A 282,039-nucleotide genomic window follows, 5' to 3' on the forward strand; every position below is an offset into this window, starting at 1 on the left:
AGAAATTCAAAATTGCATTTCAATTACGATAAAATCCTTATTCTGGACACAAGCAATCTAACTATTTATCAGACCCAGTTCAGCTTACTCAGTAAATAAATTTTATCACAGGAGCTATGATTTCTGTAAAAGTGACAGTCGAAGAAAACGCAAATATTGTAAAGGCATCGTCTCTTTTTAAAAAAAAATATAAATAATACTTATTCTGATATTATATATACTACAATTTACTACAAGGTTGTGGATTTACATCTTCAGAAATATGCCTATAATTTATCAATCAAGTCTTGGATATCAAAAGGCGAAGTATATCGACACATTTATAAAAAATCATTAGATAAAGACTGATGAACTACAATTAATAAGCGTAACATACGAAAGTGCATTAAAATGATTATACATTTTTTAAATTGGAACTTTGTTAATCCAATGCTCAAAATAAATACGAATAATAGAATTTGGTTGTAGATTGTGGTTTTGTAATGCGTCAATTAGTTGAGGGATTATCAGTTGTCTTTTCCAGATCAGTTTGTTCGAAACTTTGTCAGTACAAAATTACGGAAGCAATCGTAATTTGACAATCATTGTGGTTACGCTCAGAGGAGGAGGGTAAGAGATGAATATAAATGCCTTCGTTTTATAGTAGTAGAATTTTTTAAAAATTTTTACTGTATCTATCTAAAGCATTTGATTATATAGAGCACGAAATTTTGAACGAAAATTTTGAACTAGGGAAAACATTACAGTGTCTGTTACATCCCAAGTGTCGTGGGATCTGCTGATTAAGTTATGTGCAGTGGCGTGATTCAAGTGTGTTCAGTGAAATTAAAAAAAAAATTGAAGACGTTAAGTTTTTGTTTATTTTGTGTGAATTTAAATTAAGTTAAAATTGTATTTTAAATTTTCAGTTTTGGTTCTCACATATATTTTAGAATTAATTAGTTGTAATAAATATTTTTTTTTAGACTCTACGTTGCCGTCGTACTTAATTTGTTAACGGTAAGGCTCTTGATCTTAGTGTTTCATATTTAAATCAAATAACCCAACAGGTGTCTTTTAATAAAATGTCTTCTGGATCTGTATTAAGAATGAGTGTCCCACAAGGATAAATTTTGCGTCCTTTTTTATTATTGATATATATTTAAATGAACGTTCTTTTTATGTTAAAGATATGTATGATATGTTATTGTTTCCTGATCATCTTTCTGTAAAGTTGACGAAGAAACCATTACCACTCATATAAAGTCGGTTTACAAAAACTAATTTAGTTTTAAATTCCATAAAGAGAAAATGCGTACTGTTTGTCTTACCTAACGTAAGAAAGTAAGAAAGATGCAGCTACGCAGTATACGCGGTTGGATAAGTTAGACAACTTACTGATGTTGATACTTCTCGATTCGTATAATTTTGTATTTTTTTTGGTTACAACTTAGTTTACGACTTCTCAAAGTCAATACATCGTTCCTGGGGCACGGTTTTTGTTTCTTTAATATGATTGTGGAATCCAGCTATTTTTTATTTGTTATACCTATTATTAAATTTAAATCTCATGTCCAAAAGTTATCGATAAACAAGTCATTTTAATCAATGTAAGATTATATTAACGATGAAAAAGCGTGGTCTTCGTATTTTCTGTATATTATATATATATATATATTATATATATATATATATATTATATATATTCTGTATATTCTGTATAAATATAAATTTAATTGTACTTTATTGACTCTGTAATAAAAATTATGAAAAAGAGTAAATTACAAACTAATTTTATTAGCTGCCTTTTGTTATCATTTTATAATATATTTTTATCCTTGTTATATTATACATTTATATTTTATTGCATGCATTGTTATTAATAGAAGGTTCTTAAAAATAGGCGGCTCATTGTACGTCATGATGACGTTATTTATGTTTGCTTGGTGTGTGTGGATGGAGTTACGGCTGCTTTTCGCGGAAATCATAGCGTCGGTCGGCGTACATCCACGTGAATTGTGAAGGGTGGGTGTTTAGTTTAATATAATATTGTGTTATCGTAAGAGTTATTTATATTGAGAATTGAACTAAATATAAATAGAGCTATTTTTAACTCATGCAGATATAAGTTAAAAATAGCTACTTTACAAATAAACCGCTAACCAATGCCAACCGAATATTTTACTGATAAGTATCAGTTTATCTCTGTTGCATCGAAATTCTAATTATATTTATGAAAAAGGACATGCTTTCCTGTGTTCAGTGGAGGTAATAAGGATGTTATAGCTTTTAGAGTTTATATCATACTCTAAGGTAAAGGCGGCAATATATACTTAATTTGAAATTAGAGTCGAATATTTTCGTCACGTGTTCATCCTCGGAATAGTCATGACTTATCCCAGAGGGCTCACTATGAAACTAAACAGGGAGCCATAGCGAAAAAACTTATCCAAACTTCTTGAACGTATCTTAAACGCTGACGAAGTTCGACATAACAATGAAAAAAATCAGGACTGCCAGTTATACCTACCTGTGGTATAAACATTTTCTTTTTAAATATTTTCTTCAAATAAATCCATAATCTTGCTATTCCTGAGCAACGGCCTTCTTTTTCTTCTAAGCAGAAGGCTTTGGAACTTATTACTCCTCTAAACACGCAACTCCACTGCGTGTTATATAAACAAATAGCAGATTTATATATCGCAGGATCATTTTCCTTAATATTTTTTTTGTAACTGTAGAATTACAATTGGATTATAAAAATAAATTAAGCAATTGAATTAAGAATCACGTAAACACAGCGAAATTGATTTAACCTTATATTTTTTCATCAATAGGCCTACAAAACATTAATTAATGTCTTCTGTTTCTAAAGGTTTCCAAATTACATCTGAAAATGAATGATATAGTTATTCAATCAAAGATCTTTCTTAATTATTGTTTTGCTCAGTCTCGACAAATTTAAAAATACGTGTTTATAATTATATTCCGCCATTGCGTTACAAAAATCCAAACAAATTAACAAAACACAATCTTATACTTTCTCATATAAGACTACTTTTTGTTTGCGAGGGGTATATTAAATTAAATTATTTTCGATAATTAATTATAAATAATATATCATTTTACATTATTAATCTTTTATTATAGTTCTATGCAGAATTTAAAAACCATCCTAGTATTAAACATATTCATTATATTAGTCTGTAAGTTTACTTGAAATAAAATAATTTGTTTAAAGTATCAAAGTTGTAATATAATTTGAGCCAGTTGAAATTAAAGTATTATATCTATAATGTAATTAGGTTATATCCAGCTTTGCCCGCATACATGTTTGCTTGTGACAAAAAGTTCTTGTTTCTTTTTTTGTCATGTAAGGATATTGTAAAATTATTTTTAATTAGACTACTTTGATGACATTTCAAATCTGATATAGATTTAGACCCTTTTTATTATGTCTAAAGATTATCCTGTTGCTCGTAACACTTGTCTGATGTGATAAATCTTCCCAAAATATGTATGACGTGTATAAAAATATATATATTAAACGCAATGCTAGTTATAAATTAATAATAAGAGAATTTAATCATGTAAAAGTTAAATAATAAAAAAAACTCATTATCTGTGCAATTCTTATATCTATCAATTTATTTCCTTTTTATAATACCTAATGAATTCGGGACGAATTCGTGACAGGTACATAGTATTTTTATAAATCACTCTCAGGTGAGTGTTTCAAATGTCTCGTGAGTTTTCTTGATTACTCTATTAATATTATAGTTGACGTACATGAATCGGTTTTTATTTATGCGTTAATTAATCCGATATTTTTTTTCTATTTTTATATAATCGTCTTGAGGATGCATATTTTCGGTTAAATTTTGAATAAAATTCCGGTATAGCTATAGTTTATTGAAAATTAAAATTACATTGGCTGGGATTGGGTGTAGATATCACTAACTTTATGGCGTTAGGACGTATTATGCATATCTTGTGAATAAAATATAGCATCTTTTAATGAAATAATCGATAATTTTCAAGCAGATACAGGAGCGCCGTAGGTTTGTAGTGCGGACAACGTTTATATCCAATGATATCCATATAATTTTTTCGCTTGTCGGCAAATAGTCAACTCATATTACATTAACGAATAAAACTTGTGAATTTAGTTATACTAAATTGCACTTTATATGCGACTGACAATGAATACACAGACGGGAGAGTTCATAACGGTGCAGTAATTTTGATCTCGTTCTATAAAGAATTAGACGTACCCGTTCTTAATCCCCACTATCACGAGCGTGCTGAATATGATTCGTCTGCATTCCTTCCACTTCTTGCACTCGAATTTCTACCGCACTCTACTGGCATATTCTCCGCAGCGTGAAATCAAGTAATTTCAACTAAATTGGTCCACGAAAAATGAAGTTACTCGTCGGAGTACGATGGATAATATGAAGTTCATTTGCTGGAGAAATTAAGGTAGAAAGTTATTTTAAAAATGATGTAACGGCAAAAAATGTTTTCGACCTATTTAATCAAAGTGGATTTTTTATCATTTATTATTATTAGTTGTAAGTTTATGTTCATTATTTTAAACATTAGAGATTATGAATATAATATAATACTAGTGACTTAGTTTGATTAAAAATAAATAGTAATTATTATACATACATATTATATACTCTTGTATTTTTTATTCATACATACCATTTATAAATTTAAACAAAAAAATAAGCGATTGCATTCTAATAACACAGAGTGGCAATCATAATATTATATTAACTGCACCTATATAATAATTAATTCTATGATATGTTTGTTTTAAAAATTATAATCAAAGTTATATATTTGTTGGTTAATCTTATTTGAAAAATAGGAATTAAGGCCTTATACCAGCGGTAGTCCGTTTACTATATGAATTAATGTAATTATAAAAAACAACTAAAAAATGATAATAAATTCAATGATTATATGTTTGATTTCGCAAGAATCAATTGTATAAATTGTGGATTTAATTTTAATTGATACACAAGTAAATAAAAAATAACTAAAAACATAAAACCTCTTTGCTACTCTCATACGCGGAGTTTCGGCAAGTGGTCTCTTTAATAGCAGCGTTGTCAGGGACGAATTTTATGGGAACGAGTTACGTTCCGTCTAGGGGAAAATTCAATGATGATGGCAAAAATGTTCTCGCCTGCCAAAGTCTAATGAAACCTTTGGTCATCGGGGCGCGCCGAACGCGCTCGTAGCTAATTGAATTTTTATGGAAAATTCATTTTATTCTTTTTTCCGATATTAAAAATGTCGCCTTTTCCCCACTTGATTAGTCCCCCTCTGTTTGCCCACCATCGGTTGATTTTCATTTCACGTACTATGGAAACTAAATTAAAAATTTAACTCGCACGTATAAAATTTCATTATTTTTCACCGTTCACTATTTCAAAACTGCACGGCTCGACACCGGCAAATTGAAGTGTCAATACAAACGAGTTGCTTTTTGATTATTTTGTCATTTATTTTAATGGTTCCTGCGTTGAAGTCTTGTGTAAATGTTTCCTGGAAGAGTTTCATTAAAACTAAAGATTATGTATAATTTTTAGTTGATTGTGTCATGAAATGTTTTATGAAATTTCTTACGATTAATATTATAAGCTACTAGTTGTCGCGCGCGGTTTCACTAGAATTTTAGGGGGTGGGCTCATACCAAATTTCATCAAATTCGGTTCAGTGGCTTGACTGCGAAAGAGCAACAGACAGAGAGACAGACAGAGTGACATACTAATATAATAATAACATTAGTTAGTAAGATTAGTGTAGATTAATTGATTTATTCGAAACATTTCCTAGAACCAAATATTTTCGTTTTATTTTTCTAAGCAGCTTCACAAACTCATTTTGTATATAATATATTGCTCTTTAAAATGGAACATTCCTAACTACTCTAAGCTAAAGCATTCCATTAGCAATCATGACGTCAGAGTACAAATTACAAATCCAACTGAAGTTGTTTTTATTTTTTATTTTATTTAAACAGTCATCGAATAATTTAAATAAATTTGCAATATATGTGTAATGTTATATATATATATATTGCAATTTTTGAATAATTTCTCATTTTTAGTCCCTAAATAAAAAAATACATTCATTAGTTAATTTATTATTAAATGGGATATTATTTATTTAATTCGTTTATAACAAAACTCTCGCCTACATATTCGTGACATGTTTGGTGATTATTCACTAGATATTTTCAACTATTACTCGTTTTGAAAAATGAATACGTATTTTGAAATTACATATATTCCTAGTAGTAGTAGTTTATATTAATTTTGTCAAGTAGCGTCTGCTATCAACTACATTATGAAAGTTGGTAAATGATAATATAATATATATACCTATATATTTAATTTTATTACATTCATATTTAAGGTAGTCTAAAAAATTCCATAACTGAATTGAGCTGTGGTGGCCCTGTGGTTAGATGACGTGAATATAAACCGATGATTTCGAACTCAAACCCAGGGAAGCTCTGAATATTAACGTGCTTAATATATAATTCATGTCGGGCTCGGTTATAAGGGAACACATTGTGAGTAAAATTGCACGTGGCGGATGAGAATCTGCCACGTGTATCCACCAACCCGCATTGGAGCAACGTAGTGGAATAGCTCCAAACACTCTTCACAAAAAGGAGGAGACCATACTCTGGCTGGGAGAAATTAACAGACTTTACTATATTTCAGTTTAATTCATTTGTCACACTGTATTAAAGTTTAGTCATGTACGTCATGTAACATTTTTAGCGTTTTCTGTAAATTAAACTCTAATGTATTGAAATTTCAACCATTAGATGGAATATTACTTGAGGATAGGGGTTAGTGCAAGCCCGTCTGGGTAGGTACCACCTGCTACTCAGATAGTCTACCACTAAACAGCAATAGTTAGTATTGTTGTGTTTCGGTATGAAGGGTCAGTAAATCAGTGTAACAAAAAGCGCAAGTAAGGTGGATGTAAGAAACGGTTAATATTTCAATGTGTATGGGCAGTGGTGACTACTTAACATCATTCATTTGCCTGTCCGCCTGGGTGGTACCTATCCAGTCAGGTTTGCACAAAACTCTACTCGTAAGTACTAGATGATGCTTGTATAACAATACTTATTTGTTTATATCTCATTATTTAAAAAAATTAAACCCCCGATTTTCCTGCCGGGATGGATTGTATGTTATGTAATAGAAAACATTTTACAAAGATTCCCAATGCTCTTTGAAAATAGTCAAGTATTATGCAGTGCCATGTAATCTTTCCAAACGAGAATTTTAACAAACGGCTATTCTAAATTCGTAATCTAGAAACCATCTAAAAGTAGACTGACTGCAACCAAAAGGCCAGTTCTATTTTTAGACTTGTAGTTGTAGCGCTGTAGGCTGAATGTACTGACGTAACGACGGCCGTTCATGCATTTATATACAATATGTAACGTTATTTTATATCGTTACAATATACAATTTTTAGCATAGAATCTTCTATATTTAACAATAACGTTATTTTATACAAAATAGAAATAGAATCTTTTATATTTAACAATAACGTTATTTTATATAAAATAATGTTATTATTAAATTTAGAAGCTTTTATACGGAAAAATTTAATTATTTTAATAAGATTTTTATAACTAATTTTACGAATATTCAATTCATATATTTAGTGCTGGATACGATTCGCTAGCACGGTCACGTCGTTCAAGTTCGAAAATAATACAGTTTCTTCCTTTATCTATTACACTATCAATCTAAACCTGCATTCAGAGCTTACTTTCCTGAAAAATGGGAGGGTATAGCCCCTGGGCTATATGCCAAGGAAGTAATCTATCAAAGAGAGTTATGGAAATGCTGCTCAATCCGTATAAGAACTTATGCGCAGTATTTCACTTTGAGACGGTAAATCAGAACTCTAACTTTAAGACATCATTCCTTTAATTAGTAACCTAAGTACGTTTTGTATTAAAGACCAGGGACTAAAACCTTGCCACTCTTTCCTAGACTATAATAAATGTATACCATATGAAATTACTTGCTAACTGTTTAGGAAAGATATCCTTCAGACTATGACTGACTGACCTCTTTGTTAGGTTTTTCACCCAGATAACCAGAAATGCAGTTTAACAGGGAAATGCTTTTAGCATCCGATTTTTAGGTCATTGACATACCTTAATATTATAAAAAAAAAAAAAATTAAAAAAAAACGAATGGATGAAATTATCATATAAGGATATAGTGTATTTACGATCCCATACATACGTCATAGTGACGCAGGCTCCGCTAACCAGAGTTGGCAAGAGCCGCATCGGTTTATCAAGTTTCCTGGCAAAAAGTATTTACATGCGAAAATACAAAGCCAAACTAATGTTTTAACCACCCTGCATGCCAGGAAATTACCCTCAGCGCGACTTGCATAATTTTGTAGTCGCGTATGCCTTTTTAATAACATTACCGTATTTCTTGCACAATGTTTGTTCGTAATTCGAAAACAAAATGTATTTGTTTGGTATTTGGATTTTTGGACCCTGCTAACAATTTTGAATACCACAGTTTTTATTATTATTTACAAGTTACCAAAACCCTTCACACGGGTAAAATAAGGATCTACATAAAATGTTTATAGCGAAGGACAAATATAGAAAGAAAAATAAAGCCATTTTTAATTTTGTTGAATAACTTGAAAAACTTGAATAAGAAGATATACGTTTCCTTTCTGTTTTTACGATTGACACAAATTCAATATAATAATTTAATTATTTTATTTTTTCCCTAAATAGAGAAACCTTTTGAAAAATTCAAACAAAATAAGAATCAATACTTTGACATTTTAAAATACACGTCAAAATATATTAACGAAACATAAACTTTAAACAGAACGTCCACTTAAAACCATTTTTTTTTCGTAATAGTATATTATATAAAATATTTAAAATTTATATTTAAATGACTTCATCTCAGTGTTGTAAATACTTATTAAGGTTTAAATTTTGTGGGCTTTGAGTATAGTCGAGAACTATTTTGAAGTCGGTTTAAAATAACATTAGAGCGAGATCTAATAGCACAGGCTAAGCGGCTTGGATAAGGTAGAAAAGAACGCTTGGCGCGATAATATATTGCCTGTATTATAATATTTCTTTATTTATCTATATACGAGCTAACGGAGAAGTCTTCATATTACTCATACTTTTTATTAATTTATACTTACAACGATCCCGTGCAGTAAAGTGATATGAACATACATAAATAACAACACAAAGTCCAATCAGATCATAATTAAATCTCTTAAATTATTCTGTTTGTTGAAAAATTTTAATAATTCCAAATAACAGCTAACAATAATCCAACAATTACATTCATGAATGCATTTTACAAAACAACGTCATTCTTGTCGCATCGGTCGTTGCTCGCGTCATTCAAAATTAAACCAAGCTGGTTTTCATTTTGACATTCACTCGGAAGTTTCGCTATGCGTATCGCGTATCTATCAACTAAGTAGTTAATAGATGGCTAATGAACTATAAACTTAAGCCGAAAAATCTAGGAAAGCCGCCTTAATATATTTTGGTCGTATAGCTGATAACATTTCAATAGTTTTTGGCCGCATACAAGTATAATGAAAGACCTAATTTTAATCAATTAACATTAATATTGAAAATAAAGTCATCGCTCCATTAATCTGTTTCAGTTTTAATGAAAGATTGTATTCAAGTATATTTTAAAAAACTGTATTAAAATACAGTTTTAATCATTCTGAATATATTTTGGTTTAGCTAAGGGATAGTGAACTGGAAAGTAAAGAAATGAAACGACACAAGCGCGTCATTAGCGCGGAGGGCGGGCCGTGAGTGGGCGGTAGACAAATCGACAACATTTACATAGCGGTCAGCCGTATCACGGCATGCGGCTAATGGAGCGGCTTCATATCAAATTGCCGGCCAGAAACCACTTGCAAACACGAAACTGTCAATGATATATAATCAAAATACAATCAAAATCTATTTCATGAATAATTTCTTTTTTATATTTTTTGAAACAATTCCATTCAAAGTGTACAATTTTTTTTATAAAGTACTACTATTAACTAATATAAATTATTAAAGTAACTAATATTTGTGACTGTATATATCAAAACACAAATATTAGTTGTATATAATTAATAGTTGTGTCCAACGCGATATATTTCCTGATCTGATGAAACATAGACAACCGACGCAGGTACTGAGCTTATTAAGAATATCTATGAAGCCTGGGAGGAGTCACAAGATACCTTAAGGATTTTCTGTAACTTATCCAAAACCTTTGATTGTATTCAACATGAAACTTTGGTCAGGTAACTTTATTACTACGGAATTAGAGAACGTGAGTTCAACCTTTTGACATCTTAAATTTCATATCATGGAATTCAGAAGGTTGACATTAAAGCAAAAGGTCTTCTGTGGTCTCAGTTGGCATGTGGGCCCCTGAAGGATACATTTTTGGACCTTTTCTATTCCTTATATACATATGTAACTTAAAATGTAACTTTAAATAAAAAAAATAAATTTTAGTACATCAAATGTGAAAATGTCAAAGCTGGTGTACTTAGCAACGGGTAATCTATAGATCCGGTTGAGTCAGGTGAATTTCTTGGGCTTACTGTTGATGTCAAGTTGCAACCAGTCCCCCATATACACAGATGGGCGAATATCGCAAAAGCCACAGAGCTGGGCTTAAATATTAATACTAATTATACAATGTCTACGGTATTGGGTAACTCAACCGCTATCCATACGACATTTGTGCTGTAGAAAAGCTCTATTCGCGCAATCTATAACTTAAGATCTAAGGAATCATTGAAGAATATATATTTAATAATTCAAGAGATTAAATGTCGTTTCTCGGTTTATATTATGTAACTTTATGTATGTATGGAAAAATATGAATGATTTTGTGGGAAAATGTGATACTCATAGCATTAGTACAAGGAATAAAGACAAGCTTGTTGCTCCTGTTACTCGACTCGCATTAGTGAGTTCATGGTTGATGGTACAACTTGGGAATTAAATGATCGCCTCCTGGCTATTTCTTTTAATATTGTATATATGTAATAAATGTAAATAATCACAAATTTACAAGAAAACCCAAAGTCGCGTTCCTTTCTCAGGTTCTTCTCAGGTCAGGGTATTTTCTTTTCCCAACTGGTAGTAGTATTTGGTTTTACAATCAATAAGTAAGTGTAATGCTTCTATATTTAATAAAGAACTAATTTATTTAAGATTTGAACTCTTACAGCTCCCTTTCTGGGCAAAAACCTCCACTGCTTTTAAGCTGAACGATTCGATGCTTAACTCACAGTAATGGTGGCCACGCACTCGATAGAATATTATGTATGATAGTTTCCTCGAGATGTTAACACAATTTGAGCGAAGGAAAGCCAGTGTGGCGGAATTTGACCTGTGTCGTGGTAACGCACCGGGATGTATTGTATTGTTATGTTGGGTGAATTAGTATAATTAGAGATAGGATCTGACAGTTGATAGCGTCTTGACTTTGTAATTAATGGTTCAATGTCTTCTACCAAATCAACGTCTATGGACTAAGACTGACATTATTATTATCATTAAAAAAAAATAACATTAAGGAAAAATGTTGTCTAATCATTTTCAATTTTAAGTCACTCATTGATTTCATTATTGTTCAGAAGAAGATACGTACATACACCCCGTTCAAAGACCCGGTGTAAAAAAAGCGTATCATTCGGAAAATACAAAAACTTCACAGCGCATCAAATATTCGAAATTCGAACATAAATATTTGTCATGAGATGAAGTTGATTCCATTAACATGAAGTGTGCGAATGAGTTGCATTAAACAGTGCGTTGATCAGTCATTAAATTTCAATAAGGATTGAAAATTACTGACAATAAATAATAATAAAAGAATCAAATTCGGCAATATTCAGTTATTTAAAAAAAATAAAGGAACAGTGTCTTAATATTTCACAGGTAGACATAGAATTCTTCTCTTATTTCAGAAGACTTTTGGCGCTTATTCTATCACGCTGGTCTTTTGCTGATTGCTGAGTACACATTTGACAGAATGTGAATCGATACTTTGAGGTTTCTTCACAATGTTTTCCTCTTCTGTCGATCACAAATTAAGCACAACACAGTATATAGACCGGGTTTGTTGATTAAAATTCATATGTATTTAATTGATTGGCTCTTAATTTTTTACGTAGAAGCTCCATGTCAACGGAATTTGTAATTACCGTGATACAAATCGCAAATTTGATGGTGATATCATTCCCGTTGTAATAAAGCACAAATCGGTTTAAATTCATCGGTCTATTTCAATTTGGGGCGCTTTAAGCCGAAGGTACGCGTTGGATATAGGTTAAAAACCAGTGTATTACTTAAATTGGATTTTGCAAAACGAAATATTGGCCGGGTTACAAAAACTTTTCAAGTTGAATCCAACGGAGCGTTTATTTTTAATTGCACTGCTCAAAGTTTTGTCACAACTTAATGTTCCTCGACAACAAACCTGAAGTTTATAAATTTGTAGTAGTTTACACGAATTGATTAAAATTAATACGTTTGTGCATTGATTTTATTATTTGGTGTAATTTTTTATGCTACCGAAGATAAAGGACATTCGTCGTAGTCGTCATATCGAAATTTCTATTCAGAAAATTCCTATTCAAGGAAGGAACAGCGATAGGACATTAATAGACTGACTTTACTTATATATGTAGGATATTTGGTCAAAAAATGGATATGCACGGTACTTGGGTATCGTGCAGAATAGTATTAATTAAATTATTAATACGACTTAAGTTTGAATTACAGTTTTTGAAATGGCTTCAATTCAAATACCTAATTTTATAATATTGTTTCATAAAATAAAACGTTAAAAATTAAGATATTGTGCGCCATTTAATGACTTGTGGTTTGTGTGATCGATAACACAAACACAAAGTGCTTGCTTTTAATAAAAACAGCGTTTGTTGAATCATGTTCGTTTTTCGATATCATTGCTGAAATTCCTTTACTTGAAAAATTTTTTATTGATATTTATATTAATTACTGATTTAACTATTTCCCTGAAAGCTTATTTTTTTAAATAATATTTCTAATAAATCGATATTGTATATACATTTTAAAATATTATCGCACACAGTAATGTTCTCGTAAGTGTTTATCCTCTGTTGGATATCTCTAAGAAATGAATAAATAAGGATTCGCGTTTCTTCCTTAAGCATACAAGTTATTGTAAATTAAATATTAAAACTATATATTAGTAATATTTATTAAATGAACCGTAACAACGACATAATTATTATTATACATCACTGTCTCGCTGGCGGTTAGCTTATACGGCTGCAGATGGCACTGTTACTCTTGTGCCTTGGAAAGCACCCAAAGCCGTTGATCCTATTTCTGGCGTTTTTCCGGTCGGGACCGATTGCGTCCCATAAGATAGTAATTATTAACTATAGACACCATATTTACACTTCCCTTAAGCACTTAAAACTTTGATGCTTGGCTGTCTTTGAAGTCTAAGTGTCACACTGACCCATATCGGCTCTGATAAAAATATGAAAATGTATTCAACTGTCATTAAGACTAAATGATTAGTTAATTATTAATTTTATTATTTACCATTCTTGCCACCATTCCACGCGGTCAAGATTTATACAGTTTTTTTTACATTACATTAACAGCCTACAAATTTCCCACTGCTGGGCTAAGGCCTCCTCCCCCTTTGAGGAGAAGATTTGGAGCATATTCCACCACGCTGCTCCAATGCGGGTTGGTGGAATACACATGTGTCAGAATTTCGTTGAAATTAGACACATGCAGGTTTTCTCACGATGTTTTCCTTCACCGCCGAGCTCGAGATGAATTATAAACACAAATTAAGCACATGAAAATTCAGTGATGCTTGCCTCGGTTTGAACCCGAAATCATCGGTTAAGATGCACGAGTTATAACCACTGGGCCATCTCGGCTCGGCATTTATACAGTAACTATTTTTAATTCATATATTTAAGATGATCTTGAATAAGAATATTTATATTAATAGGAATTTCTTTTTTTAGAGCTGGATATAGATTATACTTGTATTCTTTTACTCAACATGGAAAGTATATATATAAGAATATATAGTCTTTATGTAAATTATAAGTTAAATCTTTTTTATAATTAAGTCAATCTACGTCAGTGTAAAATATAATTAAAAGTACATCAGACGGACTCGTGTGATATTTCCCTATAGAGAGTAGAAATTATTGTAGAAAAACGCTTTGTGTCACTGAGGCCCAATCAAAGCGTTTGTCACTAGCACTTTTATTATTACGATTTAAATTTTCATTCGTATGGAATCTACTCGCAAAATTATTTCCCTTAACATTCAAAGCGTTAGTGTAATAATTTTAATTTTAAAATTTCCTTTATAAATATTTGTTGAACTACTACGTTTACATGATACATTCTTTGTTCTTTAATGTACATATTTGTAGTTTTCGAATGTGTTGTTGAAACAACAAACGCTTCTTTGGCGTTAAAATAATTAAATATAATTTATTCAATTTAAATTATTTCAGAACGTTGAATAAAATTTTTGTAAAAGTCCAAATCAAGTACAGCTTTCTATTGATTTTTAACAAATTAGTTCTTGTGCGATTTTATTTGGGGATTTGCGGCATCGAAAATGTTTTTGACGGAATGTTGACGCGTTTATAATAGTTAAGTAGGTATATTGAAATATTTGTTTTAGTTATATTACATGATATTCAAAACATTACTTGTTATGTAAAAAAAAAAATAGGCAGAAAACGCAAATTTCAGAACCGAATCGCGACTGACTATGTAATTTCTTAATATTATAAGCACATGCTTATCATTCTGATTGTGCTCGGTGATGAAGTAAAATATCGTGAAAAAACCTGCATGTGTCAGATGAATTTCGGCCACATATTCCTATAATTCTGCAATTGCCGTCTTTGGTCCGCTCTAAGACGTTCACAGATTAATACTTTTACTTTAAAAGCGATGACGACCTCGACTTTTAAAATAATTTGTAGTTTCAAATTAGTTACATAGATATATTAAGTTACGTAAAAGTAATACGAAAACATGGAAGCGCGGTAACTAATATAATCATTTTATATACATCGCAACTACTTTTTTTTTGTTTAAAAGCCTTATATTTAATATAACATATTTTTAAAGTAAAATATTAAACGTAAAATTATTGGAGTCAAAATATTTACAAAAGAATTTACAACGCACTTGACACGCGAACGTAAGCTTAAAACATCAACGCTTCAGGCAATCTTTCCTTTCGGGTGTAAATAAATTTTGACACGCGCGAAACGACTCGTAGATTTTCTAGTTAGAAAAGCATCTCTGACGTATTGTTCTAGCTTTAAACTGAAGATGCAGATTGAATTACGGTTTCTTTTAAATTCGTTTATGTAATTAAAATAAAAGAAAATCTTTACTTCCAGCGTAATTAAACTATAGTTAAAACCAGGTCAAAACTGACGTTAATTAACAAATATTAAAATACGTTTAACATCAAACACTTTATTTACATTTCATCGAAAAAATACTTGCATATTTTTATTTATTTTATACATCGTTACCGGTTATTGCGCCTATATAACGTACACAAATTTTATGTAGGATTACATAAAACTCAGTGGACTACAAACAAAGAGGAAGCGATAGTTACTTTATTTATTCGCACGTGAAAATATATGCCCTGTTTGTAGAGTCCCATGTGCTGTTATTTATATTACACTATTTTTATTTTACACTAGAGACGCCTACATCGACGACTTCACTCGAGGAAAGGTATAACATATTAATATCTATATTGGCTTTTATTAGAATTCGAGAGTGTATTAAAATTGCAATTTTCTGCGTAATACTTGGTAATGCTTGTAATTAAAACGTAGCCTACGAGCAATAATAACCATACGGTGTTACATATGATCGGTGTTAACGGGAAGATAGATTAATAATATGGACTTGGGAGTTGCCAAAACTGTCTGCGCAAACCTTTCGGAAATACAAGAGTCTATTATTAGAATATAAGCCACAAGGGGCTAGCTTTTGATATATATTTACGTCTCAATAGGTTATTGTTAAAAGAATATAACACAATCATTTTAACATTAAAATTATACCCATACCTATTTCTTTTCATAAGTAAAATATATTTTGTTCCAAAAAGAAGATTCCCAAAAAGAAGATTTTTATACACTTTAATAAAAATTGATTCAAGAGAGACGCTTATATGTATAATACATGCATATTATAGTAGAGCGTAGTCAAGAACTTCAACTTTCCTAGCCGGAAAAAAAAAAACAATAAAAATCTTTTTATATTTGCATTCTTCTTCTTCAATTTTAAAGTTGTATTACCCGTTGCTGTACTCGTATGAAACCGCGACGGTTAGCCAGTGTAAAATTAAATTCATTGCTTTTAAAAAACACCTGTACGTAATTTATTTAATTTTTAACGAGAGAAGAATGAGATTTTTAATTCATTCATTAATTAATATAAAATTATTGACTACTCTAAGAAGAATTTATTAACTTTAGGGAATTGGAAACTTTAGGAGTTATTTTATATATCTTTTTTACCCGTGTTTATACTATATTTGTAACTGTCTCTATCAGTATAATAGAATTTGTTGTAGATATATATTATATTATTGTAAATATGACGGGAAACTCTACCTCCAAGATAACCAATAGCCCGAAAAAGTTGCTTATGAAGAATAAATATATTTACTGTCTGTTACTCTAAAGTAACATAAAAATCAACAAAATAGTAGGTATCAAGGTCGGTTAGTTTTCTAACTTCCATTAACGCGGATGATGTTGAGCTGATTCTGTCAGTAAGGGATTACCAATAATAATTCACTTGGAACTTGGAACCAAAATCAAATTATACTTCATTCAAGTAGGTTTTTAAAAGCAATTTGAAATCGTTATTGTACAGGATTACATTAAATGTAAAACTGCCTAATAATTATTAAAATAATTCCAAAAAAATGCCGTGTCAATCAACATAACTACGGTATTTATTGTGTCTATTGGATATTTTATTTATATTAAATGAAATAAATACGACAAACTATGTAAAAAAAAACCATTACTAAAATGTATCCCAGTGGGATGCCTATTTTAACCCAAATCCAGAAGACTGAGTTCGGTACGAAGCAAAGACATCGAAAGCCTTCCCCTTTAACGCAATAATGTTTTAGCATATATAAAAGCATTTGTGTTCTTTACAATCCAATGTAAAATAAGATCAAAGCTATCAATGCTATGATTTGCATGTGTGTATGGAGTTGTACAACGCTATACTCGCGTCAGATGTCAGATGTGCGTTTTGAATATGAAAGATACAATTTCATTAAAGTTGAATCAATAAAGTAAAATTATTTTCTCAAATATTTTATTTAATGAGGGGGGAGTATCGAAATAGTTTCCGATTTTGAATTACTTAAGATTACTGCATTTAAATTGATTACATATGCATTCATAAGCATTCATTACATAAGCAACATTACAATAAATATTACATGTGTTCACACACACACATATGTCATTCGTATTTATTATTTAGACTTAAATACTACATATGCGTGCAGTCTTCTTATTAAAAACTCTTTTTATTGTCTATCGAATATTCTTATGTAGAATAAGTTATTGGAAGCAATTTATTTCGTTAGACCTGTGTGGATAAGTTATTGGTGCCGGCAGTGTCAGGTCCTGCTTCTTGATTAATTACGTCCTGTGCAAATCGTTTCTTACGGTCACTTATCGTAGGAGATTCATTAAATGGTATCAATGCTAAAGACACTAAGAATAGATTGGATGTCAGTTCGAGATTTAGATTTAAAATAAAAATACCTCAAATCCTGGCAAGTAGCTTTAGAAATAAAACTTTTATTTATTTACTTTTATTAATTTCGCTATTCTGCAATTTCAATATGTTATAAAATCAGCAGAAACCAGCAAGAGACGAATAATAATAGCTATTTCTCAATTCTGATGTCATACGAAGTAAAAAATTATATACTACATATGTATTTAATGTCGTCGTGACTTTGTAAAAATCAGAAAATAAAAAACCATTTGAATCGAAGAAACTCAAAGATTAAAAAAACTCAATCTTAAAAAATCCATTTTATATTTTTATCAATGCTTTAAATGATTTTTTTATTATATTTCTTTATAGAATTTGTTGCGCAATAATTGTCGTTGATGGTAGTGGTGGTGGATGGTTAACAGGTTTGTGCAGTTGTGTATCGCCCTCTTAATAATTATTCTATATCGTAAAACATGTATACTATGTATAGTTGTGTTCCCACTGCTAGAGTGAGCCAATTAAAAACATTAAAACTCAGCATCAGGTGGTGCATTTGCTCGTCTGCCTTCTTAAATAATTAATTAGTGTATAATAAAAAAAAAAAAAATTACCCCTTTGAATTCGCCGCTTGCAAAATAATCACATCTTATACACTTTTACTTAAGAAAACATTTAAATACAACAACACGAAGCATGGAACGGAATGATTTTTTTTTTGTAAGTGATATTTTAATCACTTTTTTAAAAGAATTATATATAAAATATTTACAAAGGTGTCTCTGGCGTTCTCTCGGGAAATTTTATGGGTTCGCCGCACAAACTTCGGTCCATTTACGGACTTAAGCTAAATTATTAAGAGTTTGTTCTTGCTATTTTCCGACAAAGAAATAAAGAGAATGGATTACGTTGACAGCGCAGTAGTACTATATGAAAGGCAGTGTATTTATCTATGTTTGTTGTGCGATCGTTCTAGAAAAAATAATAATATATAATATTTTTTAGCATTTCTTTTGTTTAGTTAATATAGACTATCTATATTAACTAAACAATATAATTATATTTTGTAAATTTAGTCACGGAATGATGGATATTATTTAACGAAAAGTGGAATAACGGGGGTCTTAACGACTGTCACTCCCGTCGGTCATAAATTATTTAAGCCATTTAGCTATTTGTGAAATACTGGACCTTGTTTATTAGTAGTCCAAGTACGTCCTGATCTATCAATGTGATCTTATCAATAGTCCAGACTTTGAATTATAAATTATTATGACATATAATTGTATAAGAAATATATATAATAATTGCTATAATATGTATCAGTAAAGTGCAGATACACACATGTATGTATATAAAAAAATAATAGATAGTAACGTAACTTATATCATAAATGAAAAATTTTGGATCGTCGGATGTTTCTACAAGTGTTTGAAACGGGATATTTACCATGTTTTTTTGTGTGTGTCACAATGTGTCTTACACACACTTCTAAAGCCGTCAACATCTACCCGCAAACTTCAGTCTCGTGAAAAAGACATTCGTAGATAATGTCTTTTAAAATTAGCACAGAGATTAATTATACTTTTGTTCCTATCACTTACCTCCTTTCTTAATTATATAATAATTTTCACCTGTCGACAAATTATTTATACACAAATTTTAAACTCACTGCAGAATATGGTCGAGCAATGCTAGAAAACTATACGATTATTGTAACAGCTTAAAGATACACACAGCACCATATCGTATTACGTTATTAAAAAAAAATAACGAATGAGATGCGAGTGTCCTTGTTGCTGTACAAAAATCTTAGTATCGTTAACTGTTTCCGACGCGAAAGATGACTCATTAGAAACCCTATACCCTATTCCAATGGGAATAGGAAAGAACCAAAACAAACCGTACTTTTCAATATCACGAGTGATTTGTTGATAAGTCCGCTTTATGATTTACTACAAACAGTTCTTGATTAATATATCACTTTTAATATAACAATATTTTACTAAACTACGTAAATCCACTTAAATTTGACTTTCAAAGTAACGAAAACAGTTTCGCCGACATTCAAAACGCCATTTTTCGATGAACGAACAATTAAAATGGAGGCCTCACTAAGGATGTCTGCTAAACGAACGGAGAATGAATAAATGTATACAGATAAAAAATATATTATTTGAGTTTTAACATACAGTTTAGATTTTTTTTTAAATATATATTTATTTAATTGGTTATAATATAATATAGAAATATAATATATAATATAGAAAGTTACATATTGTTCGATAAAAATGTTATTATTTTATATAGTAAGGTATAGACAAAAAATGTAAAAGAATTAATTCATTTTACAGAAATAAAAAATATTAAAATATAGATCAGTTTTATGCAAAGCAACACTTAATTTATAGTTTTGAAAATTGTAACCGATTTAGTATTTACGACCTTTGATTTGCCATCAATACGGCCTACGCTGATTGAACATTACTTTTTCGGTTTGAACATTAAGATAAGATGTTATTTTTAATTACATTTTGTTTTTTTTTTTCAAAAAATGTAATGCTAAGATTTGTATTTCAAGGTCAAAGTCGTTTTAAAATTACGTAAAACTAATAAAATATATCGTTCCTTAGTATTCTTTACCCATTAACTCAATAATTTTCTCCTCACTAGTGTAACTAAAATGTCATGTCAATTCAAGGTCAAAGTTGTTTATTTACCTTTTCTCCTATTCCCATTGGAATAGAGTATACAAAATTAACTTACAGAATTACTAAAGGTGTTTCTTATGGTCACGTTTTATTAATATAATTTAATAATAAACTCCTAGAAACATGAAACTTCAAAAAGTGACATAACTATATAAATTTACATTATATATTATCGTACTTATTACATTATGATAATTTAAAATGTATACGTATTTTATATAAAATCCCCATTTATTTTGTTATAATTTTCAGTTCGACGTTTACATGACATGACAATGCATTTGCATATTTTGTTTTTAACCAATAACGCCTAGTCACGCATGACAGTTACGAGTAGCTAGCAGCTGACCAGCATTTTGTCTGTCTGTGTGTTGTAATGTGAAGTATTTGAGCTTAAGCAGTATAATATAAACAAACCACCAAGACTCGACACACGTGGTGGATATATGTATTTGTTTTTGACATGTTAAGTCAATTTTAAGAATTAGACGTAACATATCGATATTTTTTCACGGATCTTTTTAAGCTCTCCAACTTTTCTATTGAAAGCGTTTGTAATTATATCTCATGCCGTTGAGGCAGCGTTCGTAAGAAACGCGTTCGCTCGACCGTTTTTTCGTCGGCTTACGTTGCAAAATTGGTCTCCATGACCGGTCGTTTTATTTTAACGGAATAATATATGACCAGCATCCATCCATACTAAGGGGTTCGTTTTAAATACAGATGAAGAATTTTTGAAATCAAATGAGTGTTTTATGAGATTACCTCCGAAAACAAATTGTATTCTTTATAATATAGAAGATATACATATATATTGATATTAACAACTTAAAATATTAATTTACGGTTAATCACGTATACTTTTAATTTTAACATACCCAAAATTTAAAATTTCGTGTATTTATAAGATGTGCTTCGAAAACATATACTCCTTGTACATACATGATAATGTAAAAAAAAAAACAAAAACAAATATTTCTACAAATTCGATGTTTGAATTATAAAACCTTAACACAGTTAAATAGAGAATATTCGGTTGATTGGCGAAATTAATGTCAGCGTGTCATATTTCTTTCCCTATTCCCTCGAGCATATTAGTAAAAGAAATGTTTCCATTTGACGAATGTTGATAAAGAATGTCGATTATAGTAATTATTATTACTTAGAACCTTTTGGATATTCTGAAACTTATTTAATATGATTACATATTGGTTATTATTAGCAGGATCCTTGATGACTTTGTGCAAACTTTCTGTGACGATAACCGTTTTTGTTTATAAACTGGTAAAACCATCGCTTGCTAAGGAAATTTAACCATAAGAAAATTGACTATCCTCCAAAAAGTTTACAGTACCGCAAAGTCCCGTGAGATGTAACGGATAGATTTAACTTGTATTAATATGGAAAGGTTTTACAGCGAGTTTCGTGTGATTTCCCGCGAGAATATAAACACATTTGTAATATTATACATTTTCAATTTAAGATAAATAAATATCAATTATCAGCTTAAGACGAAACCAATTTAATTTACTTGCTGAAATAGTTTTGTCACTTTGAGTCTATAGGCACTTACGCTAGTGATTTATATTCACGTGTTAATGTATATAAGTATATACATTAACATGCAAACATGCATGTAAATATTCCATTGTTGGGTAAAGGCCTCCTTTCTTTTTTCAGGTGAAGGTTTGGAGCTTAGTTGCCGGATACAAGTGACAGATTCTCATCCACCACATGCAATATTCCCCATGATGTTTTCCATAACCGCCAAGCAAGAGATGAATAGGTAATAAACACAATTTAAACACATGTAAATTCAGTTGTGTTTACCCGGGTTTGAACTCAGAATCATAGTTTAAGATTCAAGTCTTAAGCTAAATTGAAAATAAAAACAATTTAAAAATGTAATGAAGCTTTTAATTTTCCCTGTTAAATCCCGTTCCCGAATTTCGTGAAAGTTGTCAGATACTCTCAACAAACCGCGGTGCGATTACAACATTGCGTAGCAGCTCACCGACTGAACGAGAGGCTATCGTCGAACAATCTGAATAATACATGACACAGTTATCAAATGTCAAACTTCATCTAGCACCAGAACAAGAGCCCAAAATTGTTACGCCAATGATTAATTAATTTTGTAAACCAATTACATGAAAAATTCAAATCCGTCCGAACACTCAATTTAGTTGTGTTACATTAAGCGTAATTATTATGAAAACTTTGGTAGGTAAGCAGGCAAATTGTTTGTATGTATGAAATATTTACAAATTCTTATGTCGTCAATAAACCACCAACTAAGTGTTGATGCTAGATTATGTGATAAGTATCCTACCTATATGGGCTTGTACAAAGCCCTAACATCAAGAAAGTCCGTATAGTATATTCATAAAAATGCTACATAATCTATCAGAATTTTAGACAAGTCTAATAAAGAAAGGTTTCGTTAGTTTAGATGTGTCTGACGTATAAAATTATAGAAATTGCATTAACGTTTCGTTTGTCGTAACTCCAAAACGATTTAATATGGGAACCGTAAAAAGATGACAAAATTATTTTTAATTTATCACAAGAACATAAAATTCAGGCTTGTGTGCAAGTCTTATTTATAGCGGATGAAATTGTGAAGCTCATCTATTTATTTAATAATACTAATTTCCAATCGCATATTCGCTTGCGTGTAAGATGAGAGATGCTAATCAGCACCGTCCATAGACACTGGCGCTGTTAGAAATATTAATAATCCCTTACTTCGCCAATGCGCCAACAACCGTGGGAACCAAGATGTTATGACCCTTGTGCCTGTAGTTACACTGGCTCATTTTCCATTTAAACTAGAACACAAAAGTACCAAGTATTGCTGCTTGGCGAAAGAATATCTGATGAGTACTAGTGATACTAGTGTTAGGGATAAAATGTAGTCTATATCCTATTCCAAACTGTAGTCTATCTCTGTACCAAATAAAATTTAGATCCGTCCAGCCACTCTAGCGTGATTTAGTAACAAACGTTCATTTAAACTTTCTCATTTATAATATTAGTCATAGACATAATATTAATCAAAGATTATATCAATATTAAAACCTCTGAAACGCGCTGCGTCTTACAACAAGTTTTATTCATATAATATATTCAAGTAATTTCTTACAAGCCCTTTTGAATCGTTTCTATACGAATTTTAATACTCGTTTAAGTAACTTATTTTTATTAATTTAGTACTTTTCAGTTAGGAATCAAGAAGGCCTCTCCTCATATATCGATATAGCTAAAGTAGGTACGTATAGTGTGAAAATAGCGACGTTGTCCACCTGTGGTCTGTGTCGTCAGCCACTTAGATTTAATTTGTGAAACACAAACGCCATTTATATGAAAACCATTAAGAAGTTTAGCTAAACATTGAATTTCCTTCCCGTGCTAAACTTCACAATATGGTAACAGGAGCTATAATAATGTTAGGGTAGTTTAAATGTAGTTACGACGTTTTAGCGTATGTGCATTCCGATAACTTGTATTGCATTTTGTTGATGACGTAAAGGTTTTTAAATTGGAATAGAAACAAAAAAGCAATAAAATGTTATGAGCAATATTAACACTTTAAATTATTCCTGTAATCGCGAACGTAATTATCTGGCTTTGTTGTGGTCGGTGGCACTGTCACCAACATCGATGCGGCAATTAGTTAGCGTGTGTTGGGACTGTTTAGAAGTTTGGTTGAACTTTGAAATTTCTGTTCGGAGTTAAATTTATTTTGAAAAGGATTTTCCATTTTCTTTTCTAATATAACTTTTCGTAAAATACAACCCATCGTACCTACTAGAAAGGAAATCGTAAATTTGAATAAAGTATTATGTTTTCATAACGTTTTATCAAGAAATTTAAAAGTTAAATTTCAATTAATATTAAAAAAGGTGAACCAATGTTGAAATATTTTGAGAAGCTTCCAGAAAATGTTTACTAAATAAATATAATTATTTATATAAGCAGTTTTTTCAAGATTAAATCTTATATCTAAGCTGAGATATAATTTAATATTTCTTCCCGTGGTGACAGGAGGGCTGGTTCATTTTTCACTCAGAGAATCGGAATTGCGATTCAACGGAAATGTTGCAACTCGAGCACTCTTTACACACGGTCATTTGTACAGTAGCTGTTTTTATTTTTGATTTGTATACAGAATAATATTTTTTTTTGTATACAGACAGTATTAGTAATACATACTAATTATTAAGATTTTTTTTTCAGCAAATTTTTTAACTCATCTTATGAGCAATAATATTAAAATATATTATAGACTAGCTGTAACCCGCGGCTTTGCTCGCGTAGAATATGAATAATCGAATATATTTACAAATTAAATAAAAATATTACGTTAATTAAGTAAGACCTCTTTGTTGATATTGGTGTGTATTTCATAGCTTCTAACTTCAAAAATGACGGACTTCCAGACTAACCTGTATACGAAATGTTAACCCAATTTCCCTCCTTAGGCGTAAAATATCTAGAAACGCTTAAATGCGTATCAACTCATTTTTAATCAGTAGACCAAAATAAAGTTTCCTGCTTCTAATTTCAAATATGACGGTCTTCCAGACTAACCTATATACGGAATGTTGATCCAACTTCCTCCTTAGGCGTAAAATATCCAGAAACGCTTAAATACGTATCAACTAATTTTTAATCGGTATCCCAAAAATAAAATTTCTAGCTTCTATTTCTCCCCTTAGGCGTAAAATATCTAGAAACGCTTAAAAACGTATCAGCACATTTTTAATCAGTGGCATAAAAATAAAATTTCTTGCTTCTTACTTCAAAAATAACGGACTTCCAGACAAAACTATATAAAAATGTCAACCCCTATTAAACTCCTTAGAGTTTGAATATGCAGAAACGCTTAAATATGTATCTACTCACTTTTAATTAGTATCCCAAAAATAAAGTTTCATGTTTGTAGCTGAAAAAATGACGAACTTCCATAAAAAAAATCATCCCTTATTTTACCCCCTCAGAAGTAGAATATCAAGAAACGTTTAAATACGTATTTACTCATTTTTTATCAGTATCCCAAAAATAAAGTTTCATATTTCTATCTTAAAAAATGACGGACTTCTATACAAACTTTCAACCGTCATTTCACCCCCGTTGGGGTAGAATATGCAGAAACACTTAAATAAGTATCTACTCCTTTTTAATCAGTATCCCAAAAATAAAGTTTCATGTATCTAACTTAAAAAATTACGGACTTCCATACAAACGTTCAACCCCTATTTCAATCCTTTAGGGGTAGAATTTCCAAAATTCGCTCCTTAGTGGGTGTCATGAAATGTTAGTTTATAAGTTTACAGCTTAAAATATAAGGTTTATGCTTCTAGTTCTAAAAATGACAATACTTTCAACAACTTACAACCTTTCTTCCCCCTTTTCAACCCTTTACAGCATTTTTTTCCAAATAAAAAGTAGCCTATATCCTTTCTTAGGCTCTAGACTATATGTGTACCTATATGTGTAAATTTCATTTAAATCGGTCCATTAGTTTTGGCGTGAAAGCGAGACAGACAGACAGACAGAGTTACTTTCGCATTTATAATATTAAGTATATTAGTATGGAAGTATGGATTTTCCCTATCCCGTCGGAATTTTGAAAAATCCCTTCTTAGTGCTCCTCTAGGATACTCAAGGTATACTTGTGCCAAATTTCAAGTCTCTAGGTCCAGTGGCTTAGGCTGTGCGTTGTCTGTCAGTCACTCAGTCACTCAATCACTCAGTAACAGAAGAGTTTTATATATATTGGTTGTAGAAATCCCACATGTTAAAATAGGTGATTAAACAAGTGTTCAAATCGGTTAAAATAAAATTGATTTAAAGGATTATTACGCCACATAATAAATCCGAAAAGGTTAAACTTAAATACGTATTTAAGGATGCAAGTTAAATGAAGTGTATTGTTATATAAGTTGTTCAATGATCATGCACTAGCCGGGTTTAAGCCTCTCGTTACAACGGTAAGCTCCTCCTACTTATACACGTAATAGTATCGTTGCTAGGATTGTCTGACGGCTCCTTAAGCGTTTGATAACTGCCTTAACAATATGCATAAAATATAATGGAGTCTTACTTCTTATTATGCCTTTTAAAAGCTGATAACAAATACAACTTGTACCGTTATATTGTAGGATTAAGTTTTAATGACGTAAAACGTGTCTCTGTTTTTAAGCCTTTTTAAAAAAACATATCTATTAATTTCGGATTGAAGATAATCGGTTCAGTCCTTGAAATAACGTATTAAAAATGGATATACATTAGCAGCCTGTAAATTTCCCACTGCTGGTCTACGGCCTCCTGCATCTTGGAGCATATTCTCCAATGCGGATTGGTGGAATACACATGTGGCAGAATTTCGTTGAAATTAGACATGCAGGTTTCCTCACGATGTTTTGCTTCACCGCCGAGCACGAGATGAATTATAAACACAAATTAAGCATATGAAAATTCAGTGGTTCTTGCCTGGGTTTGAACCTGAAATCAGCATTGGAGCAGCGTGGTGGAATATGCTCCAAACCTTCTCCTCAAAAGGATAGGAGGTCTTAGCCCAGCAATGGGCAATTTACAGGTTGTTACTGTACTGTGTGTGTGTTTACTACTTAGCATCAGGTGACCCATTTGTCCGTTGGTCAACTTATGTAATAAAAATAATAAGTTTTTACTAATGTAATAAATGATTGTTTAATTCTCTTTTTCATTTTCTAGTAAATAGTTTTGTCTTGAATCATACTAAAAATATTGAACTTAATAATGTCTGATACTGAGCGAAAATATTTTGATCGTACCTCTAGTCTAGACTGTTCACTTCTTTTCTTAATGGACTTAAGAATTTTTATTGGTAATAAGACTTAATATTTAATTACTTTAAAAGGTACAGGCTGCAAGTTAAAACTGTGTTATAATATTTTATATAATTTATAATGCTAAACAAACATACGATTTAGAATAGAAAATATTTTTTACATACAAGTTCTTTCCGTGTAAACTATAAAAATCAGTTTAAATTTATTGTATTGAGCAATGTGTGTGACCAACCGGACTTATATCTTACATCACTGTTTATATTTATGTTAATAAAACAGTTCGTTTATTTTGTTGTTAAAAGATGGCTTTAATAGACAATAAAATTGCTCCGTTAACTAGCTATTATTGCATATATTTACATAAACTATAATTCTATATTAATATTGTATACGTACAGCATACAATGATACTCTAAAGCCGTCGCTTTCTCATGTACAATGATATGATCTCATATTCTATTTCAGTTACCTTGATACCTTATCATACTTTTCAAATATAACGAACTAAATGTTATTGTTGACGTTTAGGCAAGCGTTAATCTTTACTGTTCTTCAGCTTCATGTACAATAAATATCTATAATGTTGGAGTGTATTATTTGTGAGTGTATTATGTTTTGGAAAATATTTTAAATTTACTGTTAAGAGGACAGTCCTTGCGGAACGCCAAAATAGCGCTTACTATTTTTAAAATATCTTAAAACTGGAGCATTGATTATGGATAAAAAAATACATTCAGTATCTCAATAGATATATCTCAAGTTTCACCGCATGATATTTATAAAATTTGTATCAATAACCTGGTAAATTAATCGTCAACATCACTCCAAACACTGAAATCGACCTTTTCTATTAACATTTTTTAAGCTATTTAGCGGCTAGTTTATACATGTATTTTTGGTTAAATGGGGACACAGAAGTGTAAATAATAAGTTCACCGTGTTCAATTTCTATTATATCTCACAATATTATAGTAATTTTTATTTAAATATTGCTTACTTTTTGGCATTCTTCGTCCATACATTTTAGTATGGAGAAAATAATTTGACGGTTTTGACTTATTATTCGACATCGCTGTCAATAAATTTTCAGTCCCTCCCCAGAGCCCAAGGTGAGAGCACGTCAATTTTTATTTCGAGCCGACTCTTATAATTTCGCAAAACGTCTACGCACACATAGACAAGTTAGCATAAGGGTGGGGCGCGAGTGACGTGGGACACAATTGTTAATTTTTATGCTGCGGAGCTGAGTCTTCCTGTCAGGGATGATAAATGAGGACTCCACTGAAGTTTGGAATCCAATGCTATTCCCAAAAAAAAACCGTAGTATTGGCTACATCAAGACGGCCACCATTTAAAGATATATTATAATTTTGTTTTCTAAAATTTGGTAGGGTAAAAACTACACATTTCGTTTTTGAGTATTCAAAACTAAATTATTTACTGTAAACCAATCGTGTATCTGTGATAATGCACCGTTCACATCGTCATAGTCAGTTTTTTCCTGTCTACCTTAAAAATCAGTGAAGTATCGTCAGCAAACGACATTATATCACAAATACCTTTAACATAGAAAGGAAGATCATTTATATATACTAGAAATAGAAAGGGACCCAAAATTGATCCTTGTGGAACACTCACTTATAACGTAGATCCAGAAAACTTTATGCCATTAATGAAAACTTGCTGGACTCTTTGACTTAAATATGAAGCAATGAGATCAAGAGCTTTACCTTTAATACCGTAGTATTTGAGCTTATAAAGAAGCGTCTCGTGTTCTACACAATCAAATGCTTTAGACAAATCACAGAATACTCCAATAGCATTCTGTGATTTTTGTCAAGCATCGTAAATATGTTTAAGAAGTGCTATTCTCGCATCAGTTGTCGAGCGACCTCTTGTAAAACCGAATTGATCACTATGAAAAATAGTATTTATACCGAAATGGACGAGAAATTGATTTAAAATATTTTTTTCGAATATTTTACTTAAAAATAGAGTATTGAAATAAATTATATTTAACTTCGTTATTTATATTTATAAAATTTAAGAAGTGATTATTTAATGTGTCTTTACTTTAATTTAATTCGGTATATCTACCAACCTTAAAATATCAAGAAAATAATTATTATTATTTAGTTAGACGAAAGCAGTTGAAACAATAAAAATCATAATGAATATTTGGCATCTTATTGCACTCTGACCGCACCCTATGCTAACAAATAATTTATAATTGCGTTTGCGAGTGACAACCTTATAGCTAATACATTACTCGTAATTAAATGTATTTTTATAAATCCTACGTTATGAACGTGCAATGAAAATTTAATTTATTCGTTGCACCGAAAACAAGCAACTAATTATCTCCGGGGATGCGTACGATACACTGCACAATGCATCTGTATTATTGAAAAGTACCTATGTGTGTGTTCTAAAATTAATTCCCACGCTTACAAACTACGCTCTTAAGTGAAATATGAAACGACCTCTATATTCAATATATTTACTTAACCGTTATAACCAAAATACCTGTCTTTTATTATTCTTTGGGAATATCATACTGACGATATTCTTAAGTATAGTATAAAATATAAAGAGTCGAATGAGCAAGTATTAAAAGGCAGAGTTTACATTCCTAAATTGACAGATTATTAACAATTTGAGGATCGGATAATGCCTATGTGTTAAATCTCTTTGAATAAAAAAGTGTCGATTTATTGAATTTGAATGCCACATGTGTAGTTAAATAAAAGATTGTAAAATTGTGTCGCTAATAAAACTCTTTGCTCAAATATGAATGCATACAATTGAATTTTTTAAATAGGCTGATGAACAAAAAAAGATGATATAAAAATTCCATTCCAATGCGTTGCGTGATTGCGTTTTCAAATCCGTTATTAACCTCGTTGCTGACACTTCTAGAAAATCAGTTAAAGCATTCTGTGTCATATTTGCATATGACGTCAGATTTTTTTTGCAAATATTTATTGAATAATTAAGGGAATTCCAATTTAAAATAGGTTAGCTAAATCAACAGGATGATAAAATTACGCACTGTCCTTTTCTAATTCTACCAATATTAAAGAGATAGCTATAATTTTTAGTACCGTCTAAATACTCTCTTGGCCAAGTTGTACACTGTAGAAAACATAATCAGCATCACTATATTTACTAGTAATGTTTAATTGTTAAATAAAGTTTATTAAATAAATATGTCTTACTTAAATCGTTTGTTTAAAGTAAGCTAGTGATCGCTCATTGTCGTCATTCAAACAAAAAATAAGATAAAACAAAATATATTAACATTGTGGCTCAACTGGACGATGTATTGCCATTATTACAATGGAAAAAAAAAAAACACAAATGTCACAAAATATGTCCTCAATTTTAACTTTGACTTTAAATTAAACGTATTATTTATAATTGAATGCGGAGTTTTAAATTATATTTTATTATTATATTATTATTTATGCATTCTTTCTCTATATAAAACTTCAAATTTGCCAAAGTTCATACTCCTCTGTCATTTTTGTAGAGATGAGTACAAAATATTTGCTTCACGTATCATAGTAAGCTAGATAACATTATTTTTTTAAATTTAATAAATGGAGGCTTGTAATACCTTTCTTGATATAATATTAAGCTGGTGGCTGACCTCATTTAAAGATAATATAACATCTTACAATTTAAGATATTATAGAAGACAGGGCGAACTGAACTGCAGCTTCTTACATCTCGAACACAGCGTGCTCTATACGATTTTCAGCTGAATTTCTTAAATTAGATAACTTTATGTATAATATAATTTGGCATATATTAATAATGTATAAAGGAGGGAATGTTTGGGGACTGTTCGCACAGCGTTGCAATGTGTTACTATGTGTTACAATAATACTGTTGGTTAGTCGCCAGCTTTAGACTTGTCGCGCACTTAAGCTACCTCGTTGATCCTTTCGAAACGACTCAATTGTTTTGACAGATACGCTCTTCATTTTCAAAACAATTTAATATAACTTTTATGAAAATACATCGTTTATTCGGTTTATCGGTTCACAGTATCGTTATAATTACAATAAAGTTATCTTATAATTTCAAATAATTATTACAAAAAAATTAAAAAGTAAGATGGTAGGAATTTGGCCATATCTATCTAGGTAAACCTGCTGGTTAGCGCAAACATAATTATTCTACCACTAAACATCAATACTTCGTTAAAAATAAGTCCGACTTTGCACAAAACATGCTCAAAAGCTCATGTTCAAGGTTGGTGTATTGGCGTTTTATAGTGGTTTAAAATATAGTAGAAGTTGAATGCCATAACATTGTCTGAAATATATATCGCCTAAATATATATCCAAATTATAACACGAATAATCGAGACTAATAGTGATAAAACCTTTATTAAAAGGATAACACTTCGTCGTATTGCCTCTCCTGACAAGTGGTGGTTCATTTTATGTCCAGACGATTGGAATTGCGATTCAACGAGGAAATGCTGCTAGAATTCTTTGTCTGTTTTTCCCATAATTTTTAATATTTATTTGTACATAATGTTAATGCTAATAATAATAATTTAATTATGTCATTAGTAGTATTGTAGTCCAAAGAACACTTTTTATATTAAACAACAACTAACCAGTTGAGGTAGGGACCTCTTAGTTACTCTATAGAAAACGTAATACAGGGAAAAGTGTCTTTTCAATACATTTATCGTAAAAATATATTATTTAATGTCACAATCGAATATTTTGTTATTACTTATAAGGGAATTTTATTATTTGTTTAAATTAACTCTGTTCTATTTTCTTATGTTACTGACTAAAATTCAATAATAATGACACACGTTTGCTTTGTGTTAAGTTACATGAACCGTCACGAACGCACGAATGTCGTTTCGTTCATTTATGTGCAAAGGTTGCGTGTTCGTGCATTGTCGTGCGCAGACGTGGGTTCGCGTCTAATCGGCAGCAAGAGTTATTCAAGAAATAATTCGATTACTTATCCTGTGCGAGAAACTAAATATTACTCAAAAAATAAAAACTAATTCCTTATATAAATACTAATAGAGATTGTCACAAATTAAAAAAAAAAAATCTGTATATAAGACATTGAAATTGTTTGTAGCTGTATTAATTTATTATTTCAATTACAAACATTTAAATATATATAAACTGAGTTATGTTATATCTATAGTAAAATTTCGTGCAGGTCTACTATAGACCCGATCGAAACCTATCCACAATGCCATGTTTGACGCTTACGAGTGCGTTCAGTGTGTTCCAAATAATAATTTTGTACAGGGATACAGTAAACTCAATGGAAACTTATCCACAATAAATTATAAATAAATGATAAACCGTATTTGTTTAGTCTTAATTATTTTACCCGAGCGAAGCTGGATTTTCATACACGGAGAAGGAACGAAGTAGGTACTTATATAAAATACTCGCCACGCACACACAGGGGAGTTGAGACAAGCGCGGCATTGCGTTTGCCGTTATGGCATACAAGTTCGTCCCACCAAGGCGCGCTAATAGATATTCATATTAAAAATCCTTTGTGAAAAAAAAGGTTGCCTGAAAAAAGCTATAAATTAATTGCCAATTTCGGAAACAGTTTGAATCATTATTTTGATAAACCAATTTCTATAGAATAACGTAACTTTTCAAATAAATGTAAACATAAATGCTATGTAAACATCAACCTGGTAAAGTAACTTCAAACACAGGATTTAAAATATCAAAGCTTCGGGCAATTCTCGTTTTCATAGCGTAAATATATTTTGTCAACGTTCTTGCGAATAATTTATACAGCAACAGTAGTATTTATAATATTTATATATTTACTTATGGCCATTTATATAATTATTCTACGTCATCATTAAGAAAATGTAAATTAACATTAAATAAATACAAGATATTATTAATGTAAATATTAATCATTTTTGTTCGTCTCTTGGTCGAAATATTACAAAAATCATAAAATATCCCTTATAGATAAACATAATCACAATTTCCATGTTTCTAATATTTTATTTTCTTTTTTTTTATTTATAAAACTCCTTTACAGCAACAAAACGAAAAAGAAAATCGATTTACAAACTCAGGAGAATAAGGCACTAATATAATTTCTACTAATAATATAAACGCGAAAGGTATTGTTTGTCTGTCTGTTTATTGCTCTTTCAAGCCGCTGAACCGAATTTAATTTAATTTGGTATGAAGCAAGCTGGAATCCCAAAGAAAAACAAAGGCTATGTTTTTTTTCGACCGACCTCTTCAACGCGAATGAAACCGCGGGCGGCATCTAGTATGATCTCAATAGCCAAAGACAGTTCGTCTTGACCTATTTAAATATAGATACGAAGTTAATATTGTATTAAGTTTGTTGTGACTTATTTAACAGTTATTTGACAAAAGTACACATTTTCACATTCATTTTCTGCTCTATTCATTTTCCAGGATTAGGCTATGAATTAATTAAATCGTTAAAATAATCTTGAATCATCAAATCCTGCCTAATATTTACCAACGGTATACAGCCACTGTATAAATGAAGTTAATGAAGAACGGTAATTATTATTTAAACACCCTGAAATATCTTATTCAATTTGAGGTGTGATCTATTTGAAGAATAATTTTAAATTAGGAAATGTATATATATCAATAGACAAATTACGATGCCGACAAATAGGCCAAGTAAGAAGTGGATAACCGCGCCCGTGGATATTAGTAGAGTAAGAAATATTAACCTTCCTTCCTTATACTATTAATACGCCGCTTTGACTGCCTCGTTGGTATAGTGGTTGGTCTAACTGCAGATACCGGGGTCCTAAATTCAAACCCCAGGATGAATAGTTACTTTAGCAACAGCCCGGAATCTGGAAGTTGGAAGTGTGTATTCCCGTGCCTTGGAAAGTATGTGAAGAAGAGTTCAGGCACAGAACGTTGGTTGAACTCTTTCCGTTCTTGTTGGATTTATCATCGGATTATGAGAGTGAGGGAGATAGAGAGAGAGCGAGTTCACGAATTCGTCGTGATAATCGTCGTGTGAATGTTACGTCCATAAAGAGAAAAATATGCTGATTTGATCCTAGATTTTCAATTTATTTGTGTAAGAACAAAATATGTCTCAATAATTTGATTGCGTAATACAATTGTTCATGAAATGTTGCATTTAGAATGTCAAAAGATAAATACAATCTATTCGTATATGCTTTTAGAATGTATGGTTACATTTTTAATTTTCATTATACACGATGTTATAAAAACGTTACTATTCACAAAAACATCAATGAAATTCCGGTTACTTTATGTGTCTTCGTTCCTGCAGCATCTGCCTCGCCCCTCGGTACGGTATCGCGTTATTTATGTAACTCTATTTTTTTTATTTTGTACAAGGGGTTCGTCAGTACACGAGAATGTTGAGAGCGCGCTGAAATTTTAAATGCAATAATTGTTTAGTTTAGTGAAATTTTAATTTGCTACATCAATTGTCATGTTGTCAAAATTTTGTGAGGAAATTTTATAGCCACGTAGTTTTATGTGTTATTTTTGGTAATTGCTTTGATATTTATTTCGACCAATCAGTGACAAACGTGGCATTATTTTCAACAAATTGAAAGATGAGAATACAGTGCCTCATAAAATGAATGCAGGATGTATGCTGATAATTAATTTTAACGATTTTATGCTTCCGAATTGGTTATACTAAATTAACTTTATTTATAAGCCCTAAAAGTTTTAGTGTTTGTTAGAAACAACTTTAAGATGATGGTATCCTCCTGATCGATTTTAAATGGCGACTAGCCTAACTTTTTGTTTTATAGAGCACAAATGTAATTTCTATTCATTCACTTGTATGATCCGATGGGATAGGCGCAGGACCGATGGCTTTCCGTGCTTTCCAAGGTTCGGAAGTAAGAACATTGCCCAATTCCAACCGTAAAAAATTTCGAATCCCCATAATAATTTTAGTGCCGGATCCAGATATTGTACCCAAGATTTGCAGCCTTATAAGCTAGTCACGAGACAACGAGGAAGTCACCTAATCCCTAGTTATTATGTTCTAAAGGATCATTTCCTATTAATATCAAGGTAACTCTGTCTGCAATGTATCGTATTAGTCCTTTGTTATAATGTCTCCAATGCCTTGTAGTCAAGAATCTATGCTATTAGTGTTGTTATATTGTTATACCTGATGTGAAATTAGTGAGGCTGGCACATAAGACATGACATCGGTTAGCAACGTATTAGCAGTATCTGAAGCTTGTCGAATACGTTAGACGCTATTAATCTCTGTAAGTCAATGCGAACTGTAATGTATGAACTGTATGCCTTTAAGATTTTGATTATACAATTTAGCAATTATTAGTCATATATTAAGTTTATATATCTTGAAAGGAATGATTTATCTTGTATATTGAATGAGTTATCTTTTCGCACGGTTAAAATAATACTTTAATTATAAAAGGTTATCTTGAAAGTAAATTTAGTTAAACAAATTGTTCGTAGAAAGCTGAAATTTTCTCTTTAATTGCAATATCGAAGCTCCTTTCTTGTATGAAATTGTCTGTAATGAGAAATGGACCTTAATTTCACTTGAGGTTAGTTCTTTAATGAGTCTTACTTTTGAAATACTGGGCATTCAATTTGTATGTACATCAAGTCCCGCCTCTGTATTGTGTCAACTATTAATTTCATAAATATAAATTAAACAACATGAGATCGTGTAAATAGAAATATATTTAAAAGTTGAATATATATATTAGTATAGTCATATTTTTTTCTGCAAAAAAGTGTTACACTAAATTAATTATCAAAAATTCACGGTTCGAAGATAAATACGTTAGATTTGAAATGAATCAGCAAAATAAACTACGGCTATTAAGAAAAATTGCATGATATTTTTATTTGAAACTAGTTTTCGACTGCGGTGTTACCCGCCTGTTGGCGAGTCATAGGCATATATTTTAGGTATAAAAGTAGCGTAAGTAAGTAAGTAATGTCCTTAGTTGGGGTTCAATCTTGCTATTTTCTTTCAATCGATGTAATATTTTTGCACTTTTTGTGTCGATATGTTTCTATGGGTTTGATTATTTACCTGAAATAAAGGTTATTATTATTATTAAAAATAATGATTGAAATGAAATGAATGAAAACTTCGTCAATTTTATATGTAGCTACGAATAGTAGAGGATTTTAATTCGCCTGGATAATTTCGAAATATAATTTTGTTTTTCATGTGATATTGTATCTTCTGTTCCTACTAAAATAAATAAATTATAGTAAAAGCCAGCTTATTTAATGAGGCTATTGATTCTAAGGTCCGAATTTTGGGTTGGGCTACTAAAAGTTTTTTCCTTTCGTAAAGTAATCTTAAGTAGCAGTCATGGTTGAGTAATTTACATTCCCGTGACTCGAAATAGAGTAAAGCCGTCCTGCGCTTGATCCCTCACCGGTCATATCGGGTTGCCGTCCCAACGGATTACGACGGTGAGGGAATTGAGAGTGCACCTGTGTTTGCGGCCAAATGTTTTCACTAATATTTGTCTTTGAGAATGTGCCCTGTGGCAACATTTGGTCAGGATTATAATAATACGTAAAAATGGCAATATGAATACTAGGTAGCCGTGTTTCTAAATAATTAAAGTTGCCTATAAAATATCTTCTCTTAGAATTGATCCGATGCAACCCACATGTGACACATTGTCAATTGAGGTTTCATGATGATATTTCACCTCGAGCACGAAGTGATCTTATAAAGGAACCTTGTTTCACTTTGAGGTACGGAACCCTAAAAATGCTGCCACTTTTGTTTTATTAGAGTAACCGGGTGTGGATGAAATTGACTACGTGATAAATGAAAATCTGCCAAAGCCGAAGACGAGTAGGTATAGCATAAGTATTTTAATAATGGACGATTTGTTAATAAGTTTTTTTTTTGAGTAAATTAAACTGATCCAATCCTACTCTCCTCCTTGCATGCATATTATAACTTGTAGTGTATAGAAAAAAAATCGTTAGTTATTATTTTTTTACAATCTTGTTATACAATGTAAGATATACCAACATCTATAACATGTACTAAAAATTAAATCAAAAATGTACACAAGCAACAAAATATTGACCGCAACAAAATAGTCAATAGTATAATGACTTAAGGATCGCCTAGCGATGTAAAAACTCTCAGGTTCGATCCTGAACCCTTTGACTATTGTCGTCTGTACTTATTAAATAGGAATATTTGTATTCCTTAATCATTATTGGCACTGCTACTATTCTTTGAAAAAAAAGTTACTTTTTTTATTTTAAATTACACTACATTAATTCTAATCTAAATTAATCAAATAGTGTTAGTAAGCTTATTTTATAATTGCATATTATATTTTAAATGGGTAGTTTCTAAGAAATAAAAAATAACCAATAAAAAGGTACGGACTACAAGATGTAGTATGATTAGGTTTGGGTTTGGTGCTCGTGTTCAGACGGAAAGATCGCTCGCAATATTTGCTCTATTATATTGCAGATAATATTCACACATATTAAAAAAAAAAACTTTAATAATACTCGTGCAAAATCCCTGCGATAAACCGCCAATAAAGGTTATATATTCATTAAAAAAAAACAAATAAAAACTCTTGAAATAACTTTGATAGTGGGCTTATTTAATTTGAAATACATGCACACAAACATGATACAAATACAAAATATTTATAAAACATTGCTTTCAAAACGAGACACACAAAGCAAAAAGTCAATTTGAACATTAATGCTTCGATATTTGTTTTTAAAATAAATTCGAAAGCTAGACTGGCATGAGTAAACTTTCATTACGTATATTTTTAAACAAACTATCATAACGATTGAGGTTAGCTTTTTCATTTGAAAATGTTTATATAAATAAATGTCTATTATAAGTGAAACATTATATATATTATGCCTTACTGCTGGACGAAACCCATCTCTCCTTTCGAGGAGTTCATTGCACCATTCTGCACCAATGTCGGTTGATAGATGGCAGGATCTCCTTTCTCCTTATTTCCAACAGTCGACTTTTAAAGACTGATGAATGAATGCATGGATATGAATGAATGAAGATTTTTTATTTATTTATCAATTTATTATTATTTTTATGATATTAAATTGAATAAAATGAGTAATTAAAATAAATTAAATCAAATCGAATCAGGCCAATTAAAATGAAATAAAAATAAATTAAAAAAATAAATAATTGTTATTAATTTGATTTGATAGACTATTTCCATTTGAAATAAATAATAATTCTCATTCGTCTGATTATCTCTAGTTTTTAATGACATTATATATTTCATTTAATTGCAACAACCTAATTTTTGAAGCCGTTGTTATCATAATGTGAATATTACCTACAGTTTTGTATTAATGTGTAAGATGAGTAGATAGGTAAAACCTAAGGCGGTAACTCTTGTTCTTGTTAGACTGCCGCGGATGATTAATAGCCGGTAGGAGCTCTGGCCCTTGATTAATTACTTTACACCAGAGAAAACTATGCTGTGCAAGTTTCATTTGTATTATATTATCGAGTGGATATGAATTACTTTAGTTTTATAATGAAAGATTAGACAACATTGTGCATTTTGTATTATGTGAATAAGGAACTTAGTACTTCTTATTTAGGCATATTGAGAGGAATGTCTGATTTGGCATAAAATTATTTCCATTAAATAATTTAATTTCTATGATAATGGTGGCTACCTGTATCGATAAAAAAAGGTTGAGCAAATGGACCATGTGGTGGTAGATGGTCACCATCCCGCTTAGACAATGGCGCTCTAAAAATATTAACCATTCCCTACATCGCCATTGCGCCAGCAACGTTACATATGTCCCTTGTATCTGAAGTTGCACTGGCTCTCTCACCCTTCAAACGGGAACAAAACAATACTGGGTTCTGCTGTTTGGTGGTAGAATATCCGATGAATGATATGGTACCTACCCAGACCAAGTTATATACGAATATAAAACATTTATTATTTGCGTTCATACTGTCAAACATGTATTCTGGACGCTGCTTAGTTAACGCTTGGGCTAAGACCGCATACCGCGAGGTCTTGGGGTCATAGTTATTGGATTCTCAGTTGCAGCAGTTTGAAGGCGGAAGTATTTGCATTCCCTTGCCTTTTGCGTCCGTGTATTCATTTGTAACTTTGTATAGTTATTGTTTTACACGTCATTTCTGATGTTGCACCACTAACGTGCAATAAGTGACACGCGAGTCGCATCGGATAACAATAAAAAATAGTCAACGCAATGTATGCCGCGAATTGTTCTAGTATATTATGGTTATACATAAAAACACCAAATAATATAATAGTACTTATTTAATCAAATTTTTAACCGATTGTTAAGTAATCAAGCTTACATTTCCTGACCTTTAACTTAGTATAGAGATTCATAGTTGTTTATTCGCACTATGACTTTTGTTTCAGAAATGCTTCAATATTTTTCTGCAAATTTTTTAGAATTACAAATTAATAACTGTCAAAATGACGCAACTAAAACTATAAGTCGCGATCTTGTTAACCTTTTTTATTTGAAGTAAATTTTCTTAAGTCGATTCCTGGCAGACGGCCAACATGCCATTGCCAATGTGCCAAAGTCTTACTTTAATATGTCCATGTTGGCAAGTTTCTTAAAAACACATAATCCTTTAAGAATTTATATTTAATTGTATTCGTACATTATTTCTTTATACTTTTGATACGAAAATGTATGGATGTAGTCTTTAAAAATATAATTGAGTGTGTAATTTATCAAAATTACTAGATGTCTAGTTGAAAACAAGCTTGTTCAAATGTTTGGTCCAATATAAGCTTTATAGTCAAGTTTGTTACCCTACAACAGAAGCATGAGTAGGTAAATCCAAAGCATAGCTCCACCGTGCTCGTTAGACTTCGGTCGGGATGATTTATAGCCACGGGCGTTCACTACAACTCCTGCTTCTTGATTAATTACGTCACTCGTGAGAAAACTATCGTTTCGTCTTTGCCGTTTCATTTGTACACTAATCGAACCAATATTTATCCCTATGCAATATTACTTGCTACTCGTTCCGACTTCGCACTTGAACAAATACGTACTATATACGAGTTTGTTTTATGTAATCTAAGTATAACAATGGATGTCTTTATATATTTTTGAAATTGAAATCTACCATATAAGTATTACCTACCTATATGTTTTAAATAGCGCTAATGCACGTTTACGTACTTCTACGTCGTATATCTGATCGCCTGACAGTTGGTTACGCAGACGAGACAACATTTGCCGGGCTTTGCTAGTAATTAAAGTAAATATATATATATCTCATCATCATCATCATCCTCCTGCCCTTATCCCAATTTACTTGGGGTCAGCGCAGCATTCTTCCATACTTCCCTATCTGACGTCATCTCACAAGTAACATTCTTTTTCATGTATATATCATTCATTCTTTTTTACATTACACAATATTTCTTAAGTACGACGTTTCGGTAGGCTTTTCTGAAATGATTCTTTTATATGGTAAATAGTGTTCTTGTCACTATCAATTTAATCCTGCGCTTTTTGAACTATTACTTTAAATTAGTCAGGAAGATAGTAAATGGGGGCAATAGACCTGATGATCTAGCTTCCTCGAAACGAGTCGAGGTCCTATTATGAAACGCCACGTGCGTTAACACATTTGCCCCGTCTCACGTCAGCGAAATAGTATAAGGGGTGGGAGGCCCGGTGGAATGTATTGAATCGAAAAAAATCTCGCAAATGTTTGCTTCGAATTTTATGTTTGTTTCATGTCAATAGTTGAAAACCTTAAAGTAATATTAAGTTACAGTTTCTGAAAAGAGTTAAGGTCTTCTTTGTTTAGGGAGTGTGTTTGGTGCTTATAACATAGCTCTCGTATGCGGGATGGTGAAAATAGACAAGTGTCAGATTTGACACATGCAGATTGCAGATGGAGATTCATTACGATATTTTCCTTCAATGCCGTGCATGAGATAAATTAATTATAAATACAATTTAAGCACATAAAAATTCAGTAGTGCTTGCTTTTACAATCTTCGGTTAACATTAACAGGCTGTAAATTTCCCACTGCTGGGCTAAGGCCTTCTCTTCCTTTGAGGAGAAGGTTTGGAGCATATTCCACCACGCTGCTCCAATGCGGGTTGGTGGATACACATGTGGCAGAATTTCGTTGAAATACAGGCTTCCTCACGATGTTTTCCTTCACAGCCGATCACGAGATGAATTATAAACGCAAAATAAGCACATACAAATTTAGTAGTGCTTGCCTAGATTTGAACGCGCAATCATCGGTTAAGATGCACGCGTTTTAACCACTGGGCTATCTCGGCTCTTAATCTTCGGTTAACCAACCTTATTGCCTTTACTGAGAACAGTTTTTAAGTACGGAGAATCGGAACAGTTATTCAAAGTGGTAATCCCACCATTCCACGTGGTAATGATTTGTACGGTAGCTATTTTTAATCTTGATCCATATTTATTTACATATATGGTTAATTTGAAAATATAACTGTTTTATTACAATGCATTTCTCTACTGTCAGAATTATTAGAACCGCCTACATTTGATGTGATTGATTGCATACGCGGACCTATATATTTACTAACCAAAACTGTAAATGTTATTAATTTGTGCAAAATGAATGCATGCTATTCGTTCTATTTGATATATATATATATATATATATATATATATATATATCGATAATCACATTAACATATGTATCATTTACGCTTACGCTACATGTACGAAGCTGAAAAGTTTGATTTTTTGTTAGTGTGAGGTAATCGCAGGATCTTCTCATCAAAATTGAAAAAAAAAAAAATTGCGTTAGACTCGTAGATCGTGATATATTGTCAAGCGTATAACATGACGCAACGATCTACGCGCAGTAACGAGTAACGTAGGACAGCTAGTTAATTACAAAGCTGCAGTTTTATGTATTAACGCTCTAATCTCGTAACTAACAATCTTATTTGAAAAACTCTTATTACAATAAAAAACCAATTTACCTTTAAACTGCACGTTTCGTGCCTTCGTGCAGTAACCTTAGACGTAGACCGATCGGTTTATTTAATCCGAATTTTACACGAGTATATCTGCAGGGCACAATTAGATAACTATAAATATTCTATGAGTACACTGTTAAAAAAACTAATCTATTTGGTATATCTCTCGGGAATACCTCGATACTCAATTTTTGTAGGCAGTTAACCTTACTGCCGATCCGTATGGCAGACAGCCAAGAATGGTAGCATGTTCAAAATTTTGCTATAACCATGAAGTTTGAATATAATAGGAGAGCAGTGACTATGCAGAGATTTTTTCTTAATTTTCTTTCACCAGTTTTTAATTATATATATCTATAATTAATTGAATAAAACATCCACTATATATACAATATAGCTCAAAACATCTCACCATTAAATATCTTGTACTTGTCTTGAATGTTTTTCTGTATATATATATACTTAGAGAAAAATATTCCGGTTTTACATAAAAATCGATTCACGTTTTAATTTATAAACAATTTGTTTTAGATTTAAAAACAAGTATACCCTCTATATTTAGTCATTAAAATAAAAATAAAAACATATTCGGTATCTTTGTTAAAGATTCCCTTCACTGTGTAACTTATTATAAAAAACATCTTGGAACATCGCGTTATTATATTTCATTCGCACCAATATTTTCTAACAGTATATATTTCAAATGCTGAGGAAATTTCTTATTTAATACCATCGATATAATTTTGCGTGCAGTGAAGTATCGTCTCGTTTGTTTTGTATTCTGTTGTATTTATTTTCTATTGTAGAAGCTCTCCAGTAAATTGGTAAGCTTCGTTGTAACGACGGGGTGAAGTCTTGACGAATCGCATGGTACAAAGCCCGAACATTAATGTCACTGGGATTGCAATATTTTAAAGTAGAATTACAATAAATACATCACAAAAATATACCATATTCTTTAGTTAGAATCTCTATATATACGAGTATATAAAACTTCTGTAAGTGTGTATAAAACTGAACTCCTAATAAATGGTTGTACCAATAGCGATTAAAAATATTGTGTATATTTTAGTAGGTTCCCGGATTGTTTAGATCGGATCCGGTAGCTGGCGCTTCGATCGGTTTGTAGGGTTATATGTTAACAAACAAAAAATAATTAAATCGCTCGTAGGAATTCGTTATTAATATTTAATTGTGTGCGTAATGTTAAACTGTTATAAAGCCCTGATTAAAAATAAATTGTGGAGGAAACAATTTTCACATACTTAATTAAGAGCAATGTAGGCTAGCATATAATTAAATTTATAAATGTAATAATAAATAATATATGCACTCAGTTTATATTTTTAAACAAATATCAAATTTAGGCCAGTAATAATTAATTTTTAGTCTACGTGACATTGGTAATATAATCTATGTACTCTTGGCACAGCTGAAAGCCACTAAGCAAAGAACTGAATTGAATTGAATGCTATTTTCAAAAATCAGCAGTAGCTCGCGTCTGTATACTCAAACTTTTTAGAAAATTTGCCGCATAGCATTTTATTGGAAGATTGGTTGTAATATCATTCATTTATGTCGAAATTATATTTGTGTCAGAATGATTTCTTTTTTGAAATCAGAACTATGTTTAGGTTTTTTTTTTATTTAGATTTCGCAATCGTATTCTGTAAGAACTCCCTTTTTTTGCTAGTGAAATGTTGTGAACTGATTTGTTGTAAAATGTTATTATTATTCAGTTTAGTTTTAATGTTATCATATTGAAACGAAAAAGGAAAATGATTTTCCGAAATTAAAAATAGCTACTTTTCAAATCATGATCGCGTGGAAGGGTGGCAAGAATACTAGCAGCATATCCATGTTGAATCGCAATTCCGATTCTCTGGGCGAAAAATGAGCCAACCCTTATATCACTAGTGGAGGCCTTCAATGGTTGGGTCATGCCGGTCTTGATGTACTCTTTGGGCATACTCAAGTGGACTCAAAAAGAACTAGACGCCTTCGATAAGAGAGTCCGTGTCCTGCTGACTGCATATCGGATGCATCATCCTCGGTCTTCGCTGATGAGATTGTATATCCCACGGAGATGTGGTGGCCGTGGCTTTTTAAATGCCAAGACCCTACATAACCGTGAGGTATACAAACTCAGGGAGTATTTTCTCCACACTGACTTGGATATGCACCGAGATGTAGTTACAATGGACAAGGGGCTAACTCCGCTCTCCTTAGGCAAAGAGAACTGGTGCAAACCTGTAGTACTAAGTACTGAGAACCGCAAGGGGGTATGGAAGAGCAAGGAGTTACACGGACGCTTCTATCGGGCCCTTCATGGACCCGATGTGGACTTTATGGCGTCCGTATCTTGGCTACGGTTCGGTAACCTATTCGGTGAAAACGAAGATTATGTCTGTGCAATTATGGACGAAGTTATCATGACGAACAATTACCGGAAGTATATTGTGAGGGATGGCACGGTGGACATATGTCGGGCGTGTCACACTCCGGGTGAATCCCTTAGACATATTATTTCCGGTTGTTCTCGTCTTGCTAACGAAGAGTATTTGCACAGACATAATCAAGTGGCCAAGATTATCCATCAACAACTTGCACTTCGATACGGTCTTGTGGTATCAGAGGTACCATACTACAGGTATGTGCCCGACCCAGTTCTCGAGAATGGTCATATCACACTGTACTGGGACCGATCTATAATCACTGACAGGACTGTTGTCGCCAACAAGCCTAATATAGTGGTGATAGATCGGTCAGAGCGCCGCACGATAATTGTTGACGTCACCATCCCTCATGACGAGAATCTCGTGAAGGCTGAGAAGGATAAGCAAATAAAATATCTTGACTTAGCTCACGAGGTTGTCGACATGTGGGATGTGGATACAACAGTTATTGTGCCGATAGTCGTTTCAGCGAATGGCCTAATGACCAAGAGCCTCGACCAACACCTTAAGAGGCTCTCGTTAGGCAGCTGGGTCAAGAGCCTGATTCAGAAGGCAGTACTCCTCGGCACGGCGCGTATTGTGAGGAAGTTCCTCTCTCTGGGGCCCTGACCACCGGTGGTATGGACCCTGTTCCCGCCACTGGTTGGCCTCTGTGTTTTATATTTTTAAATATATTTTATATATTTTGTATTTTATATTTAAAAATGTATTATACATGAGTCAGAATAAATAAAGATTAGTATAATAATTAATATAAAAAAATATATAATCAGTATGATAAAATCATGAGTTAAACATATCATTTAGAGGCATCCACGGAACGGATGCGCCGTTCACTATGAGAATATTATGTTTGGTAGGATGGTAAACCACCATTATAAAGTGGCAGAAATCGACCGGTGTTAGAGGTGCCTGTAAAAAGGTTCTATAAAAGTTCTAAGTTTCCTGATTAAATGCGCTTAGCAAACAGTTTTTTATATTTTATATTTTAAACTCATTACACAGATTAAAATAAATATTTATAAGAAAATTTTATGTATTTATAATGGAAGTACTTGTCCTTTAAACTTGTTGTTCTCTTAGTGATTTAGAGTTCGTAGCGCTTTGAGCTGTCTTACTGATCCCTTCGAAATTAAATTCTCCGCTGTCTTGACAGATATTATCTTCTCGAGATAATCTTATGTACTCTTATGTACTTGTGGAAGTGTATCTTTTAAAAAGTGATCGAGTTTAACTCAAACATGATACTATTTTTGTTTTGGAATTCAATAGAGCACTTTTTAGCCTGTCATGAGTTTTAAGTGCCGAATGACACTTGTATATTACAAGGTAAGTATAAATCTATCATTACATCCTGGATTCCCCGCCTCCATTGATATCTAAGATTTGATATCCCCTAACCGTGTTGACTCACTCACCTTTCTATTTGGCACACACTAATACATAAATACTGCTAAACACGTTGTTGGGGCGTAGAAACATAAATAACGGGGTGGTGCGTCAGTATGTGTATAAGACTTACCAAACGGTAAAAAATGGTTTTGAAATTAAAACTATTTCTTTAGAAAAATAAATTATATCGATACTTTAATATAGTAGCATAATAATTGGACACACAGTGCTTACTAGCAGAAAATATTAGTGGTAATGTTATTAAATGATTTAAAAATAAAAAATATATTGGCAGTTACAATTAATAAAATAATGAATTATTTATATATGTGAAATATGTATAATATAATTTTATAATAATATCATTGCCTCTTAATATCACATAATACCAGCCAACTAAATGAAACGATACTAAAGTGGCGCCGTAACAATTTTTAACCATTTCTTACAACTCCAGCGCGCCACCGACCTTGGGAACTAAGTTGTCATTTACCTGTACCTGTAGTTAGACCAGTCTAACTACAAGCACAGATTTGAAGGTTGAATGAGCTGGCTCATCATAGTATCAAAGTATTTTGCTGGGCGATAGAATTTATGATGCACAAAGCCCTACCACCAAGTAATAGACGACCTCCGTGGTCGAGTAGTGTGTACATCGGTTTTCATGGGTACGCCACTCCGAGTTCCCGGGTTCGATTCCCGGCCGAGTCGATGTAGAAAAAGTTTATTAATTTTCTATGTTGTCTTGGGTCTGGGTGTTTGTGGTACCGTCGTTACTTCTGATTTTTCATAACACAAGTGCTTTAGATACTTACACTGGGATCAGAGTAATGTATGTGATGTTGTCCAATATTTATTTATTTATTTTATGTAATATAACAAAAATCAACTAGTTTATGTCACTCTTGTATGTAATAAAGTAGGTAGTTGTCCTAAATACAAGAAACAGAGTTAACTGATACTAATATACTATGAAGATCTTTATTTTAGTTTATTCAAAATAAAAGTATTATTTTTTGGCCATTTGTTACTGGTTTCCTTAAAAGGGTTACGAAGGTTAGGTAATCAGTCTCTGTAAGAGCCAGTCACCTGGAAAACCCTTTGTAAATATAATAGGATGATCATGTAAAAATGTCGAATAAATATTAAAACGGATTGCATTCAGTTTTGGAGCACATTTAACCATATTTTTTTACAACAAAATTCTAAAGCGATTTCATCTAAATAGGGACGTTACGAGGATGAATAAAACTGTAATGATAATGACATTGTAACAAAGCGTTCAACTAAAGTTGTTGTTTTTTTATATTCATGTAATTTTGTTGACAAAGACTCAGGGGGTCTTTGTCAACAAAATTACCCACACTGGTTTAAACGATTAAAATATATGCCTTTGGTTAAGTTACAAATTGTATAATTATAACTTACAAAATAAACCATAAATGATAACATTTTAATAAAAATAATATTCCGACTACTATTTGAGCGAACAAATAATTAATTTGTATTTATTAAAAAAGATTCGTTCATTATTTAAATAAACACAAACAAGTAATTTTACCTTTTCTGGCTTTACTAAAAAATATGAAGCAAAATTTAATCGGTTCTAAAGGAATAGCATTGATGTAACACAAAATAGTGATATCGACACGAGCTGCCCACCGCAGAGCTGCCGACGGCCAACTGACAGCCCATTGAAGTGCAGTCAGAGCGAACCAGCAGGTATTTCACTTTAAATACGCTTCCTTTCTTTGAAAAGTTTATCTTGAAACCTGAACGACATGGAAACTCTAAAATAAAATTCAAACATTAATATTCTGCTCGGATTTCTAGTTTGTTTTTTTTTTGTGATATATTTGAATGATTGTTATTGACTTAATTAAAAAAGTAATTATTTAATATATTATATAATAATTGTAAATAATACATTAATTAATTGATTAAGTCAAACTAATTTGAAATCTCTTAAAATTATTCGTTATATCAGCAATTAAATTAGTCTCATGTATAAAATAAATATTACTATTATCACATACCTCAAAAGATTTCGTATAATCTCAGCAAAAGGGGCCATTAGGAGGTCGCGTATCAGCTCACCGTCCTAACGAGAGGCTTACCTCCGCCCGCGATCATCGAACGATCTGAATAATACATGAAACACTTACCCACGTCTGCAACAAAGGAGACAAAACATCTGTTAAAGGAAAACAGGCATACTGTTCTCTAACCAAACACCTTTAATATTTTATTTCAAATAATTTTGATATTATCAAAACAAAATAATTGTAAACCTCATATTAATAATATATAATTTGCACTCTTATTGCAAAGACGAATATTATTGAAGACAGAAGAAATGAGAACTATGACACGTACAATATTAAGACAGTAATTAAATTCGTCTTACATTTGTTGTATAATGTTACTAATATTATTAAGGCTAATGATTTGGATTAAATTGTAATACAGATAGCGTTTTCCTAGCTTATAATAAGTACTTAAAGATAACACTAAAGAAGACCATAGGACATTAGATACATTCTAATTATAATGAAATGATAAATAAGTTTTAAAATAAAAAAAAAACGTAAATAAAAAAGGAGATGTGTTGTGGAAACACGCGATAGGAAGCGAAAGCAATCGCTATGTATTTATATTATACAATAATATAAATTAACAATGTTCGATAATAATTAGATGTCAAGAAATAAAAATGTTATCAAAAAATATATGTTAATAAGAATAACAACAAGAAATACGTTTAAATATTTTTTTATTAAATCGTATGTAATAGAAAGAGACAGAGAAAAAGAGAAAAGGAGAGGGGAAGGGTTCTTATGTGACGTTTTCTGCCAGTTCACTCCACTGTAAGCTGTGTAAAATTCTGCTACATATGTATCTACCGACCCGTATAGGATCAGCGTGGTGGAATAAGCTTCAAACCTTGTCCTCAAAGAGAAAAGAGGTTTTAGCCTAGAAGTGAGAAATTTACAGTTCCTTTTATAAAAAGGCAATAATAAGGAAAAAAATATTAACATTAGAATATTAAAATGTTCTTAACTTAGTTTGTTAGCTTAAATTGTACAAGTAATAAACGTCCATTACCAAAACAAGCGGCATTATCCCTTAATAGAAATTCCTCGATGTACTCGTACGTAATATTCCGTTTATAATTAATTAATATTACTTAGAGATACTTACAAATGAAGTGGCAAAGATATGCCACATTTTCTGTTCTGTAAAGTAATTAATCAAGTGACATCGAGTTGTAGCTGGCTGGCTATAAATCATTCGAGCTGGACCATAACGAGCACTACGGAGCTATTCAGCCTTGGATTACTTGTTGTATGCGGATATTGAGAACATATTTCATTCATACCATCAATTATTAAAACTTAAAAGAAAACATTTAAACGCTATAATTTTATTCTTAATAGTTATAAAACAATGTATTTTTTCAATTAATAATTTTAATATAGCAGAAACTCATTTCAATATTTTGCAAATGCGAAAAGTAAATCTTAAGACACTACGGAAATATGACTAGCTGACATGACTTCGTTGTTGGTCTAGCGTTGGATATTAGGCCTATATCATAAAAAAAAATAGACCACAGATTTCGAGGTTCTGGGTTAAATCCCCACGTCGAGCCAATGCAGGGTTTTTGTTTTTTCTCTGTCGATTAATTCTCATTCAAAGCCAGGAATTAAATAAAATGGAAGTAAATAAAATTAATTAATAAAAAAAATAAAGTACCTACTTAGGCTTAGATAATTGTGTTGTATATCATAAAATTAACATTTTCAAATTAAAATCAAGCGAATGAAATGGTTTTGTCATTTTCAACGCTATCCGGGCCAATATCTACGCAGGCTCACAATTGGGTTCCGCACTTAGATGCAATCTAGCCTGTGACATACCAAGCTTGAAATTAATCACAGTCGTTATTGGCACCTTCGTAGCTCCGATCACTTCTTCTGTATTCTTTAAAGTGTTATAATTGTTTTCTTTTATGATGTAGATTTGACCGTTGAAAGGGCCACCTGATGGTCATCACCACCATTAGACATTGGCGCTGTACGTAATAATAACCTCTCATCACCATTAAGTTGTTAATTCTCTTGTGTAGTTACACTGACTCACCCCGTCCTTCAAACCGGAAAACAATTACACTAAATATTGCTGTTTGGCGATAAAATATCTGCCGAGTACCAACCAGGTACCTACTAACAAAGCCATACAGCCAAGTAAACAAGTTTGACTTAAAACAACATTGTAAATGTATTAACTATTTTCCAAAACCTATTCGTCAACAATTCTCGTTTGCTTAGAAGTCCTTCTGCTTTTTACTATGATAGCAGCATATTAATAGCAGTTGTTTTATGTTTGAACTAGCTGTTCTGTGGTTTCCTGCGTTTAACGTTACTGTTTCGTCCCCATGGGTAGTAGCTTGACGTTATATAGTCGATAACCTTATTTGTCTCCACATCATCTTTGTTTACATAGACATGTGTGGGTCTAATTGAAATAACTTCTTTAGGTATACATGTTTCTTTTTTAATTTTAAGAATTCACAGGAAAAAGTATCATGTGTACATTATATCATTCATCCTTACCTTTCACAGAGTGCTTCGTTCAAAAATCAACTATTACTCCGTTATAATAATCAATAAGAATATTAAATAATTTCTTCAACGATAACTGCTTCTTAAACATAAGCCCATCTATTTTTACAGTTCTTTAAATGTTGCGTAATTTTTAATATTGTTTTTGTTTTATTTTGTATGCAATTAATTGCATATTTATTAAAATATATTTTATTAAAATATATATTTTATATAAATATACTAAATTTTTATTTAAAATTAAACGGAAAATAAGTATTGTCTTTATATATGTATTTAATTTAGTTGAAAAATATATAAATTTTCTCAAGATTTTCTCCAAGTCGTGCGTTTAACCTGTTGAATCAAACAATATTGTACAATAAATCATAACAGAGACACTGTTGATTTATAAATATGTATTTAATTATTGTATCGTTATTCTCCGTCTGTATTGGCGTCCGTATATTGATATTGTTCAATATTTAATTAAATAAAAAACACACGACATACATACAAACAAAAAAAAAAAGACAACGAATTTCATTTGACATACATCGGCGGTATATTAATACCAATATAAAAAATAGGGGAACAGCGTCTCGAATATCATGTAATAAAATTGGTAAAATTGCTTTCCTATAAGACATTTGTAAAGTGACATAAACAAGAAGGTGACAAGAACACGTCGTCTTATGGATGTAGTCAACCGACGCGTAGTCCTTACCACATTTAAATATACATAGTTACTATGCATATATTTTTACGCAATTACTATAAATTTACATATATTTTAATCATTGCCTTATATAATTATATTTTGCACATTTTTATCAAGAAACTATATTGGAAAGCACAATTGTTTCTAATAATCATGAAATTTCTTGTTAAGCATATCAAAGCCTACGTCCAACACTTTTTAGGAATAAAAAAAAAACATATTTTGACAAAAATACTCAATAATTAATTATCGATTATTTCATAAATATGTGTAATATAATACGAATATAAACTTAGTAGTACCTAAAGGTGCGGAAAATATTTTAAAAATTGCAGTGGAAGTAATGAAATGTATCAGGAAGTAAGGCGGTTAATGGCACAGCAGGGAAACGCGCCCACCGCTGTCGACGCTTTGTGTCTCGGATAAGCTGTCAAGGAATTTTAAACTCTCCTGTAAGCGCCGCACACTCACCACGCTCCTGCACTTTGTTGTTACGTCGACAAAGTTCTTAAGTTACAATTTGTCAAATTCGTTCTAGCTATAACAAACTGTATTCCTAGTTTCATTAAAGATAAAATCGAAAAAAGTTTTCAGTGTTGTAAATACGTTTTTTTCTATTCATAGTTGTGACCGAGTTTATTTTATAACACAAAGGATAGGTATTTGATATCGAAGTACTAACGATGTTGCAATACAAATGACAATGTGTTTTAACTAAAAAAAAACTCAGATCTTTTATTGGAAACTTAGTAGGAGTCAGTAAATGTCGTTCTCTTGAAGAGTAAGCCCTTGGGTTGCTCAGTGTGAGGTGAAAATATTGCAGAATGGTATATGATACAAAGCATATTTTCAGCAGAGCATGAGATACTTTTTTTTTACATTAACAGCCTGTAAATTTCCCACTGCTGGGCTAAGGCTCTCCCTTTGAGCCACGCCTCTCCAATGCGGGTTGGTGGAATACACATGTGGCAGAATTTCGTTGAAAATTGTTTGACATGCAGGTTTTCTCACGATGTTTTCCTTCACCACAGAGCACGAGATGAATTATAAACACAAATTAAGCACATGAAAATTCAATGGTGCTTGCCTTGCCTTTGCCATAAAAAAAGTTAAATTATATTAATTCAAAGATAAATATACAAATTCTCAAGAAGATTTCCCATTGCGGCGATAAATCCGTAAGTTTTGTGCTGGCACATTTGGTAACGTTTTCCTGTATTATGCGAACTCTTTAAGTATTTTAAGATTCCGTAAAATATAAAAACCTAATTTTTTGCTAACAATATTAAAAAAAAAGTTAATATATTGTATATGTAAAAATAAATTAAAAACTTCACCATACAACTCCATCGATCAAGTAATGCTTGCATTCCTAACGTGTGTTAATTTTCTTAAGCAGTATTTACGTTACTCGCGTAAACTGTGAGCAAAATGCCGCACCGCGCGAGTGTAAACAGCTCAGGACAGGCGCTAAGGAGCGGCCCTTTGAGTGTCACAAATTAAATAAATATTTGAACGTTCTCAGCTGTTCCAATTTACCCGGATACTAAACTTTTATAGGATTTTGTAAGAACTCATTTCAATCAAGTGAGTTCCCTAAGAAGTACCTAGCTACACTCCATTAGATTCTACAATAACTTAGCCCCTTCGCGATCCCTTTTAAGACGCTTCAATCGGCCTTTGATAATATTGTCTAAATGTAACATTGTATCACTCACAAACAACATATAACATGAAGAAAATCGGACATCGGTCGGATCGAAAATGAAGAAAATGTTTACGACAACACCGAAATCGAAAATATTATATTTGCAACCGAAGTATTGTTTTAAATACTTTATATCCGATTCAATTATAAGATTTATAATTTTTATAAAGGAAAATATTACTTTATATAAACAAAATAAATAAAATTCGCATTTAACCGTTTAAAAATGTGTAAGTATTAAAATATTTTAAAATGTAGCATTAAAGTCAATTCAGATAAACGCTGGAAACGAAAGCATTCTTCAAAAGCTTACCATTTTTAATTTTATTCTTTTTATTTGAATGCTAAGAGATAAATGAAAAATTTGAAATTAAAATAACGTCATAATGTTGTTCTTATCCACTTTAAGCCATTCAAAAACTGCTTTCGTTAACTCGAGTAGCAGCCACTTAGTTGACGATCTTATACAAAACCCATTACTATCAGCATCTTTATTTTTTGTTTCATTATTCGTCTTAATTTTAAACGAATTAGGAAACCATTACAGTAACCAAAAACTCATCATCGATGTATGTTAAAATTGAGTTATCACTACTTTGTTGTCACATACTAAAAGTACTAAATAAGACAAATTCAGTATTAATGCTAAATATAGGAAGCCTAAAAAGTGCTCGTATGTATGTATACGATAAAAGTTTTATGCAGTCTTGTCGCGATGGACGTTATTATCAATAAAGAGGCGATAAACTGTATTTCGTCATCCCAATGGACTGTCTAAAACTTTGTAACTCTATATCCGACTGCGACGCAAGTGATTTTCCAGCTTTTGCAACTCGTATTATTTTATAATATCTCTGAATCAAACCAACTCTCGTTATGTTTTTATATCAATCAATTTTTATTACATTTTATATATATTTATCTATTTATTCCAAAAATCTGTTGATATAGGCTAACTTTGCGAGATATATTATAGTGTACAAGGGCACTGCTTATTTCTTTAGTCTTATTATCCGAAGGGACCGAACATCTAAAACGACCGAAATAACATAAATGTTATAAACTAACCAATAGATCGACTAGTATACTATTGTATTGAATGTAGTACATCTATTAAATATAGTCTTAAAATATGGATAAAAATAAACTCGAATATAATATAAGGAATGTCAATATCTATCCAAGTAGATTGACGAGTTTTGAATATTTTACTATGAGCTCATCGATAAAGTGTATGACTATATTATACATAAGTTATATTTATGTTTTAAATTAAATTCAATATCTGTGAAATGTAATGTATATATAAAGAAAAACTATTTATAATTATAAATAATATAGGAAAATCTTAGGAATAAAAATAATATTGATATTTTGTGCATCTATTTTGTACGTTAAAAGCTATTAGTTGAGGTTCATTTTTTATACTAAGGATTACAACAACAGCTAATTCTATCAATTAAAGTCTAAGTCACACAAGTAAAATCAAAATCGATAAAAAGCTTAAAACATAATTATTAAACTTATTTGTAGTAATATAGTAAAGTAGTTTTGTAAAGTAAATGCTACAATAGCTTTAGTTAAAAAAAGTCATAGTGATTAGTACGATTTTTTTACTTTAAAGTCTTATAAATAAAGTAAAGATAACCATTTATACTTTTAACGTAATTGATATCCTTATTTATATTCAAAATCTTGACTTAACAAATTCGAACAATATTTGTACGAGAAAGAACGGATAAGATAAAAGTTGCTTAGCCAGTGCGACATACCAAGTATTGAACTAGTTTTAAAACGTAGTTTGTCTATTTTTTTTCAATATGACTTACCTTTGGTGAGGTTAGCTTGTTCGAGAAATTGCCTGCAATATTATTAAACAAAAAAACTATATTAGCTCATTGCAACGCTAATTTAATTTAAATTTATGTACAAAGAATAATATTTTTTCTGTATTTATATAAATACTAGTAATCCGCCCCGGGTTCGCATGACTGCAAATTATTATTAAAGAAAATTATATTATATAATTATAATTTATATACTATAGCAATCAGGAATAATGTAGCTTCCAGTGAAAAAAAGTAGAATTGGATCATTAGTTTCCGACACTACTCCCTACATAATTTTTAACTATGTATAATATTTATAAGTAGTAAGTATAAGCATAGACACATTTTTTCATCAGTTCTTATAAGCACTTTAGAATCATTATGTTACAGGGCTAAATTGAATTTAAAACTATATTCCACCGAGAATCATCGATAAGAAACTCGTAGTTACTGTTTCTCGAACTCAAGTTACTGTTACTCAACTACTTATGAAAATCAATGAATGTAATATCACAACAATAAAACTTCTTTATTACAATTTATCTTTATATAATGGGCTCGGAAAATATTACTAATAGCTTATTTGTAAATGTAATTTAAAGAATATATTTCTGAAATCTCAGTGGAATATCCCTGATGTTGCTTTGTTAACCGAGGAGCCCTTACCCTACATTTTGAAGGGAAAATAAAGTGGCAAGCAACAAATCATTTCGCAGGTTTCTGTGAGGTTTCGATACAACATTTCATATCGCAGAACTAGTAGTCAATTCACGATATTTTTTCGCGACTTCTACATTGTTTGTTTTTCACTGAAATGGCACAACCAGTATTTATATTATAAATTAACTACAAAATATATTAAAACATACATAAACATAATCAGCCTGTAAATTTCCCACTGCTGGGCTAAGGCCTCCTCTCCCGTTGAGGAGAAGGTATGGAGCATATTCCACCACGCTGCTCCAATGCGGGTTGGTGGAATACACATGTGGCAGAATTTCGTTGAAATTAGACACATGCAGGTTTCCTCACGATGTTTTCCTTCACCGCCGAGCACGAGATGAGTTATAAACAAATTAAGCACATGTAAATTCAGTGGTGCCTGCCTGGGTTTGAACCCGAAATCATCGGTTAAGATGCACGCGTTCTAACCATTGGGCCATCTCGGCTCAATATATAAAAATTATTAAAAATATATTAGATAACTGTTAATGAGATTTTTTATTAATAAAAAGGTTCTAGTGGTTTGACTGCCTCGTTGTTCTAGTACCTAGATATAACACCGCAGACTCCGAGGTCTTGGGTTGAAACCCCAGGTCGGGGCGATAAAGAGTTGTTGCGTTTTTTTATCGAAAAATTATCAGTAACAGCTCGGAATCTAGAAGTTGGAAATGTCTAAACTTCCATGCCTTGAAAAGCACGTAAAGCCGTTGGTCCTGCGCCTGAATTGTACCCAGTCGTTTCGGATTTTCTCTGATTTGTCTCATCGGATTACGAGTGAGGGAATGGAGAGTGCACCTGTGTTTGCACACACACTTGTGGATTATAATATATCCTGAGTAGTTGGCTGAACTCAGTTCATCCCGACGACATCATCGTCATAATCATCGGTTTTAATGAAACTGGAAAATAAGTGGTTCTATAATTTGATCGTCTGACATTGATCCCAAGGTGAAAAGTTTTTGGTGTGAAACATTTATGGTGCACCTCGTATGCCGTGACGGCAAAGGATCTGACGCTCTTTTACGGCATCATGTCCCCTCTCCGCTGCCGCTATGTGACGTGTTAGACCATGGAGTAACCAATGTCTGACACGTAAACTATGTACTTCGTTGCAATATATTATTATAATAATAAGAAAAACATATTTATTTTAGTATCGGAACTCTATATTTTTATTTATTTTACTTTATATTTATTTATCTTAATGTCAAATATATATATAATAAAATATAAATATATTATAATATCTTTAATAAAAAAAATCTTACAAAAAAAATAATTTAATCGATTAAAGTTAGTTATAGAATATATTAAAAATTTATGTAAATAATTCAAGCATTTATTCCTGTATTATATACTTATTAGCAAAACAATATTTCATCTTTGTAATGTCGGAAAAACAATGTTTTATTATTTCTTAGTTTCAGGAACAATAATTTCAAACGCTCACCCGCGCGCTAAATTTTCCTTAGTGCTGTCTAATGACCAGAGCTTATGCCATTTACTACTGAACCATAAAAATGGTAATGTCGAGCCAAGTAATGGGGAGAAACGAAAATATTAATGCATTCACCGTAGCGTCAGATTGACTTGATTGGAAATTATTAAACTTTTGAAATGAATTACTTTTCATACTTATTAGTTGTAGTAATAAAAATATTATATAAAATAAGATTTATTCCCTTTTCGTTGTAAAGTCAAAAGCAAAAATCTATCCATACTTCCATACTAATATTATAAATGCGAAAGTAACTCTGTCTTTCTGTCTGTCTCGCTTTCACGCCAAAACTACTGGACCGATTTAAACGAATTTTGGTACACAAATAGTCTAGAGCCTGAGAAAGGACACAAGAAAAAAGTGCTGTAAAGGGGTGAAAAAGGGGTTGAACGTTTGTATGGACGTCCGTAATTTTTTAAGCTAGAAACATGAAACTTTATTTTTGGGATACCGATTAAAAAGGAGTAGATACGTATTTAAGTGTTTCTGCATATTCTACCCCTACGGGGGTGAAATGAGGGTTGAAAGTTTGTATCGAAGTCCGTCATTTTTAAGATAGAAACATGAAACTTTATTTTTGAGGTACTGATCTAAAATGAGTAGATACGTATTTAAGCGTTTCTAGATAATCTACAACTAAGGGGGTGAAATAAGGAATGAAAGTTTTTATAGAAGTTCGTCATTTTGAAGTTAGAAGCATGAATTTTTTTATTTAAATTAGTATAAGGGCTGAAATACACACTAATGTTGTATACAAAGAGGTATACCCACCAATGTGGTATACAACATTAACGTAATATTTTAAGTTAATTTGTAAATATATTCATATTCTGCGCGGGCAAAACCGCGGGTAACAGCTAGTATTTAATATAGAAGTTTTACACTTGCTTATTGATAGTCGAAAATCTATCACCGTTTCGTAAATTAATTCCTCGGATCTGAGAAGAACCGGCGAAAGAAACTTAGGAGATTTTTTTACAATTATCGTTTTCATACAATAACAATTAATACATTTTTGTTATTAGAAACAGCCTGGAGGTGATCATCTCATTCGCAAGGTACATCCTTTAGCACACAAATTAAGGTTTTTTTTTTATTTTACAATAAATATTTTTGAACGTTTTCTGGGATCATGTTGTAAAATCGTCAGAGTAACAAGTTTACGCTTGTTCTTAGTATTAACACACGACACATAGTTAGTGTCTTTAAGAATTGGAATTTTAAAACGTGTAAGCCTTTTCTGATATGAAAGTTAAAGCATAGGATTTAAGATGTCCCTTGTGCCTCTATTGTACAAGCTTACTTAACTGTCAAACTGGAACATAACAATAAAACGCATTGTTATATGACATCAGAATAACTGATAATTGATAGAGATAAGGTTACACAATACTACCAACCGCTACCATACCAACATACCTTTCAAGAAAAATTAATAAAATATATTAAAGTATTTATAATTAGTAAGTAAAAGTATTAAGTAAATATAGTTATTGTAATATAGTTATAGTAATTGTAATACGCCATGATAATGTGACAAGCCTAAATAATTTTGTAGTTTACGGCTGAACATATGAAAGTTACAGATTTGATTTAAGATTAACCTTTTATATTTTGTCCTCTAAGAACTACTTGTACGAAAACGTAACATATTAATATAACAATATTGAGCAGAATAACATACGTTCTTGGGTTGTTATGAAGTATTAGGTATATATATCTATATAAGATATAGAATTTTTAATTGTACTTCTTTTGATGGGTTATGAAAAAAAATAAGAGTGCATTTTTATGATGCGCGCACATAGAGACTTGAAAACTACATGAAGTTGCTTCCTTAGCCGCCAATGAAGTGTCAAGTCGCTCGAAATAGACAACTTCAGACCTTATCTTATTTTATAATGTTTAATTTATTACAAATTTCTGTGAATGTTAAAATTTGTTATTGAGTATTGTAGTATTGTTGAAAACGAAGAAATAACATTTATCACGACAATTACTATAATTTAATAATTAATAAGATAAAAATAATAATTATTTTATTAATAAGGGCAGGTAACAGCTAATATATATTATATATAAATAAAAATAAGTAAAGATAAAACAGTTCAGTAATTTTTTCTTTTCTATTTGACAGCAGGTTTTTTTTTTATTGTTAGTTGACAGCGGTAGTTGACAGAAAGAATAAAAATTCGAATTTAGAAACAATTTGATCATGTAAATTAATATATCAAATTTTCAATAATTATCATCAAACTTCGACTACTGAGTAAGCACTAGCAGAATTAATTTCTAACGTTATCTATTTGCGTTTCCGCGTCTTACGAGCACGCAATAATTCCCCGCTATTTCGAAATCATTATACGAGAACTGCTTCTAGGTGACAAACCACAATAATGTCTTTGTTATTATCGAGTGAAATTTGACTAAACAATATATTGAGATATAGAAACCGATGATGCCCAGCCCAAATGTAGGACATTCATACGCTGACACTTAATTTATATTAAGATTGATCCGATATATCACACTGCGTAATAATAAGCAGTGCTTGGGTTGTAATAATCTTTGTAATACATTTATTAAAAGTGATTAAAAAATCTTAAATTTGAATAAAACATACGGTAGATACGAGATACGAACAGTTCCTCTTATGGCTTAAAAAGTTGAAATATATCTGAATTCCATGACTGGAACGAAATGGAACTGATTTTCCATATTGTTGCAAAAAAACAAAATAGAAATATAATAGATTTAATTTTTTATATTAAGCTAAGGACCGATTCGGATTATTGGCGATTCGGTTAATCGGCGTTCTACTGTATTATATTATATTGTAAAACCAACAATGTTTAAACAATACAATGATTAATTATCAAATTAAATTATAATACAATTGTGTAAAATATGCCCAAGTAATTAATTACACGACTATACAATTTTAAGGTAAGCGGAATACAGAATACTGTCTTAACTAAACGTAATCATACTCAAAGAGATTAATAAAAGAAGTATGTAAATGAAAGCCTTTAAGCGCCCCAAAGTTGGGCATACTTCTCCACTCTTTTGAGAAGGTTTGGGGCTTATCCACATGTAGCTGCAATGCGGGTTGAGATATACATGTCGCAAAAGTTTATCCTACATAAGCAGGTTTCCTCACAATGTTTTCATTCACTAAAAAGTATGATATGAATTAAAAACAAAAATAAAGGACGAGAAAATTCAATCCGTCTTGTCCAGATTGAACCTATAATTATCGGTTAAGATTTACGTTCTAACCACTGGACTATTTCGAATTTTTATTATTAATGAGTAATATAAATTGTTGAATGTAGAATTTATACAAAATACAATATACATTATTTCATTTTTATTTATTTAATTTAAACAGGTATAATTTTCTCTGCAATACAAAATACAATTAATCTTATCAAACATAAACATGCAAGGAAAGAATGACTACGAGATCAATTTTATTTAAATAAATTCCTACATATTATACTCTAACAAGGGTCAACACAAATAACAAACTAAACGAGCGCTCTTTGAATTCTGTGCTTCTAAAACGACATCGATACAAACCTTTTGTGATTCAAGCTCTTTGTAAACTATCAAACAAATCAATTGGAGGTATATAGACTTTACGAGTAATTCATTGTATTTTTCCATAACGCTCTATAGCTATAGTTTACGGAATGATTCTTTAAGCGAATCACGTATCTCAGAGTGGACGACAACGTGTCGCTCGAATGTCTAAGAAGTCAAAGAAAAGACTCCATAGTACGTGAGCCACTCGTAAGAAACACAATCCAAAAGGACCTTAGTGATAAATGCAAACAATGGTGCTGACACAGAATACTATATAAAATTATAAAAGTTATTTCGACTATAATATTTATGTATTTTAAAATATCACTCACACACACACACACACACACACACACACACACACACACACACACACACACACACACACACACACACACACACACACACACACACACACACATACATACATACAATTTTAAGTTCTATGCCAACAATTGTCTTATATTTGTTTTTAATGTGTTTATAGATGTATTCATTATTAGAATATAAGTATATCTTCATATATAAATATAAATATTTGTGTATGTATAGGTTATACACGTATAATTTTATTGGAAGAAATAAAACTAGCTTTGCACATTATTTGTGTTCCATTTCAAACTAAATTTCGTTATTACTTGAAATGAAATTGTGTGATTTTTTTTGTGTTCAATAAAAAAAATCTTAAAATCATTATGTGTATATTTAAAAGTAATTTGTATCATTCGAATTATTATGAAAGGACACTTCGGTCACATTTAAAACACGAGTTTTTACGGTGGCTATAAATCAAGCTTATTTGAAATTTATAAAGGGCTTGTGACGGCGCCGGCTCTGCTTATCGTATAAATTATGAAAAACAACGAGAAAGCTATAAATTGCAATTCAGTTACCCGACACGGGTGTAGTAATGAGTCGCCTCGTCTGTCGCCGACCGAATTACACTCTTATACGAACCCGTAGTTTCAAAATAATTATTTAAATCTTCTAGATGATAATTACGTAAACTCATTAAAATTTAATATTTATCAATGTAATATATAACGAATTGAATGAAGATCCAGTATATTCATATACATATACATAAGTAAATAAATGACCCATTAAACCTGAATGTATGACCTAATAAATAATAATTTCGAATGAAATAAACTTATTTGCGCATCACTAAATAAATTATTCGTCGTAGAATATTCTAGAACTGTATAAAAAAACGGAGGAATCGTTGTTCATTTTTTAAATTTAAAACTTTGAACGACCAGTAGACCACCAGCATTCATTGATTTGGACGTTCCCCAATGTAGCATCGCTGGCTTTAATACGATATGAAACAAAAAACGCTCCCGTTAAAAGCAGAATTTACGAAAGAATATTTTATTTTTATGTAGTATTTACTTTGTTTGATAGAAATAAATATAAGTACTGTTATATTATTAAAGTACTTATATTTGAAAACGAAAGGAACGTTATTAAAAAATAAAACGAGCTTACGTTTTTGTTATTTGAATATTGAATTTTTATTTTGGTAAATTAATATTTTATTTTTGTTTTGCATTCCACGCAATCATTATAAAATAATTCCTTGGATTTGCTAAGTAACACAAGAACAATTCCTACACGTATGTTAATCGCGGCAGCAATAATACAAGCAAGCACACTTTATGTTTAAACAAACTAAATTGTATAATAAAACAGCAAAATGCCGATATAATTGTTTTTAATTAGGTCTTTAACAAATAGGCTACGGTCTAAATTATTGAATGAAATGCATTTGCAATCGGCGCGAATGATTTGTCTCTTGTTAACCGTCACTGATTAATAAACTGCCTAGACTATATGTATATTTATCAGTTAGGCTGTTTACACACTGGGCCGCAAAAGAATCGTCACTGCTACGGCGATTGTCAACTCCGTGTGTAAAATAATAAACGTTTGTATGAATTGCGACAACGCTTGCCGCTGATGACGTTTTATAATGATTCGTTATTGTGAGAGAGTATGTTCAAATCAAAAAACACAAAAACGTATACTATATTCACGGCGTCGTGTGTAAATAGCTTAAGCGTTATACAAGTGATATGGTATCATTAAGACGGATTCTGCTTGAAAATGTTTGTTGATCAGACGATTTAAGTATTTGGCCAGCAACATAGATTTATGACATTCAAAGAATTAATAGTTATGAAGCAAACAAACTACGAGTCCTTTTTGTTTGAAAATATTATTTATTTTCTTGAACCGAAAACAATTTTTATGGAATACAATTTGTCGCTCGATGCGGAAGTCAATTCTCCCAATACTTAAGTGAAGGCTTCGCGCAAAACAGATTTGTCTCGTTTACCTGTCGTACACCGACTCCATTTTTCATATAGGTATTGAAAAATGTTCCTTCAATTGTTTCACCTGTGCCCACTAAGATAGAAATCTAATAACGTCTGGAACTTTCTATTTCCCGCATTTAATGTTAGCGGAATATCTTTATAAGATTTCGTTTGGTTACTATTGGCATTGTTTTATAACTGATTCTCGCAAAACATTTCGTTCCACATCATATATTAAAATGAAAACAACCGAAATGAATGGATTCAAACGGTCAAAGCAACCGAGTAAACGAGCCATTAAACATATTAAATCATATAAAAATACTTCTTACAAAGGATAATATGAAATATTACGTATTTACAGAAATATTTGCAACCCTTTTTACTTTATCATTCACAAAACCTTATACAAAATAAACAAAAATGTATTAAAAAACTTGGATTCGTTTAAAAATCTCAACAATAAAATCACAGTATCAATAAAACGCGACCAACTTCAGAATGCTACTTGAAAATTACTCGAAATTTCCCGAGGCAGCTTGAATTTTTATAGCAACGTCGAGCCGGCACCTGTGTCCGTTAGGCCAAATGTCGTCGTGGTCTGCTCATCCATTCAAATTTATTCACGAGTTAGGGCACATTCACGATTCTCCACACCCGGCTCGTTGTGTCGCTTGACTTGAATCACTTCAACCCATATGAAATATCAAAACGGAGAATGAAGTCAAGCGGTCAAAGTCAGAACACTGAATCAAACAGGACGGTACAATTGTTAACCTGTCAAAAAAATATTTTGATAGAAAATTCGAATGGTATGTTTATCCAGTTATTATAAAGGTGAAGAGTTTGTTTGTTTGTAACATTATAAAGCGTTAATTACGCGATTAATCACGCGAATCCTCAGATCTACCAGGCAATTTAAAAAAAGATTTTAGTCTAAGATATATGCTTTTATTAAAGCAAGATAAACAAAACTTAATGCTACGATCCTAAGAAGTGAAGTATGCACTGACGTTAATAGAATCTTCTGGCAGCCTGTACCAGTAAATACTAGTACAAAACTAAATAGTTTTGTGCAAGAAAAGAGGTCTGAATATGGCTACAATAACTAGTGAGAAAATTTACGCGTGTTTAACCTAGGAGCAGTTTATACTAAGATTATGATATGCGTTATTGTTACTTTTAATATAAAAGTGTATTAAAATCAATGATGTAATAGTTAGTAGGTATGCAGAATCTGTATATCAATACTGAAATTTCGAATATATATAAGACAAAAACAGAAACAATTTCATTTTTAGGTATTTTTTATCAAAGAAGGAATTTCCACACGGTTTAAACTGTGAGATTTTCTTCCTAAGGCAGAGTAGCCGTTCGAAAAGCACTGTTCCACAGCTCTGCTGCAAATTAACAGTATTGAATTTCAACTATTGTATTATACGAGTATATACTAGATATATCATTATTTATTTAAACTACCAATATTTCATATTTTTGTAATGATTATAGTTTCTGTGACAAAGTTCTACAAATAATAATTTATTTTACGTAATGTACCCATATGCAAATAATTTTTATTACGTAAGACTAGCACATAACAGCAATCTAGCTTAATCAGGATTTTGTATGAGCATGAAATAAATTATTGTCTTTACATTCTCATCGCCTTAGTATCGCAAGACTGAACCCGCATCAAATTAAACCTTCAGACCCTTGAATCCAATTTAACTCTTCCATAGATAGCAGAAAACATTTGCAAAAGGCTGTATTATTAATTTATGCTGACATAAATTTACGGTGACATTTTCTTCCCTTTAAACATATATAAAGTAAGTAAATATATACGACGAGAGACCATGTAAATCTGAAATATTAATAGAATTGTAATTGTAGAATACATTTTGATTTTTATTTAAGTTGTATGTTACCGTAACTCCTTATATTATTTATGTATATAACATTACAATAGCCTCAGACAACAGACTCAAGTACTGTGTAGATGACACAGGAAACCGTGCAACGATCCGTTCTAGCGTTATTATCCCACACCTTGAAGTAATTTACCACTATTACAGATCCCCATTGAAAAAACATAATCGCACTGAGTGCAAGACACCATATGGCCGCGGTGGCCGTCAACCATGTCCAAAGACATAAATGGGCACGTTGTCGTCACAGATGGAATGCCATTGCGTTGGGGCAGCCTTGTCGGTGCGGAGGGGGGACCTCCCGCGCAACCTGCGCCTCCGTCACTCCTCGCAGATAGTGCCTCGCCTGCGCATGCCGTGCGATCATACGCGCGTAACACGACGGACTGCTTATAAAATACATATTCCGATTAATTTTACAGTGAAAATACGATGAAGTGAATTAATGGTTATTGTGATGTTCTATTAGAATAAGGTAACAAGTGCAAATATTTAATTTGAACATATTCGACGAGTATACACTCTACAAGGGCATTAACAAGTGTGCCTGCAGTATAAGTCATAACAGTTATTATAGTTGTGTGTGTAATATTTTTAACAAAGTAACGAAATTCAGATTGCGGCTTTAAAAACAGGTGCATCTAATGTTATGAATGGATAGGAGTAAGTACGGACAACCGGTCGCGCGCATTCCTTCGCTTGCATAACGAAACAAAAATAGAGCAGTATGTCAATAGAGCCTTTGTAGTGTTGAAAACCTTTTCGAGTAATAAGGGTGACAAAGATTGTGAAGTGTCGAGTTAATGACATCATACTGGTATATGTTCGCAACGCCCACACTACACGTGTCCTGAGGTTACGAGAATTGTGTTAAATTCATACTTTAATGTATTATCACATAGTAGTTTTAATAATAATATCAACATGGTTTATTTATAGTTGTTTAAGTCTTTTGAAGTTGTGTACGTATAACGTATTTGTCTATGAGGAAAACATTTTTTTATTTTATTTCTTGCGTATAAAGGATTTAATCAAGCAGAAAGGAATAAATAATTAATCAATTAAGTATCCGTCAAGTATGTGTATTTATTATAATTTTTTTTTTAAATATTTCATTATTAAATTTACATAAATAAAATTTTAAAAATACAACAGGAAATCCCCATACTAATAATCATTTTGTTTTTATATAAAATTAAATATAATTGCAGAAAAAACAACATCACAATACGTTTTATGTTGTTTACGAGAAAATTGAAATTCTCTTGCCCCTAATCATATTATTAGATCCTCGTGAGAGTTGAAGGGTACTTCTTTGCAATGATTTCTTTTAAAAAATAAAAAATACCAAATCGAAAATACATTAACTACCTTTACCGTTACCTATATACGAAGTTTATTTGATTATGTTTATTTAATCACGTGTTTTTGATAATCATTTTAAAGAATATTTATGTGGAAAGTCTGAGTTTTTTGTACATTATTTTTGTATTTATTTTCGATTGAGGGTAACGAAACATCATTCCATATCAACAGCTCAAAAAATTGTCGAAAATCTTGAACAAAAAAGATCAACTAAACGTCTTTAGTGTGATTAATTATAATTTTCATTGCAGTCAATTGCAAAAAGTAGACCTTCTAATGTGTTTGATAAAATTTTATATCTTCTTACCAAAACTCCTGCAGATAATAATATCATTAATAATACGCGTCTATCTTGCTCTATTTTTAAGGCTTTGAATAAAAACGTGCAATAAGAATTTGCAATTAACATATTTCGTTTATATATATATATACTGGATAGTCGAACAGGGAAATGGGCTACCTGGTGATCACTGCCCACACATTTTGGTGCCGTAAGAAATTTTAACCATTCCTCACAACGCTAATGCTCCACCAGCCATGGGAGCTAAGTTGTTATGTCCCTTGTGCCTGTACATTGGCTCACTTAACCTTCAAACCGGAACAAAACAATACTAAGTATTTCTGCTTCACGGTAGAATAGATTTTAAGTGGTGGATAACTACCCAGACTGCCTGCACAATACCCTAACACCGAATAACGTTCTCAAAAACGGTTCAAACGTTTGACGATTTCGGGTAAAATATACTTGAGCTAGTATTCGACTAATGTGCTACCACCTCAAATGGAGTATATGAAATATAAAATGGAGCTTGTTGATTCACAATCCGTTTCCATTTCGACATCACATCTCAGAATTTTATTTTCTCACTACAAGGCAATATTTTACCAGATTAAAGCGGCGGTCAAGGAAACTGATGAATCATAAATGTAAACTTAGCACTTATGTTTACAGAACAAAGTGCAAACTCAATCAAGTTTACCTAGATTAAAACAAGTTACATTCAATAGATCATCGGCGGAAGCGTATAAAATAGCATGTAAATGTATATATTCACTTAAACGTTTCGCAGGTGGATAAAATCTTCCACTACACTTAAAGGAATTGATAGAGCTTATTACACCCCGCCACTCATAGCAGAACTTCATCTGATACATGCAAAAGATGAATTAATTTGGAAAGTAAAAGTAACCTGTGAATGTCTCACTGGTGAACAAAGGTCTTCTCACCCTTTGAGGAGATGGTTTGGAACTAATTCCACCCCGACAGAATTTCATTGAAATTAAAAGCATGCAAATCTCCGTCGCCACCTAGCACATAATGAATTATATCTTTATAATTATATTATATAACTTAATGGTTCTTGCCAGGATTACAATATGTAATTTTCGGTGTACTGATAGAATCCGCAAATCATGACTAACAAATGTAAATATTGCCTTAAAGTTAGACGTAAAGACTATATTTATCTCCGACAAAGGAAACGAGTCAAATGGAATGCCAAAAAAATAATTTATTCATATTATCTTTAAAGTGAGGTAATACAACGTCACTTTGAATAAGATAAATTATTAATTTATTTGTATTTTATAATTTTCTGGTGGATGGGTCCGATGGATTCCGCCAAGACATCAACAACAAGACCAAATCGATACTCTTTTGTTATTTCCCGCTTAAGCTAATTATAGGCACAAGGGATATAATGTCTCGGATTTCATAGTTAGAAGTGCTTTGTCCGTATAGGAAGTGGTTTATTCTGGCATCATCAGTGTCTATGGCGAGGATGACCACTTAATATCATAATATCTGCCATAATAAATAAACAAAAAATTAATTAACTTGTGGCTAATTTGCATCACAATCACGCTAGGTTGAAGGTCATTTGGATAACATATTGGATTATATCTATGGACTGTATAATCAAATCTGATGCATTCGTTGCTGTGACATTTTCGCGAAACGTTTTTTAAAATAAGATAACTTTTTTCTATTTTCGTCCAAGTTAATGGCGTTCATTATTTAATGTCTTAAAATCATATTTAAAAATACTCAATAAGCAATTTACGATTTATATTTTGGGGTCGAAATGGTCTAGTGTATAGAACACGAATTAAAACATCGTGAGGAAAGAATGTTATTAACATTTTGTATATATATTGTATATATTGTATAACATTAACGTGTTGTATTAAAATCTGCCACATGCATCCATTATCTGGTGCAGTGATGGAATTATCTTCATAGTCTGTCATTGACTTCTTAATCGCACTACATTATTTTTTACAACACACACATAAACAAATGATTCTAGTAAAATATAATAATCGTCGGATAGATTAAAGCTAACGAAAATTTAATTTTAATGAAAAAAAACAGGACTATTACATCTTTTTGACGTATACCAGCGTCCATTGTCTGAAGTAACGTTTTATGACTATGTATAAATTAATACACATCAATGATAACGTCGGATCTAAAGTTAATTACTTGATGAATCATTAAGATATGGGATTAGCTTTGATATGTTTCAATGTACGCATAATATATCTCCATTGGAGACGTATTTATGCTAATATAAGTATACAATATAATTAATTATATTTTATAAACACTTTTATAATGCTGACACATCAAAAATAAACTAAATCATATAAATATACAACGGCGCAACCTAAACGAGTGAGGTTTTATAAGTTTAAAAAAAATTAAGTGTATGTTTTCATTATATATAAAACATCGTAACGTAAGCCATAATGTTTTCCTTTAATATATTTTAATAAAGTATCTATCCATTAAATATATTGTTGTATATAATGCAATAACTTTCAATACAGACAAAAAGTGGAAAAATGCCGCGCCCATTTCGTGCGGTAGTATTTTTTATAGTAATTATTTTTAAATTTTGTCTCGTATTTATTTTCATAATGATACATGCTTATTGCCCATTTTAATAAAAAAAAAACAAAGATTTTTTAACATATTTAATAATATAGTTTATCTAAACCTCTACATATGTCTAGCTAGATATGCGTACTAGTCAAAATGTATAAAACGTTCCGTCACGACCGCAACAAAATAACCATTTTATCTCGCACTATTTTTTAGCCAATGAGATGTTATTGAAAACATACTCTGACCGATCTATTCGCGATACATGCTTGTACTTTTATTTAAATATTTCGTCATATTTCTTACACTACCGATTCGAATTGCAAGGTGTAAAAGTAAATTTTAATCTACATAGAACGTTTAAAATTAATATCAGGTAATAAATAATATTTGGATAAAAAATATTACGTTGAGAAAGTTAAATTAATTTTTTTTTTTATTTTTCCCTAAGATGATTATTATTATTCGATAAGTAAAATCATATAAAAAACGATATATCGCTAAAGCCTTCGCCTTTTATTTATTTCAAATAGATGCAAATAACAGTGCTTGAATGAGCGACGTAATTTCGGTCGTAACAAGTCCGAACGCTTTAAGCGGAAATCAATATTACTACATCAATGTTCAATGATAGAACATTGATACACAATTATTATTGAGCTGCTGCAAAATATTTGCTCGAAGCGTATGAAAGCAGTCTATATCAGGTATTAATATAGAGATCTTTCTACGCCGACAGTTTCACACGTTATTGGAGGCAGCGAAGCACGAAGCACGTCGCGTCGTTGCGGATCCTCGTTAAAAATAAAATTATACAATAAATTAAGCAGCGATTTACCATAATTCATTTTCTTATTAATTCTAAACGTGTATAGTCATTATCTATAATGTGTTTTTAATTGGATTTGTCTTGTTCGAACTCTGAATTACAGGTAGAACTTTACGCGAGAACGCTTTTCAGAATTGATTCTGGATTTTGTAGTAGCACGCTTGTTTTGTTTCGTAAAATTCTGTATGGAATAAATGGCTGATAATTTTATCATAGCAACGATAAAAAATGTCAATGAAATGTTGAATTAAAGGAGTTATATATTCTCACAACACGTAATAAAACGGATGCCATCGCTCCATCACATATTTTAAACTCACAGTTTTGTACAGTGTAAATTGACACCAATGTTTCATATATTTAGGATAGAATATTTATATACTACCCTAAATATTCAGGGTTTAAAATTAAATTAGTTAATTAATTATTTTATTTTATTTTAAATGTAAATATCCGATCATACTTGAACCGATTTTGATAAAAACCTTCAATCTTAATTTCATTGCTATTGGTTGAACATGTAGGCAATATTTATCAGGCATTAGTAATGTTTACTGTATGAAAAGTCAATTTTAAAAATCGGATATTATTGTGGTTAAGCTGTTTTGAAATAAACAAAATCTTATTATTTCTTTTTAAATCTGTGACTAAGCAGACCGACCACAAAAAATTCATCCTAAGAAATATGTGAAAATTAAAATCACTTATATATCTTTAAGTGAAATTGTCAAGCGTTTAGTTTAAAGTATTTTTTGTTATTTGTTCGGCACCAGAGATTATGGAGGTTATAATAAAATAATAATAAAAAAGCGAATTCTTTAAGATAAATAGTACGTAAATAAATAAGTAAAAAAAAAACTTTTCACAACAAACGGTATATTAGCATACGCTTAAGAAAATGTAGTATTCTAAATGCATTTGAGTAGACGTGATTATTGTCATGCAATATACATGAAGGTAGATTACTTCGTTCCTGTATAACTTGAAGTTACTATAGAGTATCTACTGTTAAATATGACACAGTTGAGTTGCAGTTTATTGACTAGATGGTGTATTATCAAATGAAGCGTTAAATAAAATCAAGATATCACTCACTTAGTACAAATTACATTCCTATTAATAAATAGTGCATACTTCAACATTCCTAGAGTGACAATTTTAATGACACTCGAATATATGTTTAACATGTGTAGGTATACTTATATACTTATTTATGCAAATGGAAGTTGATATACGGTTACATATATATACATTTCAGACTAAGACAGCGTTGAGTTGACTACCATAACGATTGATATATCTGTATGTACGTTTGCCCGCGGTTCCGCTCAGGTTTAAGGGGTCGGTTGTCAGGTATTATTTACATTATATATTTTTGAAGTATAATCTTAATTTTATTAAGTATAAGCTATATTATTGTAAAGTTTCATTAAAATATTCGCCTTTAAATATTAGTAAGGATTTTAAATGGTAGAAATTCTTTTAATAAAATAAATTTTTAATATTTACGGCGAACGTTTATTTATATAAAAATAATTTACACAATGGCTTTAATTATATATGAAAAAATAATTAACATAGTCACTGTACGAATAATGACCGCGTGGAATGAAAGTTTTTATAATGTTCACATTATTTTAACTCGCCGCTAGATCGTGCTGCAGCACATCAATAAAGACATTTGCCGTTCAACCAATAGTCATTGTCAGCTAGTACAATATATAAATGAATGTTTCTTTAATCGTTCATAAACCATTCATTTGAATGAACTGAAACTTTGTACAGTTGTTTTTGATACTTGCGTGAAGGTTTCTAGCGTAGTACTATCAACGTACAATAAGAATTGTATCGGACATGTTTACACTGAAATTTAAAGAGGCATATTTATAAAACTACTTATTTTCATCCGCCATTTTATCAGCGGGGCAGATATTGAAGCCCCGTGTGCCCCTGATTATATGAATGCAAAATTTCATGATTATTAGATACGTATTTCACGTTAAGACGTGAAAGTTCAACAAACAAACAAATAAACACAAACTCATTCATTCGTTCATTCATTGTCTTATTTCTAATATAAGTTAGATCTAGATTTAGTTAAAGTTTTATAATCTGCACATATATATGTTTTATACTGGAACGTCATAAAATATAATATCAAGTTTGTCATTAAATATTATTAAATTGTCTGTATTTTGAATAATCGTTAAAGGTTCTATTTTATAAAATTCAAAAAATTATACTGTTATCCCAAAAATCCTACGTAAGTATGTGATATGTATAATTAATTACATACGTATTTTCGCGAGTGTTTCTTACGTCACACACACCTTGAGTATAAATTTAATAATCATTTTTCGTAATCCAAATTTCCAGAAATGTTTCCGTTGTATGTTTCTAAGAATAAGATTGTTTGTTGTTTAAAAGGAAATATTGTTGCGTAACTTTTACTTTCCGTATACCACGAATATGAATTTCATTTGACAAATTGAAAATTTTCAAGAGTTAGATTAGTTTTTAGAAGCATTATTTGTACCTATATACATATTTACCTAGGTATAACTGAGTTATTTTCGCCTTCCCTTTCCTGTTCAAGTGATGATATTGCTTTTTTTGATGATGATATTTTAAACTAATTTCACATACCATTTAAATACCCAATAAACATCCCATAATTTTTTATTCAAATTGGATTACGCGTTATGTATGTAACGTGTGTTTTATAAAACACAAAAAAGTTTTAACTAAAAGATCACAAGATGAATAAGGCGTCAAATGGAAAGCTGGTTGTGTAGGCAGACATTATCATTCTCAGGCCGAATTTTTTGTTAACATATTAATATATTGTATAAATATAAAAAAGTCACCTGACGCTTAAATAAACAATGAATATTTGAAGAGTATTATTTTCATGCGTTTCATCTACAAAAGTGTGTGTTTATTAGAGACAAAGCATAATAATATTTAAAAAATAAAAAAAAATTACGTCAAATGATAAGCTGATAATATGAGACATACACTCAGACCATTTTTATAACATTTTAATCACACGTATACAATACGTAGATACGATACCTAATAAAATTCTAATTTTTGATAATTTGTATACATTATGGTGAATACGTATGTATGTGTTAATTTATTATAAAAATATATATATCAAAAGTTTATAAAAAACTAGATAAGGAGGAACAATATCAAATTCGAAGCTGATAGTGTGGACAGACAAAATATGGTTAGGTATTTTTTAATGTATATTTTTAACACACATGGGTTTCCAGCGATGGGTACTGCAGGCTGGACTCGTTTACAACAGGTTTCACTGAACTGATCAATAAGAACCCAAAGTTCTGCGCGATAAGCGAAAAAAGAACAATAACCTCTTTTCCCTTAAATGACCAATGACTCATCGTTATTTTTATTCAGAGAAATGCAGTTCTGCGAATAAAAAATATTTCACAAACTAACAGCGAATTCGCACGAACGTGAACAATACATCAAAATAATTAATATCTAAAAGTTGTTTTAACGAAATGTTATAATTAAGTAAAAGTTCAGCTTCGTACAAATTGAATATGGAGCTCTTAGTGTGTATTTTAATTCTACTTTGTACCCTTAAATTTCTTGATGAGACTTCTCCGACTTGAGTAATTTCATTTTCATTCTTCTTTGTTATAAAAATGCTTCTAGTTTTTGTCGAATTCTAACGTGAGCGGTCAAATTTAGCTTCAAGCTGAGTGAATTTATATTTTATAATGGTTAAAGCATTTCAAATTTATATTTTTACCAGCAACCCGCCTCAGGGTTGTGCACGTAGCTAGCTAGACATGTAGTAAAACGGTCTTTTCTTTATTTTTTGGGAGAAAAAAATATTAATTATTAAAAAAAAAATGTTTATAAAAACGTTGGCCGGTTGGCAAATGGGCCACCCAATGATAAGTGATTACTACGCCCTTAGACATGTAAGCAAATATTACATGTATGTCATTCCTTAAATCGCCAATGTGCTACCAACATTGGGAACCAAGATGTTCTTTATGTCTGCAGTTCATTGGTTCAACAAACTGAAATAGAATAACACTAGAGATTTACTCTTTAGCGGTAGAATACCTATGATAGCGTGGTATCAATCCAGACGAGCTACAGAGCTTTATCACCTATTAAAATTGATTATAGTGATTTATGTGAAGGGTGTCAAACGGCACGGTTTTTGTTCTGTTAAGTTACAAAAATACTAGCAATTAGGATAGAATATTCAAATGAGTACTAAGTAGCATTTTTTTGCGAATTTATATGTTTATTGGTCGAACTATAGTGGAAACTAGTTGTCGCCCGTGTCTTGGCTCGCATTTCAGGTTATGTCCTTTCTTTGTGTTAAAGCTTGTTTCATCAATTTCGGTTCAGTGGTTTGGCCGTGAAAGAGCAACACACAGACAGACAAATAGTGTAATAATAAAATAATTACATACTTTCGAATTTATAATATTATTTTAGATTAGTACGTTTAGATTACTATAGTTGTTCTTAAATACCTAAAGTTAAATAAGTGGGGTTGGGGATCTAAATTTAAATTATTTGTAGTATTTTATTTACTAAAAATTAAGCTTATTTTACCTTCCTTACAAAAAAGAAAGGCTTGTTGAGATTTTTGACGCTTATACTATTTAAATAAATTACAAGTATTTAATTTTAATGTGTTAACACAATCAGTAGGTTTTTAATATATAACATGTTAAAAATTTCAAGTATTTTAAATGAATGTCGTATTGAATAATAAATAATTAATAAACTCCTATACCTCTAACTCCATAAAGAGTCTCAAGTGGGTGTCGGCCCCTCATCGACAGCTAATAGCAATCGGCCCACAAACAATAATTGTGATCAGCGCTTGTTTGCTTGCGATCAATCATACATCTGCATTTATTTAAAAGATCTACCTTAATCGCTTTTAAATAATAAAAAACGATTGTCGCGAGTCGAGAGGCGAAACTTTGATGGTTATAGATATCATTTATTATTTAAGAAAATCAATAAATAAGGGGTCAAATAAATATAAACATGAAGAACATGATTTTTTTTTTTTTTAATTTTCTTATAACAATGTAATAAAGCAACGATGTCTAATGATAATAATAATAATAATAGCTCATGCTTATTCATTAATAACCAAAAAGGTGGCCTATTACAAATGTACACCTGACACAGTATTAGAAAACAGCACATTTAAAATATATTGGGACCGAACTATAATAACAGATAAGACGAAACATTATAATAGACCGGACATTACAGTAATAGATAAAAATAAAAATATAGTATTTATTATAGACATAGCAGTATCCACACATAATCTTCTTAATGCACACACTGAAAAGATTTCAAAATACGTAGAACTGGCTACCGAAATCAAAAGGCAATGGCAAGTAGATAATGTAAAAATCTTGCCCATTGTAATATCTACAACGGGCGTTGTCCCAAAAACCCTTGCGACTAACCTAAACGCATTGCAAATGCCCGCATCCACCATTACACTTATTCAGAAAGCAGTTATTCTCAACACTTTCCGTCTCACACGTAAATTCCTGTCATCATCATATGCTTAACTCTACAAAGGCTGATACACTTGGCTTAGGCTCGTGTATCTGTTTTATTACCCCTTTAAAAGGGAGAAAAAAAGAGAAAGAAAAAACAAATAATAATAATAATGATAATGATTGATAGTCGCGCCGTTACGGAACACGAGTCGGTATTAACCTCCAACACGAGATAATAAATGTTTCATATATACATACTATATATAAAATGAAAATGATTTTTAAATGGTATATTATTTTTATTAATATATATACATCCTACAAATATTAACATGTACATACATTAATTATTTGCTTTTATTAATTCATCTAAATATTCTGATGGACGATGGTAAGTTGTCCTCACCACCCACAGACATTAGCGTTGTAAGAAATATTAACTACTCGTAACATCGCCAATGCGCCTTGTTCCTTATGCCTATATACCGGTGGTAGTGTTTAATTTGGCTATCAATAAGTAAGTGTAATGCTTCTATATTGAATAAAGTAATTTGAGTTTGAGTTTGAGTTTGCCTGTATTACTTTGGCTCACTCACCCTTGAAACCGAAACACAACAATACTTATTTTTGCTGTGTGACGGTAGAATATTTGATTGAACCCTACCACAAAACAAATATACATTTTAAACACTTACTAATAATAATTGATTATGTAATAATAATTTTAAATAAACTTAGTAACACCGTGATCTGTATTCCAAAAGATATCGTCTCTATAAATATTGCCACTGAAACAACAGTATACTTTCGACACATGAAAGTTCAATACAATATTATATTCTAAGTATTTAATGTATAACAAAACGCCTAATTATTTATATGTACTTAGAACAATTTTGATGCTTGATTGGAGGTAAAAATTTCAATTATTAATTATAATAAACAAGGCTATTGGCAGTATATAAAAAAACAAGAAACGTACCCAGGACCCAGACATTGGTAAATATCTATATTTGTATTATGATTATTGGTATACAATATTCAAAGTGGGTCCTATTTAATAGCCTCCCAATTCTCCTTATAAAAGTACTAAGCAAAAAAGCCAATTTTATTTCTTCATGACTATGCAGAAAAATAATCTTTTTGTTTTGCCCCGTGACTCTGTATAAATTTGAACGTATTTTTATTGAACAATTTAATTTGTTTGTTCTATGCTACATGTTTAATGTTGAGCGGTATTGATTATTTTTAATAATAGATTCTGATTGCTAATAACCGTGATGGCACAGTGATTAGAACGCGGGAATCTTAACCTATGGTATCAGATACAAAAGCTAGCACCACTGAATTTGCTTATGCTTATCATTGCATATAATTTATCTGCGAGGAAAATATCATATCCACTAAAATGTAATGGAACAACATGGTGAAAGATGGTTGACGACCTCCGTGGTCGAGTAGTGTGTACACCGGTTTTCATGGGTACGCCACTCTGAGGTCCCGGGTTCGATTCCCGGCCGAGTCGATGTAGAAAAAAGTTAATTAGTTTTCTATGTTGTCTTGGGTCTGGGTGTATGTGGTACCGTCGTTACTTCTGATTTCCATAACACAAGTGCTTTAGCTACTTACATTGGGATCAGAGTAATGTATGTGATGTTGTCCAATATTTATTTATTTATTTATTATTTAAAGAAGTTCCAAACCTCCTCCACAAATATAAAGGAGGCAGTAGCCGTAGAGGCCGAGGCCAACAGTAGGATATTTACAGACTTTACTGCTGACTGATCACTTTTAATCAATAAATGGAGGATTTAAGGATATTTGTCTTTTAAGTAATCTTCCCTAGCAATTGTAAATGTGTTATAAAATAAATTAATTATATCCATCATCAATTTATAGAACATGTTTCATAACAACGCTCACACACGTCTATGGCAAGTGTATGTACTTCTAAAGTGCTTTGATTTATTATCAATTCAAACAATTGTCTCGCTCGAATTTTCTAGTTTCTTCCACGGAATATTAATGTATTATAATGTCGGAAGAATAAATGTAAGCGTAGAAAAATACAAAATCGTAGGCGTTGTTGTAGGTACTACATTATTCTGAGGCAATTAATATAGTATAGGCACCCACCTTATTACATAAATAATTAAGAACCACACCTCCAACTTACGGATAAAATGTAAACAGGGCCGCGGGCTACTAGAAAACTACTGCGTACATACTGCGTAGAAGTCGTAAGTATACGTAGTAATATATTAATTACTAAACGTAACTAACAACTTTGTTTGTACGTATATCGTTTTGATGACGTAGCCTATATCATGTTACTTGTTATAAATCAACATTCGTACTACTAAAAGGATCAACTACGTATATTGTTCTTTATCATTATTACTTTGAGTGCAGATGACGCCCGTATTTTAGTTTCCGTTATGTCTGCTTAGTACCTTTTGACAAGCTTTGCATTTTACAAGCTTTTGCCATCGCATTTTTCGAAATTCAAAACCATTTCTTTTTTTATTTCATTTCTAATACCGTTTACTAGGTGGTAGGACTTAGTGCAAACCAATCTGATGAGTGAACCCGGTGAGTGAGCCAGTATAACTACGGGCACAAAGTACATAACATCTTCATTCCTAAGATTGATGGTACATTAGTGACGAAAGAATGAATCTAAGGATGGTGACATCTCACCATCAGGACACCCAATAGCCTGTCGGCCTACCTAATTTGTAAAAAAAAACACCGACAAAAAAGAAAACATACATAGGAATCGTCATTTTCTATACATTTCAATAATATCCGAAATATTCTTCTAAGTAGACAAAAACGTAACTTAATAATTCCATTTGAAACTAGATTCAGATATATTGCATCAAATCAAACCCTAAGCCTAAGTTTCGTTTTATTTTCATGTCTAGACTCAAAGCAATATAACAGGGAAACTTAATTTAAATCCACGCGGTAAGTTTCTACGTGACGTGAATATCGACACAAATTTTAGAATTAAACCAAAAATGGTCGTTTGTTTTGTATCTATTGTAAACTATCAAGTGCACGGTCAAGGTGAAAATGTGATTACTAAAGTTAATTATGCATTATAAAATACTATAAATCAGGCGGTAGTAAGGCTTTATGCAAGACCGTCTGGATAGGTACCACTTATCAGATATATTTCTGTAAAATTCGTGTTATTGCGTTTTGGTTTGAGCCAATATGGTAGGTGGTGGTTCTTAATGCAAACCCGTCGGATGAGTGAACCCGGTGAGTGAGCCAGTGTAAGTGAAGGCGTAAGAGTCATAACGTCTCTTCAAAAGTTTGTGGCGCATCGGCGGTGTAAGTCATGGATAATATTTTTTACAGAGCCAATAATCAATATCTATCAGCGATGTTGACCACTTACCATCAGATTATCCCAAATTTATTATTACCCATAAATTGGCTTATCTATCTTACAATAATTTTGCATATTTCAATAACACCACGTCCTTTTAAGTAATATCACAAAATAAAAAAATAATCTACTAAGAAGGTAAGAATTATAAGATACTTTTAAGTATGCAATAAAATAATATATTACAATTATATCAAAATTAAGATTACTTAATTTTTAGTAACATACCATCGTAGAATGTCAAGAACGCCACATTTTTTGTTGAATTGCCATTCCGACCGTGGACGTAGAACGAACAGTCCTCCTGTCCAAAATAATTTAAATAAAAATGAGATTGTAATTTATGGGTTTTGACGAAGTTATTCTTCAGAACTTCAACACTTGCTTGTGTTTGGATTGGCACAAATTATTGAATATGGTATAATAATAATCCATTAAACACCTAAGGGAGTTTGTGAAATCATCATGACATTTCGCATATTATAGCCGTTATAGGGGTACAGAAAAGGAGATGATGAACTCGTCATAATTTCGCCCTGGCGACCAATCTCAAGGGAGACCAGCCAACTATACAGGACATATTATAATGCACAAGTGTATGCTCCAACACACGTGTACTCTCTATTCCCTAACTCTCATAATCCGATGGGACGGCGAATCCGATACAAGCAAGTGTTCAGGCTGAGGGTCATAGGTTTTACGTGCTTCATTAAATAAATTGAGTTAGGAGAAGTTTTAAATTCAAATTCTGTGATTGGATATAAGATTATGGGATAATTGTAAATAAGATGAAAAGACTCAGGTTTTCAGATAATATCTCTATGACGGTGAAATTTATTGTGTACTAGCTGTTACCCGCGGCTTTGCTCGCATAGAATATGAATATATTTACAAATTAACTTAAAATATTACGTTAATGTAAAACCTCTTTGTATACCACATTGATGTGTATTTCAGCCCTCAGGGTAGAATATCCAGAAACGCTTAAATACGTATCAACTCAGTGGCACAAAATAAAATTTCATGCTTCTAACTTCAAAAATGACGGTCTTCCAGACTATCCTATATATGAAAAGTCAACCCAATTTCTCTCCTTAGGCGTAAAATATCCAGAAACGATTAATGTGAATTAACTCATTTTTAATCGATAGCCTAAAAATAAAATCTCATGCTTCTAACTTCAAAAATGACGGACTTCCAGACTATCCTATATACGAAATGTCTACCCAATTTCTCTCCTTAGGCGTAAAATATCCAAAAACGCTTAAATACGTATCCACTCACTTTTAATCAGTGCCCCAAAAATAAAGTTTCATGTTTCTATCTTAAAAGTGACGGACTTCTATACAAACATTCAACCCTTATTTCACCCCCGTAGGGGTAGAATATGCAGAAACATTTAAATAAGTATCTACTACTTTTTAATCAGTATCCCAAAAAAAAAACAAAAGTTTCATGTTTCTAACTTAAAAAATTACGGACTTCCATACAAACGTTCAACCCCTATTTCACTCCTTTAGGGGTAGAATTTCCAAAATTCGCTCTTTAGTTGGTGTCATGGTATGTTAGTTTATAAGTGTACAGCCTAAAATATAAGTTTTATGCTTCTAGTTCTAAAAATGACAATACATTCAACAATTTACAACCTTTTATCCCCCCTTTTCAGCCCTTTACAGCACTTTTTCCAAATAAAAAGTAGCCTACGTCCTTTTTCAGGCTCTAGACTATTTGTGTACCAAATTTCATTTAAATCGGTCTAGTAGTTTTAGCGTAAAAGCGAGACAGACAGACAGAGTTACTTTCGCATTTATAATATTAAGTATGGATTTTAAACCGTTTTATACTTTATTAAAATTTTACCTAACTTTAAAAAAAAAACTGTTATTTTTATTTTCAATTATTTTTGTTTTAAAGAGCACAAGTGTGTCCTTTTAAAACCAAACGAGGCGTGAAGAGGCACGTTACGGGCCGGCAAGGCGAAGGCGGCTAGTGCAGTTCATACTTCCTGACTGTACTGGTCGTCTTCACGTTTCGACTCCACTACCACTTACTCTTTTTTGTATTTTTATTTTAAGATTTAAATAGACAACACACTGTACCTATTACATATTTGCATAGCGCTTTAAATATAATAACTTAATTATCTGTGTCATACAGCAACAGTCACACTATCGCCAAAGCTCGTGAAGAGGAATAAAAAGTTTTTATTAGAAGGTTTTATTCTGCTCCTTTTGCTTCATATCATCGTTAATTTTTAATTGATCATTGTAATGTTTAATTCATTCGACAATATACCTTGTATAATCTTGTTGCTTATATAAGTGTTTAGGCAATGATTAACTAACCATACATTATTTATGTTTACGGTTGTTAAATATACCCATACATCTAATGGAAATCATTGATTGATTCGAAATGTAGACTTTACAGATATGAACCGGCTACAAGTTCAGTAGTTACTCTTTTATACGTAGTAAATTATATATTACATATGTGTTTCACATGAAAATCAATAAATACTAACTCCATGGTTTTCTGTCATTTGTATAATATAATTTAGTATTGCGTAATATTTACGTCAAGACTTTAATTTATTAATTAATAAAAATATATCAGATTTATTTTTATAGAAACGTATTCCCTTCCCTTACAGTAATGGCCTGTAAATTTCTCACTGCTGGGCTAATGCCTCCTCTCTCTGATGAGGAAAAGGATTGGAGCATATTCCACCTTCACTTGTAGAGTATAAAATAACTTTCTGGAGTCGATTTTGGTGTTAGTTCGAATTCACCTATTTTCAACACCGTCTAATTGAACTGAATGTAAGGGTTTTTAGTACAAATGCATACTTTTAATTTTTTTTTAAATTTTAATTTCTCAGGTTCGATTCTGATATCTTGGCTATTGTATACTTCGAACAACTTTTACCCTTAACAGACAATAGGATTATTAGTAATTCTTTAAATATATACAATACTAGTACTATTAAAAGGAATGGATAAGCTGAGCGTGAAATTATTCAGAAATAATCTTGTTGCTAATTAATTAAAATCAAAAAATACAACATAAAAACATTATGACTGACATTACGCTGATACAAAAAAAAAACTCTTAATGTACCTATTAATATATGTAATTGTATTTGGAAGATTATATACTCAAGTCAGTCTGTATATGTTAAGTTTGAGGTTAAGGCCTCCGCTCTTCCGATGATAGCGGGTAGAAACCCAGGCCAAAACAACTGAAATTAAGAAGAGTCCATGTAATGAAGCATCATTTGTGTTTATAATAAATCTCGATTCTCGTGATCGGTGATGAAGGAAAACATCTCGAGGCACCTGCATGTCTGTTATTTCAACGATATAAGACCACATGTGTATCAACTAACAAGCATAGGAGCAGCGTTGTTTCCTGCAAAACCTTCTCCTCAAAAGGATACCTTAGAATTGGGAAATTTACAAGCTTTACTTTACTTTTCTATTCAAGTCAAATGTTACGAACCGAGGTGGCTCTGCAGGCAAAATTTTTACCAACGATTTATAAGAGTTATTATTATAAATGTCTCTGCTACAGCTACACAATTACCTTAATAAAAATAAAAGATTATTCCAAATTTGAATTATAATATTTCTATATTTATTTATATTTTTCTAGCAAAATTTGAAAGATGTTAAGGTTAAGGACCTTTAGGCGGCATTCTATAGGAAGAAACGCGAAACACACCGCAAAACACGAGCGTGAAATATTAGAATGTCATATGCGAAATTGAATATAATAATTATACAATTTATAGGATATACGCACCAAAATGGCGCATCACCGTAAGTCGGCTGTCACGAGTGAGATACGAATTGAATTCTTGCAGAATCGCGCTGCTGTATTAGTATTGAATTAAATGTATGTATTTCTATATAATACTTGCCGCCCGCAGCTTTGTCCGTGTTTTAGGCTTTGATCGTCAGGTGTGAGATAAAAAAAGTATGTCTATGTCCATCCTTGGGATTCAAGCTTACTTCATAGCCAATTTAATCTAATTCAGTTCAGTGATATAGTCGCGTAAGAACAACAGACGTACAGATAGACTAAGTTACTTTCACACTTACAAAATTAGTATAGATAAATATTGTCATCACTTGAAAACAGTACAGATAGTAGGTACCCTATGTACCTGACAACAGGTATACAAAATTGAATGATAACCAATTCAGCAGTTAAGATGTGAAAGTGTTTATACACTTTATTTTACACACTATCTTACTTTGACTATGACTGCCTCATTGGTCTATTCACTGGATATTATATGACTGCATATTCCGAGGTCCTTCAAGGCCCAGGTCATGCCGATAAAAAGTTCCTGGGTTTTTCTATAGAAAAATTCTCATTAACAGTGAACTCTTTCCGGTCGTGTCGGATTTGCATCCCATCGGATAATAAGAGTGAGGGAATATATGTAGAGTGGACCTGTGTGCATGCACTTGAGCACTATAAGATGCCCTGCGTGGTTGATTAGTCTCCTTTGAGATCAGCCGGCGTGGCCCAAATTGGTCACGACTATATCACCAATAGTTAGGACAGTTAGAAGGTTACCTGAATTATTTTAAAACTAGTTTTTGCTACTTTATTTTGCTATTGTCGTCCCCGCTCCTAACAAGTTGTGAACTTAAGGAGGGGTATTATTAATTCGAATTTTTAGTAATTCCTTAATTAAATTGGGGCTTTCCTAGTATTCGTTTTAATAAAGAGAAGTGTTACGTAAATGGACCATTTCTGATAAACAATTCCATTTTTTACCATTATTAAATGAAAAATGTTATTCATTTTTCACATAGAACCTCCTCTTAATCCTAAATCAAAATAAAAAGGATTACTCTTTAAAAATTCACTAACATATCCAACGGGAAACTTTATATGTATGGTTGTACATACATTTATTAAAAGGCTTGGATCAAAAGTAATATTGGTTATTCAATAATTTGTGTGAAACTTGGAGTTTTAAACGTACTTACGAAGGACCTTTTTGTTATTTATCACATCTCCACAGACTTTTATGTCCGTGATATTTTTCGAGTTTTCTAATAATTTGTTTAGTTCCGGTTGTCTTAAATAAATAATATGTACATATATCTACACTTAATATCATTCTTATTTACTGTTTGTAAACATTTTTCGTCTTCATATTGACAATTTATAATGGTACTCGTGCCTTCCATAAAAGCCAACTTCTGTAAAAGCACGATATTTCTGTTATGATCCTTTATCGGGTAACTTAGGGTAGTTACATTCCAAAACTATTATAAACAGTTAAAGAATAAATGAGGAAATCGTGAAAGAAAATTAACTCAAATTCAAATCAATATATACAATATATTGACAGTCAAAGTAAAAACCACAATCGATTCGGAAAAGAACATATCCGGACCTGATAGCAACCGGCGAAAGATACGCAGCGGTATTTCTTTGTCCATTGTAATAATGTTTTCAATTTCCAATATGATAATGAAATAGCTCTTGTGAAATAAGAAATAAATAGTGCTCGTTCAGGCCCAAGGTACGCTATCGTTCATGATTTCATCCTTTGCATACAAACGTTACTTGCATTTTTTTTTTTAATTTACCCACAGAGTCATACTTATTACTTTCTGGGATAAAATTAGAAACAAACAGGTATTATGCATTGGATAAATAGTTTGACGAATTCAAATGCAAGTCTTGTCTTATGAGTCAGAATGTTTGCTCGATGTACAAAGACCAGTTAACCATATAAGATGAGCAATTGGTATTTTAAATAAATACCTACATTTAAATGTGCTGGCCTTATAAGGTCACATCAAATAACATTATATAATTGTATTAATTTATTCATTTAGTTACTCTTTTTATTAAATAGTGTTCCGTTTTTATTCTTATTTCAAACTTCAGACGTTTCAAGGTCATATTTGAGTGATAAATCAAAATGGAACGTTGCTAACGTTACGTATGTCACGAAGACTGAGTTGTAGGTGATCTAATGAGTGAGTATTTTCCTTTGCTCAATTTATAATCGTATTACAAATAGGTACAAAATATTAAATTTCTCAGCAAAGGCCTTCTTGCTTCTTAAGAAGCTTGGAGCTTATTCGTTACGCTATTCCAGTGCGTATTGTTACATAAACTTGAGACAGAACTTCATTCAATACATGCAGGTTACCTCGAGATGTTTTTATTCACTCTCATATGAGTATACAAAATTAAGCCTCAGTAGCGCTCCTCTCCTATTATTGGCGTGTAGTAGTACGAGTGAGTACTTACAAGATGTCTTAGTGTGCGTGAGATGTTTAAGAGTAAAGACAGCATAAAAATACAAATTAGATTATATTTGCACATAAAAAATGATTAACGTAACATGAAGAAGCCTTCGTGTGTGTATAAACCTACTCGGATTCGATTTAATCTCTACGAACTCTATCCAGAAGGTCATGTCAAATCATATTTACAAACAAATAAGAAATATTGACATAATTTCTTAAAGTAAATTTATTTTCAATTCTTTGTACGAATCTTAAAAAGAATTGAAAATAAATTTACTTTTTTCGGACGTGTGCAGGATTAATTACTATATGATATAAGCTTTACAGGTGTGCAAGAAGACTTGATTTTATAAATTAAAATAGATTTCAAAAGAGACATCTTTAGTTATACAGCATTAAATATCTTTATATTTTTATGTTTCGTTTGAAAATAGCTCTCATACAAAACCAATGTATATTAAATAGATTTTTACTATAACAATATTTTTAATAAATAAAGGACAAACTATTTTTGAATGTGTATGTTCTTTGTACTCGTATGAATCAGATTAAGACACGCCTGTACCACACAAAAAATACTGTCAACGATGATAGTGATCAACTAAAATAGTGATGACGGTACAGCCGACGTTCTAACAAATACTCGGCCCACAGTGGTTCGCTTTGATAGAATATTCACATTAATACATATCAATAGTCTAATTTGAACTGTGTTTGGCCCACGCAGACATAAACACATTATTATAATACGAAGATATATTTAAAGACAACGTCTCATTAGACGCGAAATTGAATTATTGGTTAAGAAGTTTTACAAGATATTCTTCTGTCAGTTTTTTTATTATACAGCTAGCTTTCAATATTACAAAGAGGCACGCCAATTTTATTATATGTATAGATCAAAATGTTTAAGTATATAATTTAAACGTAATAATATTTATTGATATGGCTCCTTATGATGATCATGATGCCCTCCTGACTGATTTCAGTTATGCCGGCCAATCTCAAGGGAGATCAGCCAACTACGCAACACATATTTTAGTGCGCAAGTGTACTCACAAGGTGTACTCTTTATTCCCTCATTGTCATAATCCAATGCAACGGCAATTCATACACAACTGGAGGGAGTCGCAGGACCAATGGCTTTACGCGTTTTCCTAAGCATGGGAGTGTATACACTTCCAACTTCCAGGCTTCAGTCTTTTACTGAAAATTTATCGATAGAAAAACCCAATGACTTTTTATCCGCCTGTCCTGGGTTTTGAAGTCAGGACCTCGGAATCTGCGACCTTATATCTAGTCACTAGACCAACGAGACATCCAAAAGCGGCTTAATAGTTATTATAGCTTATTGCTATGGATTTTTAATGGATAATATAGATTTCGGCTTTAAATATTTAATGGATTATCTGACATATTGCAGTACATTAGCTACTCGTTTTATTCGCGTCAAAATAAAAAAAAAAATTAGTTCCATCGTATTCGTTAGAAAAACCGAATTAAAGTTATATATCATTTAGTTACCCGTATATACCCGTATATATATACGGGTATATACGGGTATATATATATATATATATATATATAATATTATAAATGTATAAGCTTCTAAAATTATGATTATAACCTTCCAATTGGTTTTTTTTCTATTGGTCTGACCCAGGGTTCCATTTCAGGCCTTCGGTATCGTTAGCTTTATAAGCTACTATACCAATAGGGAAGTTAAATGAGAAGGAAAAATTAAGCGTTTATAATTTATTTTGTGCTTCATCCTTGTCAAGAAAAGTGTTAACCGTCCCTCTTTTCAATAAAGACAACATTCATACAAACGCAATACAAAGAATTTAATCTTCAAAGATACATTTATTAAAGCCTTTTTTAGGTATATTATCGTTAATTCTAAAAGCAATATAATATATATATGTATATATTTAATAAATCATTTTGTTTTAATAAAATACATTCCGAGTTATCTACGACAGAATTCCTAAAAGTAATAAGATACTCCACAATCTGATTCGCAAAAAATTAAATTCTATTAAAGGGCTCGTTGTATACAGAATTTATTTTAAGCGAATATTTTCACGGCTTCGCAATTAGAAAGGAAAGTTACAGAGGCAATATTGATTTCGCCAAAAGTCCTAAAAGAGGCAATTTAAAGAGTGTAGAGTGCGGACCCACCTGCTTTAAGTCTATGGGAGTTTTATGTTTCATTTTATATCTTTCGCCTTATTCAACATTCTTAAATTTATTGGACCGCTTTTCATTTGTTTTATTGTCTGTTTTTTAAGATACACGAGTACGATGTTTTTTGTATTATTTAATTGTAACATGTTTTTATCAACGGTGATCCATATCCGCCTAATAAAGACTCAAATGAATAAAAAAATATAATAATAATATTACGTATATATATTAATTAATATATCGTTATTCAACTATAACTCTTAAATCGCAATTCACAAACACACATACGGACGCAAACTCAGTTCGTTTTAAAAAAAAAACAAGTTTCAATAGAATCGAATAGTTATTACTATTTTAAAAATATATTTTTTTTATATATATAAATATTTTATTTTTATTTCATATAGTTAGGTGGGAAATGGGCCACCTGATGGTAAGTGGTGACCAAAATAAATATTAATCATTCCTTATATCACCAATGCACCACCAACTTTGAGAACTAAGATTATATCCCCTTTGCCTGCTGTTACACTGGCTCACCCTTCAAACCGGAACACAATAATACTTTGTATTGCTGTTTGGCGTTAACGTGGCGGCTAACTTAACCTACCGAAACGAGTTTGTACAAAGCCCTACCACCAAGTAAAATAATACAAATATTTAAATGCAAGCCTCTTTGTGTTAATTATCTGATAATAATGGAACATAATCTCTTAAAAATAAGCCCAAATATAGCTATTTTTGCGTTCAAGTATTTAGCCATTTTTGTTTTCCGAACCTTATATTTGAGAGATAATATCATCTTAACCAAATGATTACCCCAACTAATCTAAAAGACTGACAGAAAGAGATCTGTGCAGTTGTTATAGTGTACAAGTGTGTGTGCACAAACAGGTGTTACGTGTTTTTCGTGTAATACAGCAGAATGCCTAACACTGGTTACTATTCATAATTAATTTAAAAAAAATATATATACTTTTTTTTGTTGACCGATGGCCAGGATTTAGGATCTGTAATATCATAATTAGTCACTACAGAAATAAGTTACTTTATTAATTTATCAAAGTGGTTTTAAATGACGTCACTTATACATACTACACACCACGTTTCAAAGTTCCTACGTTGGTAGGATTTTTGTTGTTACTATCAGATTGGTTATAGATGTTAGTTTAAAACTCATTCCACTATACCGTTCGGAATTTGAAACTGTTCATCACTCGCTTTGAAAAAAAGCTCGGATAGTATCATCAATCACAAGGCAAGTGACAATACGTCATCAATCTGCTGAAAACTCTTAGCGCCCGCGTCGCTGACATTGACGAGCCGCACGATTCACACATTATCGCAAAGGTCGTTTAAACTATCGACTGCATGGAATTTATTTTCCTTTTAACAAGGCATACGTGCGTTATTTCTTAATGAAACATTCCTCATTATAAATAGAATGTACATTAAGCATACGTCATAGTTTCGTTATTGTTTTGAAGCGTAATTTTTACATATAATTTTATTAATATTTACATATTAATAAAAGTGTTAAATATAATAATAAGTATATAGTATCATTAGGTATATTGATTATTACATGTACAATATATTATTAACAGAAAGGATAACTACAAAGTTACTAGTTAGAATTATAGATAGATTCTACATTCCGAAAGTGATGCTATTTAAATGAAATATTTATTCATTTTGATTTTCATTTATATTATCATACAATTAAATGAATCTTAATCTAATTATGCGCGCTAACGTATTAATACTAACTGCGTAACCTCGCAATTGCAGATACTTAGTATAAACTAAATATTCCTTTATACAGAAATACAGATACACAACTATCAAATTTATCCCACGTTTATGTATACAATTTGCACGAACGCTATATGAAATTATATTTATAAAGTACTATACACAACGATAGAACAGTATTAATCAAACCACATGTATAATACAATAATTACTTGTTCCAGATGTCGCAACCGTGCAGTGTTATTATGACTGATGTAATAAAAAGGTTTAGTCATTTGTCCTGTTAACTAATAAAGCAACATGGAGGGGGTCAGAGTCACCCACCAGGGTGTAAAAGCCCACACACCTGAGGGATCAGCGGGTCGGATCACACAAGCCGGTCTCGCAGCGAGGAGTCCAGAAGGAACTGCAGCTAAAGCTATGGCAATTAAAGGTCATGAAGATCTTTGGGTGGAAATCCAAGCGAATACATTTAGGAACTGGGTCAATGAGACCCTGAAGCCTATAAATATTAAGGTGAGATTAATATTATCGGACTGGATAAAAGTATTATTTCAACATTAGATACTTACAAAATCGATACGAAGCAAATAAAAATTCAACGGAGTGTTTGACTTTCAATAACGTGACTAATGGCTTTAATTGTGTAAATTTCTAAACTGTTTAAACAGTTTATTGTATTTAACTACATTATAGAACAAATAATAAAACTGTTTTTTTCTGGTTTTTTCTTTAAAGGTAATAGATCTGGTGGAGGACTTAAGTGATGGAACCGTGTTGTGCTCTCTGGTGGAAGCTCTGCAGGGTCGAAGGTTAAAGGGCTGGAGTCCGAACCCGACCAATCAGCACCATAGACTTGAAAATGTTACCACCGCTTTACAGGCCATCGAGGACGATGGTGTTAAACTTGTTAATATAGGTATTGTATGACATTATTTACTTATAATAAAAAACAAATAAATTATTTTAGTTTAGCCTGCTGCGTGAGTCAGGAAGCGATCGTACGCTGTTTTTGGGCATTAATACGGGAAAGGATTGAAATGCATGAAATCTGTATCTTTAAAGGTACAATGCATTAGTGAAAGTTTGTTTTGATATTAATGTAGGTCATTTCATACGATACTAGTCCAGCCTTGAATAATAGAAATATTTAAAATTATAGTGTATTTCAACGAACTGCCCTTTTAAAATTAATATGGATATTTTCAAGTTAAGAAATTAAAAACGATGTGTTTTGTGTTAGTCTGGCTTTCAGTCCTTTTATCCAGAGGTAATCATCAATTGGCTTAAAATTGAAAATTTCATAAATAATGATTAGTTGACTACTGTAAAAAATATTCCAAACATTTAATCTTTATTTCATCAAAATCGATTGTGACTTTCGAAAGATATAACAAATTCAATTTGACATACATATTTACGGTAAATATGTTCTAAATATTACAAATACCTCTAGTTTAGATATATAGTAAAGTAATTATATATTTACTAATCTTAAAAAACTATTTTCAATTTTTAATTGGCTGAATTAAAATTTTTCCGAAATGGATAAAAGGGTTATTTCTTTCTTTAGTCAAAAGAAGGTAAAATCGTAGATCAGGTTCCATATTTGTTTATACATGTTTATGAAAATATATGAATCTATTAAAAATAACACTATATTTGACGATTATAATTGTGAATTGTTTTTTATTTTTCAGGAAACGTGGACATTGTAAATGGAAATTTAAAACTCATTCTGGGACTAATCTGGTCTCTAATTGTCCGTTATCAAATTGGACGAAGCAAATTCCCACCCAGGTAATACGGATAAATTAGAAAACAACATTTTTACTTAAAGTTTCATATTATTAACGACTTTACAAATAAACGCTTTTTGGCAGGTGTTTAGTTAAATATTGATTTCACTCTTCCTACGTCTTCAATGATTTGACATTCGAAAGTAGAAGACAATGCTTTGTTTAGCTAACCACTCCTGAACAAAATCTGTAGATTACGCTCTACCAATAAACTTCAAATCGATTTTGATCCAGATTGTGTTGTAATATTTACATAATTTTGTAACTCTAACGTTAAATGAACGAATCATCCGGTAAATAAAATAACGAAACGATTATTAAAAAAAATCGATAACTCTGCGTTGTAAATGTATTGATAGCAAAATCACAGAGCTACACTTGTGATATGGAATTATGGAAATGATACTTAATAGAAAATAGATCATTGAAACGTAGTGATATTTTCTCGAAAATATATTTATGGCCATAAAAAAAAATATCGGATTTACGCAATTATTTACACAAGTCATAATTAATTCTTAATGAATAAATGTTGGCTTATTTCAAGGATCTGTACTAACTTTCTCCACGGGAAATTCTTTTGAACCATTTTAATGAAAATTGTTATGAGGAAACTCTAAATATTTTTCGCCTTTTACAAAGCCCACGCGAATTAATTCGGCTACTGCTCGCATTAAATGCTACAACGTTCAAGTTAATTTACTATTGTTAGTTATTTTACTGTTTTAAAATCACCTTATCTGTTGCAATGATCAATATAGGATAGTAGAATCAGAGAGCTGTTATAATAGATAACTGTTTTTAGCAGCCCCACGCTACTGCGCCGGCGCAGTGCGAGACTGGGCAATTAGCGCGGCGCGCTTGCGCGGGCGCAAACAGCCAACGATTGCATTACATCCTAATACACCTTATATGTAAACTTTCATCACATTTTTGCTATTGCAAAACCAATCGATAACGTTTGTAGCTCACACTTGTGTTCCAAACGGGGCTACGATATTTAAACGGTGTTTTTTTATATCATATAAATATGAGATATAGATAAATATTTATAGACTTTTTTGCAGTATTTTTTTTGTATAGTTAATAATATATTTCTGTATAAAATTATACGTTATTTCTAAATTTAGTAGGTTCCTTTGTAACACAATAAACGTACATTAAATTTAAGTAATTCTTAATTTAAAAAAATAGCATATCTTGTATATTTAATATATGAGGACTTTTATATATAAGCCCTACTTCCATACTATTTTAATATTATAAATGCGAAAGTAACTCTGTCTGTCTGTCTGTCTGTGTGTCTCGCTTTCACGTCAAAACTACTGGAGCGATTTAAGTGAAATTTGGTACACAAATAGTCTAGAGCCTGAGAAAGGACATAGGCTACTTTTTATTTGGAAAAAGGTGCTATAAAGCGTTGAAAATGGGGATGAAAGGTTGTAAGTTGTTGAATGTATTGTCATTTTTAGAACTAGAAGCATAAAACTTATATTTTAGGCTGTACACTTATAAACTAATATATCACGACACCCAATAAGAAGCAAATTTTGGGAATTCTACCCCTAAAGGGGTGAAATAGGGGTTGAACGTTTGTATGGAAGCCCGTTTTAATTTTTTATGTTAGAAACATAAAACTTTATTTTTGAGATGAATTACTTTTGAGAAGAAGAAAAATGAGTAGATACGTATTTAAGCGTTTCTAGATAATCTACCACGAAGGGGGTGAAATAAGGGTTGTAAGTTTTTATGGGAGTCAGTCAATTTTTAAGTTAAAAACATGAAACTTTATTATTGAGATACTGATTAAAAATGAGTAAATACTACCCTAACGGCTAAAATACACACCAATGTGGTTTACATTAACGTAATATTTTAAGATAATTTGTATATTATTTGTGTTGTTATATGTATTCATATTCTACACGAGCATAGCCGCGGGTAACAGCTAGTATGGAATAAGAGCAATTTTTACGACTTTCATTGTTATAGATAGCTGTAAATAATGTAGTATTAAGAATCGTTATAGTTCAACCTCTTTTCCTCATTGATCTAGTAACTAAACTGTAATGCTGCAGATTCCAAGGTACTAGGTTCAAATATCGGGTGAACTAATAAAATATATTGTTTCATAGAGTTTTTCTATCAAAACATTCTCAGCATTAGCCTGAAGGAAGAAAATAGGCAATAAAACACCTTGCCTTGAAAAGATTAAAGATTATTTAATTTTTCCCGCGAGTCATGATTAAGGCGAATTTTCATTTGATTTATTAAATACGTTAATATAGTATTCATTGGACTATTCTCCGTTGAGAGTCGCCGCGCCCGATGTCGGCCTGAAGGACATTTTTTAAATTCCGATTGACGTTTATTTTTTTATTCAATTTTATTTTGTTATTTTATTTAAAAATGCGGTATTATAACTCAGTATCTACCCACGAACCCCACTCTACAATTATTCTACCGCCAAACATCAATAGGTACTCTTTAATGCGTTGAAAGGGTGAGAGAGTCAATGAAATAACGTCTTAGATCTTGCTAATGACTGATGAATAATTGATGGTACCTACAAGTTATTATACATGACGGTAACCATCAGAACACGCATTTGCAAATATAAATAATATGTATCAACTGCATGATCTTTTAATTCGACCATCATACGTTCATCCAACAGTGGACTTACGACTCCATTTTGTCGAAATTTAAAGTGTTATGTAATTCTGATCAATATCTAATTGAAACTAATTATGGCGTGAATTTTAACTTAAAATTGAAATCCCGGTAAGCACTGTTGATTTTCATGTGCTTAATTTATCTTTATAATCCACGTCGAGTCTAGTCAATGGAGAAAAACTCCACTTAAATGAAAATCTGCCACATATATATCCACCTAATTGGTGGAACAAGCTACGTGGTGGAATAAGTTCTTAATCGTCTTCACGCTATTACTAATTTTAGTTTCTAAAAACATATCTAAATTATTTAATTTATTGCAGAAAACTTATGCTGTCATGGCTCCAGGCAGCACTACCGGAATGTCGTGTTGGTAACCTCACGACCGACTGGAATAGCGGAGTGTTACTATCAGCTCTGGTCGACTTCTGCAAGCCTGGTACCTTCCCACATTGGAAGGAACTCAGTTAGTATTCATTTATTCTCAACAGTGATCCACAAAAGGGCATTTTCAGTTTTAAATTAAATTGAAAATTAAGCAACAGACGTCGTGATTCTTATAAAAGTCCTTCTTTGTGAATATTAAAGTATTAAAATTGCTTTCTATTTTCATTGAAACGAAATTATTAACATTTTACTTAAAATGATAGAGACCAAGTAGCTCTTGGGGAATTAATTATTCCCCCCGTAAATACTTTTCAATCTAACGTCAGAAGATGATTGGTAATATATCTATATCGCTTTTATTTTATCATCCCTTCTGTATTCTGTTTATGCCTTTCATAAGTCTTATTTATTATTCAATGGAGCTTAAGGTATAACACACATATATTACAATTGCTACGTGTTATATTGTCATACTTAATATGTTTGGTAATCATATTGTAATCAGTTCATTCATTCGTTCCGTTTAATTTCTTTTTGATTTAGGTATATAAATATTTCAATTTATTTTGATTTTAATTCTAAATAGTTATATAATTTATCTTTGTTCGTTTAGTGTGCGTTCCTTTATTTTTTATTTTATTTAATTATTCTTATATAAGGTCAGTAGGTGCCGCTAGCCGGCGTTTGCAAAATGAAAACAATGACTGCAATTTTAGATACAATGAAAATAACATCATTGTATATTTTAAACATTAAGCCGAATGTTGCGATTCAGAATAATTTTAACCTACACACTCTCATTTGGGTAACATAACATAATTTGATTTAAAGCGATGATTAATACGATTGCGTGATTTTCACTTTGAATGTTTAAAAAAAATCGTTGAAAAAAATAGACACATGCTTATATCACAATAAAAAATATTATTATGACAAAAAGTATTGAATTTGTACTTCTTGATTGCCAAAGGACATCAAAATTGAATTGTATTTCTTTAGAGAAACAGTGTAGCTACTGATTTTCTTATCACATCTTCTCGGTATAATCTACGTTCTATACTGAAGGCAGCTATACATTTAATTTAACATGCAAGTGATCATAACTGTCTACTTGATTTAAAAATGATTTGAATTATAATAGTATTTAAAATATGAATATATATCTCGTTGCTTGAAATTATACTTAACGTTTTAATATTATTTCCAGATCGCCATGAAGCTATAGAAAATTGCCGGAGAGCTATGAAGTTGGCACATCGAGAGTTAGACGTCCCCATGGTGCTGGAACCTGACTACTTAGCGTCGCCTTGGCTAGACGAGCTCTCCGGCATGACATATCTGTCGTACTTTATGAAACCAGATGCTGCAGGAGTTAAATCAACTTTGGAGTGGGTTAACTCTCGCCTTGAAAGGCCCATTACAAACTTCACGGTACGATTTAAAAAAAAAAAAAACAATAGTAGTAGGTATACAACATCATCAAAATTTGTGACTAGAATGCCGTGACTTAAGAGAGATACCTGTAAATAGACATTAGGCATATTATGTCATTAGAAGAATATACTGGTAACAAGAAAGCTCGTTCATTTTGGAATAGAAAATCAGAGATGCCGTTTAATTGGAAAATACTGATAGCATTCTTGCCACTATTAGACGCGTTCATGATTTATAGAGTAGTAATTTTTAATTTTGTTTTGTATATAATTAATATAAATATAAAATATATATAATAAATTTTATATAAATTATGATTTTAATAATTTATTTGATTATATTGGCAATTAAATTTGACATTTAAATTTTCCACAAAAATAAATGAAAACTGAAAATATCATAAAAATAAATTTGAATTTTCTAATGTTTTTATAAGACGTGTAAAAAAACACTTTTAAGTTGAACAAAAACACGGACTTTCGGGTGCTTGTTGGAGTTCTTGGGAGCTGATCCGCAATACTTTTAAGAGAGATTTGTTACTATTGGTGAAACTTGTGTCCGTTTTATATCTCCTAAGTCAAAACAACAATCAAAAGAATGGAGGAGACCACCACCATTCTCAAGAAGTCAATATAATTTTGTACGTAAACAAAGTGATCAGTATTATGGGAATCTAATTATTACTATGATCGATTTCAACTGAAATCTCCACTTGTTTTTACAAACTTTAATTTGACTGATTAATGAAAATGGAATTAAGAAAATTCGCTGAAGAATATTAACCAAAAATGTTTTATTTCATTCAAGTAACTCGCGACCGCAGAGTTCTTGGCAAACAATGGTTGAAATCTGTAAATCTATATCTTTTTCATTCATATTATTCGGCATAAAGTTGTCCTACGGTATCTTGATTTAATAAAAAAAAATACCAATATAAGAAATTGAGGCTGTCTTCGATGTTTATTTTGAAGGTACAGATATACAGAAAAATAAAACATATATATCAAAATATTTCTATCATATTTAGCTTTAGAAATAGAATAGAAGAAGTATATTGAAAATACAATTTCGACGTTCGTTTTAACATTCAAGTGCGAACATTTCTATGCACTGTCGTAATATTTCGAACAACAATCGAGTTCCAGTCATTAAATTATTTTAAAGGTTATAAATATGGAAGTTAGTTTTATCGTTTATTTTACTTTTACGTCAAGTCTCAACGTCTTAACGACTAGTCGTGAAATTCAACATCCAGATACTTTGAGACACGGACACGGGCTTAGATTCATGTTTCTTGAGTAGTATTATTTATTTATATTGCGACCGTTTTGAAGACCGTTTTCACACCTAAAGATCAGCCAAGATAGCCCAGTGGCGAGAAGATACGATTACTGTTTCTTTAGTTTTCAAACAAACAGCATTGTTTTCGACCGTATATGTCATACTAAGTTAACTAACTAAATAGTAACTTTGATCCTATATTTTTATTTCTAAATCTATACTAGCTAAATATTGCGAATATAAATAAAATTTAATAATACTATAACAACACGCGAAAGAATAACTTTTACCGTCACTTGCAGTACGGTAGGCAAACAGTCTTTTTTATTTTGTTTCCTGGAGATCCTTGTCAGAATACTAGAACAAAATTATTAAATCGTATTCGTATTCTATTTTTATTGTATTTCGTTTTTACGTGTGCCAATGCTCAACTTTGTCAGTCATCTTGAAGACGACGGATATCATTGAACACAGTTTCGTTAATATACATATAAAGTACTGCCTTTATGCAAATTTGTTTTAATTGTGTCTTATATTTATATAATAGATAGAAAAAAAATAAACGTACATATACTCGCGAACACTTTTCAAATACCAGGCTAACAGAAAACTTAAGATGCGAACATAAATATACGAGCTGTTATGCAACACAAGTGATACGTAAGCTGTTGTACGTTGTGTCGAATGATAACATAATGTGATATCTGTTTTTGTTTGTTGAACAAAAGCACTTTGGCAAGATAAGCAACATACATCGTAAATAATAACAGACTACTTATAAAGTTTTGGCTTAATTCTGTTCGCGGTAGTTAATTGTTTCGCTTTCTGACACAATAACGAACGTTGCGCTTATAATAAGAATACAAAAATTGCGTTAATTAAAAGTGAAAATCACTGTGTTAGGGTTTTAATAAAGGTGAACATATATGTCTTATTTCAAATATTTATACTACAAAAGTGTACGAAGTCGAAAGTATAAATATTTTGGAAATTGTTCGACAACAAACTTTTTATTGTAACTAAATGTAAAGTATTACTGAAATGTTATTATAAATCAATATAATATAGCTTTATATAGCAAAAAATCTTATTATTATTAAACAATGATGACTGTTATCGCTACGTAAAGGCGAAAATATACTAAATTACTTACTTTAAAAATAACTAAACCGAATTTGAAGATTCTTTAAATAAGACAATGAATGACAATCATCATCATTCATTCATTCATTAATTATCTTATTTTAAGAATCTTGTAACATACCGTGACTGATACTGGTATTTGTGAAAAAACTTGACTTATAACAGTTAGTTAAAAAAAAAACAATATGTACTATTGACTTTTTTTAATAAAGGATACATTTTCTAATACTTAATATGTAACTATTATACGTTTTCAGACCGATTGGAATGACGGCCGTGTTGCCAATGAGCTGGTCAGATCGATGGGTGGTCCCGCACCACCACCGAGCAGACTTCGCCGAGACCCAGCACGGTGGGAAGAGAATTGCCAAATGGCTATCGATGCAGGAAAAAAATTAGGTATAAATAATATAACAATATGTTATAAGTTGTAATATGTAACGTCATATACCGTTTAATAAACTAATTTTATTTAATTGATTCATATCATTCAATATTGATGATAGCCCAGTGGTTAGAGTGCGTGAATCTTAACCGTTGATTTCGGGTTCAAATCCAGGCACGCACCACTGAATTTTTATGAGCTTAATTTGTGTTTATAATTCATCTCGTGCTCAGCGGTAAAAGAAACCATAGCAAGGAAACCTGCATGTGTCTAATTTCAATGAAATTTTGCCTAATGGAATATAAAATACCTAGAAGTCATAAAAAATTTGATTGCATTATTTATGGATTCCAAAATGTCTGGTACACTTTGGAATCCATAAATTTCCATTTTAATTTCCAATGAGCCTCTTTTCATCAATTATATATAATTATAATTAGAATAATCAACAACAGAATAAAATATTTATTGGTTACTGATTATTATTACAACAATATTTCCAATACATAAAAATTGCTAAATAATGGAAAAGCTTTATCATGGTATATACATTTAGATTAAATTGAAAATTTAATAAAAAAATAATAATTATAAATCTTCTTTAATTTAACTAAAAGCCAGGCTGAATATGATATATTTGTATTCATAGCATATTATTCAGAATTCATGAAAATAGTCTGTATAAATAGAAACATTGCAGAAATGTTGCAAAACGTACATTTAGTGGTTTATTTTCCCAAGTGAGCAGTTTATATTTAGATCAAAGGGTCTTATCAACAAGCAGTAATATTATGTTTGGTACCCACAGTGTATGCTGAACTATTTTTAAAGCAATATATTATATTTGCCATATTATCGAATGCAATAATTATCATTCATAAAATGAAACTTAATTGGTCGAAATAAATTATCATAAATATAAGCTTTAATTAAAATTTAATGACCGTTAAACAATATGGTCGCCAAAATGTATTGTGCGTTGTAACTATGAGCTTGCGTAATTTTCGATAATGTTTAAGCGGTTTTTTTTAGGTGTGCAGCCTGTCTTGTCTGCTAAAGACATGAGTCAAAGTGATGTGGAGCACTTAGGTGTAATGACCTGGGCAACGCAGTTCCGAAATGTACCACCTCGTCCACCTATCCATGATATGTTGCGAGTCGCTCTTGATTCCACTTCTGGGAGAGTTGGAGAACCAGTAAGTTTTTAATTAAAATATACCTAATAACTCTATACATTACAAATATTCCTATTTCGTCATTGAATAAATAAATTAATATTACCTAATAGGAATTACCTAACATACGAACTTATACGAGCGTCTCTAGTCGGTCTGTAAGGTACTGTTCAGCTAGGTTCTACTCGTCTCTTCATCATAACAATAAACATATAATACTTTAAAATTTAAATAGCATCATGATATTATTATATATTACTTGGACTTAACCGATTATACCTTTATTTGCCAGACGTTTTGACATAGCCGAGCTGAGATGGCCCAGTGGTTAGAACGCGTGCATCTTAACCGATGATTTCGGGTTCAAACCCAGGCAGGCACCACTGAATTTTCATGTGCTTAATTTGTGTTTATAATTCATCTCGTGCTCGGCGGTGAAGGAAAACATCGTGAGGAAACCTGCATGTGTCTAATTTCAACGAAATTCTGCCACATGTGTATTCCACCAACCCGCATTGGAGCAGCGTGGTGGAATATGGTCCATACCTTCTCCTCAGCGGGAGAGGAGGCCTTAGCCCAGCAGTGGGAAATTTACAGGCTGATTATGTTTATGTATGTTTATGTTTGACATAGTGTCATCGATCTTGCTCACGAGTTGAAAATATTACATTAATTTATATAGAGTGTCATTTAGGCCTTGGCCAGGCAACTACGCTTGACCTATAATAGTGCACAAGTGTGCACGCACACACAGGTGCACTGTCTGTGCCGTCAGTCTCATAATCCGATGGGTGATAAATCCGACACGATCGGAAAGAGTCTTGGGTGCTTTCCAAGGCCGTGCCTTCTAGACTAGAATAATGCACCTTCTAGACTCCGGACTGTTACTGAGACTTTTGCGATAGAAAAATCCAATAGCTGTTATCGGCCCGACTTAGGGCTTGAACCCAGAACCTCGGGATCTGCGGCCTTATCTAACCACTAGACCAACGATAATTATTTATTATACATAATTATACACTGCGTTGGTATAAAGTGTATAATAAGAAATAGTACCTACCTAATTTCACATATTTACGAATTAAGTTTAACGCTAATCCAGTTAATACTGGATTTGCGTTAAACTTAATTTGTATTTTTTTTATTTTAAAAATAATTATATTTTTGTATATTTTTCGAAGATCAACCAGTTACTATATTTTAAATTTATTATTTGATTTCAGACTTACATCAAAGTTGAAAGTATAACGAACGAATTATCGATATCAGAAGTAAAAGTGTCAATCCTTAATCCGTTAGAACAAGAATCTAGACTAAAGTTGGACTCAAAAGGTGCAGGCGAATTTGTCCCTGAACACGCAGGCATGCATGAAATTATACTTACCGTGGATGACATCAGGTAATATTCTTATATGTGCATATCATAGTTAAATGACGTCACAGTCGATTTAACCTGAGTTACAATAACAGTAATTACTTGTTCATCGATATAGTCTTGAACATTATAGTGTTATTGTAATGATCGGAATTCAGTGCTAACAATCATATATATTGAGCCGAGATGGCCCAGTGTTTAGAACGCGTGCATCTTAACCGATGATTGAGGGTTCAAACCCAGGCAAACACTACCACTGAATTTTCATGTGCTTTGTATTTACATCTCGTGGTCGGCGGTGAAGGAAAACATCGTGAGGAACATGTGTCTAATTTCAACGAAATTCTGTATTCTAAAATTGTGTATCCACCAGCCCGCATTGGGGCAGCTTGCTGGAATATCCTCCAAAACCTTCTCCTCAAAGGGAGAGGAGGCCCAGCAGTGGGAAATTTACAGGCTGATAATGTAATCAAATATATGCAGCTTAGATATATCGCTATTGTATAAATTGTTTATTGTATTGTCTATCTCTATCGCTTATTTTTTTATAAATGTTTTTTGTTTTTAGAGTTGATGGAAGATATTTCTTCAGAGTTTTACCTAGATTAGTTTCGGTTCCGCCGCCGGGAATGGCGCCTTGTGCTGCTGGAAGCATTGTTGAAGTGCTCGTCAGTGCTACAGGTTATACTTAAATTACTTTTTTAAATAGCAATTGTAAAAATATTAAAATTACTAATATATTTTTTGATTCCTAATAAACATATCTTTGCCAGATATACTAGATGCATCAACAACACTTTTATTAATGTTTTATTAAATGTGACCATATACTATTAACAAACGTTATTTTTAAACCTTTTGTCAATTATTCGGATTGTATTTTTTTTTTTAAATCAGGTGCTCCACGTCGAGAAGACATAGATGTTACAGCCCATTCCCCGAGTGGTCGTGCCGTCCCGTTAAGGCCAAGACACCCACCGCCATCCGCTCCAGGAACAACAGCTTCAAGTGCCACATTTCAGCCTGATGAAGCTGGTGTTTGGACAATTGCTATAACGTATAAAGGAGAACACATTCAGGTTTTATGTTAAAATATTTTTTAAATGTTGATGAAATATTATTCTAATTTAATTTAACGTTATTTAATTAATATTATTTTTTTCATATATATTGAGTTCTTAACAATAACAATTTATTCTATAGTATATTCCAACCACAAGAAGACAAAAATCAAATAAACATCCTTTGACATCGACTTGACGGGGTATTATTGGTTGAAAGCTTGAATATTCTATGATTTGTGAAAAAATGGCTTTTTGAACGTCGACGAAACCTATATCTTAGTTTTGGAAGAAAAATTAAAATGAATATAAGTAGTTTAATAGGATAGTGTTTTATTATAAATTAAGATATATTAGACCTAACTGACCTAGATATTAGCCAATCGCGTGGCATACGTCAATGTAAGGTTTTGTTTATCGTTATCCAGTCTTCGATTGGAACAGACTATAGATAACTATATAAGAACTCGTAACATATAAATAAAAATATTACTAATAATATAAACAATAAGAAGAGCAAGGAGTTACACGGACGCTTCTATCGGGCCCTTCATGGACCTGATGTGGACTTTATGGCGTCCGTATTTTGGCTACGGTTCGGCAACCTATTCGGTGAAACCGAAGGTTTTGTCTGTGCAATTATGGATGAAGTTATCATGACGAATAATTACCGGAAGTATATTGTGAGGGATGGCACGGTGGACATATGTCGGGCGTGTCATACTTCGGGCGAATCCCTTAGACATATTATTTCCGGTTGTTCTCGTCTTGCTAACGGAGAGTATTTGCACAGACATAATCAAGTGGCCAAGATTATCCATCAACAACTTGCACTTCGATACGGTCTTGTGGTATCAGAGGTACCCTACTACAGGTATGTGCCCGACCCAGTTCTCGAGAATGGTCGTATCACACTGTACTGGGACCGATCTATAATCACTGACAGGACTGTTGTCGCCAACAAGCCTGATATAGTGGTGATAGATCGGTCAGAGCGCCGCACGATAATTGTTGACGTCACCATCCCTCATGACGAGAATCTCGTGAAGGCTGAGAAGGATAAGCAAATAAAATATCTTGACTTAGCTCACGAGGTTGTCGACATGTGGGATGTGGATACAGCAATTATTGTGCCGATAGTCGTTTCAGCGAATGGCCTAATGGCCAAGAGCCTCGACCAACACCTCAAGAGGCTCTCGTTAGGCAGCTGGGTCAAGGGCCTGATGCAGAAGGCAGTACTCCTCGGCACGGCGCGTATTGTGAGGAAGTTCCTCTCTCTGGGGCCCTGACCACCGGTGGCTTGGACCTTGTTTCCCGCCACTGGTTGGCCTCTGTATTTTATATTTTTAAATATATTTTATATATTTTGTATTTTATATTTAAAAATCTATTATGCATGAGTAAGAATAAATAAAAAAAATAAACAATAAAAATAGATCGTAATATTTTCAACAATAAGCAAGATTGTTATGTTTCGTAACTCTAAACCCTTAAATCAAGCATAGCGTTAGCGTCAAGTTCACACTTCGACTTCTTTGAATTATTTTTTTGATTCAGTTGTATACAAATTAAAAAAAATCTGTCTTTCTAGGGAGGTCCATTTACTTGTGAAGTTTTCGATCCAGCTGGTGTTCATCTTAGCCCAGGTGCATTGGAAGGAGCGGAACCTCTTAAGCCACACTCATTCGAACTGGACACGAGTTTATGCGGTGTCAAAGGAGATTTGCAATTAGACATTGTTCACGATAAAAGAAGTGTTATGTGTGCGTTGGAGAAGTTATCTCCAACGAAGTATCGTGCAACATTTATGCCAAAAGCGGCCGGAAAACATAGAGTGAGTTATTAAACATTAAATGTCTATTAAGATTTATTGATTTATATTTAAAATTTTATTATTTATTTTTATTTCAGTTGTACATTTATTTTAACGGATACGATGTTCACGGATCTCCCCACGTCTTCAGGGTCGGATCACGTTCCAAGAAACATCGCGACAGTGCGAGCCCATCACCAGCTTATGCGAGGATATCTAGTCCAGGTGAAAAAACCTTATGACGACCTCCGTGGTCGAGTAGTGTGTACACCAGTTTTCATGGGTACACCATTCCAAGGTGCCGGGTTCGATTTCTGGCCGAGTCGATGTAGATTAATTAGTTTTCTATGCTGTCTTGGGTCTGGGTGTTTGTGGTATGGTCGTTACTTCTGATCTTCCATAACACAAGAGCTTTTTTTATGTATGTGATGTTGTCCAATATTTATAAAAAAAAACAATAACTTAAAAAAATGGCCGATACTGGCCCGGCTGATTGAAATCATTAAAATTAATGGCTTCAGAAAATTAATATAATTAAAAAAATGTTGTCTTACTATTGTAATAATATATGGCAATTAAGTATATAATATACGCGCCACTCGGAGGGCATGCCGCATGACGGCATACGAAGAGAGTCATGCCGTTTAGCGTCGCGGTATACGAGTCGATTATCTCCCCAAAGGCGCGCCATTAAATGTTATATCAGAATATTTTTTAATTCAATGCTGCTTACAATACTTTTATATCTGTTATTTATTTTTTTCAGTTACTAGATTGAGATCCGAGAGCCCGCATAGTAACTTAAATTTATACGAAACGAATACAAAGCACAGTTCGAGTTCAATAGATCGCCGTGAAGAGAAACGAAATTCAACGGATTATTACAAATCTTCGTTTGGTTCAGATATAAAAGAAAAAGCTTACGATGTCACCGACTCGTATTCCAATCCGAGATTAAATAAACGAGATAGTTATAACACGACATACGAGTCAGAGAATTCTCGCAACAGAACGGCTAGTCCAATAACATCGAAACATTTAGGCAACGGATCACGGCTCGATTTTGCTAGGTCGAGCAGTCCGTATAGAGCAAGCAGCCCATACAGGGCTACAAGCCCGATCGGTCGGACGAGCCCGCTAACGAGGAAAGATAGTCCTTTGAACAGAACGGCCAGTCCAATTAATCGGTAGGTGATATTCAAAATATACGAGCACTACACACAACACTTTGAAACGATAATTGGCGTTAATAATTAAGTTGATACGAACTCAAGTACAACAGTTTAATAGTCTTGGTCCTTGTTTAAACATACAGTGTCAATTGTAAACAATTAAATCAACTGGAAATATAATTTTATTCGTTATCATTATTTTCATAAAATTAATACAGACATTTTTGCTACAGAGTTAATAGTCCCACCGATCGATACAGCCCGGTGACAACGACAAAGCGAGTGGTGGAAAAGCGGTCAAACTATAAAATTTACAGCTCATACAGCGGGTCACAAGACAATCTTGACCAGAGTAGTCCATTGTCCTCGTTAGAAACGGATAGAGTTAAAAGATATGGAAGTCCAAGTAAGGAAAAATATTTTAAAAATAAAACATAGCATAATAATAAAAAAAATATTCTATTCATTTAAATATTTTTGACAGGTACAGCAGATACAGGAGATCCAGGAGGAAAACCGTATCGTCAAAGAAACGACTCTTGGGATACAGTCGAAACAACTAGAAAAATGTTTAGCAATAATAGGTAAGTGTACAGTCTCGTTGATATTTGAAACGAAAAACTGACGTTTTTACAATAAAACATTTATTTCAGCCTTGATGCAACTACCAATCGGCACGGACAAAGCACCCTGGATCGTGAAACGCAGCGTAACACACAGCTAAACAAGTTTAGCGACTACTCGCGCGACTCCTTCAACCGGCACCTCGATCGGTTGGTCGATGAGCGTGATTCGGACACCTATACGAGTCGTGTAAGTATGCTCTATTTTTATTGAAACTGCGGGAAGAGGACTCTGATCTGTAAATTAGTTTACTTTAGGACATATATGTTTTTATAGTCCAGGTACTAAAAACCACTAAAAGAGGTTTTTTTTTATAGATTGTATAGCTTATGTTAGGATTAACGTTTTAAAGATTTAAAAATAATTGGACTTAAAAATACGAAAATTATGCATACATTTCTTGAAGCGTGGCTTAGTATCAAAAAAAAAAAAAGGAACAGTATATGTTGTTATATCCCGACTTCAAGGAAGAATGAGCGAGTGTGATTACAGGTTCAATCCATCACTTTTTATCATATCAACCTTTTTGCCAACGGAAGGCACCGCATACTATAAGGTGACATACCCGTCACTAGTCGTCTATGTTCCTACTTTAAATAAAAATAAAATAAAACCTTCGTTCTTTTACATATAATTAATCAGTGCTTTATATATATGTATTTTGTTTTTATACAGCAAGAAATCACAAAACGTGAAGTTCGGGAAAGTTCGTACGTGGTCCGAGACTCTTCCTACAGCAGTGTGGAGGAGAAACACCAACAACAGCAGTCTTTTTTATCCAATAGGCCCCCCCGCGACCCAACCGGGGGGGCCCGCACTGAAACGGATGCCGCGCATTCTCGTTTCAGGTAACATTGACAAAAGACAAAAGCAATACTGTTACTCTCGAGTTACGTGAGATTTCCATCCCTGGAATTGGTTGACTCATCCGCAATAAATTGTATTTATAAGAAATAATTTACAAAAAATACGTAATACTAAAAATATTTGCTTATACATGAAGTTCATCGGCATATGCTAAACTTGCTCTTTAAGAGAACCAAAATTACAAAGGGAGCCGCAACGCCGCAAACTTTTACAAAAAATGTATATTAAGCCCGAAATTTACGACACAATGTTTTTCACGACGTCCCTGTTTCAAACTATTTCAACATACGAGTATATCGTGACGGCATTCGTAATATAAAGTTATGATAACGATATACGTTTTCCAACATTGACCCAATTTTAGGGAATTTATTTAACATTTAAATTGATGGAAAACAAAGTACGAAATGATTTAAATTTGGTTAACAAACGTTATAAAAGTTTACCAGATAATCTATTACATTTCTTTTCTAGCCAATCTGTTTAGAGTAACTAAACAAAGGACGTGGCATCTCGTAGAGTAATTTTATTTGCTTTGTCTTTATAAATAAATAAAAACCGATGTGGGATTGAAACGAACGAACGAAAGCCAGAAATAAAATAAGAAGTCTATAAAGAAAATATAAAGCACTTGAACGAACGAACGAGATCTCGATGTTATAAATTCTGCATTCCTTACCTGCTATTGGGGTTGTAGATCCGTTATTGGTCTGCTTTGAAATAGATGTTATTTATTTCTTTATTTGGCTCTTATTGTTAGAGTAGGACGGCTATATATTTAATGTTTTTGTAGTTCTTCGTCTATTCTATATTAAAATCAAAATCGGTATGAAAGTTTGAAATCGGTAATATAAAATCCATTTCAAAATATTCAAGAAATTATTTCACATTTTGTTGATTAAACAGGCAGCAGTAAAATCGTTTACAGCTAAATTAATATTCGTCAGCGCATCTGAAAATAAAGAAATACATATTACAGAACGCTCCTGTAATCGGTAAAGACTATTATTTAGTTAACATACAAACAATTATATAACTATAACGTCGCAGTTCAAACCCCAGGTCGGTTGGTCTATGAAAAGTTATTGGGTTTTTCTGTAGAAAAATTCTCATTATCAGCCAGAAGTCTGGAAGTTGGAAGTGCGTACATTCCTCATCAACTCTTTCCTGTCGTATTGAATTTACCATCCTATCGGATTATGAGAGTGAGATTAGATACTGCACCTGTGTTTGGGCATTCACTTGTGCAATATGACATGTACAGCGTTGGCTACTTTCTCTTAAATTGGCTTCAATGCTCGAAATCGATTATGGCAACATACATTTTTTTTGAACTGTTACAATAGTAATATATATAAATATTCTACCTGTTAATATTAAGTTTATCTTTGATCAAATTTCTTTATATATCTTTGCTTTTTACCAGAAATCGATAAATTTGACGATACGATACAATACAATACAAATATTTTACAAAAAAAAATAAGAATTAATCCCCGACCCAAATTTAAGCCGAATCATCTGTAAATAAGTCCATTTCGATTGCTGACGTAAATGCTGTAGGTACGGATATCGATCAGAATGAAATGTTTCTGTTTTCCTACAATAAAGCTTCCAACTTTAAGGTACTTGTTTCACGTAAAGTGTCTACATAGAAGTTTTTTTACAGACCAATTCAAAGGGATAACATTAGAGGTGCAAAAGGAATAGTTATTAAGCCTACTTACAAAGGAATAGTTGGCCAACCTGTGGAATTTATAGGTAAGTAATTGCGAAGCCTAACATTTATTTTTAAATTAATAGAGTGATTATAAGAATAAAATATTTATATAGACTATATTTCAATATCGAACATTTTTGTTTATTTTTTTTTTCTATTTTTTTAATAGTTGACATGGTTAGTATCGTAAGAGATTGTAACGTTATATGCCTTGAAATAACGTGTAAATTTTGATTATAACGACCATTCAATACTGCAGGAACAAAATGGAATTCGCATATACCTATCATAAAGTGTGATTGTATCACTTAACATTTTTAAAATATTTTTAGCAGAAAACGTTTCTAAAATCAACACATTACTTAAATGTATTATCTTGTAGTGGATGCAAGTTCAGCGGGTCCTGGTCAACTTGAACTCGAAGTCTCTGGCGGTAATGGAACTTTAGTGGCGAGCTCGGTTCGACCGCTCGGCGGTCACAAATACATAGCTGCGTTCACGCCTCGCCTGCTCCGGCCGCACTCCGTCCGGGTCACTTTTAACGATCAACACGTACCTGGTAAGTTTATTTGTAATCCAGACAGTCTTTTTTATTAGATTCCATTACTTAAACAGGTGGTTAGGCAAAAATATTTGGATTATATTTATGGTGTAATAATAATTAAATTAGGCCGGTAATGCATGTCTTTGGATCATCTGGTGCTGAAAATATGAATTGGTTTTCAATTCAATTGGTTGGTGAATGTTTTCGAAAATCTTCCAATAAAACTATAGCCTAAAACTAGAATTGCATAAAAGTTTTACTATTATCATCACATACAAAGTATTTTACATCATGACCATTTAAAATATATCAAAATTGAACACAAACATCAATACAGCGAAAAACTGGTCGTAAAGTTACAATGAATTTATCAGACTTAAAACGAAATGTTATGATAATTCTCACCGTATGTTAAAGAAAATTGAAGTTAATTAATGTCCTATTGTAGTAATGTCATTTCTATATAATTGTGAAACCAAGAGACTCACCCATCCAAATAAAAAAAAAAATTATCTCTGACCACTGACTTTGGTAATAAGCAATATTAACATCATATGCTCTTGGAAAATGAGTTGGCACCATCTGACAGCTAACACTAGCACTCATTGGTCATATCAAATAGCGTCGCTTCCCCGGCTTCCTGTTACACACTTCCGTCCCTTTTCACGAAATAACTCCCACAGATTGCAAAAAAGCGAGAGTAAAGATGTTAAATGTCAATTACAATTGATTTATATTTTATAATATAAAATAAAAAAAAAATAAGAAAATGAAAGTGTACAAAGACCGACTTATCCCGATAAGAGATCTCTTCCAGCACGTTACACGAAAGAAAGCATGAATAATACTTCAAGATGATATAGATACATGCATAGCAGAATACACATTTGAATATAATTACCCCCCATACTACCCATATAAACGTTGTATACATAGATAATACACAAAGAGGATATAATTATTACGTTTTACATAATTTTGGTTACACACAGCTTTCTCTTCCTACAAATATCAGTGTATTCGTAATTTTTGATAGAAAGATGAAATTCGATTTTTAACTTAGTCTAAACTATTAATTAAAATAAATTACTTATTAAGAAAAAATAGGGCTAATATTCTTAAATATGAATTAAATAATTACCCTATTAAATGAAGTGTATATAACAAGTAAATTTACATGTGAGGTTAAGCGGCTTTTATAACTTTATTATTTTTTATCAAGTTTTAGCCGTATTCTTTTGAGACATCAAGTAATACTATGTAACACCGTGTTTCGATCATACATTTTGTTCAAACTTGGGGGACAATTCTACGTCAACAAATCGTCACAAAAAAATCTCAGCTTAATCATAACTAATTCATTCTACTTATTTAGGTAAATCGGTTATGATACGATCCCAATTATATTAAAGTTATTTAGATAATTTGTTAGTAGAATTAGCGCCCTGACTCGAGAGTTGTTTTTTATTCACACTTGGCTATGTAATATTGCATTCACGTTTGCTACATTATAATGCACCATGTTTGAACAACTTATAACAATAATTTCAATGTATATTTGTATAGCAAATTTGAAGTGAAAGATTTTCAATTTCCAGTAGTGACTGTAGCGATTTCTCGAGTCAATAAAAGTTAATAATATTAGAACATTTAACTTGTAACATTGCATAATTTTGAATAATTGCAATTTTAAAGTAAATTCGTATATAATATGATGGTATTTTGGAAAGCTAGTATAGGAAGAAAAGAAATATAAACTTTAACGTCTTCATAAAGTTTTATGTTTTTATTACGTATCTATTAGTTTGCATAAGACAAAACTTTGTAGAATCTGTGTGATTGAATATTTAATTAGGTACTCATACATTCTCGAAAAACGAAATCTACTCACCTCCTAAGTTTCTATACAAAGTATTTAAAAAGAACTTGTTACCACTCGGGCTGTTTCAATTTTTTTTTAATCTACCCAGGTAGGTACCGCCCTAATCACAAAACAAATTTCTGTATTGTTGTGTTTCGGTTTGAAAGGTGAGCGAGCCAGTGTAATTAGAGGCAGAAGGGACTAAACATCTTAGTTCCCAAGGTAAGTGGCGCATTGGTGTTGAAAAAAATGATAAATATTTGTTACGATGACAATTTCAATGGGCGATCTTTTACTATCAAGTGAGGGACTCGTAGTATAAAAAATTGCGTAGGCATCAATATGCACGCAAACATAAATTTGTACAACAAATCTCGCCAGGGTATTCTAGGAGTATTTTCAAATAACATTATTTCCGAAATTGTAAACAAAGCCACGTAAAATTATTTTGGCTAATTGCATAAAGTAAATTACAAAATTACCTAAATCAGCTTTAACTCCAGTTTACTTTCACAGTTAACGACTAGATCGTGTTTAATAACGTGGCCAAAGCCTATAATTAAATCAACGCGGATGAATCCGAATACATTGTAACCCATAAATAACCAGAAACACGGTATTTATAATTTTACAAATTGTTCTAAGTTTTAATTTTTATTTTATTCATCTTGTGGGCGAACCTATTTGAGTTACTCTTTTGTATCATACGTGTTGATATATTATGGCTAAGTTACATCAATGTGATTTTTTATAAATGTCAATACGAACGATTTGTAGGTATTCAATTCAATCGCGTCAGGATCTCAAGCTTACGAAATTTCTGTTTTATGGGACTAAGATATTTTAATACAAACTGCCATCCCATTTTGTTCTTGGTAATGCTCCAGCAAACACAAATAAGTTGCAACGTTCTTGGAACGCTTCGCCCGTCTTCTCTTATTCCCTTTATCCTCATGACTGCCAAATAAATTCAATTTGATAACGATCTCAAATATGTGCAACGCTGTAATTATTATTAAATTTACTTTCAAATCGAATATAAATGATTCATTTTTTTTTTTTTGTAATCTACATATGGTTCTAAAACTTATTAAACTTGATTGTATTGTTATGAGCCAAAATTGTACGCATTTCTGATCGTTTATTGGTTAATACTATAACAAAATTCAGTTGCAAGATTTGACCCATCATACTAATAAATGAAATTCGGTAACAGTGAAATTATATAATAAATATTTTATATAATAATAAAAAAGAAGAAGTATTTTTTTAAGTAAGATAATCATAATTCATGCTAGAATAATTTCGTCACTAAGTTACATTCGATACTTTAACGAAAAATAATTAATTTTGCTCTCCGCCCGTGGCCACCTCATGTAGATAATAACATTAATGTAACCAACTTAGTTTGTAAAATATTTAGGATCATAATTCTAATATTTCACAGAGTTGTGGTAAAGGAAAATACCTTACATACAATGTGAACTAGAGAGGGTTATATTATATACTAACTGTAAAACTAATATGTATTTAAATACTCTTAAAACTTCATACTAAAATATGTTAGAGATTTAAAGTGCACGTACGCATAATTTATAAAATATTACGTCATCATATTAAAAATATTTTCTTTTCATTATTACAAACTCAATTTCAAAATTCTTTAAGAATTTTAATAAAATATATGTTTAGTAAAATACGTTTTATATTATATTTAGTTATTACTTTTGACTACGTACATTTTACCTTCAACTTTTTAGTCAAAGATATTTTTTACTGTTTTCTTTCAGTCAAATGTAAATACTTTTGCACGGTCACAACTTTCGATTCTAACCTATACATCAAATTAAAAATATATACTCTTCTAAGTACAATAAATATTTGAAGCAAGTAACAGAGAAAATGCATAATTAAAGCTGTGTTTATCGTGTCCAAAACTCCATGAAACAATCGTCGTTATTATTTACGTAACACGTCGTAACGTGACGATTATTACGTTCTTAGAAAGCTTTATAAAAGAAAGCAGACTTTTCTACTTCGAGCGTATAATAATGTGATTACACACATTCTAAATAAGCATAATAAAACTTTAAAGGTTTTAAAGATTATCCGGCCAAAATAATCTCCTAACCGTCTATGTCGCATGTTGGGCATTTGACAGATTAATAATAATGTCGTCCTAACCGAATTTCGGCGACTGAATCTGCGCAAGACATATTATAGTGACAAGTGAGTGCACATATACGGGTGCACGCTCCATTCTATCACTCATACTCCGATATGACTATCTCTAGAATTGTTTGAACGAATACTACCAGATTTGTAAAATCTTTTTACATTTTATAACCCAATTCGTGAAGAAAGGTTACAGGCTATTTAATATAACAACGCTATGGTTCACGGAGCAGGAAGTCACATGGGTGAAACCGCGTCGAGTAGTTTTAGATACGACTGGAGAACGATGAGGCTCAGGGTCAACGGCAATATACGCTTTTCGAGGCACGGGAGTGTAACATTACCTATTTCCTAACTCGGTGTGATAGCTTATATACTTCACGATTATAACTCAATTAAATAAAAGAGGTTAGCATAAAAAGATGAAACTCTTTATTTATCCATGACCCCAGTTTCCACAAAACGAAGGTTTTAGTTGCCATTCTTAACAAATTCATAGTTTCTGCTTCAAGTAGCTCGTTTAAGATATGAAAGTGTTTAAAAGTACATTTATACGTTTTAAATTATTCAAAATAAAACTAAAAGTAACTACATCATACGACTTAGCGGTAACTTGCGAATTAGTCTGCTCATTTCTCTATAGTAATAATTTATTTAACTCTAGTTTTACGTTAACAAAGATAAGTCACAGCAAATAGATACGTTAATATAAAATGAAAATGGAAGCTGGCGTATTATAATTAAGACTTATTCGAAAATGTCATTAATCATGTTTTAATCTTTCTATATATATTAATGATGATATATGTAGTATGTCTGTCCTCAGAAGAACCATTATTATCCATGTTATATTTTTACTTAAAATTACCTGACGGAATTCGCTAGTTTTTTATCATAATTCAACACCTAGAACTAACCTTTTTTTTAACCTGAAAATTAATGAACATTTTACCGTATCCTATTGTCTCACAAAAAAAAAAAATACTAACCCTGTGTAATCGCTAACAAAGATAACGTTACAATTTCAGAAAAAAAAATTATAATATATTATATAATAAAATATTTCGCAAAAAGTGACTTTCGAAATTTTAATCTATTTTAAATTACTATTTAATCGTTAGCCAGTTTATGAATTACGGAATTAGCATTATTTTGTAAGATCTAGATTGTATTGATATCGGTTACATTACTCCAGTGTAGAATGTCATAGGATATGAAAGACGTGAAAGTAATTAAAACATACCAGGGAGCTAATTCTACTAAAAAATTCTTACTTTATCGCAATCGAATCAGACGTCACCGTTGCCTTTCAGTCGTTTTCCTATTACACACAAAGATCCAGAGGGACAAAGTTGGATCGGATTATAATCGCGATTGTATCGCAACCAACATAAATAAGTAGAATTTGTCCTCAGTAACGATTGAGTTGAGGTTATTTTTTGTGAGGATTAGGAGAATTTGGATTGGAATAAATGTTATCGTATCATTACAGTTATAATTTAGTAGAATTGCTCCTCAGACGAACCGTAACTGCATTGGTTAACGTACCATTACTGTTGATTTTTTTTTTTAAATCAACAAATTATGTATGGTACTGTCATCTTGTAAAAAAAGGGCAAGCGACAGAAATTAAAAAGTAAAAGTATTTTATGACGTTTTATTATTTCTTCGAACCGACTCCCGTGTTGTAAAATTTGTCAATACAGTTTTTATGAGTTGAACATCGATTTTTTTTAACAGAAAATTATTATAAAACTAAATCTAACTAAATAAATACGTATTTAATTTGATAAGATAATAAGTATAGGTACTCGTACAACTAATCCAATATGTAACAGACTTAATTTAAAAAAAAATACGTACAAGTTATGACAGCGTAGAATTATATAAAGAAAGTTAGGAAACATTGTCTCGTTGAATCGCAATTCCTATTCTCTGGGCGATAATGGACCAGCCTTCCCTTCCTCACGACTGGAGGCAACAAGACGGGGAAATAAATCTTTAATATTTTTTACTCCAAGAACCAAGTGATTACGTCTGCAAACGGTGTAACATAAATTAATAATTAATTGTTTTAAAAATACATAAAAAATAATTGTTATTTAAAAATGTATAATTATTATACATTTTTCTAAGAGGCTAGTACAGCAATGTACCACATCAAATTATGTCTGTCTGTTAAGTATAAATCAATATTTTATATATCTTCGTGACTTCATAAGTGACAGATCAATGGGTTTGAAAACCAAACAAATTGAAATTTATTCTCATGAGTCTAGACAGAACAAAAGCTATCGTTTTAATGTCTAGTACATGAACGTTGACCTAGTTAAAAATATTCAAGAGCAGCTGTTAGCATAATATTTTTTACATAAACAATATATTTAAGAAAACTTATATATTTTGATGATTATTTTATTTAATTAAAACACTTAGGATAATTATTCCATCAAAAATCATAATACGTTCATACTCTGAAATGATCTGTTCTAGTGGAGGATGATTTAGCCAGTGTAATTACAGGCAAAATCACGGCTTCGATCACGTGATCGACGATACGTTAATGAAGTAACGAGTGCTTCATATTTTTCGCGCTGCTAACGTCTATAAGGGAAGAAGCCTACTTACTATCAGCTGGCTTATTTGATCCTCCCCATTTGTTTATTATTCTCACTTAGTAATCATTTTAATATATCAAAATGTTTGATACGACGTTTTCTCAGTTACTACCTGTATAGTTTTTTATGGCATCGTGACAAATGGACGTGCAAATGAACCACCTATCAATTACCTACCTAATTGGTCTTAGGTGTTGGCACTTGGAAACTGAAATGATGTGTCCCTTGCACCTGTAGCTACACTGGCTTACTCACCATTCAAACCGGTACCTAGCCCACCACCCCAAATCCCTACCGCCAAGTAATTAAGTTTGTCGATTATATTTTAGATCGTTTTAATACGAAAACAGCTCGTAACACATTTAATACCACTTTAGTAATACATGTGTCGACACTAGTTGCATAAAATAAATATAATTATACAATAGGTATTGAGTGTAATGCATTATAATCATTGTTACCGTATTTGACATCTGCGCATAACACATTACTGTGTAATATTACATATCTATAGATATTTCAACCTTGTATATAATATGTTACATTGTACACGAATGCTTTATAGTTCTACCTAACAATAAGCAATTAATTCTAAGCCTAACGAACAATATCTAAGTGATGTGATTAGTTATTTGAGATAAGTAGTCCTTGGAAATAATATGCTCGTTGATTTTGTCATTATTTATTGTTTATATTTTTATATTTAGATAGAAATCTTCATTAAACTAGTCGCTAATTAATTAGAATGTTACTATTTCAAATTTATGTAGTTTTTGAACGCCGTGAATGTTGTGTATAAGCAAACATAGGTATGTTTGGTTGGATATAGTTTTATATCTTGTCATTATATAATGAAGTATTTTAGATGTCTTAATTGTTACATATTTATACATATATAAATCATCAATACATGGGTAGGTAACTGACTTCCTCCTAAACGGTTGGATTAGTTTCGATGACATTTTTTGAGTGCATTTGTACCAGCGGGATCTTCCTGCTTGGCCGATTCCTGGTCATGCCAGGTACGGGCCTCTAGGTTGCCCTCCTTGCCGTGTCAATAATTCTGACCCAATGGGTCACGGTATGAGTGTATTCAAGAGAATCCTGAACAGATGCAGATGGCGAAGTTACCACAGGCCTTTAATTCTTATTGCACATTTTTCTACGTTTATATATTCAATTGCAAATAAATTAATATAATATTGCATTTTATACCATATAATAAATATTTAGTGTATATTATTTATACTAAATGCAATTCACAATACTGTTATTGTCACTAAAATTTTGAAGTGCTTACATGTAAGTATTTTGAAAATCGTTCTCAGGAATCAACGGTAGAGACTTAGAAATATTAGTCACATGGGAATAATGAACTTATAACTTATACAGATTTAAATAATAAATATAATATTATATCAGTATATTGTTTGGAAATCTGCATGTGGGAATAAAACCAATTTTTAAATTATTTAAATGATGTTTAACAATGTAATACTTTGAATCTCATTAAATAAAACTATTTTATTTTTCACTACAGAAATATATTTGTACATAATACGGTTTCATTTAAATCGTTTGTAGAAATTTCTAGAAAAAATATTCGATTCTGTGGAGACAGACAGTTCTAGAGTAAAAGTTGAAATTGCAAATTGACTTATTTTGAAGGCTGTCCACATAACCTTATTGTCTATCCCTTTCTGTTGCTAGTCATTCATTCATCGGAACGAACACACATCTGTCTCATTCGTGTCAGTGAAAGGGGCTTTGTACCGATTGCATTCTATAATATAAACATGGCTAACCACTACCTATAGGATTCACACAAGTTCATTGCACTCGCCAAGATTTTGTTTTCAGCAATTTTTTTTTTTTGTTTTATCAAAATTTATTGATTACGCAAAATAAATAGAAAACTACACGCAAATATTGTATTTACGTGTATATTTAATTTAAAACCGCGGATGCTGACGGTATGTAGGCTCTCGAATTCCACGCCGCCATTTTGAATACCTGAATGACGTCACGAGGCTGGGCGCGGGCGACTCGGCGCCTGCGCACCGCGACTGACATTCGGGCCGCAGTCGCTAAGAACGAGGCGACGCCTCTCAACATTCAAAATGCAGTTCCGCCGTTTATTTATACGCATACGGGCTAACATATATTAAGCTTTTAACAGTGTCTCTCTGCTCTTTAGCCACAAGAACAGTTGAGCGTGTGATTAAAGTGTTGACTTTGTGGTGTAGTGAGTGTATGAAAGTGTTATTGTTGTGATTTCTTTCCGGCATACGTCATTATACTGCCCCAGATAGCTGTCGTCGAGGGAGCGTTTCCGTGTTTCAAAGGTCTGGTTCCAATAGTGATTCTATTTGCATATTATAAAGAGATCGCGCATCCATCTGTATGTCAGCAGGATGTGGTGTGGGCGAGACACGTCATTGCCTTTGTAAAATATTTTCGAACATCCATCTACTAGAACCAGCTTATTATAAATGTCATTTAAACAATCGCCTGGCTTTATGAATTATTTATTGAATAATGAATAAAACCAATTTCATATCTCACATAGATCTTTTCAAAAAAATATTTATAATTGATAAAACGTGACATTCATATAATGAACTTAAATTAATAAAAAGTGTCTGGTACTACATAACAAAAAATAATTACCAACCTTATCGTCATAACAATAAAAACAAATTTCAATATGAAATACAAATAATAATCGACCTAGTTGAACAAGTTTAAGCCAAAACCGGTACACATTCGTGTGACATTAGTTACGTAGCGAGGTTAGTTTTCTATGTCAGGTATTGTTATACAAGATCTTTGACTAAAACCAATTAAAATGATGCAGTCAAGGGGATATCCTGCAAGCTTCGCTTCACCGCGTAAAGACAATGCGGAAACGTGCGTTGAACTCTTTTGTAGGGACTACTCACGCAACCCTTATCTGTGTGTGCAGGCAAAAAAATCCTTTATAACGATTTAGGTTGGTGGTCAACATCCGTTGAATTGTATATTTTTCCCTATCGGATGTGATGATTTGTAATATCACACGATCGCTCGCTTCAATGTTGCGTGACGGGTAAGAGAAACGAAAGGAAATAATAGTTTTCAAATATAAATAATGGTGTTACATTACATAGAATTGACTTGATAGTAGGGCTTCGTGCAAGCCCGTCTGGGTAGGTACCGCACAATCATCAGATATTCTACCGCCAAACAGCAGTATTCAGTACTGCTGTGAAACTACAGGACAAGGAACATAACATCTTAGTTCCCATGGTTGCTGGCAATGGGCGATGAAAGGAATGGTCAGCATTTCTTACAGCGCCATTGTCTATGGGCGATGGTGACCACTTACATCATCAGGTGGCTCATTTGCTCGTCCGCCAACCTATACCATAAAACTCTAACTCAATGAATACAATATTGATATTTTTACAAAAGAAAATACACATCATAATTTCAAGCTAAATTATCTTTTTACGAATTGTATAAGTTTAATTTACAAATTAATAATAATATTACAATATTTTAAAGATAGACAAGATGTGCCATTGAGTTCATCCTAATATATAAAAGAGCCGAGATGGCTCAGTGGTTAGAACGCGTGCATCTTAACTGATGATTTCGGGTTCACCAACCCGCATTGGAGCAGCGTGGTTGAATATGCTCCAAAACCTCCTCAAAGGGAGAGGAGGCCTTAGCCCAGCAGTGGGAAATTTACAGGCTGCTAATGTATGTAATGTAATATAAAATATTAATAATAATAATTATATCATGTTGAGTTAATACATTCACGGTATTCAAAACATATTTCCAATATTCAAATTACATTACCGTCTATTACATCATACATGATTTTATGTAATATATAGGAAACGCATTAATTATATTTATAAAACCAAAATAAAATGTAATCTTCTATTTGAAAGTTGCTTTCGATTGATTATGTAAAATAATGCAACAAAACGTCACCGACGTACAATGTATTATATATTCATAACATTTTCATAAATTTCAAATGTCGAAAGCGCATCTGTTCAGTGTTGAATAAGACGAGAATAATCTTGTAGAAATCTGAAGCATGGAGTCTGCAATGCAACATTTATCTGCTTCGACGACTCACAGAAGTCTAACAATGAGAATTGGCTCAATAATCATATTCCTATGAAATTTCTAAGCATATTACTATTCGACCTTATGATAACGTTTTAAATTGTATATCGGGTCTATTAGTTCCGTATATTCATTGAATACATTTACTATTAGTGTGAACATCTATTATAATAATCGATTTTTATTTAATAATTAGTCATTTTAATTATGTAATATGATTTATCTTATTACAACATTTGTTATATCAACACAAGAGAGGGATATTCGCTTAATATATAAACATGACCCCAAAGTTTGTTTACGAAATAAATATAAAATAAATTAAAATATTGTCTGTTGCTTCTCAATACATACTTCATAAAATGAAAAATATAAATATATAATAAGATGTTTATTCAAATCATATAAGAAAGTAATAAAAACTGTAATATTATATAATATAAACGAGTAAATAAAAATTACTTCATGTAAAAAATCTGCTTTCGGAAATTTTATACCCCCGAACATTCGACGGCGTTAAGCATCAGACTATTTAATAATTAGGTGTTGATGTGTAGTCTTGTAATATTAATTCAAACATTCATAACCTATACGTCGCTTTAACAACTCACTCGCTGAATGATTTACTTGCATAAGCTATATATTCTAACAACACGCAGTGACTATCACTTTCTTCTTACATAACAAACTCTCAAGCATTATTTAGATGATTCAGTTGAAAACTTTTACGTTTATTGCTGTTTTAATATCCAAAGTTAAATTGCTTACTCACTGTAAATAAGAATTACATTTTTAACAACTAATTTTAATCAAATATGTATATAATTCTGTATTCATTAAATTTTTCGCTTATTATGGTTGCAAGAATCAAATCATTTTATCTGTAAGAAGTATTAATTATTAATCATTGTTTAATTTGAAATCCATTAATCCTGTAATATACTAGCTTTAAAAGGATTTATTAGACATTACTAAAATATTTGCTAACCCACGCCACTCACGCTACAGAGGTATCTGTATTCTTAGTTCTATCAAAACACCTAATCACATATTTGGCACCAAATACTTTATAAATATGAACGTCATTTGTCACAGCTGGGCTAAGGTTTTTCTGAGGTTAGGTTAGGTCAAGGTTAGGAGCTAATTCCACTACCTGGATCCATTGCGGATTGGTGGATGATTATTTTATAATAATTATTTCATAGTTTTGCACAATACAAGTATGTACAATGAAAATAAGCAGTTTCAATGCTTATTTTTAAAACTATACAATAAACAATAAAACGAGTTCATTAATTCAAAACTTCTCGCGAATCTCGGATATCAAGGTGTGTAGAATTTCAACCACAACACGCTAAAGCGACCTTGACTGTGAAATTTATTATAATACATATAATAACAAAAAATATCTTAGATATTGTATTCAATGAATAATTTAGTTTTGATTTACATGTGATACTAACTGATACCGTAGTTTCACTCGCGTGGAATTCAACTTATCACGAATTCGTTGATCGTGATCATTGATATAAACAGTTAGGATACAGCGTCTAGTCTGCAAACTGTTGGACTGAATCGCAAAGTATCGATTCCTCGGCATGCAGTTCGAAGTTATGTCTAGCCTAAAACCAGCACTAGACCAGCATAGTGGCATATGGTTTCACATTTCCAACACAAGCAATGAGTACTAACACAAATTTCCAGAGCACCGAATAGGGTAATAAAAAGTAATTTTTAAATAGATTAAATATTTACTCTGCTTTAAAATTTTAAACAAGAACGTTCAAATACACAAATAAGTTTTTATGTGAAAGCAAACGTCGTGTTTATATTTCGTGAGAAATTCTATAAGCATCCACCAAATCATTGCAGCGCAACGTTGTGTAATAATCTCCAAACCATTTTTCTTAACAGGAGACTAGGACTTTATTCAGAAGCATGCAAATTATGGTATATAATATGTTTTTCGTTTTCCTTTTAGAAATAGTTAAAAATTCGTGAAAGAGCTGTACCTAAATACTTCTTCATTGACTTCAGCTATGGAAACAGAAATGTCCATTATTTGTTTACTGGAAACGTTTATTATTATTGTAAAAAAAAATCTTGAATATTTAATTCGGTCTAATATCTCAAATCGCAAGCTCAGACCGCATAATATAAATAAAAATACTTATATACAGGTCATGATATACTTTGTATATAAATCATTAATCTCAACTTACTTTAAATTTAAAAAATAAATTAAATGATTCAGATTTTTATCTACTTATATTATAAGTATTAAAATATTTTTTGGTAATGCCGATATCTGCATACAACTTATCTTCACATGTCAAAATTCTTCATAACGAAATCGCTTTACCTTGATACGTTTACTAAAAACACTGCTGCTGGCAATATTTTAAATATCGTACATAAATTTTGATTCGAAATGGTTGGACGCCTGAATCTTAACCAAAGGCAGCAGGTTTAGGCGTAAACATCGCAAAAAAAAAATGTTTGCTTAATTTGTTTTCCTAAATCATATCGTGCGGCGCTGAAGGAAATTATCCCAAACATGACTATCCAATAACATGCACCTGAAATGAGGCCTTATCCCAGTGGGTTATCCCATCGGCAGTGGGTTATTTGTTAGCTGCTATTTTTAATATACCTATTAACTTTCAGAATTCCTATGAATATACAAATCAACAAGATTTATTATGGTATAATTTATAGACGAATTCATTTTTATAAATTATTAAGTAATCGAGGCTCTTACGAAGTTTTTATTACAAACTATTTCCCAAGACTTCCACACCAATTAAGGTCCTTAAGCGGTTTTAATGAGAAAATTATTGATTTCCGTCAAATCAATAGCAAGCAATCGGCTTGTTTGGTAAAGTTAAACATAACCAGTGAAATTCAAGTCGTGGTAATAGAAATCGGACTCGGAGTTAAAATGTAACACTCAAATGCGTATACAGAAACAAGATGTCACGTAAAAGTTACTTACAAGTACGGCACCTGCAAGAAACGAGTTAAAAACTGCATTGCGTCGGCTTTCGAAACAGCTCGACCGCAGAAAAACAAGTTATAAAACTACCATTTATAACCGTCTTTAATTTGTCTCCTGCACACATAGATTAATCACACTTTAAACACATCTTATATTATATTTATTTAACTGCTATAATATCTTTAATTTCACTTGCGGTTCCAACTCAACTTAGTAACGTGCCCGTGACTATGTTTGCAATCGTTTCAATTATGTTGGAATATTATATATTGTGACGTATTCTTTAATCTGTTATAACTTGAAAATTTAATTTATTGTCTGTCCGTCCTATAAAATGTCTTCTTATACGGAGACCAAGAATAAAATTCGCAAGTCTTGATAATAACCATATTAAGAATGTTGTCTGTCCTATATTAATAACTACTTCCCAGCATGTGTTGCAATATTTTTTTATTTTGCCCACACAACTCGCATGTCCTTTCGTGTATGATAATCAGGTTAGATATTAGATTATACTAACCTAAATAACGATTGTATAAAATTTTAACTAAATCGGATGCGCAAAACTACTAACTTTATTAAAATAATATTTAAATATTTAACCATAGACACAAATTTCTGTAACGATCAAATAACATTTCGTATATAACTTAAAGTAATAAATAAAACCTTATATATTAATAGCGTAAGCCGATTTTTGTCCCAGTGATTATGGGACGACAGCTGCATATAAAAAATCCACTGTGCTCTCATTTCGAAGAGCTCCAGCCGTTGATGTGCAGAAAATTAAAAATGAAGATTCTTGATTGCAATTTAATAAACTGTTACGTTGTAAGAAATAATTAATTTACGGGAGCGAAAAAAAAGTTACAAGCCGGATAGAAAGCGCTTTGCCCGCCAAAAAAAAAACAAATGTAAAACGTGCGAACAGACGTCGTCAGTGTAAAATGAAATAAATCTAAACAGAACCTGTCATAGGTTTCGAAATAATAAACCCGAAGTTTCGCGGGCGACCCACTAGTATAATTTATTATGTCGTCCAGATCGATTTCAGCCATGCCAGCCAATCTAAAAAGACTAGCCAACTGAGGAGGACAATTTTATAGTGCATAAGTGTGTGCTCAAACTCAGATGCGCTGTTTATTCCCTCAGTCTCATAATACAATGGCGGCAAAGAGTTCAGGTGCAAGAATTTACGTGCTTCTTGATCCACGGGAGTCTACACAATTCCATTAAGAAAATATTAATTTTGAAGCAGCTATTTTGTTTTAAGTAAATATTACTAAGACTTTTTCGTATTTAGTACTGAATTAAAAACACATTACTACAAATGTACTAAACACAAACGGAGTCTAGTCATTAATATTTATGTATTCGTTTTATATAATAAGTACCAATTAGAGCAAGCAAGCGGTGTAATTTTTACACGATTATCCTGTTTCGCATTGTTTCGAATAACTAATGCGTACTCTTTCTGCAAACATACTAATTGCCTTGTTATTCTCGTAACTAGCTTATGAGGCTACTACTGGATTACCTATCCCTAGCTTCTAGATTTTAATCTTCGGTGAGGCTTATAAAAACTTTTTGAATATTTTAGGCATGAAAAAATTCAGCAAGCTGGCGATGTTGCACTCCCTTCCCTTGAAAAGCATAAAAACTGCCAGTATCGCGCTCCGTTTTGGCAACGTTTCGAGATCGTTGTATATAAGTTTTTTTGCGTGCGAATCTACAATACTATTATTTTTGCCTAATTTAATTATCTTTTTCCATATCTTGTAAATCAAGTAAATTTTATATGTTTTCTATAAGGTAAATGTATTTCTCAGTTAGCTAAACGTTTTTAATCACATATGTACATCATTTAAATAGCTTAGGATACCTCTTATAATTACAACATCGTCCGAGATCTTAATAATTAAATTAGTTTGAAGTTGAAGGTATTGATTTAATTATTATGTTACCTATCTCAGACGTTTGAGAAGTGAGAATGAGCAATCAAAATGTAAATATTAAGGTTAGACCACACTCCATAGTTGAAAACGAAATTTGAATACCTGTCCTGCTCTTTGAAGTTATAAAATATTTAAGCTAAAAATGGACAAACTAAGTCTATCGTAAATGCTCTCGGTTCGTTCGGTTGACAGCGGTTTGCCCGTAATAGCTGTCCAAACACCGAAATGCCAGTATTTGGCATTTGACCACTAAAGGTGTGTCACTTTGAATATTGGGTAAGATTAAGTGGAATGTCGTGAATGCTTTGGGAATCTTAAGAAGGTTGAATATTTATTAGTTAGTAATGAACAGTGGTTGAGCGTCACTGTTTCACGCCTATTCAATATTTTTGGATGTGCTTATTTTATTTCTTTACTTATTGATCTAAAATATTACTTTATAAATTATAGACCGCGCGTATATAATAAAGAGATTATTAATTTTTAATAATTTCTTAACTAAAAAAAATAATTACGAGGTTTATATATTTGTTAGTTCTTTGATCAGGTTTGAAACAATAGCGAAATTGGCAACTCAGTGGGTTACTTCGGCAATCACTTAGCGTATGCTGATAAGGCAAGAACCGTTGCTTACGAACGGAACGAGGTCGCACGCCGATTACTGAGCGGTGAAACTAAACAGTGGATAATAATGATTGGACTTATATATGCAATGTCAATGTTCGATAATAATAGTGATTTTATATGTATTTATGATTTATTTGCTAAGTCGTTTGACTTCGTACGTAAGCGTTTGCCAACCGATCGATTTGCCTGTTAATTGTCGATGTGCTTATGTTTAGTACCTACAACACGGCCTGCATAATATTTTCAGGTAAATTAAAAAATATTGACAGGTTTTAGGTCGCTGAAAAAACATTGATCTGAAAATTAAAATCCTTAATATCGGCAACACAGCCACCTTCCGAGTCCAAACATAGTAAAAGCTATCCAGATGACTACGTAAGAACAATACGAAAATTAAAAAAAAAACCCGCATAGTACAGATATTTTATATTTAATAAATGTCACACTGAAACTGGGCAAAGGACTGTTTGAATAGCTTATAATATAATAATTTTATTTTAAAAATGTATTATATTTTCTATTTCCAGCCATAATACCTCAATTTTATTAATATATACCCCGTTTTTTATGCATGGTTGAGTCACAAACATCCAACCTTGCACATAAACTAAATGATATTACTGAGAAACGTAAAATCAATGTATATTGGACGCAAAACTCTGTATCTCTAACTGTACGAGTATTTAAACATTGCTTTTGAATTTGAATGATTTTGAATGAAAATTGAATTGCCTTCATATATTTAATCTCGGTAACGGCACGACATTCTATCCTTTGATTTAAGAACTTTCATTGATGGCACCATCACATTGATGGACGATTGTGAGAATACGAAGCTGAATTTCTGTTATTTAATATTCATTCCATTTAGTACAGTTGCATTTTGCATTTTGATTCACTCTTAAAGATGATATTTCTGAATATTAAAACGTTCATTCATTGAAATTATTGATGCGAGGTAGATACAGAATTATATTTTCTTGTGTATCATTATGGGATAATTTTAACCTACATTTTAATAAATATTTGTACTATCTTAATTATTTTACAAGGTTTTTTTTAACTTCACACGTCGTGACGAGATTTTTTCACACACTCTTGTTTCCGGTGAAAATACAATCTTAATTTTTTTTTTTGTTTCCTAACTTATTATCTACTTAATCATGGGGAATTTTACAACAGACTAACAATACATTTTTTGTCATTATACATCACTCAAAATATTGATTCTTGATTGATCTCAGATTTCTGATCGTTCTATTTGTATTCTAAATTTAAACTTTTCATTAAAAAATAACTGACTAATTTGTGAGCGTAACATCGACGTAAAAAAAAGTCGATATATATATATATATATATATATATCGAGATATATATATATATATATATATATATATATATATCGAGATAAATAAACATTAAATGTCGTTTTATAAGATTTTTTCTAGTATTCTTTTTATTAGGACGACACAGTTAATGAAACACAATTGAGTTTCTCTGTAAAAAGAGATTTATTTGTTTAATTTTACAATAAGAAAGAATAAAATAAAAGTTTGTATTTACCTACGAATTTTTACAAAAATAATATTTACATACCTGTAAAAAGAGAAACGACATTTAATGTTTATTTATTAACAATGTCTGTTCCTAAATCACAAGATACTTTATACTTTACTTTATACAATTACGAGATTGATAATATTTTTCATGGCTAACAAAATTTAGTTGTCATGTCACTGCGCGTTCGATGACGGTTGATGCGCGGAATTCAAATTAAAGAATAATACATTTTTTCTTTACATATATATCGAGATATATCGATAATATTATTTTACAATATATATCGATATTGAAAATCTGAGCACCTAATTATTCTGGAGTAAATTTTGATTTTGATAAAATTTACTCGTGCATATCAATGTATTAAAGTTCAATTAACGTTATATTATACTCAATTAATTTTAGCTTCACAGATTTTCATAATACAGAATTTAATCATCGTCAAGCTGATATCCTGGACAAGGGCGTCTTAATAAAATTATTGCTACAAAATTTAATTATAAACAACTTATAGCTTCAATTATTTTTATTGACGGCGACTGTTGACCAAGAGAATGTTACCATCTGTTGGGTATATTTTATAGTTCAATCATGATGATGATGCTTAAATAATGGATTTTACCTTTTCAAATTTGGAACGTTATCCGTGAGTTTTGAAAATTGGGAAAAATATCGAAAAAAAAGAAAGAAAATATCTACTGGGACTTACCCTTTTCGTATTTATTCTTTAATACATTGCTGAAACATCTCCCTAACGGTTCACTTTACAATTAAAATAGTTATGAAAGTTTTGAAACTAGCGTGAATTTCTGATAGTGAATATACTCATTTTGTAAATTGAATCGTTTATCGTACGAGGACCACAAAGTAACATACATTTAAACAGGCGTATTATGTATGACGTCGTGTGAAACGTCGAAATCAATAAAATCGCCTATTTTAATAAACTCCAGGAAACTGCTTAAATATTAGACTATTAAATATTAATATAATTATTTCTACGCCAATCAGTTCAGTTTTCATTTGAACATCAACCTCTAGGAACTGTTAATATTATTCAAAGTCTTCGCAGATTAAAAGGAAATATCTTAATGAATATATTTTAAATGAACAGATATATGATTCTGAGAAGGACACACTAATAATTTATATAAAAATTTGAAGTCAAATCGGTTGATTACATGAACATCGACTTTAAAAGTAACATATTATGTATGTATTATAAATAATATAATATTTAATCATTTAGTTTAAGCATGCAAATCTATAAATAGGTTTATACTACTTTGACAAGGTTTACCTCATTACATGAGGTATGTAACCGATATTATTTTTGAAATCAAGTTATACTTATATTATAAAATCAAATTTAACTCTGTCTATCTATCTGTTTCGCTTTCATGGTCAAACTACTAAACGAACTTGATGAAATTTGGTATCAAACTAGCTTGATTCCCAAGAGACAGCCACATAAAAACCCCATAGGCTACTTTTTATCAGCAGACAATCAACCCCTAATACGCAAACTAAGCAGCGGGCAACAACTACTGTTATAAATAACATATTTTCTAAACGGAAGTCCAAATAAATTTACTACCAAGACTTGTTTTTCTCTTTACCATTATTTTTGTTTATGTGTATCTTAAGATAATCTTTTAAGACAACATCTATCGTCTTTAAGTGTCTAAATCCCGGATAAGAAAGTGCTAATAAGCATTCAATTCTACAGATCGTTTCATTTTGCCTACGATAAAGTATTTCGAAATAACAAAAAATATTATTCATCTTGTGTTCGGCGATGAATAAAACATTGAAAGTGTCAGATGTAAAACTTATTTGATCGACCAATCCGCATTGGAATAGAGTTGTGGAAGAGGCTTCAAAGACCTCCTCAAAAAGAGAAAAGGTCATAGATCAGGCTGGCCCTTTACAGGTCGTTACTTTACAGGGTTATCATTTCAAGGTTGCTTCAACCTGTAGAAGCAAATAAAACATTTCGTTTTAGTTTAAGTTTAGTTTTCGTTTTTGTATAGTTTAATGTCACCGGAAACTACCTATATTATACTTCGCCCGCAATGTTTTCAAATATTTACGAGAACGTGTCTTAATTTTCCCAAATGACGATTTCGTGTGAAATCAAAACATATGCTTCATATCAGTTGTCCTAAACTTTTAATGGCCATCTATGATTCTAAAATTTGGATTATAAAATTAGATAGCACGTGTTCTTGTCACGGTAACTAAATATATATTACCATAAGTATTTTGTAGTTTATTTTTTTAAGCTCACGTTATTTATTATACTTTTGCACTTGTCCTTAGTTCATAATTATATAAATTAATATATTATACTAACTAAAACTCATATTTGGCACATTACAACAGCCCTTTATTATTTTATATCGAACTAATGCTGTCAAATGTTGGATGATATTGGCCCATGATAATATTGACGTTTTTTTTTTTTCAAGCTTACCCACAAGCACTTGCAGAACATAGTTTCCAAGGTGGCACTTTGCTGTTGTGAAGAATGATTAAACAAAATATTCTTTATTCAAGTAGACTCATAAAAGCAGTTACACTGTTGAATTTGATTTAAAACTATCACCGGTTCGGAAGGTACGTACATTCTACCGAGAAGAACCGGCAAGAAACTCAGTAGTTATTCTTTCCGTAATTTTATTTTATTTACAGAGTATGTAAGTGAAAATGGTGAACGTAGCAGAAATGGTATTAGAAAATAAATTAATCAAAGAATGAAATATATAATAATGTCCTTATTCCATTACGCAATACAACCATATCTAATAAAACAATCATAATATCCGTACTGAGACAAAGGAAGCGGTTAGACATTGTATTAGGCAACTATTGTCTGTGAAATAAATATCATAATCACATAATGAATAATAGTTAAAGCGGCCTTCAAAATATAATTACACAAGTTCAACTAAAGTTAGTTAATTTTGAGTGAATATTTCAGTGCGAATTTCAAGGTCAGCTAAATTTTGAGTACAATGTTTCCTTATGTAACGTTTTGTGAAATGTTTCTGACGCATTAACGTTTCAAACAAAATTCACATTATGTATACTATACGTTTATACTGAGATTTTATTATTACTGAAATTTAATACGTATTTATGTAATATAAGCCGATAAAGTAGCTTTCTAATGGTTGAAGTTTGATTAAAATCGGTTCAGTAGTTTCAGAGTTTATCGATTACAAACATTTACAAGGTTTATTACCTTTTTATAATTTTACTAGCTGTCCGTCCCGACTTCGTCCGGCTGATATAATAATTTTATTTACTTGCTGATCATAGCGTCACCTACCGAGTACAATTTAAATATATATAGATAATGATAATATTATAGATACATTTCAATGATCTTGTATTTAACGTATTTGCTTCAATAATTTTAATTTCGAAACTATTTGACGCAATCTGCCTCAAAAGGTTCCGCGCATTCCTTAAGAGTATATCATTGAATGTACGTCTCGCTATCATCCAACTCAGCTTCCCATCTGAAGGTCAACCAGCTGAACGCATGTAATTATGTAGAGATACATCTGGCTACTCGCTTATTCATATAAAATTAACACATAGTTTAAAATGCAAGCGTAATTGATATTACTTGATGGAATATCTCGAACATATCTATTTGTCAGAAATTTATAAATTAAATGTAAATCTAACTTTAACAAAGTGTAAGTGTACGGCCTTATTATTTTAATCACTCAAACTGCACAACACTTTATTTTTCACTAATACACTTTACTATTTGACGTAAGGATTTTAATTATAATTAAAAACACTTACTATTTTTATAATATAGGTATTTATTTGTCAGCAGCCCTTTCTTGTTCGTATCTAGTCAAAATAAAAACCATATTATTAATCAAATACAAATTTAAATCTAAACGGAAAGAATCAATTGAAATACTAAAATTTCTACTATTAATAGAAGTTTTTCGAAATAATTTGGTTTGCTGTTCTACTTATTTTTATGCCTGTGGAAGCAAAAGTAGGAAAAAATAATTTGGGCTTCCATTAGAATTTCATACGTAGTTGACCTTGCTCGATCGGGATCGTTACCTATAAATTTGCCACTCGAAAACCTCACACACCCTGTGCCCTGTAACTGCGGAGAAAAGTGTATTGTAAAAAATATTTAAAAAGATAATCTGCAAATATAAACCCAAGGCTCCCTTAGTTTGAGTTTTTTAATATGTTGATGTAAGGAAAAAATACTAATAACAACGAAATAAGAGAGTACTTTTCATATTTATTTCATTTACTTCTAATTGAGTTTTAAAAAATAATATAAGTAACGAAGGTGCACTTTTTTTTTTTAAATCTGGTAACAATAACCAAAAACAAAGGAATCAACGTGACTCAAAATTTTGCTGTTTCTTATATATCTATCTAAGCTTCCATTTTTTTTATGAGTATTTAAAATTATATCTATAATTACCTAGAGATACTCATAATTTAAGATACCACTGACTCAGAAGATAGTCTTTACCGAGTAGAAACTCTTTTTTATTATTCATACTCGTATACAATTACATTTATAAATCCTGTTTGAAAATCAACGATTAATAACTCCAAGCTATTTTATTGTCAACATCGAAATAGTTTGGAGTAATTATTATTAATTCATTGTATAGAATATTATATTTAATTTTTAAAACACGATATTTAAATGTATTCATTGCTAAATGTCAAATGATCTACGAGATTTGATTATAGAACCGAATATCCTGCCCCAGGAAGGATGTATTGACTTTGTGACGAAAACTCGGTGATTGGTGTTTATATTTACGTTTCGATGTTATGCAATGTTTGTCACCGTTTCTAGTATAATTGTGTTGCAACAACAAGGTATTGTTGTACATACATTTGGCCGCAACAGTGACTATTTATTCTTGGTTATCAATAACTGCGAGAAGAATGAATAATTTTTGAGAACAAAGATCTTTTACGCCGCTTACTGTAAAGTGAATTTTCCTCTACTATAAGCCGCGTAAAAGTGACGTTTTAAAGAAAAACGTTATAGTACGTCCAGGCGCCCTTTTCCCTTTATTCTCTCTTTATTACATATGGTTTTATATAATATTATTTAAACTTATTTTTTGTTATTATTTTCACCTTGTCTGTCATTTAGTATTTAATAAATAGAAAAAGCAGGTTCGTTCTAACCGAGTGTTCCACGACAACTCCCATTTTATATATCTGTAGAAGTTTCCTTGTATAAAGAAACTACAAACTCGGTTGTCATCATTTCAAAAGTGAGATACGAAGTTGGTCCTTACAGAATCACACTGCTGAAGCGTTACACCAAATTATATAACATAAGACGTGGTACTATGAAAATAACCAAAATATATAGATCTATTTATTCACTAGCAAAAAATACAAATTAGATTATGTTTTTAATGTATTATATTATTATCGTTTTTCTTTGATTGAACAGATCTATACTGATTGGGCTCTATCCATTAAATAAATATAAATAAATAAATATTGGACAACATCACATACATTACTCTGATCCCAATGTAAGTAGCTAAAGCACTTGTGTTATGGACATCAGAAGTAACGACGGTACCACAAACACCCAGACCCAGGACAACATAGAAAACTAATGAAGTTTTTCTACATCGACTCGGCCGGGAATCGAACCCGGGACCTCGGAGTGGCGTGCCCATGAAAACCGGTGTAAACACTACTCGACCACGGAGGTCGTCAAACATCCATTAGCTGCGTAAAACCCATCTATACTAGCCACTAGTAGAATTGTATTCGTTTCGGAATTGATATATTTTCGTTTCCAATCGTGCTTGAAATGAACTTGTTTTTATATATACACAAATTTTTAGTATTATGTTTTTTATACAACATTTATTACTTTACCTTTTAGAATTAAAGTTAATATTGAGTAGAGTTTTCAAAGATGGCTCTCAAACAAACAACTCCTCATTAATTAAAATTCAAATACGTAGTTTCTATTAAATTCTATTCAAGTAGCAAGATTACTCATCACCGTTTATTAGACTACTTAGAAAATAAAAATTAAACTACTTGGTTGGACGGGCTTGCTTTGTACAAGCCCGTCTGGGTAGATACCACCCACTCATCAGATGTTCTACCGTCAAACTGCGGTACTCAGATTTTTTGTGTTCCCGTTAGAAGGGTTAGTAAGCCAGTGTAAATACAGGTACAAGGGACATAACATCTTAGTTCCAAAGGTTAGTGGCGCATCGGCGATGTAGGAATAGTTAATATTTCTGACAGCGCCGATGTCTATGAGTGGTGTTGACCACTTACCATCAGGTGGCCCATTTGCTCGTCCGCCTACCTATATCATAAAAAGTTACGAAATTATTTACCGTTATAACACATAAATGACCACACCTATATAAATATTATCTCTTTACGTTAAAATACCATAAGATATTTGCACTGACTTTCTTGTGTATGTAATATTTGCGTGAATAATTTATGTTTATAACATGCAAGTGAAAAAATTAGGAAGATAATTAAATTAAAACATCTCAATAATTAGTATAAATGTACGATTTAATATATTAAGTATAGATTTATACAGTAAATGTTTTTAATTCATATTTGTATATACATATTTAAGGACTTAATGTTAATCATTCTTATGTAAATAAAACGAGATTACAATGTTAACTCCGTATCCTATGAAGTTCGAAAGCTTTCGATTATTCGTTATATTTTTCCTTGATTCCTGGAAATGTTTACTAGTCAAAGTCAAAGTCAAAAATCTTTATTCAATATAGAAGTGTTTACACTTGCTTATTAATAGTCAAAAATATACCACCGTTTCGGAATTTGACACCTCGGACCTGAGAAGAACCGGCGAAAGAAACTCAGCGGGATATTTTTTTTTCCATTTTGCATGTACAATAATAATTATATTTTAGTTATTTGAAACAGCCTGGAGGCGATCATTTCATTCCCAAGGTGTGCAGTCAACTAAAAAGTCATTATTATTGTAATATCCTTTAGCACACAAATCCTTATTAACGATTCTTTTGAATTTTATAATTGAATAATTTTGAACGTTTTCTGGGATCCTGTTGTAAAAACGTATACATTGCCCCAAAAAAGAGTTACTAACCCTGTGTGCGGGTACTTGGAGTAACAAGTTTATTCTTGTTCCTAGTGTTAATAGAATGTACGTCACAATTTCTGGGAAAATCATTTATGTTTTAGCGTACATACATAACATTATCAAAAACAAATTGAGAAGCGACAGTCATTATTTTAATTTCTTTAAATTTATCTCTTAACTAATCTTTTGGGCCCAGTTTATAAATTGCACGAATAGCCCTCTTCTGCAGTACAAAAATGGTATCAGCTGCATTACCCCAGATTAGAATGCCATACGACATTATACTGTGGAAATAACTGTAATACACAAGGTGACCCGTATCCACATCAGTCAAAAGTCTAATTTTTTTTACCGCATAGGCTGCAAAGCTGAGTCTATTCGCCAATTTATTTATATGAGGGTCCCATTGGAGCTTAGAGTCTATTGTCATACCAAGGAACTCTGATGATTCTAAAACATCGAATGCTTCCCCGTTTAAAAGTACACTCGTTTTGACACATCTTACATTGGGAGTAGTGAATTTAATACATTTTGTCTTTTTACTATTTAACATTAAATCTTAACACTAAACCAATTTACTATTTCAGAGAGAGCATTGTTCACATCGTCATATATTGAAATACGTCTTTTTATTTTAAAAATTAAAGAATTATCATCAGCAAATCAATACTATCTCGAGTTTATCACCTAGTAGATGTGGCAGGTCATTTATATAAACAAGGAAAAGAAATGGTCCAAGAATTGATCCTTGAGGGACCCCCACAGTAACTGGAGACCCGGGAGATCTCTTTCCATTTACGTCAACCCTCTGAATCCGATTGCTCAGATACGAAATCAGAAGACTGAGTGCAGTGTCCCTAATTCCATAATGACGTAGTGACTAACAAGTCATAAACAACGACGAAAAAAAGCAAACGTTATTGAGGAAGGGATGTATAAAAGTAATCTATGGAAACGGGAGTGCCTTATTAAATACCTTTAGTTTGAAACCTCTTCATTACACGTATGAAACTGTGACTAGACAAGAGAAACATTGACCATTGTATGTGGACATTGAGGTAATAATAGAATTATGACCTTATGGTTTCAACAACATTTTAAGGTCCTTGTGTTATTTATTGTTCAGTGATTTCGAAACAATTGAAGATACACAATTGCCAACTGTTTCAGTCGAAACGCACCTGGTTTTAAACCTATTTAAAATATTCATAATATTTCACTTTATAATAGGACCTATTATTATTTAATTATTTAAAAATATTACGTTCAAACAAAAAATAGTTCAAGTATTACTTATAAAATAAATTTATTACAAAAGTAAGAGCCTATAATATATCGCCCAACGCCTTGTCTTGCCTTGATGAGAAGATATTTAGAGCTTATTACAGCACGCCACTCCAATGAGAGATACACACGAATTTCATCCGACACACCTTCCTTCACCGAAAACTGGATGAATTATAGTTTAAGCACATGAAACCCGCAATATTTGATTCATAAACAAATGCTCAAACCAATGGACTGTCTCAGTTCCAACTCTAAGACTCCAAGATAGTTTCTTAATAACTTTGAACAACAGTGTAATATTTAATTGATATTACGTTTTTTTTTCATTATTTCGAACGGCACTAGTATAAATATGAACTAATTTTATAAGAACAAACACCTTCTAATTGAAACTATTATTTAAAACTTTTTACATATATTTAAAATACATAAAAACTTGACTAAATAACATCAAATATATAATTTGAAATTTGTTTCAAATTATATCAATATATCGAAGCTATCATTTAAATTTGATATAACTTAAATATACTGCAATTAGTTATATCCTTATGCCTCGTCAAATGCACTCGTCGTTGACACTGTTACAAATAATCCACTTTTCATAATAATGTTTCACGTTATATAAGAGAAAAAACAAATCTCGTTTACAAGTAGGTGACCAATGACACGTAACTTGCAACTGCAACTGGAATTTGCCGTTATTTTTCGAGACCTCATGCGAGCGACGACGGTCACGGTAAACATAAATGGATATTACGAATTGAGGACGATTCTACTAACAAACTGTCACTATATCGCAATCGAATCGAAACTAAATCGATGATGTTTAGTCATTTCCCTATTTGACTAACACAACGATCCAATTGCGGTTCGATCGAATATGGATCGGAATTGTATCGGGAACGAATCGAAATTGGTATAAATTAGTAGAATTGAACAAGGACGTGATATTCATGAATAAATAAAATGAATTCTTTATGTTATTAATTGCATTCCACGCATTATGATTTCCTTTAGCAGATTAGTTGTTAATTAATTATATATAAATCATATTAGAAAATAGATTAAATATAGTGCATGTATACATTATTGATAAACGGATAAAGAATTTTTCATTTCATTTGTTCAATTATATTTTTAATTTTATTCTTTACGAAGGTTTAAAAAAAATAATTACTCAAATAAACTATGCAAAACTAAGCACCACTTAAATTATTTGCAATAACATAAATAATATCATATTTTTAGTTGAAATAACCAGAAGATGATTATTACGATAAACACCAATATAATTGAGTAAATACTGTCTAGAAGAAACATCTTAACTTAAATTCTAAATATATTCAAATTAAAATCTTAAGCAACTGACGCCAAATTATAGCAATTACAATGAGACCTCAATTTCTCGAAAACATTTTAAAAATGTAGAACTAAATAACAGATGACGATTGTTACAGACCAATTTAATATTGAGCTTGAGAATGAGAACAAAACTAAAACTTATCAACACTGCTAATGTTTAAATGCTACACAAAATAGAAATCAAGATAATTGTCTGTGAAATAAGTCATGTTTTAATATCGACTTCAAAACTTCAAGAAATTATAAAACACAAAATATAGAAGAGGAGTTTTGAGTTTGTTCTTACGGAATAGCTCTACGGATCTAATATTTAATGGTAGTGCTTTGTGTAAGCCCTTCAGAGTAGATACCACCTCATCAGATATTTTACTACCAAACAGCAGTACTCAGTATTGTTGGGTTCTAGTTTGAAGGGTGAGTGCGCCAGTATTATTACAGGTACAAATGACATAACGTCTTAGTTACCAAAGTTGGTAGTGCATTGGCCAAATAAATGTTAATACACATTAATTTCTTAAAGCGCCAATATAGGCCAATATGGGCGGTAATGACCACATACACTCAGGTGGTGCATTTGTCTGTTCATTTGTTTTCATTCATTCAATTGTTGTTCATTTGTTTTCATTTATTCAATTGTTGTTCATTTGTTTTGTCACCTATGTAATTTATATTGAATTTATAGACATACATATATCTAAAGTTTTATTTATACTTATTACATTGAACTTGTCTATTAAAGAGAAATATTTGTTGTTGCAGACATTCAGTACTAAAAAAATCCGCCTCTGATAATATAGTCAAAACTAAAAATTGTGTCGAATTTTTCGAGAGCAGATTTAAATAGTGAATTTCAAATTCTGAAAGAACGTCATTATACTTTGTTTTAGACCACTAATTAGTCCCGATGGTGCATTCAATAACGTGTACCGTTACTAAGCGAGTAGGGACGTAACGGAAGGAACTCGAACTGGTTTAGGCATCACCTGGTGCAATTTATTGTTTAACCGATACATATTTCATCAACGAAACACGTAAATTTATTTAAAGTTGTCCAGTAAATTACTTTGGTACATATAATATTTAAAGCTGATAGCTACCGATCATTTTTAAATCACTAGCTTGTCCCATAATTGATATCGATAAAATACTTAAACCTTAGCCGAAGATTACAGGTTCAAACCCGGGCAATTTTTAGATTAATGTGCGTAATTTGTGCTTTTAATGTGTTTGACGGTGACGATAATCAAAGTATAGATACGCATATGAATAGTGAAATTACGCAATATATCTTTTCGCTAAAAAATAATCTAAAATATATTTTCCCTCTTGTTGCCTCCACTGGTGCCAAGAGGGATTCGACGTGGAAGCGCTGCTACCATCCTTGTACCATTTCATGAGTTCTACAGTAGCTATTTTTAATTTAAATTGTATTTGATTATTTTGCATCGATATATATTGCAGCGATGCATCTTTTGGTATTAGTATTGTATACATATGGTTTTAATTTATTCAGTTAGGCATTACAAAAAGAACTTCATCTCATTTATTAGGAACAATAATAAAAAAAAGATAAAGTAAAGGAACTAATTTTATTTTATTTTATTAGAAGCAAGTCCTACGGCTTGGGATAATTCTCGCCAGTTATCATAGTGAAAGGCAAATTATAATTGGCGCTGAAACTTGAAACCTTAATGTTTTTTATCGTTAATTAGTTCGAGTTTTCGTCGGTATTTGATATTTCAACGATGAAGAGTAGCGAATAGGGGCAGAGGTTTGAAAAACGTAAATTACATCGCAAACCACTTCTCTACGTGTTTCGATCGAGATTCTTTGATATTTCAACGTTCGACTGAATTTTATTAAAAAAAAAAATCTTGAGATTAATATTTATGAGACGGTTTTTTGTAAATTCAATTGCGAAAATATTTTATGTTTTCAACACCAAATTAATTTGCATAAAAATTACCAATACGATGTTTATTTACACATATTTATTGTTTATTTAACATTGTTTATTTTTAACGGAGTCTCTTCAGAATATTTATTTTTTTAATGATACATTTGCCTCTAGTTACACTGACTTGCTCACCCTTCAAACCGGAACATAACAATACTGCGTTCTGCTATTTGGCGATAGAATATCTGATGACCCAGACGTTCTGGCACAAAGTCCTACCAACAAGTAATAATAGTAAATTAAATAAAGTTAGGATTTTATCATTAATATTTAAACGTTAAAATACTTCCACATAAAAGTTAATATTCAAAAGATTTCAGAACGAAGTAGGCAATCTGTGAAACCGTTTATTTACATAAAATCATTTCCTCACTCGGCCGTCAAACTAGAAACAATTTGACATAATGATTGATCGCCCCCTTATTTTGTTTTGTTGTCCACTTAGCGAACGTTTGTTCTTATACAATTATACTTTAGTCAATTTTCTCGAATACTCGAAACCGATTTAGTGAAACTGCCTTGATTGACGATTCGAGAAGTTTTTGAAAACAACAATCATTTTTTATATTCCTTGTTTATTCAACGCGATTCGTAGGAACGCAGTCATGCACACGTTTATATTGTTTGTGTCTGTCATTGTTTTTAACTTTATTTTTATAAACTCTGTCGGACTCTGTTATTTAGTTTGTTTGGACGACATTAATAACTGCTACAGGTTTTAACCGTGGTTTCAAATGTTGCAGTACCATCGTTTTTACTAAACTGCGTACATTTTTTTTAATTGTTCCGAAATAAAAAATACATAGAATATATTCAAAAATGTTTCTGAATCAATATTATAATTTATGACTCTTAAATAATTATATTTTACACTTTGATTATTTTCCTTATACTAATTGTAATTTTCAGGTTCTCCGTGGAAGGTAGAGGTGATGGCAGGGCCGGCGGGCGGTGGCGGAGGAGAGCCCACGAGGCTGATACCTGCGCGAGTGCCGGCCGTGTTTGAAATTTCGACATCCCCTGGCGCGCCTACATTCAACAAAAATGAGGTGGGTACCTATTACCTAGTTTTAATTAATTTTCTTATTGAAGTTGTTTATGGTGACAATAAATTATATTTTCTTAAATAAAGAGAAGAAAAATATAAAAAATAGCGCATACGTAAAAAAGGAACTGAACGAAGGTTATTAAAACATTTGTTAAAAAATCCAACTGATTAATACTTGATAGTTAAGTGTAGATTGCAGCAGTATGACTGTAGCTATTTTGTTTAGATAATAAAGGTAATTTTATTTGTGTCAAATATAGCAAGCAAAAATCTAAATTACTTAGAATAGAATCATTATGATCGATTCGCATGTACTTTGCATGTGTGCTATCCATCTCACCGAAGGCGCTACGTTTTGATACTCAAAATACTCATCTATATATCGATTTGTATATTTTTAAACACACAGCGTCAACTAAACGATACGTTCTGATCCTACTGTTACCTCATCTTTTTTGAAACATTTTTTTATTAAATTTTGTGATAGAGGTGGGCATATGGTCCACGTGATGGTAAATGGTCACCACCGTCCGTCCCCATTGGCGCTGTAAGAAATATGAACCATTCCTTACTTCGCCAATTCACTGCCAACTTATACAAATAATATTGTGTCCCTTTTGTCAGTAACTCTCACGCACACTAACGACAATGCTAAGTATTGTTGTTTGGTGGTGTGGGTAGTACTTACCCACGCGGACACGCACGATTTTTTTTTTTTTATTTTTCTTATTTTTATTTCACGTCACTTAATTTCACCTAAACTTATCGGGGAGTGGGCGTCCCTCAGTGAGTGTTAATTTAAGCTTCATCGTTTTACCATTAAGAAATTACTGAACCGATTTCGATACAAAAGATACTTGATTTTTTCCAATATAATGTAAAACAAAACCATTGAAAGCATCAATTGATAACATTACCGAATTTTTGGTAAATGTTATATTGTACGCCTTGATAGAGTTAAGTTTGAATCATTTGAATCGCTTCAAGTAAACTTATACAAAAAATAATCCGTCAAAGTCGGTCATAAATGTATCTCTATAAAGAAATTGCCGTCTTGATTCTGAGATATGAATTAAGTAGGTTGTTCACGGTATATTTAAAAATATTACCTCACTCTGAATACCATGTTCCACTTTCGAAACAAATCAACCGTGCATAATTGTTTATACGTACAAGTGAGTAAATACGAACAGTAAACGCGCCAGAAACATCTGTTAAGCGTCCGTTTTGTGTAGCAAATAAAAAACGGGTAAGTACAACGCTTTGACCGAAATCCAGACTTGTAGAGCACTCATAAGCATACTGCTAGGTGCTGCCGTTGTGTGCAAACCAAATAGCCATATAACTAGGCGGTAGGCACGTACTTAGGTATATCATAAAAACTAGGAACCATGGATGCATGATTTATCTTCACTCGGCGTAAAAGCGTTGGCATTTTCCAAGAGCTGTGACAATTTTAGATTTATTAGCGCTACAGTGAATCTTTTAGTATTATATACCATCATATATGCACGCAGCGTGATGTTGTTAGAACAAAAATCTTTTTATTATAGCTCTTCCGTATTAGCATCAAAAGCTTTTGATCTTTACTCGGAAAATTTGTATCTGCCGTTATTTAGAGTGCAAGTTTGAAAGACTTTTTATGACCTATTTTAATAAGAAACGCAGTATTCGAGTCTAAGCTACATGGATGAAGGTTATATGAATAATTTCTATATTTAAATATGTACGAAATAAAATAATATTAATATATTTATTGAGTATGAAATAAATATAGGATGTATCATAACAGCGCATTGAATAGCTCTCGAGCCTTGTAATATACAGACATGATAAATGACGTTTCAGGGAGGAATGGGAGAATTATTCCAATATTCAATAAAAAAAAAAGTTGAATATGTTTGTATAAAATGATAATAGACATTCCCTTAGTATTTAAATAAATATATATAGTTGAGTGTTTTAAGAAATAACCATGTGTTTTTTATTACCGTTTTTATCTTCATAGACTTGACCGTGTCTTTTTTCGATACAATTTCCGTTCTGATTTTGCTAAAGACCTAATATATTAAATATATTTTCGTCTACTTATATAATTACCTTTAATAATATTCAATATTAACAAATACACAAAAATTTACTTCCAGTCAGCGTCTCAAAAAGTACGTTAACAATATATATTTAAATTTCACGTCCGTAAATCTTTGTACAGAGAAAATTTAGGGTCGTACCAATTATTGTTGCTCACTTGTATTCAGCCGGATGAATCCCAAAAGGAACCGGATTTCAAGATTCTAATCGTAACATATTTATCAAACATTTTCATTGAATTAAAAAAAAAAACGTATAAAACGCTTTGACATTTACAATTAACAAAAGCTTTATATATAGGATATAAAGCTTTTGTAAATGTTCCTCAAAATTATTCTACTGCTTTTGCATTACTTTTTATATATATATTGCTAAATATTTCTACCCATATTATGCATTAAATTACCATAATTGAAAAGGGCTTTAAGCCGGTTTTACTATCGGGTGCTAATTGTGCTCGTTAGTGATATGTCATACATATACATATATATATGTATATTTGATCGCTGATCGTTAAAATATGGATTACATGATTTTGATATTCGTACATGAGACTCCTCTATCAAGTAGAATTAATGAATTTTAAATATTTCATGCAATATAATATAATCTTTAAAAAAAAATTACTAGCCAAACTCGAACAATTTTCAATCGAATCGGGCTTCGACAATATTAAAAAATGAAAAATTCGTTTAAAAACTGCAAAGCTTTATTCATTTGAAAGTTATTTAGGGCAAAAAGCTCTTTCATTGATAAAAAGGAAAATACTTTTTCAACGGACTAGTTTTTGTATGCAGTTTCGTGTTAGATTAAAAGTTAAATAGAAATTGAGTGCTTTAAAATGATTATTTTAACAAAGAAATACGAACACTTTGTGTTAAATTCATTTTAAATATTATTACTTTAATAACAAGTATTAAAACCGAGATCAAGTAATAATGTTTTTAATGTTTATCCTCCTACGATAGACTGCTTCTCAGGTGCCTTCTTAAATTGATTATAATATAATGAATTATATATATTTTTAGCCTTCAATATAATGGTCGACATGTCTACTTCCAAAATAATAACAGCACAAAATTCTGCATCTTATAACACATAATTTGTTTGTATTCAATAAGTTATACGTAATTAAAAACAAGTAAAATTAATGGTATTTACCGAGACTTTGTGCAAGCCCGTCTTAGCGGTTACAAAGACGGGCTTGCTGTGTTTCAATTCGAATAAGGATTAAGCCACTGCAATACAGGCACATGGATACATTTCAGGTCCGATAAAATTGGCAGCGGTAGTCTATGAAAAGACTAACAGAGATGATGACCGGTACAATGCATATGTTAAATAAGTCGTTGTACTAAAATAAAAACACATTTTTACTTTCCACGGAAAAGTTTACATAGGTATATTCCATTGCTTGTTATATTTAATAAAAAATATTTTTCTATAAAACTTTAGCAGTACAATACATTTATAGGTGCATTTTTTAAATTTCTTTTTCTCCGTAGGTCGGTGTAACTGTGACGGCGCCATCGCGTCGCCCCGTGACAGCACGCGTGTTAGACGTGGTGGAACGTCCTGGAGTATACCGTATCGAGTTCACGCCAGAGGAAGTCGGCACACATTTGATAGATGTAAATATATTAATATATGCACATTTTTACAAGTTACACATAATGATTTATAGCATATAATAATGCGTGTTTAACATTCACGTCACGTCTCCCTAAAATACACGATTTAAATATTACAAAAATAAAAGTTCAATTTTAAACTACCCACCTAACTACGTAATATATATATTTTTATAAAGACTTTAAACTAGTCAAGTACGAATTTGAATCTAGTTTAACTTATAACCATATTGTTTGTATAATCACAAATGCTACATAAAAAGATCTTGTTCAACTTTTTATATTAAATTCTGACATCGTCGGAATGGCGAACTAATTATGTAATTCTGAATTTAAAAACTATAAATAAACAATCATTTCACCTTACGAAATAAGAGCCAAGAAGGTTTCCATACTTTGAATTAATTAGATAATTAAAAAGGTTTTTTTTTTATTTAATATTTATAGTGGGTTGTATTTACATCGTTAGTTATTATAATATTATACTGTAATAACACCACAAAAATTTGAATTTAGAATATAATTTAAAAACATCGCACAGATCTAATTGTTTCAAAATAACAGATATATTTAAATTTAATATTCCATTTTTATTTGTTGTTATAGTGTCTATGTCAGGTATCATAGACAATTATTATCATTTAGTGGGTGAAACTATCACTTAGATAAAAAAAATACATAAATCAATTTCAATTGCCGTTAAACTATCAACGTTATAAATTTAATATTTATATAAATATGTCAACAAAGAACTAAATTTATAATAGGTTGTAATTTAAATAGATTCCAGAAGGGATTCATAAAGTCTGAGCACGGTCGTATTTATATAGATACGCATTGAAGTTAATAATAGCTTATCTATCCAGGTTCTAATCTGTCTGAAGAACCACTTATCTATATAAAAACTAGTAACTCATAACTGGTAAGTAGAAATCTAAATGAACGGTCTTTTAGAAAAAATCATTATAATAAGAAAAAAATTCCAACAATTATTAAAAATAATTAATATTATAATTGTATTGTAACAAGCTACAACACTTCTATAGGCCAGAATATTTAGAGTTAAAAAATAAACCGAATCGATTGGAAAAAAATAACAATATATAAAAACAAAATATTCGTTATCTATAAAATCGCTATTTTTTGTCATTTCTCTAACCTTTTATTTTAAGCGGATTGAAATTTTCGCTTACAAAATATTTAAAAAAAGATTTTTTATTTTACGATTTAAAATATTACATAGCTCTAGTAGTTTTCATGAAGACGTCCCTATCTCACCTAGTAAATTACACTTTAAGTAAGGGTAACCATTTGTCAGGATCTCGAACGACGATAATATATCAAAGGTATAAAATAATTTTATGGAATAATGTTAACTCACCTTCTTACAAATGTAGATAGTGACAAAGAATCCTTATTGTATAATTCGTTAAGAATCTTTGAAACGTACTTACTACAAAATTAGAACAGTTACTTTAAAGATTCTGGTTTGTTTATTGATTTGTTTGGTTTGGTTTTCGGTTAGCTTGGGTAGGTTTTTGTAACACGGAAATGAGAACAATAAACGACGACGTAAAAAAAGGAAAATTTGTGAAGAGTTTTCAGGTAAACTTTGAAAATGATTTTCAACAATGAACATCTAACCGTACCTACCTAAGTTTGTTAACTTTTGTGCTTCGAAAATGTCAAGTCAAATTTAAAATAAGGACCTTCACCTTTAGAAGTCGAAAGTAGGTCTAAACTTTACGACAAAATACACGAAAACACAAAAGAGCAATGAGAGAGGTGTGGAAATTTATTATAACATCATGCGGAACATACCCACCCTCTTGTACACAGAAATTACTGTACTTCTTTATTTTTAAAAATATAATCTTGGGTAAATACTCTACCACTGTAATAACTGTGGCAATAACTATACGTACCATACATAAAAAAAAAATGTAAAAGAAATAGATTATTGATGATGATTTGCTTATTATTTAAAAAGATTTATTCCGGCACAACCAAGAAGAAAAAAGTTATTAAGAGGTAGATAATGCAGTTATACAAAAACTAAATTAAAATGGATTTGACAAACGAATTACTTTCCCGACTATGTATATATCTTTGCTAAAGTATTTATATAATAACAGAAATAGGTTAATTACTCAATATTTTTTTATTTTTCTAATCTGCCGCATATGTATCCACCAACCAGTATTCGTGCAGCGTGCTAGAATACGTTCCAAATTTTACTTTTCCAAAAGGAAGAAGAGGGCTCAACCTTGATGTTTACAAATAATCTATTAAATATCTTTAAACTGATTTTTTACCATAAATTCATGTAAATTCTGCTATGTTGTTGTTCTTTACAGGTTTCCATTGGCGAAGACAAATTAGCCGCTGGCCCGTTAGTCGCCAAAGTGTACGATGCAAGTCTTATTAAAGTCACAGACATCGGCAACGCTCTGGTCGGACAACAGTGTCAGTTTAGAGGTATATTAAATGATTAATTAAAATAAAATGTCACTGCTTTATATATTACCATTAAATAAGTAAAGAAAAAATGTAACTAGATAGTAATAAAATATAAATTCACTTCTTCATGGTGTCCATTTAAATCAACAATTTCGACATACGACCTTTTACAGCAACAGTGCCGATATGTCTCCTGTCGATTTAAAACAGTTAATCCGATTTTTTTCCCGCTTCTGACTCTTGAATCCGCATTGCGTATAGATGGCATATAAAATGGTAACGAAGTAAAACTGAAACGGGGTAGAAACAATGTTAAGAAACCCTGATATTCACCATTGTGCTTTACTTCCATCGATACGAAACATGAGAGTTTTAAAACAAAAAAAAAACCGAACACAAAGGCCCTGTGATACAAAATAGAAATTTCAAACAAAAGCCTACATTTTGTTTTCGATATTCCCGATACGAAGTTATTATTCACATTTCCGGCTAAATCGTTTTTGCCTTTTCAACAAATTGGTGCAGGTTTAAAATGCTTTAAAATAAACATGCCATTGTAATAAAAGTTATGTGGTATTTTATGTTCTAAATACTTTTTTGTTTTATCAACAATAATAATACATATTGGATGCCGAGTATATTGGTAACAGATTTTTATATAGATATTAAAATATAATAAATAAGAAAATTACATATATACATAGAAGCATAAATGAAGTGGATAGTTAGATGTGATTTATACAGAAAAACATAAATACAAACGTATGGCGTTAGACAATTTACAACGAAAATGCATTCCGGTTACGAAAATTGTACAAAATGTTTAATTAACTCACTAAAAGCAGTCGCATGCACATTAAAAAAAGTTAAAAGTTTTAAAAAAATAGGTCAAGTGCGAGATGAAATCACACGATTTCTGAAATTGTTGGTATAAAACAACTTTTAATTTCATAAATCGATTTTACAGATTCTCTCAATATCCATAATGATTAATTTCTTCTTAATATAACAATAAAACATACACACTAACCACACATAAATTAAATTAGATTTGCGAATACTAGTATTTATTCAATATAAATCATGAATTGTTGCAAAACGTTAAAATTATATTTATATCTTAAACTATACGATGACTATATTTTTTTTTTCACGCTAAATATTTTTGTTATCCTCTTAATAAGATTAGGAGACGCTGGAGACATTAATAATAATATTAAAAACGACGTGAGCAAATTGTATCTGCTTATAAAATTTACATAATTTGCATTTTCATTCACAGTGGATGCCAGTGCTGCGGGTGAAGGGCAATTAGAAATTTCAATCAATGAGGGTGAAGTCCCCAATCATGTACAAGTAAGTACTATGTAAACCTAAACAAACTTTAACTTAATAAACCCTGGAAGTTGCTGCTATTGACAGTGCTTAGACTTGACTTATTAATAAGCTATTGACTCGAGGGCTGAACTAAATATCAGAGGACTTACACAATATAATTGTATTAATAAAAGGTATATAAATTATATTATGTATGAACTAATATATTTTGTATCGCTTTTGCCAGTTTTTATAGACCAACACGTGAAAGTAAATTTATTTGTGTTGTTTTTACTATTGTTTAAATGGAATAAAAAAATCGAAAAAAAATTATAAAGCCAACTTGTATTATATACCTTTAATACGATGTAGCAATTCTAAAATAATGATCAATAATTAATCAGTACAACCTGTATTTTTCAAAATATTAGGTACCTACAAAGTCTATGTTTTGTAAAATTAGTGCGTGATGTGGTCTCCTATAGTTGAAGGAGCACACAACTTGTAACCCTTATATTGTTTAATTTTAAGAATATGTATTTAGTGTGTATCTTTTGTTGGAGATTTGAGAATTAAATAAATAAATAAAATAAAAATTCAATCAGATGAGAATCGTTGTAATTTCTAGTACGAAATCTGTTAATTGTTTTAGGTAGTAGGAGGTGGACGTTGTCTCGTTTTCTGGAGGCCAGAAACAACAACACCTCATCGAGTCGATATTAAATTCAATGGAGAACCTGTGCCATCATCGCCTTTTGTCTTTCACGTAGCACCTGCTCAGAGAGTCATAATCGACACTTCACAAGTTGGTAAGTAAATATAAAATGTAATCGCGACCTATTTTTATTATTTTTCTGGAAACATTATTGTTTTGTTCATTTCATATTAAAATATGGGCAGTTATTAGCTGACGTAATGTAATTTGTTGCAACCACGTATAGTAATAATTCATATATATATACACTCCATTTCATATAAAACAAATGTATCTGTACCTATAGGTAAATAAACAGATTAAAGACTATATGTAAGACTTTAAGACAAACTTGTAGATTGCTGTGAGTGTTGACTCTTGCCACTTCAGAGTAATATATTTCTGAATTATGAATTATTGTAAATAATTGGAAATGTAGCAACGACAGTGTCGTTTCTTTATATGATTAAATTATATTTTTATTATTCTTATCGAGAAAAAAAAGATTTATTTATAAATGAACTTATTTTTGTCATAGCACTATAAGATGCCTACGCATTTTTTATTCGCTGAGTAGTATTAATTTAAAAAAAAAATCTGTCCTTTTATGGCGTGATTAGTATTATTGTTCCTAAGAAGTAAATTATCCGATCATTTCCAGGCTGACAGTGACAGCTGACAATGACAAATATCAAAATATTGTTTATTTATTTTTAAAAAACAACTCGTTAATCGTCTCTTAACAATATATTTACTACTTCCAGAACTTATTCCCGTTGGAGATTTAGCATCATGTTCTGTGCGAGTAGAGGGATCAGGTGGTGGCGAGCTTACTGTAACAGTTCGAGGTCCCCGGGGTGAAGTTCCAGTGCGTCTTACGGGAGAGGCTGTTACCGGTTTAGTGGCTAGTTTTACACCAAAACACGTGGGACCTCATACACTCACAGCCAATTATAATAACCAGCCTGTTCCAGTAAGAATAATATTTTTTTTTAATTTACCTTGTACATTCATATATACTTTAATAGTTTTTTTTATATAATATTGTATTTGCTCAAATTTGTCGCAAATTTTTTTAGTTTATATAAATATAAATAAATGTTAGAAATTTGTCTGAGCCCAGGGTAATCAGATTTAATTCTAAATCAAAACTAAAAAATTAATAATTATTTTATATATTAATTTTTAATGATTATACAAATTTAACTCTTACATATTATTCTAGGGCACACCATTTGTATGCAAAGCATATGACAGCAAACTTGTGAGTGTAAATGGTGGAGCTTATGCTCGCATAGGTGTACCAGTACAACTTGCTGTTGACGCAGCTCAGGCTGGCGAAGGAAACCTCGAAATTACAGTAGCTGCAAGAGGGTTAAATATACCGACCCAAGTTCATCCACAAGTAAGTATTATAATTAATTACACTGAAAGATATTGTAACAAATTAACTTGAAAATACGAACTGATTAAATTTTAAATAATTGTATATAGGCTGGGCTTTCAATTTGATATTATTGTTACAGGGAAATGCCAGATTCACAGTATCATTTACACCAACCGAGGCTTGTGAACATGTTGTCAATGTATCATTTAACAAAGTAAGAATTTATACCTTAATAGTTATAGATGTGTTAAGTCATAGGTGTGCTTCAGGTTAATTTATCTGCAAACATAAAAAATAATAATCTTATTTGCATTAGTCATCACTCATACCAATGCATGTTGATAATTTAGCATGGGTGCACCTTATTGAGTGAATAAAAATAATGTTGTTTAGTACTAAAGTATACAACTGTAACTGATAATACACTGTCAAAGCTTGAAAGACTGTCACAGGATGTCAATATCACTTTTTTTTTAATTAAAAAGCCAATATTCTTTTTCTTAACATTTATTTATGGGACACTTGTATATGCCTACAAAAATGTCATAAAATAAAATAAATAAATGTTAATTATAGATGGTACAAAAGATGATGTTTTTGCTAAAGACCAACCTTTGGGTATAAGTAATTTTCTATTGACTTTATAGATATACAGGTTTAATAGACCGTCTGGCTAGATACCACCCACTCATCATTGTAGAATATGTCATGCATATTCTACCACCAAACAACAATACTGAGTATTGTTGTATTTTAGTTTGAGCGTTGAGTAAATCATAGTAATTTCCATACTGATTACTATAATTATTGTGTAAAAAGTTCTTATTTATATTTAATTTACTCATACTGTCTTCGCATGGGACGAATTGGCTCTTCATAAAACATTTATAATGTAATACATAATTTAACTGTATGCAGTAAAGATCCTAAGAATGTCTTCTTCTGATATCTTCAACAATCATCATTATATTTTGACCAATTTACATAACTAAACTTTCCTCACGAATCAATCAGTCCATTCGTGAAAACTGTATGAAAATCCATCCGGTAGTCAAAGCGGGAATCCTTTTTTTTTCGAGGGAATGATAAGATTATTAAGAGGCACTATTTCGGAATTTAAATTGTTCTCACAATTTTTCCAGATGCGTGTTCCTGGCTGTCCTCTCATAATTGATGTATCAGAAGGTGGAGGGAGCAGTGCAAGAGTTACTTTACCTGGACCCGTACCCCTACATCAACCAGCAGCATTAACACTCCACCATCAATCAGCCACACTTGACCAAATAGAAGTGAATGTCGAAGGTATGTACGAAATCATAATTTCACCTAGATGTGTTTGATTGAATCATAAGATATTAGTTACACTAACATTTGAATACCACTTTATTGCCATGTAATAATAGTTTGGCTTGAAAAGAATGCATTTATAATTTGTTTTGTGATATGTTTTAAAATTAAATCGAGCTAGTCATTTTTTCATAAATACTTTGGTTCTTTTACAGGCTGGCATAAATGAGAGAATTTGTATTCATTTTGAAAGATGAAATGAAAATTTTGAATAATCATAGGACAAAAATTTCCCCTTTTGGACAAACACAATTTTGAAGGAATGACTGAGTCACACAAAATAGTAGTATAGATTATAGAAAAAAAAGAAAAAAAAAACTGCTTCGCAATACTCACCAATTCACCTACTAACTCACGCTTATAGTTATAATCCTAATACGTATATCCCATTAATTTAACAAATTTAACCCGACACTAACTTAGGTTACGTTATATCGCTCACAGTACCAAAAGAAAATTTTATTTTATTATTAGATAAATATGTGTATATTAAGTAAAATATCAGAATACAATCAGCCATATTTTGAAGTATATAACATTTTACAAAGCTCATCCGCTTCGCCCTAACTCCTAACATTAAAAAACAGAGATGTGGAAAAACGAGAGTTAAATGAGAATCGAGCGTAGTGGAGGGGGTAAGGGCGTAGCGGTGAGCTGAGACATGGTGGGGCGTAGGTCCGAACGGCGCGTCGGTGCCGGCGGCGGTGGCGGCCGCGGGCGCCGGGACGTTCCGCGCTGAGTTCGTCCCGCGCGCCGTGGGCGAGCACCGCCTGAATGTACTAGTCGACTCCGCGCCCATACCTGCTAGTCCGTTTCATTTAAAGGTAAGATTGTACCATATCGAAAAGTTACAAGAATGATTACCAAAGAGCTTGCATTTAAAAAAAAAAGTAAGCTATACTTGTAAAATAAAAAGAAAGATATGAACATAAAATTTAAAATGACAAAAAATAAGTTCCATGTATGTCTTAAGTTCCCAACTGCACAAACTTATACTTTTGTTTTTTTTTTTCCTTCATAATTATTTTATCTGTTAGGTATACGATGTGACTGCTATAAGAGTTAAAGATGTCGCTCACGGCACAGTCGGGAAGCCTGTAACTTTTCTCGGTGAGTAAGCGAGAGCTAAATTATTACAGAACACATTTACCTCACGAAACACTGTTCTAAATTTAAATTTCACACAATAATTTATCATGTTAGTTGAAACGATGGCGGCTGGGCCCGGTAACCTGGAAGTGACAGTGAACGGTGGTCGCGTACCCACTGCTGCAGCGGCTCAAGGAGCTCACACATATGCCATAAGCTTCACGCCGAGAGATCCTCGTCCACATACCGTGGAACTGCGGTTCAATGGTGACCATGTACCTGGTAAGTTCAGAATTATAAATATTTAAAGAAATACAGTGAAAAAGACACATAAATGAACACGGAAGTACACAGAAAAGAATAGTAGTACTTCATAATCTACTTTATGACTTATGTAGACTGATATTTATATTGACAGACATTTATATTGCAGATGAATACCATATTTCGATCAAATAATAATAATAATACTCAAACTTAAATTGTGATGCCGCCCAGTAATAAAATAATGTCGGTAAAAATTACAAATTAAAGATAATATACACTAAATTCACAAACAACATGTCTGTGGAGCTACAAATATAAATTTAAAAAAATGTCTATACTTTATAGTAAAGAATCAATATTAAATTAAATTTATGCATGTAATTTGTAAACTAATATCAATTATACCGAAAAGAAATGGCCTTGTAGGTACCATTATTACTTAACGGTAGAGCTTTGTGTACAAAACCCTACCAGATATTGTATTTTTTTTTATACCACGATTACATTTACCGTACTTCTGCGACAGAGATTGGGAAAGTAAGTATGTTTGTATGGTAAGTGTACTTTATGTAATAATTTAGGAAATTAATTTTTTAGATATTCAAAGACGCTTATAATATGAAATATTTCAGGCAGTCCATTCGTATGTCACGTGTCAGCACCAGCGCGGGTGATTGGTGCAGGATCAGGGGAGTCCCCCGACAAAGTATCCGTGGGCGACGCGTACACGTTCAGTGTTGATTCCCCAACATCCCCGCACGTTGAAGTGTTGGGTCCAGCTCGCAGGCCCGTATCCGTTCAGGTGACATACAAAACACTTTTAATTTTTTTTTTGAGAACGGAGTGAGTGAGTTTTTATAAGTGAACGGAACGACGTATCGAGTCATTTAAATGTATAATATTTTCTTTTAGGTTTCGGCTGAAGAGACTGTTGGTGAAAACGAACCGAGTAAAAGATATACGATATCATTCGTGCCCGTTGATGTCGGAGACCACAGCATCGAGGTAGAGTTTATTATACATAAATACTAATTGATACTCTCTCGCGTCGTTATGCAATACAATACCCCCCCTTATATATCCCCCCTTATATATCCAACCATCAGATATCTCTAGCGTTATCCCGCTGATGATATTACGTCCAGTCTTTCGAACGTGATTTAATGACAAATATCAAAACACTGATAAACCTTTCGATAAAGTTTAGTAAAGGACATTTGATAATTTGTCAAAGGACTTATGGACTTATGGAAGGATAATTTGTCAAAAGACTTAGGCAACTTATGTATCAAACAATAGACGATGTATTTATATGTCCACCTATCCGCAACTTAACGACTTAATGTACACGATATTCTAATAGCAGGAGGAGAGATGAACCAATTGACATCTTCCATGCGATTTGTTAATAGATCTGCTAAGTATATTATGAATTACGAACTGTTATTTTTTCATATATATATTTATTTATAATACAATTCCAATCAAATACTAATATATATATATACAATTAAACTTCAACAGTTCCGAAAACATTTCACCAAAATTCAAAACGCCATTTTTTACGAATCCATAATGTAAACCATAGATTATATTCGTGTCATGTCAATTGATGGTCGAATTTGTTTGTTTATGTATGCCCCTGTCATTTGAATCGGCTATAGTATCATGCTGGACAGTATCAGTAGTAGGACTGTATTTGTATATTGTTTTAGGTTCGTGCCGGTGGAATGGGTGGTCACGTTGAAGGAAGTCCGTTCCTAGTTAAGGCTTACAGCGCGTCTCGTGTCTCTGTAACTGATATATCTCCCGGCGTCGTTGGAAGACCGGTTTCCTTCACCATCAATGCCTCCCACGCAGGTAAATAGCATTTTTTCTTATCATTTTGTAGGAATAGTTTGTTTAGCTGATAAAACTTAACTTATGTGCTTCGACAACTGTAGTAGTATTCAGATACATTTTCAAAAGATATATTATAGCAGTATTAAAGATTCGCCCACGAGGTTATAAATCATTCAGTTGTTACAGAACGCGTAAAGGTTTTGCTTGTTTAACGATAAATACTTTTAGTTCTCAAAGGGATAATGTATCTTCCTGTGATTCGTATGCTAGGAATTTTAAAAAAAAAGTAACATTTTTATTTTATATAATGAAACAATTATGTATTTTTGATCATTTAAGTCTTATATTTTCTAAATATATCCTTCAAATAGTTAATTTACAATTTTATTATAAATTTAGTACTAAGTTATAGTTAGTGTAGATTAATACCCATGGGCATTATTTCAGGCGCCGGTAACTTGGAGATCATTGTAGCAGTGAACGGCAGGAATGTACCTAATTACGTCCAAAGCGAAGGAAACGCTAGATTTAAGGTACGGTTCAGTCATGCCTGTTATTATTGTTGAGAAAATTATATAAAGATTTACAGCTTTTTCTGTAATTGTCTTCTGCTTTCGAAAGTCAAATAAAAGTGCCCACGTACATTTTTAAAATTAAAAATTTAAGGGTTAGACGCACTATTTTGTATATTTAATTCAATATGACCTAAAAACAACTATACATATAGATATCATTGGCACTCACACATTTATATAATGCGTTATAGACCTGTTCACTCGCAAAAGCGCGCCTCTGTGTTAAATTATCGCGATGCATTAAGTGATGCTTGTGCTTACAAGATGTTGTAGTGTGTGTGAGACGACTAATGCAATACAAATAATACAAATTGCTACTTTAATTAATTTATTTTAACCAATTAAAAATGTGATCATATTTGTTAATGCAAGCCAATATTTGAAAGTTTTTATTTTTTGATGTATTTTGGTGGACGAGCATTTAGGCCACCTGATGGTATGTGGTCACCACCGCCCATAGACAACGGCGCGGTAAGAAATATTAACCATTTCTCACATCGCCAATGCGCCACCAAGAATTGTCACCAAGTTTGACAGAAATGTTGCAAGGCATGTTGAAATGTTCCAGGTGAACTTCAAGCCCACGGAGGCGGCGCCGCACACGCTGTCGGTGCGCTTCAACGGGCACGCGGTGCCGGGCTCGCCGTTCTCGTGCGCGGTGTCGGCGCCCGCCGCCGCCGCCGACGCGCGCGCCGCGGGGCCCGGCCTCGCCTCCGCGCCGCGCGGGGAGCCCGCCGACATACACCTCACAGGCTTCCATAGTGAGTTAACCCTTCAAAAACATCTTTGGTACACTTGAACAGTTATCGAGATCTCAGAAGATCAATAATAAAATGTTTTCGTTCTTATATATCGAAAATATTTCACATCCTTTTCATTTGTTTTGGAAATTAATCACACACTATCTACATATGTGTATTTTAAAAAAACTAACCTTACCAATCACTTTTCTAAATTAAGTTTATGAACAAATTCCGAAAATTATAACATAGTAGTAAATTATTTCACAAATATCTTTAAAATATTTTAAAATTAGTTTTATGTTATTGTATATATATTGTAGTTTTATGTATATATGTATATTGCTTGATAATTGATACTACCATTCGAATTAGTATGAAGTCTAGAGTCTATTTTATAAAACATAAATACTGGCTGGATTTTGTAACTGAAATTTTAAATCAGTTTCAAAGATGTTTCACTCAGATTGAGTTCAAATTTGACACAGACTTCAATATATCCTCCGATTTGTCACTACAATACAGTCTAGAATACTAAATAAAGTAATTCTGAGTACCATTTTAAGAACTTATCTGTGTCTGTTATAATCTGTCTACATTTATTTTTCTGTATATTATTTACATTTGCTAACAATTTATAATCATTGTCTGTTTGTTTATGTAACAAATACGAATGCTTATAAACATAATACATTGATGTTAATTATAGTCTCTTAGTTCATTATCTTTTAGTATCATAGGATCGTGTAACATGTTCAGTATTTATTGAAGTGTTTGAATATATATCTTGATAAATTGTTACACAGCCATGTTGAAACTGGCCTTTATGAATGGATATAAATTATTTTTAATAAAATGTAGGTACTTATTTATTTATATGCATATTATATATTCAAAATATGTTGACTATGTTCTCGGTTTCGCATATAAACTGTGGCAATACTAATTTAATTCAATTAAATAAAGCATAGTGCTTGATGTGTGTGGCGTGCGTGACTTCTGTAGGGATGTTACATAAGAGCAAACTCGACATTCACACAGAATATTAAAGTGAAATCTCCAAAAGTGACATTTGCGATTTGCCGGCAACGCACCTGCAACTCCCCTGGTGTTGCAGATGTCCATGGGCGGTGGTAATCACTTTCCATCCGTGAGCCTCCTGCTCGTTTGCCCCCTATAACATAAAAAAAACATGCCATATTGACTATAATAAATAATTATAATTAAGAAATAAAAGTGAGTTCTTACAGAATAGTACTATTCGTCTTTACACCTAATAATGATTTCATCTCTTAGAAATAATTATAAAACCGTTACTTATAACATTCTTATCTTAAAACATAAATAGATATTATTTATTTTTCTTGTAAGTATCTCTTAGAAGTTTGAATGAAGGAATTTCGGATAAACATTCCTATGATATATAGCACGCCATCCCTCCTATAAATGGGATGAAGGCAAGCGAATGAAAACGATAATGATTAAAAAAATCCTAATATATTTTTCAGCTGGAGAACCAACTATATTCGTTACTGGACCCGGCGGTAGCAGTGTCCGTTCCCGAGTAACTCCATCGGGGGATGGCCGTTACACTGGTACTTACACGCCGGAAGCGGTAGGAAGACATAGCGTGCAAGTTCAATGTGCTGGAAGACCTGTCCCCGGCTCGCCTTTCACGTGCAACGTGTATGACGTGCGAAGAGTCAGAGTTACGGGACTTGGACCTGGGGGTAGGTTATTTTATTTGCATGAAATAAACAATGAACCTGCGTAATAACTGACAATCGCTGTTAATACGTATAATATTGTTTCTTAGAAGTAGAATATTTTGTAATGACTTTATTATATTCTTATGATTAACATGATATCTGCCTATTTCAAGATATGGCAATGCATTGAGATCATACTGTATATAATGCTTCATAATTCAAATAAATTAATTATGCAACTCTTTACAGATCTAGAAGGGACATTAGAAGGATTTAATCTGGACGAAAATGCTGATGAGGAGCGAGGCGTTGAAGTTGGCAAGCCTGTCACATTCAGTGTAGACGCCGCTGGAGCCGGAGAGGGCACCCTCGAGCTGGTTGTGTCTACACCGTCAACCACGGTCAAAGCTGAAGTGAGTACTCACACACGAAGTCTCTTTGTTAATTTATCGACTTGTTCATACTAATGTATGATAGACGCCCGTGCTTACAAAAAGTAGTAGTCTGCGAGAAAAGTCTAAAAGAAAAGAAAACAAAATACGTCTACATCTCGGGACGCGCGACAGAAGTGATAACTCGCAAATCGCTGCCGAAAGCGTAAGAGAAAGGGAAGCCAGACAGACTGGCGCCGTAACGCGTTACGTAACGAAGCGGTTTACCCATGAGAAGTTATCATTTCCAAAATACAAATTAAATTATAAGATAATATCAGTTCTTTGATATTTTTTTCAAATAAATGTTTTCAAACAAAACTAATCGACTTCAAATTAATGTGGAAAAATTCTAGCAACGTCTGTATCGGTTTTTTTTTTTGCACAAACACCAGACACAATTCAATACATGATTCATTAGCACCAGACAATCAACCTTTGGTCATTTATTGATATTTAATTTAATCTTATATTGCCTTAGGTAGTAGCAGTCGCCCGAGGGCTGTACGACGTGACGTTCGTCCCGGTGTCCCGCGAAGCGCACCGCGTGTCCGTCACGTTCAACGAGCAGCCCGTCCCCGGCAGCCCCTTCGTATGTCGAGTCAGCGAACCGCACACATACGTTCAAATAGGTAACTCACTAATTTATTTAAAAAACCAAATTATTAAACTGTACTTTTATTTATAGAATTTAATGTCCGTGTAAGTTACATTTTTAATTTTACTTTCTTAATGTTTGTGATAATTGTTTTTAAAGGTGGAATGGCATCAATAGAAATCGATGAGACTCTGTCGGATGTTGAAGTTGTATCTCCCGCCGGATCACGGATATTCGAAGCCCATCTCGAAGACACCGGTCTCCTAACATTTCCCGCTAACCGCGTAGGAAGATATCTAGTGAGAAGCTCCAGAGGGCCCGTCGCGGAGGTGGAGGCGTTGGACGCGTCTGCAGTGAAGGTGCTTTCTATTGGAGATGCGGTGGCACATCGGCCTGCGATATTAACTGGTGAGATTATAAATATAATCCCTAAAAAACGGGTTTCATTAGGTTCATACAAATCGCTGAGACTTAGATAGTCTATTAAACGAAGTAAATTATATATGATGGTATCACAACGTAAATAAAAACTACCAGTGGGCCAACGACTAGACAACGTCAATCGCGTGGGGTCCGCGAGGCGAAAGAGGGGTGGCAGCGAACCCAAGCTGCCATACACTCGTTTGGGACATGCTGTTCAGTGGTGTAAAAAAATTTTGTTGTTTAGTTGTGATTTAATTCAACATTATATTTCTGGTTCTGATACCCGAAAAAAATGCAGTACCAGTAAACAAATACAGAAAAGACTAAGTATAACTCGGAATAGCGACATTTCGCAAGACTTGTGTGATGGTCTCTACGCTGTGCTGGTACCGTGCGAAGGTTGGCCTAATCCCGCGTTGGGCGTCGGCAGTGAGCACGGCAGGCGCGGGCGCGGGGCGGCTGGCGGCGCGCGTGTGGTGCGGCGGCGCCAGCGTGGCGCACTCGGTGCGGCGGCGCGGCGGCGCGCGCATGGAGCTCGTGTGGCACCCGTCGCGCGCCGCCGCGCACCGCCTGGCGCTGCTGTGGAGCGGCGTGCCCGTCGCACGCGAGCCGCTGCTCGTCGATGTGCTGCCCGCGCACCACGGCCAGGAGGTAAACTATACGCTATTTATATAGGTAGGACTCTATGCAGTTCCATCTTAAAGGCACAACCCCTACTTCATTATCTTGCCGAACCAAACACCAATATTTTTTTTCGGTATACTGATTTCAAAGATGAGTGAGCCAGTGTAATTACAGACAAGACGGTTTAAACTTCTTAGATTCACTAGTCGGGACACATTCATGCATCGCTTATGTTAGCATTAAAAGAATACCACTTACTACCCGAGGTACACAAGTCCTAGTCGATGACACATCAAAATGAAGATGTCCACTTTTGGGATGTCAAAAAACTCCAAAGACAAAAAAATATATACACTATAATATTTATATGGATTCATTTTTCATCAGGTGGCAGCATCGGGCCTTGGTTTGTACCAGGCTCAAGTAGGGAAAGTGGCATCCTTCAGTATAGACACCCTCGGGCGACCCGCGAGAGAGTTTGATGTCGTTGTGTCTGGACCAGGCGCTAGAGCACTACCGGTCAGATGTTACCAGACAAAGTCCGGTCTCTTGCAAGCTGAATATTCGATTAATGAAGTCGGACAAAGCACAATAGGTAAGATATGAACGAACTGCTATGATATTCTCATATATCATTCTTTGTTTAGATTTTCGATGCGATTATTCTTAATTTTAATTGTGTTTAAAATGTTTTGTTTTAATTACGCAGAAGTACTACACCTTTCCAAACCGGTCACTGGCAGCCCATTCACATGTGAATCCTTCGATCCGAACAAAGTTATAATATCAGGTCTACCAACTGGGAACATCATCGTTCAAACTCCTATCAATTTCACAGGTAAAATTGAAACTATGTTAATATAGAACTAATTGAAAATTTAATTTACATATATTAATTGAAAAATCTAGAATAGTCTAGATGCAGCGATAAAAAAATATTAATACTTCGAATTCGACGCAAACATGCTTATTTTATTGTATTTTTATTTATAGTGGATACAAAGGACGCTGGTGTCGGCGAACTAGAAGTTATCTGTGAAGCAATGGGTGAAAGGCGAGTTCGGCTACCTATTGACATAAGGGAAGATGGACACACGCATAAAGTCCGCTTAAGACCCACAGTGCCCGCTCACTATCGCATCTATATCACTTATGGAGGTAAATATTCTACCTAATATAAATATAAGAGGTTAAATGTATTATAGATTAATTAAAATGTTTTAGATTTAATTGATTCCACTCTTAATATAGTTTCGATTTTATAGTCCTTCTGAGCCGGATTTTTGTCTACCTAGCTAGTTCCCTTATGTTTGGTAACTTTTTCTGTGATATAAAGTAAGCTATGTTCTCTTCCATACTATAATCTATATATTTGACAAATTTCACTTAGATCCGTACAGTCGTTTCCGCGTGATTGAGTAACAAACCATTCATCCAATCATTCGTATTCATGATATTAGTAAGATTATCAATGAATTGCAGGAGCTCCAGTAGTAGGTAGCCCGGTGTCGCTCGGTGTTCTCAGCGGTAGAGCAAGCAACGCAGCGCGATGCTCCGGCACGGGACTCGCGCATGCGCACGTGGGTAAAGAAGCCGCCTTCACCATTCACTGTGTAGAGGACACGGCGCCCACTGTGCAGGTATATAAATATTTTACGAAATCATAATAACTGTAATCTTGAGTTCATAGAGTTTTCCTTTTATAACTTATGATGGTGCATTAAAATAGAAAGAAAAATTATTTTGTGTGTGTATTTTCTATGTAATTATTTTTTTTCTAAATTACTTTCAGGTTGAAAAATTGACAGATAGCAAAGAAGACACGATAGATTCAGGTCTGCTAGAATGCCGAGTGGTGGCAGGTGCACCCAAAGAGTGGCTCTGCGCGTACATTCCTCTCGTAGTAGGATTATACGAAGTTAGAATATTCTCCTCATCAGGTCCATTGCCAGGAAGCCCGTTCTCTGTTAAAGTAAGTACATATTATTGAAATATCTGTTATATATGGTATAAATAGACTACACATTAACAATAATTTAAAACTTACTATAAATATGTATAACCAAATGTCCAACTTGGCAACCAATTTCTAAAATACGCGCAAGTGTACACTCTTCCTTACGGCCGGGTAGAAATCAACCACAAAAATTACTATAAATGCTTTCCAGTTCGCGAGTATGTAACCTAGCCAAGTACTTTAAAATCTTTATAGCCTTCATGGGAGGTGTTATGACAAATACTTTGACATTGAATTGACGTGATATTATTGGTAGAAATCTTGGATAATCTATGGTATTCACTATGGATTCGTGAATAATTTTGATTTTTTAATGTAAAATTAATTTTCATAAAAGTACTTGAGTGGAATCTACTGTATTATAAATACAGATATACAGCGAATTCGTAATAATGCGTTTTGTTTATCTGTGCTCCTTCTGCCATTGGAATAAACTATACATAAAACTACGTGAATCAATTTTATACGGGCTTAAAACTTAAGCTAAAGCAATGTTGCCTACACTATTAATTTATTGTATAGTTTATAGTACTGTTTTGAATTTTGAATTTAAATTCTATTTGATTTTATTTAGTGTCATGTATTTTATATACAATGGTATTTCTTTCCCGTATTTTAGACCTTATCCTTGATATTACAAATAGCTGATATGTAAATATTCAATTACAATTTATAAGTAAATAATATTTTAATATGTTTGATCAGGTAATAGATACATCGGCGATTGCGGCGGTGGGCGGATGGGGTACTGACAACTCGGGTCGGGTGAGAGCGCCTTCTAAATTAGTGCTGGATACCAGTAATGCGGGCCCGGGAACGCTCGAGTGTCTACTAGCTGGAAGACATCAACGTAAGCTTATTATTTACTACATTTTAATTAATTTTAAATTTTAATGATATTCTACATGAATATATGATTTGCTTCCGATTCATTTTATTTGCTAATAATAATAATACATTTTTTTTCTGTTAAAGAAAAAAGACTATGGACTTTTCACTTATTTATTGTGACATTTCTCAAAAACAGGCGTGGAGACAGTGTCGGGTCGAGCAGTGGTCACACTAACGGTAGTGGAAGGAGTAAGTGGGGAGCAAGAGCTAGAACTGACCTATAACGGAGCATTGGTAGCCGGAGCACCTCGGAGGGCCCTCGTGGCGTCCGGCAACACCGCCGACAGGGTCACGCTGGCTGGACGAGGGCTGGCTCACGCCGCGCCGCATACGCCCGCCGTGTTTACTATTGGTTAGTCCCATTATTTGAACCTTTTAGTAGAAATAGAAAACGTTCAGATTGTAACATTTTTACTCGATCCTGCAGTATAATAGTGATCACACGCTCGTGTGATTAGTCTGCTATCTCAACCCTCACGGTTATAAAAAAGTATAAAATTCTGCAATAACTATACTTATCTAGACTACTCCCTAGAGTAGTGTGGTACGCTAGTGTCGGATGTGACGTATGGTTACCTTGCAGACGGCAGCGCGGCCGGCCCGGGCGCGCCGGAGGCCACACTGACGTCGTCGGAGGGGGAGGCGGTGTCGGTGTCGCTGTCGGCGGCGGGGCCGGGCCTGTGGCGCGCCACCTACACCCCGCGCCGGCCCGGAGACCACCAGCTGCGCGTCGTGTGGGCGGGCAGACTCGTAAAAGGTAACCAACACACTACTTTCGCTGAAAAATAAGGAGCGGGTGCGGCGGAATACCCACAAAAAAATTTATGGGTGCCCATTTTGCCGCTTCGGGGCCCGGGATTAACGGGATCGCTTGCATATGCTACGGTGACCGCAATACGTAATATGTTATTTCTCAATAAGAGTAACTAACGAGTCACGTTGAGAGCTTTGAGGTGGTGCATTTGGGTGGCCTCATTTTGAGTTCAATTTTAACACATTTGTATCATCATATATTAACGTCATCACCGTTCAATTTTATTTTTAAGTATTTATTATAATAATGAAAGATGTTACTCGTTCTCACTCTTGACAATTATTAGCGAATTAATATTTATTTCTGTATGCTTAATTAATAATTTTGTTTCAGGCTGTCCTTTAACAGTGAAAGTAATGGCCGGTTCAGAGAGCGGGGACGCATCGCGGGTAGTATGCTCTGGCGCCGGCCTCGCGGGCGGAGTGGTCGGCCGAGAGATACGGTCCTGGATAGACACAAGACGAGCTGGTCCCGGAGAGTTGACTGCACATTGTACCGGACCTAACAAGGTGAATAACAAATAATAGTAGCAATAAGGTCCGACCGACGGAATATCGGCCACGTCTAAAAACTTCAAGACCACACATCCATAAGAGGGTGTAAAAATAGTGTACTCGAGTCCCCTTACTTTCGTAGCCAGATACACTGGTAATTCGACTAGGCGGGAGAAAGATATCGCTCAGAACAAACAGCTGTATGTTTGCACTTTCCGGAGTGTAATCGCAGTGAAGTTTCCATCTTTTACTCAGTTTCTTGACAGAAATACCTCAAATATTTCAACACCACGATCTCTTCACCGCCTAGCACTAAATAAACAAAAATCTTGAATAAATATTTTTAAAGTATTCTATCGTTTATTTTTCATTACTAAAATCAGCAGTAATGCTAGTATAAAACTTAGTTAACATGTATAAAAGAGTAACCTGACATTCTCGTAGGTGGCTTATTGTGAGCTGTACGAGCATGGCGACGGCACGTTCACACTGAACGTGAAGCCGGCGGAGGCGGGTCGACACATGCTCAGCGTGCAGTTTGCGGGCGAGCACGTGCCCGGGTCGCCCTTCGTGCTCAAAGTCGCCGGCGCACCTGACCCCTCAAAGGTGAGTTTACGTATAAAGTTTTATTTGAGCGTCTAAAATCCAAGTCAGCACGGATAATTTTGTACTTTCAAATTAATATCTTATTATTTCGAACTATAAAATAAGTACATTCTTTATAAGTCAATAGAAAAATACCTTAACACTTCGCCTCTTAAAAGAACATGAGTTTTCATGTCAGTGTATGTCTTTTTCCAAGCCGTTAATGATGTTTCTAACAGTCGTAAGAAAACTCAACTCATTAATTTGTCATTTTTACAAATATTTATTGATACTGAATATAACATATATATTCAGTATCAATATATATATTTTTTAATTTTATAAAATAATAATGATAATTAAGTAAATGTTTTGCCTTGTTCGTTGTTGCACAGGTCCGAGTGTACGGGCCGGGCGTGGAGCCGGGCGTGCTGGCCACGTTCCAGTCGCGCTTCCTGTGCGACACGCGCGGCGCGGGCGCGGGGCAGCTCACGGTGCGCGTGCGCGGGCCCAAGGGCGCCTTCCGGGTCGAGATGCAGCGCGAGAGCCAAAAGGACCGCACTATATTATGCAAGGTATACTATCGCTTATCGTATTCATTATGTTACCAACTTCGGTCTATAATATTTTTAGAAGCCATCTCAACTCAAACCAAATATATTCTTAATTCTTATGTAAAGTCCAAATTGCTATTTTGTTAATTAGAATACTTTTACTATTTAGATTTTATGTATTTGTTTGGTAATAACTTTGTTGGCTACTATTGTAATGGTTGCCTATAATAATAAACTCTAAACCATATACTTACCCTTTAAATAAAAATAATTCATTGTTCTAGTTCTCTCCCACCGAGCCTGGCGACTATCGAGTCGAAGTAAGATGGGCGGGGCGACACGTGCCCGGCTCTCCGTTCCCCGTCATGATCTTCGACACGCAAGAAGAACTACGTCGATATCTACAAGCTACCGCAAACCCATAAGAATGAACTCACAACACCAGCATCTAACACTCGAATCCTAATATACAAGAGAAGTCATAAACATTTAGTGTTACCAATCTAAAAAATTAAAACAAAAAATTGCCTCATTCAAAATATGTAACCAAAATAAACTTAAATAAAAAATATACTATATATGAACGAAATTAATAATTTCATTAATAAAACAGTGATGTATTTTTACAATAATTTTGTCTAATCTATGCTTACGTGAATTTTTTTTTAAAATATTATATCTGCCAATATTCATCCGTGATAGTTCGAGTCATAAAGAGCCTTATATTTAAGGTAGTTAAGACTAAAATAGGTTGTACACGGGAAATCATTTATCGGTAACGTATGTATGCTAACGATCGTAATTGATACAAATAATTACTAATATTATATATTTTCATATTTATTGCAAGTCAAAGATTATTTATCATTATATTTAGTTAAACAATGTGACATAGATAAGTGTATATCTATATATGTAGACATTATATTACGCCCAAAATTAGCTCTTTGGTATAACATTTATTTTATATACAATTATTGATTCTAGTGATATTTCACGTGAAATTCGAATCTCGATATCGTAATAACGTCGGTAGTTTCCTTATTCTGTGTAATACAATACTCGACGAACTAACGAAATCTATAATATCCACGAAGTACATTCCAATAAATAAAATCATGGGAAGCATAATAAATATGTTAATTTGTTAATATTTATTAATAAAGACTTAGAGTTAGGCGCCATCATTTCACTTTTGTAACTAACGAATCTTGTTTCTTGTTATAATTGCCTAGTATTTATTTAAGTAAGATTTGAAATATAATATCGGAAGGTAAATTCATATTGCTGTCTCATTTGTTTTAATAATATTTACTGATGCAAGAAAGAGACAGTGTGACGTAAAATACATATGGTGTGAAGTGTATTTCAAATCTTACTCTTAGTGACTGGGTGAACGCTAAGGGTAACTAATTGTTAATAAATTGAACATTATTATATTATTTGTTTTATTTTATTCAATTTAGAAGATTTTTTGGTTATAATTCAAAAATGGATTAATTATACTAATATTATAAATGCGAAAGTTTGTCTGTCTGTGTCCTTGAACGCCAAGGAAGGGTTGGTTATTTTATTATGCCCAACGTGACGACCAATCCCGAAATGCAAAGCTGCGGCAACGAGTTTTGTATATAGTTTACAAAACTAGTGCAAGCGAGCGGGCGATACTTGGTTGTATATTTGTAGTAGTTATACATTTATATATCAATTTTAAATTAGATTTTATTGATTAACATAAAATGTTTTTTTTTGGATTTTGGTTCGTAGGTACCTTTAAACTCTGCTATATTATAAACAGGTAAAATTGTTTATTTCTATGTAGACGGTTATCTCCGCAACAAATGATCTAATTCTATTTTTTTTCAAGGGTAGATATCTGTATCATTCCTAAATGCTATATTAAAATATATATGTAAATATAATTTTCTTTTTAAAAAAAATCCACTCAACCGCGAAGTCGAAGCCGGGGCAAGTTGGTAGTTATTTCTATATCCTTAGAAATAGTGTCTACAATTACAACTAATTTTAAATAGCTTATGAAATGTAAACAACTGATGATTCATGTTTAATGAAAATTCAGAAAATTAATTCGGAGTGTTTATTTAGTATGAATCATTATGAGGCAGATATCATTTCTCAACGGGATTAGCAAAATTCACAGAACATTACCTACAGCTCACTTGTGTGCGCAAAGATAGATTCTCCGGTGCCTTACTCTCATAGCTTATCGGGACAATCTTCCAACAAGACTAATGTACTTTCATACATGATGGTTTAATACTGCCCCCTTCTAAGCTACAGATTTCTATTAAAAATTAATAAATTGTTATCTTGGCCGAAGATTCTCTATGCCCCAGACTTTATAGTCATACACGATAGTGACAGATCCGGAAAGGGCCTTCTAAAAAAAATTACCTCGGACGTGCAGACTTTTTTTTGGAGACATTTCCCGTATTATAACTACAGAATAAAAAAACAAAGTCGCTTCCCGCTTGTATGTATTTTCCCCTTTCTATGCTTAGATATTTAAAAGTACGCAAAGGATTTTGATTTTTAATAGATAGAAATCAAAGAGGAAGGTTTATATGTATACACAAGTATGCATTGTAGAGAATTACTGATAATGTTAGAAGTTTTTAATGTGTCGTAAATAAACACATTTTTTGCGCTTACATTGCAATCTAGATTAAACTGTGAGATAGATCAAAATAATGTACTACAGTATTGTACACCTTAAAAAGGCCTACAAAAAAGTCCGCGTTGGTACATGTCTATCTCTTAGGGATAACCCACAAAAATAATTTTTATCCCTTACTTTTTACGAGAAATAATGGTTTATATACGGAGCGATTTTAAGTAATACAGCATTTATCCTTATCGAATTAAGTACTTTAAATACATTGTGCATTTAATATAGGTCAATATGGCACCGCAGCATGTAATTTAAATGAATATTTTCGAAGATATTACGGATTTAAAATGCAAGGACATAGCATTTTGTATTGTCTAATGACAAAAAAGCTGTGAAAGTTGTATATAAAGACATTCTGTAGTATACATATTTAGTATCAGCATTGCACCCGTGCGAAGCCGGGGCATGTCGCTAGTTATTCATTAGATGATGCCTTAAACATTTGAATATAATTAAAATATATACTTAACGAGCTGTTAGATAGTAGAAAATAGGTACTTAAAATAAAATCGGGATTCTTGGATTGCTTTTTATTTTTTTTATTTAAAAAAAAAGGTAGCAACGAGTGAAAAAAAATTACAAAAATCATTCCATGCATTCACTTAAAAAATAAGTTTTAAAATATACACGCCTATTCACAGAAATTCGAATAATATTAATGTGCAACGACTCTTTGATGTTAAGAAAAACTAAATGTAGGAAAATAATAACAAATTTATTCCACGTATAGGTACTTTTTGAATTAATTAGTTACAAAACGTCATTCTTTTGAACAAAGGAATAAGTACTGAATATAAACAAAAAAAAACCGAATTACATTTAACAACAACAAAAAAATAAACAAAGTTTAGTCTAATTTCAACTTGATAAATTTATCACGTACTTCATGATGCTTAATCTACATTTAATAAATGTTAATGTCTTAAAGGTATGTTTTGAATTTAAGAATAAGTAAACGCTTGGTCAGAACAATCAAACATCGTAGACAAAAATATTATAATTTTACAAAAAAAAACCAAACCAACATTGATATTTAATGCCTTTACGTCTGTGTGGAGCCATTACAAGGTGATAAAAGAAAATAGACATTTATTTTCAAATTTTAATCTCAAACTTTAATAATAATATATCGAATTTAATAAATAATTAAACAAAGTTAGGTCTGTACCTAAATGTAACACTGCGTCGATCGGGGTATGTAACTCGTGGGTTGCCGGCTATTTGAGATCGCAAGGCGTCTAAACTCTGCCACAGCTGCTGCATCTGGCCGTGAATTATCACCTCCAAACGCTGAATAGAACTGTGAAGTTCTCCTGAAAAACAAAATAGTATTATTTCTATATATAACTAACCATACTCTATTAAAATAAAGTTATTTTTTTAAAGCACCTGTCAAAAGGCTATTTAAATTAAGAGTGGCATAAATGAACAGAATAAAAAGTTATACGTTGAGCCGTTGAGCCTTTTGAGTTTGTAAGTATCTGACATGTCCGAAAAAAATTTTTCTTAACAGAAAATTATCCTAACTTATTTAAATAATAAATGATATATAACACAAAATGAAGAGCCGAGATGACACTATAGTTAAAGCACATGAATCTAAACTCAATGTCATGTTGATCAATTGCATTTTGCATGTGCTTAATTCGTGTTTATAAATATTCATCTTAGATGTTGAGTGATGAATAAATTAAAAAGACTTAGGGAAGAGAACATGTGTCTCATATAATGTTGATACATGTGTATCTATGAATACTATAATATTAAACCAATAAAAATATGTACTTGAAGTGACAACTCCGTGTAAACGTCTCGTAATAGTCGCATTCGCCGTTGCGTTAATTTCTTGAGTCTTGACAGAACACATCGCACGCGCTTCTTCTCGTGGTCCACTGCCGTGGTAAGTTGCGTTACGAACTTCTATGAAAGGCTGCTTAGGGTGTTCAGGTTCTGTACTAACTGCATATTGAGGTCCGCGAGCTATAGAATAACATACATAATTATATATGTATATAAGAAATAAGTATAAATGTTACTCCTTGAGGATTAAATATTTTTTAACTTTTGTTTATAAATTAATTATACATAATTTAGTTTATTGATCATTGATATTCTAAGCCTTCACGATGTAGGCGGACATTAGACAGAGGGTATGTATTATTATTGCTTTGTGGGTGTTATTATGAGACAGAATTTTGTATATGTAAATTAAATTTTATATTTAATAAAATATCTACAATTTTAAAATGATGCGTATTAAATATTTTTTAGGCAATATATATTTATTTAAAAAACAGAAATTAACATCAAAGCTCTTATTTTTTATAACTAGATATTCCTTGTTCAATGAAATCGAATGATCGAAGTTATAACAACGAATAATAACATAAACATAAATAAAACATTAGACCGAGATTGGCCGATTCATTAATCATGTACATGTTTATAAAATAAAAAAAAAAAAACTTTTTGTATGATATTTTTGTCCGAATGACACTTGACTATTACTCATATTTAACAAACTCGCCGCCATAAAAAAATTAGCACATTCAGTCATTCGTTCAGGAAGACCATGAGCATATAATGAACAAATAGTTTTATTAATAACTCAGTGTCGAAATGATTAAAGACGTCAACTCTCATTTGTTTTTTAAGTTACGATCACATGTTTACACAAAATTAATTTAACTTCTGTCGTCTCCTTTGATCTTCTTCGAATGAAATAGTGTTAATGGTAATGGAGGAAAGTAAAATTTTATTATTAGAAACCCTTTATTCGACCTCACACGCGTAAACGCTTGCGCAGATATAGATATATTTATGTTTTATATTTCATAGATTAATTTTGATGTTAGTTAAAGAAATAACTATATTCCATCTGATGTAAAATTAAATAAAAAATGTATTTCATTAAACCCTTTTTCAGATATAATAACTTTTCAGTTTCACTCTACTTAAAATAAAATATTAAAATATATACTTAGTAAAAATATCATAGGTTTGATAATATTTTCGATAAATGAAATTTTGTTGGCTGAAACAATTATTACCATTTTACATATCTAGTTTAAAAAAAAACTTAGTTTTTTAATTTCTAAAATAAGTATTTGTAAAAGTATTACGGTCAACAAATTTTAAATATTCGAACGTTCGAAAACGCTACTGATAAACAAACTTTCCTAACAATATTCTACCATATTTAAAAATAAAGAAAATCAAATAAAATACTTACTATAAATATTTGCGGGTGCAGTTTTAATAGAAACCATCACAGAAATTATTATCAATAACACAAGTTGCCACATTTTAACTAATTTCAGTATGCGTTTATTTATATATTTGTTTATAGTATTTATCGTATTCGGGATTAATATATTCGGCACGAATAAAAAAAAGTCACTTTTTCTACGACGATTTTTTTAAATGGTTAATTCGCTAATATATCGAGAGCCACAGTGCGCAATCGTCCAATTCTGTGCCAGAACTAATATACCTGTGAGGATCGTCTACGAATTCATATATAACGTAGCGAATTCTACGCTTCGTAACCAACGACGAAAAATCCTTTTACGAATAATCATTGCTACAAAGCAATATATCATTAATATGTAATTAATTATACAATACTACATGTGTTAGCAATTTGAAAAGCTTAAAAGAGATAATTTATCTATTAAATTAAGAACTGTATTAAATATAAAGCATTTTATATATTATTATATATAATTACAAATAAAAAGTGAGATAGTCCAGTGTGAATCTTAATCGATGGGTTAAAATCCAGGTAGCTACTAGGTGAAGGAAATTATCGTGAGGAAATCACTGCCAACATTACCAGCAATTAAGAACGAAATTATTTTCGGTAGCACGCGGTGGTCTTTCTGCTAAAAAAATATAAATAAAGAGTAATAAAAAACGATGAAAATTCGGAATTTTCAACTACCGTCTAGTTTCTACTAGGAAGTTAAAATCAGGTTATTCGATAAATATACCCATTACGTAATGAGAAAATAATATAAAGTATTGTTCAGCTTTTTAATATTTCTATAAATATTATCATTAATGTATAAAATAATATTCCGAAAAAAACTAATTTTTCAACGAAAGATATGTCAAATAAAATGTATTATTAACTGAACAAACCAATTGAATCCTGAGACTTCTCGGTGGAGTAGATAATTAGAAACGTTTATTTCAGTACCGACGACAATATTAGGTTTTAGACAATGAATTACGGTCTTATAAATAAATTAATTAAAGATGACTGAAAATGAATTGCCTTTCCCGGAAGACACAAACATTCAAGAACCTTTTACTCAAAATCTACATAATGTAGAAACAATAGACTGATAGATTTAAATCAGTTTTTAACCGACACAAAGGAACTAATTAAATTTTGTCTAATGATGACAATTAAACATCCAAGAATAAAAGAAGATTCATTTGCAATCCTTTTAACACATAAACCTTTTACTATTTTATAGGGCTGTATAAATAACGCTTTAAAATAAATGATTCCAACAAAAAACAGAAAACAGACACGGTGCGAATGAAAAAGCCAGACGCTAATTTAACAATCAGATAATTACATGAGCTGTTATTTAAATAATTCGCATTCAATGTAACTGAGGAACCAAGTAACATCTTTATTCGTTAAAAGATAACAACATCTTATGCTCATCTTTGCTGATAATCCATCTCTTAGACATGTTTACACCTAAATTGTACAGCTTTAAAATGTCATTTAGGATTTTTTAAATACATAATTAAGAAAGCATTTTTTTTTGTTTCCTGAATAACTACCCAAATAAAAATAACCCAATTATTATTTTTTTTTAATTATTGGTGCTTAACTATCGTCTAATACATATTATAACAATATTTAAAAAAAAAAACATATCGTTTATAAAACTAATTAAGACCAATATCCAAATATATTAAGCCTAGAAAAAGCATCTGTCACCTGCTTTAAATACTCTACTTTTTTTTGTATACCTCTCTAATACTAAGCAATATTCCGCATTAAACCTTTTTTATGTAATAGGCGAACGGGCAAGTATACTACCTAGTGGTAAGCGGTCACCAACGCCCATTGACATTGGTGCTTTAAGCAATATTAAACATTCCTTATATTACAACAATGCGCCTCCTACTTTGGAAGCTAAGATATTATGTCCCTCGTCCCTTTAGTTACACCCTTCAACCTGGAACACAATGATGATAAGTGTTGATCGTCGGCGGTCATCATTATATCTGATAACTGAGTGATACCCAAACTTGCAAAAATCCTTGCCACTATGTATAAACTTAATCCATACATCCAAATGTGTGAGTCGAAACGTGGAAGAATCGTATTATTACTATGCCTACTATTACTCAATTTAACTGGCAGAAATATCAAAGATTAAACGTGACGGCTTGATAAATTTACTTATTCAATTTATAACATAGAATAATAGGGTATAATATCTCGGTTCGTCTTCAATCTTCGATTGGACGCAAAGTGTATCATTTTCACACTAACCCAAGTATTTACCAATTTTATTTAATATAATAAGCCATTATGATATTAAATAATCCGTCATTGAATTAACCCCTCCCCCCACCTTATATATACTAAGGTCATCTCAATCGCTACTCTTATTATTTAATGCTGCATATTCCTAGCATATGACAATAAAAAAGCGGACACTTTAAAGGCTGTTCTTAAAGAAAATTTCCATGTAAAAGTATATAACCTAAATAGAATGGCTGTCATTTTTTGTAGGTTATACAATAAAATGATAACCAACGGAAATATGATAAATTGTCACAAATGTTCTTTCTTATAGTAGTAATAGTAGTAATTTAATTATTTCTGAGGCTTCCTTTCGTCACGCTCTATTTGAGTGATCAGATGTTGACCTATTTCGAAGCGTAAAATCAATCTGTTTCAATACTCAAATACAGATGTCGACTTTGTATAACTTTAAAAAGTAATTTATTTTGCAAAAAACATACATGTTTATTGCGTTTAAATAATTTGTTTATATTAACCACGTACGTCGAATCTTTTGATCGCAAATTCGGTCTAATGGACAAGAGTGGACCTATATTTACTTTTTTATAGCTCTGCCACATTAAACTTATACATCTCATAAATTCCTTTTTTAATCCAGAAATAAATCGCTTGTTAAATAAATCAATGCTAACCTCATACACATAAATAATTTAATATTAATAAAATGTCCCCCTGACCGTAATTTGGCCACGGAGGTAAATCTCAAGGATGAGTGCATTTATGTATTATAGTGAGATGAGTGAAGTGTGAATTTTTCATATTCTCATAGACCAATGTATCATTGGTCTATAACAATCCACAACAGTTGTAGATAGATAAGATGCGACAGCGGCTGCACGGGCTTTCCGGAGCATGAAAGTGCAACACTGTTACCTTTAAAACCTCAGCCTAAGAATTCCTTGACTGAATACCAAATAATTTCTAGTGCTCGGAGCTCAGAATTCAATACCGCAATTCTGAAGTCCCAATTAAAATTATATTTTTTTTTTAAAACAAAGAGTATATTTTAAGTAATCAAGCAACAATATATATTTTTTAAAGGCACATATTCGAAGAGCTTTTGATGAATTAGTTATATCTTACTAATAAGATAGGTATATGCGCAGTGTGTTTGGTTATTTTTGATTATTTTTGAATACATATCATGGAATATAAAAACAATAATTACTTTTTTTACTATTGACATAAAATGCAAATACTCATTACCAAAATTTTGCTTACAGCAGGTAACTATGAGTTTGAATAGATGTTCTACTTATTATTCTAACTAAAAATCAAATGCCTATTCAAATATAACACGTCACTTCACGACATCTTCCTGGTCTTGTTTTATCTCATGACAACATACCAGATGCTTCTGACTCATATAGTATTACATAAATATCTAGATTATTAATTAAATTTTAACACAATGGAACGGTCTCACCGAAAGAGCATGTAAAGACCATTCATGGTTATCAAGCGTCAAGATAGGAGCGTCGATATGCCAACAACTTGAATTTAGACCGTTGCTCAGCGAAATTGTGTCAAGGATTTAAATACCATACAGCTCATGGAAGCCATTGTGATACCACGTCTTTTATGACCATGGGAAATTAATTCAATTAAAAAGGAATTGCACAATAAGTTTCATGGAGCTTAGGCAGGAGATTTATTGCAGCAATGCAACCAAATATTTTACAATAAGTACAAAGCATTTAATTCTATCAATTACTTGTTGTATGACTTATTATTAGTTATTTTTTTATCTTAACATTCATCAATTCTTAATATAATATTATTTTTCGTACGTATTAACACTAACAGCATGAAAATAAAATAAAACTGATTGTCAAATCAAGCGTATTCATTCGAAGAAGGAATACAATTAAGCAAACTGAAGATTTACGTTATCTTTGTGATTAACTGATAGCTCTTCTATATTGAACACTACAATCGGTTCTTGATTAATATATATTTAGTAAGCATACAACACTATTCCATTTGACTACTTATACCTTTCCACTTTATTTTTACTTTAAAGGCACAGCTTCGTTGGAATTTTAAACACCATTTTCGCGAATCCATGAGGAATATCATAGATTCAAGCTCTGGACCGTCGAATGATAGGGCGTCTATTCGATGTCAAATTTTTATTTTGTCTTTAATGCTCTTGTAGTTGAAATGGGAAATAGGTACTAATTTTCTCAAACACCGTGACGTCTAATGTATAAAAATCAAATTTATGCTTGTAAGATCCTATGTACTTACGAACAAAGTTAATAATAGTCAAATGTTTTATCCAGATATCTATTAGTGTCAATCTATGGTTTGACGAAACAATCATTCTGATAAAGATACCTTTACGATCCGATCGTAGGTTAAAAATTGGTTTGTGATAAATAATTTCCTTCCTTATTTATGCACACAGCGTTCTGCATATACTTTTAACTTGGCTGATATACTTGATTATAATAATAAGTTAAATATATATATTGATTTTAATAACATAACCATAAACTATTTTTATTTTTTTAAAAAATGATGTATTTTCAAGCATTGCTTAGGTGATAAAATATTGTATCGTTACGAAAATATGTAAAATTTATTTCAATCTCAATTCCGATAGCAATAATATCTTATAAAAGAATTATATTATTGTTAAAAGTTACAGATATACAAACATTGTCTTGATTTATGTAAAGCCGAAAATTATGTTTATACCTAATTATTTAAGTTGTGTAAATGGTTTTAATTTTGAATAAAAAAAAACTGATTAGATAGAAAATAACTAATCCGATACGTATAGCCAGAGCGAACGAAACTATCGTGCTCAAAATATCATCGTAAAATAGGTATCCCAACTAAATTAGACCAGATAAGAAAATCCTGCTTTCGAAACCGTTTGTTGATAACACCAACTGTTAGTTAATCGATTAATTCATGGCCGAACTTACTTCATAGTTCATATATAATCCTAATAGTCCGTAGTTAAATATAGTGCAATTAGTGAACTAGAGCTCGCAGACATGAAAGTCATTTACATTATTGTAAGTATAATTGCATTTGGAAGTACAAAAGGTACGTCTATTTAATCACGTAGAACTTTTTCGTAATCAAATTATCGTTCATATAAGGAGAGACAAGGTTCATTGAATTACTTTATTCATATATCTGTCGTGATAAGCTAATTAAAATGTACCTACTTGTATCATTTTAAGCACACATTGATTTTTTTTTCATAAATAGATTTATTAATATTGTGTATTTTACCAGTTTTATTTAGTAACTTGCTTGTATGTGAGGATCTATGTTTAATCATATAATTGTATATTCAAAAAAACCTCTTAAATTTTACTCACTTTTATTGCTAGTATTTTTAAAAAAATATTTAGTTCTTAAATGTTTCAATAAATGGCATGAATCACTTCATTCGTTTTTTTTTAAATCACGTTATTCTTTGACAAAGGAAATAATATTAGACTATTGATATATATTTATGAAGTATTTGTCTTGGAATCGGGCAGTGTAATATTCAAATAATAAATCAAATCAAATCAAATCAAAAATCTTTATTCAATATAGAAGTGTTTACACTTGCTTATTGATTGTCAAAAATCTACCACCGGTTCGGAATTTAGCACCTCGGACCTGAGAAGAACCGGCGAAAGAAACTCAGCGGGATATTTTTTTTTTTTCCATTTTGCATGTACAATAATAATTATATTTTAGTTATTTGAAACAGCCTGGAGGCGATCATTTCATTCCCAAGGTGTGCAGTCAACTAATAGGTATACCTGTGTCTTCCCCGGGACTGAAACTATCTCCATACCAAGTTATCTATATCTAAATCGGTTCAGCGGTTTAATTTTAGCGTGAAGAGATAACAGGCAGAGTTACTTTCGTATTTATGTTATTATAGATACTAAACTTCGGTCATAAATATAATATAATATAGTACAGACTACAGATATAAAAGTAAAAGTTTGTGTTTTTAAACTTTTATAATATTAACTTGTTTCAATTACATAAATAAATTTGTATTACAGATGTAGTTCAACCATATCAAGAAATAAATAGCAATGCAATAATACGTCAACTTTTCGAGATGCTAAAATATTCCATTAAGAATGGTTTTGTTCAGAATGATATTCCAATATATTTAGATCCATTTGAATTTGACCACAGAGAGTATCAAATTTATTTACCGAACAAAATACTGAGGTTTGTGACTTAATTTAATTGTAATTCTTCAAAAAGTCCATTTGTTGGAACATCTTAAAAGTAGATTGTGTATTCAAATCCGGGCAAGAATGACTAAATTTCTATGTATTTATAATTCGTCTCGTGCTCAGCGGTGAAGGATCGTCAGAAAGATGTGTTAAATTAATTGAAAATGTTGTGTATCCAATCCGCATTGAAACAGTTTGGTAAAAGAAGCTCCTAATCTTCTCCAAAAACGGCGACAAGACAAGCCAGCAGATGGGCATTAGAAGGCCGTTACAAATACATAAAGCTGAAATGCATGTGAAACTGGACCACCGACTCAACACACTTTGGTTTAGTGCTATGCGATTCTTATAGATTTCATATATTTATAGACGTAATTTTTATATTGAATGATGAGAGAGTTAGGTACCACTTATTAATTTACCAAACTACACATTACTTTGCTTCGAATCGAATATAAAAGTAATTTAGTTTTGATTATCGGATAATAAACTCAATCTGCTGTATTGATTTTGTTATAATGTTTTCAACTTAATTATATTGGCTTATTAATATGCAATAAAAAGATAATATGCAGTTCATTCAAAAATACGCTCACATACATACAGATGGTGAAATTGGATTATACGAGTTTAATTTTTTCGTGTTTATAATTAATTTTTATTGGCACGTACAGGTTGACTTTAGTCATATTATGTTAAGCTACCAAGCAACAGTGATGACGTGATGAAATAAGATACATAACTTCTTATCAGAAGAATAATAACTTCGATTTAAGGTTTCAAGCAAATCTTAATTTCACAGAAAATTCTTCGAAGGTATTCACACACAATCTTCTGTTTTCAGTTTAAATGCTGAGTTTAAAAATGGCGTGCTCACCGGATTAGGAAACTTTGACGTACAAAATACAGAATTCATAACGGAGGGAATTGCCATTGAATTGTCCATGAATTTTCCACTTATCACTTTTCAAGCAGGTATTGAATGGTATTGAAAATATAATTTAACTGATAGATTAAATTATTTAATACGTGTTAAAATACTTGGCTACCTGAAGTACTATTCGACTACATGTCAGCAGTCCTTCAAATACAACTAGATAAAAATTTTTGTAATCCAAACTTTGCAAACAGTTCCAAATAAATAGAGATCGATTATGTAATTTTAATAGTCACGTATTCATTCTTCTAAAGGTTTGTAGATTGCCTTATAATATAGCATATTTTAGTAACGCAGATGTGAAATTGCTCCTATATGAACGTCATAAATATAATATTGTGTAGAAACCAAATAATACAAAGATATATTTTTTTAAATAATTTAATTTATGCTGAGTAAACGTACAAATCACATGAGATACATACATAGCTACTGAGATGTCCTGACTTCTATTACTTAGTATGGTAAATTGTTAAAATATTGTTATTATAATACAAACGTCGAAGCGTCAAGAGACTGAAGTTTCAATTCAATCGCTGTTTTGCAAATTCAAATGAAGAATGAAAATGTTAATTTTAAAGAAGGAACAATAGATTCTTCTTTAATGTTCGCATTATAATGCGAACGTTGAAGAAGCTTACCTCGAAAAAAAGTTTCTGAACAATTAGGTATATTTAAGTTCTGTCAATTAATATATAAAATTACATTATATATCTTGTATTATATTATTACACTATGACGTTAGGATTACCTTGTTGTTACGTAATTTGTATTTATACTTAAATAAATAAATTCAAGTGATATTATAAATTTGACTAAAATTATATTTTCAGAAAACTACAAAATGGCGGGAGCTGTTTTGGAAATAATACCAATAGCTGGAAAAGGAATATTTGAGTGAGGCAAACTTATATTACATACATCCTTTCCGAATTGAGGATAATTATTAACTATTTGTCGATTTTCTTTTAGTTAGATAAGATAGGGCTTAAGAATCTTTTGTCATCTGCTATACAAAACATATCCATGTACGATTGCTGTTCTTTGCGGAAGCAAAAGATATCTGAAAAAAACCAATGATGGGACATCTGAATGAAAGGACATCTGACCAACAGCACCAAAAGTCAGAAGTGGGAATCGTATTCATAGTTAGCCCAGGTGGCAGAATCTGGTCATAGCCTTGGCCAAACAGAATGGCTTGCTCAATACAATGATGATGAATAGTCTACAAACATAAAGATAGATTATAAAAAATATTTGTATTCATAAATGAAATTATTACAAAGAAAATGAAAACATTATCATTGTTTATAAATTAGACTAATTAAATAAAAATGGAATTCGTATTGTTTATACGCGCTCCTCTATTAGGTATATCTCTATTCCACAATATTATCATTGTATCAGATTTTGCAGTCTAATTAAATGATTTTATTATCTTTGAGCTCGGTCGAATATTAATGCTATGATAGTCGAATAAATAACATTTATTTATTACAAAGCATAATCTGCCTACATAGCACAACAAAGGATACCGTTAATAAACTTTGTGGCTCTGGTAGAGTAGAATATATCCTTAAAATTAAACAATTAGTTATTCAAATGCCTTAACTTCCACATGATGTAAAATCAGCGAGTAAACATATTTCGAGGAGGTGAGCGTAAAGTAACGTTAATATCTTCATAGTCTTATTTCACGGAGTGTTAGAAAACCAACGCTCCAATCCCAAACGAATTAAGGGAAAAGGAATATAATATATTTCATAATTGGGCATTTATTTGGGCAAAATAACTACCTGATGGTGAGTGGTCATCACTACCCATATACAATGGCAGCGAAATAAATCGCAACAATTCCTTACAACGCCATTGCGGGACCTATCTTCGAAGCTGAGACGTTATGTATCTTGTGCCTATAGTTTTACCGGCTCAATCACCCTTCAAACCCGAACAAAAACAGCAATACAGTATGGCTGTTTGATGGTAGAATATACGATGGGTGGGTGGTTCCTATCCAGATGTCTTGCATAAAGCCCTACCCTGTAATGTAAAGTGATGTTTGTCTGTTTTTAAAAATTACTCAGAATTTTCGTTTTACTCATGTTCGCTATCATCGACGAACTAACCTTTTACAGAAACGCATTTTGACTTATTTTTTTAATTTAGCAAGAGTGCCAGCGTTAAAGCTTTCTGGGTTGAATACGGCTAATTCCTTTTTTTAAGTCGAAGCGAGTGTTTGTAAAACTGTAACATTATTTTACACACAGATTCCAAATACACAATCTGACATTATCAGGAAAGTTCTACTTGAAGCAGTCGGACGATGAAAAATCCATATTAATTAAGGAAATTTCTAATTCTCAATTCAGCATACAACAAATTGACGTAAGTATAACAGTGCCTATGTTATTTATCGTAGGTACCAATTAGCTCGCGATAGCCAAATGTTGCTACGCGATAAGTTTTTTAAATTTAGTAGGTCAATCAATTTGTAACACAGACCTGAATAGCCATTGACCTAAGACTTTTCAGAACTTATAAAATCACGTAGTATCTTTAATATATATAACTTGTAATTTGTGTGTGCACTCGACGACCATGCCATGAAAGCAAATTCTATATTCAATTTGCTGACAAATTTAATTGGTTGTCTATATGGATATATTCATCTTGTTCTACCGTATACGTCGATAAAACTATTAACGTTATTAGTTATATTTTGTGACCAAATTTTCAAAAATTTTCCAGAGTATGATTTAGAAATTTGAATATTTTATGTTTGTGAAAATTTCTTTAAGATGAAAATACACAGTTCCATTCGACTCGTACAATAAAAAAACTTAAGTTTTCGTTTATCTAAGTTTATGTATTTATACAAAGTTTATGTATTTATATTAAAAAGTTATTACCTTATTACCTTTGAGCAGCTCGGCAACTTCTACAAACATATCGGCATAGAAATCGATTTTTTATGATTAAGTCGCGTAATAAATCATAGATTACATTTTTTTAATTTAACTGACAGCGATAAAATCATCCAGGTTCTAAAGATGTATAGTATTTTCAACTATGTAGATAAAAATATTGTATTAAAAAAGTAAAAATACTTTTTTAATTCATGTCAACGCAAACAAACTCACGGGCTGACATCTTGTCGTCCGTGTATTGTTATGCAATGTATTTGTACGATTCAAATGCAGTTCATTGTTCACGCTCTATCTCTCCCACTCTATTGGCCACAGTTTGTTAAAGACGTCAAATCTATTCTAATTTATTACCATGTTGTTTTTATTTATTCATTCTTAATTCATTGATTTTTAATACCTTAGATTAGTAGATCCTAAGTCGTATTATAAATACGAAAGTTAGTACGCTTGCTATCACGTGTTAGAACTAAACCAATCGTAATTAATTCTTGTTTTACGTGTATGCAGAAAAAGACATGAGTACCACCTAAAAGGCCAAAATTTACATTTAATTTGGTAGTGAGATTATTTTTTTAATGTCAAATCTATTAAATAACTCATTTTTCTATTTCTTGCAGTCTCATGTGGAATTCGACAATAATATAGATGACATCGCAAACGCTATTTTAACGGATCTCTTAGCGGGATACATTAATCGCTTCAATCAGTTTTTCATTAAAACATACGGAGAAAATTGTATCGATTTGGTTAACCATTTCCTTAACAACTTCGACTCTTGGCAAATTTTAGCGACTCTACTTTAAGTATAAATAGTATACTGCTGTAAATATATTATTTTAAATTTTAATATATGCGTTTACTTCTGCTTTACCATATAAATAATAAATAATAAAATAGAATGACATGTAATATGCGGCAGATCTAAAGATTGTCTACGTTTTATTTATAAATTGTGACTGCGTGTGACTGTAGCGCTATTCTGTTAGGACAAACTTAAAACATGAAATGTAAAAACCAAAACGTAATATGTGACGATGACTATAATTATTATAACGTTATAGGACATGCGCATCAAAATAGCTACACAGTGAGTCGGTATTCAACATGGTACGAATGAGATAGCAAGTATGTTAAGAAATTAGATAAAAATAGTGGAATAACAGCATGTAAACTTCCGTCTGCTGGGCAGCTTACCTCTCCTTTTCAGGAGTAGGTTTGAAGCTTATTCCAACATATGTATACGATGTTTCCTCTTACCACCGAGTATTAGATAATAAATAATAAATAAATAAATATTGGACAACATCACATACATTAATCTGATCCCAATGTAAGTAGCTAAAGCACTTGTATTATGGAAAATCAGAAGTAACGACGGTACCACAAACACTCAGACCCAAGACAACATAGAAAACGAATGAACTTTTTCTACATCGACTCGACCGTACCCATGAAAACCGATATACACACTACTCGACCACGGAGGTTGTCATTAGATGAATTGTTAACACAAAAAGTTTAGTGAAGCTAATCCGAGTTATCAAACACAGTTATAGATCTATTAACTAGTTATAGAACTATAAGTAAAAATTAAAAATGAGGCTAACCATTATAATCTTATTTGTAGTATTATTTATGTTTCCTGTATTTTAATCGTCTCACGCACACTAAGACTGTAAACACAAGCGTCAATCATACCAATGCACGCCAATAATGTGGAGGGGCGCGCCTTCGTAAGTGAATAAATTAAATTATTATTGTTTTCGTTTTTTGTTTTTCATCATCATCATATTATCTGTAGTAGCTTATCCATTGTTACCAAGCCAGCTTCTTCCGCTGACAATCGGAATCTTAAAGTATTGTTATTCCCGTCGAAATCAAATTGACAATTTTATCTGTAAAATAAGTACTGTTCAATAAATTATAATAATATTACTTTTCGCCCGTGGCTTCGGCTGGCGTTTTGTGGGTTATTCGTCAGGCATAAAAAGCTTATGTCCTTCCTTGGAGTTGAAGTTTACTTCATATTTTCATCGAAAGAGCAACAGATTGAGTTACTATCTCATAGAGGTTAGAGACACTTAACTTTTATTTATATATAAATTTATTTAACTACACAACATTATAAACTCGAGGATTTCAATATCATTAATCATTAAATTGTTAATAATTATAATATTAAGAAATTGACCTCATTTTTGCGGTACTAAATAAGACTATTTCTTTCTTTTTTTTAAAAAAAAAAGAATCTCCTTTTTCCTGTAGTTATACTGGGTCACTTACCCTTTTCCCCGGGAATCCCCCCTAGGAGTTGGAGGCCCACAAAGGCTGGTCGACCGTCAGGGCGTCACGGTAGCATGCAAAAGCGAGAGTGTACCGCTGGTTTTTTTAGTGGGGATTCAGTGTATTGGGGCGAATTCGGAGTCCTGGGCACCAGCGAATACCACGTATACGTTTTCCCAGCGAAAAAATGATAAATGGTTCACTTATCCTTTACAACGGAACACAACGATACTATGTACGACCTCCGTGGTAGAGTAGTGTGTACACCGGTTTTCATGGGTAGGCCACTCCGAGGTCCCGGGTTCGATTCCCGGCCGAGTCGATGTAGAAAAATTTCATTAGTTTTCTACGTTGTTTTGGGTCTGGGTGTTTGTGGTACCGTCGTTACTTCTGATTTTCCATAACACGAGTGCTTTAGCTTCTTACATTGGGATCAGAGTAATGTATGTGATTTTGTCCAATATTTATATTTATATTTATTTATAAATTTTTGTATTGTTGCTTGGCAGTAGAACGTATGACGAGTGGATAATGTCTACCCAGAGGGTCTTGCACGAAGCCCTACAACTAAGTAAAATCAATACTTATCAACAAATATCCCAATAGTAATATTAATAAACAACTGATCAATAACACTGATATAATTGCTATCATAATATGTCTTGATAAATCCCAAATCTCAAAAAATATATACAATTTAGGTATAAATACATCTAATTAAACGATAACGTATAGTTTTGATTTTGTTATTTGTGTAACGATCAGTCTATCACTTGCTGAAGCGTAAGGTAAGTTAATTAAAAAAAATGTCATAATTTTTTAATCATAATAATGAAAAACGATATAATATAAATATATATATAATTGTTATTATTTTTTCCGGTTTCAATAACGTTTCTTAAAGAGGGATGTTCGATATGTTTCGGAGAAGATGTACGGTTCCCACAGTCAAGGAGTTGATTTTGTCGAAAAATAACGTTACGGAAACCGAAATAAGTAAATAAAATACTATATTTGCGAAACCAGTATTTCACTACTAGCTTGTTGCATTATAATGTAATAAAAACTCCTATTCGTAAGTCAAACCCCTTACCGGCCATCCTTGGGCTAATGTCGCCCCCACTCTTAACTGAAAGAAGTTTATTAATATTCCTATTTTCCCCTAATAAACAGGTTTTTTGTAACAGATTATTATATGTATATATATATATATATATATATATATATATATGTAAATAGTCTGTATAGCTTTTAATCGTCTCCAAATGTTAAGTAGTTTTATATCTTTACATTTTTATTTAACTATATTATTGTTATATAAAAAATGGGTTACATACTTATACAATTTCAATATATATTAAATAATAAGTAAAGTTATTAGATGTATACATATTTATTTCCATATACAATTTTATTATTGATATACATAAAATGTTAATAAAAAATGGTATGAATAGCCATTACTCAATAAAAATGGAATCTAATTAACCTTGAAAATCTATCTACACTCATACGGATATCATCAAAATCATAACAAGTCTCGTTTTTTATCAACAATCAAAAACGTACCAGTATATCAATTATAATCATATTTATATAATATCTACACTTACAACATTAAAGTGAGCAACAAAAGCATCATATTCCATTTAATTATATATAAATTGCAAAAATGTAAACATATCCTAAGCTATGATCACCTAAAATATCTGAAAATTTATATTTTCACATGAATGTACATAAGCACTTTAAACTATTGAACTGTCGATGTTTTGCGTGTTATAAAAATAAAACAGAATATTTACATAAATGAGATGTGGCTAATGTCGGCATTATTAAAGTTACATTTTTATTCATGTAATAGACCATACATTACGTAATTTTCTAATCAAACGTTATTACGATTTATTTTATTATTTCAACGAAATGTTCGTTTCAGGATGAAATTATTGTTAGTTATCGCATTGTGCGGTTTTGTGACAGCCGCCCCCAATGTCCAGAAACATGAAGTTATTGTCGTGGGTATGTAATTTACTTAAGTTTAAAAGTGTTTATTTATTTACAAGTGATAATAAATGTTATTATTGGGCAATTAAATTTTAATTAAAATTAGCAAACTTGTTCATAGATATCATTCACATAATTGGTCTCCAATCAACCCCTAAGACGTGTCTTATGCCTAACAGTGAAATTAAGATTTAATTTTTTTTTATTCTCAAACCAAAAATGTCAATTACATGTGAACAACATAATAACATAAGTAAATACTTACAAAAATTGTCTCCACGTTATTAGAAATAAATACAGGTTACAAGTGTAGTTATATTTATTTATTTATTTTATGATATACCTGATGTTAAATGGTCACCATTGCTCTGGATTGCCATGGACACTGGCGTAGCAAGACAGAACAATAACCATTCTTGACTCCGCCCATGCGCCACCCACCCTGGTAACTAAGATGCTATGTACCTTGTGCCTGTAGTTATCCATTAATCTATTACAGACACAAAAGATTCAATCTTATCGTCAATATGCGGATGGAATAGCTAAAGCCTCCCTGTCTATGGTCCACCATGAACATGACCATCTCAAATGGTCAATTTGGCTGTTTAACTTCCCAACATAAAGAAAATTATGTATTTAAGAAAATTTAGTATTTTGTAAATTATGGATACCAAAGATTTTTATTAAAATAAGATTTAAACGTGAACTACGTATTTTTGTTTATTTACTAACATAAACATCTTGTTTATTCATACTGGTTGGAAAAGAGTGTCAATGGGAGTCGAACGGCGCTCTAGTGAAATGTCTCGCGCCGATGGTAGCGCGGCAGCCATCTTGAATCGACAGTTACTTTCAAGATTTCCCGCGCACCACGTATGCGACGAATCGCTAATTTCCAACATTATCTTTATTCTTTTGTAATAGATTCAGAGATTTATGTGTGTTTGTGTATATGGTTTATTAAGGAATCGATATTGATGACTATTGTGAATATATTTGTGTAATTGATTTGTTTAATTAAAAACTTACTGAATTTGTGAATTGTTCATATATAAAATCGTTTGAATATACGCCCACTTATCTTGAATAATTCTGATATTGCCAATAAAATTTCTATATATTTATTTATTTTTAGACAACTTGCCAAATGAGATAGAGAATCAGAACTGGATGGTAGATATTCTAATTAATCAGTTGATCAACATAATTCGTTCGTTCATCAATAATGGCATCGGAATCATTGGCATCCCACCACTGGATCCTCTGACCCTAGACAACTTCCATTTAAATATCCCTGCTGGGCTTATTAAGTAAGTATCAAGAATCTATCTAATGTGTTTTTAAATAATAACTAAAACCTGTGCCAATAATAAAGATTTAATGTTGAACTCACGAACTGAATGGTCAGAAAAAATATCGCGAACATTAATGACTTTGACTTTGTCAAACACGTTATTTGGTAATTAGTATTATAAACGATTTCTCGTAAAAAGAGCTGTTTTGTAAAATTTTATTCAGTATGCGATGCGGCAGAGAAGTTACTTTTACGTTTAAACTTTGAAGAAAAGTAAAAATTGGAGGCAGTTAATTTGGCATCGAGAGCAATTATGTTTTCTATATTCTCTTAATTTATCTTGCATAATCTAATTTAATAACATATTAAGCGAGCACAGATTAAACTCATTTCATAATTTATAAAAATATATTTATTATTTGTTGTTATTCATACTAACTTCTTTGATTCGCGCTATTTATTATGTAAAACTTTGTTCATTGACAGGCGTTATATAATATCAATCTTTGAAAATAGATATAGGCCAATAACGAAGCTACTCAAAAAAGAGATACTTTTGAAATTTTTTTTTTTTTTTATAAAATTGACAAATCTGCTCAAAATTAATTCGCGATCATGAAGTTTGAAAACAATATAAATGATTAAATGAATAAAGAATAATTAAATTGTACCAAATTTTTATACGGCGAGTAAAGTTTTTCCTTTCCTTTCATAGCCTAGATTTGCAGTTAGAAAACATCATAGTAGCCGGCTTGGGCAGTTTTGTGGTTCACAAAATGAAACTCGATTTGAAAGATCTCTCATTTGATGTCGACGTGTCTGTACCTCGACTGGAGATCGAGGCTGGTATGTAAAATACATACATTTTATATATCCTCATAATACTTAACTTTACCAACTTTTTACCTAACTTTACTAGTACTACTGATACTCATCTACTCGTCTTCTGTAAAGTGCAAGGCGTGTAGATTATTTTACACTATTCCAGCGCAGGCCGATACAGTTTCGTCTCGATGTTTTTCAGAAGCGAGCACGAGATGAAAATGATAAATATAAATGGATTGAGAGTATACAAATAAAATAATCTTACACCTTATTATTTATTTCTAATAGTTCAAATGAAAACGGAGCTAACTATATTTCATGACTTTCGATTACATATTTATGTATATACTGCCCACTTGCCTTAGATTTGAAAAATAAATAATAATTGAATATATTATGTCAACTACCTCGTTGATGTAGTAGCTAGATGTTCTAGCTACTAGCCGCAGATCTTAAGATCCAATAGGCGTTCTTCTATCGGAAAATTCTCTGGAAGTTGGAAGTGTGTACAATCCCGTACCTCGGGAAGCACGTACAGGCTTTGGTTCTGCGCCTAAACTTACTAAAATCTATTCAAATTTAATAAAAAATACAAACACGTTTAAAAATTATATTGCAGGGCTATACAATCTAACTGGAGACCTGTTGACCGCAATTCCTATTTACGGAGAAGGAAAAGCCGAGTAAGTAGAAATAAATATTTGTAATCTACATAATATCATTTAAAAATAGATGAATTAATATTCTCATTCTTATAGGTTTATCGTCGAGGATTTTAGAATAAAGGCTAAATTTTTCTTAAAACAGTCAGATGACGAAAAATCTGTAATAATCGATCGGATTGAAGGAGCAACATTTGAAATTCCCTCTTTTAAGGTACTTAGATTTTTTTATTTATAATACTTTCCTTCAATTTTTTAATCAGTGGAAAGGCTCGCGTGGATTCTTCTCCTCTACTACCTTGACTTTTCAAAGACAGGGCTATCATGTCTTACTTTATCAAAAAGCTGAAATCTGTTTAACTTCTAAAAAAATAAATTATAATTGTTATTTAAATGTTTTACTAATTTCAGTCCAATTTGGATGGAGCAATCGGCGGAGGTGACATAGACGCTATTGTGAACGCGATCGTGGAAGAAGTTCTCGTGGACTACGTGATTCGGTTCCGTGGTGCCATCTCCAACATTGCGACTCTGCTGGTCGTCGTCATCGGAAATCCTATTTTAGAACTTTTTGATACCTGGCAATTCATCGCCTCTCTCCTACCTCGCGCATAAAATATAATAATAAATCGACATTTATAAATTCCTTCTGTTAATATATTATTATTCGAAATTAATATTTTATTTCTACAATAAGCTATTTTAAATACTTAATTCTAAAATATGTTTATATAATACTTTATTTTCATATTAATGATTATGACTACTGCAAAAATTTAAAACATTAAAAAAAAAAAAAAAGAAATAGACAATAGTAGTAATAAAAGTTTCATAAACTTTACGTCTATTATTTATTTGAACCAAAAACATAGAATATATTTTTCGACACTGAAACATATTAAAAATAAAGGGTACATCACACCATGTTAATCACCACACTTCGCGACACACGTTATAAATATCCAACTGATACCCTTCCGGACATGGGATCTCTTCGACTGGGGAATCTTCATATTCTATATTTCTTATGATTACATCGTATTCTTGTATAGGCTCATCGAAAGAATAGATGACATCTTGTCGAACAATAGACGCGTTCGCGCTATTTTGCCCCATTAATATGACGAATATTATAAAAAATAATATTTTCGTCCGCATTTTAAATTAAACAAATTGGAGTGATGAGATGCAAATGACTGAATGATTGCGAGCGTTATCCAGGATGCATGAAGGTCAAATGCCTACTTCCGTTCAAATAGCCCACGCGAGTGTCGTCCAAAGAAATAAGTATTCTAAATGATACAGAATTTTTTATACATACGTTCGAATAAGAGCAGGAGGATTCTTTGGTATTCGTATTACTAATCTTTAAATATAAATAGAGTAAGTAGTTAGAAGTCGAACACATATTAACATAACATATATTTCCTCTAAATTGTAAAAATATCATTGATCAGAAGATAAATAACTCTCTTATATAGAGAAACTTCTAGTATACAGATACAATATTCCTTTTCCAGCATATCCGTATTATAGTTAGGTAAGGTCCATCTCAAAGCAGTTTGTTCGTAGATAACATAACAATCGGTTAAACAAAATTTACCTTCAAGAATTAATTATTTAAGATTCAATATATACGTTTTATATGACTCGACTTCCAATCACTATGTTTGATTATATTAAGTACATAAATTGTCAAGTTAAATTTTACTTAATATTTTAAAATAACGATTCAAATTAATCTAACCGAATAATATTTCAAATATCGCGAATAGCATAATATACTTACACAAGTAATGATTTTTTAAATGACTACTTATATATGTTATTTGATTTTTTTATATAATATAAGTATTTGGACGGGCATCTAATGAGCCACTTAATTGTAAATTAAAGCATTTCTTACACCACCAGTGCTCCAAGAATTTGGGAACTAAGATTTTATGTCCCTTGTGCCTGTTCTTTACACGAACTCACACACCCTACAAACCGGCACAAAAAACACAAAAAGTGTTATTTAGCAGTGGAATACGTTATGACTATGTGGTAGGTACCTACCCAGAAGGACCGGTTCAACCCCTACTACCAATTAAAACAAGTTTATTATACGGAATTACCTTTTAACCTTTCCTGCACTTAATATGCCAACAAATGCCAATTAATTTTCAAAAACACCGTAACAGTTTGCTGTTATTTATAAAATCGGTATAGGTATGATTAAATACCGATTTTCATATTTCTAACTTTCAAAAATATCGATCTTCCATACAAAGTTTCATCCTAAGTTCCTCTTTCTTATGTAACAAATTTTCAAAAAAATTTTTAAAATTTTTCTTTAGCTCATTAACATAAGTCTAAAACCGATTTTCATATTTCTAGCTCCTGTTATGACGAATTTCCACACAAACTTTCATTACCCTTAGGATGAACTTTGAAAAATCTTCTCTTAACTCTCACCTACATTCCATAAGATTTTTTTGTGCAAAATTTCATCCCGTTAGGCCAATCTGGCAGTTACTATAATATACAAGACTTTTCGTCATATTATTATTAAAAAGCTGCTCAGTGTCCCTAATTCCCTAATTTGCCGTAAAAACTTTTTTGCAAAAGGTATTCTCTTTTTTTAAATAATACGTAACGAAATTATTGTGTACATTTTGTACGTCACCATAAAATTGCGGACAAACATTCCTCGACATTCGACAATCGACATACATATGCCTAAACCTAATAAATAATATCATTTAGTGTTGCATATCGATGGTCCACTATAGATAGACTATCGATAGACTATCGATAGTTAAGGTGTAAGCGATACTATCGATAGCTTCCCATGAGCAATACTATTGATACTATAGATAGTTTTGTGCTATCGATAGCCAATAATTTCCGATAGTATTACTTTCTCAAGATAAGTGATTTAGTAGGCCAACTATAGTGTATATTTACATAAATTAAATTAAATTTACCACAATATTTGTTTTTAGAATTAAGACATTTTGTGCGGAATAAGGAATAATGAAAAATTTAAATGTGAAAAATGTTGTCAATATTTTTTGTGTTTGATTTATGAATAAACATTATAAATACTCATAACATTAAAAATAATTTTAGGAGGACGGTGTCATTACAATGAAACTTTTTTGTAGTAATCTTGAGTGTAGCGATTAGAATACATTACTTACATTAAAAAACGAATACTATAAAAAAATCGCTGGCTATCGATAGTCTAAACCTATCGATAGTCTAAAACTATCGATAGTTTTAGACTATCGATAGTAGCAATAGTATCGCTACTACCAATAATAATTGCTTACAGAGAGCTAGCGATAGTATCGATAGTATCGATAGTATTGCCACTATCGATAGTATTGCTCACGGACAGCTATCGATACTATCGATAGTATCGATAGAATTGATCAATACGATACTATCGATAGTACTATCGATATCTTAAATAGTTTTCGAGGTCAACTATCGATAGTCAACTATCGATAGTTCTGCAACGCTGATATCATTTCTTGACGTCGTGGTCTTGTTAGTCAGTGTTGCAAGGTACGATCATTTAATTTGTCCCGAAAGTTGGGTATTTTTAACACTCTTTATGTTTACTTTATTTATAATGGTATGGTTCCATAATTCGTTATTGATGTATGACTGCACAAGTCGTTTTACATAGTACGTAATTGCTTACAACGGAAATATCAAATGCTTATAAAGTAAGAAACATCGGCCGTATTATCTTAATGAGGTAAAAGGATCATTAACCGTATTTTTAACCATCTCCAATAATACAGTACGAATATCGTTATCAATATAATTTGACTAAAATGAAGTATCATCATTATTTCCCAAAATAGTGACATATAATTATAGAATCGTTTCATGTTGGTGAGATTGACAATTATTTTTTTTACAGTTGGCCATGATTTGTTAGCCCTGTTTTTTTCTTTATTTTGTAAACAGTATTTCTGTTTTTTTTTTGCTTTCACTTCTATTTTTCCACATTCTTCATATTAGAAATAGTTATTACTTTTTAATTAAGATCAACAAAGACTAAAAATACAGTGAATAATTGCATTAAGATTTCTGTATTGAATATATTATGTCAATTTAAATAAATTTAAACTTTGTGAATTGTGAAACGTGAATTATAATGTATTTTTTTATAAGATTTGTAAAACATGTAAAATATATAAATTCCATTAAAAACGACAGAATATTATATTATATTATATAATATTATAACATTACATTACAATAATAAAAATTAATATTAACTTTAATCATTGTTAAAATTAACATTCATTTTATTTGTTGTATTTAAATAGCTTTCCCCAAAAATTATTTACCGTATTTATGGTCTTAATATTTAGTTTTAGTTCTTACTCTTTATTAATATACTCATATCGTTCAACATCCGAATGATATTGAGTGAGTGAGTGAATGATCAAAGACAAAGTCATCATCCATGAAGATGAACAAAAACTGCGAATGAAAAGTGATTTCGAGGAGAAAAATTGAAGTCTTTTCATGTGATTTTGTGAATTTGTGTTAGTGCAAAATTCATTGTAGACTGTGTTTTTATAATATTTTCGGAGCAAAGTTCCCAAAAAAACGTACCGCTTGGTAGTAATATGAGTAATGTTACCAACCAAAATGGAACAGGTCTAGAGCAGCAGGTCGGTACCTCATGTACATATACTATGTATTGATTTTTAATTTATTAAATGAAAATCCTATAGAATCGGCTTTTAAATATTGATCTAATAATAATATTGCTTATTTTGTAATTCAATGAATCACCGCTTTAATACTAACTATGAAATTAAACTTTACGTGTCTTGGCATAACCAACATGGCGACCTGGCTCACCTAAGGTGTCTCATTGATTTTATGGGTTAACAGCCTGAATAATGACCCATTTCGGAATATTTTACAAAATAAGCAATCACAAACAAATTTTATTTAGATCATTGCTATTTCTTCTTTCAATTGTGTAATTTAGAAACATTTTTTAAATAAAGGTTTTGTTCTCAAATTTCCTTTATAAATTCATAATCAAATAAGTTGTTTAATGAAATAAGCTAATACATAGCTAAGTTGCATTTAGTTATATTTTAACTAAAAAAAATAATCTCATATTCTCTTAATTATTTATATTTTATTACTAAACACAAAATGTACTTTTACAATTTGTATGAACAAATCTTGTTGTAATATGAAATAAATCAATCAAACAAAAAAGCTCTTATAATAACTGCTCTCTTTTAAGCAAATGTATCTGTAGGAAAACTTTTTTAACATGTTTAAACAAAAGACTTATAACTAAGGCTTAGGGTAACGGTCAATCTATTATCAATAGTATTGTCTTGCTATATTAGTACTCATTTCGTATTGCAACATTTAATTTCTGCATTTCTAAAATATATAATGATAGCAGTGAACTAACATATTTTCACATTAAGGAAGTCACAAGATAAAGCTATTATCACACTGCTTAATATATAATATAATAATAGTAGAGAGTATATCATTTTAGGCGCTGATAGAAGTTCAATGACACAGTTTACAACTTTAAATAATTAATATTGAAATTTTATTTACAATAGAGAATTTTGTACCAGTCTAAAAATTTTAATTATTATTATTTTACTAAATACAGTTTAAAATTTAAAGTGATATCTCATCACAGATTATTTATTGAAAAAGTATTGTCTTAGTTAAAGTCAAGTTATTTAAGACAAAGGATTATTATTTAATAAATAAAAATGACTATATATACTTCTTACATTTTATTTTTTAAAATATTTGTTTCTTTTATTACAGCTTGCTGGTCTGGACTTGCAGCCTCAGGCTCCTAGGAGTACTGGCCGCTATATTCCTCCGCACCTGCGCAGGCAGTTGGAGGCAAAAGGTAAAATTATATTAAGATGATGATTAATTCTTTCAAAGAGTTCAATCATCAATCATGTTTTATAAAGACAAATTTAAAATGTAGGCCAAAGATAAGTGCCTGGCAATTGTTTATCAAGATTTTTTATACATTTAATATATTTTATTTTCTTTGCTGACCTAAGATGTATCAATATACATATGGATTAGTATATTGATGTCAATTCCTTAGCTTTCTGTACTCAGCTAGTAACTGCCCAGCATAAAAATATCATATTCATCCATTGTTTTAATCTCAAACTTATCTATAACATATTGTGTATGTATTCTGGAATATACTTTATCAATTTTGACCCCTAGACGAAACAAAGAAAGCCTCAGTCGGTAAGATCAATGACCCCTCCTTTGCTTATAGGAAAATATATATACTATGTTTTGATCATGATTTTTTTACATTAAGCATACAATGATTGTTGAGAATGTAAGACAATAATGTTAGATTGAATTTTACTTTTTAAGACCACTGTTTTGTCAGTATTACTTTTGTACATATTTTGATATAATAGGTTTGTCTTGAATTCTTAACCTCATAAACTATTAAATAAACTTTGGTTGTAACTGTAGTTAGAAATTTTGATATAAAAATATTTAATAACTATTTATATAGAATACAAAATTAGTTCTTATTTATAATTATATATTACATATAATTAACCAGTTAATTTTTGTTGTTTCTATAATTAAGGTTTTGGTTATTTATGTACTTTTTTTATTTTTGTTTATCATTCATTAAATTATTACAGAATATTATATAACATAATTGAAGTATGTATATTTGATTAATTATCAAAATTTATTGTAATTGAATTATATCAATCAATTATACAGATTAGATTGCTATAGTCAGTTGATTTTCATTTCGAAAAAATGAAATTATTTGAACTTGCATATCATTGAAATATCTCAAAATATTTGCTTAAAAAAATAAATGAATGTAACACACTAACTTCCTATTTAACAGGATATCATTTTGTATATTAATAGCCTTTTTGACCTTCTGTCAAAAATTTTAAAGATAATGTGTAGTGCAAATGTAAACCTGTTTTATTTAAATAGTGTTTCAAGTGTTCTAAGTATATAAAATTATTTTATACCAATGATTATGCAGTTGCCTCAATTTATTTTCTCCCTGTCTGATGGGATGGCAATAAAACAATTGGATAGAAATGCAGGACCCACTGCTGTAAGTGATTAGCAACATATGGAACTAAGAAGCTGTCAACTTTCTCTGGGCTTCAACTGGGAATACCTTTTATTTAAATTATCCTCTTAAATTGAAAACAAAATATTTTGTAACTGGAACCAAAATATAAAGGTTCTCTGTTTGTAGAGAAAACTGATATTAAACCTTTCTCTGATGTCTTAAAAATGTATGTAAGTTGTTAGCATTGGTTTGATACACATGAAATGGTCACTTTAACAGTCTATGACTTAGGTAACTCGACATGCTTGATACAGAATGATGGTGAAAAAGACCCAGATGTTAAGGATAATACAAAACCTTAAGTTTATCTTAAACTAAAATGAAATACATTAAATAAAATTATCATCAGATCTGTTCTCTCACAGAAAAACAAAAGATTGTCACAATATGGAAATGTATGTCATATTATAAGAAGAGAATTGTAACAGCCTATGATGTTCGATTGCAGAGAAAAGTTATCTATTTGAGGCAAAGTTATTCAGCTTATTCCACGCTCTTAGCGGATACACATATAGAAGGATTTCATCGAATACGTGCAGTTTTCCTCATGACATTTGCTATCACTGCTGAGCATGTGATGTATTATAAACACAAATTAAGCACATAGGTTTGAACTCTCAATCTTCGATTAAGAATTAAGTATTCTTGCCACTGGCCTATCTCGGCTCAACTCAAGATGAGTGTTAGGTGTGAATGGCTATAAAGGAAGAGGACTGAAAATAAAATGCATTGAGGGGTCGTATAAGAGGGAAAGTGGCTGATTTATACAACTAAAAATCAAATGTAAGAGAAAAACACTACATTGACCTAAATAAATGGGATTAGGGCGAGCGAATGATGACATAAATTGCACGCCGAAGTATCTAAGTGTGAACTCATTTGTAGTGGGAATTAAAACTTTATCTTAAACGTATACCACATAATTATAAAATGAGGTTAATATTTAAACTAGGTACTAATTACGTATTGTTAATCGCCCTGGAAATACCTTAACTATGCATTTCATTTAAAATTAATCGATATATCGGAATAACGAATATTTTAAGAAAATAAACGGATTTTATAATAGATTGTAAACTTTTTACTAACCTATCTAATTTTTTATTGTTAAAAAATGACTTCGTAGTTGTAGGTTCGGTCTTGACACAGGTCATATAATTAATATAAATTAAAAGGACATTTCATAAAACGCAAATTATTATTAATTCTTCTAACCTAACTCATGAAACATTAACACATTTAGTTCAGTCAAATAAGAAGTACGAATATTATTTACCTTTCATGATGGCTATTGCTCCGCTATTCATTAACTAAAAAGGATTTAATTTAAAAACTTAATTGTCCAGGTGACGAACCTAAGCGTTCAAGCTTAGATTCTCGTCCTAACGACGCACGGGACAACCGTTCATCATTCGGAGGCAACTCTAGAGCCTACGACCGTGGTGGTCGGCGCGACGACCGCGACCGTGACCGCGACCGTGACTACGATCGCGGCTACGATTCGCGATTCCCGCGCAGGGACCGCGGTGAGTACATAGGTATGAACTCTTGACATTTTATCAATACGAGCCTTTTTAAGAACAACCGTTGGCAGTAATGCTAAATGTTCTGATATTAAGTTATTTTTAATTTTAAAGTGAAGTTAATCGAATGTCGTTAATTCCTGAAAAGGCTTTTTATTTCAAATGCTTTCTCTTCGGACACGGATTTATTTAATTTTCATTGATTTTCAGTGATTGATTAATAAAATGTAATTATAATAAGCATTGATAATTTCTGGTAGTACCGACAACATAAAAAACATATAAACACTAGGTACTGTATAAAAAATAAATTAATATATTATAAAACTTGAAATATGGTACTAGATTTTTTTTGTTTTGTTATAAATATACTGTTAATTATATTTTTATTTGTTTCTGAGAGAAATAGTTTTTTAATGCAATTAAATAATATAATGGATAATTAAATTTGTTACGTATTTGAATTTTAAAGTATGAAATTCAAACAAAAGCCAAGGAGTTTCTTGCAATATAGTCTGAGAACTTTTTTTAAAATATATTATTGATTTTAAATTTACGTGCCGTCATTACACCGCAATCTCATGAGATTGCGTTCATCAGTAGAATGTTTTTCGGTTATTTAAAATATTAATGCAAAAATTGTACATGCCATAAGTTAAAATGCCCACCGTGAAAATTTTCGTTATTATACAAACAGTTACAGACAGTTCATTTTTATAATATAGAGCACCTTTATGCAACATTGAGTTCGCAAAGGTGGTTGCTCATCTTTGTGTATAAAAATAATGGAAACAAGAGTTGTTCGTGGAACCATTTATAACTTTTTAAGGTCGGTTATTTGGAATATAGCACTAAGGAAAGGATTTGTGCCCTAAACTCCCTGGTCAGCAACTTTGTTGAAGTTTACAGTTTATCCAGGTTAGCATACCTTATATCTACTTAGAATATCAAAAAGTTATTTGATAAAGGTAATATGCATCGAAATCAACTCACCCCGAAAATAAGGTTGAAATATTGAATGAACGGGCATCGGGCTATACAAAATAACTCAAAAACTAACTATACAATTGTGATCGGGGACTTAAATTCAACTTTAAGCACACAAAATACGATGCGCAAAACAAAGGATGACGCCACATACTTGCTGCGTTCTTGGGAAAGGAGGATCTCTTCGATGGACATTTGGATTTGTGACGTTGGTTCCAAAAAAGCGAGATATACATTTTGGCAGACTTATAGAATATTAGGATAGATCTGTGATCAAACCAGTGAAAACTGTTAGTAACCATCGAATAGTTAAGGATTACCATACATATCCGTGTAAAGCTCAGATATCTTTCAGCTCGAACTATAAATTTGTACTAGCTTAGAACTATGCGATTCGGAAAAAATAACACTGAATGAGCTGACCGTGAGATTGGGTCGCGATAACCTGAGATTCACTCAGTGGTAGATCTGAAGTTCCGTTACAACATACTCGGACTGATGAGGGAAAATCAGTCACCAACTTCTATGTATATATTAAATAAAAATTATTATAACTTAAAAACGAATAGAAGTAAAATACAAACATTCAGAATATTTATTCAGATTTTTTTTTTAATTTAATTTAGTTATTTGATTTTTAATATATTTGTTATTCCCGTTTAATATATTTGTATATAATAATGTATAAACGATTCACTTTTACATGCATTTCGATATTAATTTACTACTAAAAATAATATAAATTTAATCATCCTTACGTTAGATTATCGGCGTCCACATTAGTATGAGTGACGTCCGTGCTTAGATGAAAATATGTCTTAGTGTGCTTGAGACGGTAAACATAATAGAAAGGTCAGCAAAAACATACTAATTAGAGTATATTTGTAAAATTTAAACCGTTATTAATTTAAAGTGGAAGAGGGCGTGCCTTCGTGAGTGAATAGATCTATAAGATCTACTGATTTAAAAATTTCGATTATTTTGATTTGTGTACAGGTTCCCTCGTAATTGACTCCGGTGTTATTTATGCTGGTTTGACCTTTACATAGAATTATTTAAAATTTCATCAACTTTTACAATTTTTGATTTATTACTTACAGCTAACCGATTCGATATAGTTATATGTCTAATGTAAATCGATTTACGTAGTATTATTTGTTTTTTTTTCAATGATGCAATTAGCGAGATACGAATAGCAGCCATAAAGTGAAGCGTTTACAAGCTGTTTATTTATTTTTACTTACATACAAACACTTTCACTTATATTCCCTATACAGACAATTTGGTAAAATCATAACATACTGTGAAAGGTGCATATAGTAAACCTTCCCGTACTAGGGAAACCTCTGGATACAGAGGGCATAGGATCAGTGGGAGTGGCGCCAATTGCCCAGCGGTAGATTTTTAAAGGCTTATGGATGGGTAATAATAAAATTTTGACCAATAGGTCGTGATGCCGGATATCAAAATGGCGACTCAGAGCGGTGGGCTGAGCCGGATCGCAGAGGCGGAAGCGGTGGAGGAGGCGGTGGCGGAGCCGGCGGGGGTGGAGGTGTGCCTCCAAGTCCCGGTGGGCGAGCCATGGCACCGTCGCGAGATGTGCGTCGCGACGAAGACTACAATGAGCCGCCACCACCTCGCAACGACCGCTGGAAAGAGCCGGAGCCGCGCTCCGACGAACGTTCAAATTCGCGCTGGGGTTCCGATGACGTGCGACGTACATCGTCTCGCAGGGACGAGGTAATTAAAATGCAATAACAGGCAATTTATTAACTAAATCAAGATATTGTATAAATTTCTACTGAATGACTATTAAAGCTCTGCTGAAGTGACTAAAGTAATTATGATGTATTAAAATAAAAAGACTAACTTTTAATTTTCTTCTCTAGAACGACTGGACAGTCCCGTTACCTCGCGACGAGCGGCAGGAGTTGGAGCTCTTTGGCACTGGAAACACAGGCATCAACTTCTCCAAATACGAGGATATACCAGTTGAGGCCAGCGGGGAGAACGTCCCGGACTTCATTACAAATGTAAACATTTTGTAAATTAATAATGAAAAATTTACAAACAAATATTTTTAAATAGGATTGAGCTCATTGTAATACCTCTGCCCTGAGCATAATATATCTTTCCGCTAGCTCCAAGGCTAATTTTCATGACATTGTTGTTATATTGCATAATGTTATATACTCCCATTTCATAAATTTAAAATTCCAGAATCGATTTCAAAACTCATAATTTGACAATTTTTCTGGATTTTTTTTTAAATTAATAAACGGTAAATAAATCTTATTTAATCAAGGACATAAAGATCCTTATTAATTTTGTCTGATATAAACTTTCATTTTTAAATAAAGAAATGTTATATATATATATATGTGTAATAATTATAAATAAATACATATATTCTCTTTGAATTCAGTTTGAGGATGTTAACCTGACGGAAATAATGAGCACGAACATAGCAGCCGCACGCTACGACAAGCCGACACCGGTGCAGAAGTACGCGATACCGATAGTACTGGGCCGGAGAGACGTGATGGCGTGCGCGCAGACCGGCTCCGGCAAGACCGCAGCCTTCCTTGTGCCCATCCTCAACCAGATGTACGAAGCAGGACCCGTTAAACACTTAGGGTATGGATCAATGTTTTATTCTTGTAGCATGATAAGCTAATTAAAAATCCTTTGTAAAACATATGTGTAAAGAAATTCTAATTATATTTTTTTATATCTTTAAAGGCCAATCAAACGCAAACAGTATCCCCTCGGCTTAGTGCTGGCACCTACTCGCGAGCTGGCCACACAGATTTACGATGAGGCTAGAAAGTTTGCATACCGTTCCCGCGTGAGACCTTGCGTCGTGTGAGTATAAAAAGCCATTACTTATTTGGCCTTATACTATTTCCTTTTAAATTAGCGCAGTTAATTCACTGACACTGCGGGAAGGTTTTGGCAGATTTTTACGAACGTCCTAACTGATGCCAACTCAGAGAACGATTACTTTTATTATTATTGGTTACGTGTTTTATACAGATATGGCGGTTCACCAATCCAAGACCAGTTCCGTGAACTGGAGCGTGGCTGCCACCTTCTGGTCGCGACGCCAGGCCGTCTCGTCGACATGCTGAACCGAGGACGAGTAGCGCTTGACTACTGCCGCCATCTTGTGCTCGACGAGGCCGACCGCATGTTGGACATGGGTTTCGAACCCCAGATCCGTAAGATTGTTGAAGGACATACGATGCCCAAGACCGGCGAGCGACAGACCCTCATGTTCTCCGCCACTTTCCCCAAGCAGATACAAGTCTTAGCTCAAGACTTTCTTTACAACTACGTGTTCCTCGCCGTTGGACGCGTCGGATCTACTTCCGAAAATATTACTCAAAAGGTATTTACCCTAATAATTAAAGGAAATGTTTAAAGATAATAATAATTATAATAATATACACTATTGTTATTTATTAATGTGCGTTTTGTATTCTTATTTGTAATTATGATAAATTCATTTGCTTTTAGGTTGTATGGGTAGAAGAGTGTGATAAGCGATCGTTCTTATTGGATTTACTCAACGCGTCCAATTTGCTGCAACGCTCAAAAACTGAAGAAGACCAGCTAACGCTTGTCTTTGTGGAAACAAAAAAAGGTGGGTTTTCCATTTAATTTTATTTCATCGTAACGACGATGAAACAACTGATATCGTAAATGTTAATTTACTTTCACGTAAACTAAATATTTAAGCTACCTCATCTCGAATCTTGGGTATCGTCAGAGTAGTATCACTCGTAAACGTATTTCTAAGAAATAATTTCTAGGAAAGATAACTGGCCTATTCTGGTATGTAAGGATAATAGATAATGATAATGTCTTGATCAATTTCAGTCAAAGTAGCCTTTGTCAATAGAGAATAGCCAACTGCTAAGGGGATGTTATAGTGCTCGAATGTGTGTGTAAACACAAGTCTACTCTCTATTCCGTTACTCTCATCAATCCTCGTGACAGCTTACTTGCATACTTATACAACATATTGGTTCTGAAAGAAAAAAAAAATTTTTTTTTAGTTGAATTGTGGTTATTGTCGAAGACCTCATGGTCCTCAGCCTAACAACGAGCAAATTGCTAATATTTATTTATTTAATTCTTCAGGTGCGGATCAGCTAGAGGAGTTCCTGTACGCAGACGGGTACCCAGTGACTTCCATTCACGGTGATCGCTCGCAACGGGAGCGTGAGGAGGCCCTTCGTCGCTTCAGATCAGGACAGACGCCAATACTGGTCGCCACCGCTGTTGCCGCTAGAGGTCATTTTATAACAATATTATAATTAATATTAATAAGTATTTTATACCTATTATTATAAATTGGGAAATGAAGGGTTTAGTTATTATAAAGTTAAAAAAAATCAAATTATTCTTAACAATCAATGCCTTCTTAAATTTATATTCTGCTAAAGAAACATATTATCTTAACCTTCTAATGACTTACTGCTTTCATTTCGTGTGGATTACAGGTGGGTATTTTTCATTTTGCAAAAATAAACTACACTGATTTGTTATAAATATCTATGACTAGAAATACTTATTTTTCACCGGTAAAATTGGTTGTTCAAATAATATTTAATATAATATTAAATTGTGTTTTAGAAATATATTTTATTTATATAATTAATTGAGTTGAAAACTAAATTTGTGTTAACACTTTGGTTATCGTTTCTCATTGCTTGTGTAAAAAAGAAACAAATATTAAATACAAGAACATTTAGGTTTGGATATTCCGCATGTACGTCATGTTATCAACTTCGACCTGCCGTCCGATGTCGAGGAATACGTGCATCGTATCGGTCGTACGGGCCGTATGGGTAACCTCGGTGTTGCCACATCCTTCTTCAATGACTCCAACCGCGGTCTTGCAAGGGAACTCGTGGAGTTGCTCATCGAGGCTAAACAAGATGTTCCCAAGTGAGTATATTTAATAACTATATCTTAAAATTAGTTGTGTTACAATAGTCAAACCCATAGATAGCTAAGGATATTTTAATTTAAAAAAAATATTTTCATGATTGAATTTTCCTTATATATGAAATGTTTTCTTATAATAAATTATATATATTTTTTAATATTTTATAGTTGGTTAACGAGTGCAGCGGTAGACGGTCGTTCTGGCGGCGGCGGTCGGCGAACGGGAAGTCGTTCCGGCGGCGGTCGCTTCGCATCAAGCAGCTTCGGCGCCCGCGATTTCCGTACACAGCCGCGACAGGCGCCACGCTCCGCAGGACCCTCTGGCGGTAATTATATCTGCCATGTCATCCTTTTTCATTTGTTACATACTGGCAGTTCATTACATCTCTAATAGTGCATTATATGTAACTAATGTAATATAAAATTGAATAGGTTTTGGATACGGCGGCGGCGGTTCATACGGTGGCAACTACGGCGGGGCGTACGGCGGAGGTGGCGGCGGCAACGGCGGCGGCACCGACTGGTGGGGCGATTCGTAAGCGCATACGCCTCGCACCGCCCGCCACGCACCGCTAGATTTACGATTACACGTACCGTAACACGTACCACGGTTTTTAGGCAGAGCCGACACCAGTTACAATAGGATACCATTCCCAATCTACCCAGTCACGAAACCAAGTCACAATTTTAATTTTCCATTCTATTTTATTGTAATTTATTAATCGAGGCTCTGGTCTAAATACCGTCCCAAATTGTGCCACCTTCGTGTCCCTTCGCACTAAACGTGCGATTCATAGATTAATGTATTGTACTCGGAGAGTAGGGTTGAAATTGATCCGTGATCATGCTTATATGGAAAGAGCGGTGCGACAAAGATGTGTTTGTGCGACGCTTAGCGAGCGCTGAATCTCAGGTGCGCGGCTCGCGACAGCGTCCGTTTCTTAAAATCGTTTATATAAATTCATCGGGCATATTTGCCTATATTTAAGATACGCGAGGCAGTCGCGATCAATAGTTGATCTTCGATTAACGTAAATTATGATACACGTTTCGTTTGCATCGCGTCGGATTGGTCGTGACTCGCACGCGTTTTATCATTTCTCAGTAATGATGTGAGTAGTTGATTAATATAGAAATATTTTTGATGTTTGATCTGTATCGTGAATTCGTTCGAATGATGTAACTGTATTTCAATTTTTCTATTTTCTGACTGTCTCGTTGCTGATTCACCATTCCCGATTATAAAATTTTGAAGCATTTATGCACCCTAATGTCGATGTAGCTATTTATTGCAGTAGTGTCGAAAATACCGATACAGTATCATAGTAATGTACTAAATTTTATCTGTAGAAATCCCATAATGTAACATCTATCAACATCGTGGTCTATAATTTGAATGTGAATTTACCAATAAAAATTAAGAAACAAGATGTGCTGGTTGTTTTATTTGTCTTCATAATTTTTTTTTCGTAATGTATTTAATATTTTATACAATATAGTTTTATAAACTTTTATCAACATTGTGGCGTAAGAATAAAAATACTGATTAATAATTTTACTACCTAACAGATAACAATCATATCAAATTTATACCCCTTAATCATGAAAAAATCTCAACTCGTATTTTGATACTGAAATTTTCATAATTTCGACAATATGTGTACTTATCATAAATAACATTTGTGTTATATGCAGTGAAATTGACATTTTAATAAGCGGTTATGATTATTAGCAAAAGTTTCCAATATTGTTATTGACGAATATTTATAAAGGTCTCCTGCAATAAATTTTTTAAATAACATAATTTGTAAACCCGAGTGACTCACTAGCGGCTTCGCAGAAAGAACTTTCAAGATCAAAAATTGCTGTTGCTACAGTGCTGCCAACTCTACTAACTTTTCGGTAGTCTACCAACATTTGAAGTTTAGGCTTTTAATTTTATTTCTGTAAAAACCACATTTTGTGTACTAACTTATATTTGTGAAATATAAAATTGTTATAATAAAAAATATAAAATAATTCCTTTAGTTAATAGTAAATATATATTTATTATAACAATTCTCTGTCAAACAAAAATATATTGTGTTAATTTTTATTATCTGATAGATGGATCTTTTTTTAATTAATATGTTTTTGGATTCCTTTAAACATGAACGATCACACACATGTGATCGTTAATATTTAAAATAGAAATAAAAAAAAATTTCAAAATTTTGGATTGGATTTATATGTACACACTTATTTTAGTCTTGAAAACGAGTAAATGGAAGATCTATCTACTTTTTAGTAGGATAAGTTAAAAACTACTATCTTTTGAAATTATATCTACCTACAAGGCAAAGTTTGATTTGGTAATACTAGCTTACTATTACGACTAAAGATGGTAATAAACAGATGGGCTACATGTCTGTAAGTAAATAGTCTCTTTAGTTAAAGAAAGTTAGCGCCTTAAGAAAAATATAGGCAATGTCATTTTTGATAGCGCAAATTCAATAATGAGATTCTATTACTTTTAAGTAATATGTTGTAACTTTTTTGAAAATCTTTATTCTTGGCAAGACATCCTTGTACATTAAACATCTACATCTATGTTGTAACTTTTTTGAAAATCTTTATTCTTGGCAAGACATCCTTGTACATTAAACATCTACCAAATAAAAGTCGTCATTTTCGTTCTACCTAAACATCAACAAGTATAATTGTTTGAATCAATAATTAAAATCATTGAATTGTGATATTTTTTATTTCTTAATAAAATAATATATATCAGTACTTATGTGAAATAAATATAACATTAAGACGTGAACTTATGTAATAAACTTTAAAGTAATTTAAATTTCGAATTTATTTACTTCTTCAAAATTAAGAAAACGTAGAGTTAGAGCATAAAAGATGATTATTTAAAAAATTAATCGAACATTGTTTTCAATCGGGTGTTTGAATAATTCAAATTAAAAGTTTTATATGATTAATACTAAGTATAAGTACACGTATCTATACTTAATTTATGTTTGCTCGTTGTAATTGAGATATTCTTGCTTTATTATTTATTTTATTTATTTATTTATTGCTTTATTTTGTGTATAAAAAGGAGAAAAAATATATTAAGCATTGCAGCAGAAGGATTAGCTCTTATGATATGGATTACAACCTTACATATGCCTTACATTTTACTTCTTATAATATAAATATATTGTTGCAGGTATGTATAGATCTGTTCACTCGCGAAGGATACAACTTTTTATATTAAATAAGAACACAATAATTGAACCTTAATTGTAAAAGTAAGGATTGTCGTTGATTAACAGCGAACAATTACGCTGGTCGACGTATGGACAGGTGAAAAGGAAATACACCGATCAGTGTTCGCCACATTGAATGGATTACACTAGGTACATAATAAAGTGTACTTAACACATAGATTTGGCTGAGGTTTCAACGTTGCATTAAGTTATTAAAAACAAGGTATCTCTTTCTTTTTTCTATACTTTGTGGGTAGTGCTTTGTCCGTAGGTACGACTAATATATATTCAACCGGCAAGAAGCAATACTTAGTATTATTTTGTTCTGATTTGAAGGGTCCGTGAGCCAGTATAAGTATGTTTGCCCCGCTGCCTACAAATGTTATATAAAAAGTTTTGTGTGTTTCTTTTCTGTAAGAACTCCCTTCATACCTGTGATATGGTAAAGTGTCTTACGGCGATACGATATTTTGTTGCGTGCCTGGGAGAGGTCGCAGGAGATCTTAGGGATTTTCTGCGACTTATCCAAAGCCTTTGATTGTGTTCAACATGAAACTCTGGTCAGGAAACTATATCACTATGGAATTAGAGAATGTGCACTCGACCTTCTGACTTCTTATCTTAACAATAGAATTCAGAAGGTTGACGTTAAAGGGTCAAGGTCTCCTGGGGTCTCAGTTGGTATGGGGGTCCCACAAGGATCAATTCTTGGACCTTTTCTATTCCTCATATACATAAATGACTTGTTCTTGTTGGGAACAAACATGATATAGTATTGTTTGCTGATGATACCTCTTTGGTTTTTAAAATTAATAGGAAACAGGTACAGTATGACGATGTAAACAATGCTATGTATGATATAGTACACTGGGTTTAGCGTAAATAATCTTAGGCTGAATAATAAGAAAACTAAAATTGTAAAATTTAGCACACCAAACGTGCAAAATGTAAAACCCGATGTACTTATCAATGGGGAATCGATGGATCCAGTTGAAACAACTGAATTTCTTGGCCTTACTCTTGATGCCAAGTTACAGTGGCTCCCCCATATAAACGGATTGGTGGGTAGACTGAGTTCTGCGGCATTTGCGGTCAAAAAAATTAGATTATTTACCGATGTTGATACGGCTCGCCTAGTTTATTTCAGTTACTTTCACAGTATAATGTCTTACGGTATTATGCTTTGGGGTAACGCAGCCGCTATTCATATTATATTTGTGCTGCAGAAAAGGGCTATTCGCGCAATCTATAACCTAGGAGACAAGGAATCATTAAGGTATAAATTTAAAGAAATTAAGATATTAACTGTTGCTTCTCAATATATATTTTATGAGAAAATGTGATTCTCATACCATTGGTACAAGGAACAAACACAATCTTGTTACTCCTGTTACTCGGCTGCATAGAGTCAGTAACTCTTTTGTGGGGCAATGTAGACGCTTCTACAACAGGATCCCAGAAAGCGTTCAAAATGCTTCTCTTGCCAAATTTATAAAAATTGTTAAGGTGCTTGTGTGCTAAAGGTTACTATACAATTAGTGAGTTTATGTTTGATAGCACACCTTGGGAATAAAACGAGCGCCTCCTGGCTGTTTCTATTCATATACAATTATGTATGTAATTAATTTGACAAAAAAAAAGACCCGCTGAGTTTCTTTCGCCGGTTCTTCTCAGGTCAGGGTGTTCCTTTTTTCGAACAGGTGGTAGTGTTTAATTTGACTATCAATAAGAAAATGTAATGCTTCTATGTTGAATAAAGGAATTTGAGTTTGAGTTTGAGTTTGAGTTTGAGTACGCATTTGCATTTTATTATGTGGGCCGGATGTAATGGAATGTCAATTACATTTTCGATTCGATATCATAATTTGTTCTCAAGATAAGTGACAAGAATATAAAGATGAATGAACATACAGAGCCTTCTCAAGCTATGCTGGGGCCCTTGGGCACCCATGAATTTGGGGCCCTTTTGGTAGATATTTACTACCTTGTACCAATAATTTGCTCATGGCCAGGCCTCAAGTATAGTTTCCAATAAACGGTGCGGTAATTTTCGTAAATTCGTAGGAGTCTGATTGGTTGTACAATCTTATGGCTATTTTATAGCCTTTTTTGATAAATATTTTAGTTATTTCTTACAAATATATCACTTTCGAATATATACATCAACGTGAGCACAAGTTGAGTTGAGTGTGAAGGAAATTGTTTTTTCTTCGGGGCCCTCTCAGGATGGGGGCCCTGGGCACATGCCCCATGTGCCCTATGGTAAAGACGGTAATGTGTACATACACACTCATAAATTCTTCTAAAAACAGAATCAAACTCAGTAGATCTCAAAATGTAAATATTTGAAATTATTTTTGTGATTAAAAATGGGAAGTTAAACCGCACCTAGACCTAGAGTTTACAATTTCTTTATTCACAGGTCTGTTAATTTTTAGGAATTGGTGTTAGTCTACTCATATTCTACAAGCTTCCATTAAAGTGGTGGTAATCGATGGGTTATAATAAGTTTCACATTAAAATGATAGCATTTCATTTTAAATTAATATATGCTCCGTAAATAAATCTGCGGACTTTGGTCAATGACATTTTCTTTTCGTTTCGTAGTATAGCGTGGGCGTGGTTGTCAAAACATGATAACAGTATGCAAATGAAACATTTTCCTTTAATGCTAAATTAATTACAAATAAAAATTTTAATCTATTATCTATCGATTATTAAATTATTGAACACACGATAAAATGTCGCACGGATGAGTACTTATAATTTTTTTTTTATATATATGACTATCTGTTTTACGTGATATATACGATGTTTTATTTATTTATTGAAATAGTTACACCATCAGCTTATTATTAACGCTTAAAATTAACAACTGATATTGGTAACATTCAAAATGATATGTAGGTACGTAGTATAGGCAAAAATACAATAATCGTACGAATCATGACGCATCAGAGTGTTGTTTTTTTTTATTTGTCTAGTCCGGCAAATACTAATGGACTGTCTTATCGTTTATTATTGAGAATTATTCACGTGTTTAATTAGCTATTTCACTATGTAATACAATATAAAATCCATCCCCATTAATTTTTTAATGAAAAAGTTATGAATCATTTATTTTAAACCATGGATATACACAGAAGACTAAATTAATTAATTAACCCTTTATAATGTTTACAATATGTAACACATGCCCACCATGCGGCGTTTGAAAGAAAGTTCTTTTTCACAAAAATATAACATTTTCTTAGAATTAGACACAACATATTTTGTTACTATTATGAACCTCTATGCAGCTTGGAAAGGTTAGAAATTAATTGTATCTTATACATATACATGTTTAAAGTTACATTTACATGTTATATTAACTGATCCTGTGAGTTTACTCGTCCGGAATATATATTTTTTTACCTAAAGCACATAACCCGTCACCTGCCATTTTACCCCTTAAAAAATAGCCTATGTCTATTCCTCAGGATTCAAACTATCTCTCTATCATATTTCATCTAAATCGGTTCAGCGGTTTGAGGGAACAGCCGTAGTTAGTTTGTTTTCATATAAATATGCATATATTATAAAATATTAGTATAGATTATCTCTTAGCCTTTCAAGTAAGTTGGAAATCTTGTGTTGTTTTCTTAATACCTATAAGTCGAGGCCTACTTGATATTTTGTTTATTTATTTTGTATTTAAACCTCTCCAGTCGGTCATCATGGATGAAATAAATGTCACGCTTAAAAACAAATTTTATTGTATATACAATCGTAAACCAAAAAATTTAGTTGAATATCGACAGTAATTGTTTTTTAAAAGACGGAAAATTAGCATATAATATAAGAACCGGCAGTAACACAATGTACGTTACGTCGTGGACAGGCTAAAACATTTGAAACATATCTTCAAATTTTCATTATTATTAATTTATCTCATCGATTACATCCGTAATGGCCAATGGCTTATTGAATACGTCTTTTTGTGGCGCCTTTTTATTTGGAGATCGCGACTGGAGCGGGCGAGACCCCGCCGTGAAGGCATCCACGGAATGCCTAAAAGGTGACTCGTGGATAAATTACGGACATTTCTTCTATTTTAACGATTCCCTTTATTATTTAATTTATTTTTATTGTATGTTACACATTTGCCTTGTAACAATGTTTGTTTTTGGGTCTCATTAGCATAAGAGTCATGCTGAGGCCCGAAAAATGGGCGATGCAGCCATCTTGATTTTTGATAGGTCGAACCTACGACGGCCGTTATTCGTAAAAGTTTCACGTGCCTAATAAAAGAGATAGCGGGATGTCTCAATTGTATAGCAATTTGTAAGTTTTTTATCGCATCTTGCTTGTGACATAATAAAACAATTAATTTATTATGGCTCTGTGAGATGATTTCGATTAGTTTATCGGCGGCGCTCACGGCTGGACGTTAATAGTTTTATGTAAGTGGTAATTTTTATTAATTGGCTCTTGATGAAGTGTATGGATGGATCATTAAATTGGCTCTCATGCGGGACGCGTCAATATACCTTAATAGGTATCCACTGATGTAAAACGTCCGTTTTAATGGTATATAGCGTCGATTACACAATTTTACGTTAATAATATGTACGACTTACCCGCCAGCTACGTTGAGCGAGCGTAAATAAAAATATAGTCATGTGAATTATAAATAAATTGGTATCTTCGCTTTAATCGTCTGGCGAGCATTATACTAAAAAGAGCATTTGATAATGAAGGATAAAAGTAGGTATTTAGAATCCATACTAATATTACAATTGCAAAAGTATATCTGTCTGTTACGCTTTCACGACCATACAAATAAATTGACGAAATTTGGTTTAGGTAAAGTAAGCTTGAACCCCAAGGAAGAATTTAAGCTACTTTTTATACTTACCTAAAATCTACAACCACTCGCACGCGATCGAAACGGCGGGCGAATACTAGTATCTAATAATATACTTAATTATACCTTTGTCGAATTTTTGTTTTTTATTTCTTTGACTAATACATTTATAATTATTTATAGTAAATTAATAATATATTATTTTTTTATAGAATAATTGTTTATTGAAATCTCTAATTTAATAAAAACTTTTTATGACATTAACGTATGAAAGACGGACTGAACTATTTCTTAAATCGTTTAATCGCTGCGATTAGAAACAAGATAAAATCAACCGAGTTGATTTATGATGAGCTCGCTGCGCGCCGACGGTGCATTAAAGCTGCTTGCTCTGCGTCTGCGCCGTCTATTTGTCATAAGTTTTAAAAACATTTATCCCTTTTATAAAAGATATACCAAGACCAAATCTAGTTTAGTGATCACTTCTGCGAGTGAATTATTTATTTAAATGGAAAGACTTTATTAAAGACTTATCCACACAGGTAGGAACATATAGAAACCCAATTACAGCTAAATTAAAAAGTTATTTATTTTTCAGATGATCATCTTTTACTATTTTATTATTATTTTAGTTCAGCCGTCAGTAATATTATTATAATAATATTATTATAATCTGTGGCACATATAATCCACTTACAGTAGACAAACGAGGTTAACAAGCAAGTGACGTCATCATTAGCCCGACCAATCAGGAGCGTTTTGTGTCACGTGACAAACGTTTAAAAAAATGCATTTTTATTTATGGATTTTTGAATAAATTAATTATTATTTTTATCTTTCGTTAATAAATAACCATTTTTAAACTCATAATATATACTGATTACAATAATCGACACTTTATTTTTTGCATTGTCAAATAGCCTATTATTAAACTAAAGAGATTTTATTACCCCTTTTAAAACACAATTACTAAACTATTTAATCTAGTCAACCTAATCAAATGTCAATTACAAAACGGGGTGCAATTCTAAGCTTCAAGTACGCGTTATCTTATAATTATGGTGTGTTAAATATTCACTCAACATTGCCTCTTTTAAACTTAGATTATGCGTAGGCTAAGTATCTGTTTTTGTATATGTTTGAAGTTATTTTAATATCATACTTACCTTAAATTTTACTTAATATTAGTAGATTATTATCGTGTGAATAAAACTGTTATAATTGATAACTTACATAATATACTTGTATATAATTCTGTAGTAAGTATATACTGCAGTCAATTAATAAGATTGAATATTCAGTTGACTGCCTCGTTAGTCTAGTGGCTATATGCATGACCGCTGACCCCAAGGTCCTGGGCTCAAGTACCAGATCGGGCCGATAAAAGTTATCAGTTTTTCTATCAAAATAAAACTCTGGAATCTGAAAGTCCGATCAGGAAGTTGGAAGTGTGTACACTTCCTTGCCTCGGAAAGCACTCAAAGCCGATGGTCCTGCGCCTGAAGTCTTTTCGGTTGTGTCGGATATGCCGTCCTACAGATTATGGGACTGAGGAAATAGAGAGTGCACCCGTGTTTGCACACAAACTAGTGCACTTTAATATGTCCTGCGTATTTAGCTGGTGTCCTTTGGATGCTGTCGTGGCCGAAATCGACCAGGACAAAATCATCATATATTACTCCGGATACACCAGGAAGTGTTACACCATATGTTGGTATTAGATTTAAACTATGGCACCATGTTGTAAAACAGCAAAATAACAGCTTATTCAATCAACTCTGCACAATTTGGGGTTCTATTGTTCTAAATTGTAAGCTGCGCCCATAAATTATGTTTAACGTAAAATGGTTAAAGTACCCTGCAGTAATTTATGACTCTAAAAGCAAAAAAGTACGAAATAATGTTACAAATGAGATTAGCCTATTAACAATTTTTTTAATAACAAATTAAGAAGAAAAGTGTGTTCTAGTGTATTGATTTGTAGCGCTGAGAGATTCAAAAAATACTTCGGGTTCAGTTCGCGCTAATAAGTCGATATCTACTAATAGAATTTGTATACAAAAATAAAAAGTCATTGATATAAGTTAATCAATTATTTCTGTTTATTAAAATGTCATTAAAAATATAAATAAATTTAAAGCACTTAAGTATAAATGAAAATCAAATAAAATATTATAATACATTTACTACAGTGACATTTATTTTCTTTGTTTGTTTGTCATGAGTTTGTTTTTCTGTTAATAGAAAGGTTCTTTTACCAGTCACGACGGATGATTTTGGATATGGTTGTACGCTCTGATTTTTAGAGACATTGACTATGTCACCTCTTTGCTGCACTAATAAACCCAATGTAATGTATCTATTTACTAATAGTATTCATATGAACTTATTATTAAAGTTCTAATAACGCTTTCAAATATATAATATTTTTTAAGATATGATAATGCTACACAAATTTATTTTATCATATGTTTTATTATGTACATATGTATATAAAAAACGACCTTATTAGCTACGTTCATATATCAAGCATAGGACGCAAATTATTGTTTAAATAAATATTTACCAAACTATTTTATTTTATAAATTTACACGAACATTTAAACGAACTTTCTAATGTTCGACGTTTAATAAAAATAAGTAAAGTTAACTAGTAATCTATAGCCTTATTCTTATAAGTACAATAATTTACGAAGATGTTGGACTTTGCATTTCTGTCGTGGTCATTTTGTCGAGCTCGAAGACATTATTTGTGTACTTACTTTGTACACTGTTCAGTAATTTGAGCGTGATTTATGATTGCATTTTAAAAGCGATGTGTCCCGTCACGGTGGGCTCATGATTTTCACTCGACTTTATAAAATAAAGAATGTTTCCTAAACAAGATGTTGGGTGCAAACATTGTTCCTCGTGCATTGTGCGCTTGCACCGGACAGCGTATTGTCTGCAACAAATAAAAGATTGTTACATTTTGTCTCATTGATTTAAAGTGACATATTTGCTGGATTTCCAGTGATCGTAGGTAATGTTTAACATAGCTTTGTTTTTTGTTCGGTAGTAGGTACAATGTTCAAGACTGTTTTGTTTATGATGAAAATATTGTTCCTCTAGTGTGCATGATTTATTGTTTTGGTTTTGTTTATTTATTAAATAAGTGTTCGTGCTTCTTGTTATTTCAGTAATTAGAATAAATTCTAAAATTTTAAATGTTCCTTGGATCAATTGTTTCGAAAACTATTGCGTTCACGAATCTTTTATCCTTATTATTTATATTTATTGATATATTGCGTTGAAACTTTGTACATTATTACTTAACTTATTCAAAAACTCTAGAATAGCTCCAGCACAGATTCTTAATAGGCGCGCGATTCGAATTACTTACGAAACTTAAAAAAAATAAAAATAAAAAACGAATTGCAACGTTCGTATTCATCAAGAACGTCAGTTATTTAAAAAAGGAGCTAAGTATTCTTAGATATACAAAAAAAAATACTGAATGTTTATGTATCTATGCATCGGAATGCAATTTACGATTCACCAATAAAAACTTTGTTAATACATTGAGTAATAAAAATAATTGTAATGATAATCTACGACTGACTTCTATTTACATAAGAATTTATTTACAGTTGTAAGTAATAATTCAACTTCATATTATTCAATCAAATTTACTACACTTATAAATTAAGTAAATACTTTTATAATAATTACACATAAATTCACATGCAATTTGCATTCATGTCCCGAAGTTCTTTCATTCGTTTTACGCAGTTACATATTCAAAATATATGTTTTCAAAGTTTATCACGTTTTCAATGTTTATGCTTAGAAATACGAATCCCTATTTATTATTTTCATAAATAACATTTACTTTCTTCTACATCGGTGGGTAGTTAAAATAAAAAGTATAATAATTATTATATATAAATAGGTACCTAGTTAACAAAATTAGTCTTCATAATTTTATGTTATAATAATTACGGCAAATATAAATGATGGTTATATGTAGCGCTATTCCGTGGAATAAATTCGAAACTCACCACTGAAAGCGATCGTGAAATGATGCGACATTGACTATAAAATCAATTAGTATACACGCATCAAGACACTCAACATTTCACGAGTGAGATATAATCTAAATTCTCCTACAAAATATAAATAAGCTAAGTGGATGAAGGAACACGGTGAGCAAAAGAGAAAAAATACAGTATTGTTTAATACTGACTATTTCAATACGAATCAATTTCGTCTTAATTTATACTTATTCAAATACCAAGCTTAAACGTCGATAATAATTAACATTTTTATGTATTTATTCGTATGACATTATATATTGTTTTAGCCATAACGTGTTAAAATGTAGGTACCTAGGTTTAGTCTTCAAATCTGTTTAAGAACATCTAGGTACCTATAGGTATGATTTCTGAGATTTGTAATATTTTGTAAAACAATTAGCTAAGAGTAACATATTACCTACATGGTTTTGACGTGTGAATTATTCAGATTTTCCGGTGAATATCGTTCGGTATTTAATCTTTTTTTATTCATCCATGCAACTGCAGCTGTTCTTTGTGAATGCAAAGTTGGAGGATCGTTGATCTCTGCGGTGGTCTGCGAGGCATCCCGCCGGCGCACGCGCTATTTTGCTTAGGGTACACTTCTACCTACGAAAGTACCATTTACTTATAATAAGTATAATTGAATGGCTTGAATCACTATTATCAATAAAACCGACGCACGCTATTTTGAAGTGAGATAAAATTATTAGGAATTTTATTTAAACAAAACTAAGTAGGTACCTCTTTTAAAAAAATATTTAAAAACTTCTTTACATAAACCTGCTTAATGCTTCGGTTTGGCTTCAACTCTTTTGCTTGGTCATATGTTTCGAATCAAAATAAATATTATTGTATCAAAAAAGTTGTTGTTACCTACCTAATAGTACCTACCTATGTATTGAGAGGTTTTATTTAGTATTGGAAGAAGAAGTAGATAAACTGCTGGGTAGGCACTGATTTCAATTAAATAAAATAACTAAAATTAAGAGCAAGGCGACATTAGGTAGGTAGGGTAGGGAGGTAAATGGATTTATTTTACACGAAGCAATTGTCCATACATTTTAACCAAATAAATATCGGTGATGCGGTTCAGATCATTTAGTCCAACACCATAACAAAAGACACTTAGTAAAAATATAATATCAAATAAAACCCCAATCTCGACGATTTAGTAATTAATTAACCTAACCTGACTTACGTTCCATATCCCATAACTGGGCTAAGACCTCCCGTTTTGAGGAGAACGTCGGAACATATAAATTTGTAATAAAAAATATATATAAGCTCAAATTTGCCAAAAAAACATAGCATACGGCTCAAGATATAGTTACTAAATATTAAAAAAAAAATTGGTTGAATTCTGAAAAGAGGCGAAATAAAAGAACTTAATAGTGTAGGGTACATACGCCCAGATTTGAAAACAACGACCTCAATTAGGATTCACGATTCACGTGTTTAGTAGCTCATTTTAGTTTACTCAAGTAACAGATGCGTAGGTTAGATCCCTTATTTACCTATATAATTATCCAATTAGTAGAGCGTACCTAATCGGTAATCAGTTTCTGTACAAATTATAAAATTCTTATTCTATACCTAATGATCTTTTAGGAATTAGCGATTCAAAGTGTATAAATACATTTATTTTAAACCATAAATACCGTAAAATAAGAGTCAAAGATAATATATTCTCCACCAAGTGTCACAAAAACGATAAATAGATATATTTTTTTCGTTGATGTCTCATTATCATATCCTCCACCTGTATCTGTTTAGCATATTTTAGGAATTTAAAAACATACGATTGTATAATCGTCTTATAAAAGATATTACATGTCAAACCTAAATCAGTAATCGTAAAAAAAAAACTTGTTTATAATTGCGAACCAGTTACGAGGCGGACGCAAAGGGAGGGGCTTGCACAGCCACGCCTAACACGCCGCCCACCTAAAGTACTACATGAAATGTATATATTAATATACCTACCCTTATATCAATACTGTCCCACTATATACAATTAAGTACCTACCTATAGATATATAAAGTATTCCCTATAGGTATGTCGTAAATACCTACTATACCTACTAAATTTCAAACAATCGCTTCGGTTAACATTGTCTCAAAAATTATTTATTATCTATGATATTTTTTATTTGAAAGTTTTCTTTAATGTGGATATATCTAAATAAAATTAAATAATTTAAATCGTGTGATAATAAGTTTTATAGGTAGGTATTTTAGTTCGTCAATATTACTTTTATATTAAGTAGGGTACCACAGATATGTAAGTAGCTAGTACAGGTAGAGTACCTACCTACATCGGTGGTACCTTTGCAAAACAGATATATAATAAAAAAAAAATAAGGGCAGTGTCTGTCAAATTTTGCCACCAAAACCAACACTTTCTTAATGCTGCTGCATAAAACTTTTTGGAAGCATTTTTAAATAAAAACAGTTTTTTTTATAATAGATAAACAAAACAGCACTTATATAGGTATCCAATATTATTTATATTGATTGTGATAAATTAAAATAGACAGGTGATGGTAGACAATTCCTTCTCTATTCTATATCTTTAGTAGTAGATAAAATATAGGTATTTATATCCTAAGAAGCAACAAAGATAAACAAACCGTAGATTTACGTAGGTATGCCACGTGTTTGCTGATTGTGCTCTGCCAACAGTTCATGACTAATATCTTTATTTATAAAACCACACTATTCCTCTAAACTATTTAAGTCCACTTTAATTTTACTTACAAAGTCTATCTTGAGATTAATATTTACTTATTAATTACTATATATTTAGTTAGTATTTATTACAAATTTATGACGAAAATTGTACATACCTACCTACTACTTTAATTCCTAGATAATGTCCGTTCAAAATGTGGATTCTACTGGAGAAGAGCGGTCAAGAAACTTAGAAGACACATCTAAATTCAAGATACAAGAAGGTTATACTTACAACGGAATACAAACAATTACGACTTAGGATAAAATCAAAATAAATATCTATATAATTTTACTGAAATTTCTACAACAAATTATACGTGTAAAGTTACCATCGGCTTGAAAACAATTTCTAACGAGAATAACCAACAAAAAATCAAGCTGGTCTGGGCATTTGAATAAAATCGTAGCGTTCAATTTAAGATTTTATTATAAAACGTTTGCAAACACAAAATAACATCAACATATACCTAAAAGGTACACGGCTATACATAACAGGTGAATGCCTCCCTTTTCTCCCACGTCCACAATTTAATCTTGAATAATGTCTATACGAAAATGGGATACCGACATCTCATCTAATGGATCGCCCCTCGCGGTTTATAAATTGCTGAGATGCAATATTTATGATTGCAATTACTGTTATTCACTTCATAAATAGGGCCCTATTTACCACTTATCGCCGTGATATAAATATACCTAAAGTTGCCCTTTATTTTTTATTTACTTACTATATATAGCTAGGTATAGGTATAGGACTAGCTTCAATCCAAATCATCAGCATTTATAAACTATCCCTTTAGTACGACATGTAATTAACATGACAAATTCGGCTTTCATTTTTTTAAATTTATTTTTCTTTGTTCTGAAAGATTTTAAATTAAGTGTAAATTTAGTAAACTCGGGTTCTGTATGTCTATCTGAAGAAGAATATGTATGTATCTACACATATTGTTCCACCAGTCTGGGTAAATATCTCACATTAAGTTATCATACCGCAAAACAAGATTTTTTTTTATATTATATTGACCAAACCAGATTTGAATAAGGTCTGTGCGAGTGCAATTACAGAAACAATTAAAGTAGCATCTTAAGCCTCTTGCTCCGTGGCGCAATGAGCGCGTAAGAAGTAGTTATATTTTTATGGTACAGTGTTTATGAAAATTCTTACCACCAGGAAGCCCATTTACAGCCTTCCTAAAATAATTTAAAAAATACCCAGCTAAGTGCGAGTCGGATTCGCGCACGAAGGGTTTACTACCATTATCTATAAAACGGCAAAAAAAATATCATGTCTGCTGTATGGCAGCCACACTGAAATATTAATTTTATTCTGTTTTTAGTGTTTGTTGTTATAACTGCAACAGAAATACATAATCTGTATACATTTCAAGTGTCTAACTAGTCTTAGTAATAAGGTCTCGTTTTACCCTTTGGGTACGGAACCCTAATTATGTTCGTAATTGTGAGCGGCTCACTTACGTATATTGAATACAAATTATGATATTGATTCCAAACTAATTTTATCTGACGTGTAATTGCATAATGAAGAGCAAAGAGCTGATTGCTTTCGATTCAGACTTTTTTCTTTTGTAAATTTGGTCATCGTATTATCATACTTCCAGTTAAGACTCGTTGATTGCTGTAGATGGAGCTCGCTGATAGTTTTCCACGGCACGATCTTGAGCTTTTTGCCACTATCTCCCAGCGATTTTTCGATTGGAATACTTTATAAGTAAGTCGTGTACCTTCGCAAATCGCAATACATATACAGTGTTACTCGATTCACTTTTAGATAACCAGGGCCTGATTGTCCATTAGTTAGTGTCGACAACTACCCAGGGGTCCCTTGACAGCACCAAAAATTAAGAAATAAGGTATAAAAAAACATTAAGTACAACTGAGTTAAGTTTATTAAGACCAAATATATTTTAGGATGCTAGAAAAGATGAAAACGTTACCAAGATGTACATTGCCTATAGACCCTAGTATGATTATTTCGGTCCTGTATATAACAGATAAATAAAGAAAATTTTACTAGGTGGTAGGGCTTTGTGCAAACCCGTCTTGGTAGGTACCACCCTCTCATCAGATATTCTACCGCCAAACAACAGTAGGTTCTCAGTATTGTTGGGGGATTGAAGGGTAGTGAGCCACTGTAACTACAGGCACAAGGGACATAACATCTTAGTTCCCAAGGTTGGTGCCACATTGGCGATACATTGGCGATATAAGGAATGGTTAATATTTCTTACAGTGCCATTGTCTATGGGCGGTTGTGACCACTTACCACCAGGTGGCCCATATGCTTGTATGCCAACTTATACCATAAGATAAAAGTTACCCATAAATGTATCGTTTCTTCGTATTTATTGTTTTTCGTATGAAAATAAGTTTACTCTGAGTGTACTTCTTTAAATGCCTTAAACTTTGGTAAAAAGTAAATTGCAATAAACTAGTCGTTACAAAAACATTACACGAAGCGAATGTGTTTTCAAAGTATCCAGCGACGATGGCTTGGACAATAAACGCTGATTAATCGTCCACTTTGTCTTAGCACGAGTCGACTACGGCGGAAACTTGAACATTATTTCGATCATAAATTATAAGACGTTTATTAGAAACTATAGAAGAAAACTGTGTTTAATATACTTTGTTCAATACTTTATTACTTATAGTGTCTTTTTTATTATTATTATGTATTAGTAAAATAAATGATGCATTGTTGGGTCCAAGCTCAATTAAATCAGCGTTAAAATTGTTACAATATTGTTATAACCTCTCTGGAGGTGTGGAACTTATTCTACAAAGTTGCTCCAATACTGGTGGTTATGTAGAAGATTTTTCTTCCATTTCGTCTTCATGGTTTAAGAGGAAAATCGTGAGGAAACCTACAAGAATGTAATGAAGATCTGTCATATGTTTAGCTACTTATATTGTAGCTCTGTGGTGCTATAACTCCAAGACTTTTCCTGGACACCTAAGGCTGCGGTAGACAAGAATTACAAGCTGTCTTTTTTGTATATATATTGGTATTATATCGCCAAAATAATATCGCGGAAATCACTGGCAAATTCCCTAATATAAACTTTAACTTTCATTAACGATTTATTCGTTAAATAGTGTAAAATAATGTTATATTTGTAAAAGAGCTAAATTTATATTTAGATTTATTCTATTTAATAAAAAAAATGGATATACAGTGGGTACACATGCATTTATGTGCATGTTTTATTATGAATATATTTTTCTTGTAGCTTATAGCTTTTATGATAGGAGTTTTACGTAGTTATACCACCATCCTAATGTTAGATTTATTATATAAAACCGATGTCATTCTTAATGTTATACCATTTCTTAAACAAATTAATCAATGTTGTCCCAATGTATTCGAACAATTAAGTATCTATGTACTTATATACCTATATGAAGAACATTACATGTTTTGTCGTATCTAACTATATTACCATACTAATTTCAAACAATTGTTTCGATAAAAAATGACTCTAAAATTATTTATTATCTATGTTGTTTTTTATGTCAAAGTTTTTTTTAAAACTTAACTGTTTGAAATAAATTCCATCAAAATTGGTTCACGTTTTCAGTCGTTAAACCGTGAAAGACGAAGAGGATAACATTTGCCTTTATACGTATAAGTATACCTACCTAGATAATAACGAAATAATAAGGAAGGAATTCCTTCCTTACGCATATATAAAAGTCTTAATAATACAATATGTTAATTATTCCTATATTTATATGTTTGTTTGGAACAAAAAAATGTTTTGATAATTATTGTATTTATGCAATGGCTGTGGACCGTTTGGCCCACCCGCTGGTCCCCATGCTTTTTAGCTTTTGTCGGTCGACTCCACCAAACTTGTAATGCTACAGAATTCTATTTACCATACATTATAATATACATTTGGTTTCAATAAACATAAGTAAGCTAAATTAATAAAATTCAATTGATGGCAGATAAATTTAAAATTATAGGACTTAATAGGATATGTTATATGGTCATATGCCTATATATGTATATGTTTCCTTAGCTATGCGAGCTTTTATAGAATTAACCTATTATACTTAAGTAATTTATGACTCTATTACATCTCAATATATGAATTGTAATGAAACGAGACTACGTTATTTTTTTAGGAAAAAGACATGTATAATTAGATTCTTATATCGATAAACTAACAGAACGCGTTGTTAAGTTATACGTTGAATCATAGATACTGTATGATAATGTATAGCTTTATATATTAGTATTATATCATGAATATAATGGAACAATTTTAATATCAAAATATTCACCGATTTTTGCGCGTTCAAAAACAACAGATATTATATGTATATTGCCGATACTTGACTACTGTTTTTATATTATGTACCACACCTTGTTTAATATGAAAGGCCTGTATTTCTTTTAATAGATTTTTCGGTAAAATAAAATCGTATCTATAAATAATGTACAAATTTCTTAAACCAACCTATTGGCATTAAATAGATTTAAAAAAGTACAAGTAAGAAATAATTTAAGAATAATAAACTTAACTCAATTAAATATGATATACGAAACAAGTCAAATTTTATAGCAAAAGGAATAAAATGGATCTCATCTCATGTTATCGCTGCGCAATCGCAAATGACAACATGCTGGCCGGTTTAGGGCTGTGACCGCAGTTGTTGACAACGCGCAGGCGCGCGTCTGTTCACAGCTGTCTCTGCGGGATCCATTTTGAAAACGCGCTATTTTTTAAAAATGTAACCCGCGGTGACACGTCCAAAGCAATTAGTCACGTGAACGTACCGATGGATTCGATAATTTGTTTTGAACTAGCATGACTTTCCTTAGTGACAGGCGAAATCTACGTCAATAGTTTCAGGCGAATGTTAAAATAGAGACAATTTTTAATACACTATACTTTAATACATACATACACGTTCATTAGGTTATATACAGCACCTACTGTAAAAAAGTAACGGATTGTTGATTAAATCTTTTTTTTTAACATAGGAAATGGTCGGCGAAATAATTTAATTAAATCAAAATGATTGAGTTCATAAATAATCTATAATAATTTTATAATTGTCTTAAAAATACTTTGTAAATTAAATAATAATAACAAGAATAGTAAGGAATAAATCATGATTTTTAGGTATAATTATTTTGAATAGCAATCTAATGAAAGGCTGCAAATAATAATGTCGACGGTACTAGCAGGAGACGTTCAACAGGCGCATTTGGTGACTTCTAAATTAACATGGTTGGTCTTTAGCGGAACCCTGTGGGGAAAATGGCAGGGTTCCTGGGACTCCCGCGAAGACCAAACAATGATTCGTGCCGCGAGTCGGAGACTCACAGAGACGGCTGCCGGCCATTCAATCTTTACAAATCAAACAAAGTATATTTGTCGAAAAATGGTTCAGTTAAATTTCATTCAGTTCTGTGATTATATGGTTATTATTACGAAATAATACTATTAAATTTACTATTACTAATTTTTGTACCTATTTGAAATTGCAATAGCAATGCAATGGCAAATTAAATATATCCTAAAACAAGGTATTAGACGATACAATAGTATAACAAAGTTATTTAAAAAAAAAGAATGGTCGCAATGCCCAATGCATAATTTAAGGAATTACTAATATTCCAATTAAGCTTAAGCTTAGCTTAATATTTTTTGGAAATAAATATAATATTTGACTTGATTCATTCCAACAATCCAGCATTTCAAAATTATTTTCCAAAAAATTAGGCTTCCAGTTCCATTTCAATTCCAATTCTCAGCTTTGTACCGAGCCTTAATTTGCTTAAACGAAACATTATTATCTGACAAAGTTTATTATTTTTCTTGCAAGACACAAAAAAACTACAGACACTACAATAAAAACTGCCATTATTTTTCTTGCAAGTCACAAAAAACTACAGACACTGCAATAAAAACTGGCAATTGTAAAAAATGACCGTGATTTCTACTGTTGAAAATTAATTTCACCTGTTATTACGAAGAGTAGAAATGAGGAAATTCGTAAAACTATTTAACAAATTATACTGTATTTTTTCAACAAATTATTGAAATAGTAGTTAACATCAGAATTGTTACATTTGGAAAAATTTTTTTACTGGGCATACGATTTTTCCTGAATGCGTTCAAAATGATGTATTGCTAAATATATAAAAAAAAAGAAAACGAATGCTTGTGTGAAAAATGCTATTATACAATTGGTGAGTTCATAGTTGACTGCACACCTGGTAATCGGGCAACCGCGTTATATATGATTCCTACCCACTAAAACCACTGTGATGGCCGTCTTCAGCTCGGATCGGGGAGGCTGAGAGGACATGTTGAAATAACGCATCCGCAGCCCCGGCCCGTGCTTCGGTCTGCTCTCGCCAGTGCTTGAGGCAGAGTGAGGCAATCCTGGTTGGGTCGTCCTTATGGTCGCCGACACACGCGAGGCACCCTCCTTACGCGTCCAAGGACCCAAGGACACCCTATCCTTTAAGCCCTAGGCGCTGGGGCTGATATACATATACATTTACCAACGAGGTAACGAGGCCTATTGCCTTATAGAGTGGCATTCCCGAGGAACTAGCTAGAAAAATTAGATCGGTCCACTAAAAAGTTACTAAACTTTACGGTAAAATCATTCACAGTAGCAGCCTGATTATAAAATTCGTTCAGATAAATCAACCTTAAGTCATGATTATTATTAAGGTGCAATGGCACGCGACAAAAGCTTTTAACATGGAATACTTTCCAAGTGCCACTTGAAAGCACGATCAGAGCAACGTTCTGGAAGCAAAAGGCGCAAATCAATGAACAAATAAGAAGGCTGTATAATAGCACTTACGCGCACGTGACGTATAACGTAAGTACTCGGGAAAGCCCTTGATAACAGTATGGAAGCTTTGTAATCGTTCTTTTATATTTAATGTGTATTTAGTACCTAATGATTGGAAGAGTTGAAAATTTATGAATCATTTTTGGTTCATAAATCGATTACATCATCTTGTGAAACAGTTGCGTTTGAGTGGTGGATACTATTAAACACAGTTTTAACTGCTGTGTAAGTAATAAGTAGGTATTAAGCTTTCAAAAATATATCGTGTTATACATAATTCGATATAAATTAATATATTAAAAGGCACTTTGTAACCATTCCACGTAGTCATGTTTTATAAAGCAGTTAATTATTTATTAATTTGTATGTATCACAGTAAAATCGTAAACAGCGTTAGATTATAATCTCTCTCGCGAGATTGTAAAATGACGTAATATAATTTAGGCATATTTTTTCGGTAGATTTTTAGTTAAATTATAAAAACTCTAACCCAACTTAACTGAAATTGTATAATTTTTTAATACGTTTTATTGAATGTTGAATTACCGTTCTCAATCTTTTGACAGTTTACAATCGAGATAGATTATGTAATCGTATGGTGTTTAGAATTTTAAGGTTGTATTTATATACTTATTTAAGTCTTTAATGTATAATGTTATTAGATATACTTAATTAGTCTCAGCTAGAGCAATCATTGGTTATTGATTTTATTAATTTAATAGGAACTAGTAACGGCTAGTAATCAAACTACACACTACTTCAGTTAGAGGACTATTAAGTAAGGAATTATAAACATACAATTTAAAATAAATTAAATAATATTCGACCGTAATAAAGATGTAATGCTCCAAAAAATGTAATCGTAGATTCAGCTGTTGAATTTAAAGCGTTATTTATTCTAATATAACTATTTAAAAATAAACTATAATATCTTAACTAGGTATAATATAAAATCTTTATCCCATAAGTAGTAACAAAAAATAAACTTTTTTTTTTTAATTTTTAGTAGGAGGCAAGTAAATCAACCAGCGATTGATTAATGGTAATCTTCCTTACCTTACCGTAGAACATCAATGTGTTGCCATCTAATAAATGAAGTAAAATTTAAAGGAGTATTTTCGTATATTATTTAATTCAAAAAAACATACATTGTATTAAAATACGTAAATATGATGGTAAATGAAGTACTTACCTATTAAAAACGCAGCAGCTCGTGAGAAGATTTAACCGTCCTCCATTGAGTTCGCTCAATACGGTCCGAGTCAAAAGTCAGGGGAAAATGAATATAACATATTCTTTGATTTTATGCGCAACAATAAAAGAATCGTGTAATTATACGCTTGAACAATGAACGTCGCGGAGTTGACTTCAATGAAATAACTACGACTGAGCATTAGCCCTCTTCGAGTGAAGCGTTGTTTAAGTGGAGTGAGTACAAGAAAATAACCTCATCCCGGGGGTCCGGGCACTTCCGTTCGGTTTCATATTTCGCGTGCCATTGTTCCGGTGCAAGGGTGGCGCTGAACGCGACGAAGCTGTCGCGAGTACATTATTGTCCTTCGTACAATTGACTTGACGTATCGACTTATAGTCATTTTATTTATTTTTTCAATTTATTATTAAGAGCATATCGAAATATATCTTGATGATACCTGAATTTATTTATTATATAAATAAACAACTTGAAGCGATAATACGTCAGTCCGTATTAAGGTATCATTAATTCGAGTTAATTGTAAAAGCAATATAGTGATAGACAATAATAATTTAAACTGTAGTACATAACTTTATCTCTTGATTAATTCAGTTTATCTATCTTTCTATCAATCATAAAGAATGTTTATATATATATATATATATTAATCTATAAAATCACGTAAATTTTAATCAATAATGCTATATCTAATACCATATAAGATTTTCAACTGCACATATAATTTTAATCATTTTTATAAGAAAAGAAATGATCGCGTATTTTTGTTATGGTTCTGATTTTAACGATCGCTCGTTCATCAAATCTTTTGTGTTGTGTAATAACTGTGATTTGGAGAACAATCGCCTTTCTCTCCGAGTCGTAAGGGTCGCAAAGCACGTGTATTTAACGCGATATCTGTGAGAAAAGACGTTAATAGAGTTTTGTTTTATAAACACTTGTTGTTTTAAGTACAAATATATATATATATATTTATTAATAAAGGCCATCCAATCGAATAAATAATCCCATGAAACGAACTGCTCCCCGTTAGTCTTCTGCCCAGTTTAAAAGGCGCAGATTAGGCTCTAACCCGGTTCAAGTCGATAAAAGCTATTTGCAGGGTTTAAGTTATGAGCTGAGTAGTAAGAGAGATTTTTGAAGAGATATCTCAAGGAAATGAAAGTATATAAGGATGGAAGAATTTATATTTCTTAGTTTGTTTATAAGGAACTAAACACCATTTCAACCAAGTAGCTTAGCAGACGAGAGTTACCCAAAATTTATTGGTTAAAACGGTTCGGTGACGAATGCATTATGACGAGAAATTCCATCAATTATATTATTGATACAAATTATTTTGATAACGTTATTCATATCGATAATTAGATTTTTAATATTAAACGTATTTATAGTACATTTCGTTTTTGTAAGACGTAACATACTTTAAATAGGATATACCTACATAAAATGATTACTAATTTTAATAATTTGTATACGTTTCGTAAAAAGCATGAATCGCATATTTTTTACAGATTTGAATTGATTAATAATTATATAATTTATATTTTCAATCAATTTTATCATATCCAGTTACAAGGGCTTGCAAATAATTTTAATCTCAAATAAGTAAAGAAAGATACAAAAATCATCACTGCTCATCTAAGCCCAGAAGGCTTTTAAGTAGATTTAATTATTATAATAATTTAAGAATCCGATCGATGGACACACAGGTTGTGATTTGATACAGACGTGAGTAGATTTTCATCGGATTCGTGCCCCTGCTCACCATTTTCTTTCACCGCAGAGCAAGAGATTAATTTGATCATTGTAAAAACTAATTTAGCTCATGAAAATTCAGTGGCTCTCGCTTGAGTTTTAACTTACAAACTTTAATTAATATTCACGTGTTTCCAACGTTAATTTCATAAACTTTTTCATTTATAAACACTATACCTTCAAAGAAAACAATAATAAATCAAGTACAATACAAGCAAGTTGACATTAATGTTTGACAATTCGTTTGTTCTTCACTTAACGGGATCTTATTAATTCATCGCGATGTTGTTCGGGAGGCGGGTGGGTTTTATTAAATTACAGCTTTCACAAATTAAGTAGAAATAATAATTCGAGCGGGCGAGGCGGCGTCGCAGTGGGGTGCTGCACTTTTAATTAAACCCTAAATTATTGTTCACCTTCATTAATTCTTCTGCTCCTGGTCGACTCGTACTAATGAGTTTATGCTTTTTATACTGTCTCCGCCTCACTAGCGACCTATGATAAGTAAGGTTCTTGCATGCGTTGACGGCAGTTAATCATTTATCCGTCCTCTAATCAACATAAAACTAAACACAGGTTAATGTAATCATCTCATTGCCGACTATAGAAAAAGATTTTACTAATGGCGAGTTTATGTACATATATTTTTTTCTTTATTAAACGCAACTTTCTTACGTAAATAAGCAACAGACGACAAAATTCTATTTTATCAAATTTTCCATGGTTATTTATTTATTAAAGGTTCTTGCAATAAATTGCGTTAAGTGGGGGCGGCTGGAGCCCCGCGGAGCGCGGTAGGGGCGCCCATAACGTCGGGAAAAACGCGCGCGGGCCATAAGTGCCTTTCTACGACGACAACGAGGCGATATTACACCGATGTCTAGGGGTTAAGGCGATACAAGCGTAATTCACGTCAATGAGGTCAATTGTTTTTGCAGTGTCTATTTTACACAAGAATTTCTTAGCCTTAAGTATTGACGTATGTATGTAACCTACCTATAGAATAGAAGCAAAAATAAACATGGATAAACAAACCTTTGATTTAAGTTTTCTTTGTGATTTGCTTATAACTCTTATATATTGTACACTATAAACTATTTTTGTTTGATAAATCTTTTATCTTTTATAATACGTAACTAATTCCACGTTAGTATTTATATCTAATTTAGTTTTACTCCATAGATATATTTACTTTCAAAGTCCCGATAACAGCTTCGTCGAAATTCAAAACGCCATTTCTTCGAGAATCCATAATGAATATGTTATTTATGTGGTGGATAAAAAGTAAAAAAATCATCAAAATTATTAAGCAAATGACAACTGTGATCCATTCCGAGCATGATACTCATTGTCAATGGAGAATTTAGTCCAGAGGGATTTTAGGCGCAGGGCCTTAGTCTACTACTGAAATTTATTTATAAAAAAAATCTGAATCTTTTATTAGTCCAACTTGCGGTGAAAACCTTCAATCTCCAACTTAATATATAGCTATATGGAGCGGTTATGTCAATTAAGTATACAATAATTTTAAGATCATTAGATGTACACGAAAAAGTTTAATTTCAAAATATTTATACCAAAAAGCAGTGATTATTGCCTGTAAAGTTCTGAACTGTATATTGATTGTTTTTTTTTTAAATATATTTTATAAATAAGAATGACACCGTAGAAAGCGCGTGAAGCGTAAAGGTGACGTACGCGCGCTAGAATTTATACTTTTTTTTTCGATTTATTTTTTGCAGCGAATACATTAAATACCATCAGTATCATAGGATTAAATTTTATCCTTTTTTAAATTGATTGACTAATTATATACTGTATTAAGTACCTACATACATGTCTGTAAATTAGGCATTTTACTTTTTTTTTTATTACGCATTTATATTTTTTACGAAATTTTACGAAAACATTTAACTCTTTTCGGTAAATTATTTCGTAATGTAAATTTTTTACATCATTTCCGTTCCATCATTTAATTTTAGCTCAAAACATTAAAAAGGATAACTCACGACGTTAGATTGATAACAACATATCAATTGTTAGTTTCATGATAAAATTTAAGTACAATATGGAAGCTAAAAATCAATAATAATTTGTTAAGGATCTATACGCGTGGGCGTACAGGGGCGTGGACAGGCGTGGCTGTGTGAAGTTGTACAAACACCAAATTAAATTTCAAAGGAAAAAATCCTTCAAACAAAAAAAGATGCCCGACACATCATATTTAAACTTTAAGTAAGCATTTCGGGTTATTAGGTAAAACCTATTTTAAAAAATACATAAAGGACAACAAGTCATGTATTTTCGCGCACATATAAAATAGCCGTGGTAAATTAATGGGATAAGCTTAATAAAATATAAAGTTATTTATTTTTATTATAAATATATTACGATTATGAATTGTAACAATTATATTGAATTTGTTATGAAAACACTTTTTAATAAATATTTTGGCTGCATACAGACGATCTTGGACTCGTTTCCGAATACAATACAATACATTGTACATTTGGTTTTGGCTTCAAACTAAAAAAAAACTAATCAAATTATTCATCACACATAACTATCAGGATACAATCAATACCTCCAAAACTTTGAAATAAAGTGGAGAGGATTTAATAGGACCAAACCATTTATTATATTGTGAGTACCTAACATATTTCGTGATTTAGTGTAGTTTGTTGTTGTAAATCATATATATATCACTGCGTTTTTATGTTACTGCATATTAAAGATATCTAAATACATAAGTAAGTTGTTCTAATTAATAGATTATAAAGCTGCAGATCTCGATGTCCTGGGTTTTAATCCAGGATCACAGAAAGTTATTAGGTCTTTCTATAGGCTGCCGGTTTAAAGGGAATAGAGAATTTATGCGTGTCTGCGCATAGGTGCACTTTTGCACTATTATATTTCCTGTGCAGTGATTGGCCAATCTTCGCTGGGAGTTACTGACGTGATACAAATCGTATCAATCGTACATGTAAATCAAAATATACAAGTAGGCTTTTACGAGCACTTTTGAAATCGTCATTTTAAAAACTATATTAAGTAAAGCTACCACCGGTTCGGAATGTAGATTCTACCGAGAAGAATCTGGAAGAAATGTATTTACTCTTTTTCAGGAGGATTTCATAATCAAAACCTATCAATTATTTTACCCTTTATAATACTATACTGCGAATAATACTAACTATGCATCGATATACCGATCTAATCGATCCTCTCTACTTATCCGCCTAATTATAAACCAGTATACTCGTCAACCCCATAATCTCATCCTGTTTCCTAACTCCAGTGGTGGCTATAAAAGGGTATCTCAATGAAAGGTAAAAGAAAAGGTAATATATTACATAAACAAACATACCACATAGGTATAACTTTTAAATTAATTAATAATTCATTAACGCTAGTTGGTTTTGATATTTTTATTGATACTTAAATCATGATTCAAGTTTTTATTTATTAAAATTGACATTACCTGAAGATAACATTTTTATGACTATATTATAAAGCGAGCTAAAAAAAAAAGTTTAACAATATTATGTGAATAACGTATGTCGTAGACGCGAACATAATTATTAGATAGATAGATAGATTGCATTTTAGAAGTTAGAGTACATGAGAGTGAACAAAAAATTTGCCATATTATTTTAGAAATTATCCGTCTAAGTATTTCTTATTATGACACCAAAGCTGGACCGTCGACATCGATTTTATTTGAGTTCAAAAATCTGTCACAATTATACAAATAACAAAAAAGGGCAAAAATGTAAAAAAAATGGACTTAAAATACATTTAAATTAAATTTATTTAACAGTTTAATTTTTGAACTTGATAAAATCGAAGTAATTGGTCATACAGCCTTGGTGTGTGTGTATATATATACTTATATGTACTTTCCATACATACCCATTATATATGCTGTAGTCATTATTTTTTTATAAGGTTTATAGCTTGTTAAAAATTGATTAAACAATTATATCGTAACCGTTTGGCACTGCGATAATATTCTTTAATCTAAAAGCTAGATGTCAAATAAAATCTCTTATGTGTCGAACAAAGCTCATAAACCATATTGTACAAATATCATGAGAACAGCAACCATTTATTCATTTTTCAACGACGCATGTAAAACAGCAGACTGACAGCACGAATATTAAAAAAAAAAAAACAAGTATTGTCACTTGAGTTCACAGATAAAATAAATAATAAGCTGTTTTATAATGAATAAGAATAATTGCGCTAAATGTGTAATGGCAGGATCTTTTATTAAGTTCCTCGAACACGGGAAATCAATAGGGCTGATTGGGTAAATCTCGATAAGGTCCCCTCTAACGATTGCTAAGAGTGCTGTGACTCGCAAAGATCCTCTGATTAACTACGACTGATTACTTTGCTTGTATTCTGTGATCGCTATGCGAGATAACGAAATATTGTTGGTAGTCAAAATAATATCGTTACTTTTATAATAAAAATAATATTATGTCATCGTTACGATCAAACATAGATTTTTTATAATGATTTTTTTTTATTTTTTTTACAACACCTGGTGGAAGGGTTAGTGCAGTGTCGTAGATTTAGATTATCTAAAACAAACGGACCAAGTTAATTACTTAACTGTGAGCGAAAACTGTCCTTGACAATTCCAAATTTTTTCCAAGCGAAATTTCATTCTAGTGTAGGTACTTTGCTACCAAAATTGGATTGCATTTTTTTTGGAAACGTTCTCAGCTTTGACATTATATCTAGTCATCCAAGCAATACAAACACGTACGAGCTATAACTAACCGTTTTTAACTGCTCCAATTGAAAAAATAGTATTTAATAGTTAATACTTGTTTCTTCGAGTTATAAAGTAGATCAACATTTGTGTAACGACCCATTAATCAATGTGAAGTAGTGGTTTACAAGTTATTGAAGTGTTTGATATTATTAAAACAAAAAAAAACAAATTTAAAGTTAAACAATTAACGGACTTATCATCATTTCATCGCGTCGTTGAAAGAAACGCGTAAGCGACGCTGTCTGCACGGCGCTTACGACCTTCTGGCCGCGACATACCAACTGCGCCAGCACATCGGTAATATAAGAACATTCATATTATTATCCGACTTGTGTTCAACGACCGTATGAATGCCGTGAAGATATTGTAATGAAAAATAGAAACTATTGTTGTTGATTGAATTGAATAATTAATAAAATAATTAGCACAATTTATTGCAAGTATACATTCATTGTTATTGGTAGTTTTCTCAAGAAGTTAATATCATTATGCCACCTAAATTAAAACCGTGCGCTAATTGCTCAAAAAGATTAACAAACAAAGAGTATCTAAACTGTTTCTTATGTAAGGACGCGTACGATATTGACTGTGCCAAAATAACACATCAGCGTTTTATGTCTATGGAGAAGGATGCAAAGGACAAATGGAAATGCTCTAAGTGTAAAAATAAAGAAAAAAAAGGCACTCCAGCCTGTGTAAGAACTATTGAAACTACCGATAGCGACAACAATGTTTCTTCTCACGGCGAAGATGAATCAGATCTAAATGAATCTCCAATTTCAAACATACTAAAACCCACACTACTTTCAAGCATACGATCTGAAATTCAGGCATCTATTGATAAATCTCTTAAAATGACCTTAGAATCCACGATAATGAAAGAATTTGCATATTTAAAAAGTGAATTAGCGACTTTAAGTGATCTTAAAAACTGCTTAGAATTTTTAAGCGCAGAATACGATTGCTTAAAATCAGACCTCGTAGCTTCAGAAAATAAAATTAAAAATCTCACTAAGGAGAATATTAGTCTTAATAGTAAAGTGAGCGATCTTACTAACAGACTCAACTTGATTGAACAACACACGCGTGAAACTAATATTGAGATTAATGGCTTACCAGAGAACAAATCCGAAAATTTAAACTCTATTATCGAACAGTTATGCTCTGTAGTCTCAGTACCCTTACAAGGTTCGGATATTTTATCCTGTACGCGTGTACGAAAATTAGATGACTCTAGTCCTAAACCCCGAGCGGTTATAGCTAAGTTACCGACTACTAAACATAGGGACGTCATATTAGCTGCCGTAACAAAGTTTAATAAAAAAAATCAAACAGATAAGCTTAACACTAATCACCTGGGTTACGGTACTAACAAATCACCAGTATATGTCTCCGAACATTTGTCGCCACATTTCAAAGCTCTTCACGCACGTACTAGAAGAATTGCACGGGATAAGGAATATCGATACACTTGGATTCGTAATGGTCGCATTTATGTACGCAAAAATGATCAATCCCCTGCCAAACAAATTAAATGTTTCGAATCTCTTGATCACTTGTAAACTATAAAACCGCTGCTAAGTGCCCGTATCCATATCTCTTCAAAATTCAGGATCTATTACCAAAACTTTAGAGGACTTAAAACTAAAACAAAAGAAATAAGACTATCTTCAATGACTTCATGTTTTGATATTATTATTGGAACAGAGACTTGGTTAGATGACAGTGTTCACGATAAAGAACTACTTAGCAACAAATACAATGTTTACCGTAGAGATCGTTCATCTACTTCAACTTCTGGAAAAACTGGAGGAGGCGTTTTATTCGCTGTCTCTAAAAATATTTGTTCGAAACGTGTTGAACACTTTGAAAGTTCTATGGAAGATTTGTGGGTATCAGTGAAATAAGACGGTCAAGAATCGAAAGAAATTTTATTTTGTGTGCTTTATCTTCCTCCTCCAGTGACAAGTGCTTCATTGGACCTGATGTTAGAGAATATTAGTCATGTTATGCAATCTCACGCCGGTGATAATATAATTCTAGGGGATTTCAACCTAGGGTTCATAGACTGGAAACGAGATACCTCTGATATTCTCGCACTGACACCTTGTAATTATAATTGTAATCTTGGGCGTAATTTCGTAGACTTTATGTCTTTCAATAGCCTGTCACAGTTTAATTATGTAAAAAATCACAATAACAGAATCCTTGATTTAGTTTTAAGTACCTGTGAGGATATTTCCATAGAAGAAAGTATTAAACCTCTTAGTAAAATTGATTTACATCATCCTGCTTTGGATATCGATTTAAAATTAAATAAGCGTTTACTAACTATTAGAAAACAATTTGCGTCTTATAACTTTAGGAAAGCTGACTACACTTTAGTTAATGCTAAGTTATGTCAAATTGATTGGGAATTGGAGCTATCTCCGTTTAAGGATGTAGATATGGCTGTAGCAAAATTTTATGACATACTGGAAATTATAATTCAATCTACTGTACCCAAAACAAAACCTCGAAATTTAAAATATCCTTCTTGGTTTACACGTAATTTGATTAAACTTTTCGCTGAACGCAACAAAATTCTCAAAAGGTACAAACTATACAAAAACCCTAGAGATCAATTAGAACTTCAGTTGAGTAATGATAGGGTGGAGTCTTTGACAGCTTCTTGTTATCGTAAGCATATCTTAAGTACAGAAGAATCGGTTCTTAAAAATCCTAAGAAATTTTGGTCTTTTGTAAAGGATCATCGTGGTGAATCTTCAGATCTTCCTAGAGAAATGTTCCTCAATAATAAGACAGCAAATACAGGAGAAGATATTTGTAATCTTTTTGCCTCACAGTTTGCGTCAGTCTATTCCCCACATGATCAAGGTCGTATACCATATCCAGCAGATTGTTTTCCCCAATTTTGCTTAAGTAAAATTTCTTTGACCGAACGTGAAATATCTAAAATCTTAAAATCCGTTGATATTAGCAAAGGACCTGGTCCTGATGGAATTCCCCCATTATTTATTAAAATGACTAGTAAGTGCTTAACACTTCCTTTAAAAATCCTTTTTTCAAAATCACTCGAATCTGCTAAATTTCCTACAATATGGAAAGCTGCCAATGTTGTTCCTATTTACAAAAAAGGCGACAAGCGTAATATCCAAAACTATCGACCTATTTCAATTTTAAGCGTTATTCCAAAACTTTTCGAAAAGCTCATTTGCCCAATTGTAACCAAATATTTCAAAAATATCCTCTCTACACAACAACATGGCTTTATGCAAAATAAATCAACATTGACTAATTTATTAGACTATGTTATAGATCTGTCCGAAAACGTTGATCACAAGACTCAAATTGATGCTATTTACACGGATTTTACGAGCGCATTCGACAAAGTTAGCCATACAATCTTACAATCGAAGCTTATGTATTACGGAATCCATGGTAATTTGCTGAATTGGTTAGTATCCTACTTAAATAACCGATCTCAACGGGTGATTACTCACGGCTATTCATCTTTTGCATTTGTTCCCACATCCGGGGTACCCCAAGGATCCCATTTAGGTCCAATTCTTTTTTTAGTTTTTATTAATGATATAGTAGACAGCGTTAAATTTAGCAAATGTTTAATATTCGCCGACGATCTCAAAATCTACAGACCTATAAAAACGTTATCCGATTCTGACCTTCTCCAAGCAGATATAGACGCTCTCGCTAGCTGGTGTAATAAAAATAACATGGAATTAAATGTTAAAAAATGTCTTCATATAAAGTTTACAAGACACAGAAAACCAATATTATCCAAATATTCTATATCTGGCGATCCTCTATCCGAGGTTAATTCAATTCGAGACTTAGGTGTACTTATCGATAGCAATTTAAATTTTATTAATCACTTAGACAAAATAATATCAAAAGCTTGGAAAATGTTAGGATTTGTAAAACGAACATGCAAGGATTTTAAGAATACTCGCTCATTGCTCTGCATATATAATTCTCTTGTACGTTCCAATTTAGAGTATGCATCAAATATATGGAACCCATTTTATAACACTCATATCGAAAGACTAGAGCGAATACAACGAAATTTTACCCGTTTTCTTGCATACAAGGATACTAGTTGTCCTTATCGCGCTAACTACAACAATAGGCTAAAACATTTTAAAATGATATCACTTAAAAGTCGCCGTGAAATCAGCGATGTTTTGACCCTACACAAACTGATCCACAGTCAAATAATGTCATCTGAACTACTTCAGCAAATCAATTTAGTTGTTCCCCGCAAAATTCCTAGACACCCAATAAAAAAAACTTTTAGAACTACAGCTTTTAAAACAAATTTAGGTAAACATGCACCCCTCAACAGAATAATTAATTCTTATAATGAATATTCTTCTAACGGCAATATCGACATCTTTGCCCAAAGCAAGCCAACTTTTGTGAAGCTCTGTAAAGATCTCATTGTATAACTTTAAAACCATTTTATTCATAAATTAAATTATGTCAACCCTTGTAGATTTTTGTTGTTGTATTTAAATTATATTTTATGTTTTGTTCAATTATCTATAGTTTATTTTTTTTTTAATTTTTAGTAAAGATATAATTAGGTTAGTATAGTCTTATCTTAAGGTCAATGTTGTTTACACCTGTAATGATTTATTCACCTAGATTTAATACCCTGTATCTACTGCTAAGTGAATGTGTTAGTGATAAGTCGATGGTGTAACTATTTCCAATAAATAAATAAATAAATAAATAAAATAAATAAATCTTAACCCCATTGGGTAGGTACGAACCAAGCACCCACTAGTAAGTAGGTACTCTGCAGGGCTGTGTTTCATTCTGATGAATGAAAAATATCTTATCGAACATGATTACCATGCAAGAGAATATTACAATAAAAACCTAAATATGCCTTACATATATTCGATTCAAACTCCCAAAGACGTTCAGCAAGAAATCAGTACAAATACAAATTGAAACAATTAATCCGTTGAAGTAGATTTATTAGGTAATAGGTAAGCTAGGATATAGCCGAAGGCAGAAATGATTAAAGCCTGTTGCGAAGTCTATGTAATTAATCTTTAATAGCTGTTCGGCGCAGTTGCACCGACGGTAAATTAGGATTGTCAATTCCTGTTGCATACACAAATTAGTACTGACAGTAGCATTGTTAAACTTCTTGTTCCTGCTGCATTCAGTGGTGTAGCTATCGTAGGGCCAATTATGCAATGCACTAGGGCCCCGGAGCTCAGGAGGCCCTCTAACTAAGCTTTAAAAAGAGCGGGTCAGCCAACTTGCTACTGTCAAGATGTTTTTAATAATTTTAATAAAACTAATATAATGGAATATAACTTAATGAGGGGGTGGAAAGAGGGGGCGGGGGCCTGATTCTTTTTCTATGCACCGGGGCCCTTGCCCACCTAACTGCACCTCTGACTGCATTCCTTAGCGTGTTATATGACCTATTACCATCCTCAGTCTCAGAATAGCTATCACAAAAATATTTTTTGAATCAAATCAGTAGTTTCTTTCGTATACCCGTACAAACATGCAAGCTTTAGAGTAGTAGATTGAAGCAAATAATTAAAAAAATGTACGAATAAAAACTGTATTGATAAAATATTATATCAAAATATTCCTTATTTAAGTAGGAACGTAAAAAAAACGTAACTCTGGAGCTTTTAAGAGTAGAATGAACAGGTTTCTTTCGGATGGGCGTGTACCACCTTCGTCTTCATCTACACTTTCCATCAGGTGAGATGGAAGACAAACGCCTATTCATTACAACTATAAAAAAAAATGTATTGAGTAATATTTATCCTTTTTTTTTTGACATGCGATTAAAATTAATTATTATACCAAGTTAAAATTAACTGTAGAATTCAATTATAAAAACGAATGCCCCATGAAGAATGTATACATTTTAAAATGCTTAATTTTAGACTTTTTTTATAGATAATTATTTAAAATATTCTATGTTTAAATAGTTTAAATCACAGTTGGAAGTAATTAGTGGATATGTTTTGGTCGTTGAAAACTTACTGCCTCAGTTGAAATTTATTTAATACTTTAAAGTAATTTACTCAGCAGCTTATATACATTAGCTGTTCACACTATGACTTATAATGTCTTAATTAAGATTCGAATGTTTTTATATAATTGTATGACCAATAAATAGTTCCACAATAAGTAAGACGTCATTACATTTTTTTTTTCGTAGGTATGAATGGAAATATTCAGTATTGTCATTAACATACAGCCCACACTTTGTTTTTATAATTATAAAGCGTTCTACTTATATTTTTTCGTTTTTTATTTAGTTCTATAATAAATAATCCTTTGTATATAGCAACGTAGTGTATGTAACTTTGCCTACCGACGTAAGCAGGTTCATTTTTGCTTTAACGTAAGGCAAGAACTAATTACAGCCACGACTTACTCAAAAATATATTTTGTACGGTATTAGTACTACTTTAGTTATTACTCAAGTGCTTACAACAACTGTATTATATATGTATATGTGACATATAACTGTATATACTTCATTCCAATTAACCGTATGTACGATTCAGTGAACGCACTGAATACGAACCAAAATAAGAACTATCTTTATAAGATTAATTAAATATAAAATATATATATTTAAATAACATAAAACATCCTTACTTTTAAAAAGTCAATTGATTATTTTACGTCAAAATAATTAACTGCCTTTTAAACCATAACATTTAGTAAATACTAAAATAGTTAATATAAATTTAAATATTTAAATTTATAGAGTTTTTAACAAATGTTGATACAATACAATTGTTAGACAAATGTTATGTAAAAACTAGATTTGTATTTGCGTGCGAAGTCAAGTTATAAGTTATTAGCAAATAAACAAGTCGAATAGTTCGATTTTGTTGTTTTAATTTTATAAACTGCCTACGCGAAGTTTCTGGTTCTTTGAATATTTATATATCAGTGGGTAGTCTGATTTAAAAATCATACTTATATAAAAAGGAAGGAACGCACCGTAAATGTCTTATAAAACACAATTTAATAAACTTTTGAATAATATATAGCTTCTCAATATTCGTATAACTTTTTTATACATATCAATATATTATTTTAAAACAAAATTTTAATAAAATTTAATTTATTATATACCATTCTTTTATGAGCAGCTATTTATAAAAAATATATTTTATTTTAGAATATATAATACCTGTATGCATTAATCTTTAAAACTTGTACGGAGACAATTACTATTCTATTATACGAGTAGAATGGGCGCTTGTGTGTAGTAACTTAACAATGTATGACGTAGTGATTTTATACAATTTGTACAGGCGGAACAAATACGGTAAAAATCATTGTCAACGCTGAGAGTTCAGAGAGTTCTCTATACGATCGCAAAATAAAGTTTCGCCTCATTTTTTTTATAATTATAATATAATTAGAATCTTGTTAATTCAAGTAATCAAGTCAGTTTGCAAACCGTTGGTTTTTATCATAACATAATATTAAATTTTATTTCTCTGTTATAGACTATATTTTTTTATATTATTTTTTAATTACAGTTCACGTGAAAATTTCTGATAAAAAAATTGTTATTGTAAAATGGTATTTTTGGTTACCCAAATAATGTTTTACATTTCGTTGTCTAATAAATATACTGTAACAAAGTAGGTACTTATTATATTATTAACACTTCAGTAAACTGATACAAAAATAAGCCCAGCCATTGTTATTAGTTTTGAATCATTTAATCGTAGTTTAAGTTCTGATTTAACGAAAGGACGTAACTAACAGTCACCTGATTAAGAAAAACACATATTTTCAAAAGAAAAGTAATCGTAAATATGACTTAAATTTAGTATAATTATTTTTAGCCAGTAGATCTTGATTAGTTCACGAGACTACATCACTCGCCAACTATAAACAGTATTATAAATTTATAAATGTTTTATGACTGAACCGTAGCATTGGTGATGCACATGGTTTAAGGTACGGGGTTCTCTATCCAACAATATCTTTCCAACAATAATTTTTCGTTGTTTATAGTCTAAGGAGTATAAAAATAAAAAAGCATATTTATAAAATAAATATATCTTTATAATACAACCAATTTCTTATAGAGAAAATTCTACTTCATTTTAGGCAATTTAGATGGTGATACATGTGTTGGTGAATTTGAATAAAATAAAATTTAAATAGTCTTTTTTGGATCATTAATAAAGTTTTTTTTAATAGTTTATTGAAATGAGGTCACATTGGTCTCCCAATACATTCTCATTTAAGGTTAATAGAAACAATTAAAAAAAAAAAAACATCCGTGCTGAATGTAAAAGTAGCTAAATGTGAGAGTCAGGTTAAATTATTTTGTAGACAATAACATTATTTGGACATATTAATCCACGCTAAAAAAAGTACCACACACGTAGTTATTTAAAGAAAAACAAAATCGAAACTGCAATATCTACAACGTAAAGATTTATAAAAAAATAACTCCTTAAAATGTCTTTGAAATTAATTAAAAATATCATAAGTAGTTTTACTGAAATTAGTTGGCGTAGTTCACTATTACGTACTATTAGGTTTTCCCATAGTCGATTACGTTGTTATAATTTACAAGTGCTAACTTTATAACTTTTTTACACAAACAAGTTTATGGCATCTTAAACGTTAACGAGAAATTAACACCTCACGTCGTAATTATTGGATTCGTTGATCCTAAAATTATGAACACTTACAATTTTTTTATATATTTATGAGATATGTAATAATATTATTGATTAACAACGGAAAATGTATACAAATCTTATATAATAAGTAATATGAATTGAGAATCGGTAAAAAATTCAAGTACCGCATAATATCCCTTACTATTATCAAAGTACTTACCTAAACACCGATTTGTTGTGCTCTGCTTTCTCGTGAGTCCCGATCCATGATTCGTTTTTCAATCGATTGTAAGATTTCTCAAAGAGAACCAATTCGTCGCGTTGTTACCGCGACGGTGCGGGCACTTTGATGTGTTTTTGTGGGCGGCCGCGGCGGTGCGATTGGCCGCGCAAGCCGTTACTTGAATTACTTGTCTTTGTACTCAACGATAGATTCACCACTCCACTCTGCATACACAATATATTATTTATTTAAACACACTTTAGTATAAATATTCCGTTTATTGAACTATTTCATTATGAGTAAATTATTTTTGAGCCCAAACAAAACTATCATTGGGCTATATCTCTAAATAATATACTTTGCCAACATATGGGCATATTATTTTTTAATAGATGCAAGTATGCACATTTTTTTTAATCGTTATAGATTAAGGTAAATATACATATATTCGGGTTGATGTGTTGTATCTCATTGTATACTTTATACTGCAAATCATCGAAGATTCGGGTTGAATTCGAAGCAAAAAGGGCTGAGACGGTGCAATCGTCATCGTTTTATATCCGAGTCCGTTTCGAATCGCTCCATTTCCATTTGGTTTTTGCCGCGGCATGTGGCAACACCGACCTGCTCTGTCAATCTCTTATTATTAATTACCTTCTTTTATGCGTACACTCTTCTATCGATCGCGTTGATTAAAATATCCCAATAATAGACCAGCATAATGACTTACATTTCTTATTAAAAAGCTGTGAGATGAGTGAGCGTCGGCATCAATTAATCGTACAGGCATATAAGGATTACGAAACCCTATGTAGTTCATATTGAATTATACTCAATGAGAGATTTAAATGATAAGATTAAACAATAAATCAACATGTAATTATGATAATATATGCACAATATTAGAATAATTAAATTTAAAAAAAGAACCTCGAAATAACAGAACATTAAGTAGGGTATAAAACTCTTCTTGTTTAAAAGAAACAAATAAAAACTTATTATAAAATCAATTTAGACTTTTCTTAATATTAAAAATCAGCACGGTAGAAAATAAATAACGTTAAAAATTATTAATTACTCGCTGAACTCGGTAACTGAATAACAAGATTTCATTAAATCGCACACGCACCGGCTGATGATGCGCGGGCGCCGAAAGACGTGTATAAATTGCTCAATTTGGTTCTGAGCAAATGGCATATTAAATTATTATCGCTTATCATGTACGCTTGTATGAGGCTTCTTGGGTACGCTTTCCTGCGATCTCCGCGGGGGTTAGTATGGTTTACCACATATGCCTAAGTAATTAATACGCTTCAAAATGCGCTTTCGTTTATTTGATTCTATTAGTGCTTTATGTTTTTGAAATTACAACGTTGTTTATACTGTATAACTGATTTTAATGTTTTGAAATAAAATCCATAATGTTTAAACTTATTTTGTCGACGTAAATGAAAAAAAAAGGATACAAAGTGTATAGAAAATAAGCTTATTTCGCATAATTACAGTTCAGAATAACACAGTATAGAAATATACTTACAATGTATTCGAATAGCACAGTCAAAATCTTCTCTTATTTAATTTTATTTATACAAAAATATAAATTAGATAAATTATAATAAATAAATGTTAAATGTCTAAAAACAGTTTTAGAATTAAAAACGTTTGTCTATACATACATATAATAAAATTGGAGTGTCTGCTTGTAATATTAAAATAACCGCTTTTTACTAAATGCATATGTATCTATACACGGTACATATACCAAAATAACATTTCTTCCAATTTTTGTCTGTCTGTCTGATTGTTCCAGCTAATATCTGGAACGGCTGGACCGATTTTGACGGGACTTTTAGCAGATGGCTGATGTAATAAGGAGTAACTTAGGTTATACTTATTTTAGAATTATATATAAAGTCACGCTGCAGTATCCCAATACTGTCCAGTACTTTTTTTGTTAAATTGAAACGTGCACGAAGTCGCGGGCACAGCTAGTTGACAAATGTATATTTTTTCTCTCAGATGGTTTTTATCGATGCGAAGAGACAGAAACGAATGACAACGTTACGAATCGGAATCTAATTTCAGTTGAAAGGTGGCGGCAAAAAGTCGATCAGATGGGATACCGTCGGCGAGCTCATAGGTAGCATCGATTCCATGCGTCATGGGCCCGTGGCCAGGCTTACCATCGAATTAATTACACGAATTACAGTTACAAAGAGTAAGAGGTGAAGTAGGCGTAAGGGGCTCTATTCATAGCTAACTTCGCGTCGTATAAAATGATTACGTAAGGAAACAAACCATGTAAAAGAGGACTATTTATAAAGAAATATTGATTGTAGTTTAATGTAAAGCAACGATTTAAGTCGCGTATATTGTTAAAATTAACACTTAATACTTTAAAATTACAGATATGGTTTTATTTATTTTATAAATACTACTGAAAATAAATTTCCAATGCAATGTATTTTACTTATTTGAATTGTATAATTATCTTATTTGAATATGCTAAATGTTCACCAACGCCCTTAGACATTGGCACCGTGGGAATTTTTAAAAATCCCTTACATCGCTAATGCGGCTACAAACTTTGATAGCAACTAAGATGTGTGCCTTGTAGTTACACTGGCTCACTCACTCTTCGAACTGAAGAATACTATATGATGAGTTGATTTAACCTATCCAGATGGGCTTGCACAAAGCCTGACAAGTAAATAACTACTATAAAAAGTATACTATTAATGACAATATGATACTGATGATCGCCTTCACGGGTTTTTTTTTTATTTGTGATTCCTACAATAGACTTCAACGAACACCATGCTATACTCGCCATTGTTATTCAACATATTGAAAATGTTTTATTATAAATTTGTGAAATTCATAAAATAGTTCAACTTTTATTTATATACAAACATTTTACGAATGAAAAAAAGATATTTTCGAACAAAGTACTGTTTGGAAGCCAAGTTTAATATAATATACTATCAATCCGATGAAAGGTTGAGCTCTCACTTAGTGGTAGAGAATCAATAAAAACAGTAATAGTTTACTTCAATAGTATACAATTTTTAAATATTTATTTGGTTACGAAGGTAATATAAAGAAAAAAACTTACATATCGAAATTATTATAACACATAGCGATATAAATGAAACTTTTAAAATGATTTCATTCTATCATTAGAACATTAGAAATTGTTTATAGATATTATAGAATGTGGCTGTGTACTATTATATTATGTTTTAATTATTTTAAGGCTGCCTCATAAAGCTGAAGATCCGGTGAATCCAAACTGCGAATCACAGGCAAGGAGTATCAATAATATTACTCAAATAAAGATTATTTTCATTATCTTCATCGAAATTTCTAATGTATAACCTGACATTTTAATATGTTACTTACATATATTAAAATGAAAGGTTGTAACTAATATTTAAATTAGTATATATGGATATAAATATGACATATTTTATTTACAAACGAAATGTAAAAGTTAACATATTAAGCAACGTCTTTAACTCCACAGAGTCAACCCATCCTTTCTCGGTAGTGCGTTTCTTCCGGCGAAATTTGTTTTTTTAATAATAACATTCCACAGATATTTTACTCTACATAATAATATATTTATATCTTTACTTAAAAACATTAATAGATAAAACTTAAACAAAGAAGTACAAAGCACTTTCAATTAAATGAATGGTTGGCTACAGAGTCAGATTTAAAGTATTGGAGGCCGTGGGCCACATAGAAGTGGAATATTGTTTATTATTTTATAAATTAATTTAAACATTTCTGCCAGTAAGGTTTGCGAATAATTTATTTACTTTTAAAACAGTAATCAGTAACTTTTGAAACAGTAATTACTGTTATTATTATAATTTGATTTTATCTAGATACCTAAACATATTATTTTACAGCAAAATTGTAAACTCGTCGGAATCTCGACTGCGGCCCTCTCTTGTGGAGGCCCCAGGGCAGTTGCCCCAGTTTACCCCGCCCTAAATCCGGTCCTGGTAGGCTATGTTATTTAATTTGCAAAAAAAGATTAACTAATGAACATTTACGAGTATTTCGACAGTTGGAAAGAGATAATACAAATGTTCTTATAAGAAATTACTCGAATAAAGTATATTTGGAGTTTGATAATTTGCATGTGCCTCTTTTATAAACTTACACACTTGAGACAAGTCTAGTCTTAGAAGCTATTTTTAAAGTTTATTGATCAAATTCAATTTATAGTTATCGCATACAGTGATTCGATCGTAAAATATTAATAGTCACGAATTATGTTTTATTAGAATTTTAAATGTCCTTCTTATTTTTAAACATCGAATAAAAATTATAGGTATAAATAAAACAGGAAAATATAACGTTTCGTTTCACGTTTAATAGATCTAGCATAAACAATAAATTTACTCTACGTCCGTTTCTACGACTTTCACAATATTTTTTATAGTAACTTGGTCAAATGGTCACGTAGACTCTTTTAGTTACTGCAGTACAAAAAACATTCATTTCTTAGTTAATGCGGCATTGACTATGGGATCTAAAACGGCAGTAATTTCACTAGCTTACTTACTAATTTTTCAAATCAAATCAAATGTATTTTATTGAACTAGATTTTAATATATATTGCGTCGTCATTATTACAAGTCTACCATCGCTTCGAGTAGCAACCTCCAGCTAGAAGGAACGACAGAAATCTCGCATAGATGATCTTTTAAGTAACCAAATTTACAATAATGTTTTACGCAGTTATTTTTTTATTCCATCCCAAATGCAGGCGCCTTTATACAAAATGTATTATTTTTGTGGATAATAAGATTAATACTGACATATAAAAAAGAAGAAATATTTATAGGTATGTTGGTCGCATCTAACTAGACAGATCTGCATTAATCTCAATCATCGGGGTAAATTTAAGTATATTTTTGAACATATTGCATATATTGGATAATGTTACATCATTCTATAATCTCAAGATTGATTAAATATTTTTTACATTTCCCTCAATAGATATTAGAAAGATTATCCATTGAGGTAGGCTTTGTTTTTTGAAAGCTTTAAAACAATAAAATTTAAAATATTATTTAAGCAAAAATAAAATTTGATTTATTAAATAATATAGTATAAACCCTTGTAATTTAGACGAATTACAATCATTTTTGTTTGAATTCGATGCAGGGCCATCTGGTGAGCTGCACGTAATAAGAGCGGTATCCCGTGGTGTCTTTGTCCATAGTAATTTGTAGCTAGCATCACTCGAAAAACACCGAAATAAATAATATCGTTATTTATTTTAATGAAATATTGTATGGGGTAGGCGTAGGACCCGCTAATGCATGCTGTTTTACCTATTATTGTCCTCGAAAAAAAACTACCGATTCAAACAAGAATTTTCAGACTTCATTGGTAATGTTACTCTAACAAAAGAGGTTGTGGTATTATTACCAATGTCATAATGAGCGAACTTTAAATAAAATTGAAGTCACTTTTACGTAAGCATCTACAGTCCCCGATCACTTGGATGAGAGCCCTCAAGTAATTCTTGATGGAAGTCTACTGTCAGGGTAGGTACGAATCATCAGATATTCTACCGCCAAACAGCAGTACCTACTCAGTATTGTTGAGTTGGTTTGAAGTGTAATTGACTAGTTTACACTAGTTAATATTTCTTACAGCGCCATTATCTATGTCTGGTGGTGACCACATACCAAAAGGCCCATTTGCCCGTCCGCCTGCCTAGATCATAAAAAAGAAGTCACTTATAATGAAGCACAAAATATTTAACAAGTTAGATCATAGTCTTGACATAGCACTCCATACGTTGCCAATCACGCTTGATCTAAAAATGTATATAAAGAATTTATATATTTACATTGCCTGTGTCGTAGGGCACAGATGGTCATTTACCATCGGGTGGTCCCATTTGGTCATTAATCTCCTTAGTATTAATAACAAATGTTTTATTTATAAATGTTTATTTTTTTTTATTTAAAATATATAAATAATCTGTCATTTTTTCTTTTTTTTTTTAGTTTTATTATCGTTCAAAGCAGATATATGGTATCTTAATAACTTCTACTAAAACTATTTAAAACTTTCTCATAGCCGTTATCACGTGATATACTTATAACAATGTATATAACTTGAACTAATTAAGTACATTTAGTTAATCACTACATTTAAATTAAGTAACGGAGAAACATTTAATACACTTACTATATTATTCTAACTGATGAATCAATTGTAAATATTTTAACGCTATTTTCGTTAAACTTTTACCCAGTAGGTAACCGTTATTTATTGACAGCACTAATTAATTAAAACTTGTCAATAGAATGCTAACACTAGTCCAGTAATTCTTTAACGATAGTTCGTTAACTAACACCGCATAAAATACTTTTTTTTTTCCATTCACGAGAACTGCGACATTCCACTGGCAGTTATTTAGCGAGAAATCTTTTTACATACATATGTAAGGACCACATACGATTTTAATTGACTTTAAGCGTTTAAGCCTTAGGGGGGAGAGATTGTTATGCCATTCAGTAATTTTTTTTACTAACATGTAAACGTTGCCAAGTTTTAACAATGAGGTGGCCATTATGGCGAAGATCGAAACCGGTTCCGATAAAAAGTATCGATAAAACCCATCACATGAATAAAAAGCTATTACAGTATACCGATCACGTTAAGTCGGAGAACGCAAAAAGGATCGCGTGAGGGAAGTGCTCAAGTTTAAATATATTAAATTAATCACGAATCCGACTCGTGCGGTCTGATAAACATTTCGCTCGAAAGTATAAGGTTATAAGTGCACTAAATCAACTAAATAACCGAGACAATGTTTACTCGCTACGTTACAATAAAGTATACGTTTTCGCATCGATTCTGGAGGACGTACTCGGTACGATTCCATTGCGGTTTTATTAATAAATAAAACATTGTTGATTTTGGTGTTCATAATAAAATTTTTAGAATTAATTGCGTGTCCACCCGCTCCATTGCATGCATTGCAGTAACCAATCCCGCTGCGCTGGCAGGAAGGCGTGCCGCGGCGTCGCACGTGGAATGCAACTTTTTACAAAATAATTAGTTCAGACTCAAACCGGAATATCAAATTAATTACGACAATTATTTTCGCTCCGTTCCTTTTAACATACCGTCTTGAGTATGATAAGTTTACGGAACAAAAAGGTAATTATAATTGTATCTTTTTTATAGCTTATCAGACTAGTCAAAATATTTCTGAATTCAAATTTATATTTTAATTAAATTAAAGCTTAAATAAATATGTTTATTTATAGCTATGAAGTAGATATTTCTAACAAGAATCATAATAGATTATTAGTTTTGAACATCAAAGTAGTTTTCTATTTTAAGAATTAATTAATTATAAAATTCGGATAGATTTTTAATTACCGATTTGAATGGTAATAAGCAATGGACATCGGGCAAGAGCGCTACAAGAGAACGCAGCGTGATGCGTATTAAATTAAAAGCGACGACATGTGTTTTCCTTCCCACAGGAAAATACATTAGTTGAAACATTTCCCGCCCGCAACCATCCTTGTCTTACAAGTCCGATAGCCGAGCTGCGAAAAAGTATAAACAGATGTAGCGCCCTCGTAGCTAACAGCGAGGCTTTCAACGTAAATCTGATAAAGCAAACACTTTACGACACTAACATCGAGAAATTTTCTTCATTGTACATTTCGTCGTTGAACACCAAAGCGCTCTTTCTAATGTTAACTTGAAACGTACGCGAGTGCAAAAGAGACAACGATAGAACTTGAGTTTCGCCTCGGGGCCGGCTTCATTGGGTGAAAAAGCTCGCTGCGTCCCGCCCTTTTCTCGACGCGCAGGGCTGCGTTCGCGCCTTCGGTCGCAGTGCGTTTACAAAATATTTTCTAAGAAGCAGTATGTCGGCTGTGGCGAGGGGCGGCGTCGCGGGAGCCCGCAGTCATGCTGAGAGCCTCAGCGGAGTCGGTGGACACATGTCGCGCAGCCTTTCAACGTTACGAGAAAAAATCGCCGTGTGACGATTCGATCGAAAAACCGATGTCACCGAAGACTCGGTCTCGTACTGAAGCCGGCTGTGAAATCGAAGCAAGATTTTTATAACGACGCGCCATCTGTGATATCGATGATTGTAGCTCTAATTTCATGAGAATACTGAAAATTATTTTACCTTAGATAGTACGTTCAGTGAAGTGTCCACGCCTGTGCTGCTAGAGAAAACTAGCCAAGCGTTAATGTGTTTAGTTCTAATACGTTGACTTGAACTGGATTCGTGGTATTTGCTCTCAGGTATGTCTAAAATTAATATAAAATCCCTTAATAAATTAAGTATTTATACGTAATATTTATGATAATTTTTTTAACATTCCCAAGCTTTTAGTTATCACTGACGACGATGTTCAAATGCGATGCTTATTTTAGATTTATTAGGAATTTGTTTATATCATTTTATCACACATTTTTCTATTAAAATTTCCTCTTGGAAAAGGCAAATGTATTAGAGCATAGAACCTTGTCTACATTTTCTATTATTTATCACATGTGATTACTGGAAGTACCTATAGGTACCTACAAAGATAACACACACCCATAGGTACTAATCTTACCCGAAATAAATAGATGTTTTGAAATCAAATAATGATACCATTATAATAACTGTTATAAATATATATTCACATCCATTGGATGATTAAAATTTAAAAAAAAACACCTTTCTTTCTGAATTCAAATTAAATTGAACATAATAGATATCATTTTTTGAATAAGTAAATGTAGACAAATCTGTCTCTTTTTTATTAAATAATTGTATGGAAATCTTTTTATAAAAAGGATTTTTTTTATCTGTTATTTGTACCAATCATAATATTTATAAAGTCTACAAATATTTGTACCATTTTGTATGACGCATGTAATAGAAAAGTCAACCCGACGGCGTCGGCACTGAATTAAGGATATTAATTATATCTGTTTTATTATTTTAGAAATTAATCCTCTTAGCGATGATTTAATATTTGAAGCCAGGTATAATCATAACAAAATAGTTTTTATATTAACTTAAGTCATTTATATAATGATTATAGTTTTAAATAACAAAACTTGATTTCAGTGTGGTATTGTATAAGTTACCTATATGAATTTATAATTTTGATTACAATTAAAAATATTTATTAGTATTATGTATATAATAGTTACATATTTATCAAATAAAAATTCCATTAGTTTTAATAATCCATTAGGTAGGATTCGTATTATAAACCTACATAGGTAAAAATAATTATAAATATTAAATTAAATAGCAAAAAGTTTGCAAGTATTTATTTTTATTGTTTCATAACAATTTGCTTTTGAATAAAACTAGCTGAACCCGTGGTTTTACCCGCGCTTTAATTAAACTTAATAGGACACAACCCAATTTTAGTCCCTTGAGGGGTGAATTGAAAAAAGACTCAAACTCGAACCTCTTGGGACTTAATCTTACTCCATTACCAAATTTCATAAAATCGGTTCAGTAGCGTGTAATCGGTCGTTGAAAGCGTATTACAGATTAAATAAATTTACATGTGAGATAACAAAACTACGACAAACTTTTATATTATTATTATTTTGATCAATTTCGATCGATAATATCGATTCAATAATCGAAAGAATTCGAATTCAATTGCTAGATACAAATCATTTATTTCTGTTTTCATTCTTTCAATCATTTAGTTCCCAAGGTTGGTGAGGTACCTATATAATTATGCGATGTGCGATTGTCAACATTTCTAAAGTTACCAATGTCTATATAGTGGTGACCACCTGCCGGTCCTAACTGGGTTGGCTGGATCAGTTGGCCTATTTTCCAGACTACCTACTGATATCAAAAAGAAAAAAAAATAATGTTCATAGTTTTCTTATGAGTATTCAAAGTACAGTGGAATTACAATTTGTTTGTGGAATTAGTTAAAGAAACAATACAATGTGTTTTATAATTTTCTCTCTAGTAACTAGAAATTAATAATGACGTCATGCGGAATAATCACTATTAGTTAAAAAATAATAATATTTTATTTTGTTTTATAAGATAATAAACCCTACATTTTAATTTACGTAAAAAAATATTATGCAGCAGGATTTGACATGGCACCGATCGGAATGTTTAAGAATAAAATTTAAAAAATATTTATGCTACATGGTTGTTCAGTTTTACCTTAGATATAGCATATTTACCAAAAACATTGCTTTCCAAATTTATGTTTTGTTTTACTAATTAGATATAGATATACTTAGTTTGTTTTTACAATATTAAAAATATGTAATTATTAGGAAGTTTGTTGTAAGTTCGAGCACCGTCGAGTGTAACGTTTCTTTGTCCGTATTTAGTTATTTTAAAACCTTCCTCTACATATTGAAGAGTTCCAACCATCCGAGAAAACACATATGTGTTCAATTCTGAAAACAATTTTTTAAGAAGACAGAACTATTTAATTTTATCGGAAATATATAAAGGCTTACAAAATTTAGCGATAAAAATGTCTTAACTTATAGAAACACAAGGCCAAAACCAAAAGGCTATTATTGATAATTTATACGTTACAAAATGACATACAAACTTTTTGCTAACTCTGTCACTCTACAACTATGTTTATTCTTTTAATCTATTTAAAGTTGCGTTCTGTTTAATATTTTCCGCCTTAATATTCTAGTTTACAACACATTAAGTTGATAACACTACAATAATGTCTTAATGACTGTATATTGACTACAGATATACCATAATTCGAAACAATTAGTACAAGATAAAGTACCTACAAACTTTACCGATATGGAATAGGTTTTTTTAAGTAAGTTTTTACTCTTAAAACTATGTCATTTAACTGGTAACACATACATTATTTATGTTGTAATAATGTATACATATTTATCTATATCATTCATGGTATATATGTCGACTGAGTTCAAATGTTCTTTAATGACAAGTATTTTGTATGTTAAGAATAAATAAATATAAAAAAAAAAAACAACTAAATATGCGTCTCGGGACGCTCGACAGAAGCGTTTTAATATTGAAATTGCTTAACTTAAGAAAGGCTTAAGTTATTACTTAAATGTTATGCCTATTAATATGATAATGTAAGGAAAGAAGAAGAAGTTTTATTTATTAATAAAATCTTTTATTGATTATAAAATATATGTTATTACTAGTTGCAATTCTTGAATATGTACATTAGAATTTTGTGGATGTACAATATTAGTATCATTACTGCCTGCCTCCCTACCGTTGCCGTATGCGTAAGAGAAAGGGAAGCCAGACAGACTGGCGCCGTAACGCGTTACGTAACGAAGCGGTTTACCCTCCCATAAGAAGTTATCACTTGAAAAATACGGCAGCTTTCACATAACTGAATTAGAGAAATATAACGAAATATACTATTGTGCTTTGATTTATTATTGTACGCTGGGTTTTAATATTACATAATATTAAGTCAAGTTCTGCCTATCGTCTGTCTATTTTGCACACGTGTATGTTCTAAGTCAACGCATACATGATTACAAATTTAATTTTAAAAGTCAATCGGCCTTATAACATACCTATGTAGCATAATTTGGACATGCTTAAAATTAATTCCTGTAAAAATATAAAAATGCTTACTCATCGTAATATAAAAAATATCATCCATTAACATAGACATGAACTATTTATAAATAAGTATTTCTACTTCCTGACAGCTAGACAAAATTACAATACAAACGAACAACACCATAACAATTGTCATTACCATCTCACATTAAAAAAAAACGACTTAATTAGAAATAAAAACACACAACGTATAAATACATCTAAAAACAGAAAGTATTCTTTGAATTCTTGAATCGTTAAGGTACAGGGTGCGGCCCGCATGGTTCTGTAAAATAGTAGATTATATTCAGACTTTCCGGATTATTATCTTAACACTGAAATTAGAATCAATTAGTAATTCATTGAAAACCGCTATTGCTGCTAGTCTTAAAAAAACATGAGGACTTAGCCGATGACAAAATTAGGAAAAAGAAATTTAAAAAATTCGAAAATTTCCACAACATTCAATTACATATTACATTCAATTATTGTTGTTAAGTCGCTATTTTTAATGTACAGAAAAATGTGTGTTTTGAGAAGGTATAATTATCGAGGTTGTAGCGGCCTTAAGACTTCTAATTGCTGATTAAGTTTTGAGTGCATAACTAGAGATGCTTCTCTGTACCGAAACATAATGAATTATAACATAACTCCCGAAAAATGCATGCTTTGGACACAATTATATAACATTTACACAAAAACTTAGACAAATATTGAGTCAACAAAAACAGAGATGTTTATTATTTTAGCCGAATATGTGGCCGAATACGGGTATTAGATATACCGCCAATACTCAATTTTAATAACAACTAATTAAGAATTCGGCATGATGTCATGATGTGTTAAAATTTAAACAGTTACAGAACTCAATAATGAAGAGCTTTAACCCACAGGATGAGTTAAAGCTGAAAATTATAATTTTAATCTATGTAAAAAGCTTAAACCCTTGCAAGGCGTCCCAACAGTCGGGGCGGAACATCTTTTAAATCGATTCAACTGCCTCACATTACTGCAACATCCCACCATTCATCTAATATGATTAAAGTTAATTCCATGAAACTATAGCAAACAGTTTCGCAGCTGTTTTAGCCGTGAAACTGACTTAATCTTATTCGCTATCTTTGAATCGATAATAGTTTAATGTGGGAGGACTTAAGAGACATAATGCTTTGAAGGTTGTTTAACGAAATGTCAAAATTTTAGTAATCCTATTTCTCGATGTCTCTGAGTGGAGATCTGTCAACCCGTTGCTTTGTGATGAAGCGGTCCCGCCGCGGGGAGCCATAGATAATAGAGATTAGATGGATATCTGAACGAATGACATTGTTTAACTGACTCAGGTAGGTTCCCGCTCTGACGTGGACCACGCGAAACGATGAAGTACAAGTCTAAACAATGCACAAACAAAGTTATTAACTGTAATGCGATTATCGTTGGCTTTTCAAACTGTTACAGATAATATTATTGATTTATGAACGTTTATACTTATTTAAATTTGTAAACAGAAAAAAATATTATTTATCTGTGGAATTTCGCAAATATTTAATAAGTAATTTATATAACAGAGACAATTGCAGTAGTAAATAATCTTTATTTATTCATTAAAATATTTTACATATTCTTAAATATTAAAAAAATACTTTAATAAAATTAATTCAGAGTACAAACCACTTACATAACCTCGCATATCCTGAACATAAGTTTGAGATCTTTTGGTTATAATCCACGTGCATTACCTAAAGCATTATATGTACGCTAGCATATATTGAAATTTCATTTACTTAAATAGGTTTATTAAAATTTACATAATTCAACTATTACAAATTAACTAACAATAAGAGTATATAAATTGATTAATTTTCAGGCTAAGCATTTATTTATAACAAATGTATAAAAAATTTGAAAATCTAAAGTTTGACATATATATTATTTGTAACCTAATTACTATTATTTTCGTGATTGCAAAACGATTAATTATAATATATGAATCATAAAAGCTACACTATGTTAACATTTTATTCAGTTTTATTTTATTTTATTTATTTATATGATACTTTAATTATTGTACAATAAGTGGCCTTAATATTAATATATATTTTTTATGAAAGTTTGTGCAACATAAATATAAATGATTATAAAGAAAATTAATTTAACATTCAACTTATAACAACACAACTTATAGCATAACAAATATAAATATATACCTACACACGAGTTTTTCAAGATAATTATCATTTAAATATGTCAAAATCAACACCTACGTAGAGTTTAAGTGAAAATTGCTTCGGTTAGAAATATAACGTGAAGGATTAATAAATAAAAATATGAATAACTAGCATCGTTTGTCGCTCCGTGAAACTGGTTTTATCATTCATAAAACTATTTTAATAAACTATCAATGCTAAAGTCCGTAATAAAAGAGATTGGGGACTGTCTAACAAATAAACTAAAATTAAATATACACGAACACAGTTGGAATTTTTGTCTCAGGCGTATAAAAGTGTCCTATAAATTTACCCACAGTTTAATTTAATGTCCAAAAGTACCTGCCTCACATATATTTTTTTTTATTATAAATAAATGTTCGATGCCGGTTATGGTTGCTTGAATGTGTATTATTATTTTGAGAAATGGCTTTAAATTTGTCCCGAGAGGTTACGCTCACCTTGATTTTGGATTGGATTCATATTTTACTTTACTTTACTTTTACTAATTGTATTAAAACGTATTAATTAATTCACTAACCATATTCTATTTCTTTATAACAGGTCATCGTTAAAATATCGAAGAATGTAAGAAAAAGTAAAGATACTGAGAGATAAACTATCGCACCTGCACGGTCGTCTTGACCATCAATTTAACGGAACCGTCATCAGCGGGGTCTTCCCGCCGTGTGGATGGTGGCGGGCGAATGGGGCTATGCGCCGGTGTCGGCCACCCCCGCCATGAACGCCTTCCTCGAGACCAACCATGCGCACCTCGCCTCTTATGGGCTGAAGATGTCACCGCAGCCGGCTTGCGGCGTAGGCCCGCAACATCGTGCGGCTGCACCGCATCCGCCGCCGCCGCACCACCCACCGCACTATCAGCCGTACCCTCTGCACTCGTACCAACCGGGCTACCTTCGAGAATATGGAGGCTGTGGCGAACTGTTTCCCCAACAACCGCTGGAGCAGAGCTGGGATTGGCGTGGAGACGTACATTACCAAAGCGGTGCTCCACCGCTCGTTCCGCACGCACATGCACATGCCCCGCATGCATTCCTCAGATACGTACGCGCTCCACCGAGACGTGACATGCGATGTCAATGGCTAGATCCCGAACAGCCTCCCCCTAGGAAACTCTGTAACAAACTATTTTCAAGTATGCATGAAATCGTGACGCATTTAACAGTGGAGCACGTGGGTGGACCTGAGTGTACAACACACGCTTGTTTTTGGCAAGGCTGTTCACGAAATGGGAGGCCATTTAAAGCGAAGTATAAGTTAGTGAATCATATACGTGTTCATACGGGGGAAAAGCCTTTTCCATGCCCCTTTCCTGGTTGCGGCAAAGTGTTTGCCAGATCTGAAAATCTCAAGATACATAAAAGAACTCACACAGGTAAGAAATACAATTAATTATTTTCAAATCATTCTTATAATTATAATACACATATCATGAATCATAAAATAATTGGATCCAGCAGAATAATTTGTTAAACTACTTATAGACATCATTTTTTCGCCTCTTATTTTTAGTTAAATATTTAATAAATCTAATAATTTTATGAGTTCGCTATAACTAAACCCTGTTTATCTAAAATTTATAACCAATAACTGTCATCGCATAGTGAGACGTCGACGCCATTCGATTGTATGTATCTTGATCCGGCAAAACATTTCATTTCTCATTAATTCATAATCAACCGCCCCCCGCGGCTGTCTCTGTCCGCTGAGGCTTTACAGATGCTCTCTGTTGCGATATATTAGGCACGCCTCAACAATAACTGGACCAACACAAAGACATCAGTATTTAATACAAATGATCATTTAAAAAAATCTATGTCACACATTTTGGGCACAAACAAAGTGTAGTAACGGGCGTCTTTTAATAACCTCGGTCATCTTGTGGAGTCCGTTTCTCGGTATGGTCTATCGACAAAAGTCGTTCGAGACAGAACTCCATTTTCAATTTATTATAAGTAGAAAGATTCATCGGTATTGTGTACTGTGGAATAAAAAAATGCGCCATAAATTAAAATGTCCAGTTCCGTCGACTCGCTTCCTCGCGTTCGTCTCACTCGCACGCCAGAGTATTGTAAGTAGTGTATTGATACTTAAACTTTAAAAATCGACTTTTGAGTATTGGTCCAGGAATTCGTTTGGCCTGTCGAGAAGTAAGGACATCTGCTATTATATTTTTTGTACTATAACTGTCTAGTGTTGCGTTCAAACTTTTGTCCTGTGCCCCCGTCAGCTATTATCTCATACGGGTCCATGAATAGAAAAGTTTTTTTTTGTGGCGAAGTTTGAAGAATTGTTTTATGGGTGTCTATAAATTATTCTGAATGTCCGTTAAGCAACAGAACTGAGAGTCTAGGGCTATAATAACATTAATTAGCTGAGCGCAAATATATTACGACTACAATAGTAGGTCAAAAACAACTAACTATTTAATAAGTTATTTGAAGTCCACCCACCATCTAAATTAGCTTTTTATTTAAATACATAAAATAAATATGATAAAAAGGCATTTTTATGAATCATCTCCAAAAGTTTATTATAATTAAATTCAACTCTTTAATAATCCGTATGAACGGAAAACTACTGATTTCCTTGTCAGTTTTTCACGGTAGATCTACGTTCCGTATTAATTACATTGTTATGTCTAATCTTGTAAAATAACCAATTAAAAGTGCTTGTAAGAGACTAATTTAATAAAGTTTATTTTCGTTTTGACCTCGTGCATTCATTTATTTTAACAAAGTTTTAGGCGATACATAAAAAATAAATGAGATTTTGTCATATTTTTGGGTCACAGGTTTGTGAAGCACAACGTTTATTTTATTTCGCTGTTAATGATCGGGCAGCATGCAATAAAGGGTTGTTTTTTTATTTAGATCCCTGATATGAAAACGAGGTACGCATAATAACGTCTAGAAGCTAATATATGAACTTTAATTCGAGCAAAATCGATGAATACAAGAACTGGTAGCAAGAGTAAGAGTAAATGACTTCCTTTTATCGAAGTTCTTTCTTTCATTTTAACATATTTCTAAAATTAAAATTAGCTAAATAGAATTTAAATCAAATTTTGCAAAATTCGAGTCCTATGAGAAATTTAGATGTTTTGTCATGTATCACGATTGAATCAAATGTAAAGCTACTTATTCTGAATGAAGATTCTACTGAGAATAACCTTTTTTTCTTTTAAATTAAATTCCATAGTCAACTTTATCTCACAATCACTTATATCAAATCTTTATATCACACTGAAATCGACAGATATGACTAACTCTACGACTTTTTATCCTCTGTATCGTTATTTGTAGATGGAATTAAAGTATTTTATGGAATATCCTTGATAAATATGTTGGGTCATTTTTAAACGTTTATTCTTAAACTCAACTGGTCAACTCACTTTGTAAAGAGTAAGCTAAGTATACATACATAAAGATAATAATAAATTAGCAATTAAAAATCATTGTTCTAAAGTCAATTAAAGCATATGGTTTTGAAAAAATGCGAAGTTTCGTATTTAGAATTATTATAGAACATTTATAAAATCAAAACAAACACGTTACCTTTGAAACATATAAAAAGACTATAACGCGTCTTATTCAATGAATACTTTCGCGTTAAAGACGTTTCAAATTGATATATTGGACGCAAATCTAATCTTAAAATTTAACTTTCATCGTACTCAAAGAGGTTTCAAATCAAACAAAATCTAATCTATAATCTAAATAAATTCAGTCGTTGTTAAAACTATATACCTACATATTTATTTTCACGTGGTATACGATTAACTACAAAAATAACAAGTTAAACACATTTGTATTAGGGTAAAACTTGTATGTGGCAACAATGAATCGACTTTTCCGATAGCATCGAGGCTCAGTGGCGATGCATGGTCATCTTCCGTGAAACTGATATTTTTATAAACACGTTCCAGTGGTAACGCGACACCGTGTTTGGAACTCGGTAGCAGAATTTATTTGCTATGGCCCCTTTGTAACGTATCAATTTGTTTAAGCGATTCACATCTGTAGGTGTTATCATTTGTCTATATTGAATGCTAGCGACCCGCTCCGGCTTCGCACGCGCGCATTAATAATCAAAATTATATGATATACATACAATTTACTCTATAGCACTCAGCTGAATAATGTAACTAACAAGTAAAAATATTTTTAGAATTGGAGCATTAGTTCCGATTATGAAGTTAAAGTTATATAAATATAAAGTTATAACTTAAGTTAAACAATTTTTTCCTCTTTATACTGTTATTATTTACTCTTGACATGTTAAACATAAAAACTTTAAATAAATCTTAACACTCATATTTTTAATTTAATATAGTAACTATTATTAATTCTTATTTGTATATATAGTTAAGGACTTTATGTTAATAATTCTTAAAATATTAATAAAATTGTCTACGTCTCTATAATGTGTAGATCACTTAAATTGTTTTAGACAATTCTTATAAGTTTAGAACATGAGTTACCGACGTATTTACCTCTGGGAAAAAATTGTATCCTGTCAGAGCTGTCAAGTTTCATGTGATTGTTTAGTAGAAAGACGAAGAAATGATCACGAAACGCACAATTATAAAATAAATGTTATAATTATGAACATCGAATTACATTAATAGTTGCTAAATAAACCAGTGTTACTAATCGCTTGCCTCGAGGCCGGCTCGGGTCGCGTCAAACCGCCGGCGGCGCGCGCGCATTCCGCCCACATCGCGACGATTACTTCATTTCGTTTAAGCACTGCTATAGAGCTTGTTTTGAAATAACTTTTACACCTGTGCTTTATCATGAGAGATAGCTATTGTTAGAAATATAATTATTTAAATATAACAAAGAAATATATTCGCATAATACATAAAATATTAACCGTAACAGCTCAATAACCGCTTAGAACACTCGATTATTAGTAATAATTTTTCTGATAACTTTGGTTAAGACATGCACGCTGTTATTCATATGACATATCCTCGGCATAGAGAATAGAAATAGGTGCCATTTGTATTAAATTTAATTATCAAAGACCGTCGATAATTGCAACATTCTTTTCAACTTTGAAAGCTATTACTAAATAAATATTTAATATTAAGTGCCTTCTACTAGATGAAAATTTATTATGAAACGAATACCGATTCGGGTTTTCTCTATTGTTTTTTTTTTTGATCGATAGACGCATCAATGAAAGGTAATGATGATATGATTTCGAAGACGACCCCCGTTCAAATGCAGCGCTTGGCTAATATGCCGTATAAAATGACGCTTTCAAAATATTTTGCAAACAATGCGGAACCCTTCTCGCTCCGCCCCTGTGGTCGGTATTGTGTGCACCCGTCGAGTGCAGCTCTTCCCGGTTTATTGCCACTAACTAAACATATGCGTGCAATGAAAGCTAAATACGCTATATTGAAATTTGAAATAGAATATTTTTTATTATTATCATTTTTTAAAATGGCTTAATAGCTCAATCAGTTGATCACTATTTCTAAGTTTTTTTATTTTAACAAGACTGGGATACACTTGGGACTACACTTACTCTACGTACAGAAACAAATAGATTATATAAAATGATTGATTTCTTTAAGCATACAAACGGTGCTATTGTGGAGAACTCACTCATGAAATGTTGCAACCTCGTCACGGGTATGCGCTATTTTAATTCGTGTATTCTAGAATTGTTATGATCATTATGGTCAATGTCGCATACAAATTTCTGACATTTTACGATAACTCTCTGCGGAAAATTTCGAGTTCATTTTTACGGAATAACTCTACCAAAAGAAGTGGCACATACCTGAGGCACTAAAGTCGATTAACAAATCTATTCGATATATAAAAACATATTTTATACACTGATTTAATTTTATTAGATTTATGGAGGGGGTATTCCTACTGACCATATAATTGCAATTAATAATTACACTTTTATAGAGTACACATTATATAGTTTTAATATAAATTTATAACATGACCCATCTCTCGTTTTGGCTTCATTTTGAATACGAATTTAGAAAGTAGTTTAATATTAACTAACAGATCTTCAAAGTGTACGTATATATTCAAAATATTTGTATTATAAATAACTTGTGTACATAGATTTAAATACCTAGCAGACACAAGCTATACTATCTTGAACTTTAGTAACAAAAAGTGTATCCTGGAAAAAATAAATTTATAAATTTAAAAAAAAATTTGATTTAAATCCTAATTTTATTTCATTGTTGTATTGATTTAATTTATTTTACATATGATTTGATTGTCATACAGCATAATATATAAATTTAACTGTATTTATTTAATCACTGATATTAGTTAAGGAAAAACAGTAATTATCTACTGAGTTTCAAGCCGGATTTTTATATAATCTTGTATAAGGACTATTCAAACGTAAAAGTGATTTTAAATAAGGTACATTTTGATTGGATTTCTTATGTGTAATTATAAAAATTGTAGTATCAACAAATATTGTGAGTTTTGAAAAATATTGAATATAGTTTTTTAAATAAATTTGATATACAGTAATTATAGTTAAAATCTTTTTTACCAATAAAACGTTCGGCCATTTTATCATCACACGTGATAATATTGCAACCCTATAATAGTCGGGTGAATATTAAAAGGTGTTTATGTGATCCGGCCGCCATCTGCCTCGGATTGATAAATTGTATAAAAAATATAACAAACAATGATAATACAAATGTGTGCGTCACATACTGAGGGGTCTCGTCCAGCTCTTCCTAAACTTCGCGTCGTTTGTCATCGAGCCTTTGTGTCCGAATAAGATATAATAAAACGCTTATAAGGTTCATTAAAAGAAAATTAGATGTCATTAATCGACTTGTATATAAATCATTTATTATAAAATGCCAGTCTAATAACATTGTCAAAATATAAAAAGATTTTTACGTATATATAGATACATGATTAGTTTAGATAAATTTAATTAAATTTATTTAAAAAAATATATTTAAAAATAGAATTGTTTTAGACGCCTGAAGGGGCGTGGCGTTTTATAATCATAGATACATTGCAACCCTCACAAACAGATCTTAACGTATTATTTTACACACACACGTCAAAGTTCACGTACACATAGACAAATCACTCGCTACCCTCAACTGCTCAGTTACGTGATATTGTCGCGTATATAGAAATAAAAGTGCTAAGCGGTTTACGTTTTTATCTCCTTTGTTACTATTTCCCCTCTTTGTATATTTGACAACAAGTTGAGGTGACGACATCGAAAGCTCATTGCCTATACGTCTCTCAGTATAAATACTGAGCCCTCGGATGCTATTTAAATGACAAAGGCAGCGAATCAGGGCTGGCTTTAACTATACGATTCAAAAGATGCACTCGGCTCAGATTTTAGCACCTGATTGAAGAAATAACCGAACTCTTAACTGACAAAAACACGTTCGGTTCATTCCAATGAATTGTAATTTCGCTAAACGTCATCGGCAACGGTGTGAACAGAGCTTCGGAGTGCGAATAAAAACTGCGTCGCCGTGAAACGGATGCTTTTCGAGAGCGGACAGTCTCTCCTGCGTTGAATAGCATCTTTAAAATTATTCTTCGTCTATACATTGTCGATATATGTAGTGAAATAAACGATGACGCTTAATTATGACGAGCGTCAGTTAATCGCCGATCATTCAAGATAGACAAGTGACAAGAAAATTTATGATTAATTTCGTTTCCATATTAAACTGATTAATGCGCTGCGCAAGATCGACATCATGAAAAATACATGGACACTGTTATCTATAGCGGTTATACCGAGATGGTGTAGGTTTATTTTTTGCTTAATCGTAATGTGCTTACTTCTACCACCCGCATCGATCTTCCCTTAATGAATAATGAATAAAATAGAACCAGATAAGAACACTTTTCCATCGATAAATATTTCTTTATAGTTTTTATATCGCATTCGCCATCGATGCATGTGATTTAGTATAATTTCCAGTTTAATCCTCATATTTTATCGTAGATTTTTATAGCAAGAAATAATGAACATTGTGAAGGTAACATCGCAATCGCTGTCCACAAAAAGCAATCAGATCGAATGCTAATTAGTAGAAATTTACTTTTTATATAACGAGGAATATTTCCAACGTACAATATACCTACCAATGATATTTCGTTGACCATATCTATGGTAATGAACTAATTATGTATTTATTATATAATATATTTTTAATTAATATTCATCAGTAGAGCAGAAGTGCCATTATTTGACTATAACAGTAAAATTCAAATACAGAAGGAGCTGTATGTGATCTATTCATAGACATTTCTATTTTATAATGTTACAAGTACAAAGAACTGGTGCCAAAGCAACATAAATTGTGCGCGATCGCAGTGTAGGTACTAACAATAGTTTCGAGCGCGCATATGCGCCGGCGCAGACTCTACCTACGCCTCCTTTGCTCTTCTATCTTATTACCATCCTTCCTTTTTGACACTTTACTACCTCGGCTTGTATTTTATAACGACAGAAACGTTTCTGTAATATAAAATGACTAACGTAACGAGTAAATCATAAAAAATAGTAAGCGCTGTACAGAATTAATTGATATTTATATTCGGACGTTGCTTATAAAACAAAGTTACGAAAATTTAACGTATTATAAAGTAAGATTTAGTTTTTCGAATCGTCGTAGTTTTTAGAAATAAATAGTAGCTTTCCTTGTTAAATGAAATGAGCTATCAGGTGTTTTCAATGTGCCAAGAAAAACTCTTTTCTCTTTGAGGTAGCTAACTGCGCGAAATTCTTTCGTCTTGTAGGGCGACGGCGGAGGGTCTCACTGCATCATTCATGTGTTTTTTCACTGACACCTTGTCGCTATTAATATGTATGTAGGTAGTACGTACTGTGTACACGGTGCCGATTGTTGGCGGACCTTAAATCGGCTATTTTAAAACGAAATTTAAAAATAGAACTCAGTAAAGTAAGAGCACTTCGGATTTCAGTATAATATCATGATGACGTGGAGATTCATGTCACAAATAATGTATTTAAAAACAGTGAATGATATGAAGTATATTAATGCCCGTACATGTCTCACTACTGGTTAAAACTTTTTCTGTAGTTATATTTCTAGATTTGCGAAGGAATCTAACAAAATATGTATTTTATGTAACGTTGAACAAAATAAGTTGATAATAACAATCCAAATGGGGCCTTTTGGTGTTATAGTTAGACGAAAAACAACGAAAGAGTCCTGTTAAAATTTAAAAGTGATGGTATAACAAAAGTAGTAAAACAAAACAAGATATATAGAGCAATAAAAATATTTAAAATGCCTGTAAAAGTTAAATTATAAACGTAACATCCGTAAAGTCAGGGAAATTTAGTAGTATGACACTATCGTCTTCAGCTTGAATTTAAAACGAAAAGTAAAAGGCCGTCACCTTAACACGTTCTGTGTTGACGATAGGTTTTTGAGACAAATTCTCGACATTTTACACTACCAAAAAGTCTCGATCGAACTTCAGAGACAAGCATCGGATAACAATCGAAATGTTAACATGACAATAAGAAGAAGACAATGGACAGTTTAGTTACTTCTTTTTGCTTCGCAATCTGCGCAGCGTCATAGACAAAACGGTCGTTTTTTAATAATTGAAAATGCGAATGTTTTAATATTCGAAATACATGTATGAATATGGATAATAAAGTACATGTTATGTTTATTTATTTATTTTTAATACAATACAATGTTTGTAAATGGAATTTATTGTACACAAAAAACAAATAAAAATGGAACGTAAGGATGACTTTTTTGCAAAATATAATCCAGACAAACTATGAGCCAAATATCACATAATAACTATGTACGGCTAAGGTAAACGTACGTTAACCAATAATTATAAAATTAAAGCTTTTTTCATTAAATACAAGTTGTGATCGTGCAAATACTTACCCAGACATCTCGTTGCGCAAAACCTTATATAAAATAATTAACAGAGCTTAAAAATTTTTTTAATAAATTATTTAATTGATATAGTCCAGTTTAATAGTAGTTGCAGTGTATAAATAAGGCATATGTACCTGATAGTCGATCTAAATTACAGGTAGCAAAACAATAAAAATACATTAAGATAAAACTTAACATTTATGGTTTTAAAAAGTATTAGCAACAAAATAGACTCATATGAATCCCAAGAATGTGGGCGCGTCGTAAAAGAAAACAACGAAACGTTAATAAGAACAAAACCGACTATTAATATTCGTTAAAAGTAATCGTTTGTCCCAAAAACGTGCCCAGGGGCTGAAATCTGAGCCCGTGTGGGTGTTGAGTGGATATAACCGATACGATACACATTCATAATTCATTCGATTTATTGGACAAATCATGTTACACGGCAGAATTATATTGTCCATGTGTTTAATGATTTAAAATCTATTGCTTTATAAGATTTAAAAATAGCCGGACGATTTTAAGATAAAAATATATTTTAATATTATGTTCCTCTTTTACGAGCACGGCTTTATTAATATGATCGCGTTGAAATGAAATTAATTTATTCTAACGGTAATTAACATAGATATTTAATTTGAAAATAAACCTTATTTGATTATATGACAATTATTTATTCATGAAACATAATTTCCTTTATATGGTTAACGTTCGAATAAAATCTTATAACTGCAAATCAAATTCAAAGTTTTGTGTTATATTGTCTTCATATTTTATACTCAAATAAAAATGTTGTTTATGATGTATTTCTGGCTATTTTTTATCTCTCGGATCCCGGCGATGATGCCGGTTAGGGCTGTCAAAACGCCTGACGGACGGATTGACGAGCGAACCCGCTTGGTTGTCGTTTTGTAGTCATTCTGTTGCACGCAGGTGTATCGCACCATATTATTCAACATTATGCTCTGGGAACAGAATCCGATAAGTTCCGCTAACTTGAATATTCGCCACACAAACTGCTTAAGCTTTTTTTAAATGTCAAAGATATAGGAAATATGTTTTGAGGAAAGGTCACACTTTTGCTTCATCATTTGTAGAATAAAAATAAAATATCTTATATTTTTCCATTTCTCTTTAAATCGGTGGATAGAAATATCTCTACTGCACATTCTCAACTGATAGTTATCAGAGCAAGACGCATGGTGTTTTCACAGTTTCCGCGAGAACAATGGCCCTTGCAGTTTAATTTACTTCTGTATTGCCAGACGGACAAATGTGATACTATATCATTTAGTTTTACCAGGAATGGACTTAGGCGTTATTCACAATTTTCCAATAAAAAATAAGAGAAAACTATTTTTCTTTATTCACTGATGTTTCATGTAACAAAAATAAAACAATATTAAGAAACTAGAAGCTATAAGTATTTAAATGATATATTTATAGAATATAATTATCTATTTCTACAAGTACAGTAAGTGTAAGTTAAAGATATAAAGTCCGTAAGACGTCAGCGTAGTCGTAAGTGCAAGTTTAAACATTGATCACTTTTAATTTGTTTTCGTTAAACACTCGCCGTCTTTCTTCCTCTCACGCCGTACGTTTTCATTTAATTTATATTTACCAGCGGAGATATGACTGTGCAGTTTGTGGCCCGTGTTGTTGCTACATTTACTATTATATTTTTATTTTATTATTGGGATGCTTTTGTATGAGTTGGCAGATATTTATCGGGTATTGGAACATTATTCGGTCTGCTCATAATCGTCCGCATAAAGCACCTTGTCACACGGTCGTTGGGCGCCGAATGCGCCGACCCGGCGTACTCTTTTTGTATTCACGGGACAAGGGCCGTATTCTTTGAGAAGTGGAAAAAATGAAGATATTAATATATCTTTCTAATTCGAAATACGTTTCGGATAAAGGGAGGTCATAAATCATTATACAGTGTACGAAATTCCTTTTTAGATATGCGAGAGAAAATCGGTTTTCGAAGAATCGTTCGAGTCGTCAATCAGTGTTTACTTTAAGTGACAATAGTCATAATTTATTATGTGATAGTTACATACAGTTCAGGATACAGTAAGTTAGGTACCTCAATACTATTATTAATTTCGTGTAATACAATTATTGTGCAGCACGTTAACGTTAACGCTAACGTTCACGTTATAGATATATTTCGATAATGCAGTTAGTTGAGAATTTAGATATTATTGAATGTAGCGATTAGTTTATAGGTCAGTCAAAACATGGTGTGCGTTCGTGTTGAAAGGAGAGGATAGTGTCAGCAAACCGCTAGTCATCGAGCGCTCATTAGCCGTCTGTCTATTGGAGATTGAATTAACTCGGATATGCTTCGTTCCATAATAGCTATTAAGCGATTAAACAATGCTCATTACGTCTGAAAGGTATATGATTTCATACGATAAGAAATTTGAATAATTACGTCATACTGCATTAGTTTTCATATAACCTGTTTTGATTTTACGAAAATTATGTTTCAAACAAATTAATGCATTTAATCCGTTTTCGGGTCAGACAAAAACCTATATTTTATATTTGTCTTTTATTGGTTGAATTTGAAACATTTGTATAAATATTAACATTTTTTAATTATATCAATTAAATCAACATTATTTCAAATTGTAGCTTACACTCCTCGAGTATCGGACCAAACTTCTAAGTTCAACCGTAATTATTGAGTTATGTGTTCTAATTCGCTTGGAACTATTGATTTAAACCTCGATTAACGTAATATTTAATTGTATTACATAACTATATTTAAACTAAAATTATAAATTACAGCAGCTATTAAAAATATAAATATCTATAAACAATACGTTATGTTTACTCTTAATCTTGACTATTAACAAATATTGCGATTAAAGATTAAATACAACGTAAGCTTTAAAATTTCGCTATGTTGACTATCATTTATTCGCCTATAAACCACTTTAAAGAACTGACGACCTTTTAATGAATACTTAATTGATTCCCACAAAGAAGGTGCAGAAAATATTAAAATAATATCTCGTGGTTTTCTCACTACCAGTAGTCTCGTAAAACCAGTATCGATTTACCTAAACCGTTTTAATTTTCATAAATAGCCGTAACATCAGCGGGAACTTGATATCGCCTGACCCGCAATTGTTTTTTCTCTAAACTCACCTAATGCCATTTGAACATTCTGGGTGTAAAGGCCGCGTGTGTCGGATGTCACATCACTCGTGCTATTTCTAAAAAGCTTGTTTTCTCAGCAGTGCGCACTTAAGCAACGAACGGTAATCTAATACTGCAGCGATTCCTTCTAGGCGATGTGCCAACTGTACGCATTGCTTTTATCGAATAAAATTCGATACGAACACAAATTTGCATACCGATATCCATTTTATAATGTTCTCAAGTTCTAATTAATTAAATAATCCTTATCTGTTTTAATATTAAAGTTGTTTTAACGTAGTGGAAATAAGGCGAAGATAAAATTTCACATCGATAATAACGTTACAAAAAAGTGTCTCCGGTGGGTGATACAGGCGTTTAAGATAAACATCTGACCCTAGCCCGTGTCCCGGCTTGGCATGCAACGAATTCACGACGTGCATTCCCAACTCGTGTTATTTCTGTTTTTATTTTATCATTAAACATATATAGCGTTACTTATAAATATATGTTACTATATTCGGTGGTCGATGCCACTAAAAGGTAATTCTAAGAACTGAATTTAAATAAGACAAATATAATACTATATTTTCCATAATGAAAATGTTCAACTATCAAAAAAATAATATACAGCTATAAAGATTTCATAATTATGTCATTCGATCATATGAAATAGATAATAATATAAAAAGCGTTGCATTCTAGAATAGAAAAATAGTGTGTGAAGAAGTTAACGCGACTGCGGCGCGTGCGCAGAGATAACACATCACACGCTAATAGAATTTGTCGTTGATCCTTTTTTGTGACATCGTCTCAGATGATACGCTCGATTAGTAATTAGACGGGCGACACATGTTTTGGGATCTTTTATCTTGTATTAGGCTCATTAGTGACGGGTATTCGAACATTTTATTGTCTGACCCGAAATAAGAACAGTAGACTTCATTTTTTAGGTGGACCTTAATACAAGACACTTAATTTTAAACTGTGTTTATATATAAATATAATACGATACGCTAAACTAATACACCCACTCAACCTTTGTATGTACGAGCGTGAATGATACGGCTTAATAATACTAGGTATTTATTTGTACTGAAGTGAATGAAAGAAGGGAAGTATCAGCATTCAAAGCAGTGGAATGTGATGCGTTCATTCATAATATCGACACTGTAACAAAAATTGCGGTGGAGAAACTCTAAAAAGCCCTATTATTGCTGCGTTAACAGACACTTGAGATTAGCATCTGTAGCTTCTCAACGCGATCTTCAAGTTTCAAACACAATACAGGGGATTACAACCGAAGAGGTTTATTTGTAAACATGACAAAGGAAAGTGCATTGTTGTGGCTGTGTACACTATGGACACTCCAGCGACTCTGCCTACTTGTGACTTTATTGAATGCTCCACACATGACACACGATTCGGTAAACTCGTAAAGGTTTATCACAATAATAGCCTTCGCATTGCTGACGATATTGTAAAATTGTTTTGCAAAAAGTTATCACAATGTAATAATACATGTTTGCGACTTAAGGACCGTGATTTCAAATTGAAAGATTATACTAAAATGCATACGATACATATTGTAAATAAAATCTTTATTCCGTTTATTTATATTAAAACGTAATAAAGAAAAGAAAGGCTACCTCTCCCCCATTAAAATTTTATTGTTATGTCTTAAAACTTCATCGAAAATATTATAGTCTTAATAATAACATAACTGCATACTCAAATTTTAAATCGTGAACTTCGATGATTATCTTCGCTTTCTGGTCATCTTTCTAGACTTTAACAACATTGACCATTGTTTTGAAAGATTTTGTCACATAAATGATTGATGTAGCACATAATTGAAAAAACAAATGAAATACTAGATATTTGTCTATTTGCTTGTGTTTAAGTGTTGGTTGTCAGCTGTTAGGTTTAAGTAGTCCTTGTTAGGGATGAAGTTTGCTTCATTCCAAGTTTCATCAAATTCGGTTCAGTGTTTTGACCGTGAAAGCGTAGCAGATAGAAAGACAGACAGAGTTACTTTCGAATTTGTACATTGATATAGATTATCTAAATGAAAACTTTGCCAATTAAAGAAAAAAACATAAATTACAGTATAATAATAATTAAAAAAATTACAGATTAAATAGAATCAGCACAATCATCACGTCATAAGCAGGATTATTGAAGTTTTCTTTTGTCAAATGGTATCATAATTTAATAACTGGTCAATTGTAAATATAGCTTCGGTGCAGATAATAAAGTTCAATATCCCGTAACAGATTTACGTATGGCATTGTTAAGGTGGTGTGACAAAGTCTTCTTATATAAATGATTTATAGACGTGTTAAGTATCCCGTACAATTGTTACGAATATTTATTTATCCTCGTGAACTATAAACAACGAGCAAATCTGGTTATTTATGACACGATTTCATATTCGCAGTCGCTTCCATCGATGTTTTATTTAAACAGGTAGTAAGAAATTGAAGAACGTACGATTCTTACTTCGCTGAAAATAAATTTGTAAATAAAATTATTAGGTTCAGGCCACGGGGTCGGTTTTGAATGAAAACTTTTAGGTTATTACGATGTTTTGGATTTAATGTAATGTGTTTATCTTTTCAGGTGAGAAACCATTCAAATGTGAGTATGCGGGCTGCGATCGTCGGTTTGCCAACTCGTCTGATAGGAAGAAACATTCCCACGTGCACACATCAGACAAGCCCTACAACTGTCGCGTGCACGGCTGCGACAAGTCCTACACCCACCCGTCTTCACTGCGGAAGCACATGAAAGTTCACGGCGCTGCCGGCGACGCGTCCCCGCGCTACGACAGTGATGGCGATGATTCATCCTCTGCCGGGAGCGTAAGCGTAACAGCTGGAGCTGCCAGTCCACCTGTCCCCATTCCCCCACCGACAATGGCTCCGGTACCGCCTCACCATCCCCAACACCACCCAACGATAACCGACAAACTAGAGAGCCTCAACGATAAGTACCTCAACCCTCACGACAAAAAATCTTACGAAAGGCCACCTGCGCCTCCTCATCATAATCAACCCTCACACCTCACAAATATAGGTGGTAATGGTATGATGGAAAACAAAATCGGCTTCGGTGGACACTGGAGTCAATTCCAACAGCCTGCACCCGCGGTTCCACATGGCGTGCCGGAATGGTGGTGTCCTACCCAAGAGTCATACCACCACCATCATTTAATGCACCATTCTGGCGCCGCTGCCGCATATTGACCGCACCGCGCTTAGGGAACTCTTCATTCGACGATTAGGAAGCATAATTATCCACGTAGCTAAAGCTCCACATATTATACGTTTCACTGGAATCCGCCTAAAGCTTTCATCCAACTATTGTTTTAACCGTTTCTTTGAAAATATGTATAATATAACGTGGAATGAAAAGTTCACTAACGCGCTACAGGTCTATGCTTATTATAATAAATTACGCTTATTAAAAAATAGATGATATTAATAGTCTGATCGATTTTAAAACAATTTAAATCAACGCCAGATTAACAGCCGTCCGAAGTTTCATATAAATTGAATCCTACTGTGAGTTAGCAAAGAGTTATATGAGAAAATAGAATACGAAATAGTTGTAACAAAAGTATCCAAATAACACTGGATCTGTTGTCAACGTAGAACAACAGAGTTGTAAACAATGACCGCTGGCTGTCGAAAGCTTTACAGCATGTTGTATATTTTATGTAAACACAGTGCCAGTCTGGGGAAGTGTCTTATTATATTTGACAAGGTATTCGTTCGCGGGGTATTGTTTGCGAAGACTTTTGTGATCTCTGGGACACGGTAAACTGCCCAGTATAAAATTTTGTCAAATGCATTGTAGACGATGATTGATGACACACTTTCTGGGTTAAACTAAGCCTTGCGATGTAAACGTGTTTGTTTGTTAATTAAAATGCTATTCAATTTGTTATTTTCACGAATCTAAATTTTATAGTGACTTCAGTTAACAGTTTACGAATATATAAATGACTATCAGTGGAAGTGTTTTATATAACGAGTAAGGTTTGAGCGAATGCTCCAACGAACACAGAACGATGTGTTTATGGCCAAAGTACCGAAGTCCAATAAAGTACGATTTATAGGTTGTATAATTAATGTACATTTGTAGTTTTAATGTATTAATTTAGGTCATGTATAAATAAATATTCTAAGCGATACCAAGTGATAATAGAAATAAGGGATTGATTTATTGTAAATTTATTATTTGTGTTGTTGCTATTAAATTGTACTATGTATTCCAGAATTGTATGTCTATATACACAATTTTATATATTTAAAAATAACGTAACTATTTTTTCACGGACACACACTTTAACTATTATAGATAGAAAAAATGTATCTATGTATAATTGACTGAAAGAAAATGATGTATTTTAGGTTACTTTAAGAAGATCTGTTAATTGTCTTTTCTACGGCCATGTAAATAGCAAAGATAAATAAAAGCATATTTCAATTCAAATGTATTTTAATATAATAATTTTTATTCTTAACAAAAAATGTAATTCACCCAAATTATAACGAACAATGTTTATTGCAATTTTTTTTTTAACATTGTTATAAATTGCAAAATGTAAAATAAGTAAATATATTATTTTTTCTCCGAACCGAAATCGTAAACAAAAGTTCCGAGGCCTCCATGCGAAGGCCTAAAGATTGATCACTCGTGGCACGAAATCTAAAATGGAAATCCAATTCTCGCGATCATTTCGATCGGATTCCGATCAAAAAACTCACTCCGTGACGGTACCACAATAAAACACCACAATAACAAAACGAGGAACAATCATATTCGAAAAGAGAATTGAATTTATCATTGAGAAGAAACGAGAGAAAGAAATGATAAATGATGCAGGGAGCGCGATCGGCCAGCGGTGCGAGCGAGACGGTGTCCGTGTTCACTTCGACTATACCGTCCGCGCCGATGATTTATCGTTTCTCAACAGGGATTGGCCGATTCAGTACTTAAAAGATTTATAGATCCTTATGGTGCATGCGCGGTAGGAGCGTTTTCTTATTATAAATCTCACTCCTGCACATGAACTCGCCATTGCCTCCTCGGCCGTACGGAGGAGAAATTAAAAAATATGTTAACATATTGCGCTCATACACGTCTCGACGGACTCGTACAAGATGAGAGATAATTGGCTCACGGAGTTAATGGGCTTGATTACGTGACCTTGCTCAAGTTTAGACGTACGAGTACATGAAGCGATGCAAGTAATTGATTACAACATGTATTATGGAATGATTTCAAATTCTTAGGATTAGATCTTTATAAGCCGAGGTGACTGAGTGGCTAGAATGCGTGAATCTTAACCGAAGTTTACGGATTCAAATCTGCTTAATTTTCATCTGTTTTAATTATTATTATAAATCATCTCGTGCGTGGTGATCAAATAATAAATCTTGATGGAACCTGTACGTGTCGGTTGAAATGCCGCCATCAATTTATCCACCAACCCGAAATAGAATAGAGTAATGGAAAACGCCCCAGTTTTCGCAGTGGAACACCGAGCAAATCACATGCTGTTGCTTAGATTTCTAAACAAAAAAATACATAAATAATAATGCACACTTTTTATGTAAATTATTCTAGTGTTTGGCTAATATTTCAATACTGGTATTATCTCCCTCGATATGTAATTGCAACTTTATTAGTGTTAAAAAAAATAGTTATACATTCACAATCTCATTTTAACCAACGTTTCTAAGTTCATAGAACTTAACAACTTTTAAAATGAAATATTTTCCTCTTACGTATTCCTAATTTTCTTCATAAATAAAACACTAAATACAATAGAGTATATATCTGAACTATATTTTTCACTACTGGTAAATCTGAGATGTAATTTTCAGTATAGATGAAGTAATTGTTCATATTATAATTAATTAGAAACGGACCAGACTCCGAGTAGTCGCCGCCGTCGCCCGACGGCCGTCGGCGCGTCCCCGTCTAGATAAGATCTCTGCGACTGACACCTGGCCCCGCCCCTCACAACCCCGGCTATTACCTTTTTTGTTTATGCACCCATGTGTATTAAATAGAAAAATCATACCCTTCATGACGCCCATATCTGCGCCGCTTTTGGGAATATTTGGAAATGAAATGTCAATCAATACAGCTCTGATTGTTGGATTTTATTTTTGTTTGATTTTAATTACCAATGATTTATTCATTTCAAGACAATACGCAAAAAGTAAATCTGACAAGCGCTATTGTTTCGTCATTTACATTTTACGTAATAATATAATTAGTATTCGTTCGTTATTTGCATGGTGAAGTTATGTTTTAGGGCAATCGAGTTTGAGGTAAATTGTTTTCAATCTGCGAAAAGAGCTTTTTACAATCCTGCAGTTTCTCAAACATCCCTTCGGGATGTTTTTAATTAAGTAAGTACATGTTCTCGTAGCGTTGCCTCAAAATTCTTACAATAATATTATGTAGAAATTTTTGAAAGAAAAAAAAAACGATCATTGTTTAAAGACTAAAGATAAACTTATCACACCTAATTTCCGGATTTACTGAGTCAATACGTTCCTGAAGCACGATATTTGTTTCTATATTAAGTTCTTCGATATTAACTTGGCCTATTTATATATTTTAATCTCATGACAATTAAACATGAATAAAGCATATTACTCAATAGAAGTTTACATCAATGATAAAAAACGTAAGTAGGAATTGTTTTTATTTCCAGGCAGGATATGTTTAAATATACTTGTATTTGATTGACATAAGCTCTGTAATTAAAATAAATTTACAACTGAGTTTCTTGGCGGTTCTTCACGGTAGAATCTACATTCCGAACCGGTAGTAGTATTACATTTAATTAAATACTGCATCAGGACGATTAAAATTATTTTTATGAGAAGAACACACAAAATGTCCGTATCACGTTGTTTACTTAGATATGTTAATTAAATACAATTAAACTTTGCATGAAAATAATAAAATCACTCCATACTTTTTTCAACTGCTTTGTATACAATAAAAAAAATCCACAGGAATTTTAAGCAAAAAATTTGAGACGATATGCCTCCATATTTTTAGATTATTTACAAGACCGTAAGCTTATTCAAACTCCAACTACTTATACAAAGAAACGAATATTCTTTAAATATAATTATATATGTATTAGTTATTAAGGATGACAATATTGTTTATGTAAATTTGAATAAATATCGTATCGATAATCGTGTTGAAATTGCATTTGAATGTACAAACTTTGAGTTTTATTTTACGACTTGTTTTAAATAAATATCACTCAATCACAATTTATATAATTGCAATAGTTAAAATTATATGGCGTTGCTATTTAAGATATTTTAAATATATATATATATATATATATATATAGATTATTTTACACGCATATTTTTTTAGTTAAGACTTTTCCTAATATCTGTCAGCTGCTCTTTGTTACTGAAGTCAAAAAAATAATTTATTTTTCTGGTAAATACTCATATGAAAAGGATGATATAATAATTTGTCTGCACGCACTATCTTCAAACCACAGAATATAAAATGATAAACTACGAAACATTGTTTTTCTCTCCCTTTAGTATGAACGTACCCTAAGTAAGGTTTACTTCGTAATTACGCTTGATTTTTTAAAATTTCCAGCAGTCACAGCAAAATAGATGTCAAATATAAAGTCATATTTTTTAATGAAGTTAAGCACAGGATACCAATTATTTTCAAAAATATGATTTTTATTTATACTAACATTATAAAAGTGAAGATTTTGTTTGTTTGTTTGATTAAACGCGTTAATCTCAGAAACTACTAGTCCGTTTTGAAAAACTTAGATAGCCCATGTTATATGTACGTGTTAGATAGCCCATTTATCGAGGACAGCTTTAGACTATATACTATGATGATACCACCAGTAGGAGCGGAGTACCTACTAATGAAAAACGTTGCAATAGCGGGGGAAAATTATTCCTTTAAGAGCTTCCGTTAAGTGCGCTGCGTAAACGGTCAAAGTTTCGCAACAATGATTTATGATATAACATAATTAATCTCCTTTAAATGTCCTAAACAAAGGCCGTTTCAACGTTATCTATCTCTTTTAAAGTTGAATCACTATAACCTATTTTATTGGAATTAAACTTGTTCTAAAATAATGTATTATTTGGGAAAGTGTTTTATAAACATCATATTAATCTTTATCCAAATAAATGCAATATTCATAAAATTGCCTTTTACATCGTTCTATCACAATAATTATCTTAGGAGATATCACAGTTCTTATTAACTCCGCAACAAAATTATTATCAAGTACTACTTATAACCAGCCAGTACTTTTACCTATCGTTCTGAAATTCCACTCTTACTGATAATTGTGTTACTGCTGTAGCAAAAACAGCTCTTCGTTTACTTAGAAAGTCGCGGACATAAGCTGATATTTTATACTTCCATCAGTTGATTTATTTTCATTGATCTAAAATACCTTTTTTGAAGATTGTTTATAAAATGAATTGTTATTAATGGCTTTAATTTTAGTCCGGATCGCCTTATCTGGGCTCTAGTACTGAACCGATCGGATAATCAGTCGTTTATCATAGGGATCGATAGCCAAAGAAATGTTCCCGATTGAAAGACAATCAGCGTAACGCAAAAAGCTTCATGATAAATCCTGTCAGCTAAAATTGCAAATATATTCCGTTGAGGTGCAAAAAAGAATGTATGATAAAATACAATAGACTTTGAATTCGGATGCATGCAACCCGGGCGGTCGTTTTTCGGGCGGCCCGCTCTGTAAAGACTGAAATCTTTATTTATTAGAATCGGCAAATTATTAAAAGTCGCATGTTTTAAGTTAGCTGTATATCTTGGAGACGGAAAAAATTAAATCATAAGACGAGAACTAGATTCGATAACTAAATTAAGCAAAAAATAAATAGGTTGATCGATAACGTTTTCAATATATTTTTGGAGTGTAGTGTATCAAATTTATAATAAAAATCATTGTGTTCCGGTTTGAAGGGTGAGTAAGCCAGTAAAACTAAAGGCAAAAGGGGCATCCCATCTTAGTCCCCAAGGTTTTTGGCGCATTGGCGATGTAAGGAATAGTTCATATTTCTTACAGCGCCTATGTCTATAGGTGGTGGTGACCACTTACCATCATGTGGCACAAAGGCTCGTCTGCCTACCTTTATCATAAAAAAACATATGAGTTTCTTGCCGGTTCTCCTCGGTAGAATCTACATTCCGAACCGGTGGTAGCTTTTCTTTAAATAGTTTGTTAAATGACGATTCAAAATTGCTTGTAAAAGCCTACTTGAATACATCTTATAATTTATCTACTAATATATATATATATATGTCTTGACTGACTGTCTATCAGCGTATGCAAATTTCAACAGTATGGACTAATTTATATTAGATAGCGATTTGAAATTTGGAGTAGACTTTAGCTTTGTAAACGAAATATGAAAATTATGGAAAGACACTAAATAAATGTGTGTGTGCCTTTCACGCACATTAGAAGTGAAACTTAATAATTAAATTAATTTATGCTCGCTCTTTGTCGTGATTCATGTACGTTACGTCGAGTTTCCAATCACAAAGATTCTAAAAAAGTTTGACATAAAATAATATATTAACAACTGTAAATTAAATGTCCACAAACGAAGCCGTGACTGTCACCTTGTATCAGTTTATTCATATAATTCTAAAAGGACAAATAACTCGAAATTATCGGCCGTCAACATCGCATTATTTAGAGCATAGCCTTTTACAGATATAAAAAGCATGTGTAGCTCTGTATGTATGCACTTGTACATTCATTAACGACAAACATTACCTTACATAAATACACTTATCTTTATCACCACAACACCTGCCGGCTGTTAACGTAAAATGTCGCTTAACGATAAATTCTAAACTAACATCTCAATCGTGTACTGAATACAAATGAAAGATGTAAGGGTATGGGCCGATAGCAGAGAAACGGCCGGAGCACATTGTTCCACTATCGGGACAACTGTTTTGACGGCCGCCTATCGCGTCTGCGATGTGCGATCTCGTGTTGACTCAGTAAACTTACATGCGACACTGAATATATATATATATATATATATATATATATATATATATATATATATATATATATGTATACATATATTTCGTGTCTCGCAAACCACGTAAAGCCGCTGTAAAGCCGTTGAAAATATAATTGTTGACAGATTGCCAATATAATTAATTGTTAATATTTCTTAATTTTCTTGATGTTAATACTTAAATGAATTATTTTTATCTGTGTAAATCACCGTATTTTTTACACGTTGTCCATTGTCAATAAGAATGTTAGTGTTGCTTAGATAATAAAAGGCGTCTCTGTTAAATGTTTTGGTTCTGATAAAAAGCAATCTAAGAAACTTCGTTGTGGATATACTTTTTATAACTTATGTTTCCCCTTTGCTTACACAGAGGGATATAATTCACACAAATCTTTATTTTTCTTTGTTCGTGAGGGTGCAGGCCTCCCGCGGAGTGCTGATGATGAGTTATGAGGAGCAGTAGGCCTAGGCCGGAACACGGAAGTCGCCCCTTCATGCCTGGCCATCCCGCCCCACTTCCGATACCAATCGACGGGCTTTAGCTAGCATTGCTATATTATTTCATAATTTATTGATAATTTCGATTTTTTGACGGCTTGCAATAAAATGTTACATAGCGCCTGACAATTTCTGGACACACAGTTATTCTAATGTAAATTTTTACTACCTATATTGAAACGTATTAATATACCTATAATATACGATAATAATTACTTCAAATCTAGAATTAATTATAGAATTTTCTTTAAAAATTCAAGTAACATAAGTTTCAAAAATTGTTTTTATGTTTTTCTTTTTAAACTATATTTAGCATCCAGTACAAAAATCAATCAAGAATATGAAAAAACTTATTTCTATAATGAAAAAAAAATACCTAAAAATAGAGTTGGTCTCTACTCTACTCAAATCATGTGATCTATACAATCGAATGGGTAAAATGGCTCTGTGAATCGTACTTAGATCTTACTCAAAGATCATCAAATCATTCTTTCATTGACAATACTAAAACCATAGCTTAGTGATGTTCATAAGTGCGTGTAGTAGGCGCGTGTCGGTGATATTCGGCGCAACAATATTCATAAATAACTTCAACAACAATGCGTGGACGAGACGGCCACGTGGCGACGCCGCGGCGCGTGCCGACCTCCGCCCTCTGAAGCGTAATTATTTGCACTTATTAAATGTGTTCTTCTTTACCTCGCTGTTTTGTCTAGTCCTGCCGTATCTTATTTAAAATCATCTGCTTTATAATGAAGTGGAATATTTTTATCGTTTAACAAACAACTCAATTTCCTGTGAACTAATATTTTAGATGCAATAAAGTCTACTCGTTTTATAACGATATCACACATTGTTACTTATAAAGATGACTTACAAATGATGAGTTTTTATCGTAACCTACCTTTTATAGATAATGATTAGTAATTTATAACACTTACACAAATAATGAGGTAAGTATAAGAACTTTTTTACAGAAAAAAACGACTTCAATAGCAATATTACTTGTAGTTTGCTGGTATTTATTGTAGAGTTTCGTTGTCTGTATCCGAAAAACATCAACAGATCTTAATTTAATTTGAACTATTTGCATTTGGAACTAAACCTCTTTCATATAAAAAAAGTAATTTTGCAAATCCACGTATATATAACGAAGTTTTCTCCGAACATACAAAAAAAATCCAAATTGATATCCTCTTCCCTTTAATAAAACTAAAATTCAAAGAACTGCTGAGAAAACGTTTATGTCAGTATCAACTTATGTTTAAATGAATTGCTTTAATCGGAATATATTTTAGTAAAAACTTAAACGCGAACAACTCATTTAAACTAATTAAATTGACATTTATATCTAAATTATTCTAGAAGGATCTTTATTAAAAAATCTAAATGTAGTTAAATATATTACATTTATTACCGCATATAATGTTGCATTAATATATTATTAATACATACTTATGTTAATAAAGAAATTACGAGGGACCATAATAATTAATTAGTTCCTTTATAAATTACACTAATCTAAAACAATTGGTGCTTAATTAATTTATGTTTTGAGCTACATGTTATATACACAGACGAAGATCTAAACTAAAACTGCAAGTATAACCTTATATATTATATACTATTATATACTTATAACGAATACGTATATATATGTATGTAACATGAATATATGAAACTACAGATAAATTATTATACGTATGCGACCTATATTATAATCAAAAGCGCAGCTAGTATATTTGCTTCAGAAACATCATTGTAGTATCAATTACAATTTATTTTTGATTATGTTTCAATCGGATTATCCAAGCGTTGTGCTCGCCCATCTGTATGCACCCATAATTATTCTACCGCCAAACATTTGTATCGCTGCTGTTTCAGTTCGAAGTAAGTGAGCCAGTGTAATTATAGATACTAGGGATATGAAATCTTTGGTTAGTATTGATGGTGTAAAGAGTAAGATGGTTTATACTTTTAATGAATGTATATAGTCGTTGTCTTGCCATTAGCAATAGTCAAAATTATTATAAAAAATAAACTTAAAAAAAGGTTGCCAAAATTGAGAATATCAATAATTATAAAGTGACTTTACTTATAATTATTTTTAGGGGGTTTATTCACAAATGTCACTGTTGGTAGGTTGTTGTTGTTGTTGGAAACGGTGTTTAAAGTTTAAATTCTGTCATTGCTATAGTCAGTCCGAGTTCAGGAATCTGTGTGACGTCACAAATCCGAGGCAGGAAGTACGGTACTTCCAGCTGGCAACTGCAGCTTCCTCCTCAAAAACGCAACTATATTCGCGGCTGCATATTTATTCGAATATATTAAACGCTGTTTGGTAAATATTTTAATATCAAAATATACTTTATTCAATAAGATATTTACTGGCCTGTTTGTTGGTTTTCTATAAGATTTACTTATTACGATTTATACACAACAAAAACACATACTTAGGTGTATAACTCATTAAAATTTATTTAAATAAATATAAAATTAAAAATATATCTACATGTACATAATACAAAAAGAAAAACAAACGGAATAAAAAAAATGTCTAAATAAAATATAAATAAATATCTGAATCAAATAAAACAATATCGAAATGTAGTTTCGTCTATAAAGAATATATTGGTCAAAAAATCAGTAGTAAATATTAAGTCTTTTTCGTGTTAATTACGAAGGGTACATAATATATGCAATTATTTTAATGTGATAATTAATTATTATGGAACTTTACGAATAATGCCTTAGCATTATTTTATTAAAACATTATATGTAATAGAATTATACGTCATTTAACTTAAGCTTAACATTTAATAAGAAATGTGAAAATTACATAACATAAACTATTCGTTAAATAATAAATACGATGGTAAACTTAATTAATAAACAATGTGCAAGATCCAAATCAATAAAACATACAATATGTTCTAGTTTTTACTAACATGTCATAACTTATACAGGATCCAGCTGCCGTGGCTGCATAATATATTTGTCATATTTCTAAGAATATTTAAAAAGTAAAACAGTTGAAGTTAAATACGAAAGGACAATAAAAATAACATATTCCCATATCGGTGAGCGCAGTAATAAACGCTAATGATGTTGTTTCTCCGTGCCTTAAATACGAGTTTGGATTGATTGTCACAATACTAACAATTATGGCAAAATGTCCATTTAAAATTCCATCGTCTTAAACCGTATCCTATATTGGATAGCTCAAGTGCCATTAATTAAGATAATTATTATACAATTTCAATGATTCAAAATCAAAATCTTCTTTATTCGTGTAGGTTCATAAAATAACTTATGAATCGTCTTGTTACAGAGTTGAATTAAATGTACAGATACCACCAGTTCGGAAAGTAGATTCTACTGAGAAGAAACGGCAAGAAACTCCTACGTAGTTACTTTTTTCCATCATTTTAATTACAAGGTATGTCACTAAAGTTCAATTATTTTTTTATACATCCTCTCTAGAAATCAATAAATATTAAGATGACACTTTTTATCTTTAATATAATCTTGTATTGAGTAGCGCCTTATTTATCAACTTTTTTTTTTTATTAAATTTATTAATAGGTCAAGGTAAAAATTACTGTGAAATCTTGTTATAGAAACGAATACCGTGCCTCAGGAAGGAGGTTTTGTAACGTTAAACCAAAATAATTATTTATCGAACTTCTGTAGGCCTGGAGCCAATTCTATACAGTTATAACGATTACGATACATTCCCGATTATATTCCGATACAACTTCGACTAAAACGCAACTGGATGTTTGTGTTAGTAAATTGCGATAAAATGACATATTATTGTTAGTAGA

The 282,039-nt window shown here is 31.8% G+C and overlaps 4 protein-coding genes, 2 long non-coding RNA genes and 1 other non-coding gene across 8 annotated transcripts; 5 read left to right on the top strand and 2 right to left on the bottom strand.

Annotated features, from left to right (window-relative positions):
* The first annotated feature begins 65,569 nt into the window (after positions 1 to 65,569).
* LOC113392616 (filamin-A) lies at positions 65,570 to 165,704 on the top strand. Its single transcript, XM_026629116.2, has 54 exons — positions 65,570 to 65,739; positions 89,730 to 90,024; positions 90,247 to 90,427; positions 91,209 to 91,308; positions 94,307 to 94,449; positions 95,578 to 95,801; positions 98,486 to 98,627; positions 99,646 to 99,809; positions 101,012 to 101,187; positions 101,732 to 101,844; positions 102,061 to 102,242; positions 103,816 to 104,058; positions 104,136 to 104,262; positions 104,804 to 105,224; positions 105,443 to 105,615; positions 105,694 to 105,793; positions 105,863 to 106,022; positions 106,509 to 106,681; positions 108,370 to 108,461; positions 108,803 to 108,979; positions 139,549 to 139,688; positions 143,284 to 143,409; positions 145,767 to 145,887; positions 147,152 to 147,225; positions 147,839 to 147,995; positions 148,645 to 148,853; positions 149,106 to 149,285; positions 149,407 to 149,481; positions 150,410 to 150,569; positions 151,290 to 151,438; positions 151,652 to 151,724; positions 151,818 to 151,985; positions 152,603 to 152,772; positions 152,883 to 152,975; positions 153,686 to 153,830; positions 154,260 to 154,345; positions 154,956 to 155,148; positions 156,636 to 156,857; positions 157,086 to 157,249; positions 157,749 to 157,899; positions 158,025 to 158,273; positions 158,719 to 158,939; positions 159,300 to 159,507; positions 159,622 to 159,750; positions 159,906 to 160,070; positions 160,395 to 160,552; positions 160,705 to 160,884; positions 161,635 to 161,779; positions 161,957 to 162,172; positions 162,404 to 162,577; positions 162,968 to 163,143; positions 163,573 to 163,734; positions 164,109 to 164,288; positions 164,552 to 165,704. The coding sequence occupies exons 2-54, from the start codon at positions 89,809 to 89,811 to the stop codon at positions 164,690 to 164,692; spliced, it is 8,667 nt and encodes a 2,888-aa protein (XP_026484901.2). The 5' UTR covers positions 65,570 to 65,739; positions 89,730 to 89,808; the 3' UTR covers positions 164,693 to 165,704.
* LOC113392816 (U6atac minor spliceosomal RNA) lies at positions 87,302 to 87,381 on the bottom strand. The gene has a single exon (XR_003368433.2). It is a non-coding gene; the product is annotated as a U6atac minor spliceosomal RNA (small nuclear RNA).
* A 1,890-nt stretch (positions 165,705 to 167,594) lies between the features above and the next one.
* LOC113392687 (uncharacterized) lies at positions 167,595 to 170,270 on the bottom strand. Its single transcript, XR_010310010.1, has 3 exons — positions 170,192 to 170,270; positions 168,745 to 168,939; positions 167,595 to 168,272 (listed from the first exon to the last, which is right to left on the bottom strand). It is a non-coding gene; the product is annotated as an uncharacterized LOC113392687 (long non-coding RNA).
* Positions 170,271 to 177,581: 7,311 nt separating this feature from the next.
* Positions 177,582 to 181,323, top strand: LOC113392595 (uncharacterized). The gene is made up of 4 exons (XR_010309142.1): positions 177,582 to 177,705; positions 178,501 to 178,564; positions 179,935 to 180,052; positions 181,212 to 181,323. It is a non-coding gene; the product is annotated as an uncharacterized LOC113392595 (long non-coding RNA).
* A 3,466-nt stretch (positions 181,324 to 184,789) lies between these two features.
* On the top strand, positions 184,790 to 188,326 carry LOC113392675 (uncharacterized). Its single transcript, XM_026629215.2, has 6 exons — positions 184,790 to 184,899; positions 186,020 to 186,194; positions 186,894 to 187,024; positions 187,623 to 187,686; positions 187,762 to 187,879; positions 188,077 to 188,326. The coding sequence occupies exons 1-6, from the start codon at positions 184,818 to 184,820 to the stop codon at positions 188,278 to 188,280; spliced, it is 774 nt and encodes a 257-aa protein (XP_026485000.2). The 5' UTR covers positions 184,790 to 184,817; the 3' UTR covers positions 188,281 to 188,326.
* Positions 188,327 to 192,114: 3,788 nt separating this feature from the next.
* Bel (belle) lies at positions 192,115 to 203,721 on the top strand. Of its 2 annotated transcripts, none has more exons than XM_026629159.2 (13): positions 192,115 to 192,347; positions 193,495 to 193,582; positions 196,171 to 196,362; positions 198,782 to 199,074; positions 199,224 to 199,367; positions 199,760 to 199,971; positions 200,077 to 200,199; positions 200,371 to 200,725; positions 200,854 to 200,980; positions 201,481 to 201,633; positions 202,095 to 202,290; positions 202,459 to 202,616; positions 202,723 to 203,721. In XM_026629159.2, exons 1-13 carry the CDS (start codon positions 192,303 to 192,305, stop codon positions 202,827 to 202,829), a joined length of 2,193 nt encoding a protein of 730 aa, XP_026484944.1. In that variant the 5' UTR covers positions 192,115 to 192,302; the 3' UTR covers positions 202,830 to 203,721. The 2 variants fall into 2 exon arrangements, with proteins under 2 accessions (XP_026484944.1, XP_026484945.1); XM_026629160.2 differs by having other exon boundaries at positions 196,171 to 196,350.
* A 44,397-nt stretch (positions 203,722 to 248,118) lies between these two features.
* LOC113392656 (zinc finger protein ZIC 4) lies at positions 248,119 to 271,576 on the top strand. The gene is made up of 3 exons (XM_026629193.2): positions 248,119 to 248,983; positions 255,062 to 255,896; positions 270,231 to 271,576. Exons 2-3 carry the CDS (start codon positions 255,191 to 255,193, stop codon positions 270,854 to 270,856), a joined length of 1,332 nt encoding a protein of 443 aa, XP_026484978.2. The 5' UTR covers positions 248,119 to 248,983; positions 255,062 to 255,190; the 3' UTR covers positions 270,857 to 271,576.
* Positions 271,577 to 282,039: the final 10,463 nt, after the last annotated feature.

Source organism: Vanessa tameamea, chromosome 5, assembly GCF_037043105.1.
Source record: "Vanessa tameamea isolate UH-Manoa-2023 chromosome 5, ilVanTame1 primary haplotype, whole genome shotgun sequence".
In the NCBI taxonomy this organism is placed as follows: domain Eukaryota; kingdom Metazoa; phylum Arthropoda; class Insecta; order Lepidoptera; family Nymphalidae; genus Vanessa; species Vanessa tameamea.

Bases quoted from the DNA above. Each gene is read 5' to 3' on its own strand.
- LOC113392616 (XM_026629116.2), top strand. From the start codon at position 89,809: ATGGAGGGGGTCAGAGTCACCCACCAGGGTGTAAAAGCCCACACACCT. The intron at 159,751-159,905 runs GTAAAATTGAAA...TTTTATTTATAG, and splicing joins AACTCCTATCAATTTCACAG to TGGATACAAAGGACGCTGGT. The intron at 162,578-162,967 runs GTAACCAACACA...ATTTTGTTTCAG, and splicing joins GGCGGGCAGACTCGTAAAAG to GCTGTCCTTTAACAGTGAAA.
- LOC113392675 (XM_026629215.2), top strand. From the start codon at position 184,818: ATGAAATTATTGTTAGTTATCGCATTGTGCGGTTTTGTGACAGCCGCC. The intron at 187,025-187,622 runs GTATGTAAAATA...ATTATATTGCAG, and splicing joins TCGACTGGAGATCGAGGCTG to GGCTATACAATCTAACTGGA. The intron at 187,880-188,076 runs GTACTTAGATTT...TACTAATTTCAG, and splicing joins TTGAAATTCCCTCTTTTAAG to TCCAATTTGGATGGAGCAAT.
- Bel (XM_026629159.2), top strand. From the start codon at position 192,303: ATGAGTAATGTTACCAACCAAAATGGAACAGGTCTAGAGCAGCAG. The intron at 199,075-199,223 runs GTAATTAAAATG...TTTCTTCTCTAG, and splicing joins CATCGTCTCGCAGGGACGAG to AACGACTGGACAGTCCCGTT. The intron at 199,368-199,759 runs GTAAACATTTTG...CTTTGAATTCAG, and splicing joins TCCCGGACTTCATTACAAAT to TTTGAGGATGTTAACCTGAC.
- LOC113392656 (XM_026629193.2), top strand. From the start codon at position 255,191: ATGGTGGCGGGCGAATGGGGCTATGCGCCGGTGTCGGCCACCCCCGCC. The intron at 255,897-270,230 runs GTAAGAAATACA...TTATCTTTTCAG, and splicing joins ACATAAAAGAACTCACACAG to GTGAGAAACCATTCAAATGT.